The 288,358-nt window shown below is 41.9% G+C and overlaps 1 protein-coding gene and 1 long non-coding RNA gene across 3 annotated transcripts; one reads left to right on the top strand and one right to left on the bottom strand.

The window, feature by feature from the left end:
* Positions 1–20,555: 20,555 nt before the first annotated feature.
* On the bottom strand, positions 20,556–63,935 carry LOC129137493 (uncharacterized). Its single transcript, XM_054669685.2, has 9 exons — positions 63,887–63,935; positions 62,196–62,305; positions 46,387–46,464; positions 38,331–38,398; positions 30,014–30,142; positions 24,324–24,426; positions 22,517–22,648; positions 20,773–20,831; positions 20,556–20,670 (listed from the first exon to the last, which is right to left on the bottom strand). Exons 1-9 carry the CDS (start codon positions 63,933–63,935, stop codon positions 20,556–20,558), a joined length of 843 nt encoding a protein of 280 aa, XP_054525660.2.
* Positions 63,936–116,319: 52,384 nt separating this feature from the next.
* On the top strand, positions 116,320–235,609 carry LOC104002511 (uncharacterized). 2 transcript variants are annotated; one of them, XR_674819.4, is made up of 7 exons: positions 116,320–116,501; positions 120,561–120,650; positions 133,300–133,384; positions 138,940–139,146; positions 140,734–140,886; positions 231,019–231,109; positions 235,302–235,609. It is a non-coding gene; the product is annotated as an uncharacterized LOC104002511 (long non-coding RNA). The 2 variants fall into 2 exon arrangements; XR_008539732.2 differs by having other exon boundaries at positions 138,940–138,983.
* The last annotated feature ends 52,749 nt before the right edge of the window (positions 235,610–288,358 follow it).

Consider the following 288,358-nt stretch of genomic DNA (forward strand, 5'->3'; position numbering starts at 1 on the left):
GAGGATCTGTTCTAACTTGGAAAAGGATCTCGTATGGCCTGGAACAAGGCAGAATTAGTGGCTTTTTACTCATCTTCTGGGTGTTCAGCTCCTCTCTGTCAGGGCTGGAGACTGCAGGACAGAATGTAACAGCTGGATAGAGTCTGGTAAGGGCATTTTATATAAGCCTTGCTGGATGTAACAAGGGCCCCATTCATATTTCTCCTCTTTTACTCAGTAACTTTAATTCTTCATTTTTATCCTGAAAATAGCACAATAGGGAGTGAAGATTTTCTCCTAAAGATGCAGAGCCAGGCTGTCTCACAATGGTCAATGGGAAACAGCCCAGAGATGCATAATCTGAACAAAATTCAATTAATTATGGTTTTTCCACATATGGCATTTATCTTGTTCCATGGTGAGTTTGAAATAATGTTGTAAATATTTATGCTACAATAGTGAATAAAAAAGTAAGGCAGATTGGGAGGCCGAGGCGGGCGGATCACGAGGTCAGGAGATCGAGACCATCCTGGCTAACACGGTGAAACCCCGTCTCTACTAAAAATACAAAAAATTAGCCGGGCGTGGTAGCGGGCGCCTGTAGTCCCAGCTACTCGGGAGGCTGAGGCAGGAGAATGGCGTGAACCCGGGAGGCGGAGCTTGCAGTGAGCCGAGATCGCGCCACTGCACTCCAGCCTGGGCGACAGAGCGAGACTCCGTCTCAAAAAAAAAAAAAAAAAAAAAAAAAAAAAAAAAAAAGTAAGGCAGAGAAATTGTAAAAATACTGTCAATTATGTAAAGGGTCCTAAGTACAAAGATTAGAGGAAAATATGCTATTATTTGACTATAACTAAAGGTTAGGATTGTAGGGCACGTTTATTCATGTTTCCCTAGACTTTCCTTCATCTTTTAAATGTTCTACAATGACGATGTATTACTTTTACCATCAGAAAAATGAAATAAAACAAAATATAATAAAGTTAAACAAAACCTGGCTTGACTACACTCTATCTCCCTTTTGTTGAGCAAAGATGTGTAATTGCTTGTGCTTTTAGCTTAGGCATGGAGTCCAGAAGACCAAATATCCTCTGTGACCTTTCAGCAAGTACCCTGACATTTCTTTTCCTAGGCATTTTGCCTGTAAAGTGGAGATACTAATTCCCACACAGTTACCATTCAAATATGTAAAGAGGGTATAAAGGGAATGGAATAGATGGAGTGTTGAGTATGAGTTGATTAAACAGTAATTTTAGGAACTATTTTGCTGGAGGCAGAGGGATGTCTACAGTGTTCCACAAGACGTTCCTTGGGATGAGCAGCAGAGGCCTTGTTTCCAGGATGAAAGAGAGAGAGCGAGAGAGAGAGAGAGAGAGAGAGAGAGAGAGAGAGAGAGAGAGAAAATGAGAGGGCCGTAGCATCACAGAACCATTCCCAGTCTGCTGAAGTGCTCACCCATTTAGTCTCTCATTCATTCAGCCAACAATGACTAAAATATTCTTTATGTACCAAGACTGTGCGTGACATTCACTTATAGATGAATAAAGCAGCCAACATTCTTTGGGGCCTGTGGGTAAAGAAAGCTTCTGTAGAAATTGATTGATTAGACCAATGCTCCCCAGTGGAAATATAAAGTAAGCCACAAATGTGATTTTATATAATTATAGAATCTATGGAATTATATAATTTGATGTAATTTAAAATTGTCTTAGTAGTCACATTAAAAAAGTAGAAAAAAAACAAGTGTAATAAACTTAAATAATATTTAACAGTATATTTAACTTAATATACCCAGAACATTAACATTAGCGTTAATATAGCCTGAGTATTTAGATGCGGAATTATTTCAGTGCCCTGCCCTAAACATTTTTATGCTCTGCCAGTGTAATTCTCCATTCCCCAACTCCTGGCAGCCACAGATCTTTTACTGTCCTTATAGTTTTGCCTTTTTCAGAACGTCACAGAGTTGGAATCATCTAGAATGTAGCCTCTTCAGACTGGCTTCTTTCACTTAGTAATGTACCTTTAAGTTTCCTTCATGTCTCCTCATGGCCTTTCATTCTTTTTTGTACTAAGTCTTTGAAATCTGGTGTGTATTTTACACTTGATCCCATCTCCATTTGGAAAAAACATCTTCCAAGAGCTCGATGACCACATGTGGCCAGTGGCTATGGTGTTGGACAGTGTGGGCAGGACTAGATGGTCCTCAGTGCACCCCTGAGCATTAGTTGCTGTGATAACTGTGAGCTCAGAACTAAAGGCACAAGCGAGGTATCACTGTGGAGTTACCAAGGGACAGATAAGACGATCCTAGCACCTGGGGGTCTATTTAATGGAGCTCCCAAGGTGGGAAGGTTGGTCATGATTTCTGAAGAATGGAAAGTTGTGAGTGTGCAGGTGTGGAATAAAGGTAGTGGCAAAACTGATAACCCAACATTTTCTGTCTTGCTAGACACATTGATGAATTTTTAGCTGAAGGATGTCAGACACAAGGAATTTCAGCCTCCATTTCACAAAGCTGTGTTAATATGGCAGAATCATCTTCCAATTTAACGATTTGAAATTGAACTCTTAGCTGTATGAAACTGCAAAGGAGTTGTAGTTCCATCTTCCCAATTGTGGTAGACAGCATAATAGCCCCCTAAAGTTGTCTACCGTGAAATTCCTGAAACCTGTGAATATATGACCTTACATGGCAATAAGGACTAAGTTAAGAATCTTGAAGTGAAGAGATTATGCTGAATTATTGGGTGGGCTCAAGCTAATCACAAGAATCCTCGTAAGAGGGATGTAAGAGAGTCGGAGTCAGAGGCGATATGATGAGGGAGGCAGAAGCAGGGCAGGGGAGACAGAGAGAGAGAGACAGAGAGAGAGATTTAAAGACACTACGCTGTTGGCCTTGAGATGAAGGAGGAAGCCAGGAGCCAAGGAATGTGGGCTGCTTCTAGAAGGTGGAAGAAGACAAAGGAAACAGATTATCCTCACACGGCCTTCAGAAGGAACTTTCAAACTTTCCCAACATCTTGATGTTAGCCCAGGAAGAACCGTTTTAGACTTTTGACCTCCAGAACTGCAAGGAAGTACATTTGTGTTGCTTTAAGCCATTACATTTTTGGTAATTTGTTATAGCATCAATGGGAAACCAATACACTAACCAAGCCTTTGAATCACCAAGGCTTGGGACTTCTTTGCTCCTGGGAAGAACTGGCAAGACTTTATTTTCTGACTCTAACTCCCTTTGAGTTGACAGAGGTGGGCTTTCTAAAAGGGGAAAAGCCTCCAGAATTGGAAGAGATGGGAGTTTACTGGGGAGTGTTCTAGGGCTCAGCACTTGCTGGGAGTGAGGGAAGCAGGACCCGGCAGAGGGAGGAGGTGAACTGTTAACATCATAAGCTACCTGGGGCTGGGATGACCCTGAAGGTCCTCCCACCTGGAGGGGAGGGGGCTGGGCCATTGGATATAGGCTGCCCCTGGGGTGGAAACTTCGGGTGAGGCGGTGCCCTTCCGCCGGGTAGGTTTAATTCCCGAAGAAGAAATTGGCTGAGTTGTTTGTCAGCCAATAATATTCTCAGCAGCTGGGGGAATGAGCACTTCAGTCTTAAAGGGAGATCTGGGTGGTGCACCACAGCATGCATGATGAATATCAACTTTATAGGGTAATTAAGATGGTTAAATTTGACCAAATGCACCAAGGGCTTGGCACAGAGTATGGTACATACTAGACTTGTTCCCAGACCAAACCGAGGTTGGACTGCTTATTCTCGCAACCCAATAACGAGATGCAGATGAACTGGGGGAGAAGGGAGTTTATTTCTATAACAGGGTACAGGGAGAAGACCTGGAAAATATTGCCAGACCAACTCAAAATTACAAAGTTTTCCAGAGCTTGTATAGCTTCTAAGCTATATGCCTATGTGTAAGTGTGCATTCATCTAAAGACGTAAGTGATGAACTTCTTCTAGTCTGTAACTAAGGTCTGAGTCCTGAAACCTTCCTCCGGAACCTCAGTAAATGGAATTAATCTACATGGGTCCAGGTACTGGGGTGATTACCCTTATCTTGTCTCCCACTAAATCATAGAGGTTTGGGGAGTTCCTTTAGACCGACAGTAAAACTTGTTTGTGGAGGTCTGGGGAGTTTCTTCAGACCCCCAGTAAAAATTCGTTTAATCCTAAATGGGTCCTATTAAGAATTCCTTCATTATTTTGTCATGCTTCAAGGCCCAGGAAAGGCCTAGGCACAGCTCTTGGTGGGCTTTTGTTACCTTCCAGCCTTTGTATAGGGCACTAGCTCTTTCAGCTTTTAATATTTAACTTAACCACTCATTCAGTGCTGAAACAGTTGTTATGGAGGCCTTCCTGTTCTGCTGTCAGTGAGACCTGGCCTGCCACAGACTCTCAATAAGTGGGTGTTGATGATATATTGTCATTATTATTACATTTATTCCGATATCGAGAATATTTCTGAAGATGCTAATGGATAAAAGAGGCAATGAGTGAATTCCAAGCAGCCTTAAAGTCCAGGCAATTCCGAGGAAATAATAATCTTCAGTGGCCTTAGAAAAGCCTCTAATCTCAGAGGTGCTGACAATGGATTTGGGTCCTGAAAAAGCTGCCAAGTCTGCAAAGAAAGAAAGCAGTGTTGCTTTTGAAGGGGAAATTCAGAAGGAAGCAGAGGTTTCAACAAAGCCATTTTGCATTTGAACCATCCCTGGTTTATGGTTCTCCAGAGCAGGGAGGACAGGTCTGCAAACACCAGAATGTGCTGTTTTTTTTTTTCCTTGCGGCGTTTTTATTCTGCATTCTGTATTCTCCCTGGGCCGGATGCTGCCTGTGACTTGACTGATTATTTCCTGCATGAAGTGCGCTGAGTGCTTTGAATTTAAACATGATAGCTTGAGGTCCCCGTGGCAGGCCCTGTCCCTCACCCTTGGCCCCACTGGGGCAGTCTTTGGATTCTTGCTGGAAAAAGGCCCAGTCAGCAGGATATGCTGCTGGAGACACCAAGAAGTCTATAAAAGCCCCTGGGAGTTTATTCTCAAGGTGGTGGCCCTTCCCCCTCTCCTGGGAGCTCCATTAGGCCCAGTCTGAAATATGCACTTGTAAGAGATGGGGATGTGAGCGTCAACCGTGAACTCCATGAGAATACAACCTGTTGGTTTACTTTGTCATTGTATCCCCAGAATTTATCATGAGGCCTGGTACATAGTAGAACCTCAGTGAATATTTATTTGTTGGATTAATGAAAGAATTCTTCCCCAGAAGGTACTGGAAGGCCAGAACTCACTCTCCTGAATTTTAGGGCCCAGGAAGGCAAGTGTGTTGCCAAGAACTGAGACATGACTATGCATGGGTTACCTCAAGGTGCTTCACTTCCCCTGAGCCTTGGGACTCTTCAGGAGTTGTATTATGTGGTCAGTCTCTCATGTATGCATGTTCTACAGTAATGGAGAGACAGCGTGCAATGTTCTTTTATACACCAGTGGCTTTACACAGACCAATCCCTCTGCCTGGTCACTGTTCCTTCCTCCTCACTTCCCCTTGAAACAGCCTTTGCAAAATTATAACAGTGAGAGAAATCTTACATAACTGACTCCATCTTGATTCTAACCTCACAAGCTAACTTCCCTTGCTTATTCTTGTGCATAGGCCAAGCTAAATGAAGGAATTTAGTTTATAGTTTAACTTCAAAGCAAGGATGACCTTCTCAAAACTGACCCCATCCTTGTTTGGGAACTGCAACCACCTTTGTAAAACTAATGAAAGTTTGTAAAGTTAGAATTTTGGTAGGCACCTGAATTCTGCTAAGATGTAGACATAAACTCTAACCAGTCATTGCTTCTTCTGCTAAGCTAGGACCATAAACAATAGTCAGCTACTGTTCTCTAGCTTCTTTTCTGTAATTGCTTACTGCTCAGGAGTCATATAACTGGACGTCACAAGATTTGTAACTTCCCCAGTTGCTTCTATAGATAGCATCACTATTACAAAAAGTTTTTTATTCTCTGTAGCAATGGGGTCTTGCTGTGTTTCCCAGGCTGGTCTTGAACTCTTGGCTTCAAGTAATCCTCTCTCCTTGGCATCTCAAAGCACTAGGATTACAGGCATGAGCTGCCATACCTTGCTTCTACAAACAATTTTTAAATGCTCCTTTCTCTTGCTCACCTTCTCTGAACTTAATGAGGAGATATTTTTCTTTACTCTTTTGTGTTTATTGTAAATGGAGTTGCTTTCTTGATTTCTTCCTCAGCTAGTTTGTTATTGGTGTATAGGAACACTAGTGATTTTTGTATATTGATTTTTTACCTGCATCTGTAGTGAATTTGTTAATCTACTCTGAAAGTCTTTTGGTGGCATCTTTAGGTTTTTCTCTGTATGCAATCATGTCATCTGCAAACAGGGAAAATTTGACTTCCTTCTTTCCAATTTGAATGCCCTTTATTTTTTTCTGTCGCCTGATTCCCCTGGCTAGGACTTCCAGTATTATGTTGCATTAGAGTGGTGAAAGTGGGCAAGCTTGTCTTGTTCCAGTTCTTAGAGAAAAAGTGTTCTATTCCCCATTCTGTATGATGTTGGTTGTGGATTTATCATACATGATCTTTGTTGTGTTGAAGTACATTGCTTTTATACCCAATTTGTTGAAAGTTTTTTTTTTTATCTTGAAAGGATATTGAATTTTACAAATCTTTTTTTGTATCTGTTGAGATGATTACATGGTTATTATCCTTCATTCTGTTGATGTGATATATCACATTTATTGATTTGCATATGTTGAACCCTCTTTGCATCCCTGGAATGATTCCTACTTCATTATGGTGTGTAATCTTTTTGATGTGCTGTTGGATTTGGGTTGCTAGTATTTTGTTGAGAATTTTTGCATCTGTGTTAATCAGGGATATTGACCTGTGGTTTTCTTTTTTGGTTGTGTTTTTGTCTGCTTTTGGTATCAGGGTAATGTTGACCTTGTAGAATGAGTTTGGAAGAACTTTCTCCTTTTCAGTTTTTTGGAGTGTTTGAAGAAAATTGGTGTTTGCTTTTAAAATGTTTGGTAGAATTCAGTAGTGAATCCATTGGTCTTGGGCTTTTCTTTTTGTGGGAAACTTTCTATTATTGCTTTAATCTCACTACTTGTTATTGGTGTGTTCAGATTTTCTATTTCTTTCTGGTTCAATCTTTGCAGATTATATTTGTTCAGAAATCTATCTATTTTTTCTAGGTTTTCCAATTTCTTGTATATAGTTGTTTGTAATAGTCTCTAATAATGTTTTAAAAATATCTGTGGTATCAATGGTAATGTCTTCTCTTTTTGTTCCTGATTTTATTTATTTGAGTCTTCTCTCTCTTTTTCTTTTCATAGTCTAGCTATGGTTTCTGATTTGCTAGTCTTTAAAAGAACAACTTTTCATTCTGTTTATCTTTTGTATTTTTTAAATCCTACTTTGTTTTATTTTTTTTCTGATATTTATTATTTCTTTCCTTTAATTAATTTTGGGTTTGGTTTGTTTTTGCTTTTCTAATTCCTTGAAGTGCATTGCTGAGTTGTTTACTTGAAACATTTCTATTTTTTGAATGTAGGCAATTATTACTATAAACTTCCCTGTTTGCTGTGTACCATAGATTTTGGTATGTTGTATTTCTATTTTCATTTGTTTCAAGACATTTGTAAACTTTCTTCTTAATTTCTTCACTGACCCATTGGTTGTTCCTAAGCATGTTATTTAATTTCCATGTATTTGTACAGTTTCCAACGTTCCTCTTGTTGTTGATATCTAGTTTTATTTCATTGTAGATAGAAAATATACTTGATATGATTTTGATTTTTAAAAACTTGTTGAGACTTGTATTGTGGCCTAACATATGGTCTATCCTGGAGAATGTTTCATGGGAAAATATGTCCTACTGTTATTAGGTTGTACTCTATCTCCCCCTTTAGATCTATTTATATTTGCTTTATGTATCTGAGTACTCTGGCGTTATGTGTATATATATTTATAATTGTTATATCTTCTTACTGAATTGATTGATCCCTTCCTTTATCATTATATAATGAGATTGTCTTTTTTCACAGTTTTTGGCTTAAAGTCTGTTTTATCTAAGTATAGCTACTCCTGCTTGATTTTAATGTTCATTTGCATAGAATATCATTCTCTATCCCTTTATTTTTAGTCTATGTGTGTCATTACAGATGAAGTGAGTTTCTTTTAGGCAGCATATTGTTGGGTCTTTAAAAAAATCCATTCAGCCAATCCATATCTTTTAACTGGGGAATTTACTTTATTTACATTTAAGGTTGTTATTGATGGGTGAAGATGTACTCCTGTCATTTTGTTGATTGTTTTCTGGTTGTTTTGTATATCCCTTGTTCCTTTCTTCCTCTTTTTGTTTGTGGTTTGGTGGTTTTTTTTGTAGGGATAAGGTTTTATTCCTTTCTTTTTTGCATTTGTGTATCTGCTCTACCAGTGAGTTGTATACTTTCATATGTCTTCATTATGGTAGCTATGACTGGCCTTTTGCTTCCAGAGGTAGTACTTCTTTAAGCACTTCTTGTAAGGCTGATCTACTGGTGATGAATTCTTCATTTAATTTAACCAAGGAGGTAAAAGATCTCTGAAATGAAAATTATAAAATTCTGATAAAAGAAACTGAAAAGGACACAAAAAATTAGAAAGACATCAAAAGTCCATGAATTGGAGGAATAAATATTGTTAAAATGAATACACTACCTAAGGCAATCTACAGATTCAATGCAATTCCTATTAAAATACCAATAACATTTTTCATAGAAGTAGAAAAAAAATCCTAAGATTTATATGGGATCACAAAAGACCCTGAATAGCCAAGCAATCCTAAGCAAAAAGTACAAAGCTGGAAGCATTACACTATGTGACCTCAAAATACAGTACAACCGTATAACCAAAACAGCATAGTAATGGCATTAAAAACAGATACATAGACTAATGCAACAGAATATAGTATCTAGAAATAAATCCATATATTTATAGCCAACTGATTTGCAACAAGGCACCAAGAATGTACACTTGGTGGAGAAAGGACAGTCTCCTTAGTAAATGATTCTGGGAAAATTAGATATCCATCTGCAGAAGAATGAAACTAGACCCCTATCTCTCACCATACACAAAAATCAACCCAAATGGATAAAAGACTTAAATATAAGACCTGAAACTGTGAAACCACAAGAGGAAAATGCAGGGAAATGTTTCTGAACATTGGACTGGCAGAGATTTCATGGTCAAAACCTCAAAGGCATGTAAAACAAAATAAAAAATTGACAAATGAATTTATATCGAACTGAAAAGCTTCTGCACAGCAAAGGAAACAACAGAGTAAAGGGACAATCTACACATGGGGAGAAAATATTTGCTAACTGTTCATTTGACAAGCGAGTAATATCCAGAATATACCAAAAAACTCAATCAGTTGTATCCAGAATATACAAAAAAACTCAGTCCAATGGTAAAAAAAAAATCTGATTAAAAATGAGCAAATAATCTGAATAAACACTTCTCAAAAGAAGACATAAAAATGGCCAAGAAGCACATAAAGATGCTCAAGATCACTAATCATCAGGGAAATGCAAATCAAAACCACACAGAGATATCATCTCACTCCAGTTAGAACGGTGATTATAAAAAAGACAAAAACAAATAAGCAAACAAGTGCTGGTAAGAATGTAGAGTAAAGGGAACCCTTATGCACTCTGGTGGGAATGTAAATTAGTACACCCATTATGGTAAATAGCACAGTGGTTTTTCAAAGAACTGAAAACAGAATTGTCTTATGATTCAGCAGTGCCTTTACTGGGTATTTATCTAAAGGAAAGGAAATCACAATGTCAAAGAAATATCTGTACTCCCAAGTTTATAGCAGCACTATTCACAATAGCCAAGGTAAGAAATCAACCTAAGTGTCGATCAACAGATGAATGGATAAAGAAACTGTGCTATATATACACAATGGAATACTATTCAGCTATAAAAAGAATGAAATCCTGCATTTGTGGCAACATGGATGAGCCTAGAGGACGTTATAAGTGAAATAAGCCAGGCAGAGGAAGATAAATATTGTATGCTCTCTCATTCATGCAGTGGAAGCTAAATAAGTTGATCACATAGATGTTGAGAGTAGAATAGTGGTAACTAGAAGAGTGGGGGAAAGGAGGAATAGAGAAAGGTGGGTTAATAAATACAAAATTACATCTAGATATGAGGGAATAAGTTCTAGTGTTCCATAGAACTATAGGGTAACTATAGTTAACAATTAACTCCATATTTTCAAAGCGCTAGAAGAGAGGATTTTAAATGTCCACAGCACAAAAAAATGATAATTATTTGAGGTGGTGGATATGCTCATTAGCAGAATTTGATCATCATACATTGTATACAGGTATTGAAATATCACATTGTAACCCACAAATATGTACAATTACTACGTGTTAATTAAAAATTTAAAAAGAATATGGAGAGTGTTTCTTATGTAAGACCTATGGAGAGTGTTTCTTATGTAAGATCAAACAGACCATCATCCCAAATGGATTACATGTGGTACTAGATAGCTTGATACAGAAGGTAATTCCTTTCCAGGAGAGTTGAGGGAGTCAGTCACTGGGGGTGGAAGTGGAGGAGGGAGAGATCAGGGCAAAAAAAAAAAAAAAAAAAAAGTAGGAAGTGGGCAGTTAATAAAGGAAGAGAAGAAGGGAAGTGGAGAAAGAAAAGTTCAGCGAATTCCATAGGAGGGAGTAGTTTCTCCCAGACCTGGAGCAAGGTGGCATTTACTGTGTTAGTGCATCACTGAGTAACATAAGTGCTGTACTCAGAGGGCACAGGTGCAGACACACCTACAACACTTGGATGCATCTCAATCTGTTACTGCTCCCTGTTTCTGTCATTTGCACTGGAGTCCGAGGGGCGGAAGTTTCTGGAATACTCATATGAAGAATAACTCAGCATTTGTTCATCCGGCTTACAATGACCTCATAAGAAATCAGTGAGGTCATCATGTTATCCCTTCTCCCACTGAAAGGAGTTAGCCGGCTTGCTTTAGGCAGACAGTAAGGAAAGGGTCCCCAGAGAACCTCTGACCCACCCACAAGTGCTTACACCGGATTTTGTGCAGATAGGGAACATGCAAAGGGGGTTTGCATAAACATACCTGCAGTGGAAAATTCCATTCCTTAACACATGTGCAGTAAGGAAAATAAATCAACATGGAGTGGCTCAGTTTAAGGGCCCACATATGCACTGGGAGGATGGGGTGGGGCTGCCAGGAATTTGCACCTTAAGCCTTCGTATTCAACTGTGAAGGGGGCAACTGGCAACTGCTTTCAGGACCCCTCTCTTTGCTGAGAGCTTTCCTTTTGCTTAATAAATTCTACTCCACTCACTCTCTGGGGTTCATGTGCCTGATTCTTCCTGGTCATGAGACAAGAACTCAGACCTAGCTGAGCTAAGGAGCAAAAGTCCTGTATCACCACTAGTGTCCGTCACTCAAAGAGAGAAAAATTAACTTTGTTCAAGGGTGCATTAGAGGGTGTGGGGACTGGGGAAATGTTGGTCAAAGGACACAAAATTTCAGTTAGGAAATAATTTCAAGAGATCTAGTGTACATTACAGTGACTGCAGTTAACAATATATTGTATACTTAAAAATTGCTGAGAGTAGATTTTAAGTGTTCTCATCACAAAAATAATGTGCATTATGTGAGGTAATGCATATGTTAAGTAGCTTAATTTAGTCATTTCACAATATATACACATATCAAAACATCATGTTGTATACCATAAATATATACACTTTTTACTTGTCAATTAAAAAAGAGAGAGAACACACAGCCACTCAGTTCTGGCTCAACTCCTGTGACAGACATCACTAATCAATCATGGCACTACCTGATCCAACCCTTGATTCAGGCAGTCACGACTAATCAGATGCCGATGAAAGCTATTTGCTACTGGGCAAAGAATAAGACCATGCTGCCCCGGGTGGTATTTCAAGCCATACCCAGCATTATGTAACTCTCTCTCCATCATGGCCATTAATCGCTGTTGTATTACTGGAAAAGGCTCCCGATCCAGACCCCAAAAGACTGTTCTTGGATCTCACGCAAGAAAGAATTTGAGGCTGTTCCATAGAGTAAAGTGAAAGCAAGTTTATTACAAAAGTAAGCAAATAAAAGAATGCCTACTCCATAGGCAGAGTAGCCCAGAGGGGTGCTGGTTGCCCATTTTTATGGTTATTTCTTGATGATATGCTAAGCAAGGTGTGGATTATTCATGCCTCCCCTTTTTAGACCACATAGGGTAACTTCCTGACGTTGCCATGGCATCTGTAAACTGTCATGGCAGTAGTGGGAGTGTAGCAGTGAGGATGACCAGATGTAACTTTCATCACCGTCTTGGTTTTGGTGGGCTTTGGCTGGCTTCTTTACTGCAACCTGTTTTATCAGCAAGATCTTTATGACCTGTGTCTTGTCCGACCTCATGTCTCATCCTGTGAGTTAGAATGCCTTAACCTCCTGGGAATGCAGCCCAGTAGGTCTCAGCCTTATTTTACCTAGCCCCTATTTAAGATGGAGTTGCTCTGGTCAGACACCTCTGACAGTTGGACCAATGACTTTATGACCCCTGATCATTTCCATCTCCCGTTCATCTCCTTCTTCTCTTATGGAACCTTGCATAACACCTGCTCTCTCAACTCTGCGGAACCCTCCTTGACCAGGAAGCCTTATTTCACATAGATCCTTTGCTCCTGTAGAATTCCTTAGAGCAGGATTTCTCACCCTTGGCACTATTGATATTTTGGGCATATAGTTCTTTGTTGTGGGAGGCTGACCTGTGCATTGTAGGCTGTTTAGCAGCATCCCTGGTCTCTACTCACTCGAGGTACCATTATTCCCTTTCACAATTGTAACATCCAGAAATATCTCCAGGCACTGTCACATGTCCCTGGGGGATTAGGCAAATTTGCCTCTGCTTGAGAACCACTGCTTTAGAAGTTCTTCTTTGACCGTGATACCCCAAGCTGTTTGTGTTGTGAACATGCTTCAAGGCCATTGCATTTCATAAGGCAGTAGCCAGGGCAATTGCTTGGAAGTGCTAATTAGATCAGGTCCATTCCCTGTTTAAAATCCATCAGGGGCTTCTCATGGCCCTCAGGATAAAGCTCCAAAGCTCTGCCTTGTCCTACCAGGTCTTGTTTTCTCCTCAGTATTATCTTGGGCCACCTTCTCCCTGGATCACAAGAGACAGTGCCTGGGTCAGGAAATACTGGGAATTGTACTCAGGTCACAAATACCTCCTGGGGAGGTACAACAGCTAGTACTACAGATGCCTTGACCTGTGGTAGCAGATGCTGGTGGCGTCTCAGTTCTCAGATGCTGATGGTTTTCTCTGACATTCTGGGGTGCTCTCTGGCCACTGGGATATCTTTGGCTTGTGCCTTGGGTAGATGAACATGCCAGAGAACTAATGCCCCAGGAGTAATGCTCAATGGATGAGGGATGGGAGTTGGTGGATGAGTAGTCCAGCTTCCCCACCCTTGGGTGGGACAGTTCTGGGTGTGTTCCAGATGAAGCCCTACTTGCCCAATGGCAACTCATGTGTGAATGCACCCTCTGTTGGCTTTCCCATTTCCCCGTCTCATGTCTCACTTTCCCACTGGTGCTAATTGAGATCATCCTCCAACTAAAGGACTTGCACCCAGGTTCTGTCTCAGGCTTAAATTATGTTCTCATAGTTGAAGGGCAACCAATGGCTGGGATGAACGTAATGTAAACAAGACAGACAAGACAGCCCATCCTTGTGGCTTGTGAGTCATGGACATTTGGGATTTCCAGGACTTCTGAGAATGGACCTGGATGGCATTCAGGCTCACAGGTGACTGGCCTGCACTGCATGGGGCTCTGTGGGAGTCTCCATTACCAAGAACCCCAGGAGATAATTTCAGAATCTGAGAAAAGCAAGTGTGGTGGTTAGTGGAGAGAATGGACTTGAATGTCTGGGTGTAAGTCCTGCCTCTCTTGTGTGATTCTGAGCAAGTTACTTCTCTCACCTCGATTTTCTCCTCTGGATAATAACTATATGATTGATTTATGGTCCAGACAGAAAACTGGGAGCATGAAGGGTATGCTGATAATAATCTATGCTGAACCATGGGCACGAACCAGGATGTGGGAATCCCTTACTCATCCACTAAGTGGGGATAATAATAGTGCTTTTGGAGAACCCAAATGAAGACATGTTACTTTTTGAATCTTTGCAATAATCCTATGAGACAAGTACTATTATTATCCCCATTACAGGGATGAGGAAACTGACATCAAGGGAGGTGCAATGACCAGCTCAGGCCCTAGAACGTGCTCACATCTAGACAGCGCTCTTGACCACAATGCTACAATGTGGGGGCGGGAAGGGGGCTGCACTGGTGGTACTGCCAGGTAGACGCCAGCTTTCTGAGCTCTCTGCAACGCTTGAGTGTCTGCTGTGTGCCAGCCCCTCACCTTTGTCATCTCATTTATCCCTAGCACTACTCTCTGCCGTCCAGGCACTGTTATGATCCCCGCCTAGCAGACCTAACTATTCAGCGCTACCCTTGCCTGCTTCAGATTCTGAAAGCATCTCCCAGTGTTCTTGCTAAAGAGGCTCTGGAAGGGCTCCATATAATGCCAATCATTCACCTGCAAGCCCAGGAGCTGTCCTGCTTCCTTCTCAGAACTCCTGGGAATCCTCCAGATCCATTCCTCACAAGCCAAATGGATGGACTGAATCGTGTCTACATGAAGCTCAGCCATCAGTGGCCCTTTAATTATAAATGTATAAATTGAGCCTCTTTTATTTTTCAAGGCCGTAAAACTATTCATTGAAAGTAGCTCCTGCTCAGCCCATCTTCACAGATAAACATAAATAAATCACACCACTTTTCCATGAATTATGCATTAAACACACATCTGTAAAACTTCCCCGTTAATGGCAGGACTTTGAACATATGGGGTTTTAATTGGACACTAAATCAATTTTCAAATCTCTGTTGATGGAATTAAAAAAATATTCCTAGCTTTATTTAAACTGTCTGTCCTTGTTACATAAGAAAAATAGGGCTGGGCATGGTGGCTCAAGCCTGTAATCCCAGCACTTTGGGAGGCCGAGGCAGGCAGATCACCTGAGGTCAGGGGTTCAAGACCAGCCTGACCAAACTGGCAAAACTCTGTTTCTACTAAAAATACAAAAATTAGCTGAGCGTGGCGGTGGGCACCTGTAGTCCCAGCTACTCAGGAGGCTGAGGCAGGAGAATTTCTTGAGCCCAACCCGGGAGGTGGAGGTTGCAGTGAGCTGAGATCATGCCATTGCACTCCAGCCTGGGCAACAGAGTGAAACTGTCTCAGAAAAAAAAAAAAAAAAAAAAAATGCTTCCTCAGACCCCTGCAATTTGGATACCTGCTGCTTTTGCTCACTTTCCATAATTCAAATCCCAGCCCAAGTACTTATGGAGAGATTAAAACTGTTCTCGTGAGCTGAGCAGCAGAATGTCCACATGGCATCAGAAAGTAAAAGGTGAAAAATGATTGGGTTACTGAGGAAATATGCACGTGTGGGCATTCACCACAGGCACCCTCTGTGTTAAGGCTCCTTGTATGTTTTAGCACCATAACCCTTTCCTGGGGATGCCCGAGAGGCAGGGAGCATTACAGGAAATCACATAGCTGGTGACAGGCTGAGCTATGTCTTGCAGCACCGTCAAACCAGGGGCCTTTTTGCTGCCTCCCCATGTGTTATCCTGTCACTGCATTTCCTCTTCTGACCTCATAGCTGCTCCCAGGTGGCCTTGAGGACTTCTCTGCACTAATAGGTGGAGTCTTCCAGTTGAGTGATTGACAGGCATTCACAGGAGAACCAGCCCTGGAGCGGCCCTCATGTTTATTTCCTCGTTATTTTGATTCCGAGCTGTTGCAAATTGAGGACTCAGCAGAATGAGGATTAGGCAATTTTCTTTCCTCCTGTAATGTACTTTCTCCAAATTGCTTCTTTTGAGACAATTATTTGAGGCCTTTGAATTGCTTCTGTGGGCAGGCTGAGGGAGTCAGACAGCACATCTTCATTTTCACAGGTCTTAGGGCTTTCTCCATACAAACACAGAAAGGGAAGGCAAGGAGAAAAGGAACACCACTCCTTGGACCACAGCAAGGGTCCCCCCATGCAAATCTTCTAAGAAACATGCATCAAGCTCCTCTGTACTCATTCATATGACACCCTCACCCTCTGAAATGAGCACTATCATTTCCTTTTCTCACTTAAGGAAACTGAGGCTCACAGAGGTGAAATAAAATTTCAGGTAACAGAGCAAGGGCTCACATCTCTCCATCCTTCACTGATGTCTCCTTCCTTTGAACTCTCAGAGTATAAATTGCCCGTTTTTTCATTTGGCACTTGCTAAAAAATGTAACCTTCTCTTTTATTTAACTGCATAGGAGAGGCAGCAGAACATAGAGAAGAAAACAATAAGCTCTAGAATTGGGGAGATGTAGGTTTGAATTCTGGTTCCACCTCCTGTTAGCTGGGAGAATCTATTAGTTATTTAGCCTCTGAGCTTGTTTCTTTTTGTTGGGGCTCAGAAACCAATACCCGCAAATACTGCGCTTTGACGTGCCGAACTAAAGAAGTAGCCTCACGGTCTCTCTGACTTTCCCTCGTCCCAACTCTCCATCCTCTGTCTCTCCTAAAGCACAGGATAAAGTTGTTCTCTGAAGTTCTCTTATCTACCTAGAAACCAGACCTGCCGAAAACACAACTGTCTTCCCCAAGTTTTCACAGTCTTAACTCATATTGCAGAAGGAAAGATGGAAGTCTGTTAATACACCTGCACAGACTTTCGTCACCAGCCATTGGCTGCGCTGTGGGCCCAAGAGACTTTGTCTGAGGCCGTTGTGTGTTCTCCAACTCCATTCATTTCCCCCTAAACATCATTTACTGTCCCTCAAATTGCCACACTTCCCCCATCTCCTCTTCCCCTATGAAGAGTATATAAACGTCTGTGCCCCACTGGGTTATTCGGTTATCATTCTCCTGCAATTTTCCCGTACTATGCATGTTAAAATACAATTCTGCGTACCTTTTCTTCTGTTAATCTGCCTTTGGTCTGTTGATTTTCAGTGAACCATCAGAGAGTAAAGGGGAAGTTTTCCTCTGCCCCCTACACTTTTCTGTAAAATGGGGAAAAAAAGAGTACTTATTTCATGGAGTTCTTTTGGGGAGGATATATTTAAAGTAGTTAGAGCAGTTCCTGCACATTGTCAGTGCCTAATAGAGCTTAGCCTGCCTTGTTTGTGTTGGCTTGAATTCCTACTTTGATATTTTTCAACAATACCCTGAGATGCACTACAGAATCTTTCTGAGACTTGATTTCCCCAACTCTAAAAAGTGCGCTTGTATTACCTACATCATAGGGCCGTGGTGAGGATTAGCAAGACAGTAACTGGGAAGTGTTTAGCACGGAGCCTAGTGCTTAGTGATTATTTAATACTGCTGTTATTGCTGTTATTGCGAATACTCAGCACTGTGCTGGGGAGGTGTACTTAGGAAACTAGCATGTATTAAGGACCGACTTTTTATTCATATTTTATCTAATCCTCACAGCAACCCAAGAGGGAAATGCTATGATTATGCCCTGTGTGTTTACAGTTGATGATCTGAGGCTCAAAGAAATGAGGTAACTAATGGAAATGCAACACTAGGAAATGATGGAGCCCATTTTGTCCCGAGGTCTATCTGACTCTAAAGACCTTGGTCCCTGCACCTCAATACAAGGACAGGGCTTTCACAACTGGGTGAGGAAGGAGAGGAGGGAAGGGAAGCAGGGAGCCCAGAAGAGCTGCAGACGAGTCAAGCAGAGGCAGCTCCTGTAGCTACACCCTCGTGTCAGCAAGGAGGACCTCAACTGCTCTGGGAAACTGCCTGATCTATGATATTTAAAATGCTTTCTTCATTTTGGGAGGCTGAGGCTAGAGGATCACCTGAGTCCAGGAGTTCAAGACCAGCTTGGGCAACATAGGGAGACCCCCCCCCCCATCTCTACAAAAGAAATTAAAAAATTAGCCAGGCATGGTGGCACATGCCTGTAGGCCCAGCTATTCAGGAAGCTGAAGAGGGAGGATCGCTTAAGGTGGGTAGGTGGACGCTGCAGTGAGCTATGATTTTGCCGCTTCACTCCAGTCTGGGCAACAGAGCGAGACCCTGTCTCTAAAAAAGTAATAAAATAGCCTGTAATCCCAGCAATTTGGGAGTCCAAGGTGGGCAGATCACAAGGTCAGGAGTTCAAGACCAACCTGGCCAATATGGCGAAACTGTCTCTACTAAAAATACCAAAAAATTAGCTGGGCATGGTGGCACATGCCTGTAATCCCAGGTACTCGGGAGGCTGAGGCAGGAGAATTGCTTGAACCCGGGAGGTGTAGGTTGCAGTGAGCGGAGATCGCACCATGGCACTCCAGAAAAAAAAAAAAAAATCTTTCTTTCTTTTAGAGTCTATCAAGATTTTTTGCAATTTCTTGACCTTTGGTGGGGTCTACAGACTCTTAGGAGCATAGCATGTAGAGGAAGTACCTGGCTTCCAAGGCTCAGCTGGAATCAGGAAGAAGGTGGTCGTTGGTGGGCTGGCCCCTGTGGAGATGTCTTTCTTCAGTGAGCACCTGCCCAATCCCCTTCCTCATTCCCTTCACACACCTGGCTTTGTGGTCACCTTTCCCTGCATGTTGGTCCAGCTTGTCCTGTCTTTCCAACATTTGAATATGAAGAGCAGGGACAAGTGAAGGGTTGAGTTCACGGCTTTGTGTGCTTTCTTTACAGTCTCTCTGTAAATGAATCCATTCAGAGAGTTCTGGCAACACTGTGAGCTGTCTTTGAAGTTCCCTGGCTCAAAAGGTCTAATCACTGTCTCACTATGTCTACGCACTATGCACTTGGTTATGTAGGGGAAAAGGGCTTAATGAAACACATGGGACCTCTTCTTCATACCAGGTCTTTGGTTAGCATATTTAATCCTCACAGCAACACTATGGAAGGAGGGCTTTATAATCCCCAGTTAACAGTAAGGCAGTTGGATTTTGGAGAAGCAAAGTGACGTGTCCTAGGTCACACAGCTGGTAAAGGAAAGATGCATGACTAGAACCTAGGTATATGTGATTCCTGACCCTGTGCCCTGGCTACCGTGCCAACCTGGGAAATTATGGGGCTTTGAGATGAAAATAATTGACCAGACAGTCAGCCAAAAGAACATGGGGGTAGATGTCACAGCTGTCATGACCAGTGGCCTCTGGTGAATAGCATTATACAAATGTAGAAATGGTTTGCTCTGAGGCTGAGATGAGTCAAGATCTGGAGAAACAGTCTTGATCTACAGTGGTCAGTTGCCTGTGCTGGGTACTACTGAGGACAGCTGCCCAGGAATGGATGCACTGAGTGGTGCAAAATCCGAGGATACGGGACACCAGGGGAATCCAGCTTTCGGAGCCTGCACTTTCACAAAGGAGTGGCCACGTGCTCCCAGCCCACTTACCAGGCTGTGTCATGCTGAAGTATAAGCAGCTCCGGAAATACCCCATTGTGTCTGTCTCCACTGGGCCTTGGCAGAAGCTGGTCTTCCTTGCTGGAGGACGCCTCTCTGCCTGGCTGATTCTCATTCACCCAAGACGAAGGCTGGAGATATTTAGTATCTCCTTTGATTGGTAACTGGTTCTAGAACCTGTGATTAAGGAACAGGTAGGGGAAGGGGTAGAGATTCACTGCTTTCCTGAGAGTTCTATAAATCCTGAGTAACTTGGGATCTGATGTAGGAGGCAAACATTGTTGAGACTCAGAGTTGGGAGACGAAAGTATGGAAGTAGCTGGGGCAGCTGGGGGCTTAGGTGGCTCCACTGGAGGGGATTGTATATTATCATGTGTTTTAAGAATAAGACAAAATTTTGAATTGTATCTTAAAGATACAAATCTCAATCTCTGCTCTTGCTATTGATTTGAATTTAAAAAAATAGGATGTTGGGTTTTGGTCAGAGGATTGAGGCTGCATAGGGAAACATTTTGAGATAATACTTCTCTGTGGGCCAGAGGTCCTCCATGAAACTTTTGTAGAGGTTCCCATAGTGCTGTGGGTAAGTAGACTCCGAGGTCAGAAGACTTGGGCTGGAATCCCTGCTTCTCTACTCACCAGCCATAAGTCCTTGGACCAGATACTTAGCTGTTCTGGACCTCTGACCTCTTCTCTAAAATGGGCATATTGATGCCTACCTCGTGGGATCATTACAGGAAAGAATAGAAGGCATGTTAAATGCTTAGCTTAGCGCCTAGCATTCGGTAATGTGATCATTAAATGTCAGCTTTTGTTATTTTTAATAATTTTAAAAGCTCAGGTTTTGGAATCAACACAGATACGTGTTTCAAAAAAGCATTGTCATTTGCCTGACAATGGAAGGGCAAATTAATTAAACACTCTGAGCCTCAGTCTTTCTCCTTGCAAAATAATAACAGCAACAATGAGGAGGACAACAACCACATAAAGCATCAGGCTCTTGTAAATTTCAATGAAAGGTAAGGCCTGTGAAGTGATTAGAAGACTGGTAAACATTCAATACATAACTTGTGTTATTTTTTCTTATTCTCTTGGTCTTACTGGTGAAGGGCCATTGTCTGCTTCTGTGAAAGTACAGAGAGTCCAGTAAATCTTTAGAAAATATGCAAGCTTCACTGGTCTGCGTTCTCAACACTGTCTGAAGAACCTGGCTGAGTCCTACTCACCCAAGACAAAGGCTGGAGATATTTGGTATCTTCCTTTGATTGGTAACTGGTTCCGGAACCTGTGATTGAGTAATAGGTAGAGAAAGGGGGAGTGATTCACTGCTTTCCTGAGAGTCCTATAAATCCTGAGTAACTTGGGATCTGATGTGGGATGCTGAGAGGAGGAGGCAAGCATCGTTGAGACTCAGAGTTGGGAGGTGGAAGTATGGAAACAGCTGGGGCTTTTAGGGGGTAGATAGCTCTATCGGAGGGTACTGTGAGACCTGGGCCCTGAGGGGTTATGATGGCAGCAACCAAGACAACGTCTGTAAAATACAGAGCATGATCCATTTGCAGCAGGCACCTCAGCAGGGGTCCAGGGGAGCTGGGAGCGGGATCATGGTTCTGAGTGCACAAAAGGGAAGGCTGATTAGAAGAAGTTCTGCCCATCTTCCTGCTATTTCCCAGACATTCCAGGACCAAGAGTCACTTTTATATTTATTTATTTATTTATTTATTTATTTATTTATTTATTTATTTTGAAGCAGAATCTCGCTCTGTTGCGCAGGCTGGAGTGCAGTGGTGCAATCTCGGCTCACTAAAACCTTTGCCTCCCAAGTTCAAGCGATTCTGCTGCCTCAGCTACCAGAGTAGAGTAGCTGGGATCACAGGGGTGCACTCCACACCCAGCTAATTTTTGTATTTTTAGTAGAGAAGGGGTTTCATCATTTTGGCCAGGCTGGTCTCGAACTCCTGACCTCTGGTGATCTGCCCCCCTTGGCCTCCCAAAGTAGTGTGAGATTACAGGCACGAGTCACCATGCTCAGCCAAGAGTCACTTTTAAAGGAAAGAAAAATCCTATTGGAGTAACGGAGAGTCTCATCAGGAAGAACAGAGCTTCAGTATAAATATAAACTGAGTTTCTATTGAGTTCCTTGTCATCTGTTTATGGGTGAGGGCACATGATGGGGTGAGGTTTATTTTAAGGTTTATTTTATCTTTAAGGGGCGTGGACCCAACAGACCTGCTCTAATGCAATTATTTTTGAAATACCCTTGAGAATTTGATATTTACAGCTGAACGTCTGAAATGAGCCAAGGATATTGATAAGACTGTGTGTGTATGTGTGTTGTGTAAACTAAGTTATTTTCAATTCCTGCTCCCTCGAGCCTCTCCTTTCTTGGCAGGAGCCCTTGGAGGCCACTTGGCAGATGGCAGCTGGCCCATAGCTGCAAAGATCTGTCAGTCATGAGGCACCTCAGGGCTGGTATGTTTCGCCAGGGCCCTTCTACCATCTCTGGGTGATTGGGTCCAGGAAGCTCCAGAGAAAAATTTAAAAATAAAAAACAGACTCAGGCATACTGTAGGTTCTTTATCTGAAATGTTTTCAGAAGCTGCTTAGGTGGCTTCTATCTCAAATGGCAATAACAGTGATAATAATTGTTAGAGGACAGTGATTTTTCCCCTTTTCGTAACAGTGCCACCCCAAAATAGCAGGAAGTTCAAATACCTTGGAACTGAGTTTATTAGAGCCAAATGCATGCATTAAGGTCTGTCCCACATGAGTCTGGGAAGAATGGAAGGAAAGCCAAATTGAAACCTGCTAGGTTCAAGGGAGTAGAGCAGAACATTTCATAAACAAAACAAAATCTCACAGAATGGGATGCTCATAAGAGGGAACTGAAATCTCCAGAGGGCAGTGACTTTATAACAACAATGGTGATGATTTACTTGTTTGTTCACTCAGTACACATTCATTGAATACCTGCTTTGTGCCAGGCTCCGTTCTTGGCACTGGGATTACAAGCGTGTCCTGACCTTCAAGTTCTATCAGGAGAGAGTCTTTGAACATGATTTCACTCATACAGGTAATTACAAGGCAAAATCCATCGGTGCTCTGAGATTGACAAAGGGAAGCAAGTCTAGGTAGGAGGTTGAAGGAAATGACAGTGAAGATGAAGTTTGAAAGATGAGTATGAGCCCTGTGGGTGGGTTGGGGAGATGGGGCTAAAGGAACATTCCATACAGAGGAAAGAGCATGTGGAAAGACCTTGCGATGGAAGAATCTGGCTCACAGAGGAGACAGATATGCGTGGTCAAAGCAAGAGGGAAGACAAAGATCCTAGGGTGAAGCTGGAGGGGGAGAAGGAGACAATCAGGCTGCCCCTGAGGGGCATGTTGTAGATTTTGAACTTGATTTTACAAACAAAGAAAAGGTATGAAATAGGTGGGTGCAGTGGTTCATGCCTGTAATCCCAACACTTTGGAATGCTGAAGTGGGAGGACTGCTTGAAGCCAGGAGTTGAATACCAAGCCTGGGCAACGTAGTGAGACTCCCATCTCTACAAAAAAAAAAAAAAAAAAAAAATAGCTGGGCATGGTGGTGCACACCTCTTTCCAGCTACTTGGGAGGCTGACTTGGAAGGATCTCTTGAGCCCAGGAGGCCGAGGCTGCAGTGAGCCATGATTACCCCACTGCACTCCAGCCTGGGTGACAGAATAATACCGTCTCAAAAAAAAAAAAAAAATCATGAAAGGTCTTTTAAAAATGGAGAGTTAACTAAAGGGGCCAATAGTGGAAGTTAGGAAACAACAATAATGGTCCTGGTGACATGGGAGACAATCTCATGAGCTGAGGGGGTGATGTACAGAAGTAGACATGCTCAAGAAATATATTTAAAAATTTGTATAAATTTATGGGGTACCAGTGTAATCTTGTTATATGCCTAGATTATGCAGTGGTGAAGTCAGGGCTTTGAGAGTATCAAAAACATTTATAAGGTAAAATCCATAGGAATTTGTGAGTGAGAAAATGTTTGGGAACAAGAGAAAGGGAGTGTTGGACATAATTGCCAGGTTTATTGTGAGATGATGATGGAAGTCAGGGTTTCATTTCCTAAGACAGAAGATACAGGAAGGGAGGGGGCAGATTTGGAAGGGGAGGGCAAGAGTCCAGCTTTTGTCAGATTGAGTTTGAAGCTTCTGAGAGACACCCAAATGTAGATTCCAGGAGAGGAGTTTTTTCCAAAACATGGAGAAGTCATGTTCAAAATATCTTGACTGAAAATGCCTATGAGAACTCATCAAAATATAGCATTTTAGAGGGAATTGTTGACATCATCTGAAGGAAAGCACAGAGTACTAGGGAAGGGTACCAGGGTTGGGGGTGGAAGAAAGATGGATTGAGGGAAACTGAGAGGGAGCACCCAGAGAAGTAAGAGAAAACCAAGAAATGAGTGTCATGGAAGCCAAGAGTAAAGTGTGCTAAAAATAGCAATAGCAGTGATTGTCATAGTAATAGTAGAAATAATAGTAATAATGGCATTAGTAGCAGTGTTAGAATAGCAGTAGTAGTAGAAGAGGAGCAAGAAGAAACAGTGGTAGTAGGAGTAACAGCAGCAATAGTAGTTGTAGACATAGTGGTAGTCATAACAGCAACAGCAGTAGTGGTAGCAGTAACAGCATCATCAGCAGCAGAAGTAACAGTGGAAGTAGTAGTAGCAATGGCAGTAATAATGTCAGTAGCTGCAGCAGCAGCAGGGGTAGGAGTAGTAAATGCTCGGAGTTATTACCTGTTTGGTGTTCTTTGGAACATAGCAGTCTGTGGTTTTTTTTGAGCAGATTGAGTCACATGACCACTCCATGCAACAGGAAGTGTAAGTTGCATTGTTCCCACTTTACAGATGAGGAAATGAAGAAATAGAAATGTTAGGTAGTCTTACTGAGAGAGAAGCTAGTTAGCAACAGGACTGGAGATAGAATTCTGGTCTCTTGAGTCCTCCTTAAATATCATGTTCACCATTTAGATTTACGGCATAGCATTTCAGAAGTTCCATGGTGTTTCCTACTGGAATGTAACTTCTGCAGGGCAGGGCTTTTGTCTATTCTGTGCACTGAGGGATCCTCAGTGCTTTGAGTGGTGCCTGGTGCATAGGAGGACTCACAGATTATAGGGACTCACAGTGAACACTAACATTGGAAATGAATGAATGAATGAATGAATGAATGAATGAATGAAAGAACAAATCTTCCTCCCTAACTTGGGTATAACTTCAGGAATGTTTTATTGTTTTAATGGGTCTCACACCCCTGCCCAACCTTTCTCTTCCTGTGCCTGCAAACTTTATGTTGCAAATCTGTTTGGAAATATTTAAAAAAATTAATCTAATAAAATAAAAAGATCTTGGCATTTTTCATATGTTCATATCATTAAAAGTCCACATCACAAGTTCCTGCTTTCAGAATCAATATTCAAGAAGTAATTTAAATCTAGCTTCCTCCCCTTCCCCGATCATTCACATTCATTTGTATTAAAGGTCAACGTGGAAGTAACTTTTTTTCCTAGACCAGCCTGCCTGGAGAGAAGAGCTTTGAAATCATGCTGTGCCAAGGAGGGGCCAGCTATAGCTCCATGAATGATTCACTATGCTCTTTAGGAATATAATATTCTGCATCCCCTCCTGTATTTATGAATGTTTAGGTATAGCAAGAAGGCAGGATCATGTAATAAAAAGAGAACAGACTTGAGAGTCAGATAGATGTGAGTTGAAAACTCCATGTTCAGACCTTGGACAAGTCATCTTCTCTGGGTCTCAATTTCCCTAATCTTTTTTTTTTTTTTTTTGAGACAGTGTCTCGCTCTGTCACCCAGGCTGGAGTGCAGTGGTGCAATCTCAGCTCACTGCGAGCTCCGCCTCCCGGGTTCACGCCATTCTCCTGCCTCAGCCTCCCGAGTAGCTGGGATTACAGTTGCCCACCACCACACCCGGCTAATTTTTTGTATTTTTAGTAGAGACGGGGTTTCACCGTGTTAGCCAGGATGGTCTCGATCTCCTGACCTCGTGATCCACCCGCCTTGGCCTCCCAAAATTCTGGGATTACAGGAGTGAGTCGCCGAGCCCGACCAATTTCCCTAATCTTTAAGCAGAGATGGTAACTAGTACTCACATCTCAGGCATGTGGCTGGATTTACATAGGATAACTTAAAACCTCGAAGCTCAAATGCCAGGAGTATATTAGGTAATTCAGTCTATGTAAGTTTCCTTTCTCCATATCGTGCAGAACCATTTACATAATGGAGGTGAAGCACCTTAGCAAGCTGTGCAGTGTTGTATCCTGTGGGGAGGTGCCTCTCTGTTTTTCTTCTCCAGGTGCTTCTTTACAAAATTCTGGGTTCCAACCATGTGGAACTACTGAGACTCCCAAATGCATTATGTTCCCCACATTCCATCTGAGTGTCACATTCTCTCCATTGTTTAAGAGCCAGCTTAAGTGCATTCCTTCAATAATCTTCCTCTATATAGTATTCCCCCTTCCATCACGTTGGTTCCACTTTCTTCTTTGAGCTCTCCACTAAAACCACACACCACCTTCATTATTCCTTATCACTTAATAACACATATATTTGCTTATATTCCTTCCTCTCCAACAAGAGTGAGTTCACCCAGGACAGGAACTTTGATTTATCAGGGATCTCCAGTGCTTAGCATATAATTGGAATTCTAGAATTATGTCTTGAGTCAATAAATGTGATTATTATTACTATTATTATCATAATAAGAATTTTCTCTAAACTCAAGAAAAAAGAAAGCAATATCTCAGTCAAATCAATACAAAAGAAGCCTGAGTGTTATCATAAAATCCTTTGGAGAGTGGACCAGTCCTTGACCATATCCTAAGAACAGTGGCATTAAATGTAGCTATTACTTTGCCCTTTTCTGTTAAAATTACTTATTCTCTCCTAAACTATTTTGCCTATCCATATTCTCTCTGTAGACACCCAGCATTCTTAAGTGAACCAATAGGGTTTATATGGACCCCTATGGTCAACAAAATAGTCACACAGAGATAATTTTTTTTTAAAAAGTCATAGGTTGACTGCAAAACCTAGTAAGGTGGATAATTCCACATCATAACTTTATGCCCAGTGCACTCAGAGAAATTAATCATTCCATCTTGGTCCAGCACAGTCTGACTTTCATGTCCATCATTTCAGTAGAAGCACTCCCACCAAGCCACCAATGCCTTCCTTGTTGAAAAGAGCATGGGTACTGTCATTCTTCTTCTTTTTTTAAAAAAAAAATTATTTCAGTAGTTTTTGGGGAACAGGTGGTTTTTGGTTATATGGAAAAGTTCTTTAGTGGTGATTTCTGAGATTTTGGTTCACCTCTCACCCAAGCAGTGTACACTATGTCCAGTGTGTAGTCTTTTATTCCCCACCCTACTCCCTGCCTTCCCCCTGAGTCCCCAAAGTCCATCGTATCATTCTTATGCCTTTGCATCCTCATAGTTTAGCTCTCACTTATGAGAACGTATGATACTTGATTTTCCATTCCTGAATTGCTTCACTTAGAATAACAATCACCAACTTCATCCAAGGTACTGCAAGTGCCATTATTTTGTTTATTTTTATGGTTGAGTAGTATTCCATGGTGTATATATACCACTTTTTTTTTTTATCCATTCATTGGTTGATGTGCATTTAGGTTGGTTCCACATTTTTGCAATTGCAAATCGTGCTGCTATAAACATGCGTGTGCAAGTGTCTTTTTTCATATGACTTATTTTCTTTTGGGTAGATACCCAGTAGTGGGATTGCTGGATTAAATGGTAGTCCTTCCTCTTTGCAGAATTTTCCAGATTTGACCATTCTTTCCTTCCTGAAAAACTCCCCATCATCTTGACTTCTGTATAGCAGTAAATTAGAGTGGTTGAGGCCATTTGATATAGAGTCAGAAAGTCTGAGAGCAACGCCTTGCACCCCTCCTACTGAGTGTGCAATCCTGAGCAAATTACTCCAGCAGTGTAAGTCTCAGTTTCTCCAACTGTAAGGAGAAGACAGGAGTTATACCCACTTCAAATAATATAAAAATAATCTTTGCAAGTCTCATTGCATAGTGACCATTGCAAAGCGCCATTATCAGCACATTCTCCTGGTGTTTGACTGACAGGCTTATGTTTCTCAGCCTGTTTTCCTGGCTTCCACTCTTCTGCTCTTTACTTAAAAACTGTTTCTTGGCCAGGTGTGGTGACTTTTGCCTGTAATCTTAGCACTTTGAGAGGCGGAGGTGGGAGAATTGCTTGAGAACAGGAGTTCGAGACCAGCCTAGGCAACATAGAGAGGCCTCATCTCTACTAAAAATCACAAAAATTAGCCAGGTGTGGTGGCATGCACCTCTGGTGCCAGCTACTCAGGAGGCTAAGGTGGGAGGATTGCTTGAGCCTGGGAGGTCAAGGCTGCAGTAAGCCATAATTGTGCCACTGCACTCCAGCCTGGGTGACAGAGCAAGACCTTGTCTCAAAAACACAAAAGACTGTGTTTCTCCAGGGCTCTTTCATAGGCCCTCTTTCATTTTCGAGCTATGCATTCTGACTAGGAAGACTCCATAGCCTCAGGTATTATTTTTCAGCTGGAGATTTTCCTCCTTTTGTGCCTCCAGCCTCAGTTTTTCTTTTGAGTGCCGCACTCAAATGATGCCGTATCTCCTCTGGGTTATCTGCCAGGGAACTCAGACTCAATCTGCCTCACGTTGAGTGCACAGCCTTCTCCTGAAACCCAAACTTCCTTTGGCATCCACTATCTCGTGATCCATTAGGTGCTCAAGCCAGAGTCTTCCTCACCCTCCCAGCCAGTTATTCATTGTGTCCTGCTGTTTTAAACTATCCACTTCATCTGTTGCCACTGCATCCCCATCCTTCTGGTTGAGATGTCTCCAATAGCCTCCTAATTGGTCTCCCTGCTGCCATGTTTGCTCACCCCCACTTCATCACCCAGCGGGAGTGATGCTTTCACAGTGATGGTCAGACCATGCAACTCCCCTGCCTAAACCACTGCAATAAATTCCCCTTATTCTGAGAATGAAATCTCAATTCCTTCCTTTGGTGCAGTGGATGTTGTGGTGTGCTGCCCTGACCTTCCTACAAGACTAAGACATTTATTTCCCCAGTGCCTGGGAGTGTAGATGAAGCCGTCCCTGTGAACTTTATAAAATTAATCAGGGAAGAAAGAAAGGGAGAAACATAGTAGACGAAGTTTGCAGCACACTCAGCTTTAATCATGAGGTTAGTTTGCCCTCTGACCTGCTTCCTCATAGTTCGGTGCTTATTGTCCTGGAATCATGTAGACCCTGTTACAAGATTATAGTTCTCCTTAACTACTCTACAGGTAACAACTTGAACATTATAAAATGTTATGTTTTCCCTTTGAGATATTCTTTCAGGTCCTACATACCAGTGAAACTACTGTTGTCAGCTGGTCTGGAGGACCCCATGAGAAGCTGATTCACCAAGGAATGAAGTTGCCATGTCCTGATGATTTGCTTCTATTTGCCTCAACCAATCAATGACCCCAAATTTCCAGCCCCTCAGCCTCCATAATCCCCTTAAAACCTCCAGCCCAGAATTCCTTGGGGAGATGGATTTGAGAGTCTCCTTCCATCTCCTTGCTTGGCACCCTGTGATCATTAAACTCTTTCTCTGCTGCAAACCCTGCTGTCTCAGTGCATTGGTCTGTTACTATGCAGCAGGCATATATACCTGTTGGTCCATTGACTGCTGATAACTCATAGCTGACTGCCTCCCTAGAAAGAGTGTTGCCCCATCCAAGGTCATGTCTCTTCATTCTATGCAACAACTGGTCAGGGTTGAGGCACACAAGCCTGCCTCCCTTGCTTCAATTTGGAACATCTTTGAGGGGCCACCCCAGCTCCAGTGCCCCCACATAAGATCACCTGCAGCTTCTATTGTCACTGCAGTTTTCTCTACTTCCTCCCTTTGTCCAGCTTGCTTCCTTCCCATCCTTATATCTGTTGTTCTCAAAACCACTCCCCAACAAAATCCCTGCATGTGAATCTCTGCTCAGAATCTTTTCCCCTGGGAGCCTGACTTGCAACATAAGTCTTACAAGGTTCTCCATGACCTGGCTCCAGCTCAATGCCCAGTACAAAGTGGATGCTCAGTGAGTACCTTGGATTGATTGGCTGGTTGGCTGGTTGCTTGGTTGGTTGGGGTAAAATGCATAGAACATGAGAAGTCAGGTGAAGAATATCTCTTTCACGTGGTCAGCACTGGGCATTTGTTCAGGGGGCTTCAGGGACATGATCAGAGGACATCCAGGGTAGCAAATGGGCAATGCAGACCCCAGGCAGCTGCTGGTATCAGTAATGAAGGGTATCTGTAATCCAGGTAGCACAGGGGTGAGTAGAAAGGCCCTGCCAGTGACCTACTTTTATCGTTAATGCTTTTCTATTAGCAGAGCATTTACCTCTGAATCGATTTTCGTGTATTCTCTCTCTGCCAAACCAGGAACAAAAAGAAAAGGCAAAATTTCCGAATGTCTTTCCTCTTGCAACTGATGTAGCTGTGGCTGAATTTCACCTTTTTAAATGATTTCCTGTGGAAACAGCAAGGGAAGATTTCTGGCAGGATTTATTATGCAATTTGGTTCTAACCTGATCCCGTCAAGCAAAGAGAAATGGTAAAAAGCAAACAGAACCCCAAGCTTTGCTCACAAGCTTGGGGCCTGCTATGCTCTACCTTGTCTCTAGGCCTTTGAGTATGCTATAAAGTTCACCTATATTACCCACCCCTGCCTTATTGATGTGCATAGCTCCTGCTTGTACTTTGAGATTCATCTCAGACATGACCTTGTATAGGATGTCTTCCCCGACTCTCCTCTTCCTTCCCTACTGACTACACCAAATTGTTCTGTAACTTCTTTCTCTTTTCACATTGGGAACTAGGAAGCTCAGTGCTCAATTTACAGGCTACGAGTAACCTGTTAAACATGTATGTTGTGAACACTAATTTTTTGACTTCCTCTTATTTTGCTTACACTTATTTTTCTTTTCCTTAATTTCCTTATTAGCATAAATTTGCAATCCTGTACTGACTTCATTGTTTTTCAAACAAGAAAGAAAAAACATTAGAAAGTCAAGCTTTAAAAAATGACCACGATGTATTATAATTGACCACCTACGTATCTATTTTCCCCATTGCTTTGTGAGTTTATAAGGAGAAGACAGTAATATCTTTTCATCCATCTAACTCAAATGCCTGGCACTTAGTAGGTTCTCAGAAATATTTACTGAGTGAATGGAGCAGACCTAAGGGGAGATGAGGTGAGAATGGTGATTTTGGGAGTTTTTACTTTGAACCGATTACAGTATATAAGACAAAGAAGATAGAAGAACTCAAATATTTTCTACATTTCTATGCTTAAAAGATCATGGATGATTTCTTAACCAGAGACACTGAGAAAGAAAGAAGGAGCAAGACAACTAGAGGGAAATTGTCTCATTTGGGCATCGGCCCCTCAGAATTAACAGTGAATAGGCCATTTATTGAATTGGTGGGGCCTTGTCTAAATTTCTAAAATACATAAAATACTGAACATGATCCAGTAACTTTTTTTTTTTAGGATTAGAATACACACTTTGTGAGGCCGAGGCGGAGGCTGAGGCAGGAGAATCACTTGAGCCCAGGAGTTTGAGACTAGCCTGGGCAATATAGCAAGACCCTACCTCTACCAAAAAGAAATTAACTGGTCATAGTGGCATGTGCCTGTTGTCCCAGCTACTTGGGAGGCTGAGGTGGGAGGATCAATTGAACATAGGAGGTTGAGGCTGCAGTGAGCTGTGATCACACCATTGCACTCTTGCCTGGGCAACAGGGCGAGACCTTGTCTCAAAAAAGAAAATCAGGGTGAATTTTTATCTTTCTCATAAAGTAATAATTATTTCTGTTTATTTAGCAGAACTGTATAATGCTGTGATATTTAGATTCCTGACATTATCACAGGTAATACGAAAAATATCCCTGGGAGGAGGGTTTCATAATCCTCATTTTACAGAGGAAACATTTGAAACTCAGAGAAGTGAGGTATTTTGCTTCAAGCAATTCATCTGAGGGTGAACCAGAATTTGAATCCTTGTCAGCTGATCCCAAAACCCACTCTCTGTATTTTTTTTTCCTGAAGTTTTCTTTACAGAATGCTCTTATACTTCTGGTTGTTTTCTCTTAATTTTATTACAGGGAGGGTTCCAGAATCAGGGATATCCCCAAGGAGTAGCAGGGAAGGGATGGATTTAGAGTAGGGGTCCTCAATGGGGCAAGTTTGTCTCCACAGGACATTTGTCAATATCTGGAGATACTTTTGATGGCCAGAACTGGTGTGTAGCGGGGGCAGGGGCAGTGTATGCACTACTGGTATTTAGTGAGTGGAAGTAAAAAAATGCTCCTGAACATCTTACAACACACAGGACAGTCCCCACAATAACAAGTTCTCTGGCCCCATGTCAACAGTGCTGAGGTTGAGTGCTGAACTCTGACCTAGAGATATTTCTTCCTTTCCTGACCCAGGAGCAGCCTCTCCTCTGCTGTCCTGACCTGTGTTTGTAGAGAAAATTGGACAAAGCCTAGGGGAACTGCCTCTACTTTCTAGCTGTCTAGCTCACGTACTTTCTATTTCTGCTTCCTGAGAGAAGTCAGTGAAGATGGTGACAAAGATGAGTGAAAACATAGAGAAGTTTGTCTGAGGAAATGCAGGATTCACTGGGAGTTTTTTCAAACTATCCCATTACTAACCCATTTCTTCCTGTTATCTCAAAATGGAGGGAAAGATATAAACCACATTTATTGGTATGGACTCGGTTGCATTTGAGTTGGGAAGAGATCATTTTTCATGTGTAGCTCTTGGGGAAAAGCCTGGCTTGGAATTCCTGCCAACTTGGAGATATATGGACAAAATTACTAAGAAATAAAATGGGACAGTCCATAATTAATCATTGTGTAAGGGCTGGAAAGGTTAACTTTGCCTGATATTCTTCAATTCTGTCCCCACATTTTGATGCACCAATGACTTCCTAAACAAGTGTTAATTCAATTTTATGTGCCAGGCATTACGCTTAGGGCTTTGTGAGTGTAATCCCAATTAATCTGAATGGCAAATGAAGTAGGTACCATCATTAACTTCATTTTGCAGGTGAGGAGACTGAACCCTTCCCAAGGTCACCCAGACACTAAGGTGCAGAGCCAAGACTTGATCCCAGTTCTGACTAACTCCAGTGACTAAGCTCTTAACTGGCTGTCTAAAGGCTAATTTTGGCCCTTAAATGTGTTTGTTGACCTCTACAGTATTTTTAAAAAGTTGGCCAGGTGCAGTGGCTCATGCCTGTAATCCTATCACTTTGGGAGGCCAAGGTGGGAGGGTCACTTGAGCCCAGGAGTACAAGGACATCTTGGGCAACATAGCAAACATAGCAAGACCCTGTCTCTATAACAAATAAATAAGTAAATCAACAAACAAATATTTATTAGCCGAGGATGGTGGTGCACGTCTGTGGTCCCAGTTATTTGGGAGGCTGAGGTAGGAGGATTGCTCTAGCTGGGGAGATTGAGGCTGCAGTGAGCTGTGATCTCGCCACTGCACTCCAGCCCAACAGACAGAGTGAGACCCTGTCTCAAAAAAAAAAAAATAAGAAAAGTAAAATTATTTGCCAGTAGTTGAAAAATTGAAGATTTTACAGAAATCTCATCTTCTAACTCATCCTGTAAAATAAGACTACTGGGAACACTGCACACCTATATCTGGCAACAATCAGCTGGCACTGAGAAGTAGCTGCTCTTTTCAGATAGTGCTGTCATTCATCCAGGTAATCTGCTTGGCCGGTGTGGGTACCCGAGATTTTGGTCTTTGGTTCAAACCACCCTGGCATGTGAGTGGGTTGAGAGAGGAGAGAACAATACTTGCATGTGTTATGAGCATGATTTCCTTTCAATCCTCTCCTCTTGGGCAATATGACCCAATCAGTGTCCTTGAACTTGACCAACTCCTCCTTGAGCCAGAAGGATGGGACACTTCATTGCCCATCACTGTGACTTGAAATGCATAGCAGTCACAGGAATCAGAACCTCCTTAGAAGCCAGCATAAACGCTCAGGCATTCTCTTCAAAGCTATTATTCGTTTTTTTAAAAGCCCATAGATTCAGAATTCCTACAGGTATTGTTAAACTAGATGTCAGTTCCAGGTCAACCCCTCTGACTATTACAGTCATAATTCTGATACCGAGAGGGAGCAAAATCAGGTAAAGAGTCACTCCCCACCCCTTGCGGAATCTGATTTAACAAGGCTTATTTATGTCTCAGCATACCACAGGTTACAATATAATCATCTTTCACATACATAAATAATGCATAAATTTGTGTTTAGTCATTGTGTCTGCTTTTCAGTCCTTGGGGAAGCAGAAGGACAAAAGATTCAGCCTTGCACAGAGATTTAGAGGATACCACCTCTACCCTTCTTGCATTAAACATAGGATCTGGCTGACTCTTACAGAGAAGTCCCAGGAGAATGTTTTTACATAGTGTCACAGGTTCAATCTGCTTGCAAGTAAAAGGTCACAAACTCTCTGCTGAATGATGATGATGATGATGATGATGATGATAAGTTAGCACTTTTATTTAGAGCACACATTACGTACCAGGTTGGTGCTTTATCATCTCTAATCTTCGTAACAGCTCCTTCAGTTGGTCTTATTATTTACATTTTGCCGGTGAGGAAACTGAGACTCCCAGAGGATACACGTTCGAGGTCACGAGCTAGAAAAAGTCATAGCTGGTATTAAAATGTAATTTTATTGGCTTCCAAAGCCTTTTACCCTGCCACATATGTAAATTCTTTAGCAATTTAAATGAAGCCATTTGGGTTACCCAAGAGTACAATTTGGAAGAGATTCACTACCCCATTTCCTAATTATCCAGTGAAAATCTATGTGTCTAGGAGACTTCAAGCATTCATCATTGTAAAGGCTTGAGCAACTTCAAGAAGCACAGGTTTAAGACTTCATTTAGAATGAACATGGTGTATTAAGGAGCTAGGGAGTGATATTAGGCCACTTCCATCTTCCCAAAATCATCCCTGACAACTCACAAGCCCCTCTCCTCAATGTTCCTTTAATTAGGCAAAGCACAGGGAACATATTCTGCAAATTGCTAAGTGGTTAGTGGCTGCTTTGTACTAAGAAATGTTAACCTTTCATTCAGAGGAGCTCAATTAGCAAGAGTCAACCAGTGGTTAATAATAATAATAATACAGTAGAATGATCACTGAATGAAAGGTTTTTATTTTTATTCACAGGAATCATTTGTTAAATATGAAGAGACATTCCCTTATGTTTAATTGAAGAGGGAAGGGATGCCCTGAATATCTCTCTGAGGCTTTAATGACGAGATGATAGGGAAGAGGCATGGAGGAAGGTATCTTCTGAAATCTTTTCTTTGAGGCTTAGGATGGAAACAGATGCTAAGTGAATCCTCCTTTCTCTCTGTTTTTCTTCTCCTTGTGTATTTCTCCATCAGCACACATCGTACACTCTCCCCAGGGATTGGGGCCTGATCACACATCAGGGCTCTTGGCTCCTAAACATTCAAAGAACATCAGAGACCTGAGTAGCAAGATCTATAGAGAGGGGACAAAAGATCACAGGGCTTCTGGCAGTCCCAAGTGAGTCAGAAGCAGAGTTCAGAGTGGGCAGAGAGGTGCAGACCTCATGCATGCGATGTGCCTTCTGACCTCAGACCTTGTGGAGGAAAAGAACTCTTGTTTCCTGACCACTTACTCTATTCTGTGCACTGTTCTGGGACACTTACACTTTAGACACTTACTTGATTTGACTTACCACACGACCCCATGGGGCAAGGTATTGTTCTCTACAATTTACAGATAAGAAAACTAAGATTTATTTGTCCCCAGTGCCATACTAATAAGTGAAGCTCAATTAAAATTTAGGTCTTTTTTTCTGTGAGTTGGTTCTCCTGATCTCTTCAAAGCATACCTTTGACTAGGGCGTATGCCCTGTTCTCAGAAAAAATTCTGATTTTCTAAAGGGGCATGAAGAAGGAGGAAAAGGATGCAGGAAAGAATTTAAGAGGCAAAGTGGATGCGAGAAGATCATGAGAAAAGATGAAAAAGAGAACAGTGACTGACCCATGTCATGAAGCATCAGTTTCTAAACTTTGCTATATACAGGCTCAATGGTAAGCATTGTTCAGTGCATTTCCTCATTTTGTCCTTGGGACACATGAGAAAATGGAAGCTCAAGAAACTTAAATGGCTTGCCCAGATCACATAGCTAACTAAGTGGCAGAGGTGGGAATTGGACCCAGATATTCCATCTCCAAAGCCCAGAACCTTCTCATTGCATCATGTATTCTTCTCTGAGAGAAAGAAATCTGGTTTTTCCATTTGAGGTCTTTCCAACAGAGTTCCGGGAATAGTCACTTCAAGACTCAGGAACAATCCACATCTTTATTCATTCATGAAACACTTAATGTGACAGCCTCAGTTGTTGGCAAGGACATGCAGAACTCTTCTGCATTATTGGTAAGGATGTAAAATGGTGCAACCACACTGGAAACATTTCAGGCCATTTCTTATAAAACGAAACACACACCTGCCATATGATCCGATCATTCCATTCCTAGATATTTCTCCAAAAGAAATAAAAACATGCTTAGGAAAAGACTTGTACAGGAATATTCACAGCAGTTTTATTTATAATTTTCATAAATCAGAACCTATTCCCAGCACAGTGCCTATCCATACAATAATATATAAGTAAACTGTGGTACATCCGTACAATGGAATGCTACTTAGCAATGAAAAGAATAAACTGTTGCTTCATGGAAAAGCATGAATGTATTTCAAAAACATTCAGCAAAATAAGCCTTACATAAAAGAGTGTATAGCACATAATTCTATTTTTATGAAGTTCAAGAATGGACAAAACAAATCTGGAGTATAAAAATTCAGAGTAGTGTCTTGGTTGGAAATTGCTTGAGCAAGAGCATGAGAGAACATTCTGGAGGGTACTAATGTTTTGTATATTGACAGATGTTTGAGTCACACAGGTGAATGCATTTGTCAAAACCCAGTGTATTAGTTTGCTATGGCTGCCATGACAAAATGCTACAGACTGGGTGGCTTAACCAACATGGATTTATTTTCATAAAATTCTGGGGGCTAAAAGTCAACAATCAAGATATGGACAGGGTTGGTTCCTTCTTAGGGCAGTGAGGGCAGGATCTGTTCCAGTCCTCTCTCCTTGGCTTGTAGGGGAGGTCTTTTCCCTGTGTTTCCTCGCTTTGTGTGTGTCTGTCCTAACCACCTCTTCTTTTAAGGGCACCAATCATACTGGATTAACGTCCTCCCTAATAAACTCATTTAACCTTAATGACCTTTTTAAAGACCCTATATCCAAATACAGTCACATTCTGCAGTACTGGGGTTAAGACTTCAACATAGAAATTTTAGCGGGGATGCAACTCAATTCATAATGTCCAGTAAATGTGCTCTTAAGATTTATATATTAAGCTGTAAGTAAATTTGCACCAAAAGAAAAAAATGCAAAACAATATTGAACAGAAGTTAATGATATGCATGCTGAAATACCTAGGGGGAAGTGTATTGATGTTTGCAGTTTACTTTAAAATGCTTTGGAAAATGAAGTGGATTAATAGATGGGTATATATATATATAATTTTATTATGTATATAATATATATAACTTTATTATATATATTATATATATAACATAGCAAATATCATAACATTTAAATGGTAGAATGTAGGTGGTGAGTGTATGAGCTTTCCCTGAAAAATTCTTTCAACTTTGCTATGTTTCAAATCTTTTATAATAAAATGTTGGAAAAAATATTAGTAGAGCATCTATGGTGTGCCAGGCATGGAGCCAGGTGATAGGGCTTGAATGGTGAAGAAGACAGGCAAGGCCCCCACCTTCATGAAGCTTGCATTTTGTGATACTTTATTAGCATCTGTGGTTTCCTATGATGCATCCAGTGGGCACATTCATTTATGAGTTAATCAGACCTAACCTGACCTCTGTCCCTACAACGCAATTCACATTTAGCTGCTCAATGAACATGGGCCCATTAGCTTTCTGCCTCCACTCGGATGATAAATTTGACAGTAGCCCCTAGTTGTGCAAAGATAAATCACTCCAGGTCCAAGTTGTAAACCACAGAAATAACAGCAATTTATATGTACCCCAGGAGTCCCTGGTGAGAACTCCTACACTATTTATGATGTGTAGTGACGAAAGTTAAAAGCTAGAACGGGAATGGCAGCTTTATTTTATTACCATCTGCACACCACAAAAGAAACCCAAATGGAAATGCTTATTGGAAAGCCACTTAGGAAATCCTCACGACACAAAATTTATCATGAAAAAAAAAAAAAAACAAAAAAACGCAAATCACACAGAGCTGCAGTAATATTTTTAATACTGGCTGAATGCTTCCGAACTGGAACAAAGAGAGATTTTTCCATCTTCTCAAATAACTTCTAGGCTTATGGTCAAAATCTCGATGAGCAAAACGTTACACGGACTCCAGTCACAATAATAGCAAATAAATAATTCCTTTGCAGTGTTTATATTTAGAGAGTTTGGGACACCTGGATGACACAGAAAATAATCTTTTCACATTACACATGAGTTTTTCTGTGATGTCATAGCCTATGGGTTTGAATTTTAGTTTTCAAGAGGCAAACATAGGCAACTTACTTTGACTCTTTAAATCTCAGTTTCTTTATCTCTAAAATGGAGATAAAGTACGACTCATTCAGACAGTCCTAAAAATTTGAAACAAACATGGAAAATATTTAATACCTCCTTAGTATCTAGTCTGAATTTTATTTTTATTTTTATTATTTATTTATTTATTTATTGAGACAGAGTCTTACTCTGTCTCCCAGGCTGGAGTGCATTGGTGTGATCGCAGCTCACTGGAACCTCCAAATCCCGGGTTCAAGTGATTCTCCTGCCTCAGCCTCCAGAGTAGCTGGGATTACAGGCACCCACTACCATGCCCAGCTAATTTTTTTTTTTTTAATTTTTAGTAGAGACAGGGTTTCACCATGTTGGCCAGACTGGTCTCGAACTCCTGTCCTCAGGCAATCCACCTGCCTTGGCCTCCCAAAGTGCTGGGATTACAGGTGTGAGCCACTGCGCCTGGCCTAGTCTCAATTTTTGTATTTAGTCTGGTTCATAGTTAGTGTTCAGAAAATGATACTGATCATGATGTTGATGATGATGGCAACGTTATTGGATGATATTGGAGGATGGAGAAGGGCAGAAGGTCATGCAGGGGGCAATTGTTGCGAAAAGCATACCAGGAGGCAAATATTGTGTCTCTCAAAGAACTAAATGGCACGAAATCAACTAAGATACTTTGGACATGGGAACTGTTCAAAGACTTGAGTTTTGGTGGATGAAAACCATCAGAAGGGAGTAATCTAATAGCCAGGGTGAAATGGTTTCTCCTTAATCAATTGTCAGTCTGGCTTATGCGTTGAGTGTCCCTATCAATTAGTAATGCCTGCCATGAGTCAGACCGCAGGCACAGCAACATACATGTTGTTACTCTATGGACTCTAGTGAAGGGATCCCAGGCTAAGTTTTAATATTTCATACCTATGATACTCCCAAAGTTTAATATTACTCAGATGAGGCTGTCTCATTAGTTTTGAGAATAAGAACCATCTGTTTCTGTTTTATCTCTCATTCCTCTAGCACATTGACAATTATTTGGTGTTCAGTGGATTTTTTATATATATATATACATGCAATATCCACCCTACTGACAGAAGTGAATATTTGTTAAATCAAATTTAAAATGTCTTTCAGCTACTGATTAATTAGTATTTAATATTGTACTCTGGACTGCAGCATGTTAAAAAGATCACTGGAAAACTTTCGTCCCCATGCAACTCTCTTTTAAAAAAGTGAATGATGGAAAACAAATGACTTACACTTAAAAAATTACCTTGAGCTTATCACTTGCTCTATAGACATAGATTTTTGTAAAATCCTGGTTAAAGTTGTTCCAGGTATGACTTAATGACTGGGTTTGTGATTCTCCTTCCAAAACTGTTTATTTGCTTCTCAAAAAACCAGTCTTTGTTCTAGGCTAAGCCTGGCTCAAGACAGAAATTCTCCACTAGGAACTTATATGCAATAATGCTACAATCTCCCCCAACTTTTTCCCCACAATTATTGTGGCAATTTATGTTGCAAGAAAAAAGGGAAATATTTAGGATGCGGTTTCGTCTAGGGGACTTACCTTTGCCCCTTACTGTTCTAAGATTTATAACATTACCAATGCTGAGGCAAGACCTTTCTAAAGAACTTTGGCCAGTGCCCAGGGAATCATGAGTTTTTCTAGTCTGACCAGTAGGAACAGGTACTGTTTCTGACCCTGTGTGAGTCTCAGGTAGTGTTTCTTCTAATCCTTTTGGACGTTCTTTCCATGGGCTTGGGTAGTTTCCTCACATCCAGGTGCTGTTCAGTGTTCTGCTCAATACACCAGGGGAGCCTCTACGGGTCTCTCTCCTTTACATCCTGCAAACTCTGTTTACTTCAGATTTCCTGGTCTTATAGCTCCATCTCCTCAACTCCAAGAGTCCATGGAGTTGAGGAAGCTCTTCCTGGCTTCCCTCTCTTTGGGCTGCTCCTGGAAATTCTGTCAAGGCAGTAAGAATCATAGGATTTAACTCGTTTGTTTCTCACCTCATAGGGGTCACTGTCTCCATTGTCTGCGGTCCACTGGCTTTAAAACCATTATTTTGGCTGGGTGCGGTGGCTCAAGCCTGCCTGTAATCCCAGCACTTTGGGAGGCCGAGGTGGGCGGATCATGAGGTCAAGAGTTCGAGACCACCCTGGACAACATAGTGAAACCCTGTCTGTACTAAAAATAGAAAAAAAATTAGCCACGTGTGGTGGTGGGTGCCTATAATCCCAGCTACTCAGGAGGCTGAGGCAGGAGAATCACTTGAACCTGGGAGGTGGAGGTTGCAGTGAGCCAAGATCATGCCATTGCACTTCAGCCTGGGTGAAAGAGCAAAACTCCATCTCAAAAACAAAAACAAAACAAAACAACAACAACAAACCATTCCTTCTTGTATTTTTTTGTGTCTTCATAGTTATTTCAGGTGCAAGGGCAAATCTGATCTGTTAATCCAGCTTAGCCAGAAGCAGACTCCAGAAGTAGAGTATATGACTCTTTACTAACTGATAAATCCTGGCACATCAAGGTGTCAATAAATATTTGTTGATTTGGTTCAGTTTTCAGTCTTATTTAAACAACCTGCTTTGTGGGTCTTTTCAGAAATGATCACAGAAACAGAATCTCTCAACTTAACAGCCAGAAACGAGCATCAAGGTCAACTTGTCCTGCTCTCTGAGGATCACATAGACAGAGACTGTGATGCCAGAACCTACCTTCTGTGACAAAAGTTTTTTTTTTTTAAAAAACACATAGAGGCATCTGGTTTAAAGCAATTTCTTCTGCATTGTTACCTTTACTGTCTTCGTCTCTCAGGTGGGGGAAAAGGGATATAGAAGCATATAGTCTAAGCTGGGAGTTAAAAACACTAGGTTAAAATCCTAGCTTTGCTACTGAATAGCTGTGTGACCTTAGGCAATTTACTTAACCTCTCTGAGTCTCTGTAAAATGGAGGGAAAAAATGCTTCTCTGGAAGAGTGGTTAAATACTTGAAAGAGGCAATGGAACTGTCTTATGACTAGAGCATAGTAGGTGCTTAACAAACAGTAGCTTATTTCTGGCATTATAATTAGATGAGGGGAAGGTCCCTCCTAGCACAGACCCTGGAAGATTCTATGACTCAGGGAGTGGGCAGATTGCATCCATGGTCCCTGCCCTCATTTGTAGCTACCTGAAGGGCCTGTCTCAGCAATAAAAACAGCCAAGTGAGCACAGGCAGAGAAACATCATTTCCTCCTCCTCTTGAGGGCAGGAGTCCAGGCGCAGCCCCAGCAGCAGGTAATGCCCTAAAGCCAGGTAAGGATGCTCCCTCCTCACTAACCTTCATAACCACATCAGCAAGCTGGGAAGTTTTAATAAGCTCAGCTGGATCAAATCGCTCTGCTCCTGAGTCAGCTGTCCCAGGCCTGGGGGGGTGGTGTTGGTGGCCTGGTTAGAACTTTCCTCTGGCTTCAGGGAAGTGAGCCCTTTTAGCAATGTCTTTTGCTCAGGACAAGGCCAGATGGGTACAACCATGAGAGGCACGACAGCTACGACTTACTGAGTTTTTACTTTGTGCATTTCCACCTCCAGCAGCTGCACTCGTTACTTTAGTAAGCATTGTAGATCCAATTCGTCCATGGCTAGTCTGGGATGAGCCAAGTTATGTTATTCTCTGACTTTAAAATCCTCTAAAAACCATCCTTTACGCTTGGAATAAAACACAACGTTCTTACCATCTCCTAAAATTCCTACATGATCTGACCCTGCTTTCAGCTGATTTTCTCTCCCTTTTTCCTGCTTTCTGTGTTTCAGCAACACTGTCCTTCTCTTTCTTGAACACATACATCCTTTCCTGCCCTAGGACCTCTGCATTTGCTGTTCCGCTGATGCTTCCTGACCCTTCCTGGGATATTCTTTTATGTGATTTTTGTATGTCTGTCCTGGTCTCATCCTTCAGGTCTTGTTCAAGTGTTAATTGCTTCAGAAGATCTCCGTTCAGCATTAAAGCCACTGGTTGATTTGACAGATACTGTCTTATTAGTGCCATTATTATTTTCATTTTTATAAATGACAAAATTGAGGCTTGGAAAAGTGAAATAACCTGCCTAAGGACCCACAGCTAGTAAGTAGTACAGTTGCAATGGAATAGAAAGGCAAGTAACTGTGCTGTTGTTTTATATGAGGCTTGCTTACTTATCAGGGGAATCTTCTTTTGGGAAGTCATTTTAGGTTCAAATTGATTCGTGTTGCGTCTCTTTCTCTGACGCATACTCAGACCGTGTTTGATTACTGGTGTAAGCAAACTTCCCTGATCAGAATGCTAGCCTTCCTCTTTTCCTGTGGGCCAGCACCTCTATCATTTATCTTATTACAAACCCAATTGGAAACAGCTCATGCTGTGGAGAGACCAAAATTGCCAACACTAAACTTGTCTACTTTCCAAAGCAGTTTGTGAAATAAAAGGGGTAACAATTTTTCCCCCTCAGGCCAATTCAGTATAGTGATAAGAATAGGTCTCAACACCAGGCACAAACAATATTTCCCTGTCGGTGTGGGATCTACACTTGTAGATCATCTACACCCTCACCCAAGCCCAAGCACTTCTTATCCACTTCTTTCCCCTTCCTGCTACTGAGATATGTCCCTGATTGAGACCATCAATGCCAGATGTTGATGGACAAAATAGCCATGAAATGTTTTTTCTCTTTTCACTGAATTCCCTGGGGACTCCTGGACTTTTTCCATGGGAGGCCAGAGAAAGAGCATTGGATTGGAATCAGATAAAACCAGGTTCAAAGCTCAGAACTCCTACTCATCAGGTAAAGGACTTTGGGTAAAGTAATTATCCCTTTCTGAGCCTCAGCTTTCTCATCTGTAAATTACTGGCCTTACTGAGTAGTTAAGAAAATTAAAAGAGAGAATACGTCTCAGATCGCTTGGTATACATCGTACTGAGTGGGAGGGTAGAATGATCGTCAAAGGTGCAAGTTTGCATTTTTACTAGTTAAGTTGGTTTACCATGGGGAAGGTACTTATTTTCTTAGCATGTTGGTTAAGCTCATCTAACATATCAGGATAGTAACAGAACATTTGTCATTAGGCTTTTGTATAAATTACATAAGTTAGTTCATGGAGAGTTCTCTTTAGCCATGGCTGGAATGTAGTAAGTGTTCAACCAATACGATTATTACAATTGATATCAACTTTCTTCAAAAATGTCAGCAAATGGAATTTTTGGTTATTGTGCACTCTCTCAATCTTTCTAGGATTTTAAGCTCTGTCCACATTGCTGGAATGGAAGGAGATATGAGTAATGGAGACTCATTCCTCTTCACCAACCCCTGGACCACTTCTCTTAGGAGCTCTTTTCTGTTAGGATGAGTATAGGCCCTAAAGTGGCCTACCCCACAGACCCTCTGGACATGCCCTGACATAATCAGATACCAGAAGCAGCACAGTGGGGGCTTTTGACCCACAGTGCTACTGCTCAAAGCAACTTGGAATGAGAGGAAGTGGGTTCTTTAAGAAGAGTACCGTCCTTCCCCCAAATCAAAATACCACTTCCAGCCTTGACAAAGCAGCTGGCTTTGGGTTAGCCTCCCTGCTTTAAAAAAGTATAAAACTAAACAAAATTTATGCTTCTAGTCCCTGGGTAGTAAGCAGCCCAAGACTGTGATCCTGGAGTGTGGGAAACTCATGAAGTAAGACCCACATCAATGTAGTATTGGCCGGGACAATCTTCGGATCACGGTGCAGAGAGTTGGAGCCTGGGTAGGAAGTAGCAGTGCTACTGATCTGATGAGGCAGAGATCAGAGATCAGGACTGCTGAAGTGGCTGGAAGCTATAAGGCAGGGCACTGGAAAGGAGGGAGCTGAACAGAGAAATCTCAGTAAGTCTCTGTAGGGATTCTAAAGGATTCCTTGGCTGAGGGATGCACATGTGCAGAGCAAAATTATGCAAGACTTACCAGTGAGTCACTGTCATGGGCTGAGAGAAGATAATACTGCAGGTTAATGAGTACTAGGAGATGTGAGAGTTGTGGCCTACCCACAGTTGAGAAACCTTGTTAAGATGTTGGTCATCCAGATGAGAAAACAGGAAAAATACTCCTATGATGTGGGAATATATTATAGAGCGAGGTCTTCTCTGGATCTTCTCTAACAGAGCTTAAAATCTAGCCTGGCAAAATCTGCAGAGACATCAACATTTGGAGTTTGAGGGGCTTAGGAAAAACCTTGGGGATTCTATAGATCTACTTTAACAAAGCATAATGCCAAGACTACACATGTTAAAGGTGATTCCTCAGTAACTGATCTTCCTTAGAGAATAAAAATCAACATTCTTTAGAGTGAAAGAACCCAGAGTCTCTATAATGTTCCTTTATTGATGTCCAGTATACACTAAAAAATCACTAGACATGCAAAGAGTCAGGAAAATGTTAACCATTCACTGTCAAGAACAAAAGTGAGTTTATAGAAATCAATACCAAGATGATGGATATTATGAAAAAGAATATAAAGCATCAACTTATTGGTTGATTTTTAAATTTATTTAAAATAAATTTTATTGTGTATATTTAACATATACAATATAATGCTATGGGTAACATACAGATAATAAAATGGCTGTTATAGTGAAACAAATTAACATATCCATCATCTCACAAATTATCTTTTTTTGTTTTTTGTTGCAAAAACAACTAAAATCTACTTATTTAGCAGAAATTCCAAATACAGTACAATTTTATTACCTATAGTCTTCATGTTGTACATTAGACCTTCAGACTTCTTAGTCCTATATATGTACTATCTCATATCAGCTGACTTACATTTCCTTATTTCTTCACTACTCCTTTTTCTTGTCCCTGGTAATCAATATTTTAATCTCTACCTCTATATATTTGACTTTAGAAAAAATAATTTTATAATATTTTTCTTTCTGTGCCTGGTTTATTTCACTTAGCATAATGTTCTTCAGGTTTATCCATGTTGTGCAAATGGCAGGCTCTCCTTCTTTTTAAAGCTAACTAGTATTTCATCATGTTTCTTTATCCATTTGTCCACTGATGGACATTTAAGTTGTTTCCATACTTGGCTATTATGAATATAAAGCATCAAATTAAATATATTCAAGAGCTTAAAGGGAAATATGGCCCTTCTGGGTAAACAGATAAGGAATATCAACCAAAAATGGAAATTACATAAAAAACATGAAAATTATGAATTGAAAAGTATTGTAATTTAAATTAAAAATTCACTAAATGGATTTGATAACAGATTGGAAACCCATTTGTGATGAAAAACTCTTAGGAAATTGAAACAGAAGGGAACATCTTCTATTTGATAAGCAGCATCTATTAAAGCTGTACAGTTAACATACTGTTTAGTGAATACTTTTGCCCCCACCCTCCACAATATTAGAAACAAGGCAAGAATATCTTACCACTATTAAATTTTTTGCTAGATGGGGGAACTAGTTAGTGCAACAAGGCATCAAAAGTAAGAACAAAGGTATGGAAATTTGAAAGGCATAGTAAAATTTTTCTTTATTTTCAGATGACATGATTGTCTACATAGAAAATTCTACATAAAATTCTAGACATAATAAATGAAATTAGCAAAGTCAAACAATTCAAGGTCAATATAAAAATCACTTGTATTTAAATCTGTTGATCATAAGGAACTAAAAAATGAAATTTAAATATCATTTAGAAGAAGATCAAAAATAAAATATTTAGGAATGAATTTAATGAAAGATATGCAAAACTTTAATAGTAAAACCAATAAACATTGCTAAGAGCAATTGAAAAGGAAAAAGAAGGGAGATTGAGAGAGATACCATGTTCATGGATTGGCATATTCAATATGATTGTGGTAGGTAGACCTCTAATATGGCTTCCAATGATCAGCATCTCCTGGTATTCATGTCTTATGTAATCGACTCCCTTTAGTATGTGCTGAGTCTAGTGACTTGCCTCTAATGAATAGAATATGGCAAAGATGATAGAATGATTCTTCTGAGATTAGGTTCTAGAAGACTTGACTACTATCTTCTTCTAACTCTCTCTTGCTTACTTTGATGAGGCCAGCTGCCATGGTGTAAGCTTCCTTATAGAAGGATCCACGTAGCAAGGATTTGAGGGTAGCCTCCAGCTAACAACCAATAAGGGTGAGACTGTCAGTTCAACAACCTGTGAGGAACTAAATCCTGCCAGTAACCACTGAGTGAGCTTGGAAATGGATCCAGTCAAACCCTCAGATGACTGCAGTCTTGGCCACCAAATTGCATCCTTGAGTGAGATCCTGAGCTGGAAGACCTAGCTAAGTCATGTCCATGTTACTGACCCACAGATAATCTTCTGAGATACTAAATGCTGTCATTTTGAGTTTGGAGATTTTTTTTTATGTAGCAGTAGATAACTAATAACATTGTTATTGTATTGTTCTCTCCAAACTTACCTATAGTCATAATCCCAATCAAAACCCAAGCAGGCTTTGTAGAGTACAAAAGATCTAGAATAGCCAAAACCATTTGAAAAAGAAGAGAGAAATTAGGGAAACTGCACTACTCAATTTCAAAGCTACCATATCAAGACTGTAAAAGTTTTGAAATAAAGCTACAGTATCAAGACAGTGTAGTATCAGTGTAAAGACAGAGTCTAGAAATAACCCACACATATGATCAACTCATTTTAGACAAAGACTTTAAGAATTCACTTGGAGAAATGGGGTGTTTTTTTAACAAATGGTGATAGAAAAAGAGGATATTTAGAGAGGAAAATGTGAGCCTTGGTCTCTGCTTTACACTATACACAAAATTTCATTTACAATGTATCCCAGACCTAAATATAAATGCTTAAATCTATAAGAAGAAAACATAGGAGAAAAATCTTATGATTAAGACTTAAGACTTATGACATAAGACTTACGTCTTATGACTTAAGACTTATGACATAAGACTTACGCCTTATGACTTAAGATGTCTAAAATTAAAAAGAGTGACTATGTCAAGTGTTGTTGAGGATATGAAACAACAGGAACTTTCTAATGGTACGACCACTTTGGAAAAGAGTATGTCAGTGAAAATGTTAAATACACACTGATAAGTTAAATACACACTCATAAGACTCAGCAGTTATGCTCTTGGCTATTTATCCAAGGTGAAATAAAAATGTACATTCACAAACAGACTTGTACCTGAATGTTCACTGCAGCTTTATTTCTAACAGTCAAAAACTGGAAAAAACCCAAATGTCTATCAACAAGTGAGTGAAAAACAATTTTGGAATAGTACTGTACAGTTAAAATGAACATCCTATTGTTACATGCAAGAACCATGACTGGATCTCGAAAACAGCCTGGGTTAAAGAAGCCTTACGTTGAAGAGTAAATACTGTATGATTTCACTTTAAAAAGTTCCCGAATCAGCAAAAATTATCTATGGCAATAGAAATAACATCAATAGTTGCCTAGGGTGGAGAGTTGAGGATTTATTTCAAAGGGGCAGATGGTAACTTCTAGGGTGATGGAAGTTTTCAGTGTCTTTTTTCTTTTCTTTTCTTTCCTTTTTTATTTTTGTTTTGAGACGGAGTCTGGCTCTGTCACCCAGGCTGGAGTGCAGAGGTGCAATCTTGGTTCACTGCAGCCTGCGCCTCTGGGGTTCAAGCGATTCTCCTGCCTCAACTTCCTGAGTAGCTGGGATTACAGGTGCACACCACCGTGCCTGGCTAATTTTTGTATTTTTAGTAGAGATAGGGTTTCACCATGTTGCCCAGGCTGGTGTCGAACGCCTGACCTCAAGTGATCCGCCCGCCTTTGCCTTCCAAAGTGCTGGGATTACAGGTGTGAGCCACAGCGCCTGACCCATTTTCAGTATCTCGATCAGGGTAGTGGTGACTGTTGGAGAAATACCATATAGTTCAAAAGAAAATCCCCTCTCAACTCAGAAAGGTAGAAGAGAAGGCAGACGATTTCATTACTGAATAAGCATTAGTCCAGAATGTGATGTACATCACAGGCAATCTGCCGCACAATTGCAAAGATAGAAAGAAATCTCACCCTTTTATACGGTCAAGCAGATACAACCCATTACCTGCAGATTCTCAAGATAAACAATAAATAGTCCTCAAGTCAGAGAATTTGACAGCAACATTTGTCATACATAGTTCACCCTAGATTCACTTAGTAATTGGGATGGCCATCTGTGCTTGCTAATTGGCTTTATCCTAAGGAAAAATAGACTTCTCACATCTTTATGACAGGAGACAGTTTTGTAACTTGCAGTGAGGTGCCCACTCCAGCTTGGATTAGACTCCTATTCTCCCACAGGAATTGGGAGATAGAGGCGCCATCTTTCTTGATGATTACATTTCTAAGAGATGGTACCCAGGTCCCTGAGAAAGCCATTTCTGGCTCCTAAAGCTGGCAAGAGACTTAGTTCACTTTTAAAAAGATTTACATACATTTTAAAGAGACAGAGAAAGAGCCTACAATTAGAGGTTTTCTAAAGTAAATGCTCTAACAAAAGAGAGGGAGAAGTCTCTTTCATTATTTTCAACAGGGAAAATTAGGCCTCTTGTTTTTAATTTGTCTTTGCCACTACATGATGTAAGGGTATATCTTTGTCCAAATTATTAAACTGTACACTGAAAATGTGTGCATCTTAGTGTATGACAATATACCTTAAAAAAAGGTGATTTAAAATATGCCACGAGTCCTCTGGAACACTTCTGCAGACAAAAAAGATAACAAGTGTTGGTGAGGATATGGAGAAAAGGGAATCCTTGCACACTATTGGTGGGAATGTAAGGTAGCACAGCCATTATGGAAAACAGTATAGAGAGGTGCCTTAAAAAGTTAAAAATAGAACTACCATGTGAGCCAACAATCCTACTACTGCATACATATCCAAAGGAAATAAAATCACCATGTCAAAGAGACATCTGCACACCCATGTTTATTAGAGCACTATTCACAATAGCCAAGACATGGAAGCAACCTACGTGTCCATCAGTGGATGAATGAATAAAGAAAATGCAAGGCCAGGCACGGTGGCTCACGCCCGTAATCCCAGCACTTTGGGAGGCTGAGGCTGGAGGATCACGAGGTCAGGAGATCGAGACCATCCTGGCTAACACGGTGAAACCCCATCTCTACTAAAAATACAAAAAATTAGCCGGGCATGGTGGCGGGTGCCTGTAGTCCCAGCTACTCGGGAGGCTGAGGCAGGAGAATGGTGTGAACCTGGGAGGCGGAGCTTGCAGTGAGCCGAGATCGCGCCACTGCACTCCAGCCTGGGTGACAGAGCAAGACTCCATCTCAAAAATAAATAAATAAATAAATAAGAAAATGCAGTATATATACACAGCAGAAAAACTGTTCAGCCACAAAAAGGAATAAAATTCTACCATTTGTGACAGCATGGACGAACCTGGAGGACATTATATGAAGTGAAATAAGCCAGGCATTGAAAGACAAATACTGCATGATCTCACTTACATGTGAAACCTTAAAAAGCTGATCTCACAGAAATATAGAGTATAGTGTTAGAGGGGTGGGGAGAATAGGAGACGTTGGTCAAAGGATACATAATGACAGGAAGAATAAATTTCAAGACATCTATTGTGCAGCAAGGTGACTGTAGTTAATGATGTTATGCTGTATTCTTGAAAAATGTAGAGTGGATATTATGTGCTCTCCCCACAAAAATAATAACCCTGTGAAGAAATGCATTTGCTAACTATTGGGTTGGTGCAAAAGTAATCGTGGTTTTTGCCATTACTTTCAATGGCAAAATGTATACATACTTTAAGACATCGTGTGATACATAATAAAACATACTATGTTATCTGCCAATTAAAAAAAAATTAGGCTGGGCATGGTGGCTCATGCCTGTAATCCCAGGACTTTGGGAGGCCGAGGTGGGCAGATCCTCTGAGGTCAGGAGTTAGAGACCAGCCTGGCCAACATGGTGAAACTCTGTCTCTACTAAAAATGCAAAAATTAGCCGGGTGTGGTGGCAGGCACCTGTAATCCCAGCTACTCAGGAGACTGAGGCAGGAGAATCGCTTGAACCCAGGAAGCGGAGGTTGCAGTGAGCCAGGATCATGCCATTGCACTCCAGCCTGGGCAACAAGAGTGAAACTCTGTCAAAAAAAAAAAAAAAGAAGAACGGGAGAGAAATGGCCTTTCGGCAATGGTCAAACTGTGATTTCAGGAAGTAACCTCGGGCTCTCATGCTGTGGTTTCTGTGGGAAACAGCTCTGCCAGTCTCCCATTAGGAAAAAAAATTATCCCTACATAATACTTAATGTGTGTCAAATGAGCATTTCTCTCTCACAGACGAGAAACCCAAAGCTCAGAGAGTTTTAGGGATTTATCTAGGATCTCATGGCAGGGAAGTGGGCTGAGTCCACATGCAATTCCTGATCTGTCTGATACTAGAACTTCCTTCTTTTTACTATACTCTACAGTTTCTTTTGAAGCTGTATTTTAAAATTACTATTTCTTTTAAGAGTCAAATTGAGCTGGGGGTGGTGGCTCATGCCTGTAATCCCAGCACTTTCAGAGGCCAAGGTGGATGGATCACCTGAGGTTGGGAGTTTGAGACCAGCCTGATCAACATGGAGAAACCCCATCTCTACTAAAAATGCAAAATTAGCCAGGCATGGTGGTGGTGCATGCCTGTAATCCCAGCTACTCGGGAGGCTGAGGCAGGAGAATTACTTGAACTTGGGAGGCGGAGGTTGCGGTGAGCCAAGATCGCGCCATTGCACTCCAGCCTGGGCAACAAGAGCGAAACTCCATTTCAAAAAAAAAAGAGAGTCAAACTGATGAAGGTCTTGATCCTCTTGGAAACAAATATCTGGAAAACATCTCTACAGTGATCTCTGAAAGGTGGCCTGGAACAGTATCAGAATTCCCACTTAAACCCCAGCTGATGGCTTTGGAAAAGTCACTCCATCCATCCAGTCTCAAAATTCCTTATCCGTAAAATGAGACTGCCAGTATCTATTTCAAGATTTGGAAATAGTAAATGGAAACGCAGGTCAATCATTAGGCACAGAGCAGGCTTTGCAAGGTAACAGTTATTGCTGGTTATCATTAACTGTATAGTCATCAGCAGAATCTCTTAACCAATATGCTGGGCTCAGGGAACCCCAGGGCCATGAGTCAATGGGGAGAACAACCAAGGACACCTGGGTCTCACTAGCTGGTTCTGAATTGTGAGATGTCTCAGTTCTTGTTTTCCCTTGGTTACCAGATGGCGACCCCTAAGATGAGGCAGCTATACAAATCGATTGTGATGCTCTTGTGTTACTTTTGTAAGACTCTGATCATTTCTGGCCCTGTAGACACCACCACAATCTGTCTAACTGAACTCTTCAGCAAAAGGGTGATTTGTTCCCATCTTTACCATCTGAACCAGAGGCATCCATGAGTTAACCTGGCATTGTCTCAGGAGAAGCAGGGATGATTTATAAAGACAGCGACGACATAACCGTCTCCATGACCCAACATGTCTCACACCTCTTTTCATTTGTCAAACAAATTAATCTGGATATGTCATTTAAACACAACAGCTACAGTCACTCAAAGAGCTGAGGCTGGGCAAGATGGAAGATGTGTCCATTCTCCAAGCTGGGATAGGAAAGCTTTGCCAAGCCTCATTCCATCCTAGCTTTTTTTTAGCCCTTGATTGCTTTATGATAAAAGATGCTCATTTTCTTGTAACCCCTTAAAATTTGGAAGGATAGGGTGGTGATGTCTATTCTTAAAAAAACCACGGATGATAGTAAAAATAAGAAAAATCCTCTGTGTTTCCCTTTAGTTACCCATCAATTCATACTAAGTCTGTCTCAGATGGGTCAAAGAGAATCCTTGTACTATGGTATGGTTGAAAACTGAATGTGGCTTGTCAATATTTTACTTGGTCTATGTAGTGGGGGTTTTAATTTTGTCCATGTTTCTTTTTTCTTAAAAAATAGAGAAAAGTAACAATGCCTATGTGCCTATCAACCAAAAATAATCAACTGCATATTTTTGTTTGTTTGTTTGTTTTGGTAGAGGCAGGGTTTTACCATGCTGTCCAGGCTCATCTCAAACTCCTGGGCTCAAGTGATTGATCAGTGTCAATTTCCTAAAGTGCTGAGATTACAGATGTGAGCCACTATGCCTGGCCTCAACGCCTGCTATTTTCATGATACCGATATTTTTTTAATGGAGTATAAATCTTTATTTGCCAATATTTTATAAGGTGAGGGTTTTGCATAAAAATATGGATTTCTGGATTGGAAAATTGAAAAAGCCTGAAAAAAACTGGGTTTGCATGTGGTAACATTTACCTGGAACTGACTTAACTGTTCCCCATTAAATAGAGTAGAAACCTTCCAGTTTGCCACAGTCCCCACCATTCCCCTTTTGCTTCTTTCTCTCTCTTTCTTTCCTTCTTTTTCTTTCTTTCTTTCTTTCTTTTTCTTTTCTTTTCTTTTCTTCTCTTTCTTTCTTTTCTTTTCTTTTTTTTTTTTTGAGTCCCGCTCTCTTGCCTAGGCTGGAATGCAATGGCGTGATCTCGGCTCACCGCAACCTCTGCCTCCTGGGTTTAAGTGATTCTTCCACGTCAGCCTCCTGAGTAGCCGGGATTACAGGCACCCGCCATCATGCCCAGCTATTATTATTTTTTTTTTTGTATTTTTGTAGAGACAGGGTTTCACCATGTTGGCCAGGCTGGTCTCGAACTCCTGACTTCAGGTGATCTGCCGGCCTTGGCCTCCCAAAGTGCTGGGATTACAGGCGTGAGACACTGCACCTGGCCTCCCTTTTGCTTCTTACAGACAGCTTGGTTATCTATTGGACCCTTGTAGATGGGTGGGTTTCTGATTTTTTTTTTCCTGTGGTTTTCTTTCCAGTTTTCCTCCTCCCTGATGGTTCCTTTGGTTTCTTAATTTCCCTGATCTTTCTAGTACCCCACTTCTTCTTCCTCTCAACCTTTAGCCAGAATGTCAGTTTTTAAGTCCCTACCCTGGCTGGGCTTTGAGGAAAGTGGAAGCCAGATCCTTCAGGTGTTGTGCTAGGAAGGAAAGGACGCAGCAGCATACTTTTTCAGTTAAGCCTGGAGAAAGAACTTTCAGACAAAGCTTTCTTTTTGGCCGTCTTTTAGCATAATTTCAGTTTATCATAACTTTAAATAAGTATAGCTTTTCTATCTTTCCCAACATGACTCTCTTATGTCAGAACAGCAGGGGGCACAAAATTATTTCCTGGGAATAGAATGAGGTGGAGACAGTCCCCATCAGGCCACTTTGGAAAACATGAAAAATATTACAAAGCAGAAAAAATAATTTTTAAACCGAGAGTTAGCCACTCTGGTATATTTCCTCCAGTATTTTAAAATTTATTTTATCTCCATAGTTGAGACTGAAATAATACAATTTTGCATTTTCATTTTTTTGCTTGTCATTATTGAGTAAATATTTTCCTATGACATTAAAAATGCTCATAAACATAATTTTAATGACTGCATAAGTCCATCATAGTAATGTACCCTCATTTGTTTAACCAGTGCCATACTAGGAGACAGTTGGACTGTTTCCTGTTTCCTGTTCACTGTGTTGTAAATAACATTGTACATGAAACATTGTGTTTCAGAATATTTCCATATGATATTTTCTTTCTTTTTTCTTTTCTTTTCTTTTCTTTTTTTTTTTTTTTTTTGAGGCAGAGTCTTGCTCTGTCTCCCAGGCTGGAATGCAGTGGCACGCCATCTCGGCTCACTGCGAGCTCCGCCTCCCGGGTTCACGCCATTCTCCTGCCAACTACAGGCGCCCGTCACCATGCCCGGCTAATTTTGTTTTTTCATTTTTAGTAGAGACGGGGTTTCACTGTGTTAGCCAGGATGGTCTCGATCTCCTGACCTCGTGATCCACCCGCCTCGGCCTCCCAAAGTGCTGGGATTACAGGCGTGAGCCACCGCACCCAGCCCCATGTGATATTTTCTAAAAGGAGGATTTCTGCCTTGAAGAGTTGGACATTTTTAATGTTCTTGATATATTTGCCAAGTCGAAACTCACATTTTGGTATTTGCGGGTAGTATCTTCATTGTACAGATATTGTGAAATGTTGGTGCAATGCCCCCAAAGGACTGGGTGACCCAAAGTGATGGGGAGGGAGGGTGAGCACTAGGGTGATGGATGAGAGATGTTTTGAGCCTTCTTGAGTGGAAAGTTGATATGGTTTGGCTGTGTCTCCACCCAAGTCTCATTCTGAATTGTAGTTCCCATAATCCCCATGTGTCGTGGGACTGACCAGTGGGAAGTAATTGAACCATGGGGGTGGTTACCTTCATGCTGTTCTCATGACAGTGAGTGAGTTCTCGTGAGATCTGATGGTTTTATAAAGGACTTTCCCCACTTTCTGCTGGGCACTTCATCTTGCTGCCACCCTGTGAAGAAGGACGTGTTTGCTTCCCCTTCCACCATGATTGTAAGTTTCCAGAGGCCTCCTCTGCCATGCTGAACGGTGAGTCAATTAAACTTCTTTCCTTTATAATTTACCCAGTCTCAGGTATGTCTTTAGTAGCAGTGTGAGAACAGACTAATACAAAAGCACACCCAGATTCTGAGGTTTCCCACAGAAGTGCATTTTAATCCCAGCTAAACGATTTTTCTGAAATTGGCTTCTCAGTTTCCACCACCACAGAGGTTTAGTCAAACCAGGCATGTCAGCTCACTTTTACAGTCATTCCGTTTTTCTACCTGAATCATCATTTTTAAAAATTTTTCTTTCTCTCTCTCTCTCTTTGTTTTAAATACAGAGGGAGTCTCACTACATTGCCCAGGCTGGTCTTGAACTCCAGGGCTTAAGTGATCCTCCTGCCTTGGCCTCCCAAAATGGTGGGATTACAGGTGTGGACCACCATGCCCAACCTTTAATTATATTTTTATCGATAAATAATAATCGCATGTATTGATGGAGTACAGTGTGATGCTTTGATACATGTATATATTGTGGATGAGGAAATCTGGCTAATTGACATATCTATTACCTCACATACTTACCATTTCTTTGTGGTGAAAACATTTGAAATTAACTGTTTTAGCAATTTTGGAATATACAATACATTACTATTAACTAGAGGCACCTTGCTGTGCAATAGATCACCAGAATTTATTCCTCCTGTGTAACTGAAACGTTATACCCTTTACCCATGATTTTATTTTCTCACTCCAATGCTCCTGCTAGCACATTCTTAGCATAATGTAGGGAGATGACAAATAAACAAATATTTAGATTATATAATCTTTTTGTTTTTTTGAGATGGTGTCTCACTGTCACCCAGGCCGGAGTGCAGTCGTGCAACCTCAACGCACTGCAGCCTTCTCTTCCTGGGTTCAAGCGATTCTCCTGCCTCAGCCTCCAGAGTAGCTGGGACTGCAGGCATGTAACCACAACGCCTGGCTAATTTTTGTATTTTTAGTAGAGACAGGGTTTCACCATGTTGGCCAGGCTGGTCTTGAACTGCTGACCTCAAGTGATCTGCCCACCTTGACCTTTCAAATTGCTGGGATTACAGGTGTGAAGCACCATGCCCGACCTAGATTATATAATGATGACAGCTGATGATGTTATGGAAGAAAAATCAAAGTGTAGGGATGAAGAAGACTGAGGGTAGTGTTTCATTAGAGTGCTTATGGGAGGCTTCTCAGAGGAGGCAGCATTTGAACGGAGACTTGAGTGAAGTGAGGAAGCAAACCATGTGGACATTTGCTGCAGCATGTTCTGGGCTGAGGCATAGCAGCACAGAGGTGCTGAGGCAGGAGTGGGGTTGGAGGGTTCCAGAAATGTCCAGGAGGCAAGGTGGCTGGAGTGGAGTAATTCAAGGCAATGTTGGAAAAGTGGGCAGGAGCCAGATCAGTTAGGGCCCTGTTAGGGTTCAGTTAGGGTCGGCCGTGGTGAGGACTTAATCCACACGTGAGGGACAGGCAGGGGGCTCTGAGCAGTGGGGGGATGTGATTCGAATTTTCTTTTATTAGCAGCATGTTAGCTGCTGAATGGAGGCCAGATGGGGAGAAAGGGGGCGGGGAGCAGAGGAGAAACGTAGAGCCCAAAAGGAGGTTGTCACAGTGGTCCAGATAAAAGATGACAGTGGCTTATATTACATTATTATGGTGGCAATGGTAAGAGATGATTACGTTGAGTTATGTGGTGGTGGTTTTGTGTGAGTATGTTTGTGTGCATGAGTGTGTGTGTGTGCGTGTGTGTGTGTGAGAGAGTTTTATGGTATGATTTGCTGCTGCTGCTTCTGCTGCTAGCGAGGGTGTGTGTGTGTGTGAAAGAGAGAGAGAAATGTGGCTCAACTCAGAATTATGTCATAGGAAAAAGTAGGAACGTAGCAACGGTTCAGCCAGGGCTAAGTCAGTCTAGGTAGATTTGATGTTAATGAATCCAGACAAATGAAAAAAGTCATCAAACAGCATCTTCCCCAAAATGCAATATAAATTCAGCAAATGGATAAGCTGATGCTACTTCTGTTTCTACTCAACATGAGGACAATTACAGCTAAACACCTTGGAGAAAGTTATCCAGTGTATAAGTTTTGCTAATTCCATTTCTAAAATAGCTCTAAAGTCTTTGCCTGCTCGTGGTGGGGATAATTAAAACTAATGAAGTGAATTTAGGGGTGCGCATCAGAGACTGAGCAGAGAGAATCTGATGGTGATTACAGACAGGCTGCTGCTGCTTTGAAGGTAATCGTTGAGCGACCCTTCTTCATTTGTATTCATGAAGATAAGGAACCGTTTTCGGGAGGCTGGTAAACATTTCAGAGGAACCATCCACATGTCACATTTTACAATTTAGAATTCTCCATTACAACTCGGGAGTTCTAGGGTTTTAGCTACTGTTTACAGATGACTAAGCATGAGACATTATAAGTCTTCTATTCTCATTCTGAATAATAAATTTAAGAGATGAAAAGCTAGAGATAGGAGGGACAGAAGGGAGAGAGGAAAAGAAAGAAACACACTCATTTGTGTATTTATGGTATATAAATATTTATTGAGTACCTATTATGTACGAGACCCTGTTGTGTGCCAGATTGTGTTCAAGATACAGAAGATACATAAATAAAATAGACAAGGCCTCTCTTCCCACGTCTAGTGGGGAGAAGCAAAAACAGAAAAAATATTAGTTGGTGATAATTCTTGCTATGCAAGAATAAAAACAGAAGATGAGTCAGAGGGAGACTGAGTGGTCAAGTTGTCTCAAAGATTGTGATTTTTAAGTTGAGATCCAATGATGAGAAGGAAACAGACACCTAAAAATCAAAACGAGAACATTTGAAGCTAAGTACTTGATGGGGCAAAGGAACAGAGGGAGACCACATGGCTGATGCAGAGTGTATAAGTTCAGTTTTCAAAAGCTCACTCTGATATTGCATGGAGTGCGCTGTGGAGGGGCAAGAGTGAGACAGGAAGACCCCTAAGGAGGCTCCAGCAACCGTCCCATTGAGACAGGGTGATGCCTTGGGCCAGGAGAGTGGTGGAGGAGGTGGAGAGCTGTGAATAGAGCCAGTCACTGGTTTGAAGGTGGGATTGCTGAGTTTTGCTAACGAGAAGAAGAGGAATCAAGATAGCTTAAGAGTTTTTGGTTGACTGGTGGAGAGATGACGGTGCCATGTACCAGGATGGAGAAGAGCTGGGGGAGAAGCAGCATGGGAGGGGTGGTTAGACTTCCTGAGTCTGGGTTTGGGTATCTTAACACTGAGATGCCATTTAGACATTCAAGTGGAGAAATTGAATGCATTTAATTAGAAGTTGAATTAGACATTCAAGTGGAGAAGTTGAAACAGAGATTCATGATGACACAGAGGAATAGAGACTAAGGGAGCAGAGAGGAAGAAGAGTAACAGAGTAGAGATGCTAAGGTCTCTTCTTGCAGCCCTGGGAACTCTTCTTGTCTTCACGTCATAGGACCCCGGATAGAGGATCAAGCTGTCCCCTCAAATTCTCTGTCCTTACGATCCTCAAAAACTTAGTTTCTTCCTACTGAACTCTAGTTCAAACCCTGGCTGTGGCATCATACAGACCTGGGTTCAAATTGCAGGATTGCCACTTACTATGTGTAAAATCTTGGGCAACTCATACAATGTATCTGAGCCTTATTTTCTTGATCTTTAAAATGAGAATAATACGACTGGCCTCATGGATTATAGAGATAGTAATAGCGAGACTTTGTGGAGCATTTATCGCATTATACATCTTATTTCATTTTATCCTGAACACAGTCCTAAGAGGTAAGGAATACAATTGCTCCCATTCTACAGATGAAAAAATTGAGGCTCAGAGAGGTTACATGACTGGTTCAAAACACCACATCTACAAGCCAGGAGAGAGAAAGTGACTTCTCCAAGTTTATATCATTCGTCAGTGCCCACAGTGGTATTCAAACTGGGGCAGCTTGGCTTCAGAGCCTGGACTCCATTCCTTCTTTTTTTTTTTTTTTTTTTTTTACCATAGAACTTGACATATAGTAAGTGCCCCAGAAAACGAGAGATGCTTGCTTTTCATTGCTTTTGTTCTTATTACCACATCATATTTTAATACCTATTTACCAGTTTGCTTTCACATTAGGCTCTCGAATTCCTCAAGGGCAGGGACTGTGACTTAGCCACAGCTGTGTCACCCTTGCCTGGCATGAAATGTGGTACTCAGCAGGTGTGCAGTAGATGTTGCTTAAATAGAAAGCACAACTGCAGGACAGGCAGCCAGAATTCCTTTATCTGCAATTCTTCCAGTGAATTCCTTTATTGTAATCCTTCCAATAAAGTATACTTCCTCTGTATTTGAAAGAAGACACTCTCTTTTCCCAAATGGAAGAAACTTTACCAGTCCACAGGAGATGAGGTAGATGACGGAAGAAATACTTCAGCAAGTTCTTTCACCCTTGAGCTTCACCCTCAGCAAACAGAGTGTCTCATCAAAACAGGAATTAAAGCAATAAGTTGTATCTGGCATCAGCCAAGTGCCCACACAAAGGCTAAACATAGCATAAGGGAAAGAAAAGACTCCATGAGGCAGAACAGGAAACTTCTTCTAATTCATTCTGTTTCCAGCATGTGAGACAGTCAGTGTGTCGTGGGCAAGACAATCAAATTGAAATATGGCCCAGCTAAACACAAGCGCTGTTCACATGGGAAGGTCAAGAAATCCAACGACAAACTTTTCGGGGAGGTAGGCGGAATGAGGTCCTTAAGGCGAGTTCTAATTATCTAGGCTGTGTCCATTTCAGAGCTTGGGGCTGGCCTAAAAAACTCAAAGTCCCCAGGCTCCAGTGAGATGGTTATCTAATAATAAGAGAAATAAATCAGGAGGGGTTTATGATAGCTTTGCAGTCAGTCTGTGCCTCTGAGACTGCAAATCATTTCATATGAAAATGATGAAGTGTGTCAGTCTGCACCCTTGATCTTGGAATGTGAATGTCCATGAGGATTGTGCTGGCTGTGGGGGTCTCAGGGAAGAAGTATGGTGATGCTGTGGCAGTCCCCCTTTCCCACATCTCCTGAGATCCCTCGAGCACTGCAGCAAGGGGGTTACTCTTGGTACTTAGGGATGTGGGAGCACAGAGCTGCTGGGGGTATGGTGTAAAACTTGGAAGGCTCGGCTGGGTGTGGTGGCTCATTCCTGTAATCGCAGCACTTTGGAAGGCCGAGGCGGGCAGATCACTTGAGGTCAGGAGTTGGAGACCAGCCCAACATGGTGAAACCCCATCTCTACTAAAAATACAAAAATTAGCTGGATGTGGTGGGACGGCTCCTGTCATCCCAGCTACTTGGGAGATTGAGGCATGAGAATAGCTTGAACCGGGAGGCAGAGGTTGCAGTGAGCCAAGATCATGCCACTGCACTCCAGCCTGGGTGACAAAGTGAGACTCTGTCTGGAAAACAAACAAACAAACTTGGAAGACTCACCACGTTCTGAAAGCATTGTCTGTTGGTATAAATCTCCTAACTCCTGAGTGAGCATCTCACCTCTCCTGCTTCATCTACTGACCCCCTGCAGGGATTGGCTGTGGGAGGAAGAGAGATAGTGGGAACACTCTCAGATGATCTCGGAGTGGACCCCAAGTCCATTGGACCCAGATTCTAAATTTCCCCCATTCCTGCCCCATTCCTCTCTCTACTTCACCCCATCAACACCACTGACTTAAAAACCATTTTATGCTATTGTAGCACTGTAGAATTTCCATGGAGTTTAAAATCTGGTTCAAGCTCCCACGCAGCACAGGACTCTTCCTGCTGTAACCCCCTTGAAGGGGGTATTGTTGTTCTTCTTGACTACTTCTGAAACAGGATTCCCAACCAGAGATGATTTTGCCCCTCAGGAGACACGTGGTGATATCTGGCGACATTTTTGGTTGTCACGACCTGGGGAGAGTTGCTACTGGGATCTGGTAGGTTGAGACCAGGGATGCTGCTAAACACCCCACAATGCACAGGGTGACCCGTCATGACAAGGCATTATCTAGCCCCAAGTGTCAATAGTGCCAAAGTTGAGAAGTGCTGCTTTAGAGGTAGGAAGCTCATCACCTATTCTCAGGACAGTGAGCCGTCCTTTATTTTCAGATAATTCTAGTCAGTATAAGAAAGGCATATGTTTAAGAGGCAGGTGGCTTTGGTACAAACTTATATGGAGAAAGTTGAGATTACAAAATTCTGGGTATTGCCAATGGGACTGAAGAAATTCCTACTAGTGACGCCAAAAAGGTTGAAACAAGGTTGCCCAAAGTTATTTCCAATGCAAGTATCCAGATTTCACTGAATGTCTCAGACCACAGTGGGTCCAAGAGTTGGAAGTCAATATCTAAAATCAGAAATGCAGTGGGCATTATAATTTTAAAAAGATAGACATAGAGAAATGCAGCCCCTCCCTGAAAATGCACAGTGAAAGAAATTGAAAATGAAATGAAATTGAAATGAAATGATAATCATGGAAAACCAGGATTTTCGAAGTGAGGACTAATGAATAAGAAATAGCAAATGGAAATGAGTTGTATAGTAGCTATAATTACTGATTTATTATGTGCTGACAGTCCCTGATACTCTTTCATTCTATCTCTCGATGCTGTCTTTATTGTTGTGTTTAGGTGAGTGTAAAAATGTATAGTAGCTGGATGAGATTGCCTTCTCTATTATTGGCAGACTGGCAGTCTTTAGTAAGACAGAATAAAGAGACTGAGGTTTCATTAGTAGAACAGTGACAACTACATTACACTCAGAGAAAAAGTCAGTATTAACAGGAAAAGGGTGTGTTCTGAAAAATACTATTGTGCAAATTACATTTTTTTTTCTAAAAAGTAAGGGTTGGTTGGCTATAGATCAATGGCCTCTAAACTTTTTGGTTGTGCACTGAATTAGAATTTTTCGAACATTTCCACGCAATATATATGTTTACTTATTTTTAAGTTGTCAACACATACTATTGTGTTTGTATATTGTGTATCTTATAAAACACATATTAAAATAGACATTAAAAAGATGATGATAACAGATATTTTCTTTATGCACCCCAGTAAATTGTTCTGCCCAACCTCAGCCGCTAGTATGAATGCTCACCTCTCAGGAAAAGCAGTTAACATGTGTTGCACCTACTGTGTACAGGCACTGTCCTCACACTTTATGCATGTTAGCTCATTTAACCCTCCTAACAGCCCCAGTAGGGAGAAACAATTGCAATTCCCACTTCACAGATAAACGAATGGAGGCATAGAGAGGTTAAGTAACTTTCCCAGCAACAGATCCAGCTGATCGGTGGGAGATCAGGAATTCAAAACTAATGAGACTGGCTCCAGAATGCCTGTCTTAACCACTGCACTCTGCCATCTCTCACCTGAGGAAAGTGAAGAGCTTGATGCTTTTTCCTGCAAAAGAGTAAGGAATCAGAGGTGATGTTCAGGATCCAAGGGCTGTAAGGAGTTTCTTCATTGATAGAGCAAGACCCTGGCAGAGAAATAGAAAATACCAAGGGTATGAGGGTAAGGAGAGGAGAAAGAGGCAAGAGGCTGGAGAAAAGAAAGACTCCCAGGGACGACTCCCAGGGACGACTCCCAGAGGTGGGCCCTGATTAGGTTGAAATGCATTTTGAAGGGAATTATTTGCACCACCTGCTGCACTTCATGAGTGGTCAAGATTCAGTGTTAGGTTTTCTTTCTGGTAATAATTGGACCCATCTTTTGGATGCCAGGCAAGTTGGAGGCGTTACTATGATAAAGCCCTTCATGAGTTTGCTCCTAACCTTGATTCCCTGACCTTTTTCCCATTTTTCTCCCAAAGTTTAGTGTCCTCTACCACATGCTTACTACAATGGAGAGCTCCAGAAGCTAAACTTTCAATATAGAGGTAGGAACACTCTTATTTTTTATATGAACTCGTACTTTCTGTACAAGCCTTTGCAGATCCTTTCAGCATCTGAGCAATCATATAGCTAGAATTATAGCAGATGAAATCTTAGGGACCCCATGGTCCAACCTATTCCTCCTAGATTAGGACTAGAGAGGGCAAGAGCTTTGGCTGAGGTGTCCTGTGCTGCATGCATTAGTCCTAGATCGCTGGTATGCTGGCTAGATCTTTGCATGCTGGCAGGTCAGATTTGAAAAATATTTTTTAGCTTGAGGATTTACAAGGATGAACTCAGCTCAGTGCCAGTCGGAAGGCAAATTTTTGTTTTCTCTTAAACTATTGAGAAGTATGATTATACTAAAGGTCCCTGCTATGGGCTGGGTTTTGTCCCCGCAAAGTTCATATGTTGAAGCCCTAACCCACAGCACTACAGAATGTAACTTTTTGGAGATAGGGTCTTTAAAGAGATGATTAAGTTAATATCGTGGCTGTTGGGGTGGGCTCTAATCCAATGTGACTAGCATCCTTATAAGAAGAGGAAATCTGGACATAGAGATACACCAGGGGTGTGTGTGCACGGAGGAAAGATCATGTGAGGATACAGCAAGAAGATGGCCATCCAGAAGCCAAGGAGAGAGACCTCCTAATGAAACCAATGCTGCAGACACCTTCATCTTGGACTTCCAGCCTCCAAAACTGTTGGAAAATAATTTTCAGTTGTTTAAGCCACCCACTCTGAGGTATTTTATTATGGCGGCCCTAGCAAACTAATATGGTCCTCTTTACTCCTTATAGTAATGATACTAGTAGCTAATATTTATCTTCAAATGCATTTATCAATCTCCATAAATCGTGTGACGTCAGTGAAAGAATTAGCTTCATTTTACACATGAAAAAACTGAGACTAATAGAAGTTAGGATAGAGCTGGGCCTGTTGATGTTCTAAAGCCATGCTCTTACTACGGGGGTTGTTAGAGTAATAATGGGGTCACAGTAGTCAGGAATTCTCAGACAGGGGGATGATGCCACTGTGTCACTTCCTGTTTGACAGGAAGTAGGACAGAGCAATGGAGGGAAGCCAGATTTAATGTCAGAAGTCTGGACCATCAATTTCATCCCTTCCCATTGCCTCCTTTTAAATTTTAGTCAATTCAATAAATATTTTCAACTCCTTGTCTGTACCAGGCACCAAGCCACAGAATGGAGTTCTGGCAATGAACACTGCAGACATGGCCGCCCTTAGCCTCATGGAGCTTAGGGTCTGGGAGCATTGTCAGTTTCTGAATCCTCCAAGTGCTAAACTATCTTCTCTCTTCAAATTAGAGAAAAGCAATGAGACAGCAGGCCTGCTTCTTTGAGTGTTTTTTTCTTTTTTGTTTCCGTTTTCTGACAACCATACTTCACGTCTGACAGAGGAAATGATTCTTTTTGTCAGTGATAAATTTATGAGTTTTCACTGTTTGTGAAGTTCCCTAATTAATTCTTTATAGACTTCTATTGGCAACTAAATTTGTGTTTTGAGTTAAAAATGGGAGTTCAGATGAATTACAGTTGAACATTCTGCTCCCTTTGAAGAGCTCATACTCCACATTCTACGCTGTTAATCTCTCTGCTTACTGAGAGGCACCGTTTGTCTTGCAGTGACGCACGGCGGGTGGTTACCATGGCATAGGAAAACATTGCCAGCGCTGGCCCTGTCGTCATGGAACCCCTGGGCCATCTCCTGAGAAACTTGGTAAGGGCTCCCAAGCCGCCCATACCTCCTTGGCACCACAAGTGTAGCTTTTTATTTTGTGTGTGGGCAGCTTGACATCTGCACCTGACCAAGAGATTGATGTGGCTAAACAAATTTAGGAAATGAGCAGCAGTGGATCTCTGTTCAGAGAGGGAGGAGGAGAGAGAAGGAGGGAGGGAAGAAAGGAGAGAGGGAGAGAGCCAGAAAACAGAGCAAGATAAAGGAAGAGAATGCACCTGAAATAGACACAAGGATAAATGGATCAAGGAGAGAGGAGAAACAGATAATCACAGCAGCGAATATTTGTTAAATGCATGCTGTTTGCCAGGTATGATGGTCGGGGCTCTGGCCGCATTATTTTATTTCTTCTTCATGATGACCCTGTGCAGTAGAAACTTTGTTATTTTCCTTACTTTCAAAGTGTAAAAACAAGCTCAGAGAGACTAAATAAAGTTCACACAGTTCTTCAAGTATGGAGCCAGTCTGCAAATTCAGGCAGATGAATTTAGAGGATACACTTTAAATGACTATGGTTGGGAGTCAGAGTGGGTAAGAGAATTATAAAGAAAGAGGTTGAGAGAATTGACACGCACATACACAGAGAGAGAAAGGCAGAGAGAGAGAGAGAGTGATTTACAGAAAGAGACAGTGTGAGACATGGGAGAGTGAGAAAAATACAAAGAATTTAAAGAAGTGTGTAGAAAGAGTCTGAGATAGTTGACATGCACACAGAGAAAAACAGAGAGGCAGAGACAGACAGACGGAGAGAGAAGACTTTTGCAAAAACAACAGAAAAACAACCCTTCCTTTATGTAAGACTAAAATATCTGAGAAAATAACAGCATGGATTCTGTGATTTTCATGTGCAAGGCATTTTTGTTTTACTTAATTTACATTATCATACACACTGTGGAAACGCTGAAATGGAGGAAATAATTTGCAGTGGGATACAGCCAGTCTTTGGAGACACAGGTCTCTGAATTCAGAGCTCTGACTCCAGAGCATGTGTGTTTTTCCCGGAGTGTGGTGACGGCAGCATGAAAATTTTCAGGGGTGCGTGATAGGTGAAGGAGGGAAGCAGAAATGGAAGGGCTGAGGTCATCTGAGTTTCTTTTACCCTCACAGAGGCCAACCTGAGTTGCACATTTTTCTTGGTCCTTCCTAGTGACATTTTTCAAGGTCCTTCCCTTGGTGATGAGCTCAGGGGAGCATTGACTGCCTGGGAGCCAAGGCTGTTAGCTATATTACACATGGCATCCCATTAACTCCTTACAACAGGCTATGTTTGAGGGATATAATCCTTATTATGTACATAAAGGAAAAGGGCACAGAGAGATTAATTATTTCAAGTTCACACAGCTTGCAGGTGGTAGAACTAGAACTATAATCCCAGCAACCTATATCAAGAGCCCTTGACCCTAGGCCCACATTGAAGGCAAAATGCTCAGAGCGCACAGACCCTGGAGGAGCAGCAGTGTTTCTAGGTATCCTTTACGGCGATCCTTATTTGCAAGGAGACTGTGGAGGGCATGTGCGTCTATCATATGAGTAGGTCAAACCTCCATGAGTTTTAGTAAGGAAAACAAATCTAAATTAGCTTGGACACAAACGCTAGGGGACTTCTAATTCCTTACTACGTGCAACCAGGCAAGGATGATGCCATCAAGAGTTTTATCCACCATCATCTTTGGTGCCAAATGCAACAGATTAGGCATTGCCAAACAGTTTCTGGTTCAGTCCTGCTACACTGAATCTATAATGCTAGGGGTCAGAGAAGGGCAAGAATCCCTCCTCTGTGTGTACTTGATATTGATTTGAGCTGTGATCAATCAAAAGACCCTTATCACACAGATCAACATGGAATTTGGAAAAACAACAACAACAAGAATATTGGTGACAACAACAACAACAACAATGAGTGGGTCCCAAGAGCAGAGCACTAAGCTTAATTAACAGATAAGTACCTACTAGGGAGGAGAGGTGAAGTAGAAGTAAAATGCTTGGGCTGTGGAGTAGCACAGACCTGTATTTTAGCTTAGTGAACTCTTACAGTTATAAGCTATGTAACCTTAAGAAAATGATAGAACTTCTCTGAAATACAATTGCACTTCAAATCTTGTACTTTCACTATTACATGAAACACAGAAGCTAATTGAAACACAGTTCTTACTCTTGAGTAAAACAGGTAATTATCTACTTAACTATAGATCATTGATGAGATAATTATAGGTAACTATAGATACAGGTAATTGATGAGAACTACATCAGAGCTATCCCCAAAGGTTAGAAAAATTGATCAGGGATAGAGACGTCAGGAAGAGGTTCTAGATGGGACAAGACTTGAGCTGTAATCATCATCACTGTCATCATCGTCACTGTTGACAATATTGTTATAGGACCAACAGATGCATATCCTCACTGCAATTTAACAGACCAATACAGTGACACAGCAGGGTTTACAGCAGAGAAAGGCACTGAGTGAGGAAATTGGAGGAGACTCTGAAATCCATCTCCCCAAGGAGTTCTGGGCTAGGGTTTTTAAGGGGATCATGGAGGGCAAGGGGCTGGAAATTTGGGTCATTGGTTGGTTGGGGTAAGGAGTATGAAATCATCAGGACTTGGAAACCGCATTTCTTGATGAGTCAGTTTCTCATGGGGGCCTCCAGACCAGATGATGTCAATAGTTTCACTGATATGTAGGACCTAAAAGAATATCTCAATTGAAAAACTGAATATTTTATAATGTTCAAGTTATTATCTCTAGAGCAGTTAAGGGGAACTATAATCTTATAAGAGGGTGCGCATGATTCTAAAACAATAGACACCAAACAGCTATGAGCGAGCAAGCTGACCTAAGGATGAATGCTGCGTGTACTGCAAACTTGGTTTATTTTTGTTTTTCTCCCTTTCTTCTTTACTGATAGACTTTTATGCAGTATATAGGGACAATTTCAACATTAACTATCATCTTTTGAATATTAGTGATGAGCCAGGATGCCACTATAGGATCCACGCATTCTACATTTATTTCTCAGAGTCACCCTGAATTATTTATCTCAGGTTACACAAGAGGAGCCTAAAGCTAGCTTCAAGATGTATCTGGCACATGGCTGGTACTTGCTTAAGGTCACAGAGCTAGGAAAGAGCTGAGATTCAGGCTCATATCCACCTGACTGCAAGTTCAGGTAGACCTCAGAAAAGATACTTATTTATGGCTTTACTCTCTAGCTGAATTTCTAAAATGTTGTTTGTAAGTCTTTTCCCTTTAAAATTGAATTACATTTTATTATGGGCTTCTGTTACAATTTCAGGTATAATAAATCGTCATCACTGATCTCTTCCATTGCCCCCAGCTTTTCTAACCTCAGTTTATGTTATTTACGGTCACAACGTTCTCTCAGTCACTCTGCCAAGTAGCTAATGGTGTATAGACACATGCTTAAGTGCACCCAGGAATGTTGTTGCTAGACTTCCCTTTGGTAGATTGAAAATTTCTATTGTTCTGGGAGTACAGGTCCCTGCATTTTCAGAAGAGCATGTCTGTCTGTCGAAGCTGCATTTAATTGACATCAACGCGTTGCTGCTGCTCTGCTGAATAATATTTTCCTGATTCCAATGGAGATGTCCCTCTGCATTAGTTATTAAGAATCTTTTGCCTTTCAATAACAAAGCTCATTTTGACTCAGCTTGGGCAAGAAGCAATTTATTGGAAGGATATTGTTGGAAGGATATTGCGTATTAGAGAATCCAAGGAAATGCTGAACAACCAGTTCTAAAAATTGGGGTGGGCTCAGCGAGGGTAAGGGGAAATGGGCTACTCCAGGGGCCTGTGGGAAAGGAGCTTATGGCTCATTCATCTTTAATTCTACAGCAAAATTCCTAAAGGTGAGTTAGGTGAGTTTCTTCTCTGTATCCACCAGCAATTTGTACTTAGTCATATGCTGAAGCCTGATTTGCACCAGTTCGCAAAACCAATTATTAAATTTTCAGAAATTTTGTGAATTAGTTGTTATACCATTGGTAACGTCAAACTAACCACAGTGGGACTATTTACACCAAACACATTGGAAAATGTTACAAATTGGTGCTTTATTTTTTTCTTTCTTAGAGAGCTGGTTTACAAGCACACCTCCACTATAGAATATACATGCTTTAACCATCCAAAGTCATGTTTAGGAATATGAACTTCAAATCAGACTGTGGATTTGATGTCTAGCTCCACTACTTCCTTGCTCCATAATTTTGCAAGTTCCCTAGACTGTCTGAGCCTCAACTTCCTCACCTGTGAGATAAAGATAATCGTTCTAAAAACAAAGAGAGTTTGTTGTGAGGATTCATTGACATTCATTGACTTAATCCAGGGTATTTGGCCAATAGAAAGTACTCTATACAGGTTAGCTATTTTCTTTTTTTCTTTGTTTTCATGCTAAGTCGCTATTTATTTATTTATTTATTTATTTTAGTATTTTTTTTTCAGTAGGTTTTTGGGAAACAGGTAGTGTTTGGTTACATGTATAAGTTCTTTAGTGGTGATCGCTGAGATTGTGGTGCATCCATCACCCGAACAGTATATACTGCACCCAATGTGTAGTCTTTGATCTCTCATTCCCCTCAGGTTAGCTATTCTTCATACTGATGAGCAATTGTTCATCTATTTGTTGACTATTTTCTGGAGCCTCAGTATCTGCACAGTTCTTGGCACTAGTAAGCACTAATGTTTTGATTAAGGAAGGAAGGAAAAAAGAGACAAAAGAAGGACAGTGGGACCATGGAAATACACCCGTTTTCGCTCACTGGTATGTCCCCAGCATCCAGAACTTTGTCTGACACATGGCTGGTACTCAGTGAATATTTTTTTTTTGCATGAATTAATAGGTACATAAACCCTAAATTCTCTCTTGGACCACTTTGTTATATTCTTCTCTCCAGTGTCAAACTAACATCTTCCTCTCATGTAAATTTCATTCCATATTCATGTTTCCACTCTTTAAATAACAGTGATCAGGTCATCTCTGGCCTTTACATGATGATTTTAAAAATATTTTATGTAAGATACTGTATCTCTTCATGTTTTTATTTCTCTGGGATGAGATTTCCAAAGGGTCGATGCAGAGAGTGTGTGGTGGTTAATTTTTTATGTCAATTCACTGTGCTAAGGGATGCCTAGATAGCTGGTAAAACACTATTTCTGAGTGTGTCCCAGAGGGTGTTTCTGCAAGAGGTTAGCATCTGAATCAGTAAACGGAGTGAAGAACACTTGCCCTGAATGATGTGATGGGTACCATTCAGTCCACTGAGGGTACTGATAGAGCAAAAAGGCAGAGGAAGGGTGAATTCTCTCTCTCTTCTTGAGCTGGGACATCCATCTTCTCCTACTCTTGGACATCAGAGCTCCTGGTTCTTGGGCCTTCAGACTCAGACTCACACCAACAGCCCCCTCCTGGTTCTCGGCCCTTCAGACTTGGACTGAATTTTCTAGCTTGCAGATGGACGATCGTGGGACTTCTTGGCTTCCATAATTGTGTGAGACAATTCCCATAATAAATCTCCTTTTATATCTCTCCGTATTGTATTGGTTTTGTTTCTCTGGAGAGTCCTGGCTAATACAGGGGGAAAGGAAGAGTCTTTTAGGGTCAGAGTTAGTGATGGTGTCCTCATGGCCCCATAGACCTGGGCTTCGAATGTTTTATTTTATTTAGCCTTTATTTTTTTAAAAAATTCTTATTTCAAGTTCAGGGGTACCTGTGCAGGTTTGTTACACAGGTAAACTTGTGTCATGGGTTGTTTTTTTTTTATATATACAGATTATTTCATCACCCAGGTATTAAGCCTAGTACCCCTTAGTTCTTCTTCCTGATCCTCTCCCTCCTCCTCCTCTTCCCTCTTTGGCAGGCTCTGGTGTGGGTCGTTCCCCTTTATGTGTGCATGCGTTCTTATCATTCACTTCCCACTTAGAAGTGAGAACATGTGGTATTTGGTTTTCTGTTCCTGCATTAGTTTGCTAAGGATAATGGCCTCTAGCTCCACGGGCTTCCAATGCTACATCTCTGGATACATAGCTCTTATATTTTCCCATGTGCATCGTTTTTCCCAAAGCCCTCTCATGGAGCCAAGGTGAACCAGCCTATAGAGGTTTCTGATCCTAGCCACTCTCAGTGCCTGGAACCAGACCTACAACCACTCCATCCTCTGTATCCCAGCAAGAAGAGCTAAGGAGTAGTTCTTGACAAAGCTTTATAGGGGAGATTTCACATAAATTAATTGATTAGAAACCAGAAAGGATGAGAGTAAGATAATAAATGTGAGGCTCATGGGGTGTAAGGTTGCCAGCTCTCAGACTTTGATAAGCCAATACCTTTCCTTTTTATAGAGTTGTTCTCCAAGGGTTCCCTAGAAACTTTGAAAAGGCCAAGACAAAGCAGTTTCACGATACCCTTGAGAGCTTTAATATCCTCATTGAGTCTCTGCAGAGAACCTCTTGATAGCTTAGATAGTGTCTTAAAGAACATTTTGAGTCAGGCTTACATGGATTTAGAAGCCACTTCCCTATACAAGCACAACATTGGGAGGATTTGGGGTCATTCTCAGCAGAGTCATATTTTCTTTATGTCATCCATGGTGGACAGAACCATTCCTAATGGTTTCTATTCTTCCGGGGCCAGGAGAAGCATCTGGTTTTGAAGATCCCATTTAAAAAAAAGTCTTTTATAAACCAGGAAGCAAACTAGGTCCTTATCAGGGCCATAAAATAGTACAGACAGAAAGAACAGTGAAGATTATTAGAGACATTCTGAAGTCATTAGAATGGAACAAAAGGAAAGTCTGTCTCCAGACCTCTGTGTCTTCAAATGAATCCCTTTTTTATTTAAAAGATTCTAATCCCTAATTAGAAAATCAGATGATTTCTAATCCCTAGTTGAGTGTACTCACCACATGCCTCCAGCTGGGCTAGAAACATCTACTCCTATTGTTTTATGTGTCTAGTTACAGGAACCCTATGAAGTTAATATTACTGTCTCCATCTTACAGATCAGGAAATTGAGGCACATAGAGTTTAAGTAACTTTTCAAGGACATAGAGCACGCACATGGCAGAATTTGAACCCAGGCTTGTGTCTGACTCTAAAATCCATGTTCTTACCCCTCTTCCTGGATGTTTTTATGTAATCTATACATCACCCATGTCCTGGAGAATTCTTCTTTGATGAAGACCTAGTGGCAGAATCTATAAAAAAAGTTAAGTATCCTTTGCATTCAGAATATTAAACTCCAGTGAATCCTCTTGGTGCTTGTGGCTAATTTTTTTTTTTTTTTAATGAAGGGGATTGCTGGGGATAATTGAGAAACAAAGATCTGTGGCATTGTACAAAACTAAGCTGGTCTGATGACCTTATGGGAAATGGTGGTGTTTTGGTGTTAAGCCCTAGGCTTTCTAGAAGTGTTTTCCAGGGAAGCCGTCTTCACTTTCCAGAATGCAACCTGGGTCACAAAAGCTGCTCAGATGTGTTTCTGCCCAGCATTAGAGATGGCAAAACGGTCGAGCATATTTGCTTGAGTGTTGACAGAGCTTTTGGGGGTGCGCCAGGATGGAAGAAAAGCTGCCTGACAGGGACAAGATGGAATCATTCATCTTTGCCTTCTGGGTGGGGAACTGAGTTGAAGAGAAAGATTGGGGAAAGCCTCTGCTTGCTTAGGAGCAGAACGAGCACACAGTTAATGCTCATTACGTTAACTAAGCTTAGAACTTCTATACTAGCTATATAAGAGCTGCACATCTTCCACATGGCCCAGTGAGATGGATCCCCGATGCTGCCTGTGCTGGCCTGGAGCTACAGTGGCTAATTGAAGCACATCTTGCTGTGTGTCTCTGGAGGGGAAATCGTCTGCAAATACTACATTGGTCTAGACTTTCCATCCTGCTGCTAATGTTTATTCCTGAGTTGTTTGCTAGAAACAATCAGCCTAAGGAGGGAGGATTTTTATTTTTTTTCCAAAAAAGAACTCATGGGCAATTAGTGAGGCTATAAAGTTAATGTCAGCCTGAACGAATTTTCTGGACATTGTATCTAGCATTTACTGTGTTAGGTTATGTAAGCCCAGCTGTAGAATTCAAACCCAAACGTGAGTTTGTGTGTGCATGTACATCAAACTTTAGGGATGGAAAGTGAAACAGTCTCTGCCTTAGCTAGTTCATCTGTTGCTTTTGCTATCTTAAGATTTCCTGGGATTTACTTATTTATTGATACACTGCCTTGTTCCAAAATGGACTGGAAGCCACTCTGATGCACTGGAAACTGCTTGCACCAGCCTTCAAAAACCAATTGTTACATCATTAGGAATTTTGTGAGTCAGTTTTAAAATCATCCCTAGTTTCAAGTCAGCTATAGTGAGAGTATTTACACTGTGGGAATTGGCAAACGCTACACATTAGGGCTTTTACCTTTTCCTTGGAGAGGTGGTTCACCAGTGCAGCCCAACTGGAGAATCCTGCATTAACGATCCAGAGTCATTCTTAAGAATATGAGCTGTGAAATCAGACTCTTATGGATTTGATATCTAGCTTTGGGGATAGCCAAAAAATGGGCTTTGGGGTTTACGTCTGCTGCTGTCATTTAGTAGCCACATGACCTTAGGCCAAGCCTTGCTAAGGCTCAGTTTCTTCAACTGCTAAGTGGGTATAGAGACTTCATAGGGCTATCCTGAGGTTGGAATAAAATAAGTGCCCAGAGCTACTTCTTGGTGTCAGGTTCAGCTCCTAGGTCTCGAAGAATTCCCAAAGAGCATCCAGACCTTGAAAGATGGCTGCTGTGTTGAGAAGGATTTACAGATCATACCCAAGGGTGTCAGGAACAGAGTTACCATTGATTAGCAATGTGTACCATAAATATGGGTGTATTAGTCTGTTCTCATGCTGCTAATAAAGACATACCCCAAAACTGGGCAATTTCTAAAGGAAAAAGGTTTAATGGACTCACAATTTCACATGGCTGGGGGGACCTCGCAATCGTGGGGGAAAGCAAAGGAGAAGCAAAGGTGCCCGTCTTCCATGGTGGCAAGCCAAGAGCTTGTGCAGGGGAACTCCCCTTTATAAAACCATCAGATCTTGTGAAACTTAGTCACTACCACAAGAACAGTATGGGGGAAACCACCCCCATGATTCAATTATCTGCACCTGGTCCTGCCCTTGAGACACAGGGATTATTACAATTCAAGGTGAGATTTGGATGGGGACATAGCCAAGCCATATCAATGGGTGTGAAATGTGTGAGAAGGAATGGTCTGGGACATGGACAGAGACATGGCAATAATAACTAACATTTAGCAAGCTCTTTTGATGTGCCAGACACTCTTCTAAATGATTTACAACATATAATATTAACTTGGTTAATTTTTCTAAGAACCCAATTAGCCAGTGGTTCGAAGTCAAGGGTGATTCCCACCTCCCTCCACCCCAGATATTTGGCAATTTCTGGAAACTTTTTTGGTTGACATGACTGGGGGTGGGTGGATAAGTGCTATTGACACCCAGTGAATAGGCACCAGGGATACTGCTAAACAAATTACAATGCATAGGACAGCCCCCCCGAAAACAAATATTATCTGGCTCCAAGTGTCAATAGTGCCAAGATTGAGAAACTCTGTAATAAAGTATCTAATACTATTATCTCCATTATATTGATGGGGCAACTGAGGCATAGAGAAGCTGAAGCGCTTTCTCTAGGTTATTCAAGCAGCAAATTACTGGTACTGGATTCAGACTCTTAGTGCATTCTCTTATCTACTACACAGCTTCTTGTATTAAGAAAGATGTCAGGGAGGAGGTAGAGGAAGAACAGGAATTCAGAGCAATATCTGGGAAATAAAGGGCAGTTGCAGCTACAGTGAGTTATTTCATCTTCTTTCATTTTGCTTTGCTTGTACTGAAAGTGAGCTTTCCCTCCTTCTTTCTCTCCCCTAGGCTGGATGCTCTGACCCCTGCTGTGAGAGTTCAATCCCCTCTCAAATTTCGTCTGGCATCGGGGTCCTCCTTCCAGCTGCTCCCTGCTCTCTGCCCTCCCTCACTGCTGGCAGGTTGGGCCTGCCAGTATGATTTGCTCTGACATGCTGCTGTTGTCTACTTTGTCTGGGAAAGGGAAGGTGAAAGTTGCTACAGCTTCATGGATTCAAAATATCATTCTTGCTCTTCCTAATGAGGAAGGCAGGGCTGATGCCAGCTCTGGTGCCACTTGTAAAACTGCAGCACTCAGGAGTAGCTCCTACTGGCCTCCAATGCTCCTCAGTGGTAGTGTGGCTGGCTGTCAAGTGCCAAGTGGGTGAGGCAGCTGGCACCTTCAGAAACAGGGAGTGGGATTTCAGAAACAGCCATTTCTCAGGGATGCTGTGAAACTCTGAGCCCTTGCTGTGGCCTGGGCTGCTGGGTGAACAGGGATTTATGAACAGTTTGATGTTTTCATTATGAATAGATGAGGATGAGGAAGAATGGTGTAAAAATTAAGCTGTGGAATCAGACTGCTTTGAAAGCTGTGTGATAGTTACCAAGGTGCCATGCATCTCTGAGCCTCACATCTCACCTGTAAAATGGAGAGGGTTGTGAGGATTACAACTTATTAGATACAGACATGAACCTAGACATTGCCAAGATCTGAGAGGGCAAATAGTTTCCTTTCTTATGAATGAAACCAACTTCATTCTTTTCATAATAGCTGCTATGTTGGGGAGGATTCAGAGATCAGACCCAGGTTCATCAGGAGAGTGTCTAACTGATTAGTGATGTCTGTCATGGATGTAGGCATGGGGAGGGGAGGCTGATGCTTGATTGATTAGCGATGTCTGTCATGGATGTAGGTATGGGGAGGAGAGGCCTATGCTTGATTGATTAATGATGTCTGCTATGGATTTAGGCATGAGGAGGGGAGGTATGTGCATGACTGATTCGTGATGTCTGTCATGGATGTAGGCATAAGGGGTGGCTTGTTGTCTGATTAGTGATGTCTGTCACAGATGTAAGAATGGGGAGGGGAGGCATGTGCCTGATTGATTAGTGATGTCTGTCGTGGTTATAGGCATGGGAAGGGGAGGCAGGGGCAACCTGCTGTTTCCTCCCTAGGCTTGGATGCATAGTAAATAGTCAGTGGAAACTGTATTTTTATTGCTGGTTATTTAAGTCACTGTTAAGTCAAAGTAAGAAATATTTCTTTGTTTGAAGGAGGCTAGAAATAAGTGAAGAAAGAACAGTAGCTGATTTCTTTTAAATTGGTGGTTCCCAGTGCTCAAATGACTGTGCTGTCGAGGGGCTTTAACATGTTTTGAAAGCAGGTGATTGGAAGCCAAATGATTGGCTACAATTATCTCCATTGCTGATGCTTATTCTTGCTGCGCAGGTTGGAATAAATGCAGATGCTGCAAATTGATGGAGGCCTGATGTCTTCCAGAGTGGAGATAAAGGCTGGCTGAGGAATCAATGAGGCCAGGAAGAGGGCTCAGCTGAGCAACTGATCAAAGTGAGCTTCTTCTGTCAACAATTGATTTATGGGGAAGAGAGTTAAGATTGAGAGGAAAAAGTGAAAAATGCCTATAGTTAGTGAATCTGAATTGGTTTTGTCTGCATTCCAGGCATCCCTCTTCAGGAAGGAGCTTCCTGTGTTTTCTCTGGGAACTCACCTGTTTTCCACTCCAGGTATGGGCCCCTGACTCAGGCAGGACTGGCAACAGAGATAGGTTAAAGGTGGTCACATGATTAAAGTCAATCAGAATTAGGTCCAGGAATTTTTCTGAAACTACTTGAAAAATAGTTATTTTCTTTTCATCAGCTTTGCTAAACTACAGCTATATCAGCGTAGAGATGCTGAAGGCCATTTCTGTTAGTATGAGGGAGAGCCCACCTGAAAATGAAGCCAAAATAGAACCAAGTGCAGATGAGAGATGGTAGGAAGCAGATCCCTGAGAACATAATTTGAGCATCTAGATCCAGCCATGCCTGCAGCTAATAACACCTGGGCTTTTGTGCATTTTTTGCCATGAGCAATTTATGATGAATTTTTTGGTCACTGAAAAAGGAGAGTCCTATTGGGTAGGTAATACCATATTCGTGGTCAAAACAGTATTTTCTCAAAGTCAAATAAACTTTATTACATTTCTTACATTTGCTGGGAGGAGGAAGGTGAAAACTCATGACAAATAAACAAAACTGAGGATAATTCTAGCATGAGAATGATAACTTCTGTAAACTGGATATCTGTTACTGAATAGGCTGGGGTCAGGAGATTTTTGGGGTGGGGGGGTTATCACTGGTTTTAACAATAACCCCACAGTGTGGTTTCTGTTTTACAACTGAAGAAATCAAGAATTACAGAATAAATTTCTTAGCAGAGAAAAAGAAAAGTATATAAATAAAGAATTAATGTGTCATGCCCAAGATATGACAGCTGGTTAGGTTATAGGGTTTGGATTTGAGTCCAGGTCTGTCTGATGCTAAGACCCATGCAGTAATTACATGGTGTCTGGCTCCTTGGCAAACATGATAAGATGGAAGAGGAAGAGCAGAATCTGGGCTTACTATGAGCCAGGCACAGTGTTGGATGCCACACATGCATTATCTCTTGAGCAAAGTTGCAGTCAGGCCACAGCGACTGAGGAAACAAAAGATTAAGAAAAGAAAAATTTCACACCTGTAATCCCAGCAATTTAAGAGGCCGAGGCAGGTGGATCACAAGGTCAAGAGTTTGAGACCAGCCTGGCCAGCCTAGTGAAACTTCGTCTCTACTAAAAAATACAAAAGTTAGCCAGGGGTGGTGGCAGGCACCCGTAGTCCCAGCTACTCAGGAGGCTGAGGCAGGAGAATTGCTTGAACCCAGGAGACGGAGGTTGCAGTGAGCCAAGATTGAGCCACTGCACTCCAGCCTGGGTGAAAGAGTGGGTCTCCATGTCAAAAAAAAAAAAAAGAAGAAAAAGAAAAATTAGTACAGAGGAAGCAGCAAAGCTGCTCACCCTGATGCATGGAGCTCCTTTTGCAACTTATATTAAAATAATTGATCAAATGCATATTATCAGCTGCTGGAATATACAGTGATAATGGCTGTCTCTACTTCACCACTTAATCTTGAGCCACCAAAGGGAGTTCCAAGGAAATCGATGGAGGATATTATTGCATGTTGTCACTCAAGCCATTCCTGTAGAGACTGAGGGGGAGGTGGGACAGGTAGTCACATTTCAAGCACATTTCAATATCAGTGGAGCAACTATCAACGTGCCAGAACTACTGATAATCTCCTGAGGTGCAGGCTGGCTAGAAAAACTCTGTTCTGTACTCTAGAAAGAGTCTGTCTCAGCAGTCAGTCAAGATATCTCCTTGACGATTAACATGCCACTCTTTAGTGTGCTGTTTGTCCTGGGCTTGAATGAAAGCTGGCATTTCTTCCTGAGACCTTCATTAAGTACAAAGTACTAGTCTTAAACTGCATGCAGGGACATTTTCACCTTTAACATCATCAATATTTAAAAATGTTTAACAATGAGAACATATCTGGCTCAATTAATCTCTTCAATTTCTATTTCTCACCTATCTGTAGATTTAATTCAGAAGAGGGCTGCTGCTGCTGCCGACAGTAACGAACTATTAAGCACACTCACACTGCACTCTAAACCTTGCTAGGTCATCCGTATACATTATTGCCTCATCTCTCAGGACCTTTGTTTATATATGTCCCTTGGCCTGGGCCTCCCTTGTCACTCCACTTCCTTCTAATTTCCCTTCCTCTGCATTTTCAGTGAATTTGTTTCTGTTCCTTCAAATTCCAGCCTGTTCTTCCCAGGTGAGCTCTTCTGTTACACACTTTCTTAGTTCCTGGTTTTTCTCTTACAGACAGCCATTATCACCAGGCATTCTAGCAGTATATCATTTTGTAATTACACAATTGCAATTATGTACATATTTTTATAATTGCTCATATGGTTACTTGACTAATGTCTAACCCTCCTCTTTAGGAGGTAAATTCCATGAGAATAAACATTGTGTGTTTTTTTTTTACTATTTTATTTCTAGGGCTTATCAAAGAGGCTGACACCTAGTAAGTTCTCTGTAAATATTTTACAACAGCCCTATGAAATAATCAGATATTAGTAGCCAAATATTAGAGATGTGGAAACTGAAGCCCCCAAAGTGTTAAATATTCTGCCAGGACCTGAATCCAGGCTGTTTCACACAAACTCTGCCTTAATTGTTATGCTATTCTGATGCCTTCTAGAAGTTGGTTTTCTCTTTAGCAGGGTTCAAAGAGATAAATGACGATTGATGGTCCTGGAGAACTATTTAAATACATCTGAAGTGTAATGCTCTTTCTCAGGTCTAATGATCATTATAGTATTAGGAGACTTTTCCTTTTATAATTCAAAGTCTGAACTCCTTAGATTAGTAACAAGACACTTCATAATTTAGTCCAGATTTCTCAAACTGACAGTTCACCAGAATCAACTGGAGATATTTTAAAAAAATACAAAAGAAATGATGTCTGAGTTTTACCATGAATATATTCTGATTTAATTCGTCTTGGGTGGAAACAGGGCATTTTAATTTTTCTTAATGCTCCCCAGGTGATTCTAGTCTTTAGCAACCTCACCAGCCTCCTCTCCTGACCTGCCTGCCTCTACATTCACTTTTCCATTTTACTTTCAACCTCTCTCCCTCCTACAAATAGTTTCCTTTTTTTTTTTTTCCTTTTCTTTTCAAGACAGAGTCTTGCTCTGTCACCCAGGCTGGAGTGCGGTGGTGCAGTCTCAGCTTACCACAACCTCCTCCTCAGAAGTTCAAGAGATTCTCCTGCCTCAGCCTCCCAAGTAGCTGGGATTACAGGCGCATGCCACCACGCCCGGCTAATTTTTGTATTTTTAGTAGAGATGGGGTTTCACCATGTTGGCCAGGCTGGTATCGAGCTCCTGACCTTGTGATCGGCCCGCCTCAGCCTCCCAAAGTGCTAGGATTACAGGCGTGAGCCACCATGCCGGCCTCCTACTAGTAGTTTCCTAAGAAGCTGTGTTCGCTTTTTCTCCCTCCATGGCTGCCAGTTTTCTCTCACAGTGTCCCCGTGAACTCTCTGTGCCTATTTTCTTCATGGCACTCATCATACTGTATTTTTTTAAATTTAAATTTGGAGAAGAGGAGACTTTACTTATTATAAAGAGTTAGGGCCTGCAGAGTGGCCATTCTGACTGGCTGGGAAACATAGCCTCTAGCCAGAAGCCAGAAACAAACACTTCAAGGAAGGAGCAAAGGGAACAGGAATTGATGCCAAGTAGGATGGCCAAATATACATATTCAATAAGCTGTAGAAGGAGTCATTCATGTTTATGAAAGGAGAAATGTGCACATATGCAATTGAGCTTCTTGCTTCTCCATGTTCAAAACATGGCGGCAATCTGAAGATGGAGTTTTGGCCCTCTGATGTCAGAAGATGAAACAAAGTCCATGAAAACCCTTACTGTGCATTCTCTGTAGACTGGCCAGGAAGTGCTACACACTTTTAAACAACCAGATCTCATGAGAACCCATTCACTCTCCCAAGAACAGCAAGGGGGATGTCCACCTCCATGATTCAATCACCTCTCACTAGGCCCTTCCTTCAACACATGGGGATTACAATTTTACATGAGATTTGGGTGGAGACACAGAGCCAAACCATAACAGGGTATAACAAGTGTGTCTGACCTTCCCATCCTATCATGGCTGATAACTCAGTTTTCAAACGGGGTCTCCTTGTCCAAGAGAAGATACACTCAGTTGGTTGAGGAGCTTAGAATTTTATTTTTAGTTCATATTCTCCCCCTTTTGTCCAAGATCTGCCAGAGGCAGCATCAGTGACTAAACTTCTATTTCCTTCCGTATCTTTGTGGGGTGGTGTGGCTGCTTGCCCTGGGTCCGTCCATCTTGTTCTTCAATGAGACTTCTATGGCCAAGGGAATTAGAGTCAAAGGCTTACGGCCAATTAAACTTTCTACGACAGGCAGGAATGGAGGTGGGCAGAAACCCATCAACTCCTAAAACCTTTTAAGCAATATAAGAGCAAAAAAAACAAAGCCAAAAAGCCAGATTATGGAATTGACATATCCATAAGTTCTATGTGTTGAGCTACTGTAATCTTGGTTTTAGTAACAGACTTGTAGTAATTAGGTATATGAAACATAAGCATTTTGCTAAAACCATTTAAGCTAAGGAATGTAGAGTTTTTTGTTGTGCCACGATGCATTTTACAGTTTCTTTAGCGATTTTTCCTAAGGTGGCCAAATTTTTAAAAATCATATCTCTATTTGCATAAACCCTATAACTGGGAACAACTGGTGACGAGAAGACTCTGTCACCAGGTATCTTAATATCCTGTTGGTAATTCTCTTTTAAGTTTATGGGAAATTTGTAGTTAGCATGGATGAAAATGGGCCACATAATGACCCAGGAGGCAAAGTACTTGAGTCTATCAGCTCTTTAGGCATCTGTGTGTCTGTCCTTGATTTGGAGGGTCTGAAGTAATTCTGTCCTTCAGAACCAACCCTTACAATGTCACCTTCCCACCTCTTCTGCAATAGCCCCTGGTCCTAGAGAGAGGCACATTGTATTTTAACCCAACACTTTATTATTCCAATTAAATGTTCTTAGTGTTGCCCAAGTGGACTGTGATCTGCTTGAGGTCATGGTCTGGGTCTTATCCAATGTTGTACCCAAAAATGTCTACTATATAACAAATATTTGACACATGATAAGAAAAAGGAGTTGGTGATTTAATAAATAAATAAAATGTAAGGATGATTTTACACATTTTATATTTCTTACCATTTTCCCATTTGAAGTACATTTTCCAGAAGTCAAGAAATATCCTTATGTCCACTGAGATAAAAGATTTTAGTAAAGCAGCTCTGTCTAATCATTCAGTCAAACATGAGCCTCAATGCTAAGATCATCATCAATTTTTGGAAAGACTATTTTGGACTATGTGAAATTTTAAGAAGTACCTAACCTGGAGACATAATCAAGTCCAGTGGTTCTCGAACCAGCTGCCTATTGGAGTCATCTGGCAATGAGAGTGGTTACCATCTAACCAACTGGCATATACATTCACTGTAAGCCTACTATGTAGCATGGACTAAGAAATTTACTGTATTGTATAAATTAACAGAGGAATTTCTCATTGTATAAACTTAGAAGTTCATTGTGTTCTGAGCTCTGAATATAAACTCTCCTCCTTTTTCTTACTTATCACGCATCATTCCACAGAATCATCCTAAAAACTGCAAATGACTTTCTTTGCAAAAGTTGGGGTAAACGCCATCACTATAAAATACTGTATTTTCTATTTTTTTCCTAATTGAATATATCTCATCTCCTTATGGTAAGCCTATTCCTTATGCCTTTTAATAAAGACCAAGAAAGAGAATAATAACTTTTTTAATTGACTTTTTCAATTACCATTTGGCATGCATGTTCTGATGCTGTTGTTTTGAGGATAAAAATGTTGATAGTGGAAATATATTATTGATTCCTGCCTGTTCTTCAGGCTCATGCACTTTTGATTAAAGCCCTTCACAGCCTCAACCTTTGCTCCTGCATCCCAAGAGAGCAAATTTGTAGAGCTCCCAAGAACTAAAACTCTGGCTTGGAGATTTTGATATTTGGTGAGCCAGGAAGACTGGAGAAGATTAGAAAGTTCTCATCAGTAAATATGAGAGGACTCAGTTGGGAGATGGAAGGAGAGCAGATTGAGTTGATGGTAAGGTCTTGGATGCTAATGCAGTAAACTCCAATTCAAAGATTGCCATTTTTTTTCCTGCATGCATTTCTGTATATGGTTCTGGAGTGGTGGTGTGGATGCACAACTTAGCCCTCTCTGTTGCAAGTGGCAGAAACTCCACTCCAGCCAGCATAGGCAAAGCAATGGGGGTTTCTTAGCTTAAGTGACTAGGGATAGCAGAGGTAGAGTAATTGGCTTTAGGGACAACTGGATCTGGAAGTTTGAAGACACTTATCACTCTTCATTTTCTCCTTTCTTCTGTATTTTGATTTCACTTTCCATTTGAAATACGTTTTCCAAAAACGGATAGGCTTCTCCTAGTGGGCATTCTTCTTTCACAAGACTTTTAGATTCAATCCCTTCCTCTTCTTTCTTGTAATTGTATCCCTCACTCAAATCCCCAGGACCTCATGACTTATTGATTACATGAGCTTTTAAATTGGTGGCTTTGGTCCCAATTTCTTCCCCTTGCAAGATCACGTAGAAAGAACAATGCGAGGCTCAAGTTCTGGCATTGCTCACTAGTAGCTCTGAACTACTAAGAACCATTTAACCTCAGTGAGTTTTAGTTCTCCTCTCTGTCTTTGTCCACTTTATATGGCTCAGATGAGGATCAAATGGGAACACGTGTGTTGTAGACAGTACATGGTGATGAAAACAAGGTGACTTTCTCACCCCTCCCAACAACTAGCCTGGATATTAGAAAAGAGTCAGCAAACCATGAAATTAATACACAATGGGTCAGGGTTAAGATAGAAAAAACAAATGAGCTCAAGTTCCTAGGCTGAGAGAGACTTAGTTGTAGTTGTTGATAGCTAAAGACAATGTGGTCTATAAAAAGAAGCACTGGTCAGGAAGAAACATGTGAAATAAAGAGTGTCCGAGAGATAATAAATTGTAGCACTGCTAATTCAGGGTAGAGAGTGTCTTTGTCGATGGACTTTGAGTATTAGGGCCCTGTGGGGAGGCTCTTATGGTGTGCAAGTGGATGCAGTCAGTCTATCAGAGCCTGATCCCGTTACACATGGGGAATAATCCAGTGGACCCATCCATGCTTGTTAATACTCAGTCCTGGTGAGGCTGAGATGCAAGGAGTCTCACTCTCATGGGTAGCTGGTATGCAAGCACTGGTACATCTTTTCTGGAGGGACAATTTGCAGTGTGTATCAAGAGACTTGAAATGTTCATGCTTATGACCCAATGATGCCACTGCTGGGAATATGGTCACAAATGGGTGATAAAGTTTTATACAGGGAATATTAATCACAGGGTCATTTGTGATAGCAAAAGTTGACCATAGGGGAATAAGTAAATTTTTTGACCATAGGAGAATGAGTAAATTTTTTGGCCATAGGGGAATGAGAAATTCATCATGGGGCCATCATAAGAACAAATAATATTAATTTGGAGGATACAAAATGGCATGAGGAAATACTCATAAGTTACATCATCTAAAGATATCTTGCATAATTTTCGTCTAAAAACCCAAGTAGCCATAATGTCAAGTGAGTAGGAGTAAGATATAGTACTTTGATATAATGGGATCCAAGATTTAATAGGTGACTTTCACTGTGGGTATTTAAACTGTTTGGTTCTGAAGATGACCCTCACCCAGGGCCAGATGCAGTGTGTTTGTGGACGTGTGTATGTGTAAAAATGGAAGGAAACAATAACTTATAAAAGTGAGTCAGATGTTTCCCGTTTTCTTGCCTTATGATCTCAGGCAAATTATCTTACAATACTGAGTCTCTGCTTTTTGTGTTTTAAATCTAAAATAGGGCTAGTAATACCTTCTCTCCAAGGCATCTAAGAATGGAATGAAATCGTGTATTTTTGAGTAACACAGTCCTTACAGATGTGGGTTCTGGAGTCAGACTATCTGGGTTGAAATTCTACCCCCACCACTTATTAGCCGTGGGATCTTAGAGAGGTGACATCACTTCTCTGTGGTGGATTGCTGCAGTAATGGCCTCAATACATCCAGACTTCTCTCTGCCCACACTCCTGGAAAGTACTTTTCTGCAATGTCTATGGAATGAGTCATGTGACTTGCTTTGCCAATGGGACAATGGCAAATGTCATGCAATGGAGACTGGAGAGGTGCTGTGCACTTGTCCCCTTGCTGTTTTGGGACCCTACTGCCATGTGAAGAAGCTCAGGTGAGCTGGCTGGAGGTGGAGAGAGACAGGTGTCTTGTCCTTGAGCCAACAGCCTATCCACAAGCTGAACACAGTTGCATGAGAGAGCCTGACTGAGATCAGCTGAGCTGGCCCCAGATCAGGAAAAACCCTCAATGGATTCACAGAATCATGAGTTAAATAAATGCTTGATTCTTTAAAATGTTATTTTAATTGACAAAAAGTAATTGTATATATTTATGGGGTATAATGTGATATTTTGATATGTGTATACGTTATGGAATACTTAAGCTAATTAACATATCCACCACCTCATACTTATCCGTTTTTTTTTGTGGTGAGAACATTTTAAATCTACTCTTTTCACAATTTTGAAATATACAATACATTATTATTAACTATAGTCACCATGTTGTGCAATAGATCTTTAAAACGTATTCCTCCTGTCTAACTGAAATTTGTGCCCTTAGAGAGAGGAACAGTGATTGCCAGAGGCTAGGAGGCTGGGGTGGGAAATGGGGAAATGCTTGATTTGTTTTGAGCCACTATAGTCTGGGGGTGTTTGTTACTCGGAATAGATAACTGATACACTGTCTATGCCCCATTTTTTCTCATATGAAAAATGGCACCTACTCTACAAGATTGCTGTTAGAGTTAAATGAGATAGTATGTGCACAGTACCTAGAAGAGGCCTGACACATGGTGCATAAAATATTCTACCATGGCATGAAGCACGTAGTGTTTGGGGTGTTTAGTAGGCACTCAATGAGTATTAATTAGTTCCGTCTTCTCTAGAATGTGCTCATTGATGAATTGAACAGAAGTTCCAGTTAACGAGGAGGTGGAGGTTGCAGTGATCCAAGATCACTCCATTGTACTCACGTCTAAGCAACAAGAGTGAAACTCCGTCTCAAAAAAAAAAAAAAGTTCAAATTAAATCACAGACTGATTTTCTACTAAGAGAAATCCATGGGATTTCCACCAACTATGTTTAACTCAATCTGAAAGTGTCCCTCGTCTTCTGGCAAGACCCTTGAAACAAGCTGTTGAAGAGACTCTGGCGTGATCAATGCCCACCCAGCTCTTTCTGATCCCACCCTCAGAGACAGCTGAATGATTTGTGTACAATCACTTTGAACATCTGGGCAGGAGGACTCTGAGATGCACAAGGGGACATGTTTGTCTTTTTCTAAAGCTAAGTTGTTCTGGGAGGGCATTGACAATGAGCAAGAAAGATATTTTTCAACAACAGAAGATAAGGCAAGATACCTATCTCAAGTTTAGGGGTAGTTGATAGGCAAGATGCACAGTTCTCTTTGTCTGAGCATGTCTTGGTGTAGGCAGAGGGAAAGAATGACCACTGGGAAGTCCTGACAGATGCGTAACTACTTGGCTAGCACACAAGGGAAAATTTACAACATCTTCTGTTTATTTGGTGGTGTTTCAGTGATTTAGAGTCATTGTTTTGCCGAGAGGTTCTTTTTTCCAGTCAGGTATGATGAAGTCTCCCAAGGAAAAAAAGATTGTTCATAAACCTGGCCTACAAAGGGTGGTGTGAGGAAGAGGACAAAAGCCACCGTCCTCCCTCATGAAAGATGGTCTCTGATCAAATTCAGCTGGACAGCTGGGAGGGCAAAGAGCCTGGAGGTTAAGAGCATTTTCTTCGAAGTCTGCCAAATCTGCATTGGAGGGCTGGCTCTGCCCTTCACTGGCTTTATGACCTTGGGCGAATTATTTAACAATTCTAAGCCTTAGTCTCCACCTTTGTAGAGTGGGGAAAGCAGTCATTTCAATCAACCTGGATGTTGTGAAGATGAAATAAGATAAAAAATGAAAAGTGTTTAGCATGGCTCCTAACAAAGAGTTAGTGCTCAATAAATGACATCTAATGCTATTGCTATTATATCAAACAACTATTGCTTGTCTATGGTATACCAGCCCTGTGCTAGACATTGAGGGATGAAAAACAGAAATAAGGTGCAACATTTGTCTTAGGAGGTTGGCAAACTTTCTATAAAGGGTCAGAGAGCAAATATTGTAGGCTTTGTGTACCCAAAGTTTTCTGTTACAACTACTTCACTCTGCCGTTGCAGGAGAAAAGCAGCCTTAAACAATAAAGAAATGAGCATGGCTGTATTTCAGTAAAACTTGATTTATAAAAGCAGGTGGTAGGCTAGATTTGTCCTGTTCGCTGTAGTTTGTGTCAACCCCTGTCCTAGCGAATTGCACAGTTGGGAGTGTCTCTGGCTATACCTCATGGAAAATCTTACTACATGAAGTCTTGATAGGCAGATACTGGTGTTGGTTCGGTGGACCAAAGATGTCAGCCAGCATTTTCATGGTTCTCTGTGTATTTCTTTCATGCTTGTCATCCTAATCACATCCATGTTAAAGGTAAGAAGAAGGAGAGAAGGGGTAGGGCCAATGGAGGAATACTGTTTTGTTAAGAGAGAAAAGACTTTCTTGAGACCTCTTTGTAGATTTCTGCTTGTGCCTCAGTAGCTGAGCTGTGTTATATGGTCACTCCTAGCTGCAATGGAAGCTGCGGGGGAGAACATTTGTCATCTGTGTCGTTTATAGTGTAAGTGAGCAGAAAAGAAGGGGATGAGAATGAGTGCTAGGTCAGATAACCATAGTATCTGTCACACCATTAAGTAATGTTACACTATTGAAAGAGACACACATGGAGAATTACAATACAGAGTGCTAAATAATTTCATATACACCCACAAATGTAATAGGGACTGAAAAGGGAAAATTTAATTCCCTGTTAGAGTTCAGAATATCATTACAATGCATTCATTATTAAGGCTATTTGAGCATGGAAATGCAGGTGTCTAAATACAGACTAACACACTTGACAAGCAAAATGAATCATAGAAAGATTTGAGAATTATCATGGTGGATCAATTCCTGCTTAAAAATATCCACTCTCTCCCTCCCACCTTCATGCTCACTGCTCACTAGACCGATGGGACCAATGTTGAGTTTGACCATGTGGCTTGCTGACATCATGATAGGCTATGTGCACTTTTCTGCTTCTTGACTTTGGACTCAGCATGTGACTTGGCCAATGAGATCGTAGCCATAATGATGTAAGCAGAGAAGCTTGAAATGCATTTGGAAGAGGAGCTTCCTTTCAGTCACTGCTGGACCTTCCACTTGGGCTCCAGAATGGACACACCTGGAGTAGATTTGCACCAAACCTACAGTGAGCAGCCATGCCCAGCTGGTCCCAGGCTGGAATACAAGCTGCTCAGCTGAGCTTAGCTAACTCCCATCCAACCTAACAGAAACATGAGTGAGAATAAATGATTGTTATTTTAAATTACTGAGTTCAGGATGGCTTCTTACACAGCAATAGCTAACTGATACAAACACATACTGTAAAAGTGCATGTGTTCAAAACCCACAAATTCAGAACCTATGTTGACAGGATGGGTTATTCATTTTTAAATAAAATATGATAAATTTCAACACAATGTAGTATGTTTAAAAATACAAGTGAAGACAAAATATGGAGCTATAATAAGGGAGAGGACTATTGATTCTATGGAGGAAGGGAGGAAGAACTAGCAGGGACATAAGGCTTCTTGGAGGAGAGGAGCATCTGAATTGCCATTTTAAAGTTCAGTAGAAGATCACCGACAGAGAGAAATAGGGAGAGAGTGGGAACAGAAGGATTAATATTATGTACAGTTTCAAGGCAAAAAGGGGCACACTAAATGTGGGGAACCATTAGCAATTCAGTATTACCAGAAGGTTAGTGGTGAGGGACAATGTGTCTAAAATCTCTTGAGAGGGTCTGCTATGCAAGGCCAAGGCACTTTTCTTTTGCCTAACCATAAGGACAATGGAGAGCAATGTAGATCACTGGCATGTTTTAATGTATTCAAATTAGTAATAATTCTATTGGTAACAGCTAGCATTTATTGAGTGCTTACTAGGTGCAAAACACTGGGTCACGTATATGTATTCTTCACAACACTAAAAGACAGGTATTATTATTATTCCCATTTAACAGATGAGGAAACTGAGGCCTAGAGAGGTAAAACAACTTGTCCAAAGTCACAGAGTAACTGCCAGAGTGAGAATTTGACCAAAACTGCTCAACTCCGGATTCTTCCTCCCCAACCACTGCTGTTCCTGATTCTCTATATAGCAGATTGAGGAGTTGGCCAAGTCACTCAGGAAATTATTCAAGAAACATATTGGAACATATTCCTAATGTTACAATTTCAACATACTTTATAGACTCTTGTTACATGGAAGTCACTGCGCTAGTCAATGAAGACTTCAAGTATGAAAAGGACTTGATATTTGCCGTTAAGAAATTTGAGTGACAGAAAATCAGTGCTTAGTGCCAACAACTTTTGTCTGTTCATTAAAGTAGGTTCTATGAGGCAGTGGCTCCTGAGCTTGGCTCTGGGTCAAAGTACCTGAGTAACGGAGTTAAAAAAATTTTTTTTAATACAAAGCTTCCAGGTACCATCCCAGATCAACTGGAAAAAGATCTCTAGGGTGGGGATCTTGGAAACCCCTCTCCCTTCCTCTCTCCTGTTCTTTCTCTCTCTTTCTTTGCAGTTCCTAGGTCATTCCATAGTCTCTGTGAAAGTGATATTATCCCTGTTGGTCCTCCTCAGACTCTCCAAGATATGCAGAGCTTTGGGCCAGGATCCTACAGCCACGGGTCATGCAGAGCCAGTTGGCCACATCCTTTGGGGTGAGTGATGCCTAGAAGCTAATTATAATTCCGAAAGGTCTCCACTGAATTCTAAGAACTGCCCATCTGTACCCTCTTTCCTGGACTTTATTTCTTTGAAGACATCCACTTGCCTTAAGCCACTGTAAAATTTACATTGTAACCTTCAGTGTAATACTCTTCCCAGACTCATTTGTGGCTTCTTCAGCCATTTCGAGTCAAAAGTGTTCACCAGAGGAGCGATAGTGGCAGAAGTTACATCTATAGTGAAATGAACAAATAGACTGAGCTGTACTTAAATTGAGGTTTACCAATGCTTGTTGGCCAATGGAGAACCAGCTCTCTCTGGAAGGGAGTGAGAGATAGTCACTCTGCCATTCTCTGGTTGAACACAGAGAGGGGAAAAAAATCACTTGTGCACACTTTCTGTTCAGGACTGTAGTGGGCATGAAAATATATATATATTTTTAATACTGAAACATTTCTGGTGTAAGAAGCTTTGTAATCAATCAGTATTGTCTAAGATAGTTCTAAATGAGGCAAGTCAGTCCATAAAAATAAATTGCATTTTCTTAAGAACGGTCTTAACTCACCTGTCAGTTTAGATAAACCTCTGCTCAAAAAGTTGAAGTTGAGAAAATTTTCCTATTATTTTACCAGCTTTGTGATTGTAGATACTGTAGTGGGCTGACTGGGGTTCCCCTGCTCCCCTTCCAAATATGTCCATGACCTAATTCCTTGAATCTGGAACCCCTGAATAGGACTTTATTTGAAAAAAAGTGTCTTTGCAGATGTCGTGCAATTCAGGATTGTGAGAGGGAGTTTATTCTGCATCCTAGACCATTTTGTGATGATATAACAGAATACTTGAGACTGGGTAATTTATAAGGAATAGAGATTTATTTCTTACAGTTCTCAGACTTCTCAAAGTCCAAAGTTGAGAGGCCCACATCTGCTGAGGTTATTTTTGCTGTGTTATCCCATGGCAAAAAGAAGAAGAGCAAGAGAGTATGAGAGACAGACAGAGAGAGAGAGAGAGGAAAGAGAACTGAACTCATCCTTTTTATTAGGAACCCACTTTCTTGATAATAACTAACTCACTCTTGTGATAATTGCATTAATTCATCCATGAGGACAGAGCCCTCATAAACTAATCATCTCTTAAACGTCCTCTTTCTCAACACTGCTGCATTGGGGATTGAGTTTCCAACACATGAACTTTGGGGGACATGTTCAAACCATAGTATCCTGAATTTTCTGGGTGGTACCTAAATCTAATAATCGGTGTCCTTGTAAGAGTGAGGCAGAGGGAGATTAGACACACAGAAAGAGATCATGTGACCACGGAGGCAGAGATTGGAGTAATGTAGCCACAAGCCAAGGAACTCTGACGGCTTCCAGAAGCCAGAAAAGGTAAAGAATGGATTATTCCCTAGAGCCCCTGGAGGAAGTGTGGCCTTGCCAACACCTCAATTCTGGCTTCCAGGACTATGAGGAGACAAATTTCCTGTTGTTTTAAGCCACCCAGGCTGTGGTAATGTGTTATAGTCGTCGCAAAAGACAAATAGAAGAACTAAAGTTTTTCTCTCATGTACAGACCAGAAAGGGCTGATTTTAGACAAATAAAGCATGTTTGGGAAATCTTGGTGGGGAGTGGGGACCCACCTGTGGGGGTGATCAGTGCTTGTTGGCTAGGGTTCTGAGCCTCAATGGGTGGAGTGGGCCCCCACGTGGGGTGCAGGCTCAGTAGCTCTTCTGGGCTCCCCCTTTTTTATAGCCATCAATTTTGGAGCCCTGGGAGCATTTTTGCTGCTTTCTCAAATAGGAATGCAAGTAAGGCAATTTGATTTTGCCTTGATATTTACATCCACAGTTAGGCCTGATTTCTGCTGATGCAATGAAAAAACCTCTGAACTCACATCTGTATCCATGGGAGGACGGTTTTAGCTCAGGTCCAACTGTGTGAGCCTGTACTCAGTAAAGTTTAACACAACTTTGCTGAATGTCTATTCTATTCCAGTCCCCGTACTGAGCCCTGGGGCTACCAAGGTGAGTAAGTCACTGTTTCCCAACCTCAAGAACTCACAATCCAGTGACTGGAATAATAATTCAGTGTAATACGGTACATTTTAAGCACTTTTGTGGATATATGGTATGTAGGTAATTGCACTTGTGGTTGTGTATGTGTGTCTGTGTGCCCATGTGCGTGTGTACTTGTTAATGTGGTAGTGCATATCTGCTTGTTTGTGTATGAATGTGTGCCCACTTGGTGTGCAGATGTATGTGTGGTTTTGTCCACACAAGTGTGTCTATATCTATGTACAATTTGCATGTGCATTTTCAAGGATGAATGTTTTATTTATCTTTAAGAAAGATTTTGCAGTCTGCACAAAAGTGATTGCATTTCTTTTTTTTTTTTCCTTTAGCCAAATTTGGTCCTAACCAGGTCTTACCACGGTAACTGCTAACCAGTCCATCTTCAGTTATTATTTCATGCATAAGATGTTTCATGAAGTAACTGAATGGGCTAATGGGTTGTTCACTGGATAAGACTCCCAGATACTCCCTTTCATGCCATTCCCCAGAATTCCTTCACCTCCCAGTGCTGTCTGTAAGGGTGAAGATACTCCATTTTGCCCCATGCTCTTTGCTGTGCCCCAGATAGGCTCAAACATTTTTCCCTTTTGGGGATTTTGCAGGTAGGAATTGTTGAACATCTTACCATTTAATCCAGAAGTTATGTCCTTTAACGAATCGACCCTGAGCCTGTGAGTTTTATTTTGGGTTGGGGGTGAAGGAGTGGACCTTGCAGCATTCAAGGTCATCCAAGATCATCCAATTAAGGCCCCTAAGGTCACTACGGGGGGAAAAGCCTGGTGAGGGAAGAGAAAGCATTAGGGGGAGCTGCACCGTGCTGAGAAATAACACCACACAGAAGTCTGTGTTCTAATCTCAGCTCTGCTTTGCATTACTGTGTGACCTGGAGCTGATCACAGCCCTGTGAGTCTTAAAGGGGTTGGACAAGGCCAACTAAACATTAGAAACACCTGAAAGTGCTGGTTAAAAGGAAGAATGCATGAGCTTCACTCCAGATTTACTATATCAGAATTTCCAGGGTCAGGGTCCAAGAATCTGCATGTTTAATATGCTTTCCACATGATTTTTCCCCCTTCTGGACTTAAGAAAACAATGGGCAAGTCAGCTCATGAAGAACTTTTCAGATATTCAGACTATTATTCTGAGAGAGAAAATATTGGCAGAGAACAGATGGGATTTTTCTCAAGGAAAAGAAATAGAAATCCTACATCTTGCAAGAAATAGAAAAAAATAAATAAACTGTTTGAAGAAGAATCACATCAGGCTGGCAGGAGAGAGCCTGCGGCTTGGTGTCTGACCCAGAATGTTAAAGCCAGCCTGGCTTGGCTCCAGGATAAAGGACACTCTGTCAGCCTCTCCACATTGATTCATCTCCCCAGCCCCAAGATCAGGAGAGCATTCTGTTCCTTGAAGCATTTTATGACTGTAAGTCAGAAGTGCTGCAGTTTTAATAAAAAGCTGTATTGTCCTGATCTTGTGCAATATACTGAACTATCATTTTCCAACTGTTGGCTTGCATACTGGTTTGTGTGAGTAAGCCAGTCCATCCACATCACTAAAAGATAGTAGTAGTAACAACAATGACATTTATTGAGCATTTATCATGTGCCAGATGCTAGGTCTAGCCTTTTATAGGAATTAACCCTATTAATCCTTGCAGCAATTCTTTGAGATAGATGCGATTGTTTTCCCCATTTCAAGGATAAGAAAGCTGAGGCCCAGAGAGGTTGAGCAACTTGACCAAGGTGACACAGCATAGGGCCTCTGCTAGCCTGTAAGAGCCTGTGTGCAAATTGAAACTGGTGTCCCCTTTTGAATTAGAACAAGATGCCCTTTCTGGCAGATACAGCTATACCAGCATACAACTTGGCAAGTGGTTTTCATAGTTATACAAGGAAGAAGCAGCCCCTTCCTCCAGATTGGCTTGCATAGCTTAGCAAATACAAGGCAATCTGTATTTCAGCTCCAACTCATCTCCTTAAATGGTGGGAGGGAAATGTATGCAGTGCAAAACCTGCAAAACCATACCAAGTAGCTCTACTACCACTACTAGGTGATGCGGCTGGGATTTTATCCTAAGCGGTCTGACTCCAGAACCTACATTCTGCCCATAACTAATTTCATTCCTTGGCAGTATGTAAAAATAATATATACTTTTCTTTCTTTTTATAAAAAGAAAGATGTATGAGAGCCCACTGAGTGATCAGATGGGAGTACTCATAGCTCAGTCCCGGGTGATGGATCACTCAGCAGCACACTGCTGGCTGCTAGAGAGTTTTTGATTATTGTCATTTAAAATTATTTTTTTCTCAATCACATATTTTCAAAGGCATACCCACAATGGACTGTTGGTTTAAAATTGGATAGAAAAGGAATCCTGAAGTTGAACTACACATCACAGAGAAGCATGATAATTGTTCAAAAGAGGCTCAAGATAGTCCTTCCCCATTTCCATAGACAGTGTCCTTCTGATCAGAATTCTTATTTGGTGCATCTGGCATTCCAAAATGAAAGTTAAAAAGAGAAACTTGTTAAGACCTCTTGAAACTCAACAGTAAAGAAACAAAAACTCCAATTAAAAAATAGGCAAAAGACATGCAGAGATATTTCACCTAAGAGGATGTACAGATGGCATATAAGCACATGACAAAATGCTAACATCATAAGACAGTAGGAAAATGCAAATTAAAACCATAATGATATTTCACTACACACTTGTCAGAATGGCTAAAATAAAAAATAGTGATAACATCAAATGCTGGTAAGGATGCAGAGAAACTGGATGGCTCATATGTTGCCAATGGGAATGCAAAATGGATTGGAAAATAGCTTGGCACTTTCTTATAAATGAAACATATGCTCACCATAGAACCCCGCCAGTGTAACATAAGCAATTGTTTCATAGAAATAAGAACTTAGGTGTATAGAAAAGCCTGTCCACCAGTGTTCCTAGAAGCTTTATTTATGATATTCCCAAACCGGAAACAACTCAAGTGTTCGTCAATGAATGAATGACTGGGTGACTAACGGACTGTGGTACATCCATAGCATGGAATATTACCCCACAATAAAAACGAAGGAACTATGGAAATACTCAGCAAATTAAATGGATCACTAGAGGATAAAGTTGAGTGAAAAAAAGCCAGTCTCAAAAGGTTCCATATTGTATGGCTCCATTTATATAATATTCTTGAAATAAAATTATAGAGGTGGAAAACAGATTGGGGATTGGCAGGGGGCGGGGATCACAGGCAGCTATAGAGGGAGAACACTAGGGAGACTTGTGGTGAAGAAGCAATGCTGGGTTTCGATTGCAGTCGTCATTAAGCAAATCTACACACGTGATGAAATTACACAGAAACACAGGAACACATGCAAATGAGTGCATATAAAATAGGCGAAACCTGTATAGGCTCTGTGGATTGCATCAATGTCAGTTTCTTGGCTAAGAATTGTGCTGTTTATGCAAGATGCTTGTGGGAGAAACTAGGTGAAGGATGCCTGGATATCTATCTGTCTGTCTATCTATCTATCTATCTATCTATCTATCTATCTATCTATCTATCTATGTATCAATCTATCTGTCATCTATCTGTCTGACTGTTTTTCTTTTCCTTTTTCTCTTTTTTTGAGACGGAGTTTTGCTCTATCGCCTAGGCTGGAGTGTAGTGGTGCAATCTTGGCTCGCTGCAACCTCTGCCTCCTGGGTTCAAGCAATTCTTTTGCCTCAGCCTCCTGAGTAGCTGGGATTACAGGTGCCCACCACCACACCTGGCTAATTTTTGTATTTTTAGTAGAGACGGGGTTTCAGCATCTTGGCCAGGCTGGTCTTGAACTCCTGACCTTGTGATCCATTGGCCTAAGCCTCCCAAAGTGCTGGGATTACAGGCGTGAGCCACTGTGCCCAGCTATCTATCTGTCTGTCTATCTATCTATCTATCTATCTATCTATCTATCTATCATCTGACTATCATCTGTCTATCTATCTATCTATCTATCTATCTGTCTATATCATCTATCTGTCTAACTGTTATCTATCTGTTAACATCTATCTATATTTGGTTATTTCCCATTAACCTATAACTATGTCAGAATACAAAAATTTAAAAATACAATTATTTTAAAATAAATGTTTATGTATTATTAGGCTACAAGGAATTTGTAATGCAATATACAAATTGTGCAAATACTGTAATAATAATAACAAATAATGTTGGGAAGTGAGAAAAAGGGAAATTGTAATCACAATTTTATCTGATTCAGTTTTCCATATGCTAAGAACAAATATGGTCCACACCCAAATGTGGGAAGAGGGGTCCAAGTCCTTGTCTCATGTCTCTTTGTTTAGAAATGACACCTGTGCTGGAGAAATCCTCACACATATGCATAAGAAAACATGTATGAAGATGCTAGTAGCTACACAGTTTACAGGAGTGAAAAATCGGGAGCAAACTAAATGTCCATCAACCTTTTATGGGGTTCCAATTTGTGGACTACTAGGTAGCAGTTAGAAAGGATAAAGAAGATATTCATATATGTGCATAAGCTTATATATGAGCTTGTGTGTAAGCATGTGGAAGGCCTCTTTGAGTGAAATAGAAGCATTATATTTTTGAGTAAACAAAAGTAATTTACAAAATAATACGTTCTTCTTTGCCACTGTATGATGAAAGAAAAAAAACCCGAAATAATACATTCTACATGTAAAGATATGCATATATAATTGTATATTTTTAATATAATATGGCATTATATATGCATAGTTTTTATATAAGAAAAAGAGGAAAGACACACAAATATGTATATGTTTTTGTAAATGAAGAGGAAAATGATGTAGAAGGATGTACTCCAAACTGACAGTAGATGTGCAATGATTTGGTTAACTGTTTGCCAAGTACTGAGCTACCCGCCTTACCAACTATGTTATTCAGTCCTTAGAACAACCCAGGAAGTAAGCACTGCTACTGTAAAATTCCATTTTCCAATATGGCATCATAAGTTGGGAAGTAGCTTCTGTAAAATTCCATTTTCCAATATGGCATCATAAGTTGGGAAGTAGCTTCTGTAAAATTCCATTTTCCAATATGGCGTCATAAGCTGGGAAGTAGCTTGCCCAAGGCCACAGGTCTGAGCTGGGAGTTTACTCCATCTGTCTGATTTCCAAGCCAGTGCAAAGATCTCTCCATGCTGACCTTGGATTCTTCCACTGAATCCACCAGGAATGATCAGTCCAGGCATCTGAGAGAAAATGACTCATTGCTGGAGAATGTGGCTAACAGTAAAGCAGAGCTGAAAGAATGGCCCCAGTGGAGGAGCTAAGTGGGAGTCAGGCCTGCGAGCCTCCAAGGCCTTCCTTTCACTATGAACTTAGCTCAAGGCTATTATACATCAGGCCACTGTCTGCTCAGTGAAAGCAAATGACATTGATGATAATCCCTTAGCGGGGAGACGGAACCCCATTCATCTCCTCTCTGAAGCATGGCTCTCTCGATGAAAGGGAAGTGCCTGGTGATGGGAAGAAGACAGTTTGGAGGGAGGCAAAAAAGGAGAGGTCTCTGCTGAATGCTGCAGTGGAAGTGGCACCCACTCCTAACCTGGGAATTAGGTGGGAACATGTGTGTGGGAGAGGAAAGGAAACTAACACTGGCTGGGTGCCCCTCCCACATTGTGAGCACAAACTCAGCCATTATTTTTCTCTACAGTTGAGGAGCCAGAACATCAAAGAGCTTAGGTGATTTTGATTTTTAAATTAAAAAAACAAAACCTTGCACTTTTCTTTTTTATCTCAGCGTCACTATCTCCTCACATGGAAGCCTTCCCAGATCTCTCTGCCCCAGGACATGTTTCTCTGTGATAGGCTTTCTCGGCATTGTGGACTTTCTTTGTTGCACTTTCCCCACCTGGAATGATAATTGAATAATTAGCAATGCAGTTTGTGATTTGATCTCTTTTTCCCTCTCTGGAATGTGAGCTTCACGAAGGCAGAGGCCAAGTTTGTGCCAATTAGCAAGTCTGTGTTATCCAACACACTGCATGTAGCAGGTGCCCAAAAAACATGGATACATGCATTGCATATTAAAAATAAAACAAAGTTTTCATGGTATTATAGCTATAATGAATATAATAGAATATTTAGTGATTCAGGATCTTGCTGCATTTATTCACTTAACTCCTTTTTATCTTATTTATCTCGTAAGATATACATGGTTCTTGGGAATACGGCATGACAAAGCAGACATCATTCTTCAAAGATAAAGTCTTCAAAGATAAAGCTCTCTGTCCAGGGTGGAAAGGCCTCACAATGGAGCTTTGTGAGCCAAAACCTGATACAAATGTTGTACAAGGGGCTGGGCACAGTAACTCGTGCCTGTAATCCCAGCACTTTGGGAGGCTGAGGCGGGCAGATTACCTGAGCTCAGGAGTTCGGACCAGCCTGGCCAACAGGGCGAAACCCCATCTCTACTAAAAATACAAAAGATTAGCTGGGCATGGTGGTGCATGCCTGTAGTCCCAGCTACTGAGGCAGGAGAATTGCTTGAACCCGGGAGGCGGAGGTTGCAGTGAGCTGAGAGATTGCACCATCGCACTCCAGCCTTGGGCAACAGAGCGAGACTCCATCTCAAAAAAAAAAAAAAAAAAAAAGTTGTACAAGGTAGGTCTATTGGTCCCTGAGGCTGGCGCCGGGATCAGCATCCATTTGTAGCCATTCTAAACGCTTCCAGGGAAGCCAGGTGTATATTCTACTACTCTCTTGACACCTAATTATCAGGATATTTCACTAGCACCTCAAAGTCCCCTTCAAGGGATCCTGTCTGGCACCATGAAAAAATCCTCAAGTTGAACTCAGAAAAGAATTGGGTTTCTGTCCAGCCTCCCCATCTTAGTGCTACGTGACCTTGGGGAAGTCACTCAGAACCTCTAAGCCTTACTTTTTTCATTAGGAAGGAGTTGATTCCCACTTCACAGAGTTTTTGTGATGATTGGCTAAGATAATACCCATTATGCACTGCGTGGTGAGCCCATGAGACCTGCTCTGTAGAACTGGGGTTGCCTTCTCCTCTCTTTTCTCATTGTGTTCTCCCATTAAGGGCCCTTGTGCATTTTTGGGCCTCAGGGAAAACCTTGGGCATTCTGTTGCCTCCAAGGCAGATAAGTAAACTCAACTCTAACGAAACTTCTGGGATTTCTAATAGAGTTCATTCCTTGATCAACACTCACTTCGGCTTGGAGAAACCGACAAACCCAATACATTAATCTGGCTGTTATTCTACTTTCTCCACCCCAAGGAGGCCACTTTTTCCTTAAAGATAAAGAATCGCTTTGCAACTTGAATACTTGAATGCCTACAAACGGTGTTTGCCTCCCTCCCTCCCTCTCTCCGTTCCTCCCCACCTTCCTTCATTCCTCCCTCCCTCCCTCCCCTCCCTCCCTTCCTCCCCACCTTCCTTCATTCCTCCCTCCCTTCCTCCCTTCCTTCCTTCCTTTTCCTTCCTTCCTTCCATTCCTTCCTCTCCTCCTTTTCATTGTCTCTCTCTGAGCTTGTTCCTTATATTCTGTCTTTCCATTATCTTCATAATCATCATCATTACCATTGTCATCATCATCATTTGCCTTTCCATTAGATACATTTTTCAGGGAGTTGCATGACCTGACTTAATACTCTTTTCAAAAGGCTCATCCAGATGAACCTGCTGGTGCATTTTAAATTTCCTCCCTTTGTATTCCTAAGTGTTTATAAGAAGAAAACAAATTACCGCTAAGAAGAAAAAGAAAAGAAGAATATGCCTTTTACAGACTCATGGACAGAAAAGCCTACTTGGCCTCTCCCCTGGGATGTCTGACAGGCATCTCAAGACCAGAGGGCCCCAAACTATACCACTGTATACCTGCTTTCCTGTATCCTTTCCATCTTGGATGGTAAGCTGTCATTCCAGTTGCTTGGACTCATTCTCGATTTCACTGTTTCTTTCTACCCATACCCAGTCTATCAGCTGTTGGCTCTACTTTGAAACATACCCAGAATCCAACCAGTTTTCACTATTTCCACCACTCCCACTGTGTTTTCATCCACCATTATCTGCCATCCATTCCTACAAATTCTCCCAAATGGTTTCCCTCCTTCTTTCTCAGCCTTCCCCTTTGTGGTCTGTTTTCAACACAGCAACCTGAGCATAAGTCAAATCACATCTTCCTTAATATCTTTCCTTTGCATAAAACCTTTTAATGGTGCCCCGATTCACTCAGTGTAAAAATCTAGTTTCTTACAACATCTGGCGCCTAATTCTCACCTTGACCCCATTTCCCAGTCTCTCCCACTCATTTTCTCTGCTCCAACCGCACTGGCTTCCTTGTTATTCCTCGAACGTACCAGATATGCTTTCACTGTAAGACCTTGGCCAGACTGTCTGGAATGCTCTTCCTCCAAGTACCACTTGGCTCACTCCTTCCTCCCTCAGGTTGTTGTGCAAATGTCATCTTCTCAATGAAGTCCACCTCACTACCCTGTTTCATATTGCAAACTGCCTCTGTGGCTGGCACTGCTTATCACCCACATCCTGCTGCACCTCTTCTTGCTTCTACAGCACTTATCCCACTACTAAGTGATTGATTTGTTTACCTATGATGTGACTGTCAACTGTCTATCTCCCCCTGCTAGAATGTAAGCTTTCCAAGGGCAGGGATCTTTGTTTTGCTTTCCATGTACACAAAGCACTTTAGGACAATGTCTGGCACATAGTAGGCACTCAACACACATTTTTTTAAATGAACAAATGAAAAAATCATGTCTCATCAGATGCAGGAGTTGGGAGACTAGAAATGCATCATTCATTCATTCATTTATTCAACACATATCTATGAATCTCTACTGTGTGTTAGGCACTATGACGGTTGCTGGGATTTTAATGGTTGACAACACCAGATGTGTTTCATGTTCTCGTGGAAACAGAAGTAACAAAATACTCCCTGGGGAATTTTAATTGTGATCAGTGCTATTAAGGAGAGGCCCATGTGTTGGAGGCCATCCTAGGGGATTTGGGCTTGTTATAAAGAGTCAGAAGTTTTCACTACGGAAAGGATACTTGAGCTGAATTATGAAGGGTGAGGAGAGCTTAACTAGAGGATGGGTGGGGGTTGGGGGCAAGGAGACATTCCATGCAGAGGGAATGGCAATGACCGTGTAGTGCAAAGGAACATGCAGGTTGGAAGAAGTAAGAGAAGATCACAATGGCTGGAGTGGGATGAGGTGTCTAAAGTGAGACTGGACATGTGGGTAGGGTCCAAACTGTGCACAGTCTTCCAAGCCATCATCACAAATATGTCCTTTATTATGGAAACAATGGAAGTAATTGAAGGGTTTTAAGAAAGTTGGATGGAATGATGAAAATTGTGTGTTGCCAAGACCCCTGTGATTGCGGAAGAGAAGGAATTGGGCATGGATACAAGTGGGTGCGGAGTCCAGTCGGGAGACTTTTGGAACCACCTAAACGAGATGTTGGAGGCCTGGGCTGTTTGTGACGGTGATGTGGTGATGGTGATGAAGAGATGTAGATGATTTTTTTTTTTTTTTTTTTTTGAGACAGAGTCTCGCTCTGTTGCCCAGGCTGGAGTGCAGTGGCACGATCTCGGCTCCCTGCAAGCTCCACCTCCCGGGTTCACGCCATTCTCCTGCCTCAGCTTCCCGAGTAGCTGAGACTACAGGCGCCCGCCACCACGCCCGGCTAATTTTTGTATTTTTAGTAGAAACGGGGTTTCACCATGTTAGCCAGGATGGTCTCCATCTCCTGACCTTGTGATCTGCCTGCCTTGGCCTCCCAAAGTGCCGGGATTACAGTCACGAGCCACCACGCCCGGCTGAGATGTAGATGGTTTTACTTGAAAAATGGCTTAGAGAAGTCAGATAGCTCATTCTGTGCCACGCAGCTAAGCCTTCTTCAAAAAACAGGCAAAAGCCAAAAGGTAACCTCAGGACTCTTGGGGAGACTCTGATGTTGCTGCATCGGGAGGGTGCAGAGAGGTATTGGCAGAGAGCAGGGGAGGTGTGTTGCATCTGCGTTGGCTACAGAGTCCTTCATCTTTACTACCTCCCTGCTCCCTGACCAGCAGTGTAATCTCTGCTGCCACTATGCTAAAATTCCTGCTCTCCCCAGGGCACATCCTCAGGCTTTTGTGTAGGCTGTAACCCCCACCTGGCATGCCTTTCCCCTTTTCTCCACTTGACAAACAAACTCTTACTTATCAAAACCCTTTAAAATCAACACTGTTATCAAGCATCTCTAATATCCCTGGGAAGAATTTCTCTTTGTTCTTTGTGTTCCTGTAAGTTTTGATAAATTTAAAATTATTATTACCCTGTAGTACAACAATTCATTTATATGTTTGTCTGTCAGACTGTTTGATGTCTAACTCAATCTCTTGCACAAAGTAGTCATAATAACAATATCTAAAGTTTATCATATGCTCATATGCTGATAAGATATCATATCGTATCAGGTGCTAAGGTGTTTTGTTTGTTTTTGTTTTTTGATAGAGTCTCACTCTGCCACCCAGACTGGAGTGCAATGGCACAATCATAGCTCACTGCAGCCTCAACCTCCCAGGCTCAGGTGATCCTCCCACCTCAGCCTCCCAAGTAGCTGGGAGTACAGATGCATCACCACCATGCCCAGGTAGTTTTATGTATCTTTTTGTAGAGACAGGGTTTCACCATGTTACCTAGGCTGGTCTCAAACTCCTTGGCTCAAATGATCCACCTGCGTTGGCCTCCCAAAGTGCTGGGATTCCAGGTGTGAGCCACCATGCCCAGCCTAAGGTTTTATATGTTATCACTCATGAGGTAGGTACCATCATCATCCCAATTTTACAGATGGGGAAACTGAGTCACAGAGTGATTAAGTGGCTTGCTTACAATCTCCTTCTCTGAATGATGGGCCAGGATTCACATCCACGCATTCTTTTGTCACCCACTACTTGTAGCATTCATTAATGAACCTTGCCCACAACAATTATTGCTGTGGTATAGAAAGAATAGGTTTTGAACTTCAGCTTTTTTATTCACTCATCGTATGACCTTGGAAATGTCACTTTACCTTTCTGCATCCTAGTTCTTCATGCCTAATAAAATAGGATTCATTATAGGACTGATATTGTCATGAGGGTTAAATGAAATTAGCATGGAAAAATACTTGCCTAATCACATATTAGGTACTCCACTAATATTAGATCTCTCTTAACCTCATCTTCTCCTCCAAAGAAGGGTATGTTCATCCAAAAGACAAAATACTGAAAACAACGTTCTTTGGATACCAGCTGCCAGAATGCAGAGATTTCAAGAATTTCAGCAATGCTGAGCACTCCAAAGTTGCCAATAGCTGCAGGATTCTTCTTACGTCTTCGACAGAAGGACATTTGGAGCTTTCTGTACATGCACTGTAATACACATTTTCTATGGGGCATATCAGTTATGCATTCACTTGCCTCCGTTAATATTTTAGGCTTCATAAGCATAAATAAAACATACCTTAATTAGAAGTTTACAATCAGATTTCTATCTTGATCTTCTCTCCCCACCAGCCTTGTTTCTAAAGACAAGCGTTAGGGTATATGTCCCACAGTCATAAATCATTCAGGACCATCCTTCTGGGACAGAGGTGTGCTCCCCTGCCAGGTTGGAACGATTGGTTCAAACAGCCTCGGCATGCAGTCACTGATGCAACAAGCGATGAAGTTCTATTGTTTTTTCCTTTTTAGAAGAAATTGAAATTATTCATGAGGTGCCGCTCAGCTGAACACTTGGATCCTTTCCCCTACTTCAGGGACAGATTTCCTGGCCAGAACTTGCTGCCGAAGAATCTAACATTGGTTAAAAATGAACGTGTTCTACAAAGGGGGACATTAATATACTTAATGTTCAAGGAGTCTTGGCATCCCCTGTTGAGAGGCTGCCAAACAAATTGCATTAGGTAGGTACTTTTGCTCCTGATGAGATGAACAGGTGGCCCAAGTACATCATGCATCATTATTTGCTTGGATCAAGTGCAAACAGGTGTGCCCCATTCATATCTCCAAAACATGGATTGACCACCACCTTCAACAGGTCCTTTGACAGTACACTTGCAAGTCACCCAGGTGCAGTAGAACTGGGACATTGTAGGCTGGGTGCCCTTGCTCACACCTGTAATCCTAGCACTTTGGGAGGCTGAGGGAGGCGGATCATCTGAGGTCAGGAATTCGTGACCAGCCTGGCCAATGTGGCGAAACCCCATCTCTACTAAAAATACAAAAATTAGCCAGGCTTGGTGATGAGCGCCTGTAATCCCAGCAACTCAGGAGGCTGAGGCAGGAGAATCGCTTGAACCTGGGAGTTGGAGGCTGCAGTGAGCCTCTGCACTCCAGCCTAGGCAACAGAGTGAGACTTGGTCTCAAAACAAAACAAAACAAAAAACAAAACAAAACAAAAAAGAATTGGGACATTGTTCTTGTTTATACCAGCAAGCTGGGTGCCTGGGGGCCTATAATAGTTGTCTCCCAGTTGGTGGACTTGGCAGAGGACAGACAGGAGCCTGATTCTCACATTGCTCTCAGAGTACCCTGATGGAACAGTCACTAACTCAGTCTTAACAGGCACACAATGTGAACAGGCAAAGCAGGCTGATGGGAAATCTGAGAATGAGAAATCCGACTAAGGCAGAGTGGCCAGGATGCACAGATAGTACATGGTAAAGCTAGAATTTGAACACAGGTCTCTGTGGCTTCAAAGGTTTTAAAAGCCCTTTTGTGAATGACCCAGATCATGAGAAAAAGCCAGAAGAACTTCACAAATCAACACATGGCCGGAGGTTTCTGTTGTGAATGATTTCATGTTTTCAACTTGCAATGGGTAGATGAAGGGTTGTCCTCTCTATTCTAGCAGGAAAAGTCAGGATTTCTGTGACTGCAGTATTCATCCCATGTTCTTTTATTTCTGTTTTTCTTGTTTCTCTAAAGCATTTTGTTCTGGGAATTCACACAAAGGCAACTTCACCACCTGCCATGTACTCTCCCTAAAGGCACTGTCTTTCAAATATTTGGATTCCTTGTCTTCAGTAATCCCTACACTAAGGGGATGTTGGATCAGCCTGCCAGATCCCTTGCAACTTTAAGAGTTATGATCTATTAGTGAGGCATGGTGGTGCATGCCTGTAGTCCCAGCTACTTGGGAGGCTGAGGCTGGAGGATTGCTTGAGCTCAGGAGTTTGAGGATGCAGTGAGGAGTGCACCACTGCACTTCAGCATGGGCAACAGAGTGAGACCCTGTCTCTTTAAAAAAAAAGTTATGATCTAAGTTCAGATGCACAATAATATGCATGCTCCTTTTGCTCCAAATATGCTCCTTTTGCATACCTTTGAAGCAGAGTCTTTTGACAATTGTCCTTTGGTTGGCAGGACAACTCTGGTTGAAGGTGATCTATAGGTGAACTCTTTATCCATCCAGAAACCACTCGAGTTCGTTTGCCATGCCATCCATGTTTCTGGTTCTTGTTGCTTAGCATCGCTCATCAATTGGCAAAGATCTGGTTAAAATCTTTTACAAAATAGGTGCTTTAATAAATTGTCAGTGGCTGTGAAACTTGGTACAACCCTCTAGGAAAAAAAGTGGGAATCTAAATGAAGAACACTGAAGACCGTTTCATGCAGTTTTACTCAGTCGTTTGACTTCTGGGAATCTATCCTAAGGCTGTTCTTCTTATACTACTTACCCAGCAGCTTCTCTGGGCCAGACCATGTGCTAAATAGTTTACATAAGTATTTCATATATCCCCACAACATTGCCATGAAGCAGATACAAATACACCCATTTAAAGACAAGGTAACGGTAGTTCAGAAGGGTTGAGTCACTTGCCCAAGTCCTTCAGCCACTGGGCAAGAAAGGATTCAGGTTTCAGACCAATGTGTTTTTTCTTTAGACATATTACCCATGCAATTGGCCACACTCCATAGCAATGCTATTTTGGAAGCTCCATTTAATAAGTTAAAATGAATTTTATGGGCAGCTGAGTAATTATCTGACTTGAACGCAATTAAAAATTGAGTCAATTCTGCCTGAGTTTGAAGGCTTCTTTTGATTAATGCTGGACAAATGGATTTCTCCTTTTAACCAGAACCCTGAGTTCCAGATGGCCAGGCTGGCCTCTGTACAGAGTGTCCCCAAAAAAGCTTGTGTGATGCACCCATATGTGCCCACTAGTCCAGATCTCTACGTGACATGTATGTGCACCAACCAGGGGAAAGATTGTTGACTACAACCAGACATTCAATTAGCATCTTCTGCAGCCACATGGTTTAATGACAGACTATTTCTTTATAGAAGCTCAGTGAAGATGGGCATGGCCTTTAGAATCTCTAGACCTAGGATTTTTTTTTTTTTTAGAGGAACAAACAGATTTATTTAATTTTAAGTTTTATGTGAGTTGAGAGACTTTATAAAGAAATGACAGCCCAAAGAAGTTGCAAAATCTCAATGCTTTCCTACTATGTTGGACAAAGTGAGGCAATTGTGAAAAAGTAATGAAGATATACAGGAAAGCTACAGAAAGATAAGAGTTGTTTTAACAAAATTCGATTGTTTACAGAGAATTGTCTCTGTCTCTGGTGATAAAGATATTTCTTTTTTTAATTATTATACTTTAAATTTTAAGGGTACATGTGCACAATGGGCAGGTTAGTTACATATGTACACATGTGCCATGCTGGTGTGCTGCACCCACTAACTCGTCATCTAGCATTAGGTATATCTCCCAGTGCTATCCCTCCCCCCCCACCCCACAACAATCCCCAGAGTGTGATGTTCCCCTTCCTGTGTCCATGTGTTCTCACTGTTCAATTCCCAACTATGAGTGAGAATATGTGGTGTTTGGTTTTTTGTCCTTGCGGTAGTTTACTGAGAATGATGATTTCCAATTTCATCCATGTCCCTACAAAGGACATGAACTCATCATTTTTTATGGCTGCATAGTATTCCATGGTGTATATGTGCCACATTTTCTTAATCCAGTCTATCATTGTTGGACATTTGGGTTGGTTCCAAGTCTTTGCTATTGTGAATAGTGCTGCAATAAACATACGTGTGCATGTGTCTTTATAGCAGTGTGATTTATAGTCCTTTGGGTAATGGGCTGGCTGGGTCAAATGGTATTTCTAGTTCTGGATCCCTGAGGAATCGCCACACTGACTTCCACAATGGTTGAACTAGTTTACAGTCCCACCAATAGTGTAAAAGTGTTCCTATTTCTCCACATCCTCTCCAGCACCTGTTGTTTCCTGACTTTTTAATGATTGCCATTCTAACTGGTGTGAGATGGTATCTCACTGTGGTTTTGATTGTTAACTGGCTCTGCCACTTAATAGCTGTGACCTTGGGGAAACGACAGAATGAATGGTTGGGGACATTGGTTGTAGGCAACAAGCTAAGCCTAAGTGTTTGTAAGGAAGCTCTCCATCAGAGGGTCAGAGAGTAGACTCTGAGCTATGCAAGCATGATCAGCTCCCAAAATCTCCCAGCAGAACGGGCTGCCATCTCTCCCAGCTTCAGTCATACTGTTAGCCCAGCAGCCCTTTGTGTCCAGGGAAATCAGAAAAGTTGCCACCACCACCAGCATCTATTTTAAAAATGGATTTCACTTGTCCCTCATTTTTTAGGGCTCATAGCTCCAATTTCACTCTGGAGCAGGCACAGCTGATTGGTAGAGTCTGGTGGCTGCTAAGGCCCAAGAAAGTGGGTATTTGGCATCTTTACCTTCAACAGTGGAAAGTGAGCTCTGCCTGGAATGCCCCAGGCAAAGGAAGGAACATTTTTCAGGTTCTGGGTAGCCAAAAAGAAAAGTGCTGAGATTACAGATGTGAGCCACTGTGCCCAGCTAAAGGCAGTCTTTTGACAGTTACCCTGTGCTTGGTACTCTGGTTGAAAGTGATCTATATGTGAACCCTTTATCCATTCATGAAGCACTCAAGTTCATTTGCAAAACCATCTATGTTTCTGGTTCCTGACATGCTGTGGCAAACACACTACACACTACAAATGACAAATACTGCAAATGGGAATTATAATACTCATCTGCTTGGCTTTATTCATTCATCATTCATTCATTCCATCTATAGGTATTTATTGAACATCTATTATGTACCAGGCGCTGTGCTAAGTCTGGGGATACAGCTGTGAAACAAGGGTTTATTGAAAAGGTTTACATTATTGCTTGTAAAAACAATAACATTGACAGAGTCTCTCATGTTTTGAGTTGAGTTCTGTGCCAGAAACTGTGCTAGGTACTTAATGCCCGTCCTTCTCAACCCGCCCGTGAATGAAACTTTCTTACCAAAAAATCATTGCAGAGTGCTATTGTGCTATAATCCCCAATAGCAGGTGGCCAATAAAACTAAACACTCTCTCTGCTCAACAGGTTCAAACTTTGATCCTGAGAGATTCGATTTTCTTGCTTTTCTTTTAGACATCAATAAACTTAAAAATCAAAACATAGGAACCTGATGATTTTGCGTAAATGCATGATGTCAGCTCATTCAGCTCAATCAAGGGGTTGACGGCTGCCAAGCAGGTGACAAATGGAATTAAGTGCACCCGCGGCATTGATGCACAGCTTGAAAAGGCTTGCTTGTTTGGAGACTCCGATCATCTGTCTCCAGACCCCCTCGCTGTGCTGAGCTAACCGATATAATTAAAGACATGTTTCTGTTTGCGAAGTGATAGACTGAGCTGGCTTTCGGGGCTGCAACATCTGTCATCCCAGCCTGTTGCTGTCTTGTGGCTCCTTCTGAGTTCAGGGTTCCTTGGGGTTGCTGTCACCAGCCTTGAGAGCAGAGTGGGTGCCCATGGTTCACAACTGGATTCCAACTCTCTTATAAGGTGAGACATGGGAAAGGTGTATTTATCAAAGTGGACAGGAAAATAAAAGCCACATGCGTCCCAGTGAAATACCTGGGTAGTAAAGAGACACAAGGCAGGCACATAGGCAGGATGGCCTAGTGACAAAGGATGTGGGTTTGGGACCTGGGTTCTGAGCATGGTCTTCCCTAACTCCTTAATCTTCCAGAGAGCCAACTTGTTTACACAATCATCACAAAAATGATGCCCAATCCTAGGGCCGATGAAAAATTTAAATGAGAGAATGGTAACAAAGAGCCTGGCTGATAATATTGTTGGTAATAAGTAGTATCTGCTCATGATTAGTGTTATTAAGACAATTTCCCCAGCATGGCCAGTTGCTGTAGAATCTTAAGAGAGTTGCTTATACCTTCTGTGCCTCGGTCTCCTCATCATTAAGCATCTCTTCCAGTCCATTTCATGGGAACACGATGAAGAGAAGTAGGGAAGGTAAGTATGTCAACATTTAAATAATGACTTGACACCAGGCGTGGTGGCTCATGCCTGGAATCCCAGCACTTTGAGGGGCCAAGGTGGGTGGATCACTTGAGGTTAGGAGTTTGAGACCAGTCTGGCCAACATGGGAAACCCCATCTCTAGTAAAAACACACAAAATTAGCCAGGTATGGTGGCACGCACCTGTAGTCCCAGCTACTCAGGAGGTTGAGGCAGGAGACTTGCTGGAACCTGGAGGCTGCAGTAAGCCGAGATTGTGCCACTGCACTCCAGGCCGGGCGACAGAGCAAGACTCCATCTCAAAAATATGTAAATAAAAAAAATATGTAAAATAAAAAAAGTAAAGTAAATAAAAAATTAAAAAAGACATGACAATTATGGAGCAACTCCTCTCCTTGATCAGATATGAAGGAAAATGGCTTTTTATTTTTATTTTTTTTACTGCGTATCCACTCTAAAGCCTGCCATGTGGTAACTTGGGTCACTCATTTTCTTTGCACCCTTTGCTAGTCTGTAAAACAGGGCTCCTTGCTTGCCTCTTAGAGTTCCACGAAGATCACTTCAGGGAATGCATAAGAAAGTTCTGTAACTATTGAATATTATCCCCATGAGAGGCAGGGGGAGGTCTGTAGGGGGAGGTCTGTAGGGGGAGGTCTGTAGGGGAGGTCTGCAGCAGCTCCCTGCAGCAAAAGTGAGCAGCTTCGTCATCTTTGCAGGCTGCCAAGCACCGGGCTTGCTGACCTTCTGAATCTGGCCACTGGCCACCTGTAGAGCTTCATTCCTTCCTTCCCACTGCTCCTGCTCAGCTGTTTTCCCAAACTCTGTGAGCCCCTGTTCCAGGCACAGTGGACTTGCCTGAACACATTGTGTTTATCTCCTTGCACTAGAAAATATTTGCTCTTGGTGAATCCTAGGCCTTGGTGAGTGTGGGGTTGCCATAGCACCCCCACCTGTCGTCACAGCATCTAGCTTTCTGCATCAACATTTCTGGTTTTCTTCCCTGTCTCCACTGTGAGGCTGTCCATAATTTGAGGGCCAAGATCGTTGCCTGTTTATCTCACTAAGGCACTTCATGCATGTCAGTCAGCACAGTAGAGGGATCAAGCTCTCAGTCTGCAATCAGACGGCATGGGTTCAAGCCTCACCTTGTTCCTTTATTAGCCATGTTCTTAGGAAGTTCCATAAGCAGCCTCAGTCTCAGAGCAGAGGTGTCTGATTGGCCTAGACTTGAGACTCCTTAAACTTTAATAAACATTTGAAACACCTAGGAGTCTTATATAGAATTAAGATTTTGGTTCAGGAGGTTTGGAATGGGAGCTGAGATTCTGCGTTTCTGACAAGTTCCAGGGTGTTGTCACTGCTGCGCGTCTCCGGACCACACTGTGAGTAGTGGGGTGCAGGCTACGATTGGTTCAAACACTGGATCATGGGGAGGATTTGGTTTTCTATAACAAGTTGACAAATAGGCTGACATGAGAGTCGAAGGACATCATGCATTTAAAGCCCTGAATCCACAAATCTTGGCTAATCAAAGCATGCCTCATATCAACTGTCATTTACTGAGCTCTTCCTATGAGAATCAATAGCAAACGTTGAGTGAGCACTTTCTATATGTCAGTCAAGGTGCTAAGTACTTTGACACACAGGGTCTCAAGTGGGGAAACTGAGGCTCAGATAAGTTAAATGTGTTGAATTATTATCAGTGTGATAATACTTTTGATTGACTTGCCTTTCCCACCCTCTTCTCTTTTAATAAAATCACCAAGGATCTGAGAAGATCAAATCTGCCTCCAGCCCCTGCCACCTAGGAGCAGATGTAATGATACTAGCAGTATTTTCCCTTCTTTTTGTTCATTCCTGCAGCCATTGTTTATTGAGCATCTACTATGTGAAAGGCACTGTGGATATACTAATGGAGACAAACAAAGCCCTTATGGAGCTTCCAGTCTAGTGAGAGACACAGATATTAGTTAAGTAATTCCACAGATAAATATGATTCCAATCTGTTGAAAGGAGCTATCAGGAGAAAAGGATTTGGGAGCGACAAAAATGGGGAATTTGATCAATAGACTCTGCAAAGGCTTCCATGTGTGGATACGACCCTGAAATGATAGTGAAAGGTGGGTAGGAGTTGGCTAAAGAGAACATCTTGTGCAAAGGCCCTGGGGCGGGTTGCTGGCAGAGAGCACAGAACACTCAGGAGACAAAAGAAGACAAGTGCGGCTGGGGGCAGAGAGGTGTGAGCTAAAACTGGAGAGGCAGGCAGGGTCAAATCACAGAGGGCTTTCCAGTGCACATCAAGGATTCTGGGCTTTATCCTAAGAGCAGTGGAAAGCCACTGAACAGTTTTAAGCAAGGGAGGAGTGATAACATCAGGCATCAATTTTGAGATCACTCAAAGAGATGAATCAAACAGATTTGGTGGGAGTTGCTTGAGTGAAAATGGAAAGAGGAATAAGAAAGTCCAGGCAAGAAATGACAGTGACCAAGGCTGGGTGTGGAGGTGGCAGTGGCAATGGGGAGAAGGGGAACTCTGTAGAATGTATGTGAGAAATAAAACAACAACAACAACAACAACAACTGTATATTAGGGCTTGGTGATGGGGTCACTGTAAGGGGTGCAACAGCAAAGTGAGGGTGAGGGAGGCTTCCTGAGTATTCTCCAATATTAGGACGCGAATACTTTAGTCATCCTCTTCATCCATATCTTCTATTTATACCTGGGCAAATAGTCCCAGAGAGAAAGGAGAAAAGGGTTTGGGAGCTACAAAAATGGGGAATTCGATCAATGCAAAAGCTTCCATGTGTGGATATGACCCTGAAATGACAGGCAAAAGGTGAGTAGTTGACTAGTTAAAGAAAACAGTTTGTGCAAAGGTCCTGGGGCAGGGTTGGTGGGGGAGAGCTTGAAACACTCAGGACTGCCTTTCACATAGTAGATGCTCAATAAACAATGGCTGCAGGAATGAATAAAAAGAAGGGAAAAAACTGCTGGTATCGTTACGTCGGTTCCCAGGTGGCAGGGGCTGGAGGCAGGTTTGATTGTCTCAGATCCTTGGTGATTTTATTAAAGGAAGAGAGGATGGGAAAGGCATGTCAATCAAAAGCATTATCAGACTTATCCAAGGTCACACAGCTGGATGAGCAGAGGCTGGGCCAGTGTGGACCAGTTTTGAAGCTCTAGTGGCCAGTCCTGCGTAGTCCTAAGGAAGGGACCCTCTACCTTCTGCCTCTTGTATTGCTAAACAACAAAGTAGCAAGTGAGAAGAGGGTGTAACAGTGAAAAGATGAATGAGCTGGAACTGTTTCTCCCTTTAATGATTCTCTTAGACCTGTCAGATTCTCTGTCTTCAGGATTCCAGGTGATTCATCTGCCTTCAAAGCTACCCCAGTCCTGCTTGACCCTTCCAGGACTCTCAACTGTGATTTTTGGCTAGAACAAGAAGCAGAAGCTTGACATTATAGAAAGAGTTTTCAATCAGGAAGACCTGGGTTCAAATCCCAGCAGTACTTCTAAGTATCTACTCAAGAGAAGCACTTACCTGCGTGCAGTATGGGTCGTGCATGGAAATTTTCACCGCAAAACTGCGTTTTATAATTAAAGACAATTGAAATCAACCTCAGGGTGTATCAATAGGGGAAAGAATAAATAGGATATGGTTTATTTACATGATGGAGTAAAACACAGCCCTCAAAGGAATGAATTGACATCAGTTGGAGAGGTGGATCTGAAAGACACATATTGTTGAATAAAAAATATGAGTTGTTGAGAAATCCATTTAAAAGGATACCATTTCTGTAAAAAAATCACAGCAAATGCCATGTATTTTATGGATACATTTATGTGCATGTAAAGTGATAAAAAGAGGTCTAGAAGAACAGGAATGACATTCATAACGCTATCTGAGGTGGAAGTCAAAGGGACTTTATCTGCACTGTTCTAATTTTCTAAAAGGCAAATGAACTGATTTATTATAAGAAGAAAAACTCTGCCAGTGTGACCTTTGAAAAATAATATAAACTTTTCTGGCCAGGCACGGTGGCTCACGCCTGTAATCTTAGCACTTTGGGAGGCTGAGGTGGGTGGATCACGAGGTCAAGAGATCGAGACCATCCTGGCCGACATGGTGAAACCCCGTCTCTACTGAAAATACAAAAATTAGCTGGGCATGGTGGTTTGCGCCTGTAGTCCCAGCTACTCGGGATGCTGAGGCAGGAGAATCGCTTGAACCCGGGATGTGGAGGTTGCATTGAGCCGAGACTGCACCACTGTACTCCAGCCTGGTGACAGAGCACGACTCCGTCTCAATAAATAAATAAATAAATAAATATAATAATATAAACTTTTCTGAGTCTCAATCTCATCACTTTATTCATTCCATAGTTATTAACTACTGTGCTTTACCTGTGCAAGTTGTGGGGTACCCCAAGTCGAGATGGGCTCCCTGACCTTACAGAAGCTGTGTGGTCTTTTGGGACAGAGAGGAAGCAACACAGTGATCAGAGAGCACAGAATAAGCCAGGGCCCCCAAAGAAAGGTCATTGCCTAGCCTAGGGTGCAGGAAAGCCCCCCAAGGATATTGGCACTGAGCTGAGGTTTTGAAAAACAAGAAGGTGTTAGCCAGTCGTAGGACAAGGGTACAGGTGATGCAGTTGGAAAAGCAGCCTGTGCTCTGTGTTGGGCTGATTAATTACCATTTAATCTACAATCAAAAACAAAAACTAATGTTGCTGCTGTTGTCAGCTTCATTTTCTAAAAACACTGTCACCATCCATGTGATGGAAATTATGATATTTAGCACACGAACTTGTTTTGAGGAAAGGATCTAGCACATAGCAGGTATTCGACAGACATGACTTCCCATCTCACTTGTTGCTTCATTTAACCCACCTTAGGGGACTGAATAATGGCCCCCTAAAATATCAGGTCCTAATCCCTGGATCCTGTAAATGTGACTTATTTGGGAAAAGGGTCTTTGCAGAGGCGATTAAGTTAGGGATTAAGTTAGGGATCTTGTGACAGGGAGATTACAGGATCTTTTGTCCTAAATATAATCACAAGTGTCCTTAAAAGAGAGAGGCAAAGGGAGCTAACACAGACATACAGGAGAGAAGGAGGCAATGGAGACAGATCTGAAGACAATGACATTGAAGATTTGAATGATGCAGCCACAAGCCAAGGAATGCCGGTGCCATCAGAAACTGGGAAAGGCAAGGAAGGCTCTCCCTTGGAGCCTCTGGAGGGGGTGTCCCTGCTCAGCCCAGTGAGGGTGGTTTTGCCCTTCTGGCCACCTAAGTTGTGAAAGATTATATTTCTGTTGTTTTAAGCCACTCAGTTTGTAGTAATTTGTTACAGCAAATACAGAAAACAAATATACCCAAGTCCATTATCCATAGCCCTCTTCAATCTTTACTGCATTGCAGCAAAAGATATCTGATAAATGCACTTGTAAAAGGAATGAGATTTCATGGCTTCCTAGGAGCATATGCATGGGGAAAAAGGGCAATGCTTACTCCAAAGAGGGAAGACTTTCTAACTGAGCCTTTCAGACATCAGAGGGCTGTGGGGTTGTGGCCAGAAGGCCAGTTCGAAACAGGACTGGCATGCTAGAGGGAGCTGGCAGCCGTGGGAAGGTTCCTGGGGTCTTATCCAGGCAACACAGTCATCTGAGCTGGGTTGCAGAGGCCAAGCCATAACCAAGAGGAAGCTAAAATAGTTTGGAATCTAGCAGTGAGTGGCAAATCTGAGCTGTAAAGCTCGGATGGAAGAGAACAAGTCACAACAAAAAAGTGACTGCCACCCCATGTGGGCTATTCAGTTAGCAGGTGTGGGCACCATAGTAAGAAGTATTGAACACCAGATCATCTCATTCTTAACATTCTAAGGGAAGCCTGTTTTACAATTTTGGAGTCTTAGGCTTAGTGAATCTACCCAGGGTCACAGAGCTGTGAGGAACAGGTCCACAATTTAAACCCAAATCTTTTGGATTTCAACCAGTTCTCTGAAAGTTGGCTGAAGACTGGGGAAGGTGTTCCAGGTATACCTGTCTCATGTCCTCTTACTTTATACCTTGCAGACCTGTTTGCTACATACAAGGCTGAGGCTAAGGCTAATGTCTTCCAGTTTTTTCTCATGGACTCATGCCAACCTAGAGACCCATTTTTTTTTTTTTTTCTGGAAGCCCATTTGTTTTAATTGACTAGACTTTGAGCTGAGGAGGGTGAGTGAGTGTGTGTGTATGTGTGTGTGTGTGTGTGTGTGTGTGCGCGCATGTGCATCTGGTCTTATCAGCTCACTTAGACTGTGCTAAAATAATGTGTTTTGGTAAAAAAACAACATTGCCACTTGGTATCAAGCTGATTAATTCCTACAGAAGCTGTAATGAAAACGAAACCACATTTGTGTCCCAACCTTGCTACCATTCAGCATCTTCTGTGATTTTGTTTTTCTTAATCTAGTTTCAGAATCTTAACAGCTTCTGTAATCTTCCAAAGATTCTACAGGACTTTCTTATATGACTTGCTTAGAGCAAATGAAAATAAAATTATATTTCTCTGGCTTCTCACAAATTCTTGGAGGTTGTGCATATTTCCTCAAATGATGGGCCACCGGAAAGGTAATCTCATGTTATGGTGATTTACTGAATCTTTTATTTATTTATTTATTGAGACGTAGTCTCGCTCTGTCGCCTAGGCTGGAGTGCAGTGGCGCAATCTTGGCTCACTGCAACCTCTGCCTCTCGGGTTCAAGAGATTTTCTTGCCTCAGCCTCCCGAGTGGCTGGGATTACAGGCACGTGCCACCACACCCGGCTAATTTTTTTATATTTTCGGTAGAGATGGGGTTGCACCATGTTGGCCAGGCTGGTCGTGAACTCCTGACCTCTAGTGGTCTGCCTGCTTCAGCCTCCCAAAGTACTGGGATTGCAGGCATGAGCTACCAAGCCCAGCCAGAATCTTGAGTCTAATTTTGGCAACCCCCAGTGCATTTCATGGAAGGGATAGTTAGAGCTAACACACAATTTTCCCTGTGTCATTTGCTAGTTACTGTTTATATGCATTTTTACACATATTAATTCTTTTAAACTATACAACAGCTCTATGAGATAGGTACTATTATTATCTTCGTATTAAAAGTTTGTAGAGGTTAAAAAGACTTCCCCCAAACCACACAGCTATTAATGCTAGCCTTTGAATTCAGGAGGTCTGGCCCAAGAGTCCACTCTTTTAACCACTCCACTAGTGTCCTTTATGTATCCCGAGGCTATTTCAAGAAATCTTAAAGCAGCTAACGTTATTGAGCCCATATTATGTGCCGAATATTTTGTAGGGTGTTTTACATGCATTTTTGGGTAGTTCCCAAACATGTTGACTGCCGTAATTATTAGGGAACTTAAAAAATGTTTCTTTTCTCTAGGAGCCACCTATAGCCTCCTCAATCGGTTGTTAGGAGTAGAAGTGAAAACAGGGATCAGCATTTGAGTTGTAGTTTGACCCATGTGCTAGGGGGGTCCCAGGAAACTTGGGAAGGGGAAGGAGAGATATTCCCTCCTTCTATTCTCAGGAACCATGATCACATTTTTCTGGCTTCTCAGAAATTCTTGGAGGTTGTGTGTATTTCCTCAAATGATGGGCCACTGGAAAGCTAACCTCACGTTATCATGATTTACTGAATGTTGAGTCTAATTCTGGCAACTCCCAATGCATTTCACGGAAAGGATCATTACGGTAAACACAGAATGTGTCACATATTTTGCACAATATTTTCCCCAGTAGCCTTCAATTGGCTCAATTTGGAGAGGTCGTTCTCCAGTGGGGAAGAAGGAATAACAAGAGGAGCATTTTTGGAGCATTTATTAACAGTATAGGCTAGGCTTTTTTTCTGTGTATTTTATATGTGTCTATTCATTTAATGCCCTTGATAATCCACTGAAAGAGGTGTCATTATTATCAGCCCATTTTACAGAAGAAGAAACTGAAACAAGAAGGTAAGTGATTTGCGTCAATGTTACACTGCAGGGGAAAGGAAACCGGGGAAGAGAGAGACAGGATAATAGCTGCCTGAGTTAGGTGTAAATGTCCTTCATAGAGATTCAGAAACCTTCCCAAGACCACACAGCTATGAACGCCAGGATTTGGACTCAGGCTGTCTGACTCAAGAGTCCATACACTTACACACTCTGCTGGTGTTCTGTGTGTACTCCTGGGCTGTTTTGTTCAATCACAAATTGGATAACATTATTGAGTCCTTATGACATGAGAAATGTTTTGTTGAGTGGACTCGAGCCCCAAGGCCTGCAGTATTTCAGTCTGTTTTCCCACATTACCACAGCAAGGCTGTTTACTCATCAACCTTCCATCCCTGTTGAGAGTGGAGGGGGAGGACGTGCAGAGGATTCATGTTTACGGAGCACACTGCACCAGGGTCTGGGACACGGTGCTAGATAGTTATATACGTCACTTTATTTCATCTTTACTGTCCCATGAAACTGTTGGTGCTCATAAGGAGGCCAGATACTGAAACAAAGTGGAAATGAACTGCCCAGAAAACTGAGATCTGTCTATTTTTCTTCATATTCTTTTTTCTTTTTTGCTTGGATAATTGCAGTAGCCTGCTACACCCTCTACCTGCAGTTCAAGCCTGCCACTAATCCGTTCTCCATGGGGTGGCCAGAGCGATTACAAATATAAATGAACTCAAGTTCTGTAGTCTAGTTAATAGTATCATGCCAATGTCAATTTTCCACTTATGTAAGTCATACAAGATGTCACCATTGGGGAAAATGAGTGAAGGGCTGATGGGACTCTATGTACTATTTTGTGACTTGCTGTGAATCTATAATTATTTCAAAATTAAAAGTAAATCAGGCCGGGTGCCGTGGCTCATGCCTGTAATCCCAGCACTTTTGGAGGCTGAGGCAGGTGGATCACTTGAGGTCAGGAGTTCGGGACCAGCCCGGCCAACATGGTGAAACCCTGTCTCTACTAAAAATACAAAAAATTAGCTGGGTGTGTGGCACGCACCTATAATTCCAGTTACAGGGGAGGCTGAGACACGAGAATCACTTGAACCCGGGAGGCAGAGGTTGCAGTGACCCGAGGTTGCACCACTGCACTCCAGTGACAGAGAAAGACTCGGAGTCAACAACAAAAAGTAAATCAATCTATCTCTCTATTGTCTATCTAAATATTGCTTCATTGCAGTGAGAGATACGTATAGATAGATGTCTACAGATGGAGAGGCAGACACACCGGCAGACATCTCCAGAGCTCAGAGCTCACCGCTTCCTATTGCTACTCGCCGCAGCCTGCGTGCTGTGGCCCCTGGTTAACTCCCCTGGTTCCCTGCACCTCGCACCACCCATCTCCTCCACTATAATGTTCCAGCCACACTCGCCTCCTCCCTGCCTCAGGACCTTAGCACTTGATGACTCTCTTTCTGGACCATATGGGCTATTCCCGTGACTGGGTCCTGCTTGGTCAGGTTTCAGCTTGTGTTGCATCTTCAGAGAGGTTCTTCTGACCTCTCTGCCTTTACATGTCCTCTCCCTGTGTCCTTTTCGATTTTTCCAAGCATCAGCAAACTTTCAGCAAAGGGCCAGAGTAAATACTTCAGGCTTTATGAGGCACCAAAAGTCCCTATTACATATTATTCTGTTTGTTTACAACCCTTTAAAAATGTAAAAAAATCGTTATTAGTTTGTGATTTACTGACTCTTGATTTAGACTATCCCAGTGTCTGATTTATATTCTACTCAGCACTGCCCATCTAAGATTAGTTTTGCAAAGCCTTACTATACGTTTACTGCCCGCCTTCCCCTCTAGATTGTGGGCTCCATGAGGACAGGTGTTTTTTTCTGGATCACATCCAAGCCTTGATCTAGTGTCTGCCCTGCAGTAGATCCTAACATGTACTAATTAATAAAGGAATAAATGAGGGAAATTCATCAGCCTTTTTCCTCGACACCGCCAGGAAGTTTCAGCCTGGCATGGCTTGGAGTGACCAGAAATCTCTGTGCCCTCTCTTTTGCCCACTTGCCTCTGTGCTAAGGGGGTTAGAATACTTCTGTTCAACAAACAGACTGCCAGCATTTGGACCCCCATCAGGTTGCTCACTTCTACAAATACAGGTAGAAGTGGGAAAGATGAGAGTCAACACTGCCCCACGTGGCACATCAGTTTAGGACTTTTAGATGCCATTGACAAATGCCCAAATAACTTGCAACCTCCATTCATTAGGAAACCAACAGTCAACTCATTGGCTTCCCAGTTGGCCTTCTTTTTTTCTTTTTGAGATGGAGTCTCGCTCTGTCGCCAGGCTGGAGTGCAGTGGCATGATCTTGGCTCACTGCAACCTCCGCCTCCACAGTTCAAGCCATTCTCCTGTCTCAGCCTCCTGAGTAGCTGGGACTGCAGGCACATGCCATCATGCCCAGCTAATTTTTGTATTTTTAGTAGAGACGGGGTTTCACTATGTTGGCCAGGATGGTCTTGATCTGTTGACCTCGTGATCTACCTGCCTCGGCCTCCCAAAGTGCTGGGATTACAGGCATGAGCCATCATGCCCGACCCCCAGTTGGCCTTCTTAGAGTAGGCACCACTAGGTACCAGACCCCAGCTCTGCCACAAATACGGGAAAATTCAAGCATGGTAACTGGCCACGGTCCAATGTTGTCTGTGATGATGATGATCACGATAATGATGATGATGATGGTAATGATGATGATGACTTTTTTCCTTTGGAAATGAACATAGCTTTATTGTTTCTTTTCTATTACACAGATAATTTGCAGAAATTTTAGAAACTTCAAATAATACAAGGAAGATTAAAACAACAAAAAACCCCTCAACTCATCCAAATTCCCATCAGCCCTAAATAGCCATTTAACCACGTTCTATTTTAAAGAGCATCTTTCCAGATATCTTTCCAGTGCTTAAAGAAACACACATCTATATAATTTACAAAAGTGGGATTACAAGATACCGAATGTTCCACACTTTGCCTTTTTGCTCAGATGATGGTGATTTTAATGAACAAGTAAAGCAGAATCAGCATAGGAGAAATAAATCCTCTATCACAGTGACACATGCAAGCTTGGGGGTCTCTGCCTAAATGTAAAAGCTAACCCCAGGAGACCCAAGAGAGAAGTAAATGATCTGTGCTAATTCTCAGGACCTTACTCATAGGACTATTGGACCAGAATTCTTCCAACCAAATACCTGTGCCTCAAACAAACGTGCTCCCTGCTGCCTTCTTTCTGTGACCATTCAAGCCCAAATACTACTTATGTACGGCATACGTGCTGATCATTTTCTTATCCGGAAAAATAGCTTCCAGAATTACTGCAGGCCATCAAAGTCTGGAATCAGAGATTAAAATGTGGAGGTAATTGGTGTCTGGGTAGCTCAGGTGGAGCGTCCGTGTATTGCATCATTTCAAAGTTTAAATAGCAAAGGTCAAAAATGATATGAGGGAGGAATGTTTATTTAGGTCAGTTCTTGGATTTTTCTATCTAGTGGAATTCCTCTCTGCACTCTGATTACCTCACATCTGAAAAAAAATAAATTTGAAAGTCCTGATTGTACTTCAGGAAAGAGGCACTTTTACTGTCTCAGGGAGGTCAGCTGATGTAAAAATTTGAATAGCTAATATTTATTGCCACTTCTCAGGCATCAGGCACTTGGAATGCATTTTGTATCTCCTACCTAGGACATCCTTGGTGGCAGGTGATCTCAGTATCCACATTGCGTAGGTGAGGGGGCTGAGCTTAGAGCAGGCAGGTAATTTTCCCAGGTCATCCAGCTAGCAAGAGGCAAAGTCAGGAATCTGGATCTAGCCCTGTCTGAGTCAGAGCTGCCCTCCTAACTGCCATGTTGACACAGTGTAGGTGCACTATAAACACATTTTCCTTTCTCTTACCCTTACAATAGGGGGCCTTTGATAAGGGGAAGCCTCATGTCCTCATGTCTGATTTTTTCTATCCTGAGCATTTATTTATTCACGCATTCATTTAATAAATATTTCTTGCCCTCCTTCTCTGCACCAGACATTGTCCTAGGTACTGTGCATACGGCAGCAGACCAAACAAAGCCACTTCCCTCTCTTGCTTCATGGCGCTTACTTTGCAGTGTGGAAGGTAGGTTATTTGAAAACACAAACAAACAAACAAAAAACAGAGATAAATATGTGCTATGTCAGGGGTTACAGGGGAAAAGTAAAGCAGAGTATGGAAGGTAGAGAGGGACATGGGTGTGTCCTAAAGGGTGGTCAGGGAAGAATTTTGGATGAGATGGTAGTTGAGTAGAAGCCTGAAAGAGATGTGAAGGTGAAGCCTGCAGGTATTTGAAGAAAGAGCATTCCAGGGAAGGGCACGTGCAAAGGCTCTGGGGCAGGAGCATGCCTGAGGGCCAGAGAGAGTGCAGAGGGAAAAGAGAGGATTAGAGAGAGAAGATGAGCTGGAAGAGAAAATAGGAGGCGTTGATCAGATCACATGGGGCTTTGTAGGCCATTGTGAAGGATGTGGGATTTACCTTGAGTGAGCTGAGGTTTGAGCAGATGAGTGCTCTGACCCGATTACATCTTAACAGAACCGTTCTGACACTCATGTGAGGGGGCAGATAGGTGGGGAGCGAGGATGGATGCAAACAGGCTGATCAGGAGGCCATTGTGATAATCTAGGTGAGAGACCACGGGGTCTTGGGGCAAAGTATGAGCACTGAAGGTGGCTAGAATTGATTGGATCCTCTGCACTTTGAAAAAAGAATGCATGGTTTTTTATTTTTATTTTTTTTTATAAATTGGATGTGCAGAGAGAAAGAAACAAGAACAATACATTCCATAACAGTTATGCCACTCTTCAGTATCAATGTGAAAATAATAAAAGAGCAGCTTGATGTCTTCAATCATGTTACCTATGCACTATGACCTGTCTCCTCCCAGGCAGAACAAATAGTGCAGACTCAAATCCACCCAACCGTCTGTGTTCCCTGGACAAGTAACTTTACCTCTCAGAGCCATTTATTCATCTACTGAGTAGGAGTATTAATATCAACAGTGCCTCCGTCAGAGCGTCTTAGCGTGGGATGACCCATGTGCGTGGCTTGGAGACATGCACGTGGAGGGTGGGGACTAGGTGTTAGTCCTTATTTCTCTTAGGAGTCACATAGGCCTTTGTTTTAGTCATGAGATTAGAGCCCTTCTTTTGAGGTTGCTGCAACCCTGGGGAGAGTGATTATCTAGCACTGTGGCTAAGGTCAGGAACTCAGGAATCAGTTACAAGGAAACCATGGTCAAGATGGCTCCATCACTTGGTCAAGGCATTCAGTCCCTTTGTGGAGCATGGTGGCTCATGTCTGTAGTCCCAGCTACTCAGGAGGCTGAGGTGGGAGGATTGCTTGAGCCCAGGAATTCCAGGCTTCAGTGAGCTTCAGGATGGTGCCACTGTACTCCAGCCTGGGCAATAGAGCAAGACCCTGTCTATAAATCAAAAAGGGATTCAGGCCCTCTATGCCTCAGTTTGCTCACCTAGGAAATGGGGAGAGTAAACTCTCCCTTGCAGGGTGGCTGGGAGGATTAAATGAGGGGACAAAGGAACAATGAGCAGAGAACAGCTCCTCAATTATTCCTGCTTCCGTTCTCTTTCTTCCAAGTCTCTGTTCTCGGTCGCCAAATACCTGCATTGGGATTTGTCTTCACATTTCACGTCCGCTCTGGGTTATGGAAAATTATGCTTCTGTCCTGTAGCATACAGACCTGCAGCTAGGTCTGGGGCTGGGGATTTAATGTCTTTGCAAATTGTCTGATTCTGACATTTACTGTTCTCCGCTTGTCCTGGGCTGGAATCTGCAAGATGAGGCAGCTCTAGGCTTTGTTCTGAGCAGAGGCAGTACACGCCACAGTCTGTTTGTGAGGCATAAATGAGAGGTGGAATTAGACTTTATTGTTATTATTAAGTCATATAAGTATCAGCAGTGATTTCCATCACTACCTCTCATCTGGGATGCTGCCCCTGCTGTCCCAGGTCCATGCTCACTCCTTTCAACCTTTTCTCCATGTGGCTTCCAGAGGCCAGAGGGATCATTTAAAATGCCCTATCACATCATAGTTGTCTTAAAACATTCTCCTTCCGCCTCACACTAGTCTAGCCACACTGGCCTGCCATTTGCAACTTGACTTTGCATCCTTTCTTCTGCCAAAGGGCCTTTCCACATGCTATTGTGTTTCCTGGTGGGGGGGTGGTGGGGTGCATTGGTGCATATAGGGTTACATAACAAGGTAAAATCAATAAGGTACAGTTGGAGTATTTAGAGGCCCAGCGCTCTGAAAGTATCAATCACACTGCTGCCATATGCAATTTAGAACAAAATAACAGTAAGCAGTAACACATAATTTTGTTTTTCAAAATACACACATTTATATAGTTGTGCTGAAATACATTTATTCTTGTTTGCTTGCTCTTGCTTTCTCCTTTCAGATGTTCTTATTAATTCTCTTTTAGGCTCAGTCTCTCTGGGGCTCTGCTTTACTGATACCCTAAACTGTACTTAATTTCCCAATTGAGAATTCCAGAAACTGGAGTCAAGAATGGGAATTTTTTGCTTGTTTGTTTTTTTGAGATGGAGTTTCCCTCTCGTTGCCAAGGCTGGAGTGCAGTGGTGCAGTCTCGGCTCACTGCAACCTATGCCTTCTGGGTTCAAGAGATTCTCCTGCCTCAGCCTCCCAAGTAGCTGGGATTACAGGTGCCCACCAACATTCCTGGCTAATTTTTTTTATTTTTTTTTTTATTTTTAGTAGAGATGGGGTTTTACCATATTGGCCAGGTTGGTCTTGAACTCCTGACCTCAGGTGATCCACCTGCCTCAGCCTCCGAAAGTGTTGGGATTACAGGTGTGATCCACCATGCCTGGCCAAGAATGGGATTTTTAGAAAAGAAATAATTAAAAGAGGGCAGAGTAAGGAGTATTCAAAGATAGGCACTCTCCAGAACAGCAGAATTATCATCATCCTCATTATCAGTATTTTTTTTTTTTTTTTTTTTGAGATGGAGTCTCACTCTGTCGCCAGGCTTGAGTGCAGTGGTACGAACTTGGCTCACTGCAACCTCTACCTCCTGGGATCAAGCAGTTATCCTGCTTCAGCTTCCCGAGTAGCTGGAACTACAGGCGCACACCACCACTCCCAGCTAATTTTTTTTTTTTGTATTTTTAGTAGAGGCGGGGTTTCACCATGTTGGCCAGGATGGTCTCAATCTCCTGACCTTGTGATCTGCCCGCCTTGGCCTCTCGAAGTGCAGGGATTATAGGCGTGAGCCACCATGCCTGGCCCTCATTATTGTTTTTAAAATAATGATGACAATAATGGTAAAAATTTGCCATATAATTGTCATTCACATGAAGGAGGGACTTCACTGAATCCTTCCCAGAACTCTTTAAGGAAGTATTATCAACTTCATTTTACAAGAAAAGCTAAGGCTCTGAGAAGTTGTGTTGCTGCCCGTTGTGGACTGAATTTCCTGTCCCTCCCCTCCTCGATTCCTGTGTTGAAGCCCTAACCCCCCATGGGATTGTATTTGGAGACAGGAACTGCAAGGAGGTGATAAAGGTTAAATGAGGTCAGAGGGGTAAGGCTCTGATCTGATAGGACTGATGCCCTTATAAGAAAAGGAAGAGACACCAGAGCATTTTCTCTCTGTACCATATGAGGACAAAGTGAGAAGGTGAACGTCTACAAGACAGAAAAAGAGCCCTCACCAGGAACTCAGTCAGCCAGTGCCTTGATTTTGGACTTCTCAGTTTCTAAAATTATGAGAAAACAGATTTCTGTTATTTAAGCTACCCAGTCTATAATAGTATTTTGTTATGGCAGCCCAAGTGGACTAATACACTCCCCAAGCTGCTCTAACCACGAACAGCTGAAGACAGAATTCACATTCAGGTCACCTGACCCCAAAGCCTGGGCTCTCAACCCAAAGCCTGACTCATCATGAACATTTGGGCTCCTAAGTCCAGGGAGTTCCTCTAATATCACACTATACAGAAAGACCTCATGTAGAAGCAAGTCAAATGAGACCTGATAATGCCCAGGCATGATAATTTTATTCCCTATATCCCAAAGGCAGGAGAGATTCTCTGACCTGCAGCCTCAGTTTGCAAGACTAGGAGAATCCTGGCCACCATGTCTGAGTTGATGGCCTTGTGTGTGGCTATGAGACATGTGGAGGAGCCCAGGACAAGGCCAGCATCCACAGAGGTGTGTGAGTTTCCTAGGGATACTATTAGTGCAAACTGAGTGGCTCACAACAACAGAAATTGATTCTCTCACAGTTCTGCAGATTAGAAGTCTGAAATCGAGGTTTCGGCAGGACTGATCCTTCTGGAGGCACCGAGAGAATCTGTTCCATGCCTCTCTCTTAGATTTTGATGACCTCTAGCAATCCTTGGTGTTCCTTGGCTTGTAGATGCTTCACTTTAATCTTTGCTTCTGTCATCCCAGGACATTCTCTGGTGTGTCTCTGCATCCAAATTTCTTCTTCTTATAAGGATACCAGTCATTGGGTTAGGACGAGTAGGCCCTCTTCTTGATTACATCTGCAAAGACCCTATTTGTAAATAAGGTCATATTTGCAAATATTGGGGATCAAGACTGCAATATTATCTTCTTGGGAAACACAATTCAACAGAAAACAAGGTTCATAGGGGTGGTTTTAGCATCCACCCTAAGCCATGTGGAGTGACCATGCAACCCATGTAAAACAGCAGCCATGACTGCTATGCAAATGCAGCTTCAACACAATGCCCCATCTCTTTGCAGTAAGATGACCAACTGAAGTCCTCCCGCATAGAACTTCCAGAGGCTCAGGATTTCACATAGTTTTGGTATGATAAAGGATGAGGTAAGCGAAGGTATAGGAGAGGGACTGAAATTGCAGCCACAGAGGTCCCTTGCTTACATATGCCTTTAAGGAAACCTGCTGTAATTAGGGCAGTTGGCTGATCGTCTCCAGCTGCTGCATGGTCAAATCCACTACAGCGTTTTTTATGAGGCCATATTCTCCTGGCCGCACTGAGCCAGTAACTAAGTAGGGCGAGGGTGCCAGTGCCAGCCCATCCTGCCTGATGAAGATTCTTCTAGTAGACAACACGTGCTTGGAGGCTAATCAGGCAGCTTGAGCATCTCCCTCCCACATCCTCTTTCCTTCCCTTTCTCCTTTCCCAGGTGTCAGACCCGCATCGTGGTCTAAAGCCTCTCCCCACCTCCTCCTCTTCCCTTCTCCTTTATCCTTCATAGGCATTTCCCCCAATAAATCTCTTGCATGTCAAATTCCTTCTTGGCGTCCACTTCTGAGAGAACCCAGAAGAAGAACTGAGAATAGAGACATACAAATCCAGCCATCTTGGAAGCCCTGATACTCTGAAACTCAAGAACTTCAGCCTTCATGCTTACCATATTCACATGGATAGGCAGATTTCACCCATGTGGAAGGTGTGTCAAAGATGGCCTGGAGGCTAGCTAGCCGAGTGGACACTCTGTAACTATTCTCACCCCATACCCTGGCTTCTTTCCTCTATAGTGCCTGGAAAGCCAAATATTTATTTTCTAGCCTCTTTGCACTGAAGATTGCTTTCTCAATTGAAAAAAGGACAAGATGAAGCTGGCACCACCCTTTCCTCCCTTTGTCCTGCCTTGAATATGAACATCATGCTTAGATCCTGAGTAGCCAATTGAGAACATGAGATAACAATCATGAAGGAAAGATTCAGAGAAACATAGAGGCACCACCCCTGACATCACCAAGCTTCTGAATGAACACAGCAGCTGTTTACCTCTAGACATATTGTTATGTAAGAAAAATAGACCCTTATCTGTGTAAGGTACCATGTACCACTTGCAGGTGAAAACATGCCTAGATGATACAGAAGTCTTGATTTTGAATACATGCTCTGTGGATTTTGAGCAAAGGGCTCAGGAAATACTAGCAGCATCTTTGGGTGCAGGCAGAACATCATAGGCAGAGGGTCAGAAAGTAGTACCCGCATCCCTCTCTACTTGGCATCCCATGCAGAGGTGGACCTGTGCTAGGAGCTTCTGGATTAACTGTGGGGCTGAGAAGTGCCCCTGCTCCCTGTTGCTCTCTGTTTTGTTTTGATGGGGTAGGCATGAGAGATATGGGCTTTAGTCTTTTCCCTAGTTTATTTGATTAACAGAAATAGGTTATAACAGTGAGAGTTTGTGGAAGAGAACATCAAACTTTTTTTTAGTGAAATCTTTTTTTAACTTTTAAGTTCATGGGCACATGTGCAGATTTCTTACATAGGTAAACTTGTGTCGCTGCGGTTTGTTGTAAAGATTATTTCATCACCCAGGTTTTAAGCCTAGTACCTATTAGTTATTTTTCCTGATCCTCTCCCTCCTCCCACTCTCTGTCCTCTAATAGGCCCCACTGTGTATTGTTCCCCTCTCTGTGTCCATGTATTCTCTTCATTTAGCTCCTACTTAGAAGTGAGAAGATGTGTTATTTGATTTTTTGTTCCTGCATTAGTTTACTAAGGATAATGGCCTTCAGCTCCATCCCAGTCCCTGCAAAGGACATGATCTCATTTTTTTAATGACTGCATAGTGTCCCATGGTGTATAAGTACCACATTTTCTTTATCCATTATATTACTGATGGACATTTGGGTTGATTCCATGTCTTTGCTATTGTGAACAGTGCTGCAATGAACATACATATGCACGTGTCTTTATAATAGAGCATCTTTGGAAAGGATTTATAGTTTTGCTTATCCAAGTGACAATGACTAGAACACAGAAGAAAGTGGTCTTGGGAAGACTTCCACAATGGAAGACTTAGGAAAAAATTGCAACCACTCACTCATGTGTTTTTCAGGAGTTAATCTTTTTTATTTTATTAAAAAAAATTCAAGTCCACTTTCAACGTCCCCCAAAAACCCACATCTCCACCAGCTGAAAGTGAATCAACCCCATACTCAGAGCACAATCGGGCGTCATGTTCTTTACTTAATATCCGCAGTAGTAACACTCGAGCACCAAAAAAGCCCAACTAATTATATGTCTGTTTTTTCCGCTGTTATTATTTGCTTGTAACAAAAGGCACCTGCGCTGTTAATTATGCCCTTTTCATAAACATCTTCTCCAAACAACCAACCAAAAATGAGTTTTGGGGTAAAGGGTTGTGAGTTAGAAAGGGAGGTCTTTACATCAGATCTTTACATTTTTCCTTGAGTCTATACAATGACATTCTCATTCATATGAGGCCTCCATAACCCTCACTCTGGCCATCGGGGAAGATGATTCACTGAAATTTTAAGAAAAGAGATAAAAATGATAAAATAAAAAAATCTTGGAGAAGGGGAATCTAGAGGGAAGTCAGCCAAACCTCCCTGCTTTAAAAGTCATAGCCTCATTTTGAGGATGAGATTTCCTGGAGAGAAGTACACATCACAGCTGTATCACGTACATATTGTAAAATATTCTCTGACAGTTTTTTTTCTATTTATATCCAGAGGCATAACATACAGGAAAGGGCACACATCTGAAGCATATACCTTGGTTACTTTTTTTTCTTTTGAACATTTTTTATTGTGGTAATAGATATGCAACCTAAAATCTGCCATTTGAACGTGTGTGTGTGTGTGTGTGTGTGTGTGTGTGTGTGTGTGTGTGTCTGATTCTGTCAACCAGGCTGGAGTGCAGCAGTGCAATCTTGGCTCACAGGCTCAGGTGATCCTTCCACCATAGCCTCCCAAGCAGCTGGGACCACAGGCACATGTCACCACACCTGGGTAATTTTTATATCTTTAGAGACGAGGTTTCGCCATGTTGCCCAGGCTGGTCTCAAACTCCTGAGCTCAAGCGATCCACCTGCTTCAGCCTCACAAAGTGCTGGGATTAGAGGCATGAGCCACTGCCCCCAGCCCATTTGAACCATTTTAAACTATAACATTCAGTGGCATGAACTGCAGTCCCAGTTTTGTACAACTATTACCACTACTACTTCCAATTTTTTTTTATCATCCTACACAGAGACTCTGCAACAATTACAGCTTGACTGATTTTTACACATATTTACAATGTGTAGCCAAACCCCAGATCGAGATATAGAACATTTCTAGCTTGCTCTCTTATACTCCTTTCCAGTTAATAACCTCCCAGAGGCAACCACTGTTCTAACTTCTAGCGCCACATGTTAGTTTTGCCTAAACATCCACATAAATGGAAGCAAACAAGATGTACTCTTTGTGTCTGGTTTCTTTTACTCAACAATGCCTGTGAGATTCACCCATATGGTTGCATGTATCCAATTTATTCTTTCTTTATTGCTACATCATATACTATCATATGAACATATCACAGGTCTTTCAGTGAGCAGGAGCACTTCTTTCTCTTGGCCACTGTGCTAGTTTGTAGGGCTACCATAACAAAGAACCACAGATTGGGTGCCTGAAACAACAGCAATTTGTTTTCTTAGTTGCAGAGGCTAGAAGTCCAAGATCAAGGTGTTGGTAGGTTTGGTTTCTCCCGAGGTCTCCCTCTTTAGCTTATAAGTGGCCCTGTGCCTTCACATAAATTTTTTCCCCTCTGTAGATGTCTGTGTCCTGATTTCCTCTTCTTATAGGTACACCAGTCATATGGGATTAGGGCTCACTCCAGTAACCTCATTAATCTTTGATCACCTCTTTAAAGACCCTACTGAGAGGACTTCAACATACAAATTTTGGGTGGGACACAATTCAGTACAAAACAGCCATGTACGTAGGAGTGAGATTCCTCAGTCATAGGATGGGCAGGTGTTTAGTGTTAATGATTATATTGCTGGTTTTCCAAAGTGATGTACCGATTGAAAGTTCTACCAGCACTGCAAGAGTTCCTGTTCCTCCACATCTTTGACAACACTTGATGTTGTCAGTTTTATTTTCATTTTAGTCATTCCGGTGAGTGACTGGCAGTATTTGTTGGTATTTTCCCAGGCACTTCTTGAAAAACAGCTCAGTGTCTGATTCGACATTTGCCCTCTAGCCCATATGTTGTCACAACATATTTTGTGGTCATACCTGGGAAGTTGTTTAGCTCACAAAGGTTCCTGTGGTATGTTTGTTTCCACAAGTCTGGGAAGTGGTCTTTACCCCTATATGGATAGAGAAATTGTGGGTAATCCACAGTTACATATTTATTTATATATGAAATTTCTCAAATACTCGTCTATTAGTGTGTACTACTTTTCTAAAACAAACAAACAAAAACTCATTTAAGAAAGGAGGTTGGGCATGGTGGCTCACATCTGTAATCCCAGCACTTTGGGATGCCAAAGCAGACGGATTACCTGAGGTCAGGAATTTGAGACCAGTGTAGCCAACATGGCGAAACCTCATCTCTACTAAAAATACAAAAATTAGCCAGGCATGGTGGTGTGCGCCTGTATTCCCAGCTACTCCGGAGACTGAGAAAGGAGAATCGCTTGAAACCAGGAGGCCGAGGTTGCAGTGAGCTGAGATCGCGCCACTGCACTCCAGGCTGGGCAACAGAGTGAGACTTTGTCTCCAAAAAAAAAAAAAATTCATTGTGGGAGCCCTAGAGAGATGATTCTGGGGTGCAATTGTAAGTGTGCTTTTTGATTGGTTTCCATTTTCAAAGAGCTCACTCATCAGCAAGCAGTGAGATCACCCACTTGCTGTTGGGAAGGCTTCTAAAGAAGATGGAAGGCTGGTCCTGTTTACAATACAAATGTGTACAAATATGTGCTTGCCTGTTTGTGTAAATACATACATGTCATTATTTTTTTAAAGACCTGCACCAGGTACTGTGCTAAGGGTGCTTAGCAATCTTTATAGCATCTTTATTAGATTTATAGTGACATAATAACAACAACACTAATAACAATAATAATAATGATGATGATTTTTTGATGTTCAGAGAGGCTCAATGACTCACCCAAGGCCACATAAATAGCTTGTAAATGGCAAACCTAGGACTCTGAACTCTGTTCTACCTGACTCTTTTTTTTGAGATGGAGTCTAACTCTGTTGCCCTGGCTGGAGTGCAGTGGCACAATCTCAGCTCCATGCAACCTCTGCCTCCCAGGTTCAAGTAATTCTCCTGCCTCAGCCACCCTAGTAGCTGGGTTTACAGGCACATTCCACCATGCCCAGCTGATTTTTGTATTTTTAGTAGAAACAGGGTTTTTCCAGGTTGGCCAGGCTGGTCTCGAACTCCTGACCTCAAGTGATCTGACTGCCTCAGCCTCCCAAAGTGCTGGGAGTACAGGCATAAGCCACCACACCCTGTCCACCTGACTCTTATCTGTTGACATTTTGCTGCTTTTGTTCTGAGTTTGGGTCTTTCACAAACCTTACCTGCAGGATTTCTAAAGCTCATGATGCTGCAAGGTGGGCGATATTTAGACCCGCTTTAGAGATGAAGAAACAAAGGCATTTGGCCAAAGTCACATGGTTTGTTGACAGAGCCAGTACTGAAACCCATTTGGTATGATTCCCAGCTCCATGATTACTATCATTATTCTTATTATTTCAAATCTGTATCAAGCTCTGGTAAGATGGAAACTGGGTTTGTACTACCCTTGAGTGACAGGTTCATCCACCAGAAAGTTCTGCCTTGCATTGAGCTGAAATTGGCATCCTTGCAACTTCACCCAACTGCTTCCAGTTTGCAGCCCAGCATTTAGCACTTAATTACATCTTGTCTTCTATTATGCACTAATTGTGTCTTGTGGTTCCTCCCTTCTCCCTGGCTTACTTGCCAACTCCTCGAGGGCAGAGACCAAGTCTTGTAGGCTGAACACCTTTCAGAGAGGCAGAGTAAGAGCTTATTAAATAAATACATGTTGATTGAAAGTCCCACCAGTGTTTCCCCCTGGGGCCTCATCCCAGGTGTGTGGAACACAGTGTAGGAAGGTCACAAGGGATTTGCAATTTAAATATGCATACAGTTTGTATATAATTTGCATACCCTCTTAACAAACTGTGCAGTCAACACTCAGCAACTTTAAATTTTAAATGATATCGCTCCTTGAAGGCTGTCATTTCTTCATCTCTTCTTTCTTTCCTTCTTCAATATTGTGCATGTCAAATCAGGAACTAGGGCATTTGCACCTTAACTATAAAATGAGTAGAGCCTAGCTTGTGGCAAAAGAAGGTCAGGGTGAGGCTGCCTGCTTAAAATTTTATTTGCCCTTTCAAGGGTAATTATTGCCTGTGTTTGCCAGTGTTCTCAGACACAATTACTAAGTCCTGCATTACTTAGTTCATGCCACCAACTGTGTCCTTTACCACTGTATTTTAGCTAGAAATTACTCAGCATTCTTTCAGTTGCAAGTGATAGAAACCTCACTCAAAGCAGTGTAAGCAAAGAGAGAGAACTTGAATTCACTGGCTTCTGTAACCGAACAGTCTGAGATCTGGACTCAAAATACAGTGACATATTAATAACAATGACACTAATTGTTGTTGGCTGGATCTAGAGATTGAAATGATGTCATCAAGAGTTAATATGACTGACTCTTCTCTTTTTCCTACTCTGCTTACAGTCCCAGTAGAAAGAGCCTTCCTGGCCCAATAGATGAAGTAAAAATCCCAAGACTGTGTCTCATTGGTCTGATATGGGTCACATGGGTATCCCTGAAACAATCACTGTGGTTGGAAGAAAAATATGCTGATTAGCTGGTTCTTGGATGAGCCTTACCAAGTCATGTGGTCCCAGAGAGAGGAGATGGAGTTTCCTAAAGAGACGTCAGGTTGGGGGGCGGTGAAGGGAGAGAGTTTGGGGATCCTGTCATTAGAGAATGGGCAGACACAAACCACAGATGTCCATCACCAGCCCTGGACCTGTATAGTAAGTCAGTCCATCTTCCTAGCCTGGGGTTCCTTGAAGGCAAAGAGTTAGGTGACTCCTCATGGAATGGAACATCTAAAGGAGTATGAAAAAGAAACTGACAAGGTACAAGGCATTTCCCAGCTGTTCCCTGAGTGCCAAGTGTTGAAATGACAGTGTTGAGCAAATGCAGACATAGTCTCTGCCCACCACAAGACTTACATATCTTTGGTGGGCAGACTACACACAATAGACTGTGATAGAGAATGATGCCCATTATACAGAAGTATGAACAAAGATTTCTGCTCTCAGCCTAGAACACTCGAGACAACAGAAGGGTGATAACAGGCCGGGTGTGATGGCTCACACCTGTAATCCTAACATTTTAGGAGGCCAAGGTGGGAGGATCACTTGAGCTCAGCAGTTCAAGACCAGCCTGGTTAATATAGTGAGATCTTATCTCTACTAAAAGTTAAAAAAAAAAAAAAAAAAAAAAAAAGCCAGGTTTGCTGGTGCAAATCTGTAGTCCCAGCTACTCGGGAAGCTGAGGCAGGAGGATCACTTGAGCCCAGGAGGTTGAGGCTGCAGTGAGCTGTGATCGCGCCACTGCACTCCAGCCTGGGCAACAGGGTAAGAACCTGTCTCAAAAAGAAAAATAAGGAAAGATGATAATAACAGCTTACATCCTCTTATACACATTCACAGCAACTTCTAGGATAATAGATGTGATGTTGCCCCAATTTAATGGGTAAGGGAGTGGAGGCTTTGAAAGGGAAACACCCCACCTGCCAGTCAGCCGTGCACTTTCATATAATAAACCTACTTTCACTAATCTTTCCAATAGCCCTGAGATGTGCAAAAGTAATTGCGGTTTTGCCATTAAAGTAATTGCAAAGACTGCAATTACTTTTGCACCAACCTAATACTTACCTTCTTTTGTAGATGAGCATCTCAGCATTTCAGAGGCGAAGAAACTGGCCTAGCCACCACGTGGTGGCACTTGCAGCCTGAGTCAGCAGATCCCCAGGTAAATGACTGAATGTCATACAAAACCTGAGGCTGGGACAGGACTCCCTGCTTGAACTCATGGCTCCAAGCCCAGTGCCTGTTCCTCAGCCCCACTGATGCCACCCTCTGCCCTCAAGCCATGCGCCCATCAAGGCGTCACTCTGATGGGTCATTAGGCGGTGACTCTTGCAACTGGGCAAATAGCTGTGAGCAGCCCAGGCCCAGAAAGAAGAACAAGGTGCCCTTGCTGTTCTCCTTGCCAGAGCTTTGAAGCCCTGCCCCAGAAATGTCAACCTCCTGTTCCGAGAGGTATTTCTGTCCTCTCCATCACTCATCACTAACCCCGTTCCAGACGCTGGGTGGTGATGGTGGCAGTGGTATGCAGCCAGCCCTACTGGGGCTTTGCTGGGTGTGGGTGGCAGCCGAGATCTGGCCTATTTTGCTCACAGGATAAGCAAAGACCTGCTTGCTATTCTGCAGGTAACATCCAGGCCATTCTCATAAAAGTAAAGGATTCTCTTGTGGTTCCAACTGTACAAAATGTCAGACCCAGAGAGTAAGCATGGTGCCCAGTGCCTGATGGATGTCCAGCAACTGTTTCTTAAATTTATTAAATAACTCAAAGGCCAAATCTGATCAGCTGAGGTTTCTTCAATGCTACAGGAAGTTTTGGGGACACAGCTCTCCCTGTTGCCCTCATAATAAAGGGTAATGAATAATTGAATCCCAGCATCCAAACCCATGGTGAATTTCTTCTCTGTCATTGACAGCAAAACTATAATAGCACTTACTTTTTTTAGTGCTTTTGTAGCCCATATTACTCTGGCCTTACTCTGACACTTACATACATTGTTGATAAACTTTATGACAGTCCTCAAAGGTAGATGCCCTCATCTCCATTTCATAGTTAAAAAAACTGAGGCTCAGAAAAGAAGATACACATGACCAAGGTCACACAGCTATTATGTGCCACAGTCAGAATTCAAACTCTATCTGACTTTTATTCACTTATTCAAAAATATTTAATTGAGTGCCTACTGTATGCATGCACTGTATTGGGCTCTGGGGATACAGCAGTGAACAAAATAGAAAAATTCCTATTCTCCTGAAGCGTCACATTCTAGAAGGGGTGAACCACAATATGCAAATAAATATATACATATATAATATGTCAGATGGTGGTAGGTGCTTTAAAAAATTAAGCAGACTTGAGGAGCCTAGTGGGGGCCGATTTGATTTATGGTGATTGGAGAAGACCTCTCTTATGACGTGACATTTGAGCAGAGACCTGGGGGGAACAAGGGAGTGGCAAGTCATGAAAATATCTGGAGGAACCACATTCCAGGCAGAGGGAACAGCCTAATGTGAAGGCTTTGCCATGGGACGTCTTCACCAAGGAGGGAAAGTGGCATCAGAGGGGTGAAGAGGGGCCATATCATATGATGTTTTATAGCTACTACACAGATTTTGGATTATGTACTCAATTCAGAGGGAGATGGGGAGTTGCAGGAGTGTTTTGAGGAGAGCTATGCCTTATCTGACTAATATTTTGTATTACCTAGGTTTTTTGCAGAGAACAAACTGTAGGGGGACAAAGGTAGGACCCAGAGCCCACTTAGGAAGCCACTGCAGTGAACCAGGGAAAGAAGGTGGAGTCTTCGTCTAGAGTAGAAGACGTAGATTGATTTTGAATGCATTTTGAGGGAAGTGGTGCGGGACTTGCTGATGGCTTAGATGTGTGTGGTGAGTGGGGGGCAGAGCAAAAATGACTTCAACATTTTTTTTTTTTTGTCTGCACAACCAGAAGATGCCATTTACTAAGATGGGGAGATATTGGTCAAAGCTGATTTGAGCAGAGTGGGGTCAAGGGTTTGGTTTTGTACCTGTTATGTTCAAGATACTTATTGGATACTCAAGGGGAGATATTAAGAGACAGTTGTATGTGGAAAGGATGGAGCTGGAGATGAAAATAAGGGATTTGTTGCCACAGAGGCAGTATTAAATGTTACGGGATGGTTAAAACCACTAGGGAGTGCAGCCCTGGAGCACTCCAATCTCGGAGGCCAGGAAGATAAGACCCAGCAAAGAACACTGAGAAGGCATAGTTAGTGGGACAGATGATACAAAAATTAGACTGTGGAGGCCAAGGGAAAAAGGTATCTCAAGAAGACAGGAGCAATTAATTGCATCAAATGCTGCTGCTTGGTTGAGTTAGATGAGGACTGAGGATTCATTATTTGTTGTAGGACATTAGATATCATTGTTGACTTTGACAAAAATCTCTTTCTGGGGTAGAAAGCAAGAGAGAGTGGGAAGAACACAAGTGGAGACAATTATTTTTATGTGTGTGCACAATAAAGGAAAGCAAAGAAATGGAACAGTAGCCAAACAGATCAGGGATGATTTTTCTTAAGATGAGAAATATTGCAGCATGTTTGTGTTCTGATAGGAATGATACAGCAGAGAGGGAAAATTTTTTGATACAAGAAAACAATGGGTGGTTGCAAGAATAGTACCCCTGAACTGGCTAGAGGGGAGGGGCTTCAGTGGACAACTGGAGTGTTTGGCCTTAGAGCCCGCACCTATGCTCCCTCTGCTGTGCCAGGAAGGCTGTCCAGCATGATGCATTCATTCTTCGCCTCTTTCCTCAGAACACTCCTGTTTGCAAGAACAAAGCCTAGGACAGACGCTTGCTATTTCTGCTACCTATAACCATGAAGTAGCGAGAAAAGAGAAATAGGAGGTGACAGAAGACTTTGAGCTGCTGAATTTAGGTGTGGGAACTGTGAGCTTGCAAAATCACCTTGCTGGGGATGTTTTCAAGGTTGGGAGGCAGTTTCAAGAGGAAGTTGACACAAAGTTAACACGCACCACTAAAATACAAGTTGGGAAGTGATCTAAGATGTTTACCAAGGAGGTGGCAGTTGCCATTGTCTCTCCAATTTCCACAGTTGGAATCAATAGGTTCCTTTTAAGGTCATTCATACAACAAATGGAGATCCTGGGAGAGGCTTTGGAGATAGAGCAAAGACAGGGCTTTTGTCCTCAGGGATCTGGAGGTCCAGGAAGGTTTTTTTGTGAACACCGGATGTTCACAGTACAGCATCCCATGTTATGTGTTTGGAGAGAGTTACACGTGTGGGCAGACACACAGAGCAGGGTTGGGTAAACCAGGTAAGTTTCAAGGAGGCAAGGCTTGGGCTTGTCTTCAAGAAGGAGTGGACTCTGTACAAGGAGATGTAAGGAGACGTGTTTCTGAGACAGGGAACAAAACCTCAGTGGTATGAAACACATTCAGGAAACATCAAATACCGAGTTGGCTGGAGTTGGGACTTTATCCAGAGCACTATGAAGATCCATTGAAAGATTTCACTAGAGGGACAATTGGGATGGGCATGTTTAGAATTCAGAGCACGAAAGAAATATAAAAGACGTGGCCAGGTTGAAAGGCATTTCATCAATACATAAACAGGATCATCTATTTATCTTGTACTAAGTTGAATTATATGCACTCTCTAGGGTTTGGGGGGTCTGGAGGCAGGCATGGAAAGAAGATTCAGAGTTTCCTGTTTCGTGATTATTTACCAAGCCAGGGTCTTGCGCATAATTATTGAATGACTGTTCCCTAAGATGTAGAGTTGAGAACTAAAGTTTTCTAAGCATACAGCTCTAATTCCAGTGACACCCATTTAAGCACCTACTAATAGCAAAGCTATTACGATAAATAGGTGAGCCTATTTATGTATTGATGGAATGCCTCTCAAAACCAGGCCACTTCTATTTCGTTTGTGCTCTGAATTCTAAACATGCCCACTCTAAATGTGCCCAAAGTTGCCCAGATGTCAGTAACTAGCTAAATAACAGTTTTATTTATTTATCTTTTTATGGAGACACAATTCATGACAGTATTTTATTTTGTTTCTATTTATTTTGCAGTTACTTTCCATTATACTGTAAGTAATATTGGTTTTCCCTTGGTAGTCCTAATGTTTTTAGCACAGCTTTTTAAAAGTGATTGACTTTAGATAGTTATACTCTTCTAAGAAAGGAATAATATATGTGGCACTTGAATGTGACAAAAATTGTGAGGGCAGCCAATATAAAGAAATAAAGTAGTGATGCATGATGGATAAATCTTAAAAACAGCATGCTACGGGAAGGCCACCACTTACAAAATGCCAGTCTTTGAGTCCATTTATATGACATGACCAGAAAAGACAAATCTAAAGAAATAGATTAGTAATTCCCTGGGGCTGGGGATGGGAAAAGGGAGAGAACAAATAGGGCATGAGGGTTTTTTAGGGGTGATGAAAATGTTCTAAAATTAGTTTGGGGTGATGGTTGCACAACTCTGCAAATCTACTAAAAATCACTACATTGTACACTTAAAATGATCTTATGGCATCTACATTATAGCTCAATAAAGCTGTTTAAAAACTGTGAGGGTGGTCGGTGCTCACACTTATAATCCCTGCATTTTGGGAGGCCAAGGCGGGAGTATTGCTTAAGCTCAGGAGTTTGAGAGCAGCCTGGGCAACATGGCGAAACCTTGTCTCTACAAAAACACAAAAATTAGCCAGGCATGGTGGTGCATGCCTGTGGTCCCAGCTACTTGGGAGCCTGAGGTGGGAGGATCGCTTGAGCCTGGGAAGTGGAGGGTGCAGTGAGCTGAGATTGCACCACTGCACTCCAGCCTGGGTGACAGCATGAGACCCTACCTCAAAAAAGAAAATAAAAACTGTGAGAGTAATGTGTGAATGCCTGAAATTTTGAAACCATCGGGCAGTAACAATAGGATGGGTTTCAATTGTGTGTGTCAGAGCTGGCTCAGGGGCTACTTTGAAGGAAAAGATAGAAGCACACCCAATCAGGGCTAGTTCAAGACCATTCTAATCTGTCCTTAATTGTATATAAAGAGTTCAACTTAGAAACACTGCTAGAGACAAATGAAGCTACCGCCAGAGCAAAAGTAGGTCCACTCTGCCCAGCACCAGCTGATGGCATAAGCATTGTGTAGGGCCACTTAACATCTAGGTGTCATGGTTTATTTATAAAGGTGGCTCATGCCTTATTTATGATATAAAGAAGGTCACCATGTAAACATCTTTGAATAAAACTTCTATGAGCACAAAACAGAACAAGAGGTGTCAGCATACAGAGCCTGGCTTTATTTAGATGGGTGTGCATCTGTCACTTGTCCAGAGTCTTGGGACCTGGGTACAGCGAGCTTGATGAAACCTAACCCGTTTGCAGGTTGAGGCTTGTCTGCCTGTGGCTTCCACAGACTATTTCGGTGGAGGACAAGATTCCTTCTATCCAAGTACTAACCAGGCCCCAGGACAAGATTCCTCCCATCCAAGTACTAATCAGGCCCGACCCTGCTTAGCTTCTGAGATCAGATGAGATCGGGAGCGTTCAAGGTGGTATGGCCGTAGACTGGAGGACAAGATTCCTAAGCTAAAAATGCCTGTTAGTGCTGTCTAGGGAGGATAGTACCATCACAGAGTTTGGTCTGGTTTTGTATGCTTTGTACAAATTGAAGTAATTACCACTTGTGATTTCCTTTATGGGTAGGCAAATGAAGACTCTGAGATGAAGACAGCTGAGCGCACGATGGGGTAGGTCAGCCTCCCTCATGGAAATTCTGTGTGCCTGAGGCCCACCCTTCCAGTGCAGATGGAGGGATGGGATGGAAATGAATCTAGGGGAACGCATCCCAGCTGTGATCCAGCCACCTCTGCGTTTGAAGGCTGGGGGTTATTCCCTCCTCATGGTTGCCATGTAAGTGTAGCCTTTTAAACTGGTCCGTCTACGTCCACAGGGGTAGGAGAAAATCTCTCGTCAAAGCCACCTCAATCCTTTTTAGAACAAATTCAGTAAAATCACATTCCCACTCAAACTCTCCAGTGGCTTCCCATCTTATTAACAACAAAGCCCAGGCAGGGTGCAGTGGTTCACCCCTGTAATCCCAGCACTTTGAGGGCCGAGGTGGGTGGGTCATCTGAGGTCAGGAGTTCGAGACCAGCCTGGCCAACATGGCGAAACCCTGTCTCTACTAAAAATACAAAATTAGCCAGGTGTGGTGGCGGGCACCTGTAATCCCACCTACTTGGGAGGCTGAAACATGAGAATCACTTGAACCTGGGAGGTGGAGGGTTGCAGTGAGCAGAGATCACGCCATTGCACTCCAGCCTGGGTGACAGAGCGAGACTCCATCTCAAAAACAAAACAAAACAAAAAGCCCAAAGAATAAAAACCTGACAGCCAAGTTCAGCTGATCTCAGTCTGCGCTGTCCATATGCAGTTACTGAGTCCTTAAAATATGGCTACCTGGAACTCAGATACACTGTGGGTGCAAAACCCACAATTGTGGACATTCTTGTGCTTGCAATATTTGAAGGGAATATGAAAAAGTAATGAGAACTAGTTCATTAATACTTTTTAATATTATCACTGTTAAAATAGTAATATTTTGATTCTATTGGCTTACTAAAATAAATTTTGCCTGATTTTTAAAAATGTGGCTAAGAAGAGAAAAAATTTAAGTTACACTGGGGACCACACTCTGTTGCTATTAGTCAGCACTCAACTCATCCCCGCTTATTTCCTACACTGGCTTTCTTATTTCTCCTTGAACAAGGCAATCATGCCCTGGGTTTATGCACTTAGCATACCACGTGGCTTATTCCTTTGTCTCCCCTAGACCTCTGTTCAAATGTAACTTTATCAGAGAGGCTTTCCCTGAGCAGATTCTAAAGATGCACCCTAATCCCCCCTAATCACCTTCTCTTGCTTTATTTCTGTTCATAGGACTCACCACCACTGATGTTATACTACACATTGGCTTTGTCTGTTTATTGTTGTCTCTTTTACCAGAATGTAAACTTCAAAGGGTGGGGGCTTTGTTTTATTCATCGTCTGCTCTCCCAGTGCCTAGAATGGCGCCTGGCATCAAGTAGGAAAAGTCCCTGCTTGCATAAAGCTCTGTCTCATGAGGGAGACTGAGGAGGAAGCAGATTTCTTCACTGCATTATAATAGGTGCTCTTATGGGGAGTACGGCCTGCTAGGGACGCAGAGAAAGAAGGTGATGCTGTTCTTGGTGATTTTCCTTCCATCCATTCACCCTATTCTTTACTAACATAATCCCAATGTCATTCAGGTATCCACACCTTCCCTTAACCAAGTTCCTCACAGGAAGACGACATCCCCATCCCCACGTGGGCCTCATTCTCTTAGCCAGTGATTGGTTTAGAAAGTGGTCATGTGACCCAACTCTGGCCAATGAGATTATGAGGGCTTACCGGGGGAGATTCTGGGAAAATTATGTGCTTTCCTGTAAGAAGAGACATTCTCTCTTTTTCTTCTAGGCATTCCTATGTTTGCATGTCATGCTTGGAACTGCCGCAGCCACTTTGTGACAGCCTGAGAATGAATCCAGCGCTAAAATCAGTCTAGCAAAAGGAGGAGAAACACCTGGGTCTCCATGATGTCACTGAGCAAGTGAATTGACCAGCTGTGAGGTCTGTACTATTTTTTAGGAATTTTCATGGGAGATAATACATATCTTTATTTTTAAGTAATATAGAGTTAGGGCTTTGGTGATTTTCAAATGAAAGTTTCCTGGACTTCGTATCTGACCTAACCTTATGAAGTGTCAAGGGTAGCATCTGTCTTAAATCAGATTCTCCAGGACATAGGCTCTGAGATGGAGATTTTCATGCAAGACGTTCCTCAGGGAGTAGCCTTGAGATCAACACTTGTTGGGGAGTGAAGGAAATGGGATCCAGCAGGAGAGAAGCTGAATGTGATGCAGCTGCAACGAAGGCCTCCACTCATCCAGCAGCAAGCTCTGAAGCTGGGATGGCCCCAAGTCTTGTACTTCCTTGAGACAGCCACATGGGAGAGTCATGGGATGTGGCTTGTCCCCAGGTAGGTAGAGTGACTTTGGGAGGGGCAGTTCTTTTTGACTAAAGGCATTTTCTGGAGAGAGACCCTTAGGTGGGAGCTGTTAGCCACACACTTCCCAGTAGTTAGAGGTGAGTATGGGTGGCTCACCTCAGCAGTGACTACAGCCTTATGAAGCAGGTGATAGCTAAGCTGTGATTTAAAAAGATAAGGGGAGGATTGGGAAAACGGAGACCGTTTCAAGGATAGGAAATAGTACTTGAAAACCCTAAAATTAACAAAGAGCATGAACTCAGAACTGAGAGGTGACAGAAAAATGGCGATCCTTTTTCTCCCCATCCTAAGTCAATTTCAGTTGGGTTTTCTGTCACTTGCACCCAACAGGTCCTGATTGGTACACACAGGTTCTAGATGGCAGAGCCAAGATTTGAAGTCTGTTCTCTGTAACTCAAGAGTCCATGACCTTAATCGACATGCCATATTGTCTCTTGAGCTAAACAATATAACCGTGTATCTGAGTCACTTAAAGTGTTCTAGGCAAGATCTTCAGATGACTACACATTTGAAAATGAGGTTGTGTGAGTCAAAAGAGTTGAATCCCGTATATTTTTGTCCCCATATGTTTGCAAAGAAACTTTCATTTTACCTCTTCTAAATTCAATTTCTGTTTATGAACCTTCCTTTGTCTCTCCCCTATGTGATGGGAGCCACAGGAAGAAGGAAAGGCGGGGCCATGGAAACAGAAATAACAGGCACTCAGTCATAGCAGGAGTCCCATAAACTAAGTCCTAAAGATCGAAAGAGATTATTTCATTCACTGTAAATCAGTCCCTGGCAGGCAGAGCTTTTGTCACCGTGGAAGGCCAAATGTGCTTCTGAAGTGAGTTCATCACATAAAAGTAGCATCTGGAGAGCCATTGACATAATGTTGAGGGAAGCAAACAGCCTGGCTCCTGGGGCCCTGCCCCTGCAGCAAGTGTGTCACCAAGAGCTGCAGCATTTCCTGTAGGCTCATGAGCTGAGTGCCTCTCAAAGCAGCCATGCTCCCAGGTCAAAACAAATCAAGTTTTAACTCGGGAAAGAAAAAGCTGCCATCTTCAAGGTATACCATGCTGTGATATTTCCCCACCCCTGGGCTTTTGCACATGCTATGTTATCCACTTAGGCTGCTTTTCCTTCTCTTATGCCTGGAAAACTCCTGGTCATCCTTTAAGACCCAGCTCAAATATCACGTGCTTGTGAAGCATTCCCCATGCCTTGCAAGGATAATGCAGCCGTCCCCTCCTCAGGGCCTACTCAGCAATTTGCACAGACCCTTCCTACATCATGTTTCTGTCGTAGGTAAGACAATGTATTGTAGTTCTTAGTGTTAGCATCAGATTCCCACTTAGACTAAAGTTCTCCTTTAGGGGAGGAACATGGGCCATTTCTATCTACAGTCTCCTGGTGTCAGACATGTGATATGTACTCAGTAAGGGTTTGAAGGGTGAATACATGATTGCATGAGTGCGTGACAGAGAGAATGAGTGTGAGTGTGGATGAGTGAGTGTGTGTTACCTGAATGGTGAGTGAATGAGACAGTGAGTGAATGATGTGTGTGTAAATGAGAGTGAATGTGGGTCATTGGAAAGACAAATGATGACTGAGTAAATGAAAAGCAAGTCTAGAAGTGACATGAGACTTTGGAAGTCTGTCTTTTGAACTTTGAAGGGTTTAATTCCTTTGCAACCAAACTTGGGCATCTCCTGTACCCACCATTCACTGCATTGCTTAGCATAAGAAAGACAAAACTGATTACTTTCTCTAAGGGCTGGACAAGTTTATTTCCAGGGGTAAAGCAGTAGGCAGGAGGTGCTGTAGCTGGAGAAAACCAAGAGGCTTGCAGATTTTGAGATAATAAAAATCCTGAAAATGCTCCTGAAGTCCTCAAAGTGATGGAAGATACACCATTACTCCTGGACTCATTAATTCTTAAGCTTTTTTAAAAAAATTTTTTCTTTCTGTTTTTGGTTGTGGTGATGGGGGCGGAAGGGGTGGAATCTTTTACAATAGGATAAACACTATGGGCCTTCTCTCCAGAAAATATGTACAATCACACACAAACATGCACACATACATGCACAGTTGTGTGTGTAATTTTAGGGATTAATGGAATCTCTTGAATCCAACTACAAGATATGCAGACCCCAGGTTTCGAACCCTTTGAGATTTCACGTGTCTATTTTAGCTTACCACCATATTCACAGGATGCATCAGAGAGCTTAACATATAATATTAGGACTTCACACATTTCTGTTGAATTGAGTTGAATTTTTGTTGAACTAGTTTCAATTGAAATTGCCCAACTTGAGAAATAGGGGCATGGACCCGCTGACTTTCTCAAAATCTCATGTATCTTGGGAATGTTCAACTATACACAAGGTGGCTCCAGATATTGATTCTATACGGATAAAATGATTTTTCCAGCACTTTCCATCTTCAGCCCTCACCAGGACGTGTGAGTCTTTCCTTCCATAAAGGATCATGGTGGAAAATATGAGAGTGTGAAGTATGATTCACATCTGGATGAGCAAACAGAGCTCTGTGTTGAAACAGCTTAATTAATGGTGATGCCAAGCCCTTGGCCTTGTTTCCTCAGTGCCATAGGCTGTGCAAATAACGCCCAGGTCTCCGCTCTGAGTGGGACATGTGAAACTCCGGTCTAGAAAGGGCAGCCTAGATTGGTGAAAAAAATTAACAGCTGAAGTGGAACAGAATTAAAATTTATCTTGAACCTGGCATTTAATGAAGGGTGTTTAATTTCATTAATAGAGCTTAGAGAATCTCTCCTGTTGAGAAGGACTTATATAAGGGCAAAATGAATAACTGTCCAACCACTACGGAGGCAGAATGGTAAAAATTGAAAATGTCAGTAATTGGAGGTTTGGCCAGGGTGTGAGAAAATCGGTGTTTTTATATACTGCTGGAAGGAGGGTGAAATGTGTAAATATTTTGGAGAGCTATTTGGTAATAATGATTAAAACAAACAGAAAAAGCATATAGTCTTTGACCCAAGTGTTCCAGTATTGAGATGTTTTCCTACAAATGTTCTCATTCCTATGCACAATGAAGATGTTCATTGTTTATAATAGCGTGGACTGGAGACAATCTAAGTGTCCAAGAATCCAAGAATAGGGAATTGGCTAATTAATTAATCCATTCGCTCAATGGTACCCATTTTGGCATTTGGGAAGGAGAAAATAGCTTAATATGCCCTGATAAGGAGTCATAGCCATGATATATGTTTTCAGTGGAAAAAAAGCATGGGGCTTAAAGAATATTTCTAATGATAAGAACAGGGATGTGGAAATGCTTGGAATATCTGTGGAAGGCTGGGCATATGCACACACACATACTTTACAATAATAGATATTTCTAAAGAGAAGTTGGGGACGGTATCCGGGATGGGATTAATACTTAATTTTAGTTAAATATACTTTGTACTGTTTGGATTTTTACTACATGCATATATTAATTTTTTAAATTAAAACTTTTTTTAAATAGAAGAAATCCATTTTAAAAACAAGTAATCATTTCTTAGGTTTATTTGTTCATTTATTCACTTAAATACTTACTGAGCACATGCAAAGAGCTGACATTTGATGTCCCAGTCTTCAAAAATGTGACCTGCTATTTGTGTGTTGAGGTTATTGAACAAAGTGATGTGCCTCTTACAGTGCTTCCCAACCATAACCACATGGCAAGTTTGTTTCGGGAAGGAGGGAGAAAGAAAAGGGTGAAATTCTTTGAGCCTCTGATGTTTTCCAGCCACTGTGCTGGGCACTGTCTATATACTTATCTAATCTGGTCTTCTCGTTACTGAATTCCTAGCACCTAGATCAGGGCTTGCCTCTGATGAGCAAATGGATGATTGAATAAATAAATAAATAAATAAATAAATAAATAAATAAATAAAAGAATGAATTGTGGTGCCTGGGCCCTCTGTCAAGAGGGAGCAAGTGGCCTGAGGAAGGGCAGACTCTCAGCTGAGCCCAAGACCCAGGCTCCCTGCTGGGTGCTGCTGAGAGGAGGACTTACACACTGAGCTTTCCTGGTGCTCCGTCTGGGGAAGAGTGTGTGCGTAATAACCACTCAGGGTTTTTGCCCAGGAAGCAGCAGACGGTGTGTCCCCAGGAGGCTTGTTTAATATTTTAATAGTATGCATTTTTAAAATATATCATCAGGGTACACTAGTCAGTTTCTCTTCACTTCTATTATATTTTTTGATACCTGAGGGTTTTGTCTGCTTTCTGGAACAGTTGCCTCTGTGAGAAAAAGTCTTACTTGTTCCAACAAATATTTACTAAAAACTTTAAGAATATATTTGAGAGATCACTACTGACCCTTTCCTTCTTTAAGGAACAACTTCCCCCCACTAAGGATCTCAGTGTTCATGCCGTGTAACATGTTTGTTTCTTATAGACACAGTGGACCATGTAAGACGTTGGGTTCTCTTTTTGCATCTGCCACTAGGAAGCTCAGAACCCAACTGTGCCATCTATTTCTAGCATAGTTTCCATTTTGTCTATGAAAGTGGTGCTTACCTGTTTTATACTATTCTACATGGCCTTTTTCTTAAATGTATTTTATCTTGTATTATATGACGCCTATAAAGACTTTGGAACAACGTAAGTGTATTAGTTTCCAAGGAGTTCTGTAACAAGTTACCACTAACAACGTAGCTTAAAATAACAGAAATTTATTCCTTCACAATTCTGGAGGACAGAAGTCTAAAATCAAGGTGTTGGAAGGGTTGGTTATTTCTGGAGGTTCTGAGAGAGAATTCATGTCTCTTTCCTGGCTTCTGGTGGCTGTCAGCAATCCTTGGCATTCCTCAGCTTGTAGCTGCATCGCTCCAGTCTCTGCATCACTCTAGTCTCTGCCTCTGTCTTCATATAGCCTTCTACTCTGTGTGTCTTCATCATTTTTATCTCTTACAAGGACACCCATCATTGGATTTGGGGCCCACCCTAATCCAGGGAAATCTCATATCAAGAGCCTTAACTTAATTATACTTGCAAAGGTCCTTATTCCAAATAACCTCATATTCTGAAGCTCGGACAGGGTGTGTCTTTTTTTTTTTAGGGGGGGTTGCACTATTTAACCCACTATAGAAGTACATATGTAAGTACAGAAGTCAATTTAAAAAATAATAAAAGAGGCTGGGCACGGTGGCTCATGGCTGTAATCCCAGCACTTTGGGAGGCCAAGGTGGGTGAATCACCTGAGGTCAGGAGTTCGAGACCAGCCTGGCCAACATGGCAAAACCCTTTCTCTACTAAAAATACAAAAATTAGCTGGGTGTGGTGGCGGGTGCCTGTAATCCCAGCTACTCTGGAGGCTGAGGCAGGAGAATCGCTTGAACCCTGGAGGCGGAGGTGGCAGTGAGCCAAGATCGCGCCACTGCACTCCAGCCTGGGTGACAGAGTAAGACTTTGTCCCAAAAAATAAAGTAAAAAATAAAAATAAAAATAATGAAAGTGATGTGTACCAGGCATGGGGAAACTAAGGTAGACCTCATGAGAGCACAGCCCCAAAGGAATTCACAATCACATGCAGGAGTCCTGGCCAGCAGAATTCACTCTACGTTGTTAGCAAGAACATGTCATCACGTGGAGCTTTACTATTCTGCAACCCTTCTATTTGAAAAGATGCTGTATTGAGAGGGCCAGGACTGAAAGGACTCATCATGATTCATAATTTCTCATGTTGTAGCTGTAGATTAGAGCTCAGAGAAGGCAAGCAAGGCTGCACAGCAAAGTTGCAGAATGTAGGCTTTCAGATCTGAGCCTGGGACTCTTCCTCCTGTTCTTTCTCATCAGTAAAGAGGATAGAGACTCGGTTCACCAACCAATTAAAATGAAAGTCATCATTCCAAAGGCGGGGGTAAGAGAAACTGCAAATTAAAAGAGCTTTACATGAGAAGGAGGCAGAGGGCATGGGCTTAATGACCACAAATAAAAAGAAACAGCTGAGAAATGGGGCTGTCAGTTTCTGCTTTAGCTATCAGGATGCAGCCAAAAATGAAGATATGAACAGACTAAGCCCTTATCCCAAAGGGGAGAGGAGCAGTGTCCATGTGGGTATCCCAGGATGCTCCATGCATGATCTCATTTAATCCTTCCCCTTAACATTTCTGGCAGGTACTTCTGTGATTCCTCCATCTCACAGGTGAGAAAACTGTAGCTTGGAATGGCTAAGTCATTTGGGTGAAGTTACATGGCCTATTAGATATGTGACCAAGGTTTGGCTCTGGTTCTTGGCTTACCTCTGGCCCTGCCTGGATTTTTAGCCCTGGATAACGCATTCTCCTAGTCTGGCCCTCAGTTTTCCCATCTGCAAATGCAAAGTGTGGATGGAATGACTCAGAATCTTCTGCTTCTTAAGTTTACTGGTTTTCACAATGTGGGAAGTGTAGCTGACTGTTATAGACTGAATTCTGTCACCCAAAATTCATGTGGAACATAATCCCCTATGAACTGTATTTGGAGATAGGGCCTTTAGGGAGATAATTAAGGTTAAAGGAGATTATAAGGGTGGGAAATACAGTTGACTGTTACGGACTGAATTCTGTTCCCTCCAAATTCATGTTGAACGTAATCCCTTATGGACTGTATTTGGAGATAGGGCCTTTAAGGAGATAATTAAGGTTAAAGGAGGTTATAATGGTGGGGTCCTAATCCACAGGACTGGTGTCCTTATAATGAAAGGAAGAGACACTGAGTTCTGTCTCCCAGCCTTGTGAGGACACGTTGAGATGACTGCAAGCTGGGAAGAGAGCCTTCACCAGGAGCTGAATTTGCTGGTACTTTGATCTTGAACCACGTTGAGATGACTGCAAGCTGGGAAGAGAGCCTTCACCAGGAGCTGAATTTGCTGGTACTTTGATTTTGAACCTCCAGCCTCCAGAATTGTGACAAAATAAATTTCTGTTGTTGAAGCCACTCAGTCAGATATTTTGTTATGGCAGCCCAAGCTGAGCAATATACTGACCATCACTTGATTTTCTGGATTCATGTATTGGAAGCACTGTCTAAAGGTGGATTGCAGAGGACTATTTGGATCAGATTCTGGATATGGGCCAGGGCAAGGTATTCTGGGTGGCCAAAGGATGGGGGTCATGAGGCCAAATGAGGGGACACAAGGCACAATAGCCATAAATAGCAATGCCCTTGACTTTTTTTTTTTTTGAGACGGAGTCTCGCTCTGTCGCCCAGGCTGGAGTGCAGTGGCTCGATCTCTGCTCACTGCAAGCTCCGCCTCCTGGGTTCACGCCATTCTCCTGCCTTCAGCCTCTCGAGTAGCTGGGACTACAGGCACCCACCACCACGCCCGGCCAATTTTTTGTATTTTTAGTAGGGACGGGGTTTCTCCATGTTAGCCAGGATGGTCTCGATCTCCTGCCCTCGTGATCAGCCTGCCTCAGCCTCCCAAAGTGCTGGGATTACAGACGTGAGCCACCGCGCCCGGCCAGCAATGCCGTTGACATTTTTATCCAAGGGGTTTGCATGCTAGAGGGAGTCCCAGCACAAAAGGTTAAAATCTCCAAGGACTGGGATGGTATCTGTCGTGTTTCTCGTTGCCTAGCTCAGAGCCTGCCATGGAGCAGAATTTCAGCAAAATTCATTGACTGACTGGCTGGGCAAGCACTTACTAAACTGGTTTGAACTCTGGTTCTGTCTCTTAGGCAAGAGACTTTTTGATGCAAATGACACATCTATAAAATGGGTATCATGATAGCAGGATTGCTTAAGCCTCACATGTCGACTTTGGTGGTTGAGAGTCTGGGTTCTGAGGTTGGATGGCATGAGTTTAAATTTCACCTCTCGGAGTTCTGAGCCATTAGATTTCAAGCAACGTCCCTGAATTTTTTGTGCCTCAGTTTCCTTATCTTTAAAAAGGAGGTAATAATACCACCCCATGAGGTGCAGGGAGGGTAAAGTGAGATGCGAGTGCAATGTGCTTGGTGGGGGATCTGGCACATAGTAAATGCTCAGTCAACAGTAAATGCCTTCTTCTCTTTAATATTCCTTCAAAGCTGCAGAGTGTGGCAGTAAGGGGCTTCCCTGCCAGTCCTACATTTAATGGAATCAGAGGGAATATTGCCCTCTTTCAGCCCCTGGATGCCTGCAGACTCAGGATTCCCCACTGCAGCCAGTAACCACCCTGCTGGATTGGGGCTGCTGGGTAACACCTTTTTTTATAAAAACAGAAAAGAAAGGTTTTTCTTAGATGGGCTCACTTGCTGAAGAACTCTCAGAAATCCATTAACTCTAGTATTACTAAACATCTGAATGCAATTTGCGGGCTATAATAACATCTCTCGAGTTAGCAAATGTTTATGCCTCTCTATAATTTTCTTTTCCATATGAAAATAGACCTGTCATACTAACGTAGTGGGCCAGCTGCCTCTATAATATCGTTAATAGGCAGGAAGGATTGTAGCTCCTACAGTCTGATGGGCTTGAGATGCATTTCTATTCCAGAGTGGGCTCAAGGATGGATGGAGTTTCAGCTCTGGGGTCTACTTCATATGTGTCGCTTAACAGGTAGAAAATATATGACGTTAGAATAAAGGAATTAGGAGACACCAGGCCTGCTGTCATCTGTCAGGGAAATGAGTGAGTAGAACAAACATTTTTAGAGTCCCTGCTTTGTGCCAAGCAATAGGCTGGGCTTCAAATATATTTCAGTTGTATTCTAACTTGGGTGTACATGTCAAGGTCCCCCATGGAGATTATCATAAATACAGATTCCTGGGCCTCACCCCATACTTGCTGAATTAGAATCCCTGTGGGTAGTGCCTGAACATCTGAATTTTTAATGCATTTCTTTGACCACCTAGTGGTTTCCATGCATTTCAGGGTTTGGGGGGGCTAAATCCTTATAGCACAGAGGAAAATGAAACTATATTTCAGGGAAAATATTCCTTTTACATAACAGATATGGATCATTTAAGCTTCCCCTAAAAGGTTTATTTCCTTTTCAAATAATTGGATAATTTAGATCCTCCACCCAAACCAGCCTCCTAATTGAGTTGTCTGGTACATCAATTCAGCAAATATTTTCCGATATTTTCCGAGTGCCTACTAAGTGCACACGCGTTTGGGAATGAAATATTTGAAAGATAGAGACGCTACACTGTTCCTGTGGAGGTTAGTTTCTAGTGGAAGAGCTGGGCATGAGCACAGGTGACTATAACAGAATATAAATATTACAGCAAATTGGGAAGTGGGAACCCTGAGAAGAGCTACTGACTTACATCAAGAGGGACTGATAGGTCAGCTGAGATGAGAGAAACAGCAGAAGCCAGCCACGGGAAGGAAGCAGAGTGTGTGCTGGGTGGAGAGAACACCACGAGGCTGAGTCCTGGGGCTAGAAGGGGCTTGGAGAGGCAGAAGGACTCCAGAAGTTTCTGCCTGGCTGCAATGTAGAATGAGAGGTAGAAAATGTGGAAAAATGAGATCAGGCTGGAGAGGGCAGTTGTGTGCCATGCTGTGGAGTGGAGACTTTATCCTGAGGGCAGTGGTGAGCCATCGGAGGGGTAATGCAAGGGCATAACACAGTCATATTCACGTTATAAAGATCACTCTGGCTGCTACATAAGATGCAAAATAGAGGCAGGGAGCGGACCTCAGGGCTGGAAGACCAGTTGGGAGAATGTTGCTGTTGTTCGGGTGAAAGGGGATGGTCGTTTGGACCAAGAGATTGGTAGTAGAGTTGGGGTCCAGTTGACAGGCTCAAGACTCTGTCCAATGAGTGATTGGATACCAGACAACCTAGAGAGTTATTAGGGTGCAGAATAAACAATGCGTCCTGAAGTCCAGCCCCAAGGAAATTACTATTACTACTACTTATTTGAGTTATTTATTTATTTATAGTTTACTTTATGTTCTGGGATACATGTGCAGAACGTGCAGGTTTGTTACATACGTATACGTGTGCCATGGTGGTTTGCTGCACCTATCAACCCATCATCTAGGTTTTAAGGCCCGCATGCATTAGCTTTTGTCCTAATGCTCTCCCTCCCCTTGCCCCCCACCTCCTGACAGGCCCCCTTGCCCCCCACCTCCGGACAGGCCCCAGTGTGTGATGTTCCCCTCTCTGCATCTGTGTGTTCTCATTGTTCAACTCCCACTTATGAGTGAGAACATGCGGTGTTTGGTTTTCTGTTCCTATGTTAGTTTGCTGAGAGTGACGGCTTCCAGCTTCATCCGTGTCCCTGCAAAGGACATTAACTCATTCTTTTTTATGGCTGCATAGTATTCCAGTAGTTCTTCTTACTATTACTTTTTTTCAGATGGAGTCTTGCTCTGTCACCCAGGCTGGAGTGCAGTGGTGCGATCTTGGCTCATTGCAACCTCCACCTCCCAGGTTCAAGCGATTCACCTGCCTCAGCCTCCTGAGTAGCTGGGATTCCAGGCATGCACCACCACACCTGGCTAATTTTTGTATTTTTAGTAGAGAGAGGGTTTTACCATGTTGGCCACGCTGGTCTCTAACTCCTGACCTCAAGCGATCCACCCGCGTTGGCCTCCCAAAGTGCTGAGTGAGAGTGGCTGGCTACACAATATGCTATTGTCTGGATGCACCGTAATTTATTGAAGCAATCCTTATTGCTGGACATCGAAGTTGTTCATATACATTTTTTACCATTATTAAGAATGCTAGTTATAATAGTTTGACTTAAAGCTTTTCCCATATTTTAGACCTTTTTAAGAATAATTATTAGAGAATACTAGAGGATTTTCCAAAGAGAGGTAGCCCCAAAGGAAGACTCAGCACTGACTTCACTGGACAGGTGCCTTCTCCTTTCTGGTCAGTTTCCTTATCTGTGAAATGGGCTCTACGTGTGATGATCTCTATCACTATCATCCTCTGAGTCTGCTCTGACTTTGAGCAGAGGGCAACTGCCCACCCTGACTCTGAGCTGAGCCTCTTGGGTGGTCATCCCAGCTAATCCTCTACTGCTTTGAAGGGAGCACTAACGGAGGAGAGCCTTTCTGGGATTCAAAATAGCAGCGTGGTTGCTAGCATGGGCTGGAACTCAGATAGGCATGGATCTGAATCCACTTACTAGCTGTAAACCTGGGTCAGGCTATTTATTCTCTGCATGCCTCTGTTTTCTCATCTGTAAAATGGTGATAATGATAGGGTATAGCTTATTGGGTTATAACAAGGACTCATGAGATAGAGCATGTGAGGCATTTGGCTGATCTTAAGCAGCAAGAGAATATTCAGCCTTCGTACTACTTTTCTATTCTTAGAGAACCTACGATTTTAAGTGGGAGAGTCAGTATGGTGTTGTATTGAAGAGTGTATACCCTGGGGTCTGATTGTCTGGGTTCCATCCATCATCGTTCTACAACTGCTAGTTCTATGACCTTGGACAACTTCTCTGAGCCTCAGTTTCCTCATTTGTGAAATGAAGATAATAGTATGCCCATATTAAAGGGTTGTCGTGAGTATGTAAATGAATTAATCTATGTGAAGGAACTGTGAACACTGCGTGGCACACGGTGAATGCCGGAGGAGTGTTAAAAAAGAATGTACATTTTATCCAGCTAATATGGAAGTCACCTCTGTAACCGCTAGTCTTTGTTGAGTGCCCACTACGTGTCAGGCGTATCTCAGGACACCTCACACGTGCAGTACTCACAGCTCCCACAGCAATGAGTCAAGGCAGAAATGATGATTCATCCTACTTTACAGACTGGGAAGGTGAGGTTCAGGGTGGCTCCCTGACATGCCTGAGGTGCTGGTTTCTGCAGGAAGAGTTCTGTCTCCTTACACACTCAATGCCCTGCCCACAACATCATGCAGTATGATCTTGATTATTTTGGACCATTGACTATGAAGGCGATTGGAAAGCTGCAAGAAAAATGGTGTCCTTGAAGCTGTGATGAAAAATGATCACTTTTCACAGTCCAAAGAGCTTCTAATTAAATTACTAGCTCCCTTTGCCCAAGGCTGGCCCAAAGATTATTGACTTGATAGGGCACCCTTTCTGATGGAGGGTCACTTTTAGGCTTGGAATCTGTTATATTTTTTTGAATCAGATCCAATGGTCTGATTTGCTGTCATGACCCTCCTAATAAATGAGCTGGTTTACTCAATTTCCCATGAGGTTGCCAGGATTGGGATAAGGGAGGAATTACAAAATGAGTCTCTGTCTCCTATGAAGTTAAAGTTGAGTTCCTTGATATGACTTTCCTAAACATAGGCAAGACAGCAAGAGGGATACAGACAGGCGGAAACAAGGAAAGATGAGAGAGGGACAGGGAGAAGAGACATTGTGACATTGCTTATGATCATTTGAGTTTTTGTGTTTTTTTTTTTTTTCAAATTTGCAACTGAAAAATTCCAGATGAAGTTGTCAATAAGGTAAAGAGTATGGAAAGTTTTTGTAGCTGGAGGTCTAGGTAGGAGTAGCATTTCATAATTAATGAGCTCAAAGCAGCCCCTCATTTGCCTGTCTCTATTTCAGCAAAAGTTAAGGCTGAAAATTAAGCAGATGAATGAATAAATAATTAGGTCAGCAGATGCCATGCAAAGAGTGCAGCTTTGGAGTTAGGCAGTTTGGAGGTGGGGGTTCAAATCCCAGCTATGTCACTTACCAGCTGTGTGGCACGGGACAAGTGTTTGCTTACATTTTCTCCTTTACAATCTGCAGATGTTAATGTCAATTATTATGGGTTGTTTTGAGAATTGCACAAGTTAATGTGAACGACATGCATGGCATAGGACTTCCCACACAACAGGTGAGCAGTAAATGTTAATAAATATCAAGGGTTGTGCAGACTTCCAGGTCCTAGTTTTAAAATGCAAGAATGGAACCAGAAGTTCTCTAAAGGCTGCACGTGTTTCATAACTCCAGAGCCTCCTAACACAATGACTTTCTGAAATATTTGTACAAAGGTGGAGAGCCTATTTGTCTCCTGCCTGCCCATCCTCTAACCATTTCTCCATCTAACCATTTCTCCATCATCTGCCAGGCTAGGGTCTAGGGCTGAAAGGTCAGAGAATGGCTCTTTTTGCCCAAAGCAATGATGAGCAAACCTGTTCAGGAGGAGAGAACATCCCTGGTTAACTATTATTTGTCCCTCAGGACCCAGCTCACACCTCAGTGCTTGAAGGCATGGTTCACAGACCAACAGCATCAGCATCACCTCTAAGCTTGTTATAATTGCAGCATCTCAGCCCAGCCCAGACCTTTGAGTCAGAATCTGCATGTTAACAAGTCCCTGGAGATGCGTGCACACATTGACAGTGGAGAAGCAGTGCCCCAAGCCCTTGGCAGGGTCAAGCCCCCTCCTTTATTAAATTCTCAGTGATCCTTGCATCTCTTTTGTGGCATTCCTCTCTCTTGTAAACTGTTAACTATTGCTTATACCTCTTGCTTGATTTCTGACTTTCCCTGCTAGACAGCTGACTCCCCCGAACAATGTACACATTTATGTTGTTCACATCTATATCCCTAGATTGTCGTGTAGTTTCTAGAACACAAAAGGAGTCACTTCATTAGTGTTGTAAAATGAATGAATGAATGAAGAAATGATGGGGATTGAGCTTCTTGAAGGAAGACAGTTATTCATGCTCGAGAGCTTCTCAGTCTTCATAAGTGGGTAAAGAGTAGCTGCTAAGACAAAAATAAAAAGGGTCAAAAAGTCAGTGCTGCAGGCCGGGCACAGTGGCTCACGCCTATAATCCCAGCACTTTGGGAGGCCAAGGTGGATGGATCATTTGAGGTCAGGAGTTTGAGACCAGCCTGGTCAACATGGTGAAACCCCGTGTCTACTGAAAATACAAAAACTAGCTGGGCATGGTGGCACATGCCTGTAGTCCTAGCTACCTGGGAAGCTGAGGCAGGAAAATCGCTTGAACCTGGGATGCAGAGGTTGCAGTGAACCAACATTGCGCCACTGTACTCCAGCCTGGGCAACAGGGCGAGACTCTGTCTAAAAAAAAAAAAAAAAAAAAAAAGTAGGTCAGTGCAGCTTGTAGTCCCAGCTACTCAGGAAGGTGATGTGGGAGGATCTCTGAGGCTAGGAGTTCGAGGCCAGTCTGGGCAGCAGAGCAAGACGCCATCTCCAGAAAAAGAAAAAAAAAGTCTAGCCCATCTCAGTCCCAACACATGCATTGCTAAGATCCTGGACAGTCTGTCTGAGCTTTATGTGAGTGTTACTAACATAAAATAGAGGGAAGAAACAAAATAGAGGAAGAAACAAAAATAGAGGGAAGAAAACCCCCCAAATTGTAGCAAAAGTGTATTTGTTGAGTTTGGCTGAGGAAGGATCATGTGGTGGCAATACCATGGGCCTAGAGAAAGAGGAGACCAGATTTTGTGAGATTTGGAGCACATCCCTTGCTCTGAGTCTCTCACTGTCAAAACGCAAATACAAATCTGCAATGCCCCGCAACTTCACATGGCAGTTGTGAGGATTAGCATTCAATGGCAATTCTCAAGTCATATTGCACCGTCCAGCGATAAAAAAAGAATAAAGTACTGATTCACGTACAATGTGGATAAACCTCAAAAACATAATGCTAAGTGAAAGAAAACAGGCACAAAAAGCCACCTGTGGAAGGATTCCATTTATATAAAATGTACAGAATAAATAAATTCATAGAGACAGAAAGTAGATTAGTGGTTTCAGGGGAGAAAGGAAGGGGAGGTGACTGCTTAATGGGTATAGGGTCTTTTTGGAGGTGATTAAGGGGTTTTGGAATGTCTAGGCAGAGGTGGTGATTACACAACACTGTGAATGCAGTAAATGCCACTGAACTATTCATTTTTAAATTGCTTGATGGGTGAATTTTATCTCAATTAAAAAGAAAAATCATGGGAGGCCGAGGCGGTTGGATCAGTTGAGGTCAGGAGTTTGAGACCAGCCTGGTCAACATGGTGAAACCCCGTCTCTACTAAAAATATGAAAATTAGCCAGGCCTGGTGATGGGCACCTGTAGTCAGGAGAATCACTTGAATGGCAGGCGGAGGTTGCAGTGAGCCAAGATCACGCTACTGCATGGCAGAGCAAGAGTCCGTCTCAAAAAAAAAAAAAAAAAAAAAGAAAGATCAAGTGATGAGTTTTAAAAGTGCCAGGTGACCAGCCACACTCCTTCTCTACTGAATCTGATTCATTTGCTCTGAAAAGGGTCCTAAACGTTGGTTACTTTTAACAAGCCCTTTAGAGGGGTTATAGTCGGCTGGCAAGGTTGAGAACTATAGGCTTAAAGAAATGCATTGTGATGGACAGGGTGTGGCTTCAAAGTCCAGCTGACCTGCGTCTGGGTCCTGTCTCCACTTCCAGATTGCTAATTCCCTGAACCTGTTTCGTCTGCAAAGATGCAAGTTATAATATTTACCACATCAGGGCTATTGTTAAAATCACATTAGGTCATGTAAGTGATGCACGTGGGCTTGACATTTATTAGGTGCTAAATAAACTACTATTATTATTATAAAGAGTAGATGTCATAATTCACTGTAAATGTTTAAAAGAGCCATTAAATTATAAGGTAATGAGATTTTTCTGCCATTATTCCCAGACGCTGGGCTTTGTGGGAATAGGAAGGGGAAAGAGAAAGGATGTGATGTTACCTAGATAATTATTTTCTCTACTTATCAATGTGTTTATATAATCAAGTCTAAAATAAAATTAGTTGGGATCACAGTAGGTGATAATTCCTCTCAACTACAAACCAGGAAAAAAAAAAAAAAAAAAAGAAAAGAAATCTTCTTCTTTTATAAAGGCCCTCAAAGTTTTCTTTTGTGTCTTTGGGAAGTAAACAAACAAACAACAACAACAAACAAGCAAAGTGGTCTCGTGGTCTAGGGCTCCTTGGCATATAGTTGGGTTTTATTTTATGGCCTTGAGATCTGGCTGTTGTTATTGTTGTTGTTGTTTTGGTCCACTCTGGCCTCTAAGGAGCTGAATTTAATTCATGGCCTTTCTCAAATCATTATATCCTATAGTCAGTGGCAATAAATCTGACAAATTAAGTTTACCCAATGGCTTTCAATTACTTTTTGTCTTTATTTTTCCTCCACCTCCATTTTCTCATCAATCCATGCATTCATTTGCATGAATTCATGTATTCATTCTCTTCTTTCGTTGCATGATTTCCCGTAAGCTGCTTTGATGTAACGTTGCTGCTATTACCTGGGGCTCTGGGGTCAGACCCAGACCCTGTGGATTTGACACCAGTTCTGTCTTTTTCTGGATGTGTAGCATCAATTTTTTTTTTTTTTAATCTCTCTGTGCCTTGATTTCTTCATCTCTACAATGGGGATTTTAACAGTGTCTGCCTCATGGGATAGTTGGAGGATTCAATGAGATAGTATATTTACGGAGAGTTTAGCATAGTCATGAAGTAAAATCTGACAAGTGATAGCATCTCATCCTCAGATCGGATGGAATCCTTTGGGCTCTGAGACTCTGTGATCACCTTTCCTGGGCATGCTTCTTCTTCTTAGCCATTTGGGGACAACGCCTCTTTGGACAGTTGCCCTACAAAGTATCATTTCTTCCTCTGAGAAACTGGGTTTGGTGTCCTGAATTATTTGGCTGCTTTCAATCTCTCCCACCCAGTGGAGCACAGCAGTGTCCACACCACAGACCCTGTCCGTGCCACCTGGGTGGGTAGTGCTGCAACTAGGGACCTCTCGCCCTGACCTTTTGAACGTCACTCTCCCAATTTTAATTTTTTAAAGCTCTTCTCCTTTTCCTTTTGCTTGAGTGGCAAATGCATCTCTCCTACCACTTACTGCAAGTGCTCAGAACTTTTCTCCAAGTGGTGGCCAAGGCAGTCTGATGTGAGATTCATCTTCATGTAAAGCCAGTACTCAGACACACACACAACACAGCACATGCAATGTCAGGAATGTCAGTGCTTTACACTTAGCATCTCACTTAAATCTTAAAACCACCCCCATGAAATAGGCATTTTATTAATCCTGTTTTTTAAAGGGAAGAAAACAGGCATAAGAAGTCAAGAAACTTTTCCAAAAGCCACAGAGCTAATATGTTTTAGGTCAGATTTGAAGTAGACATCCCACCCCAGAACTGAGGTTCTTAACTATTGTGTTGAACTGCCTCTTTATAACAATTATCTTTTTTCCAAACCTCCTAGTTTAACAAAGGAGGCAATAACTTTTCAGAGAGGGGCTGCGTCCTGCCCGAGTCACAGAGAGAGAGAGAGGTGGATACAGAACCAAGACTACAATCCAGGTCTCACAGTCTTGCATTTCCCCCCCATGACACAATTTTGTAGTTAAGTTCCAAAGTGATGCAGCTTCTGCTTGCAGTCAATATCTTCCAGAATTTTCCTAGATTACTCCAGACCACAAAAGGCCCCCTTCCTTCTGTGATCTACTCTCTGTATGCCCTAATAGGGCTAACCTCAGATCCATAATCTTATCTTTGGGATTCTAGCTCATCTTTCTAGAACTCTTTCTACATTGGAGTCAACCTCCACATGTATTGAGCACCTGTGGGATACAGGGCTCTAACCAGATGTCATTTAAGAGTTCTTTCTTCTGTGAGGCTTTCTCCTGGTTCCTCAGGAACAGAGTAGTATTCAGAGCAATGCTAGCTGTGATAACAAATAGATCTGAAGTATATATTAGTTGCAACTCAATATAAGTTTGTTCTTCTCATTTAATAGTCCAAAGAGATTCCAGGTGAGTGAGGGAGGCTCTATTTCATGCTGTCACTCAGAGACTCAGGCCAGTGGAAGTTCTGCTATCTTCAACATGGTATTCCAAAGTCATTATTGATAATAAAATTCAGCTGGTGGAAGGAAAAAACTACAGGGAATTATGCATGACAACTTTTGAAATAGGTAGAAAAAAAGGCACACATCCATCACTTCTGCTCACATTCCGTAGATCAAAACTCGGCCCCACAGCCACATGCACCTTCCAGAGAGGCTGGGAGACGTAATCTGTATACCTAGAAAGAAGAGAACGTAGGTTTTGATGGACAGGACTCTGTCTCTGCTGTAGAGAACTAACATCTTTTCTTCTCTTCTGAATCCTAACTCCCTTCCTGATCTCTGAACATCTGCCTGTTTTAATATCCCCTATTCCCATCCCCAGGATCCTGGGTGGGTTTTCAGAATCAGGATCTTCTGCCTCATCTTTGCTGACTTTCTTCTTCTCATGAGCATTTCATTCTCTAGAAATTGACAGAGGCAAGATTCTGGCTTCAGGGTGGTGGTGGCTGGGAGACCGTCAAAAGCTTTTGGGCGAAGCCATGTGCTCAGGCTGTAATTACCAGAGGGAGACTATTGAGCACCTAAGAGAATCACCAGGGGCTCAGTGTTTTGGAGCAGGATTTGGGTATTCCATGTTCCCATCACTCACCACATCCTAGATAGTAATTAGTAGAGAGATTAGCAGCCTAGGCTCATGGATTCACCTGCCACCTCCATTGTTTGAGAGATGTGAGAACTTGGGTAAGACACTCACCTTTGTTGCACCTTGGCTTCCCTGTCTATAAATGGAGATAATAACAGTACCAACATTTAGACCTATGTTGAGGATTCAGTAAGAACATGCTTAGTAGGGGGATTGGAATGTAGTAAGTAATAAATGCTGGCTATTTATTTTTAGCAATAACATGAACAGTTTGCAGGCTTTGGAGGATAGAGACAGAAAAGCTCCTTGGAGGGCTGGGCTTGTGTCTTCCCTTGTATCATTCCAGCACCCAGGCCTTGACAGCATGCTGTCATGGAAAAATGTGATCATTCTTTCCTGTATTTAAAAAATAAATTTGTCTGAAGAGTAACTTTATGAGAAGTGTGTGCATCCTTACATTTTATGACTTGGATTTTCTGCTCCTGCCTGCTGCCTGGGTTTAATAAAAGCACAACTATAATAGGACAGCATCTGGACAAGCTGATGAGGGGTTTAACTTTTAAGAATAGACCTAGCATCTTTGAGCATCAGCCTTGGAGTACAAATGGGCAGCAATCTGCCACAGCCGCTGTAACTGTGCCTCTGCTTCCTACCAGACCTGCTCTTCTCCCTGGCTTTGAGGGGAGGAACACTCAGGTGTAGCACAACTTTCCGGGTACTCAAAGCCCCAGGGGAGAGAAACAATAACACAAATTCAAAGGATAGCTAAATACACAGAGACCTGTCATTAAAGCAGAATCAGACATGAACTCAGATGAAAACCTCAAATCCCCCAGACTCCCCCAGTCTCTGGCAAGCCTGATACATTGAATGTCTGTGCCTTCCCGTGGTAGATTTCTTTTGTTCTTCCTTCTGCCCAAATTAATTGTTTTAGAGTCCCCTGCTATGACGGGTATTCTGAAAAGACCCAATCCACTGATTTGTAAATTTTAGCTAATGCACCTCTTCAAAGACTATTCCAATCTTAAAAAATATCACAGGATGAGAAAAAGCCACTGGGCAAGAGGTTATCAGAAATTTGTCCCCTTACTCTCTGTGTTCTATGGTGACAGAAGGGGATGGAGTGAAGAAGTTGCTATAATTTTTGTGCTTATTCAACTTTGTTAAAGCTTTTCTGTCTCAGTGTAGAACATCTCATCCCTGCAGCATGGGAGATACCCTAAAGCCTCCTAAACCTGGCAAGTGTTCATTGTATAATTTGAAGCTACCCTAGGGCAGCAATAGGAGGTGGGTGTTCTGGCTACTGTAACATCCGGAAGCAAAGGTCACAGCATGGAAGGTCATGGACTACAATCTGTCATTTACAAAAATTACTTCCACAGGATTTTCTTATTTAAGGATGTCAGGTGCAAACCCCAGCCTCAGCTTCCAACAGATAAGGCATTCAGGGTTTCATTAAACCCAAAGTACATTGTAGCCAGAGCCTTAAACACTGTCTTCTGTGCAGGAGATTGTATTGCTAGGAACAGGAGTGTCCATCTCCTCTTCTCCTAACTGGAATGTTCCTGATTCTTCATGATTGAGCTCAGGCCAAGAACATTATCTGAAATCCACAAATCATCCTCTAGTCTTGTTAGCTCACTCAGTTTACATCTTCCCATTGCCCAGAGAGTGATTATTACACAGAATTACATAAATCATAATAAAATGAAATTCTACAGAGTCATGCCTAGAAAAGTTTTCTTTGAAGTTATTTTATGTTTACTCGTATTTATTTTTTGAAACACTTTGTTAAGAAGTAAAAATAGAGACAGCTTAAGTTTCAGGGCTTCATAAGGATCCCGATTCCCACTCTGGGGCATTTCACGCAGGCTTTTCCCTATAGCACAAATCATGTTATGTTTGTATTTTTCCACTTTCATCTCCTCTACTGTTTGTGAACTTCAGTGCAGACCCTGAACTAATTGCTTTTCAAAGAGCAATTTATCTTAGCTACTCTCGTGAATAATTAGAGTGCTCAGATGAGAATCTTACTGATATCTGAGCTTCAGTGGAGGAGGAAACTGGGAGTGGTATAGCTTAGTATCCTTCCAACAAAAGCTACAGTTGGACTGCCTGATTCAAATCCTAGGGCCATCACTTACCAGCTGTGTGATCTTGGGCAAGCTACCTTGCCTCTCTGAGCCTCAGTTCTCTCACTTGTAAAATAGGGATAATAATAGATACACATTTTTGGTCTAGGAAATGTACAAGAAGTACATTAGCTAAAATGTACATCTTGCTTATGGTAAGTATTTATCTGCAAAATATTAGCTGTTATTGAAACACTTTATTAAGAAGTAAAAATAGAGACAGCTTAAGTTTCAGGGCTCCATAAAGGATCCCCTGATTCCCACTCTGGGGCATTTCATGCAATTGTCCCCATCAACCTTGGTGCATGGTAATACTGAGAGACACTCATCAGACATGAAGGAAAATCATGGAACCATCTTTAGATGGGACTCTAAAGGTCACTTGTTCCTGGTTCCTATCCTCTTTCCACATAAACTTGTTGTCTGCCCTCACTTTAAAGATAGAAGCATCAAATGACTGCATTTTACTAGATGAGAACTAAAATGTCCTGAGTATCTCCTCTGTGATAGGCACCCTACTGGGTAATTTTAAATTCACTGTCTCATTAAATATCCCCCAATACCATAAATGGTAGGCGTTATTATTCTCATATTTGCCAACAAGGAGACTGAGGCACAGAGAGGTTACACAGCTTTCCAAAGGTCACACAGCTTGTAAGCAGTACATCTGAGACCAAATCCCAGGCCTCTCTGCCTTCAAAGCTCTTGTGTCTTTCATTATATCCCATTGCCTTCAGAAAAATAAAATGAGTTTTGCCAAGCTGAATAATAGCCTTTCTTCCTTCTAGAAATGAAGGTACAGTAGTCAGAGCTTGGATTTCAGTAGAATGTCATTTTTAATGCCCTCTTCTGACCCCATTTAAAACCTCTCTCCTACACTCTCTACTTCCCAAAAGGCTAAAGGAGTAGTTAATAAAGCAGCATTAGCCTGTGTGACACCTTCCTCAATGTAAGGATCAAAATCCTTGGTCCCTAGAAAATAACCTCATAAAGCAAGTCTCCCTCTGAAACCAAGTGGATAACAAATGACCTTTCATCTGTCCATTCTTTTCAGCTCCTGCCTCAGTTTCAGTCAAATGGCAACTGCTCCTGGCAAGGGTCTTTCTGGAACCTGCTCTGAGCATACCCAATTCTTTCAGTAGGAGATAAGGATGCCCGGAGAAGAGAGTGTAGACATTTGAGTCAAGAGGACTTCAGTTCCAGCTTTACTGCTTTTGGTCTATGCAACCTCGGAAAAGTCACTTGTGTTCTCTGAGGCTTATCTGCAGCTTTAGGGATCACTTTATTTCCAGCATAGGCTTATTGCAACCTACCAGGTGTCAGTACTCTGCTGGGTATAGAGATTCGGTGGTGAGTGAATACAGTCCTTGTCCTACTGGAAAGATCCCCTTTGCTCATTACGGTAGAGTTAGGAAGAAGAGGAAGAAGAATCACACTATTGAGCAACTAAAATTACAACTGAGCTAAGTCCCACAGATAGAAGTCACATCATCCCTTGAGAATGCGTAATAGGAAGACATGATTAGGTCTGGAGGATTAGTTAAGATCCTAAGGATGATTAAGAGCCAGAACAAGGTAGAAAGCATTCCAGGTCAAGGAAATGGCATGTGTAAAGGCCCTTTCTTGAAGGGTCATCTGTGTGAAAGAAATGAAATGACACGCAGAGCACCTAGTACAGATTTTGAGAATAACACGCCTCTATTTGTCTTATTTCCCTTTGTCCAAGGCCTTCCCTTCCTCCATATCAGAACAGACGTAAGTCCTCTTGATGCTCTGCCATTGGGATGGAGTAATTCCAGCATGGGATGCCATGCATACATTTAGGTAAATTAAGGTTTTGTTTTGTTTCTCTTTACTGTTATCCTCTCATCACACAAACATGGAGACATGCTTTTTTACCACGTAGTTTTGGAGGGTATGTTTGGAACGGATTTTACTTAAAGTATAGGTGATGTGGCATGTAGGGAATTTTCTGTGGTGGATATGATATGGGGGACATCTCAAAGAGAGAGTTAGTAACCATCAGATAAACAGAGGCTGACACATAACCAGAGGACAAGATGTCTGCTGATTAGGGGAGATCATCATATGTACTAAAATGCCAGGACCAAGGTCACAACTGTGGTTTCCAATATGAACATCCAATTGTAAGTATGTCAGAAGGACAGGCATCTACAATTGCAGGGGCTAATTTGTGATTCAGCTGCTTCTCATTAGGGCAACTCTACACAGCAAATTTCAAGACGTGGAGCAGTAGGTATTTTTTTTTTTTCATAATCATTTGCCGTAGGCATTGTAGCTAATTATGAATGTGTCATAGCCAAAAATATATTAACTTATTTAGTCAACAAATATTTGACTGTCTAATATGGGCCAGTTCCTGTGTTGAATGTGAAGGATGCAGAGATAAAAAGATACTGTCCATATCCCCCAGGAGAACACAGTCTAGTAGATAATGAAGGCATTTATCACCTATAAAAAGTAGATGCCAGGATGGAAAAAAATGCCTTTTCCACAATGGGAAAAAGGGATTTCATAGACAAGTGTGGTTCCCTGTGTCTGTGAATTGGTGCCAGGTTAGATCCAGTAGAATCAACCTGAGACTTTACTAAACACAAACAGTAGAGATTCCTTGACATTACCTCCTAGAAATTCTCACTCAGTAGTACTGAGATGAGGTCCAGCAATCCATATCTTTGACAACCTCTTTACACGTAGCTAGGTTTGGGAATCACAGTTGAGCCTTGCTCCTATAGACTATTATGTTGAAAGACCAATGGATTTATGGTCAGATTAACCAGAGTTCAAATCTCACTCTATTCATGTGTGCAGTTAGAAAACAGTCCACAAGACTGCCCTCACTGTGATGCCAACTACAGCGTTTGGAAATCCCTAAGACCAACCTTCCTTCTGATACCAATTGCAATTTCTGAGATCTGCAATACTACTCTCAGGATAATTTTCCAGAAAGACTCAAAGGACTCTGAACGTTGTTATACTCACAATTATGATTTGTCATCGTGAAAGGATACAGATTAAAACTAGACAAGGGAAGAGATGCACAGCCCAGAGCGCAAGCAAGTTCCAAATGTGGAGTTTCCAGTTGTCCTCTCTCTGTAAGATCATGGACAGAATGACTTTTCCCAGCAACAATGCTTGACCATACACATGGAGTATTACCAGCCAGGGAAGCTCACTCAGGCTGCCATGTCCACAGTTTTTACTGAGGCTCGATAGCATGGGCCTGGTTGACTGCCCGTGTGACCGATCTCAGTCACTAGCCACATCTGGAGGTTGAGCTGATACTGTGTGACTCAAAGCCCCTACACTAAATTACATTATTAGAATAATGGCTAGTCTCCACCCTAAACCGCATTGTGTGACTGAGGCCCCCAGGCAAAGAAAGACACTCCTATCATGCATGACATTCCAAGGGCCTAGAGGTCCTCTCCCAGAAGATAAGGGAAAAGGCCATATCTCTTTTCAAGCAAGAGCAAATTCTATTTATTTTTAATTAATCAATTTTTTTTTGAGACAGGGTCTCACTTTGTCACCCAGGCTGGGGTACAGCGGCACCATCTTGGCTCGCTGTAACCTCTTCCTCCTGGGCTCAAACGATTCTCCCACCTCAGCCTTCTGGGTAGTTGGGACTATATGACCCGCTAATTTTTTTTTTTTTTGTAGAGATGGGGTTTCTCCAGGTTGCCCAGGCTGGTCTCGAACTCCTAGACTCGAGTAATCCACCCACCTTTGCCTCCAAAATTTTAATTAAAAAAAAATAGAGACAGCCGGGCACGGTGGGTGACTCATGCCTGTAATCCCAGCACTTTGGGAGGCCAAGGTGGGCGGATCACCTGAGGTCAGGAGTTCAAGACCAGCCTGAGCAATATGGTGAAACCCCGTCTCTGCTAAAAATACAAAAAGTATCTGGTCATGGTGGCAGGTGCCTGTAATCCCAGCTACTCAGGAGGCTGAGGCAGGAGAATCACTTGAACCTGAGAGGCAGAGGTTGCAGTGAGCCAAAATCATACCACTGCATTCCAGCCTGTGTGACAGAGTGAGACTTCGTTTCCAAAAAAAAAAAAAAAAAAAAAGAGGCAAGGTCTCACTATATTGCCCCTGAGTGGTCTCAAACTCCTGGGCTCAAGCAATCTGCCCTCCTCGGCCTCCCAAAGTGCTGGGATTACAGGCATGAGCCACCACGCCCGGCCCAGGTAAGGTGAAATTCTTTACTACATACCATATGACTAATGATAACTTCCTTAGCTCCTTGGAGCTTCAGTTTACCTACCTATAAAATAAAAATAAAGATAGCACCTCACATGACTCTTAGAGTAATAACATGAGATAGTGGATTCGAAGTCCCAGCACATGATAATTGCTTCAAATGGTATCCATGACCATGATGATGATGACAATGTTGAGGAGAAGGAAATGCTGAAGGTTTTAATGATGTTGCTTAGAAAGTTTTAGAGTGAGGAAGGATACTGGGTAGAAGGCACATTTTCGCCACTCCATCTCTATCCTTTTTTGTACAACATTCTAAAAATCCTCATAGCCACTGCCAGGAGGCTGTTCAGAAAGCTTCCCTCTTTATCTTCACTTCACATAACTGTCCCCAGAAACCATTTGCTTATCATGTTTCCCCTCCCCATATTTCAATGACGGCTTATGCAACAAAGGCCGTCTCAGAGAAACATCGTCTTGCACTTCTCATAGAAATTTTGTTCCCTTTCACCAGCCTAGGCTATCACAGCCCATTATTCAGGCCTACACAAAGGAAGCCTTAATGGGACGCACTTGGCAGGGGGATTTTTTTCTGAATAGTGTCTTTCTCTTGTTTTAAATGGGTCTCAGGAACAGTTTCAAAGCTTCTCATTCACTGACATGAACAGGCTCGAAGACAGTCTCTGTCTCAGCTGTTTCCAGTCTTCTCTCCAATGAGAGTAAAACCCTATCAACTTCTAACACCCCTTCGTTGTGGCCCACAGGAGGCCCAGAACCCTGACCAGAGAGCAGAGCCCCAACTGAGACAAATGAACCCCCCACACACAATGCCCTTACGCTGCAGAGAACAGCTCCACAAACAACAAGAAACCCTCCAGAGAAAGGAGAAGGGCATAGAGGAGACACGACCAGCTTTGGAGCTCAGACAGGGCTGGCTTCCTAACAAAGTTCTCCAAATAACTCACTGTGTGGTATGGCCAGATCCCTTCAGCTTTCTGAGACTCAGTTTCTCCATCTGTCAAACAGCATGGTTCATAGCATGGTGCTAAATGTTTTCCACGGAAGATCTCGTTTGATCCTCACACCAGATCTATGATGAGGCAGGTAGTATCACTACTCTCGTCTTCTAGATGAAGACTTTGAGGCTGAGAAGTGAAATGATTTTCCCAGAGTCACAGCTGGTTAGTGGTGGAATCAGCATTTGAACCGAGGACTGTGAGATTCAATACCCTTTAGTTCCCACCTTCACCCATTTTTTTTTCATAATCTATGACTTTTGTTAATTCTTAGAGATTATATAACAATATTGGGCCTGGCCATCAACTGGAATATGCTACCCAAACCCCATTTTAGGCTCTGAACCTACAGGGCTTTTGATCAAGGCCAGTAGGAATGCCGAAAAGAAGTCAAAGAAAAATGTTGTTATTAACCAACATGTCCAAATGGAAGATCCTCAAACTGACTTTATGTTTCTATATTAATCAGCATAATTAAAGTTAGCTGTTATATCAGATCAACCCTGAGATCTCAGTGGCTTAACGCAATAAAATTTTATTTCTTATTGACAAAACAAGATGTTCCATGATCCACAGCCTCCATGGTTGCTGTGGCAGAGCAAGGGAGTGTTAGGAAGGTCACCTTGCTCTTAAGTGCCGCAGCCCAGAAGTGATGTATGTCAGAACTGCAACCTGGCAACATTCTCACATTTCACTGGCCAACACAAATCACACAGCCCACCCTGGCCACATGGGAGGATGGAAAATGCAGAAGGAGGCGCAGATATTCGGGGTTACTAACAGATCCGGCCCCGAGCTCCACGGAAGTCCTTTGATTCTGTCATAACCTGGCTTATCTTGAGCCTTCAACTCAGCTAGCATTTTTATTCTCTGTATTATTTGGAACCTGGTGGATGGAGCCCTTGGTGCTGAGATGCCCTTCAAAAGAGTTAAACTGCACATAAGAATACCACAGTAGGTTATACAAGGCCTCTAGCTCAGGAGGGACGTTCAGTCCAGGGCAGCGTAACTCAGCAGCTGGGATTTCTGGAAGACTTGGTTCCTCTTGGATCAAGTCCCAGCAGCATGTGCTCCCATCCATATCCTTAGATACATGCCTGCCTGTCATCTGGCCCCTACATGCTCTCTAGGTGGTGGTAGCAGAATGGGAATCAGAATTGGGAAACAGGAAGAGAGGTGGACACTTTTATTAGAAATGAATTGCATGGCCCCACTGCCCTACCACCCCGAACACCTGAACACACCCGATCTTGTCTCATCTCAGAAGCTAAGCAGGGTCGGGCCTGGTTAGTACTTGGATGGGAGAAATGAGTTGCATGCATCTTTACTCACTGTGAGAAGTGGAAGAGTCTTGTTTTCTTCAGAGGGTCCCAGGAAGAGGAGATTCCCATGCTCACAAACCCCTGGTCCTCTGTGGCCGATTGCGTGGCTTGCGCTAGGACTCACATACCATTCTGAAAGAAGCAGCCCAAAGCTGACAGCATTTCTTAAGGAAACAACAAGTCCAAGGTGACAGCTGGATAATTTCACCCCAAGTCCACCTTCAGAGTTTCTCCATTCTACAAGCAAAGACAGGCAGAGGGTCGAGCGAGGGCTGAAAAAGCACTTGGAGACCTCGTTTGGGGACCTTGGTCTTGTTCTTTTGGAGACAAAAATCCAAGGAAAGAGGGGCATAAAAGCATGTCAGCTGAGCTTCTGTTGTCAGGAGACTGACAACTGGGAAGTCTTTCTGACTTCCCAAATTTTTAGGATTCTTTCTTTTAGCCAAGGGCAAATGATTTGCATTAAAAGAAGAAAAAATAAGAAAATATGATTTATAGAAACTATCAGACTCTCCATAGGGACATACATTTTTATAAACTTTCTGGAAAGCAGTTTGAAATACATATCCAGAGGTCTAGAAATGTTCTTACCTGTTGATGTAGTAGTTTTACGTCCAAATATTTATCATAAGGAAATCATCACAAATGAAAACAAATTAGGCCTATCTAAGGATGTTCAAGAAAGAATTATTTGTATTAATAAGACTTTGGAAATAACCTACATGTCCAATAGGAGAATAAAACAGTAATTATGGCATATCCATATGACAGTATTATGTAGCTGTTGGAAATAATGCTTTGGATCCTTTTTATGATGTAGCCAATCCTTACCCGAGCCTTGCAACTTATGAGCTGTGTAAAAAGCACGTGCTAATGAAATAGGATGGCAATAACAGCATTCAAATGTTAACAGTTATACATGGAAAGATTGTGGTTTATGTTGTATTTCATTCCTTCTGTTTGTCCTTATCTTCCAAGTTTTTTTTCCAATAAACATACATTGCTTTTATAATATTAAAAAATAGCCAATAAAAACCAAACTTTTTTGGATCGGATGAACCTCCTTAACTGAAAAAGACAAATTCTTATTTTGGATCTTGAAGTTTCAAAAGTAATGGATGCTTCTGCAACGAAGGGGCTGATTGCACAAAAGAAGCTTTCCTTTGAAAGTGATGCTGAGATGTTTTAGCAAGAATGTCTGGGAGCCATGGGCATAGGATTTTTCTCTTCTTCTCTTCTAAGTAACAGACTAGCCTAGCTGGGCTTAAGGACTGGCATTGTGGCTCGGGTTTTCTTATATCCACTTACAAACTCAACAATATGTATTTAGCATCTGCTATGTGCCAGATTTGGCCTAAGCCCCTGAATTTCCAGTAAGCCATAGACAAGTTGCCTTTGTCCCTAATAATAAAGTGACTTGTGCATTCCCCATGAGGTTACTTAATCAATTATATGGCCCAGTACAATTATTTTTTGTGCACTTCACTTAGTCAATTAATGTTCATTTTGGGGGTCACTGTAGTACAGTGTTCTCAAACATTAGAGTACATAATGCTCACTTAGTAATTGCTAAAAATCTGTATCTCTGGGCCAGTTTTTTGAGATCTTGATTTAATGGTTATGGGTAGCTTGGAAAGCCCCTTTTAAACAAGCGCCCCAGATGAGTGATGTGAGTTGTCTTGAACCATACCTGAGAAACTCTACACTGAATAGGCTGAAAAAAGAAAAACAAAAACAAATAGAACCTTGCCTATAGAAGCTTGTAGTCTAGAGGGGCATATGAGCAACTGCTGATGCGTTAGAAAAATTTTAATAATATGAAAATAACCACAGCATAAAAACAATAAAATAATAGCTATCTTTAAGACTTACTATGAACCAGGGATTACATGAAACTCTTTAATTATTCCATTTAATGCTTGTAACTGCTCTGTAAGTTAGGTGTTATGACTCCCATTTTAAAAATGAAGCACAAATTAATTTACCCACAGTACACAGTCGATATATGGTGTATCCAAGATACAGCCTCAAGGTTTCTAATGCAAAAGCTTGTGTTCCCGCCTGCACTGCAGATACAGTATGGTGATGAATGATTCTTATTAGCCATTCCAAGAGCATGGGAGAATCTGAGGGCCCTGGGGGAGACTTTAGGAGAATGTGTCAGATACCTGGGCTGAGACTTGCAGATGAATGAAGGCCTAGAAGGGAGAGCCCCGGTATGAAACAGCCACAGAGCCTGGCCTATGTTTGGGAGGCTACCAGAACTTGGAGATGGCTGTACAGCAATGAATGCAGTGTGGATGCAGAAAACAGAACCTAGAAGACGTGGCAGGATCACAAAGGGTTTTCAATTCCTTCTTAGAAGATTTGGATCTTGTACTACAGACAATGGGAGCAGGAGAGTGGAAATCGGTAGTTTTCAGTTTTTGAAGGATCACTTTATTTGGAAAGAAGACACAGAATCATCATTGTTTATAGGCAATATGATTATCTAGCTCATGAAAGGCACCTGAAGAAATCTTAGAACTAATGAAAAAGGGCAGCAAAATAGCTACACAAAAAATAAATACAAAAAGTCAATATATTTCTTATATGCCAGCAATAAGCAGTTAGAAAATATAGTGGAAAAATAATCCTCTTCTCCCATAGCAGCAAAATAGTTTTTTAAACCCTTAGGGAATAAACATAACTGCCTGAAAAAAAAAAACTACCAAATTTTACTGCAGAACATTAAAAAATACCTTGGTTTAATGTAGAAACATATTATGTCCTTAAAAGGCAAGGCACAATATTATAAATAGGTTCTGTCTCAATTAATTACTGGTTTAATGCAATTACATTATCAATCCCAGTAGGACATTTTTGGGAAACTTGACAAAATGATTCTAAAACACATTTGGACAAATAAATAGGTGAAAAAAAAGCCAAGAAAATTTAAGAAAGTTAACAAAGTGAGATTATAATATGTTTAATATCTGAGAGTGCTAGGGGAGCAATACATTTAAAAGTGTGGCACTATTTCAAAAAGAGACAGATTAATGGAACAGAAAAGAGACTAGTAACAGATGCAATATCACACACACACACACACACACACACACACGAAGACAGCAAATGCATGATAAAGGTGCCTTTTTAATTGGTGTGGAGCATACGGATTGTTTAATCTATAGTGCTTGAACAACTAGTTAAGTATTGGGAGAAAAAACAGATAGCTCCCTACTTTCAGCAAAACACCAAGCAAAATCGCTAGTGGCTGAGTTTGCTGTCCTCTCGTATAACTCGCTTCCTCCAGCCATCCGTGTTTAGTGCAACTGTCAACAGCATTCATTACAGTGACGTAATTTCCTATTTATCTGTCTTCACAATTAGACCATGAACTCTTCAGAGACCAGCAACTTTGCCTTATTCTATATGCATCCCCTAAAATATAGTAAGTGCTCAAGAAATGCTGTTGTTTGAAAGGGCAAATGCACCTTTACACATTTGCCTCTTTATGGATCAGAAAGTCTGTGAGGCCAGGATGGCTTACTATTACCATTCTCAAATCCTGGGAATCATTCTTCAAACATAACCCTCAACAAATATTAGTGAAGTGCAATAATTACTATCACATTAACGCTGTTTCCATTTTCCCCAACTTAAGCTTTTGTGTGTTTTTAAAAAAAATCTCAGCTATTGCTCTTTTGTTTCTTGGGTGCACTTTAATTAGGGTGCAAGAGGCACTGGAGGAGAAACCATTTCAGTATCTCAGAAACATTCATTTATTCTTTTGTTCAGCAAATATACATTGAGCACCTATATGTGCTAAGCAGTGTTCTGAAGCCCAATGTTTGGGCCTACATTTGGGCAGCTTTCCGTGTATTATTTTAGGTCTTTCTCTATTTTCTGACTTCAGACAGTTGCTAGCATTCTTGAGTCATCTCTATGCTGTTGTTGTTGTTTCTTCTTGGGGCCATGAGAAAGAAGACAGTCACTAGAGAAGTTCTCCAAGCAACAGTAATCTCCACTTGAAATGGCCTTGTCTAGAAATTGCCTTGGTGAGTCTGAAGAGATTTTCCTCCTTCAGCTGGACAAATGCTATTGATCAAAGCCTAAGACTCAGGTGGGAAATGCCAGTGCAGACAAAGTGAGATTGGTTCCTACTCTCTCTCCTTTCTCACTCTGTCACCCAGGCTGGCGTGCAGTGGCACAACCTCGGCTCACTGTAACCTCTGCTGTCAGGTTCAAGCTATTCTCTTGCCTCAGCCTCTCGAGTAGTTGGGATTACAGGTGCTCGCCACTATCCCTGGCTAATTTTTGTGTTTTTAGTAGAGACGGGATTTTACCATGTTGGCCAGGCTGGTCTCGAACTCCTGACCTCAGGTGATCTGCCCACCTCGACCTCCCAAAGTGTTGGGATTATAGGTGTGAGCAACTACACTCAGCGATGCTACCTTTTAATCTGGCGAATATTTAACCTCTTCTCCCCATTCCCACCTGAAAATATTTGTAAAAATTTTGCTTTCTGGGGTATTTGACTCTACGTTTTAAATACAGACCTTTAATTATAATTATTCCCACATGATATATTTATATTGATATAGTACTTCTGATATGGATTCTATCGAATCAATTTATGTCATCAATTTCCAATATATTGCAGTTCTTTTTCCCTTTTATTTATTTATTGACACAGCTTGTTGCTCTGTCATGCAGACTGGAGCGAGTGGCGAAATCACAGCTCACTGCGGCCTCGATCTTCTGGGCTCAAGCAATCCTCCAGCCTCAGCCTTTCAAGTAGCTGGGACAACAGGCATACACCACCAAATCTGGCTGATTTTTAATTTTTTTGTAGAGATAGGGTCTTGCTGTGTTCCCCAGACTGGTCTCGAACGCCTGGCCTGAAGCAATCTTCCTTCCTCAGCCTCCCACAGCTCTGGGATTACAGGCAGAAGCCATCGCTCTGGCCTTTTTTTCTCTTAAAATTACTTTGTCTTCCTTTCCTTCCCTACTTTTTCTTTCTTCTTCTTCCCTCCTTCCTTTCTCCCTCTCTCCCTCCTTTCCCCCTTCCTTCCTTCTCTCTTTCCGTTACTCTGTCTCTGCCTCTTTTCCTCCTCCCCTGCCTCTCATACTCCCTCTCTTCCTCAAGACATTAGTTTGGACTAAGCAAAGTGGGCAGGCAAGTGGTGAGGGGGCAGCAGCCCTTGTTTGGGTAGAGCCCAGAAAGGGAGGGAGACAGTAATGGCAGGAGATTGGTGATGGGACAGGGTTAAGACAATTGCAATATTTGAATTGATCCATGGATTAGACAGCAGAAAAGCATCAATGCTAATTTCCTGATTTTGATAGTTGTACTACAGTTATTTAGGAGAATATATTTGTTGTGGGAATTACCAAAATATTTGGGAATAATGGGGCATTGTGTCTTCAGTTCATTCACAAATGGTTCAAAAACTTTTATCAAACTATTTCTTCATTTTTCCTCTGTGTTAAAAATTATTTTGGCTAGGTGCACTTTATGCCTACAATCCCAGAACTTTGGGAAGCTGAGATGAGAGGATCACTTGAGGCCAGGAGTTTGAGACCAGCTTGGGCAACATAAGGAGACTCCATCTGTACAAAAAATTTAAAGAGAAAATTATTTCAAAATACGAGGTTCAAAAATATTTCATTTTTCGGGAGGCTGAGGCAGGAAACACTTGAACCCAGGAGGTGGAGGTTGCAGTGAGCCGAGATCGTGCCACTGCACTCCAGCCTGGGCAACAGAGCGAGACTGTGTAACCAAATTTCCTGGGTTCAGTTTAACCATCTTTTTTTTTTTTTTGAAACAGAGTCTCACACTGTCGCCAGGGCTGGAGTGCAATGGCGCAATCTGGGCTCATTGCAACCTCCGTCTCCCGAGTTCAAGCTATTCTCCCGCTTCAGCCTCCCGAATAGCTGGGATTATAGATGCCCACCACTAGGCCCAGCTGATTTTTTATATATTTTTAGTAGAGACGGGGTTTTACTATGTTGGCCAGGCTGGTCTCGAACTCCTGACCTCATGATCCTCCCACCTTGGCCTCCCAAAGTGCTGGGATTACAGGCATGAGCCAATGCGCCCGGCTTTAACCTCATTTTTATTAGCTGTCTGATCCATCTGGGCAAGTTCCATACCTTTCTTTCCTTCAGTTTTTTTCAACTATAAAGTGAAAGTAACATTAATGTCAATCTGCAAATCTTTCTTGAGTATTAATAAAATAAACCATAGGAAATGTTTATCATACTGGCTGATGCAGAGAAAGCTCTGATTAGTGGTAGCCAGTTAAAAGCTGTCATTACTAACGTTTTCTACCAAATCAAATTTTCCCAGGTAGAATTTTGCATGTCTAAACTTTGTCAAGAATATTTTATTCTTCCCACAATTTTTAGTCAACAATAGGCTTTACCATGTACCGTTTTAGCAGCTGTCAGTTTTATTTTCTGTTAATCATTATACCAAGTCTAATTTTTTCCTTGGGTGATTTTTTTTTTTTGTAGATTTCAGTATTGTCAAAATGCTGTGACTTTTTTCAGTCAGTTTTCCTGCTATAACAAATTTTACTCTGTGCAAATTTAACCGTTGTCAGTCTTAGTTTGTGGTTGTGTATTTCTATGCGTAGTAAGTATTATGAATTAGGTCAAAGACTAATGGTGTTTTAGCCATCCCTCTTGCATTGGAAAACACTCAACTGAAAGCCAGTTATGTAGACATGGATTTACATAAGAGTCACAGTGGGCCGGGGTGCGGTGGCTCATGCCTGTAATCCTAGCACTTTGGGAGGCCAAGGCGGGTGGATCACCTGAGGTCAGGAGTTCAAGACCAGCCTGGCCAACATAGTGAAACCCCGTCTCTACTAAAAGTACGAAAATTAGCCAGACATAGTGGTGTGCGCCTGTAATCCCAGCTACTTGGGAGACTGAGGCAGGAGAATCGCTTGAACCCAGGAGGCGGAGGTTGCAGTGAGCCGAGATTGTGCCACTGCACTCCAGCCTATTCTACAGAGCAAAACTGTGTCTCAAAAAAAAAAAAAAAAAAAGAAAGAGTCACATTGACAAGGCATGAAACTTGCCCTGAATCCAACTACTCACGTGTGTTGTAGAGTAGGGAACTGCAGCACTGGGTGAGTTACTTACCTTCAAGGCTCCTTCAATCCAAATATTTTAGATGCCTATAGTAAAGTCCACACAAATGTAGCAACGCTTCAGTGAGAGGAAATTGATTACTATGGAAACAGCCCTGGCTTAGAATCCAGTAGCCTTGGTCTTAGATCCCGGCTCTGTCTACAAACCCCAAGCAAAATGGCAATGGGTAAGTTACTTGATCCTTCAAAGATCTAATATCCTCAGTTCCAAAATGGGAGCATTGAGGGAGATAATACATGAAATGTGTCCTTTCTGGTGCTGGGCAATAGGTGTTCAACAATTGAAAAGTCCTTGAATAAGAAAACACCCTGAACAGTCACAGTGATGGGGTTGAGTGATGTAATACTGATGACTAAAAGCCCTGGACTCACTCTCTTCAGTAGCACTTTCTATGTCTAATATTGTTTCCACCAGCCACGTGAGGCTATTAAGCACTTGAAATGTGGCTAGTGTGATTGAGGAATTAACATTTTAATTTAAATTAAATTAATTCAAATTTAAGTAGTGCAATAGGTTTTGGCTTCAGCATCAAACCACATGGTCAAAGCTATTTACTTCCAAATCTCCCTCCAATACACTTATATCAATACCCCCATATTTACTCATGCTGAACCACATGGACCCTGCTAGTATTAATCAAAAGTGCTGGCCAGATGCCAAAACTCAGGACTCAAATGATTTCATAAAATAACCTACAATCTTACGTTTCTGTTTTCCATAAATGACAATATTTTGTGTTCTGATTGCCAGGCCTGGCACAATAGCCAGAGGATGGTAAAAATCAACTCCTAAATGGATGCTGTCCAGGGTATTACAGTAGATATCCCAGTTCCCAAGTCTTTGCAATTCCTAATGACTATGTCTTTCTCTCATCTCAGACAACACCCTTTTGCATTCCTGGTCTCAAGTATCATGCACTGATTGATTGGCTAGTTGATTTAGTCATTTATTGGTCAAACATTTATTGAGCGTCTACTATGTCTCAGGCAGAGCAACTGAGCATTGGAAATAAATCAGAAAAATCACAAAAAGACAGCCCCTCCATCATTAAACTTACAGTCTACTGCAGAACTTGGCTTTTACCAAGTGCCATTGATGCCTCAATTCTATGTGTAGTCATGGTTTAATTACTATGGCTGAGAAGCAAATCACCCCAAAACTTAGTGGCTTAAGGTTCTAATCTATGAGATTTCTTGGTTGCTCTAGATCAGGAATTAGAGAGAAGCTTGGTTGGGCTATCTGGCTTGGGCTGTCTCATGAAGTTGCAGTCAGGTGGTGATTAGGGTGGGGCTCATTCTGAAGACTCCTTCACTATCTGTCTATCTCTAGAGATTATTCCATATGATGAGAGAGAGAGGGAGGGAAGGAGGGAGAGAGGAAAAGAGAGAGAAACCCAGTTGGAATCCGTTTTGCTTTTTATGATCTAGCTTTGGAGATTTCAAGGGAAGGGAATATAGACCCATTGCTTGAGGCAGGAATATCGATGCCACATCATAAGAAGAACATGTGGGACTGGACCTATATTGGTGTGGCTATCTTTAGAAAATACAGTCTGCCATGGCACCTTATTTCAGCTACTGCTATGATGGACAGTTCTCTGTGACCTTGGACAGTCCTTGTGTTGAAGCCATCCCACCTCAAGAGTTTACCATGTGTTTTTCTGATTTCTGATTTCCAGATCCTTCTCTGATGCTATAGGAAACTGCCTGACCCATGTACAAGGAGAGCCTGGAAGTACAGGGAGTTAACACTTCTAGGTGAAACCCTCAACCATTGGAGGGTTGAATGAGGGGAGGTGGATACATGTCCCAATCTTTCTTTCTGAGAAGCATTCTCTGGAGTCCTCAGAAAGTCCTGTTGGAACCATGAGCCTCTGCTCTCAGTAGTGGCTCAATGACACATTCACTCTTTTAAAATCACCTTATTGAGCTATGGTTGACATACAAAAAGCTGAAGATGTTTACTGTATACAGTTGATGTGTTGAAGATAAGTATATATCCATGAAACCATCATCACAATCAATGCCATAAACATCTCCACCACCTCCAAAAGTTTCCTCCTGTCCCCCTTCTTTGTGTATCGTTTTCTTTTTGAGGTGACAGCACTTGACGTAAGATCTGCCCTCCTAGCAAATATTTAAGTATACAATACAGCATTGTTAACCATATGTCCCATGTTATAAAGTAAATATCTGGAACTTATTTATGTTGTATAACATTCTTATATTTTCCTCCTTTGCCATCCCAAATAAGCCAGCTGTAGTCAGGCTCTGATTTTAAGGGAACCCATACAAAGACACAGCCATTAAATGAATAATTGCTGAAATAATAATTAATTAAACTTGTGGGGTGGACTCACAAGAAAATATGCATGGCCCCCTGGAAATGTGTGACAGGGAGTCAGAGAAGTGGGGAAAACTGAAACCTGAAGGATGAGGAGGCAGGGGAGCATGTTCCAGGATGGGGACACAACATGGGCAAAGGCCCTGGGGTGAAGTCAGTAAGAACTTGCTGTTTTCTAAAACTGGGGAACGTGATGGAGCCCTTTATGATGGAGGAGAGTGGCCAAGGTAAGAATGGAAAGGACGGTAGGGCCAAGGTTTGTCCTTCACTGAATGGGCCATAGGAAGCCATGGATAAGCAGAAAAATGACATGAATGTATTTTTATATGAAAACATGATTTCAAAGAGAGATCTAGACTTGACCCTGGGATATCATGCAGAATTGTTTCCCAAATGGGACAATTTTTAACTAATAGAGCCATGACAAATTTGGCACAAAAAAAAATGTTTGTTGAATGAATGGATGGATGAATTATGGTCAAAGTCACCCTACCAAAGTGAGCAGACAGTGTCATGGGAGCCAAGTAAACCTCCAAAGTTCTTCCCATTGAATCCAGAATGGATCCCATTCAAATGGTATCCAGTGGGCAAAGATGTGGGTGAAGAACAGGGCACACATGACAAGAGTCACTTTCTCCAAATGCTTGCAACAGCAGGCAGACCATGCCAGGGGTCAGGGGGATTCCTGTCACTTCCAGGGTCCTGAAGTGGAGCTCAGCCATGAAAGGGAAGCAAAGCCACTGATCCACTCAGTCTGGGTGTTGGGAGGCCCATGGACATCATCAGGTTGCCCAGAAGTGTTTAGGAGCTATTCAGCTCACTGTCATTCCAGAAGGCCAGCAGCAGGAGCTTTAATAGAGCACTTTAAAAGAAATCCCACTAATCTTATCAAAACATTACATCAGCAGACCCCTTACAGTGGCAGGATGGATTCCCTGTAGTTTATAGTAATAATAGCTGGTACTTACTGAGCACTTATTATACACCCAACACTGTGCCGAGCATGATACATAGATTAATTTAATCATCAAAACAAACCTGTAAGTGAGCTAATTTTCTTGCCCTCATTTTACAAATAAGACAGGCTCAGATTCGTGATAGTAGCTTGCCCAAGGCCACAGAGCTGGTCGGAGTAGAGCTGAAATTAAAAGTAGGGTCTTGGGAGTTAGGCAGACCTGGGTTCAGATTCCAGTTTTGTCATTTTCTAGCTGGGTAACCATCACCAAGCCATGTTACCTCTTTAAGCCTCAGTCTCCTCATCTGTTAAATGGAGATGGTAAGATTATCTACTTCATTGGGTTGCTGGCAGATCAAATGGGATGCTGCTTGAAAAGTCCTTTGCACAATTCTTGGCCCATAATAGTTTTACAAATGGCTGCTGCTGTGATATTGATCATCCCTGCCATTGTCTCTTGCAGTAAGTCAAGGTCAGCATGCAAGACCACTAGAAAAAAAGCAAACTCTCTTTCCTGGCTCCCAGAGCTCAGAGAGGCAGGAAGGGAGTGGCTAGCTCACAGGAACGACCCCTAAATCAAATTGGAAACTTGAGGTGGCAACATCAGCCCTCCACCCTACTGCCCTTCTGCTTGCTGAGAAGGAAAAACATTTCTGTAAAGAAAAGAGAAAGAGAATTTAGTATCCACTCTGATATGCTCACTCTCATGGTTTTATAAATACATTCTTTTATGGTAAGCAGTAGTTTATCACAATGCCTGGATTTAACAAACTCTAAGTAGCTGATTTATCAGATGATGCCTTCTGCATGAGCAACATTTAATATTCTGCTGTAAGAATGGCGAGTCTTCCTTTCAAGCATTCATATAACTTGAGAAGATTTTAAAACCCCATATTTTAAAAGGCCTTGCTATAGGCCAAACTGAAGTGGGTTGGGGGCTGGTGGCCAGTGTTGCATCCAAATCCCAGACGTTCTCTGTGAGCTCTGTGACCTCGGGTAAATCACATGGCAGCTAAGTCACATGATTTAGTGAAATGACCAACATACGCTTTGGAAACAGGAAGGGCCAGTTCAAATCTTGAATTTACCACATTCCAACTGTATGACCCTGGGCAAATTATACAGCTCTCTTTGAACCTCACATTTGTCATTGGTCAGTGGAGAATAAGAAAACCAGCCTATTAAGTCATAATCTAGGAAAGTGCTATAGCTTCAATTACCTTTCCCTTTCTCCTTGTCTCTCAGTTTCTTCGTCTTAAAAGTGTGGTCATTGAATTTATTGGTTTCCAAGTTTCCTTTCAGCCCAAAATAATTCTGGTTAATGCCTGGGACTAAGCACTAGGGTTTGAGTCCTGTAGATGGAAGGCCACCTAGAAACCTATACAGCTGAACAGGTGTCAGGTGTGAAGGTGAAAGATGGCAGTGAAATCAGGAATGGCTTATAAGTGAATAGGATTAAAGATACACTAAAATAGTGACTGTTCTTTTATGGTATATATTAGCTGAGGAATTTCAGAGCTAGAGAAATCAGGTAAAATAGTGAGTCCAGTGGATTCATAATTACAGGTTGAATGAAGGCTTTGTGACTAGTGAGACATGAAAGGTGCTAAACACAGTCAGAGCTGGGCAACATCTACATCCTTCCCCTGTAGAGTGCTGCAAAGGGAGACTTGTTAATATAAGGACTACAAGGGTAGGGAGGCGTAAGAACAGCTGGCTTTCTCGTGTGCTTGTGCGAGGCCATGTTCTAAGCGCATTATATGTGTTAACTCATTCCTGAAAGTCACCTTATAATGCAAGCACCAGTATTATCTAGGGTATAGGAAACTCTAGAGTTTCCTGTATCACAGAGCTAATAAAAGGCAGGGTGGGGACTCACATGGTTTGTCTCCAGGGACCTAGCTGTTAGTCCATGCTTCTGCAAGGCATGGGGAAGGACTTGTGTGACTTACATAGGTACCCAGCGGTATTCAGTAACTGGCTCAGGAAAGTTGCTGCTGACTGCACAAAGATCTGAGCAGTGACCTTCTTGCTTAAGTTGGCCTGGGAGACCAACGAACTGAAAGTCTGTAAACCTATCTTGCCTCTGACTACATTCTAGGGAGGGGGAAGCTATTCATGGTACCCAGTTCATAGTAGGTAGTCCTAGGTAGGGGGTAATCTCTAACAAAATCAGAGATAGCAATTTGCTCCCCATGTGAGTCCAGTTTGCAAAGAAACAGCCATTACTGTGAGACCATAAATTACACCAATATCTGGATGCGAATCCTACTCCCAATAAAACTCAAAATTCCCACCAGTGATTAAAGAGGATGATCTTCCTGTAAGTTTTACATCCTGTCTGAGAAAGATTTTATGGGATTAGAGGAAAAAAGAAAAATGCAATTTTAAAAAGTGAAACGAATTTGGGTCCTAAGCAGTGGGTTTGAGTTCTAGTTTCATTTTTTTTAGCACCACGACCTTGCTTACATGACAGGAGCAGTTCATGACTCAACCGATCACACACACAAGTTGTTATAGAACTCAGCAGGCACTGCAGGGGCTGAGGTCGGCAGCAAGAAGCCAAGCAAGCCACTCTCAGCCTCTCCCATCAACCCCCTGACTCTAGCAGAGCTGAATCACTTCCCTCCGTTTAGTGAGATTTCCTTTGAAAACCAAGTCTTAAGCTAAACCCTTAAAACAGATTGAAAAAGTGATAGATTTCAACAGAGATTGTAAATGCTCCAGCGGTGCTTCCTAAATTTTAATATGCATTTGGATCACCTGGGGATTTGTTAAAATGCAGACTCTGATTCAGCACGTGTGTTAATTTCCTAGGGCTGCCATAACAAATTGCCTCAAAGGAGGTGGCTTAAAAAAACAAAAATTTATTCTCTGTTAGTTCTGGAGGTCAGGAGTCTAAAATAAAAGCGTCTGCCAGGTTGGTTCCTTCTGCGGGCTCCAGGGGAGAATGTATTCTGTGCCTTTCTTCTGGCTTCTGGTAGATGTCAGCCTCTGCTTGCAAACACCGTACTCCCATCTCTGCCTCTATCTTCACTTGTGTCTCTTCCCCCTGTGTGTCTCTGTGTCCTCTTCTCTGCTATAAGGACAGCAGTATGCGTGAATTCATCCCTAGATCCTTACATTAATTACATCTGCAAAGGTTCTTATTCCAAATAAAGTCACCTTCTAAGGTACTAAGTGAATGTATCTTTTGGGAGACACAGTTCTACCCAGTAGAGTAAGCCTAGGGTAGGGCCTGAGACTGCATTTCTAATAAGCCCTCAGGTGCTGCTGGGCCACAGACCACGCTTTAAGAATCAAGGCTCTAAAAGGCCCATAGGATTATTTGCAGCATTTCAGGTGGATTGTATACTATACTGATGCATGCCAAGACTTACTATAGATGGCATGGATTATTAGCCAAAAATTTGAAACTTTTAATTTTTTTAGACAGGGTCTCTCTCTGTCACCCAGGCTGGAGTGCAGTGGTGTGAACGTGGCTCACTGCAATTGCTTGAGACTGCTTGAGTCCCAGTCTCAAGCGATTCTGCCACCTCAGCCTCTTGAGTATCTGGGACTACAGGCTTGTACCACTACACGTGGCTAAATTTTTATTTTTATTTTTTGAAGAAACAGGGTCTCACTATGTTGTCTAGGCTGGTCTCACATTCCTGAGCTCAAGTGATTCTCCCACCTTGGCCTTCCAAAATTGCTGGGATTACAGGTGTGAGCCACCGTGCACGGCCTGAAACTTTTCAAGAGTGCAATGTGACCAGATAAGGAGGAACAGTCATAATAAGGCCCAGACAGAAGTTTACCGGGTCCCTGATCCCCTAACATGACATTTGTCTGTTAATGAGAATGTCTGGGCAGGTAGGTCACTGCCAGAATATGAAAACAGCACGGTCATTTCTGTGCTATTGTCTGGTTATTCTTGGGGCTTACACAACTCCCCCCACTTCCCAGAATAACTTACACTAATAATGCATGTGCTTCTATTTTAGGGAATATTTATAAATATCAGAGTCTCCTTGCTCTTTAAACTCCTATCCGCAAGGCTGAGTTTTCGTCTGAGAGAGAGGTCAGAATCAGTGCACCGCTGTCTCTATGGCTAGCGTTCACTGCCTGGCTCTGAATCCTGGCTCTGATACTTATTAGCTGTGTGACCTTGGGCACGTTTTTTGCCTTCTCTATTTTGGTTTCCTCATCTGGAAAAAAATCTAGAAAATAATAGTACTTATTTCACAGAATTATTTTGAAGATTTAAGAGCTCATATATAGAAAGCATTCGGAGTCATATCTAGTGCAGAGTAAACCTTCCAAAACCATAGCCATTGTTAATATTACATTTACCAATATTATTATGTCCCTGTAGTCCACTCACGACTCTGATTTAATACCACTTTCTTATCTGGCTGTTTTTTAATGGAGAGTTTGGTCGAGGGAGCATGATAATAGAATCCATTTCCTCATACCCTTTAAATTTTCATTTTACTTTTCATCCGTTGATTTAATTTTATCCCTCAATTTAGCCTCAGAAGTATAGGAGACAAACAAGACTGACTATTTAGGGCCTTCTCTTGATTGTTTTCTGACCTTATTTCTTTGCATGCGTGAAATGCCCATAGACGTTTCATCTTGGAAAGTGCTACACAGACGAGATTATAATGTCTCTGAGTCCTCGGGCTGACAGTGAGAAATGGAAGAAAAATGACCACTGATCCCCCGAGAGCTGGTAGAGATGAGGATGCAATGACAGGCCTTCCCTGGAAATCTGTCTTCAGAGGAGTATGTTGTAAGTGACAACGAGGAAGAAATCTTTCTGCAACAAGAAGTATCTAGAAAACATCCCCATGTCTAGCCAAAATCTCTCCTTCCCTCTTTGGTAAAGACTACCTTAAAAGTGTAGTTTTCTGTTTACTCCTAATTCTTGCTTCCAGATACAACTCTTTTGGGGGAATAAAGCAATGACCCATTTATTAAACGTTAACAATTTATAAACAGAATCATTTTTATAATAATAAAATCTCACTTTAGGAGGCCAAGGCAGGTGGATCACATGAGGCCAGGAGTTCAAGACCAGCCTGGCCAACCTGGTGAAACCCTGTATCTACTAAAAATACAAAAATTAGCTGGGCGTGGTGGTGCGCCTGTAGTCCCAGCTACTCAGGAGGCTGAGACAGGAGAATTGCTTGAACCCAGGAGGTGGAGGTTGCAGTGAGCCGAGATTGTGCCACTGCACTCCAGCCTGGGCAGCAGAGTGAGACTCTGTCTAAAATAATAATAATAATAATAATAATAATATCCTATATTTATGGAGCACACATTGTCTGTTAGGCACAATACCAGGACATCTCATATATAGTTTCACATTTAATCCTCATAATAACCCTGTGAATTTGACATCATTGTCCTCATTTTACAAGATAAATACATTTGAGAGAGGATACATAAATTTTCCAAGGTCACAGAATTAGCATACAGCCAAATTTGTTTTAACTGATGCTGTCTGACTCAAAAACCTTTACATGGTAATATGTAATAAAATATATAATTTTCAATATTTACTGTATAATATATAAAATGCTGTATTTATATAGTGTTTTTGAGGGTAGAGGAACTACAAATAATTTTATATACTTTATATGATTGTGAATATTTCACATTTACAACAGTGTACATTTTCTGATTAAACTGTGTATTAAGTATTGTATATTAATTATTGTATATTCATAGATATAATTACTTTTTTAAATACTTTAAACAACTAACACAAGGCCAACTTGACATGAGATGATGAAAAAAGATCTAGTTTTTAATAAAATTCAGAGCAAATGAATCTGAACTCATTTATGGATTCCAGAAATAACCTGAACAGACCATTGAGTTTCATGGTCTGCATAAAGTCAGCATCACAATGTATGATGGATCCTTTTAGGTATTTCTTGCATATAAGAAATCAGTACCTAACTGGTAAGAAAATTACCTGTCAGTTTCCTGAAAGAACAGATGTCGATAAGCAAATCATACTGTTATACAAATTGTACCACCTAGAACTTCCTGGACCTATTTTGGACAGTTACCTTCCCCTGAAGCTAGAAGTTTTTATTCAAGCAATTTTTTGTTCACTTAATTAGGTGAACAAGAAGGAAGGAAAGAAACATGGTAACTACTTTTTCTGAGTTTTTATGCTGGACGCTGCATTTACTTCCCACAAAAGATCCATTAGTGTGGGTATCATTCTAATCTGTGTTTTATATATGAGAACACTGAGGCATACTGAGTATACTGAATATTCCCTTTTTGTCCCTCCAGATTTATTTCCACCCTTCTCCACTCTGCTCTGTGACCTGGAGACTGGACTCTATGGCTGCTTCAACCAGGTTTCTTGGCCACTTGGCTTCAGCCAATGGGTTGGGTTCAGCCAATGAGAGGACCAGCAAGAGATTGGGTTATGGGAGGGAAGAGCGATCTAGGTACTTCTTCTTCTGCCCCCATCACTGGTGGGTTGTGAGTTGCGGGGACTGGGTTCTGCTACTTAAACTCATTTATGCCTAGTGTTCCATTATTGGAACGCTAAGCATGTGGGTGTTATTTATATCCTACTGCTCAAGGTCATTGCCAAGGTCTGATTGCAAAAATTCGACAAATTGCAACCTCCAGCATAAATGAGTTAAGAGTATACCGCCTGTTAGGTGGTTCTGTCTTATAGCTCTTGCTGAAGTCTGGTAAATTCTCCATCTTCCTGCACTTGGGAGTTATGTTAACTCTGTAGTTCCTAGCCCAGGGTGCTTCAACCTTCCTCATCAGTTTTCCTAAGCCTGCCCATACCTTTGCACAGAATTCCATCAATAAACTCTTTGCAAAGGCTATCTTTTTCTGGCCATGACCCTGACAGGTAATGTTGGCTTCAGAAACCTTCCCAAAGTAACACAGTTAGTAAAGTAGGGAATACTGTAGGATTCCAGGGAAAGCCGGAGAATGAGCAGATTTGGAGGAGGTGGGAGGAATGTTCAGTTAGGTTTTGGACATGTTGAACTTGAGATGCTTTCTGGATAACCTTGTAGGGGGCCCAAGAGACAGCTAGAATAAGGATCTAGAGCTCCCAAGAGTGGATGGGCAAAAGATGCATATGGAAATAGAAAAGAAGCCACGGGATTGGGTGAGAGATCCCAAGGAATGTGCTCAGTGTAATAACAATAAGAAGAATAGAACTATTTCCCAAGGAAAACCAACATTAAGGGCTAGGGAGATGAATCAGAAAGTCAGCGGAGCTTTGGAAAGGATACTAAAATGATGGGCTCCTACAGGGTCCTGAAAGCCTTGAGAAGAGAAGATGTCAAAGAAGGAATGAGTGACTGAGTATAATTGCCCTAAGAAGTTAAGTACAATAGAGATTGAAAAGTTGTATTAGATTTTCTTTTTATTGTGGTAAAATACACATAGCATGACATTTATCATTTTAGCCATTTTAAAGAGTACAATTCAGTGGCATTAAGTATATTCATGATGTTGTGCAACCCTCACCACTATCGTGTTCCAGAACATTTTTATCACCCTAAGCAGAATTCTGTACCCATTAAGCAGCTACTCCTAATTCTCCTCTCTCCCTAGGCCCTTCCAACCACTCATCTGCTGTCTCTACAAATTCACCTGTTCTGGAAAATTCATATGAATGAAATTATGCAATATGTGGTTTTCCATTATATTTCATAACAAGGAAAATTAAATCTAATTCTAAATAACTTGACTCATTACTATATTTGTGAAGTCAAGAACTTCCATTGGGGAAGGCAATGTGATATCTTGGGCTAGTCTCAGAGGAACTATTTTGACCCAAGCTTGTATTGATCATGGAAATAACAAGGAGGCTGTCAGTGGGGAATGTTAACAAATCTCAAGTTTAGTTACAGATAGCGAAAAAAAAAAAGAGAGAGAGAGAGACAGAGAGAGACAATTTACAACTTTCTCTCAGACTCCATCTTCCCTAGGGGATTAGCAGCTGACTTAAGGCAGAAGCATTTAACTGCCCAAGTATCTCAGTACACCTTCTTTTTGTTCCTCCCATTCATGGAGCTAATTACTTCAGGACATCTTCATACGGGTCCTTCTTGTCTCTAACCTCTTATTTCTCTGCAGGAATCTAGAATCCCCTCTGGTTGAAAAAGCTAGAAAATGTAAGATCTTTAAAGTCAGAGATGCAGGTGTTGGACCAGGAAAGAAGAAAGATTGAGTGACCCATGGAGATTCTGAGCACCAAACAAATGTATCCTAAAACAGTGTTTCTTAAGCTATCTTTGGAAAAGGAGCATTTTCCTCTAATACTTCACAGACCAATACTTGCAAAAAAATTTACACAACAGTGAATTACTAGAAAAATGAAATCAAAACAAGTCCTTTTTTTAGATTTATTAGACTCAAAATTATTTTGCGAAATTGCCATAAAAGCTTTTAAGCACTGGCTCTCAATTTCTGCAGTCACCTCATTGTGGTGCAATATTTTATGTTTAATGTCTTAATGACTTCAACATTCTAGGACTGTATGAAATACAGTTATCCAGGCCTACCTTCTTGATATAACCTGGATTTCCATGATCAATACAAGCTTGGGTCAAAATAGTTCCTCTGAGACTAGCCCAAGACATCACATTGCTTTCCCTGATGGAAGTTCTTGACTTCACAAATACAGTAACAAGCCAAGTTATTTAGAATTAGATTTAATTTTCTCTGTTTAAGGTCACAACAGGACCAGAAGAGTTTTTCTCGGGGGAGGATCCCTGAACTATAGAAAATGACGGAATTTCACAGAAGTAATGGAGCAGAAGCCAGATTATCAGAAGTAGGTGAGTGAACAGGTGTGGGAAATTACAGACCCTGAGATTGCTACAGGCTTCCATCGGGCAATAAGAGAAGAGACAAATGTGATGTTCAGGGAATTTGACATTTTATTTTTGTTTGCTTACTTGTTTTTTTTATTTTGGTATTCCTGTTTTAAGATGGGAGAGACTTGAACCTTGCTTTTAAAATGATACAATGGACCAAAAAAGAGAGAGAGAGAGAGGCTTAAGGGAAAGAAGAAAGGGTTACTAGTGGATGCAGGTGGGAGATAATGAGATTCTGAGCATAGGGAAGTGTGTTAGTCCATTTTCACACTGCTGTAAAGAACTACCTGAGACTGGGTAATTTATGAAGAAAAGAGGCTTAATTGACTCACAGTTCTGCAGGCTTAACAGAAAACATGACTAGGAGGACTCAGGAAACTTACAACCATGGGAGGCAAAGGGGAACAAGGACCTTCTTCACATGGTGGCAGGAGAAAGAGACAGGGGAAGTGCCACACTTTTAAACCATCAAATCTCGTGAGAACTCACTCACTATCATGAGAACAGCAAGGGGAAAATCTGCCCCTCCCATCACCTCCCTCCAAGCCCCTCCACCAATTTGACATGAGATTTGACATGAGATTTGGGTAGGGACACAAATCCAAACCATATCATATATTGGAAGATAGATAAGTCAGGAGGAGGAAAGGATGCAGAAGTGCACCAGTCGGGGATCAGTCGGGAGCTAGGCACTTTATGTTGGAACCTGAGGTTCATAGCAGAAGAACTAGGAAAGGGAAGATGGATGTAAAGTAGAGGAAATAAAAAACAAGCTGGAACCCAAAGCTGTGAGTGGAGCCACACTCCAGACAGAGGACAGTTGGAGACTTGCATTAGGGTTTTTGTTTTTTGTTTGTTTGTTTTGGTCTCTGATATTAATGATATGAGTGTCCTGCAAAAGCCAGGAGCCCTTAGGCAAACATTGGCACCTGACCCAAGAGCCAAAGGCAATGAAAGAGGATTCAGGGGAAGGAACTGTTGCAAGTCCAGCTGCTGCCACTTGCCAGGACAAGTCAACAGATCAACAACAACATGTGTGAGCCGCACGACGGCCCATGCTCCAGCTCTTCCTTCAGGTCTCTCCTGAGGCCCAACTGGGAGCAGCCAGGGAAGGGGATTCTAGGAAATTCAGTTCCACTTAGCTTAATTATGAAGCCACCAGAGTGTGAATACCAGTCAGTTTTAGAAAAAAAAAACTTGAGGTTTTTCTCACCTGCTTCTAATTTCTCTTTAGGGGATAAGGTAATGTGCTGGGAGTGAGGAGGCTATGGGTGGTGATGGTGATGTCACTACTGGTTGACATAGCAATAGTGAATAATGGAGCTAGCTCCATTCACTCCTATTCAACCTTGAACTGGAGTTTCTGGCCAGTGCAATAAGACAAGTAAAATAAATGAAATGCATAAGTTCAGAAGGAAAGAAGTAAAACTGTATCTATTTTCAGATGGCATGATTAGTTAAGAGAAAAATCCAAAGGCATCAATAAAACAACTAGTGGAACTAACAAAGGAATTTAGCATGATCATATGATCAATGTCAGTACACAAAAATATTAATTATAATTTTACATTCTAGCAGCAATTAGAAACTGAAATAAGAATCTTCCACTTACAGTGACACCTAAAATGTAAACTATCCCAGGCTAAATTTAATGAAAACAATGTGCAAGACCTCTACTGAAAACCATAAGCTACTGCTGATTAAAATTAAAAATCACCTAAATAAATGTAGAAATATATCATGTTCATAGATTGGAGGAGTTTACGTTATTAAAATGTCAGTGATTCCTAATTTGATCTATAGATTCAATTCACTTCCAATCATAATTCCAGAAGCCTTTATTAAACAAATTGATAAAATCTGCTTTTAATATGTAAATGGGGGCCAGGTGTGGTGGTTCACACCTGTAATCTCAGCAATTTGGTAGGCTGAGGCAGGTAGATTGCTTGAGCCCAGGAGTTGGAGACCAGCTTGGGCAATGTGTTGAAACTTAATCTCTACAAAAAATATCTTAAATGTTAGCCAGACATGGTGGTGTACACTCAGGAGGCTGAGGTGGGAGGATCACCTGGGCCTGGGAAGTTGAAGCTGAAGTGAGCCAAGATCACACCACTGCACTCCAGCCTGGGCAACAGAGAGAGATGCTGAAAAAAAAGAAAGAGAGAGAGAGAGAAAAGAGAAAGAAAGAAAGAAAGAAAGAGAAGAAAGAAGGAAGGAAGGAAGGAAGGAAAATTGAAAGTGGCAACGCAAAGACAGTAGAATATGTAAGCAATTTTGGTGAAGTGAACAGCTTTGGAGAACTAATGCTACCTTACTTATCAGACTTCTCATAAAGCTACTTTATCAAGAAAGTGTGATGTGTGCACAGTTGACAATTGACACGGTTGACAATTGAATTGTGTGCACAGAAGGACAATTGAATCAGTGCTACAGCCTAGGGCAGTGGTCCCCAACCTTTTTGGCACCAGGGACCAGTTTCGTGAAAGACAATTTTTCCACAGATCACGAGGGGGTGGGGAATGGTTTCAGGATGATTCAAATGCACCACATTTATTGTGCACTATATTTCCATTATTATTATATTGTAATATCTAATGAAATAATTACACAACTCACCATAATGTAGAATCACTGGGAGCCCTCAGCTTGTTTTCCTGCACCTCGGGGGTCCCATCCAGGGGTGATGGGAGGCAGTGACAGATCATCAGGCATTAGATTCTCATAAGGAGCATGCAACGTAGATCCCTCACATGTGCAGTTCACAATAGGGTTCATGCTCCTACGAGAATCTAATGCCACTGGTGATCTGACAGGAGGCAGAGCTCCAGCAGGAATGTAAACGATGAGGTGTGCCTGTAAATACAGATGAAGCTTCACTTGCTCACCTGCCGCTCATCTCCTGCTGTGTGGCCCAGTTCCTAACAGGCCACGGATCGATACCCATCTGTGGCCCCCGAGTTGGGCACCCCTCGGCATAGAGTCCAGCAGTAGACTCAAGCTTACATAGCCAAATGATTTTAGACAAAGATACCAAAGGCAGTTCACTGGGGAAAGAAAAATGAACTCGGTATCTTTCTTATGGCATATACAAAAATCATTTTGAGGTGGAGCATAAACCTAAGCATAAAAGTCAAAAACATAAAGTTTCAGAAGAGAATATAAGTGAATATCCACACAACCTGAGAGTAGTTAAACATTTCTTAGGTAAGACACAAAAACAGAAAGAAAACAAATAATAAATTAGACTTTGTCACAATTAAGCATTTTTCCTCATCAAAAGTCATCATTAAGAAAATATACCAAGAAGCCACAGATTATTTTAAAAATTGAGAAAGATGTAGCTGACAAATGACTTCATGAGACTATATGTAGAGAGAACTCCTATAAATCAATAATAAAAAGACAAGAAATCCAATTAAAAATAAGCAAAGCTTTGACCATCCTCTTGCAAACAAAGATGTAGACATTTTGAGTAAGCACATAAATATGTGCTCAACAACATTAGTCATCACGAGAATGCAAAATCAAAGCCACAATGGCATATCACTACACCCTCGTCTGGATTGCTAAAACTAATAGACTGACAATACCAAATGTTGGCAAGGATACAGAGCAACCAGGACTCTCCCACAATGCTCGTGGGTGTATATAAATGGCATGACAACATTTAAAAAAGAATTGGCAGCTTCTATCCAACAACCTAGCAATTTTACTCCTAGAAATATATCAAAGAGAATGAAAAGATATGCCCACCAAAAGACTTGTACAAGCTTGCTAATAGCAGCTTCTTTATAATAGCCCCAATTAGAAACAACCAAAATAGTCATTAACAGAAAAGTGTATAAGCAACTTGTAGCATATTTATACCCTAGAATAACAACTAGAAATAAATAGGAATAGACTACTTATGTATATAATATCATGAATAAATCACTTGGATATCGGCCCGGTGCAGTGGCTCATGCCTGTAATCCCAGCACTTTGGGAGGCCGAGGTGGGCGGATCACGAGGTCAGGAGATTGAGGCCATCCTGGCCAACATGGTGAAACCCCGTCTCTACTAAAAATACAAAAACATTAGCCAGGTGTGGTGGCAGGCGCCTGTAGTCCCAGCTACTCGGGAGGCTGAGGCAGGAGAATGGCGTGAACCTGGGAGGCAGAGCTTGCAGTGAGCAGAGATAGCACCATTGCCCTCCAGCCTGGGCAACAGAGCGAGACTCAGTCTCAAAAAAAAAATCACTTAGATATCATGCTGGGTCAAAGAAGCCAGACATGAAAGAGAACTTAATGTATTAATCCACTTACATAAAATTTAAAAAATAGGTAAAACTTGTCTGTGGTGGAAAACATCGGACAAATGGTTGTCTCTTTTCGGGAATTGCCTGGGACCTGGGTTTAAGGGGACTTTTTGGTGTGGTGGAAATGTGGCTACATCTACTGATAGGATTGTGGGTTACATGGACATACACATTTTGCAAAATTCATGAACTATATATTTAAGATGCATGCATTTTATTTTATACATATTTTGCCTTAAGAAACATTTTTTAAAAATTTGAACTCCAGTAAATTGGTTTGCTTTTCACAGCGGAATGAATCGACAATTCTGAAACTATTTTTTGTGTGTCCTGGGCTTTAGCAAAAGTGTAAATATTTTGAAGATAATGAGATCTAGGTTTTTCATTGTTAGAAAATGTAGTTACAAATATGGGAAGAGAAAAAAACTAGAATGTTCGCTGTGCTGTTGGATTGAAATTAAATATATCAGTATAAACTCATGGTTTTTAATATAGGGGTGTGTGTGTGTGTGTGTGTGTGTGTGTGTGTGTAGACATGTATGTGTAACTTAGTCTATCTGCTGAGAGGGTCTAGTAGCAATGATAAAGTAATAGCAATGAGTACATCTAGACCCAGATATTGATTTCTAAATATCAGTTTCCTCTGAAAGGAATTGTAATTCCTTGGAGAAAAGGCCAAACCTAGAGTTGGGGAAGAAAGAGTATACATTGAGCCTGAGACTCCTTTTTGTGCCAGAAAGTAGGGAAGTGATGAAGAGCAATGTGGATATATCAAAAGCATACAGGACCAACATGAAGGAGCTCCCACTGGCTTCAGCTGATACAGTTTGAGTATTAAAACAAATAATGATAGTAGATTATAACTCATTGACTAAAATAAGAATCTGTGAGTTTGTAATGACAAATGAATGAGTAAATGGAGAAGACACGCTCTTCCTTATAGAATATCAACTATTAATAATAAATATAGAAGGATTAATGGAGTTGGAAAGGCATCAAATAATACTAAACCATGCTATGAAAGTTTCATTAAGGAACAGGATACATACAGCTTCAATGTGTCTATGCACAAGTTATTTATTATTATGAAGGAAAAGTAGTGACTTCACAGTGGAGAAACCTGGCAGACACATTAACCAAGTGATTTTGAGGCACATTCAATGAAATAACTGATATAGTTTGGATATTTGTCTCCGCCCCAATCTCATTTTGGGAATTATAATGCCCAATGCTGGAGGTGGGACCTGGTGGGAGGTGTCTGGGTCATGGGGGCGGATCCCTCATGGCTTGGTGCTATCTTCGTGATAGTGAGTTCTCACAAGATCTGGTCATTTAAAGTATGTGGCACTCCCTGCCAACTCTCTCTCTCTCACACACACACACACACATACACACACACACTTTCTCCTGCCTTCACCATGGGAACTGCCTTCTCCTACCTCGTCTTCTGCCATGATTTTAAGCTACCTGAGACCTCTCCAGAAGCTGATGCCAGAGCTATGCTTGCTGTACAGCCTGCAGAACCACGAGCCAATTAAACCTCTTTTCTTTATAAATTATCCAGTCTCAGGTATTTCTTTATAGCAATGCAAGAATGACCTTATACAATAACCAATCAGGGCTCTTTAAAAATATCAAGGTAAAAAGAAAAAGAAAAGAAAAGAAAAGAAAAGGCTGGGGAACATTCTAGGTGAAAGAAGAATACAGATATAGCAACTAAATGCAGAGATAGGAGGGTTGCTTAAGCCGAGAAATTAGAGGATGCAGTAAGCTATGATGATGCCACTGTACTCTGGCCTGGGCAACAGAGTGAGACACTGTTTCAAAAAGAAAAATATACACCAAAGTTAATAATCAAGGGGTATGATATCTCCAATTTCTCAAATGTTTCATAAAAAATACTTATGTAGAATGGAAAAATATTAATAATTTGTGAATGTTGATAAAAGATATTGACATTCTCTTGCAGTCATCTTGCAGCTTTTCCATAAGTTGGAATTTTATAAAAATCAAAAATTGAGAGACAGAGAAAGAGGAGAGCCCAGGATGTGATTCGTGATGAACAGAGCTGCTGGCCAGGCTGTTAAGGTTCATAAGTTCTTGGTAAACAAGCTGAGGCTGTGCCTGGGTTGGCAGGCACTGATGGGCAGAAACTGATTATTACAAGTCTGTAAATCAGAGAGCTGGTTTAGACCATAAAATTGGAAGTTAAAGAAACTCATGTTGCACTATAGGCAATTTAATTCCTTTGCATATCTTATACGGAAAGTTACTTTATAATTACAAGCATAACTAATACAAAGTTACGTACTTTGTAATTAAAGATCTTGTGGGGTAAGGAAAACACAGAACTGGAACTGACCTTTCTTTCTTTTTTTTTTTTTTTTTTTTCTTGTTTGAGACAGGGTCTCGCTGTCACCTAGGTTGGAGTAAAGTGGCACGAACACAGCTCACTGGAGCCTGGACTTCCTGGGCTCAAGGGATTCTCCTGCTTCAGCCTCCCAAGTAGCTGGCACACAGTTACATGCCACCGTACCTGTTTTTTTTTTTTTTTTTTTTTTCAGACATGGCGTCTCACTATGTTGCCCAGGCTGGTCTCAAATTCCTGGCCTCAAACGATCCTCCTGCCTTGGCCTCCCAAAACCTTGGGATTACTGCATCTGACTTTGAAACTGGCATTTCTATGCATGTGTGTGTGCCAGGCACTGGTCCCATGGTACCTCCCTGGATCTTCCCAATAACCCTTATTACCACACTCAGGTAGATGTGATCATCTACATTTTACGGAAGAGGCGACTGAGGTATTACAAATTTGTCTTGGCTAGGTGCAGTGGCTCACACCCATAATCCCAACTTTTTGGGAGACTGTGCTGGGAAGATCACTTGAGCCCATGCATTTGAGACCAGGCTGGGCAACATAGTGAGACCTCATCTCTACAAAAAAATAATTTAAAAATTAGCTGGGCATGGTGGCATGTGCCTATAATTCCAGTGACTCTGGAGGCTGAGGTGGGAGGATCACTTGAGCCTAGGAGTTTGAGGCTGCAGTGATCTGTGATCATGCCACTACATTCCAGCCAGCCAGGGTAACAGACAGAGACTCTGCCTCTAAAAAAAAAGAAAGAAAATTTGTCTTACCCAAGGTCACATGGCTAGAAAGTGTTTCAGAAGGAGGGGTCCTGCAGACAGAATGAAAATAAGGATGACTTTTAACCTCATTACCCTCTGAAAGATAAGCCCCAGGAAGGTAGGGATCTTTTTCTATTTTGTTCAGACTTTTATGCCCGAACCTCAAACAGATACTGCTACAAAATAATGCTCACTTAGTAGCTGTTGAATGAATAAATTAATTTCTCACTGGCTTTGACAAGGTCTAGGTTATTGGGAATAGTCATTACTGTGGTGGACTGGAGACAAAAGGCAGGTAGGAGCAAGCAAAGTGCTGGGATTACAGGCATGATCCATCACACCTGGCAAATTATGGGCTTTACGGTAAATTATATCTCAATTAAAATATATGCCTTCTCTGAGAACGTGATTTTGTGGAGCAGGATGAACACTCAGGGAAAAAGTAGAGGAGGGAAGAGTCTCCTGCAAGGGAGACACTGGATGGAGGGAGGTGGGTGTGGGAAGAGCTGATAGGGTCTGCAATAGAGAGGGATAAGAAGAGCTCTCTGCTGGCCACTGGGCACTCATAGGGGCCTGGGTTGCTGCTAGCAGGCGTAGCTGACTCAGCTTGGTCACTGGCTAGGCTGTTGTCAGACCGAGAGCCTGGCTGGGAGAGCTCTCCTTGGCTCTGTGTTCCTCTAAGTTACTAGAGCTGGAGTGGGCTAGGTGGATGGAGCCCTACAGAAAGCCTGTCCGGGTTAAGATGTGTGTTTGTGTTTAACTGACCTTGGTTCTAGGAAGCTTACATGGAATCAGTTGCGTCAAATGTCTGCCCCCGATCTCCATCCTCTCTCTCATCCTTTTCCCGTCCTTCATCACTTGGTAATCCAAGGCTGTTGGGGATAGAGTTGTAGTTGAGCTCTCTCTTCTTCTACTGCTTAGAGCCATTATTTGTGATTTAATCAAGGAATATTTTTCACAGAACATTTCAAACAAAATCATGGACTGTACTCGTGACCTATGCAAGGGAGAGAGGAGGGAAGTGAGAGAAGGAGAAGGGAGGAGGAAGGGGGAAAAAAGAAAATAAAAGCAAGGAAATGAGAGTGAGAGGAAATGAGACAGTGAGAGAATGAAATGGTGAGATAGGAAGGAGGGAAGTGGGGGAAATAGATGTAAATATAAGATACGCTTTCTTCTTTGCCCAGATCCTCTCCCCATTTCTCGCTCTGATCTTGGCATCCTCACCTCCATTAGAGAAGGTTGCCAGGAAACAGGAAAGAAAGAGGGCCAAAGAAAAGGGACCACTCAACTGATCCCGGGGAAATACGTCATCATCCGAGGATGGGTTCATGATTGCTGGAGGAAAGAGGTTTGGAATCAACAAAAAATATGAACCATATAATGTATTTTAGAAGAGATAAGTTACTACTTTCAGGTAGACAGAGACGTTCAGTGGAGGATCAATTCTTCTTAGTCAGAGGCCGTGGGAACCTCCTGAAATGAATGAACTAAAGGCACATTCTAGTCCGTCTGTGAAATTTACTTGGTGTCTTTCTGCCAGGTAAGTCAAGTCTGGAAGGAAGACAACAGTGACATCCCTAACCACTGTTTCTTCTTCTAGTTCTACCTCCTCCAGGATGAATAACTATATGTAGTATATTGGGCACTTACTATATGCAGTTGTGTTATTTCTAGTATTAACCTATTAATATTTACCTTGAATACTAAAATAGCATAGCATTACATATTAAGGTAATATTAATATTAGTACGAGGATGACATGGTGATAATACCCACCTTTTATTTTTGCACTTACTGTCTGTCAGATACTGGCTGAGGCACTGCACATTCATTAATGTTCTCAGTAGCCCAGGGACATTATTCTACCCATTTACTAGATGAGCTAACTGATGGTGGTCAGAGAGATGAATAATTTGCTCACAGTCACACTGTTATTGGTAAAACAGAGATTCTAAGCTAATTCTGATTGCCAGATCTGTGCCCTTAACTACCAGGAGAATTCACCACTTTAAAATATATATTTCCTTATTTAATTCTGATGGTAGTTAGGTCTCCTTATCCCTATTTCAGAGATGAGGAAACTGAGGCACAGAGGCATACAATAACTTGTTCTAGTTTACGGGAGTATCTCCTAAGACCCCTCATTTCCATTCATAACCTATCAGATATTTAGCATCCACTAATTTATCTAATTACAGATGCTTCTAAAGTGCTTGTAACCTGCTCTAAGTGGGAACAGCGTTGCATGTTGCAACCTCATTTACACTGTTAATTTGGTAAACTTCCTTCAGCCTCCATCCAACATGTCACAGATTCCAGTCTTAATGAAACTTAATGAGATTTGGCTATAAATATACAGAGGCAATGGCTTGTATAATATTGTAATGTTCCTTGAATTTTCTACCATATTTGCTAGGATTTCTGGATAGGAAACTTATTCAATCTCTTTAGAGGAGAGAAAAAGAAAAAGATGAAAACCTTGGGCTATCTCACTGTGACAGTTCCTAGAACCTAAGGAATAAATGGCCCAATTTTACCATAAAATCCTGTCTTTTCATTGATGCTGAGCACTTCCCTGTGTTCACAAATGGTAACTGATTACCAACTGTATACAGAGTTCTGATGTTTCACTATGAAGATGTACAAAAAAATAAAAAGAATAAATACACATAAATACATATGTATCTATTATGAAAATAAGTATCAATGATATAAGAGATATATTTCTTTATTATAAAGCAAAAACCCCTTATAAAAATTGTCTTTAAAATCTAAGTTATGTTGCTTGTAAATGTCTTAAATGGCAAAGGTTGCAGATTTTGAAAAGCAAATAAACATCAGGAAAAAATGTAAAAAGGAAAGAGAGCATAGTTGGCCATATTACAGTCAAAGTCAAAGCAGTATGACATAGTGAAAAGAATTTGGGCTTTAGACTTAGACCTGAGTTTATATCTTAACCTTGATTGATCATCAACTATCCTATTGAAAAATTTGGGATTAAATAGTACCTATATTACAGGGTGATTATGATAGTTAAAATAAATGATACAGCATGTGCTCATAACTCATTAAATATCCTGGCTCATGGCAGGTAACTCAACACAGAGTAATAATTCTTGTTATTTTTATTATCACTATATTACAATAGACATCTGCTGTATATAGGAAATGTAAAATTGATGGTTTGAAAATATAAGTCCTGAAATGTTTATGAATCCCTACATTCACATATAGTAACAACGAGGTGACTGGTTCTTACCAATTATAGATCTCCCTGACTGCTCACAAATGGAGCAAACCTCATACTGATAAGAGTTTGCGTGCTATGGGGCCATTGAAATTGACCAACTAGACCAGGGTCTCAAAAATCAAATCCATACAAAGATCAAGTTGGAAATGAAAATCAGTGAAGCAGGCTGGGTATCCTAAGATATATGCTTCCGACACAGATGAGAAAGAAGCACCAGATAAAACTTATATTCGTATTAAAACATATTGGATATTTTTCAATTCTATAATTCTAAATTTTCTTGAAATATGTGGCCCTCTCAGTCTATATTTGATTTTCTTACATTTGATTCAGGTGGGTATAATAAATATTTTACTGTTTTATAATTATCCTAAAAGAAGAATAATCCAAATGCAACTATAAATGTCAAGGAGTATTTGGATTCAGACTCAGAGAGGCAATGGGGAGTTATGGTGAGTGCTGCAAATCAGAATACAGATATTGTCAGCTCCAATGTATGGTTGCCAAGCAGACCTCGCATTGCAAGATTTCCCAGTCTTTCCAAAATCACAAAAATATCCGGATTTTATGGGGGTATATTCTAATATTTAAATGTTGACAACTTTAAAAAAAAAAAACATGATATGGGCTGATGTTCTATGGGCCAAACAAAACACATTTGCGGACACCTGATTGGCAAGGACCTCTAAGCAAAATCACCTGGCCATGGAATCAGCTGATAAAAGTCACACAGTGATTAATTTATTCCACCTATGTCCACTGCCTGCTGTGTCCAAAGCATTCATTCAAAGAGTGTGATGTTTGCAACTATGGGCTTTGAAATTAGATATTCTTGGTTTAAATCCCAGCTCTGCAACCTTCTAGCTGTGTAAAATCATCAGTAAAATGGGGATGATTTCTAACTCTCAGGGTTGTCATGGGAATGAAATGAGATAATGTATTAATTATTCATAGTGAACATATGTTTGTTGATTGTTCACAGACTGGCACAAATAAAGGCTAACTCTTATGATCACTGACAGCCCACTGCTATGGTCCTGGGGTTCTGTTCTCCATATCCATAATCTTTATCCCCAGTCAGCTTCCTGTAAGTTCTGCCTGGTGCTCCTTTCTTGATAATGTCCTCCCATACAGCTACCACCCAAAGTAACACAACGGTTGTGCATATAGATGCCTCTTCTCCTGACATTTCAGCCGTCATGTTGAATTATGTGGCTTCAACCTTACTGAGCCACTGTACCTTGTAACACACTGTTACATCTGATACCATGAATCACCCAGTCCTGTTAGACCCAATTTATGTCCAGCTGCACAGTTGTATTTTCTTATGCCATATCTTGTTATATATGTCCTTAATGACTGGCCGAGGCAGTGGCTGCAAAGTCTCCTAATTTCAGAGTCCTAGACTGTGCTGCCATATCAAAGAGCCTCGTGGTGCTACATGAGATTTCCATCCTAGCCCTGTGTGTCTATTCTTATCCTCTCTGATGACTCCACTCTGTTCCTACCATAAAGTTTACTTCCTAATATCTCCTCATTCAGGCTACTTGTCCGTTCTGCTTTAAGACTTCTCCAAGTGCTCATCAAATCTGCTTACTCATCTTTGATAAAGAATTGACGCCAGCTGAACTCTAGACAGTATATACCGTTATATCCTCTCAAATCCTCTATTCTGCCCTTGCGCGTTTTTCCTCTCATTTAATTTTGAGGACTTCCAGAACTCTGCTTTATTTGATGACATCTGCCACCATGGGGTTAATTATCACTTACATACAGAATGATTGCTATGGACTAAATTTTTGTGTCAGCTCCAAATTCATATGTTGAAAACTAATCTCCAATGTGACATTTGGAAGTGGGGCCTTTGGGAGGTGATCAGGTCATGGGAGAGGAGCCCTCAAGAATGAGATCAGTGCTCTTATAAAGGGCTGGGACTGGAGTTCCCCTTCCATATGACACAGTGAGAAGGTATCTTCTATGAACTAGGAAATTGGCCCTCACCAGACATGGAATCTGCTGGCACATTGATATTGGACTTCCAGCCTCTAAAACCTTGAGAAATAAATGTCTGTTGTTTATAAGCCACTCAGTCTATGGCATTTTGTTATAGCAGCCCAAAAGGACTAAGATAATGACGTCAAGAAAAGACTAAAGTCTTTAGGGTCAGCTGGTGTGCATTTGAGCGCCACTTACCTGTCAGGTATGTAACTTTTGGCTATTCCCTTTCCCCTGTGAGCTAAGTTTCCTTACATATTACATGAGGTTATTAATGATACCTGCTTTACATGAAGGTAGAGAATGAGCAGATAAAGACAGTGGCTATCAACATTTCTGGCACACAGTCAGCACTCGACAAATGTTTGTTCCTTCATCATATCAGGAAAAAAAATGTTCATTGAATTCCTCAGGGTAAGGACTGTGTCTTTATCATTTCTGAACCTGCAGGAGAGTCACAGTGACTGAGGTTTGAAGGACAGAGGTGAACATTTGGGGGAGAGGCACTGCTAGAAGATGTGTCCATAATACATGTTTCTTATTTCCTGAAGTGAATAGAGTTCTCAGACCCACGATACTAGTCCATTTTCATGCTGCTGATAAAGACATACCTGAGACTGGGCAATTTACAAAAGAAAGAGGTTTAATGGACTTACAGTTCCATGTTGCTGGGGAGACATCACAATCATGATGGAAGGTAAAAGGCACATCTCACATGGTGGCAGACAAGAGAAGAGAATGAGAGCCAAGTAAAAGGGGTTTCCCCTTGTAAAACCATCAGATCTCATTCGCTACCATGAGAACAGTATGGAGGAAACGGCCCCCATGATTCAATTATCTCCCACTGGGTCCCTCCCACAACATGTTGGAATTATGGGAGCTACAATTCAAGATGAGGTTTGTGTGTGGACACAGCCAAATCATATCATCCACTCACCAGCACCCAGGAACTTTCCCTCCATGCCTGGGTTGAGTACTTGCAGCACTTAGACTAGAGAGAGTCTAATCACCTGGAGGTCATCAGAATTATCCAGAGGGCTTCTTAAAACACAGATCAAAGGGCCCTGTGTCCAGTTTTGGGTGAGGCCTAGTAATTTGCATTTCTAACACTTTCCCAGGTGATGCTGATGCTGCCTGTCTGGGGACCACACTGTTGACTTTAAGTATAACTGAAGTGGAAGGTGGGACTTGACTCCAGAGGTGGGGCTCAGACATTGGACCAAATTGAGGACCAGCTAAAACAGGGACAGGGCAAACAGCTTTCCATAAGACACACCCACCAGTGTGCCATGTCAGTGTACCATTGCCATGGCAACCCCCAGGGGTTACTACCCCTTTCCATGGCAATGCCCTGATAACCCAGAAGTTACTATACTTTTCCTAGATATTTCTGTATAAACCACCCCTTAATATGACTGCAGAACTGCCGTGAGCTGCTACTCCCAGCACACTGCCTGTGGGGTCACTCTGCTCTGCAGGAGTAGTTATGGAGCTGTAACAGTGTAGCTGGAGCTGTAACACTGCTGCTTCAATAAAGCTGTTTTCTTCTACTCTATCATCAGCTTGCCCTGGAATTCTTTCCTGGGTGAAGCCAAGAACCCTCATGGGCTAAGTCCCAATTTGGGGCTCTCCTGCCCTGCATCATAACCACTCTATCTCAGCAGTTCTCAACTAGAGGGTTAATTTTGTGCCTTCCAGGGGACATTTGGCCATGTTTAGATACTTTTGGTTATCCCAGCTGGGTTGGGGAGGACTCAACTGGCATCTAGTGGGTAGGGAGCAGAGATGCTGTTAAACATTCTACGTTGCACAGGACAGCCCTCAACAAAAGAATTATGCAGCCCCAAATTCAATAGTGTTCAGGTAGAGAGGCCCTGCTCTTCCTCCCCCCAATCCCAGCAAGTATTCAGAATGATGATGTCCATCTGCCCATCAGTAAGTCAGCAGGATGTCACTGCTGTATTTCCTCCCCTCCTGCTTCACTGAAACAGATGAACGGGTCTCAGGCCACCCCAGGTCTCCTCTACTCTGAAGGCAGAGCTGCCTGACTACACCACTGCCTGCTTGAACCCTCCTTGGCTCCTCATTGCCCGTTTAATAAAGACCAAGGTCCTTCCCATGCCTCCAGGGCCTGCCTGTCTGTCTCTCTAGCTTCCTGTCCTGCATCCACCCTACTGCCCACCCTCCAGCTGCTCACATCTGCTTTCAGTTTCCTGACACTGCCAAACTCTCTCTTACAGTGGACCTAGGCTCATTTTTTCCACTGGTCTAGGGCTGCCATACAAAACACTGCAGACTGGGAGGCTTAAACAATAGAAGTTAGCTCCTCACAGTTCTGGAGGGTAGAAGTCCAAGGTTGTGTTGTTAGTAGGTTTGGTTTCTTCTGAGTCCTGTCTACTTGGCTTGCAGATGGCGGCCTTCTCAATGTGGCCCCACACAGTCTTTATGTGTGTGCACGTGCCTGTGTTCAAATATCCTGCTTCAGTTATACTGGTTTAGGGTCCACCCTAAAAATCTCATTTTTAACTTAATTTCCTCTTTAAAGGCCTTGTCTCCGTCCAAATATAGTCTCACTCTGAGATATTGGTAGATAGAAATTCAGCATACGAATTTGGGTGGGAGGCACAATTCAGCTGATGACATCTGGGAAATCCCCACTCAACCTTTAGATATGAGGGTGAATGTTGTCACCTCTGGGAAACCTCCTCTGGTTCCTTCCTCCACCCTCATATGCCACCATGGACTACCCTTATTACACATAGCACCTCTCACGATATATTGTATCAACTCACCTATCAGCGGCCCCTGAAGATCAAAGCTCTAAGGGGTAGGCACTGTGGTTGCCTTGTTGAATCCTGTTTCCCCAGAGCTAGCACCACTCTTGACAAAAAGATTTTCAGTATATATTGCGTAAGTAGCTTAAAGAGCCACAAGTGCATCTGTCCTAGATTTTAGATATAAGATTTAATGTCATGTGATATCTTGTTCAATAAAGAAAATTCATTGAATCACTAAATTTATTTTATCCCGAGTTTGGTCCTGGCAATAAATTCACAGCACAGATTTTATTTTTGTGGCCAGATTACACTCCTTCATGAAAATGAACAGAAAATGGTTAAACATGACCTCTAAGTGAGGGAGTGTTACACACAGGATTGCAAACTCTGATATGTCACTACCACTTTTCAAAGATGCTCTTGAATTCCATTTGTCATTTCCTTTTCCAGGGAAAACTCACTTGAACAAAAGTGACACTTAAGTCAGAATGCATAGCAAGATGAGGTCAGTCAAGGTGACCAAGTTTGTGCTAACTTGCATCAGCTCTCTCCTCTAGGGTTGAGCCCTTCCTACATAATCCTGGCTTGGCATTTGTGGATTTGAAGTTTTCAATATTCCATATAACTAGGGCCTCTGTGGGTGGTTGTTTAGGTTGCATTTTTCACAATCGTAGGCTCCAACCCTACTTGCCACTCCAGACTTCAAGAACTCATCTCTTCAGGGGCGTTATCTAAAAGACTCTGGGAAGTTTGGATGATTCAGGAGACTCTCTTTAATGTCTTACCTCTAATGGGAGTATTTTAGTGGCTAAACCAATTCTTCATGCTCACTATGTGACCCAGGTCTCTACAAAGAGGTTTGAGCAGGCCTGGAAAGGTTTGATTCACTCTAGAAAAAAAATATGTTTGACTGCCTGGCTACATGCTCACAGTTCTCAGATCGAGTCAACACATTTACTGTCTATTACATTCATGGCACCATGCCCAGTGTTGAAATATAACCCAGGGCTGGCTGTGGTGGCTCACGCCTGTAATCCTAGCACTTAGGGAGGCCGAGGCGGGTGGATCACCTGAGGTCAGGAGTTTGAGACCAGCATGACCAACAAGGCGAAACCCTGTCTCTACTAAAAATGCAAAAATTAGCCGGGCGTGGTGGCGCATGCGTGTAATCCCAGCTACTCAGGAGGCTAAGGCAGGAGAATCACTTGAACCCAGGAGGCAGAGGTTGCAGTGAGCCGAGATCGTGCCACTGCACTCCAACCTGGATGACAGAGCAAGACTCCATCTCAAAAAAGAAAGAAAAAAGAAAAGAAAGAAATATAACCCAGACTGGGCATGGTGGCTCACACCTATAATCCCAGCACTTTGCGAGGCCAAGGCAGGTGGATCACTTGAGGTCAGGAGTTCGAGACCAGCCTGACCAACATGAGGAAACCCTGTCTCTACTAAAAATACAAAAATTAGCTGGGCGTGGTGGCGGTTGCGTGTAATCCCAGCTACTTGGGAGGCTGAGGCAGAAGAATCACTTGAACCCAGGAGGCGGAGGTTGCAGTGAGCCGAGATCACGCCACTGCACACCAGCCTGGGCAACAAGAGCAAAAGTCCATCTAAAAAAAAAAAAAAGCAAAAAACCCTTAAAGAAAAGAAATATAACCCAAAGGTTGTGATTTCTTATTTATAGCTGGAACGTAGTAGGTGAGTGAGTGTATTAATTTGTTAAGGCTTCCATAGCGAAATACTACAGACTGGGTGGCTTAACCAACAGAAATTTACTTCCTCACAGCTCTGAGGCTAGAAGTCTGAGATCAAGGTGTTGGCAGGATTAGTTTTGTTGTTGTTGTCTTCCAAGTCTCTCTCGCTTTGGCTTGTAGATGACCATCTTTTTCCTTCTGTCTTCCTCATGGTCTTCCCTTTGTGCATGTCATTGTCTTAATCTCCTCTTCTTATTAAAAAACCAGTCATATTGAATTAGGGTACACCCTAATGACCTCATTTTAACTTAATCACCTCTTTAAAGACTTTATTTCCCAGTACAGTTACATCTGAAGTGCTGGGGATTAGGGCTTCAGGATATGAATTTCGGGAGGAGGACAAATGAGTACCCAAAATTCTGAGTTGCAATGCCCTTGTATTAGGCCACTCTCTCATTGCTATAAAGAAATACCTAAGACTGGGTAATTTATAAAGAAAAGAGGTGTCATTGGCTCATGGTTATGCAGGCTATACAAGAAGCATAGAGGCTTTGCTTCTGGGGAGGCCTCACCAGGAAGCTTCCAATCATAGTGGAAGGCAAAGGGGGAGCAAGCTTCTTACATGGCAGGAAGGGGAGCAAGGGAGAGAGAAAGGGGAGGGGCGTAACATACTCTTAAATAACCAGATCTCATGAGAACTCACTCACTATCTCCAGGACAGTACCAAGGAGATGGTGCTAAACCATTCATGAGAAATACACACTCTCACAATCCAATCACCTCCTACCGGGCCCCACGTTCAACACTGGGGATTACAATTCAACATGAGATTTGGTGGGGACACAGATTCAAACCATATTAGTCCTCATCTCTCAAATAGAGATGATGATACCTACCTCGGTGCAGGGGAAGCCCTTAGGACAGAGTAGGGGTTTGATTAATAAAAATATTCTTTCTGGTACCAGCTCAATGACCTGCCATTAATCCAGTTTCTGTTCTGGAGGCGGATGAGGGGAGGAGAGATGACTCCCTCAGCCACTGGTCTGGTCTGGAATCTCTCTCTTCAAAGCATTGTCCCCATCCCACCAGCATCATTTGTGAGCTTTTTGGAAATGCAGAATCTCGGACCCCATGCCAGATCTATACTGAGTCAGAAGCTCAGGTCCTTAGGTGATTCACACACAGGTTAAAATTGAGAAGCAGGCCAGGCGCAGTGGCTCACGCCTGTAATCCCAACACTTTGGGAAGCCGAGGTGGGTGGATCACGAGGTCAGGAGTTCGAGACCAGCCTGGCCAATATGGCGAAACCCCGTCTCTACTAAAAATACTAAAATTAGCCAGGTGTGGTGGCGCATGCCTGTAATCCCAGCTACTTGGGAGGCTGAGGCAGGAGAATCGCTTGAATCCGGGAGGCAGAGGTTGCAGTGAGCCGAGATCACGCCACTGCACTCCAGCCTGGGTGACAGAGCAAGACGCTGTCTCAAAAAATAAATAAATAAAAATAAAAATAAAATTGAGATGTACCAGTATAAATATGGAGTGACTCAATTGTCCCCTTCTGCCACCTGCCTCTCCAGCGCAGACAGTATCTCTGGAACTAAATAATCTGCCCTGACCCTTTTGCCATGCTTCTCAAGTCTATATAATCCTTCCCAATGTCATTTTCACCAGTAGACAAGAGGGGGAAACATTTTCTCAGAAAGACAAGTTTTAGTCTTGACATTTAACCTCTGTAGTTTGTAACCTGTCAGTCAGGAGAACACTGAAGGTCATCTACCTGATCTTCATGCAGTTCAGGCTTCCCTGACTGCTCTTAAGAAGGTCATCAGGTCCAGCTCTGACTCTATGCAGCAGAGAAGCAAAACCATTGTGATGGGTCATTAACAAGCACCAGGCAGACAGTGTGGGTGGGAAATCATGGTCCAGAATGTCAAATGTCTCTTAGGCCTACCAGGAGAGATGCTCAATTAATTCTGTCCTTTAGCACCCCCCTGAAAAGTTCTGCACATAAGAGCAACTCACTTTATCGGCTCTTGCAGCTCACCTCTTTGTTACTGGCTTTAGCCTCAGCCCCCTAAAATCTGAGGCCACTCCATCCAAACAAACCAAGAACATCCCGCTCTGGGTCAAAGGCTTTCAGCTGTGTTCATGCATTTGGAAGAAGGAGAACTTCTAGCCCCTGTAAAAAGAGTCTGCATCATTTTACACCGTGGCTTCCATCCCACTATTCACCAGGGCTGCTCAGCTTTCTCAAACACAGTTACTACCACAAAGTCCATTAGTATCTCAGCCTGCTACCTTCTGCTTCCCAGACTGTGGTCTGCAATCCCGACCTAGCCTCAGTGACAGCAGCCGCTGTTGGAGCCCTTTAGGAGACAGTAACACCATTTCGTGTTGCTGTCCATGGGATTCTTATCAGTCTGGATGAATGGCTGAACAATTTTCTAGGCTCTTCGGTCTATTGCTCAGACACCTGGGAGTCCCATCCCCATGTCTTTTGCAAAGCCTCATTTCTGGTAATTTATAACACATTCACTGTTAAATATCCATCACAGAATGTCAGCCAGGCCTGTGCCTGGGATCTGTGTAACAGTGTTTCATTCTGTCCACCTTTTTAGGCACAGAAATAGCCCTGCTGACCCAGAAGAAGCAGTCATATGGTTTGCATCTGGTTCTTGGGAGATGCTGGTATCAGAGAATGATGCTCCAATAACCACCATCGACTAGTTATATATCACAACTTTCTTTTTTTTTTTTTTTTCCGAGATGGAATCTTGCTCTGTCACCCAGGCTGGAGTGCAGTGGTGTGATCTCGGCTCACTGCAACCTTCATCTCCCGGGTTCAAGCAATTCTCCTGCACCAGCCTCCTGAGCAGCAGGGATTACAGGCACATGCCACCATGCCCAGCTAATTTTTGTATGTTTAGTAGAGATGGCGTTTCACCACGTTGGCCAGGCTGGTCTTGAACTCTTGGCCTCAAGTGATCTGTCTGCCTCAGCCTTTCAAAGTGCTGGGATTACAGGCGTGAGCCGCTGCACTCAGCCTCATATATCACAAATTTTGATATGATGTATTTTCATTTTATTCAGTGTAATGTTTTAAAATGTTCCTTGACACTTTCTATTTGAACTTTGAATTACTTAGAAATGGGTTGCTTACTTTTCAATTGTTTGGAGATTTTCCTGTTATTGATTTCTAGTTTGATTTCATCGTGATTGAAAAACACAGCTGTAAGAATTAATTCTTGTTCAGTTACTTGAGGGGTTGTTTTAGAGCCCAAGACATGGTCTTCTTAGAATGTGTTCCATAGCGCTGGAAAAAATGTGTATTCTGTTGGTGGTGGTGGAACTTTCTATTAATGGCGATTAGATCTGATGGGTTGAGGGTGTTGTTGTGTTCCTCTCTATCTTTGCACAGCTTCTTTCTACTTGCTCTGTCAATTGTTGAGAGAGGGATGTTGAAGTCTCCGAGTGTAGTTGTGCATTTGTCTACTTTCATTTCCACCAGTTTCTGCTTTATATATTTTGCAGGTTTATTTTTTTGGTGCATTTACATTTAGGATTACTATGTCTTCTTATTTTATTGACACTTTCACTTTTATATGATGTTTATCTCTGTTTCTATTTTTTCCTATAAAGTCTGATTTATTGGATATGTATATTGCCATTCCTCCTTTTTACTTTTACTAATGTTTACATCGTATATATTTTCCAAACTTTTTTTTAGACAGGGCCTTGCTCTGCTGCCCAAGCAGTGGTGTGATCATAGCTCACTATAACCTTGAACCCCTGGGTTCAAGCAATCCTTCCACCTGGTAGTTGGGACTGCAGGTGTATACCACTGTGCTTAGCTAATTTTTTAATTTTTATTTTTGTACAGGTGGGTGTCTGTCTATGTTGCCTAGGCTGGATTGAACTCCTGGCCTCAAGCAATCCTCCTGCCTTGGCCTCCCAAGGCACCAGAATTACAGGCATGAACCACCACTCCCAGACAAAACTTTTACTTTCAATCCATCTATATTGATATATTCAAAATGAGTTTCTCGTAGATAGGATATATTTGGGTTGTGTTTTTAATCCACTCTGGAAATATGTTTTTAAATTGATATATTTAGACCATTTACATTTAGTGTAACTATTGATATGTTAGGGCTTAGGCTTGTGTGGTTTTTTTTAAAACTTGTTCTTTCTGCTTTTTCATTTCTATGTTTTATTTTTATTGCCCTTCTCTGGGTTAGTTGAACATTTATAATTTCATTTTAATTTATCTATAGAAATTTTGAGTGTACAAATGCTCCTTTACTTATGATGGAGTTAAGTCATGATAAACATAAGTTGAAAATATTGTAAACTGACAATGCATTTAATATACTCAACCTACCAAACATCATAGCTTAGCCTAGCTTACTTTAAATGTGCTCAGAATACTTACATTGGTCTAAAATTGGGCAAAATCACCTAACACAAACCCTATTGTATAGTAAAGTTTTGAATACCTCATGTAGTTTATTGAATACAGTAGTGAAAGTAAAAAACAGAATGGTTGTATTTACTGAATTATATTCCACTCTATGGGTATATCACATTTAGTTTATCAATTCATCCATCAATGTATGTTCGGCTTACTTCCACTCTTGTCTATTATGAACAATGCTACTGTGAACATTCATGTACAAGCTTTTTTTGTGTGGATATATATCTTCATTGTTCTTTGGTAAATACTTAGCAGTAGAATTGCTGGGTCATGTGGCATCTCTGTGTTTCACATTTTGAGGAATCACCAAACTGTTTTCCAAAGCAGTTGTACCATTTTATAGTACTATCAGTGACGTCTGAGGATTTTATCATTTTTTTAACATCTCCAAAATTGAGATGTCTCTTTGATGTACTTTGCAATTACAAATGGCTATGTTTCTTTTACTTTTTTATGACATATAAAAATGGTGGATTTTACAGTCCATAGCATCTTGAATTTAATTATATGTGGTGGTTGTTTACCACTATATGAATACTCTCAGTCTTGACAGTAACATAAAAGCACAGATGACAGAAATTAAGAAGTGGAAGAGGAAGGGATAGGGTCAAAGGATGGAGTTCAGATCTTATGTCTAATTGAAAGACAGGAAAGGAAGATATTTAAGAAACATTTACAGCAGAGGAATTTACAAATATGATGTATCTGAGAGGAGGAAAGAGGCTAGGTAGTTTAAGTGAAGTAATGACTCATCTACCATAGAAAGAAATCAATAGATAATATATAAAACTCATCTGCTCTTACAAACAGCAGAATAACTACATTATTTAGAAATATGGAATTAAATATTAGAAGAAACAATGAAAGAAGATAAGGTCATTTTTGAAGTTGTGTGTTCTAGGAAATGAAAAAGATGTTGAGTTGGTGACGTGCAGGACCCTAGCCATTTATGAGCCCTTTTGTTCTGTCTGATGTTCAACCACGTATAGGGCTTTGATAAAAATTTGTAAAAGACACACAAAAGTAAAATTTAAAGCACATTCTCTATGAAACTAAACCCTTGTGGTGAATGCTCTGAGAGAGATAAGAATATAGGATACAGATTCTAAATAAGATGAAAAAGACAGGAGATAATGCCGGACAATGAGTTGATAAAAATTTTCTGCTTCTCAGATGCTATTTATTCAACATGAGGTTCGTTTTATGCATTACTTATGCCATTTCTCTAAAATTCAAAGATAGCAGAAGCTCAAGAGGAAAAAAGGAGAGAAAAAGCTTATTTTTAGTTTTATGACATATAAGTGGCTGTAAGTTTTAAGATGAAGGGAAGTTAATATTGGGATTCTGATTCAGTTTCCAATACTTTGCAGTGTATGACAGAACTAAGCTATTTAATCTCCTGGTGACTCAGTTTTCTCAGCCCTAAAATGGGGATAATACTTTTTTATCCCACAAGATTGTCATAAAAATTAGATAAAATCAGAATGTAAAGATTCTTTGAAACATATAGAATGTAGATAAATGTTTTCTCTTAAGGCTTTTTGCACATTAGCAAAACAGGTGTTTGAAATTATAACATAGGACTCCTCACATTATCCCCGCAATAATGAATATTTGACAACAACATTTAAGATATTGAATTTTCAGTTTTATGTTCTACTCTTCTTTCAAAATATTAAATATTAAGATTAAAAACATTCATAAATCTTCCTTGTAGGAATCATGATGTCAAATGTCTATCTGTTACCTATCAGATATAAAATGTGAATCTAAGGTCTTGTGCAATCTTTCATGGACCAGAAAACATCATTTGTGCATATGCGATATATTTTAAGGTGGTAAATGACCTAAGGGCTTCTGTTGATGTATGGATTTTAGAATTTCCATCTGGTTGTTTCATTTCAGTCCAAATGGACATGAAACATCACAAGCAATTGAAAATTATCCATAATAAGACTGAAAGTACGTTCTACATTATGATTATTTATTTGCCTTTTAGAAACATTTTTCATATATTAGAACAGAGTAAGTCCCCTCTCCATCCCTTTCAGGAAGATTAAGAATAAATGTTCGTTGATATGTGGAGTGTTTACAATGAGCCTTGGCATTTGGCTAAATTCTGGGCATACATTCTATCATCTACCTGTTGTACAAATTTAAGGGATGGTGCTATCGTCATCCCCATCTTACAGATGAGGAAGCAGGTTTAGAGAGATTGGCCAACATTATCCTAAGCAAATTAGCACGGGAACAGAAAGCCAAATTTATTGCACTTTTTCTCACTTATAAGTGGGAGCCAAACACTGGGTACTCATGGACATAAAGATGGCAACACAGACACTGGGGACTACTAGAACAGGGAGGGAGGGAGGGGAGCAAGGGTTGAAAAATGAACTGTTCGATACAATGCTCAGTACCTGGGTGACAGGATCATTCATACCCCAGACCTCAGCATCACGCAATATATCCAGGCAACAAACCTGCAAATGTATCCCCTGAATCTAAGTTTTATTTATTTATTTGTTTGTTTATTTATTTATTTTTGAGACCAAGTTTCACTCTTGTCACCCAGGCTGGAGTGCAATGGCGCCATCTCGGCTCACTGCAACCTCCGCCTCCCAGGTTCAAGTGATGATTCTTCTGCCTCAGCCTCCTGAGTAGCTGGGATTACAGGTGCCCCCAGCATGGCCAGCTAATTTTTATATTTTTAATAGAGACGGGGTTTTGCCGTGTTGGCTGGGCTGGTCTTGAACTCCTGACCTCAGGATCCACCCACCTCAGTCTCCCAAAGTGCTGGGATTACAGGTGTGAGCCACCATGCCTGCCCGTATAATTTATTTTTAAATTTGTTTTGAGACAGGGTTCTCGCTCTGTCATCCAGGCTGAGTGCAATGGTGCAATCACAGCTCACTGCAGCGTCAACCTCCAAGGCTAAAGCAATCCTCCCACCTCAGCCTCCCAAGCAGCTGGGACTACAGGAGCATACAACTAAGCCTGGCTAATTTTTGTGTGGTTTTTTTTTTTTTTTGAGTTTTTTTTTGTTGTTGTTGTTGTTGGTTTTGTAGAGACAGGGTATTGCTATGTTTCCCCAGGTGCTTTTGAACCCCTGGGCTCAAGCAGTCCTCCTGCTTGGCCTCCCAAAGTGCTGGGATTACAAGCATGAGCTGCTGCACCTGGCCCTGAATATAAAAAAATTGAAAAAGAAAGCAAAAAGAGAGAGATTGGTCGAATTACTCAGAGATGCTGAGCTGCAGAGGGAAAAAAAACAGAACTCAAATCCTGCATTGAAAGTCTGAGCTCTTAATCACGATGTTGTACACTTCTGTTGTACCTATGAGGAACTATATAGAAGATACAAAGGAAAGAGGCCTATAATCACCAGAACTTCTGTTATCTGTCAGGCATCTCCATGGGCATATTCTATTTAATCTTTGCAGCAGTCCTATGGGATTGATTTTATTATCACTATTATTCTTTTCTTTTTACCAATGAGAAAATAAAGAAGCACAGAGGTCGGGAGCAGAGGAGGGTGGTAAAACACAGGTAGTGTCAGAATTGATGGCCACACAGCCTGTGGGGGTGCAGAGGAAAGAGGGGGAACAGTCTGTTGGTGGGAAGAAGCTGAAGGGGTGTGGAGAATCCCCGGTCAATGATCCACTTTCTTACAATGTGCTGTGGCTTGAATGTATCATAAGCCAACTTAATTGTAGTGAAACCTGGAGCTGCCCCAGGGCTATTAGCTGCAAGAAAGTAAACCTAATACCAGTTACCTCTTTATCGTCATCTGGGAAGCTGGTAGTGAAACCAGAGTCCAGGATATCAGAGCCAAAAGGTGGAAAGTGAATAATTCCTACTGATACCATTTCAGCACCTGGATCTAGCTATACCTGAGGTCATCACTGGACTTTGTTATATTGGCCAGTATCATTCTCTGTTGTACATAACCCTGTTAGAGATACATTTCCATAAATCTTAGTAGCAAGATTCCTGAAAACAGATACCCATAGCTTTTTATAGCACAAATATTTAACTTTTCTATCCATAGGACCACAATGTATCTGGACAACAAGGGTTGACATGAGAGATTTTCCCAAGGTGACACAGCTAGTGAACACTGAGGCTGAGATTAAAGACTTGAAATTAAAATCCTGACCTCCCCACTCCTGGTTAGGACAAAACAAGTTGACATTTTATGTAATTGTTCAGCACACTGAGTTTTATAAAATTCTATTTTAGATAATACTTCAGATCATGTTTCATAACCACAGCTTCACAAGAAACTGAAGGATAGTTTCTATTTGTGGTACCTGTTGAAATACTTTTGGGGAATAAAAGGATGAGAAAAAGAATTTTAAAAAGAAACAAGCATTTATTGAATACTCCTTATTGTCTAGCACTGTGAAGGCATTTTGGCATGGATTATCTCATTTATTCCTCAAAATAAGTCTTAGAAGTGATTATCCTCATTTCCACTGTGTGGATAAAAAAAAAAATTGAGTCCAAACTCAGCCATCTGCCTTCATCTCCATACTTCTAACAGTGGCAGTATTGGGCCTTTCTATACACAGTCAACTGGGAGAGAGGGTCTCTGTCTTCAAGGGGCTTATGCTCCTTCTGTGGGATTTGTGGCAGGAAAACCTTCACAGATACCCATAGCACCTTCACCTCTGAGCTGTGACCTTGGACAAGTTGCTTTATTTCTCTGAACCCCATTTCCTATCTGTAAATTCAGGATAATACAATGTGACCTGCAGGAATGTTGTGAGAATTGTTAACTAAATATGTGTGTGAAACAGAGGATACTAGAGGCTGGAAAGGGTGGGTGGAAGGGAGGGAAGGGTGAGAAGAGATTTGCAAAAGGATACAAAATTGCAGCTAGATAGGAAGAATAAGTTCTAGTGTTCTGTAGCACTGTAGGATAACTATAGTTGATAATAACATATTGTTTCAAATAGCTAAAAGGAGGGTATTGAATGTTCCCAACACAAAGAAATGATAAATGTTGGGAGTTGATGGAAATGCTAATTACCTTGATCTGATCAGTATACAATATATATATCAAAACAACATCATATACCCCTTGGATATGTACAATTATTTGTCAGTTAAAAAACTAAATTAAAATAAAATATAAAAATACATGTGTGACATACAGAAGGATTTCAGCACCAAATTTAATGGATGACTTTATATGGTTTTTTAAATCACCTTCAGAGAGGTATCATCTCTGATTAATCCCTCCCTGCTTTTCAGCACACTTCTCTTGGTTCTGAGATGCTGATTTTTTTGACTGTTCTCCTCCAACTCTCTGGCTTCCTCTTTGCCACCTCTGCCCTCTCTCCTTGGCCTCTCTGAGGTGGATGTACCCAGGGCACAGTCCTGGGCTTTCTTATCTCTGAACATTGTTCCAAGGTGGTCCTATTTATATGTGTGGTTTCAAATATCATCTACTCACTGAAGGCATCCAAATCTATGTCCCCTGCACTCACCAGTCCCCTGACCGCCAGAATCATAACTCTGCCTGCCTATTCAACATCACCAGTAGGGTGTGTAGAAGGCGTCTCAAATCTACCGTGCTCCGAAACAACCCCAACTCAGTTTTGTCCTCTCCAGGTCAGAATGGCACCTCCATCCACTCAGTTGCTTTTATTAAATTCTCCCACATCCATTCTTAATATCTTTATATCCTTCAAACCTGTATGCCCTTCATCCAATTTCTAAAGGGGGCTTGGTTCCTTTCCCTAAACCATTACATCTGTGCACTTTTCTCCATAAATGTTGGTGTCATCCTAGGCTAACCTTCCATCATCTCTCACCTGGATGACCTTAAGAGCCTCCTAATTGGTCTCCTTGCTTCTATTCTTGTTGCTCAATAATCCATTCTTGACACAGTAGAGAGAATAATTTCTTTCTTTCTTTCTTTCTTTTTTGAGACAGAGTCTCGCTGTCTCCCAGCTGGAGTGCAGTGGCACGATCTCGGCTCACTTCAAGCTCCGCCTCCCAGGTTCATGCCATTCTCCTGCCTCAGCCTCCCGAGTAGCTGGGACCACAGAATAATTTCTAAAAATACAACTCAGATCATGCTACCCCATGCTTAGCATCTTTTAACAGGTGCACATTACACACAATATAAGCCCAAATTTCTCAGCATGATCTGCAAAGCCATACATTCCTCTCTACCCACGCTGTAACCACACTGGCTTTCTTTCTATTCCATAACTCAGTGAGCACACTCCCTTCTTATGGCTTCTAACGTTTAATTTTATTAATCATTTCTTCTTTTTAGGGTATTCCTCATGGCTGGTCCCTTCTTTTTATTCTGATCTTGGCTCAAATTTTACCTCCCCAGGTAAAACTTTACCTACTCTGATAACTAAAGAAAACTTCCATCAATATCCTTGCTTTATTATCTTCATATCCTTATAGCCTTCTAAAAGCATCTTCTTTATTCATATATTTTCCTCATATTATCTGTATTCTACTAAAATGTAAGCTCCATGAAGACAGAGAACTTAGCTGTCTTGTTATCACTGTATCTATAGCACTGAAGTATTACCCAGTGCATGTTAATTATTCAATAAATATTTATAAGATTAATTAGGTGCTTAACTAATACATAGAATATACAATTAACTTATATAGCATAGAAGCACATATAATCACTAACAATACCAAAAATAATTCATGCTATTTTTATGTGCCTAATCAACAATCCATCAAAATCCCTATATCTCAGCGACATTAGAACAAACAAGTTTCTCAGAGTTCATAGAATTGCCCACCTTTCGGTGAACTCAGGAATACTATTTTATTTGAGAGTTACCCAAGGCAATTCTTGTCTTGAGCTGATGTCAAATGCGGTAAAAACTCACAGTTGATTTTTAATTTAATTAAATTCATTGCATATTTTCTGAACACCTATCATGTATCAGCTGCAGTGCTAGACATTGCAGACAGAGGTTAATAATAAGTGGTATTTGGGGCTGTGTTTATATTTGGTTTTACATATGTGTGCAGCAACAATCAAGGCTGAGATGAAGGTGAAATTCAGTCCTGCCTCTTCATGTCTGCTGGAGTGATACGGCAAGGTCCACAGATGCCTTAATCATAGGTAGAAAGGAGGTCTCTGAGTAGAAAGAATTGAAATGCTCAGATAAACTGACAAGCTTTACTGCCTTGACACCCCTCCAACATCTTGCTTCTAAAAGTGGGGTCTGCGGACAAGCAGCATTGGCCTCACCTAGTGGTGCAGAACCTCAGGTGCTACCCCAGGCCTGATGAATCAGAATATCCAATCAAGGAAAACCCCCAGGTAATCTGTGTTCATATTAAAGTTTGAGTAGTACTTCATTAACAACGTCACATAAATGGGCTCAAGGCATTCTCTCCTCTGGTGCCCCAATCGGGTCTCACTTCCCTACAGACCGCTGGGCAAGCAAGGACTGTGGTGGTGTTCTGGGAGCACCACCCAGGTGGGGATCCCTGGCTGGGAGTACACTTGTTCATGGGGCATCACCCTGAGGATTCCCAGCCATATCTGAACAGCCCTGGGCAGGAAGTGTGAGATGGGACAAGAGGGAGTGGTGTTCAGCTTATTATGGTAGCTAAAGAGATGCCTAAGGGAACTCGAGTGACCTACGTGAAGCGTCAAGGATAGATTTTGACAGTTCCATTTATTTATTCAATAACGGCTTATGGAACATCTCCTATACACCAATAGAGGGAGGCAAAGAGCATGGTGAATGCAACATTGCATAATGGTGTTGGGAAAAGTGTCCCGATTTCAAGGAAGCTGACAGCCAGTCTCTGTCATTTCCTAGCTAGGTAACTTTGAGTAAATTACTCAACCTCTTTAGATTTTATTTTCCTACAATGCAAAATCAGGGTAACAATAGTTGCTGTCTTTTAAAATGGTTGCATAACTGAATGAAACAATGCATACAAATTGCAAAGCTCAGTGCCTGAGCCACATTATAAAAGATCAATAAATGTTAGCGGCTGCTGTCACCACTACTACAAACCCTGGGTGCTAGATGCTAGGGCAGTGGTTCTCAACCTTGGCTGAGTGAATGTCAAAGTTACCTGGGGAGCGCAGTACACTGTTGGTAGGAATGTAAATTAGTGCAACTGCTATGGAAAATAGTGTGGAGGTTCCTCAAAAAACTAGAAATAGATATATCATTTGATCCAGGAATCCCATTGCTGGGTAAATATCCAAAAGGAAGGAAATCAGCATACCAAAGTGATATCCACACTCTGATGTTTATTACAGCACTATTCACAGTAACCAAGATATGGAATCAACCTAAGTGTCCATCAATGGATGAATGGATGAAGAAAATATAACATATGTATGGAATGGAATATGACTCAGCCATTGAAAGAATGCAACCCTGTCATCTGCAGCAATATGGATGAAACCAGAGGTCATTATGTTGAGTGAAATAAGCCAGGCCCAGAGAGACGAATAGCATATGTTCTCACTTATACATGGGAGCTAAAAAGGTTGATCTCATGGAGGTAGAGAGTAGAATTATGGTTACCAAAGACTAGGAAGTAAACAAGACAGGAGGGATGAAGATAAATTGGTTAATGGGTACAAAAATAAAGTTAGATAGAAGACATAAGTTCTGATGTTTGATAGCACAGCAGGATGACTATAGTAAATAATTTATTGTATATTTCAAAATAGCTAGAAGATTTGGAATGTTCCCAGCAGAAAGAAATGATAAATGTTTGAGGTGATGGAGTTCCTAATTACCCTATTTTGATCATAACACATTGCATGCAGGTATCAAAATATCACAAGTACTCCATAAATGTATACAACTATTATATATCAATAAAAAATGGAGAGAAAAACAACTGAAGTTATTTGGGAGCTTTTAAAATTTGCTGATTCTTAGCCACATCCCAGGCCAACTAAATCATAATATTTGGGGATAAAAGCCAGACATCAGTATTTTTTAAAGCTCCTCAGTTGATTCTGTAACCAAGTTCGAATCCAGCTGCTCACTGCTCAAAAGCCAAAATGTGAGAAGTGAGGTGCAGTGAAAGGAAAGCAGCTTTATTCGAACACTAGCACTTGGGAGATGGTTGGACTCAAGCCCCAAATAAACCATCTGAATATTTTAGGCAAGGGAGTGGATTTAAGAAGGGAAAATTTACATGGAAAGCATGCAGGTGTGGTGCAGTCTTGTGTGTCTTGTTCCGACGGCCATCTTGCATTATTGTCCACCTGGAGTGAGGCCTGGTGCCATCTTGACAATGCTTGGGTTGTAATAATAGATTAATCACTTTGAGGTAATCTCTAAATGGGGAGAATTCCACTGCTGGGTCTTCCCGTCTGGTTTAAGATTAGCCCCTGGAATTTCTAAGCAAGCACATCATTAGATAAGCAAGCACTGTGGAAGAGAGTGCCTGGTGGGAAAAGAAAGAAAGAGTTTCAAAATACATTTCAAGGCTTAGACAAGAAGAGACAGAAAAAAAGTTCTTTACAATGCATTTTAAAGCCAAGCCACTCAGATACAATTCCAAGGTGTAGCCAAAGTATACCTTGTACCATGGAATCTAAGATGATTTTAGGAAAGTTCACCTTCTCTCTGGGGTGCTCACAGTCTTCCAGAGAAGATCAATATGCAAAGAGATAATGATAATTCTATGTTCCAAATATGTGCAAGGAGATATGAAAAAATGACAGCAGGACTGCTCAGTCTAAAAGCCATGTCAGGTAGCAGGAAAAAAGTACCTCACACTATTTTTCTTGTTTTTTATGTAAAAGAAAGTGACTGCCCATGCATGACACATAGTCTGTGGGGAAAAAAAAAAGGTGATTCTCACAGCAAAATGTAAGTAGGTCATTGCAACCCAGACTGACTCCAGCCACTGGCAGTTCTAAAGAGGTCCTGGTTGTTCATTAACCTCTGGGTATCTCAGCTTACTCCTTTGTGAGATAAGTGGGTAACGGTGATGCTCTCTAAGGACCTGCCAGAGGGTGAAGAGAAGAGCCACCATTACCTGCCCCAAAGAGGTGTTAAAAGATTCAGTTAGATGCAGAAACCTGGAGATGCTCTGCAGTCCAGGAAAGGTACATGAGATAGGTATGATCCCTTGCTCATCAGCAGTGTGGCGCACCAGCAATCTGTGATTCCTCTAATTGCTTTTGGTCAAAGAGTCTTGATAAGTCAATCCTCCAATTCAGAGTTCACACCAAGAACAAAGAAACCTGATAAAACTGGTTCGACAGCCGGGTGCGGTGGCTCAAGCCTGTAATCCCAGCACTTTGGGAGGCCGAGGCAGGTGGATCATAAGGCCTAGAGTTGGAGACCATCCTGGCCAACATGGTGAAACCCCATCTCTACTAAAAATAGAGGTGCGTGCCTGCAGTCCCAGCTACTCAGGAGACTGAGGCAGGAGAATCGTTTGAACCTGGGAGGCACAGGTTGCCATGAGCTGATGTTGTGCCACTGTACTCCAGCCTGGTGACAGAGTGAGACTCCGTCTCAAAAAAAAAAAAAAAAAAATGGTTTGACTGGTTGAACTGTGTCCATTCCAAAAGATATGTCCCAGTCCTAAACCTCCGTACCTGTGAATGAGACCTTCTTTGGAAATAGGGTCTTCGTGGATGTAATTAAGTTAAAATGAGATCATACTGGATTAGGATGGGCTCTAAATCCAACGACCTGTGTCCTTATAAGGAGAGAGAGATACAGAGAAAGAGAAGAAGGCCATGTGATGACCGAGGCAGGAATTGGGGCCATGGAGTTACAAGCCCAGAGACACCCACTATTGCTATACCAGACACCAGAAAGAGGCAAGAAAGGATCTTCCCCTAGAGTCTCTCGGGAGAGGATGGTTCTGCTAATACCTTGATTTCTGGACTTACGGCCTCCAAAACTGTGAGATCACATATTTCCATTTTAAACCATGCAGTTTGTGGTAATCTGTTACTGCAGCTCTGGGAGACTAATACGACTGGTGATCTGTCCTTTCTCAAATAAGAGTGGGAAATTACTTAGAGCCATTAGCTCTGATTTGAGAGCAGCCAAACAGACAAATCACTATACACCAGGGATTGAATCTGGGTGCCCTGACTCTCACTAGCCAAAGTCCCAGAGGTCTAAAGCTTCATGAGTGCTTTGCAAAGAGTTCACAGCTTTTATTTTGCTCAAGGCAAAGAAAAATCTGACTTAGGTAGACTTTGTTGAAATCAATTGGATTTTAAAAGATTTAAGTGAAGATTTCCAATTGTGTTGGATCTATCTGGTTGCATGGGCACCAGTACCAGGACCCTGCCCCACAAACATAATTCTTATTAAAATATAGCAGGGGAATGGTTCGGGTCAAAGAACTTTAGATTTTTTTAGCTTCCTGAGAGCTGACCATATTTGGTTTCAAGCCAGACTCATCCAACATTGCAATACTGTCTTTTTAGTTTCTTCCCAATCTTGCCTCCTTCCGTAATTATAATGTATTAGGCCGTTCTTGCAATGCTATAGAGAAATAACTGAGACTGGGTAATTTATAAGAAAAGAGGTTTAATTAGCTCATTGTTCAGGAAGCTTCCAATCATGGTGGAAGGCAAAGGGAGAGCAGATGCTTCACATGGCAAGAGCTTCACACGGCAGGAGCAAGAGCAAGAGAAGAGAGCAAATTGGGGCGGGGGGAAGGTGTTACACACTTTTAAATGACCAGAATCTCGTGTGAACTCAGAGTGAGGACTCACTCATCACCAAGAGGATGGCCCAAGCCACTCATGAGGGATCCGCCCTCACTATCCAAACACTTCCCAGCGGGTCCCACCTCCAACACTGTGGATTACATTTCAACATGAGATTTGGGTGGGGACAAATATTCAAACTATATCATATAATATATACCTCCAGGGGTTCCTCACAAAATAGATCCCAGTTTTCACCTTTCCAGGACCTCCAGACTTCAGGGCATGTAGATTTCCCCACTCACCCCCATAATTTTCTAAGACCTGTGTGTCTACCTATGGCTAAAGCACTCATATTTATTCGTTTAGTGATATTTATGCTGTCTCTTCTCTGTGCCTGGAATTGGTCTAGATGCTGGGGAGGGAACAGGAAACAGAAAAGACAAGGTCCCTGCCCTCTAGGAGCTCAGGTGCAGCATTATAAAAAAAAAATCCTACATTACGGAGACTTGAAAGAGCAAAGAGGCGAAATTGAGGCCCCTGTCAAGAGACCTTTAGCATAGTAGATAAGAGAAGAAGCATAAGGGGTAAAATGTATTTTAAAGGACTTAGCCAGGAAAGCAAAGAGAAAAGATGAATCAATTGTGGAAATAAAAGGATTAGTTCAGGAGAAACATAGCGATGCTTGTTGCAACACAAAGATAGAGAGAGAGGAAGCTGATTTTTTTTTCCTTTAGCTTGAGTCACTTAATTGTGCTTGAATATTAAACCCCTGACTGGTTAATGGTATCAGCACAACTGTAAATGGCTGATTTTCATTCTGAGAAAGGTGATAGTTCAGGGTGAGCAGCAAAGGCCACCCTGCCAGCCATACGATTTTGACATTTTCCCTAACCCCTGCATACCTTGGTTTTCTCATCTTACATATATTTTTCAAAAGGATAATAACATCTATCACCTATGGCAGCTGGGAAAGATTAAATGAGCTAATGCAAACAAAATGCATCTCAAGTAGTTGGCAAACAATGTTAGATATTATTTTCATAAGCTATCTATGAAATGTTTACTAACTAGAGTACTCCTATTTGACAGCTTTGTTTACCATGCTTGGATTCACAAGCCCCTAATTTGTTTTCCTTGCAGAAACCAAGTGCTGCCTTTCATTTATTTTCTCACCCTAAATTTAGAATTCGAGATGGTCAGCTCCTTCTGCAGGGCTAACTGTGGCTCTTCCATGCTTTGTTTATCCAATGAATATTGATTTAGTGCCTCCTCCTAGTGCAGGGGACCTAGTGGTGAACTAAAGAAAGTCTCTGTCCTCTTGCAGCTTACATTCTAGTGACAGAGAAAATGAAATAAGGTCAGGTAGTGTAAAATGTTTGAAGGATATACAAAGCAAAATTAATTAATAATTGTTGGACATCTATTAGGCATCAGGGCTGTGGAGTCTGGGGACGCAGCTGCACACACAGAAATGGCATTGCAAGCTGGACTAATGCTGTAATGCAAAGTAATGAGTAATCTCTGGAAGAGCAAAGCTATCACAGAACTAAGCATGCTGATTAATGCTAGAAAGGACATGCTGATCAATGCTAGTATGGGTATGCTGGTCAATGTTAGTATGGGCATGCTGATCAATGACAGTATGGGCATGCTGATCAAAGCTAATATAAGTATGCTGATCAATGCTAGCATGGGCATGCTGATCAATGCTAGTATGGGTGTTCTTATCAATGCTAGTATAAGCCTGCCGATCAATGCTAGTACGGACGTGCTTACCAATACTAGTATGGGTGTGCTGATCAATGCTAGCATGAGTGTGCTGATCAATGCTAGTATAAACCTGCTGATGAACGCTAGTGTGAGCATGCTAAACAATGCTAATGTGGGCATGCCAGTCAATGCTAGCATAGGCGTGCTGATCAATAAGCAAAGAGAACACATGCTGAAGTCAAGGACTTTAACAATAACTTTTGTAAATACTACCCTTTAATCCCCTGTTAAGTTTACTACCTTCATCCTAACCCAAGACGTAAATTTTCAAGGAGAAGGAGAAGGAGAGGAAGGAAGGAGAAGAGGAGGCAGAGGAGAAGGAGGCAGTTGGAATAAATATACAGGAACAGAACTTACTTTGATCTTTCTAAAAGGTTAACGTTGGATTTTAATTTCTACTCTAAGCAGGAAATAGAAGTAGAGTTTGCCTAAAATAATTTGAGAATATTTCATCTTCATTTAATCAGGAAATTCCTCCAGAACTGTCTTCACCTAAAAGTTTGGTTAAGTATAAGTAAAAAGAAAAGCATGCAGATTCCAACAGGGAAGAGGAAATCCAAAGCTTGGGCCTGGAGGGGGCTTCTCAATTTTCTTGGAAGACTCCCCAGTGATCACCTGTACCTCCTCCCTTCAGGAAGCTCTGCCGTAACAATAATTGTCCTCTTTTAGCCAGGTGGAGGGACAAAGGGGCTTTAGCAAAACATCACCTCCGAGGGTGGTCAGTCCTGTTGGACATTTTAATCAGCACATGGGAAAGCAGCTCCAATATTTCCCTGCCCTGGTACTGATAGCTGAAGCATCCTTCCCCCCAACCCTCTTTCTACCCCCTGGCAACTACAAATTGCTCCTGCCCCAGGAGACAGTGAGCTGTGAAAAGCTTCAAAGTCAGAAAAATGTGGGCTTGGTCACCTCCTCTGTCAATTGCCAGTGGTGTGTCTTTGGGCAGTAAGCTGAACTTCTCTGATGTTGTTTCCCCTTCTATAGTCTGCATATAGGGATTAAACACCAGCATGGATGTCAGTCATCTGGCCCATACTAAGTGTTCAATGAATGATCTCCAGGGCCTTTTTTACTTACCTCAGATAATAATAGCCCACTTAAAGCCTGTGGGTCCTGAAAGCCGAGAGGAATTCACAGCTTGGCCAACGATGGAAAGATAATCAGAATGGAAAGAAGAGAGATGTATAATTGGGAAATTTCAGTCCCCCTCTGTTTCTCTGGCTTTCTGTGTCCATTCACAAAAGCCATTTTAGCCCGTATTCACTTATGCACATATGTAAAATGAGGACTTGAACAAGTCTCTTCTTCCCTGAGCCAGCCATCTGAAGCTCACTGGTGCCATAGGGCTAACCTTGAAGTTCGATTAAAACAGTGACCTTCAGAGCAGTACTTTTCAGCTTGCAGGGGAGATTTTTCACATGTATCATTTCATTTGATGATCACATTTTTTTTCTGAATTTTTATTTTCCGGATGATCCAGAACTGAGATCCAGAGCCACAAAGGGCTTGTGCCAGACCTAAGTGAGATGCAGAGTCGGCCTTAAACCCAATTCTCATGACCACTGGTGATTGTGATGATGATGATGACGGTGATTCTGAGGATGATGATGATAATGGATTTTTCTTCACAGTGTCTAGCAGTATTCCTGGCACATAATATGCATGGGCCTATGCTGGAACTAAATGATTTAATATCCATAAAGGGTCCTATGAGGCAAGCTCCAGAGACACAGAGGAAGGCCATACAGCAATAGCATGAAACACAGCTTTGAGGTCCTGGGGCCAGGGAAGGGCACAAGATGTGGCTGAGGGGATGCTCATGTGTGCTTCCCTGCTCTTTCCTCAGGGAGGTTTCCCTGTTTGGAGCAGCCGCCACATGCCATGGCTTCTTTCTCTGCCTTTTGCTTTGATTAGTTGCACCTTTCATGATTCATATCGCATAATTGCCTTCCAAATGGGTTATTCCTGGGTGGTAACCTTATGGGGGTAGGTTTGTGGGTCTCTGGAGCATCTTAAGTTTGATGTTGCAGTCATAACTAAATGAGGCATGATCTCTTGATGGCACAAGACATGCAGGGAGGGTATACCTTGTCTCTAAATCAGCGCTATTCCGTAGAACTTTCTCTGCTGAAGGAAATATGCTGTATCTGCACCATCCAATATGGAAGCCACTAGCCACATGTTGCTATTGAACACTTCAAATGTGGCTAGTGCAACTTGTAACTGAGTTCTTAATTTTATTGAATTCAAATTAATTCAACTTTATGTGTAAGTAGCCACCTAGGGTAGTCTTGTGGCTACCAAATTCGACAGTGCTGTCTCTAGAGTAATCAAAAATCTTAGGATTCAGCAGGATGAAGTTCGAATGCCACTACAGTCACTCAGTGCCTGCATGACCTTGGACGTGTCAGTTAAGCTCTCTGAGCTTCAGTGTTCTCTTCCATAAAATAGGTTTAGTAATTTCTTTTCCTTGTAGTTGTTGTAACGATTTCATAGTATACCATGTGTTTACTGTCTAGAACAGTGTCAGGTGCATAAAATGGAAACCCATTAAGTTGAAAGCTATTAATACTATGTGTCCACTTGGAGATCCAAACCACATCTTACAGATAGGAAACTTCAGTGGCAACATTTCCTTCTTGTGAGGGGGGAATAAAAGGGAATCTAGGACCAAGTTACCTGAGATTTATGCATCCAGCATTACCCTCATTCCTATTGATATTATGGAGAGAAGCTTACAGGAAAATGTTCACCTACTTAGAATATATATTATAGAGTGTGTTGAGGTCCAGGAAGCTGCTGTGGTTAGAATGTACCTTAGGGACATTCTTGGGGGGTGGGTCACCAGTTCTGCTCTCATATTCTTGACCAGGCTTTGTGCCGGGTCATGTAGCTCCCAGAATGCATCTTCTGGGTCTGGAGCTCCATGGTATTCTTCTACTTGGAATATTATCCTGCACTCAAAACAGCACCCTTTTGTCTGCCTTACTAATTTGCTCTCCTCTTGGACATTCCTATGGCATCATTCAAACATTGTTCCTCTTGGAGTCTTCAGTTACCTCTTCTCTGTGCCCCTTGAACAAACCTTTGTTGCAGCACCATTGGGAGGTCTGCATGCCCAACTTCCTATAAAAGGATTATATCTTTCAATCTCTAGAAATTCTCAGAGCCTCGTACACAACCTGGTATGTAACAGGATCTATAAATGTTTAACAGGACAATAATAATAACAACAAAGATGATAATGTGGTGGTGATGATGGTGGTGATGGCGGCAATGAGGATGATGGTGATGATGCTGATAATAATGTTGATGGAAATAATGATGGTGAATGATGGGGACAATAGGGATGATGATGGTGTTGATGTTGATGGTGATTTTGATGATGATAATGATAATGAGAGCAAACATTGACACCAGACACTGTTATAAATGCTTTATATATATATATATATCACATTATATTTATTTAATTCTCATAACAAGTCTACAAAGTAGCTGTTATTTTTGTCCCGTTTTCACTGACAAGTAGAATAAGGCTCAGTGAGTTTAAATAATGTTTTCAAGGTTAGATGATCTTAGAAGTAGATTTCTACCTCTTCATCAAAGTGGCCACCTTTCCAAAAGCCTGCACTACAAGACTGCTGAAGGATCTCTCCCAAGATACCTGGCTCCCAACATTTGCCATTGGCCCCACTATAAGAACAAATGTTGCTCTGAGTCCTGTTGATCTGGGAGCTAAAGAACCAAGCCCCTTGATTTTCAGCATAAGTTGCCAAGCCTTGGAAAGAGCCCATATGGCTCCTGAGGATGGGAGCACATCCCCCATCCCTTCCCAATTCCCAGTCACTTCTCACTCGGACAGCTGCGGTGGAATGATTTACAGCCACTTGGTGTTTTCCAGCAGGAAGCTAAAAAGGACTACATACTGTGAAATACCAATTGCAGAGCCTCTCACAGAAAGCAGTAGCTGGTGACTTTTTGCAGACCTGCTTGCCTTCATCCCCAGTCCCCCATCCCCCGACTTTTTAATGAAGGGTTCGGCTGGTCTTATGGCAGTCCTGCCTTAACTTGGCTCTCAGCAGCCGGGGGCGGGGGGTGGGGGTAGCGGGGGGTGGGGTGGGGAAAGACATTGACATTAGGGCTGAGTGAGATAAAAGATACACATTGGTGAGTTTTATGAGTAGTGAAATCTCTCCATGTCTCCACTGAGCTTCAGGGTTTTCTTTTCCTTCACATTCTCCTTCTTATCTATAGCAAATTGGCTCATTTAACAAATATTTATTGAGCCCTTTCATATGCTGAGACACGTGCAAGATGCTGGGGACACTGGCCTGGAAGAATATCCAGCTACTGCCCCAGGAAGCTTCTTAGGCTAGTGGGGTGGTGGGTAACGGTAAATATTTGCTATGCAGTGTGATAAATGCTATGACAGACTGAGCCTGGGGGATGCTTCAGAAGCACGAGGGAGGAGGATCTCACTCTGCGTGAGGAAATCAGGGAATGCTTTACAAAGGGGAGGGTGTGATGGGCATTTCGACTGTGCCTCCAGGAATGGCATGAATGAGAAGGCTGGGAGGGAAGCCCTGGCAGAGGGAACAGCTTGCACAAAGGCCTGGTGGCATGAGAAGAGGTGGTGATGGTTGGTCTCATGTGTTTACTCGTCTAGGTTGTAGTCCACAGCTATTTAATCAAACACGAATCTAGGCGTTGCTGTGAAGGAATCTTATCGATGTGGTTAACATTTATAATCAGTTGATTCTAAGTAAAAAAGATTACGCTTTAGAATATGGGTGGGCCTCCCTCAATCAGGTGAAGGACTTCAGAGCAAAACTGAGATTTCCTGGAGAAGGAGAAATTCCACTTCAAGTCTGCAGCACAAAAGCCTGCCTGAGTTTTCAGCCTGGTGGTGATAATTAGCTGATCAAGTAACCTAACAGTGTGGGGGCAATAAGGTACCCGTAAAGGAGAAAACAAAACTGTTCTTCTCTCTACTCATACTCAACACACTCCACGTCAGTCACCGACATGTGTGGGACTTTTTTTCCTCCACATAACAAGAAATTTTCTAGTGGACACCAACTTGATGTCCTTTAATTCAATTAAATTCAATCCTGATGCCATCTACCTGGAGTAGTGTCAGACTCCACAGGTTAAGTGCTCCGTTGCACAAGAGTACCTCTACTTCACAAGCCAATGGCAAGTCCCACCTTGCGACCCCTTCTTCTGACCAACCAGCTATAAATTAGGGTTCCCACAACCCCTTCTCAGCCAGGCTCAGTGGCTCACACCTGTAATTTCAGCACTTTTGGAGGCCAAGGGCAAGTGGATCCCTTGAGCCGGGAAGTTCGAGACCAGCCTTGGCAACATGGTGAAACCTCGTCTCTACCAAAAGTACAAAAATTAGCCAGTTTCATAACCTGGTCTCAACCGCTTGCTGGCCTGCACAATCATGCAAGCCAATTCCTTGAAGTAAATCTCTTAGTATGCATATATTTATAGGTATAGCTATCTTCTTGGTTGTGTGTCTTTGGAGACCCCTGACTATGTGCAGGAAATGGGTAATGTTTCTGGGTGGCCGGAGGATAGGGAATATGGTTGGGAGTGGAGGAAGACGCAGCTTGTGAAGGAGCAGGAAGATGACAACTTTTTTCGTGAGGATGTTGGGGAGCCATGAAAATGGAATGTGCGTTTGATTCCGGTGTATGTTTCAGAAAAGTCATCTTCATGGCTAAGGACAATGGCCCTGTTACCTTCTCTGTGTGTCTTGTGTTTTCCCTGTCTCATTCCCCTTCTCATGGGATCATCCCAGGGATGCTACACACAAGCAGGGGTCATGGTGTCTCTACACACAAGCAGGAGTCATGGTCTCTAACAGAAATAATTATGAGCATGAGTTCCAAAATCAGACAGACCAGGTTTGGATACCAGCTCTGCTGCTTCCCTGATGTGCGACTTGGTCGAGGTTCCAAAGTTCTCAGAGCCTTTTCTCAGTCCCTTCATGTGGAAGATAAGGGGACAACAGTCCTCACCTATCGGGTTGTGGCAAGGATGAAATAAAAGTGCTGTAATCCCAGCACTTTGGGAGGCTGAGGCAGGCAGATCACCTGAGGTCAGGAGTTCAAGACTAGCCTGACCAACATGGAGAAACCCCATCTCTACTAAAAATAAAAAATAAAAATAAAAAATTAGCCAGGCGTGGTGGCTCATGCCTGTAATCCCAGCTACTCGGGAGGCTGAGGCAGGAGAATCACTTAAACCTGGAGGCCAACGTGGTAGTGGATGGAGATGGCGCCATTGCACTCCAGCCTGGGCAAGAAGAGCAAATCTCTGTCTCAAAAAAAAAAAAAAAAAAAAAAAGGGCACCTACGGAGTTGTGCTGCGTATCCCCTTTATGCTTCTGTATTCGTCTGTTCTCATGCTGCTAATAAAGACATACCCGAGACGGGGTAATTTATAAAGGAAAGAGATTTAATGGACTCGCAGTTCCACGTGGCTGAGGAGGCCTCACAATCATGGCGGAAGAGTAAGGGGACATCTTACATGACAGGAAGCAAGAGAGAGTGTGCAGGGGAACTCCCCTTTATAAAACCGTCAGATCTCATGAGACTTATTCACCCATCAGGAGAACAGCACAGAAAAGACCCACCCCCATGATTCAATTACTTCCCATCGTGTCCCTCCCACGACATGTGGGAATTACAGGAGCTACGATTCAAGATGAGATTTGGGTGGGGACACAGCCAAACCATAACAGCTTCTTAATCCTCTCTGTGCTCCATAAGCTGAAACCTCTTCCACTGCATCATCCCTGGATTCCCTGTCCCTCTGGTTTCCAGTTGGGTTTGGTCCATGGGCTGCACGGTAGAGAGTAGGAAGTGGGTATTGCTCACCTGCTGGCTTTCTGCACCACCCTGAGCTGCCGTCAGGCAGCCCTCTCCTAAAGCCCTGGTTCCTCTCGAGTTCCCTTCACTCCAGGATGAGTGGTTTCCTACTCTTGCTAACCCTGGTAGTACTTTATCACATCCCTTAATCTGACCCACACCTTTGTAAATAAAACCCTTATTCAACTCCCTTCCATTACATCTTTGGGTGTGCCCACCACATACTATGAATTCAATGCATGTCATTTCTGGTGAGCTATTATTAACTTTAATAAAACTGAAATACAAAGGGACCGTATTGACTTGCTTAAGGTCGTACAAATGGCTTTCGCTTAGCGAGAACCCTGTGTACAGCAGCTGTTTTACACACAATAAACTTCAGCAGTCACTGTTACTATCAACTCCATCGGCAGGTGAGAAAACTGATGGAGAGAAAGGTAAGACACTTGTCAGCGTTTGCACAGCTTATATAAGGCACACCTTGGATTCAAACCCAGAACCTCGACACTTGCACTGTGCCACAGTGATGACCCCTTTTTTTCTGTCCTACCCTAAAATCCCACAGTTGGTGCTCTACCCTGTGTCGCCTATGCTCTTGCTTAATGAATCGAGACATCTATCTCTGTTTCAAGTCACAGCCGCCCCCACCTTCCGAGTAGATAAAATCAGGCTGGAAGTTTGTCTGCAGAAGCAAAGAGGGATTGGGATGTGGGGCAGGGATGGGCCAATCTCAGCCAAATGCGTAATTTGTTGCCAGAAGCCCCTGGAATCAAATCAGAACATTGTCTTTAGATCTGCCAGAAAACCACCCCCGCCTGCCCTCAATCATTTTGGATTCTGGGGAGGATTTGTCAGGCAGTGAGAGATGTCAACTCCCCAGGATTGGGGCTCACAGGATAGGTTTGCCTGGGCCCTCTGCTTGCTCCTTGACAGCCCCAGTTGATAGCCTCAGAAACTCGGTTTCTTTTGCAGAATAGTCTGGGTCAATACGGCACTGCCATCAATTACAGTGCAAGGCTGGGGAGCCAGCCATCCATCATGTCTTCACAAGCCCGCTCAAATCAAATTGTCTGGACCCTGCAGCCTATTCTTCCAGTTGAGAGCTGAGATCTCACACTCAGAATTAAAAGGCATCTGTTCTATCCTCTAATTTGAAATGTCTTTGCATCAGAATTGTTGGTATTTGTCAGGCTGTAGCCTCGTGAGTATTTGATGTCAGGATAATAGGACTTTGAAGTTCAGCAATTCCTTTAGTTTCATTTCAGTTTCTTTTTCTTCCAGTTCTACTCTTCTTTTACTTTCTTCTTCTATCCAATAAAAAAATTAATTCAATACTGTATTTCAAAAAGAATCAGGATGCTATGATCCTGTTTTTGTAATCTTATTTCTATCTGTTGATCTTGCTTCTATTAGGATATAAGCATAAGATGTCTGGAACCATCTTCATCCAATGCTAGCCATCGTTATTTCTAGACGGTGGAATTTCTAGATGGCGGAGTCTGGGGTAAGTTTTTTACTCTTTCTTTGCACTTTTCTGAATTATTTAAGTGTTAATTATTTCTTTTGTTTTGCTTTTGTTTTTGATTTTTGAGACAGAGTCTCGCTCTGTTGTCCAGGCTAGAGTGCAGTGGTGCCATCCTGGTTCACTGCAGCCTCAACCTTCCGGGCTCAAGCAATCCTGCCTCAGCCTCCTGCGTAGCTGGGACCATAGGCATGCACCACATGACCAGCTAATTTTTTATAGAGATGGGGTCTCCCTTTGTTGCCCAGGCTGGTCTCGAACTCCCGGGCTGAAGCAATCCTCCCACTTTGGCTTCCCAAAGCGCTGGGATTATAGGCATGAGCCACCACGCCTTAACTTATTTAAATGTTTTATGTCATGTATTTAAGTGACAATCATGTACTGTTTCCACAAAGACAGTCATAATTCTCTTATGAGAGAGAAGGAGAAGTATAGAACCTCAGAACTAAGAGGCGGACTCTGAAGATTTTCAAGTCTACACATATATGACAGAACTCTCTACTTAGAGAAGGCTAGAGATTTACCTAAGGTCACATAGTAATTTGATGGTTGAAGTAAGACTAGAATCAAGACGTGGATCTCTGCCTGGGTTTTCCCCCAATATTTATTTGTTCATCAAAAATCTAGTGAAAACATCCTTGGAAATGAGTCTGGTGCACTTCCTGCCCTTGAAGGGACAGGGAATTTAATCAGGCTAACAGAATCATCAGTGAACTTATGGAGACCACAGGAGGCTGTGTGAGAACACAGGAGAGAAGGGACATATCCCAAATTTATAAGATATGTGTTATTATTAAGCTCATTTTACAGATAAAGAAACTGAGGCCTGGAGAATTTAGTAACTTGTCTATGTTCCCAAAGAAAACAGTGGAGCTAGGGTTCAATCCCAGATAGTCTGAATATAGACCCATGCTTTTAAGTTCTAACACTTATAGGTTATGTGTCTCTGTACCGATCATAAAATGTATAAATATATAAATATAAAATGTATAAATATCTTAGCCCAAAGAAACAATTAAGAATGGGAAATGTGTGCATTATGCCAAGCAAGGAATACTGGAACCCTCAGGCCTTATGAGTGACAGCTATTGCTATCCTTAAGTACAGGGTCTTTCATATGGTTGAGAATGAGTAAGAGTAAATTTTATTTTTTTCTAACCTTCCTTATGGTGGACCTCTCTCATTCACTTAAATATCTGCCCCCAAAGTTGTCATGAAGCCAATCAACAAGCTAGCAAAAGAGATCAACAGTTGAGTGATAAGTAATGGCTAACTTCCTGTAGTGGTACCCAGGAGGGGACAAGATAAATGAGGTCTAGGGATAACTATGATTATCTGGAAAGGAACATGAATAATCATCTGGACTTCACCAGCCTCTGGGCTCCCTCTTTATTGGAAAGTCCAGCTCCTAGAACTAGTACAGCTGGTGTGAACAGGCTGGCCTTAAACCTGGAGGCGACAGTCATCTCCCCAGGGAATCTGTGACATTTTCATGTTGTGCTTGGTCTGACTTGGGAAAAGAGATTACAGAGGGGAAAGAGACATGCCCAAAGCCACAGGTTGTGTCATCAGATAAGAACAGAGCCCCCTTCAGCCTCATCCTTTGTCACTCAGCTCATCACCTATTCCCAAAAGCAACTGGTGAAAGAAAAGTACATCCTGGGAAGGGGAACTGGGCCGGGGGCATAGAGTTGTCACAGAGGTCTGGACCCAAACAGCTGGGGTGAAAGCCCTGACTTGGTCACTCTTAACAGGGTGACTCCAGGAAAGTGTGCTAATCATTTTGCACCTGTTTTGTCTGAGTTTTAAATTAAAGGTGCTTAGCAGAGTGTCTGATACACGGTAAAAAGTTAATTATGTTAGTTAGCTCAGGTGGTCATAATCGTAAAAATTGCTTCAATTCCAAGAAGCATCTTCTTCACATTTTGAGGTCCAGAATGCATCTTTAAATTGATATGTTTTCTGTAAATCTAAAATTACCCAAATAAAATGTCCACTTAAAAATCAATGTAGGCCAGGTGTGGTGGTTCACCCCTGTAATCCCAGCACTTTGGGAGGCTGAGGTGGGTGGATCACCTGAGGTCAGGAGTTTGACACCAGCCTGGCCAACATCGTGAAATCCTGTGTACTAAAAATGCAAAAGTTAGCCAGGTGTGGTGGTGCGCCCCTGTAATCCCAGCTACTTGGGAGGCTAACGTGTGAGAATTGCTTGAAACCAGGAGACGAAGGCTGCAATGAGCCAAGATCGCACCACTGCACTCCCGCCTGAGTGACAGAGTGAGACAACATCTCAAAAAAAAAAAAAAAAAAAAAAAAAAAAAAAAAAAAAAGGTAGTCATTGAATGTGGTAGTAAACTCTCACCATTTTTTTTGTTTCAATTTTCAATTTAAAAAAACAATGTTAACAAACCAATGGGATAACTTACGATCATTGACATCTTAGAATCAAGGTAACTAGATATTATGGGACGTAAATCTGTGCTGTAACTGAAGATACAGTGATGGATTTTGAACTGTAGCCAGAAGCCCACTGAATGAAGCTACACTGGTTTTTGCCAATCCTTTCTAGGCACAACACTCTTCCTGCCACAGGGCCTTTGCACATGCTGTTCTTTTAAGTTCTCCATCCATCTTTCTTCACCTAGTTCATGCTTCATCATCCTTTAGTACCCAGTTCTAATATCATCAGAACTTTCCTCATGGAAGTCTTCCCAACCTTTCTGTTTAGGTTGATACTTTCTAGTATCATTTGCTATTCATTATACCCCTTGTCATGGTTGCAATTTTATGTGTATTATGCAAACATTGGATTACTATCTATCTGTCTCTTCCGATAAACTCTACGCTCCATGGGAGAAAAAGGATGCATCTTCTTTTACTCATCACATTATCTCCAGAACCCGGCATGGAGTCTGGTTTATAATAGGAGCAGAATAAATATCCTTTGTAAGGATGGGCCGGGCACAGTGGCTCATACCTGTGGATGAGGTATGAGGATTACCTGAGGTCAGGAGTTTGAGACCAGCCTGGTCAACATGGTGAAACCCCATCTCTACTAAAAATACAAAAATTAGCCAGGTGTGGTGGCGAGCACCTGTAATCCCAGCTACTCGGGAGGCTGAGACAGGAGAATCGCTTGAACCTGGGAGGCAGAGGTTGCAGTATACTGAGATCGGCCCACTGCACTCCAGCCTGGGCAAAGAGTGAGACTCTATCCCAAAACAAAAACAAAAACAAATATAACTTTTGTAAGGATGAACAACTAAATTAATGAATTTTGAAGTCACCACAGACCCAGTTGGAAAGTTCGTTACTACAATTTTTAGCATACATTTGAATGGAAACTTCGATTCACGTCTCTTAAATTTCACTGCAACCTAAGCTCCATGAGGACAAAGTTCTTGTCCTCTTGGATTTATCGTAATCTAGCCTTTGTCATATTTCATATTGTATTGTAATTATTTCTGTCTCTGCCACACCTTGTTTCCACCACCTCTGAGAGTCGTGAAAGCAGGTATTATATTCTGATCCCTTGTACAATGATGAGTCATAAATCTGCAGCCAAAGCTCAGACTGGTTTCCCAAGCTTCAGCTCTGCATATCCAGCTACCTATTGAACAGTGCCACTTGGCTCCTCACACAGACAATTTAACAAGCACATATTCAAAGCTGGACCCACCCTCCCCCTAAATCCACATGGAGCTCACTCACTGAATAAGTGCATAAAGGCATGTTCCTTTAGTACCCAGGGATCTTCCTCACTGTATCACAGATGATTTACAAGAAGGCATCACCTCCCGCCTGCCATTGTACTGTCATAGTGGCAGAGGGTAGAGACGGCAGGCAGCGTGGAGGGTGCAAAGAGTGTGGGCTGGGAGATCAGCTGGTCTGAGTTCAAGCTCCAACTGTTTTTCTTAGAAAGAAAAAGGAGCAAATGGAGAAGGAATTATTAAGCAGTATATTTGACATTGTCTTTTTATATAAATGTTCCACTGAATTTATAATAAATCCATGGAGTGAGCATTACTATATCATTTTAATAACTATTAAATGTAGACTTAGAGAGGAGAAACAACAAGGTCACCCAGCTACTAAGTAACAGATGAGAGATAAGAACCCAGAACTATCTGACCTCAAAATGGAGCTCTTTCCTTTATACCATCTTATCTTACAGGCTGGCTGTGTGACCTTGAACAAACTGCTTAGCTTCTCTGTTCTTCATTTGCTCATCTATAACCAAGATGATTGCCACACTTACCTCCAATGACTGCCCTGAGGGTACAATGATAATGCATGTTAAGGTGGCCTATAAGTGCCAGTTACTACTTAACTCAATATCCACAAACAGCGCAGAAGGACTAGATGCTTCCATTGGTCTGTTTAAGACCGATGAGAGCTCTTATTATTCCTGAAAGAGTTATCACAGCTGGAGGAGCAGCAATGCAATTCTTGCAATAAAAGAGGTGGTAAGTGAAATCAAAAGGTAATGCATCTCTCTTTCTTCCAACCCAACATATTTTTATTTTTACTGGAATACAAGTTAAGATTAGGTTGCTTATTCTTCGGCTGAGGTATGAGCATTTATAGCTCAGCTGTTCAGAGCAAGAGCTGAGCAGTTAAATACTGCTCTGTGCCCTGGTCCTCCGCCAGCCGCCCAGCAGACAACACAGCACGCGGAGCTCAGAGGAACACTGTCTCCTCAAGTGCTTCTTCTTCCTCTGTGTTGTTTCCTGTGTTTCCCCACATGCTGTGCCTTTCCCTGTACAGGTGCTGTTTCCATAAGAATATGTTGCTCAATTCTCCATGTGGTCACCTGTTGAAATGGTCCATCATAGCCACCAAAGCAGCACTAGGCATGAGATCCTGGCTGGCCCCCGAATGGTGGCAATCTTACTGCAGTTGCAGCCACCCACGTTGGCTCCGCTCCTGTTGGCTGAGATTTGCTTCTGGATGAGTGTCTCCCATGATGAGACGGGAGATGTTGATGCTCAGTGTTCACAAACCCAGTTAGGGAAGGAAAAAGAGCAATTAATAAACATTGAGGATGCAGAAAAAAAAGAAAAGCCACATTCACTGCCCTCAAAGAGCCTAGAGTTTACAAGGAGACAGGTATGGGAATGAATAAAATAACAATAAACAAACACTTTTGGAGTGTTCATGTGTCAGGCACTGCTCCAAGTGTGTTAGATAATTTAACACATTTAAACCTCACAACAATTCCAAGAGGAAGTTACCCTATTATTATTAATATCTCAAACTTTACAGATGAGAAAACTGAGGCTAACTTGTCCAAGATCACAGGGGTAATAAATGGTGGAATCAGGATGTTGGACTTCCAGAATTTGTGCTCTCAAAGCTTGTCTCAGATGATGATAGTGTAGTGTAGGCTTAATAGAGGGAGAGTTTTTAAAAGATTGTTCGTGGACAAAGGTGTCCTAGGCAACACAATTATAGGTGCAGAGGTGCCAAAGAACCAGTACCCACATGGAACAAAAAAAATAACTCACTGCAGTTGGAGCGTGACGAAGAATGGAGGAAACGAGGAGGTAGAGAAACAAGGAAGCGTTGTCATTAGAAAGGTGGGGAAGAGACGGGTGTGGTGGCTGACGCCTGTAATTCCAACAACTCAAGAGGCTGAAGTGGGATTGCTTGTAGGTAGAAATTTGAGACCAACCTGGACAACGTAGTGAGACCCTATCTCAAAACAAATTAAAATTAATTAATTTTTTTTTTTTTTTTTTGAGACAGAGTCTCACTCTGTCGCCAGGCTGGAGTGCAATCTCCGCCTCCCAGGTTCAAGCCATTCTCCTGCCTCAGCCTCCCCAATAGCTGGGATTACAGGCGTGTGCCACCATGCCCAGCTAATTTTTGTATTTTTAGTAGAGACGGGTTTTCACCGTGTTGGCCAGGATGGTCTCGACCTCCTGACCTCATGATCCGCCCACCTCGGCCTCCCAAAATGCTGGGATTACAGGCGTGAGCCACCGTGCCCAGCCTTAAAAAAATTTTAAAACAACAGGTGGGTTCTGGATGGGCTGGAAATAGCCCAGAGGCCAAGTTGAAAACCTTGGATTTTGAAGTATAAAATGAGGACCAGCTGACATTTAGAAAGAGTGACATCAGTAACTTAAATTGACAATAATACCCTGGCAGGAGATGAGAAGGGGTTTAACAGGGACACTGGAGGCTGGGCATGGTAGATCACCTGAGGCCAGGAGTTCTAAATTAGCCTGGCCACCATGGCAAAACCCTGTCTCTACTAAAAATACAAAGATTAGCTGGGCATGGTGGCAGGCACCCGTAGTCTCAGCTACTTGGGAGGCTGAGGCAGGAGAATCACTTGAACCCGGGAGGTGGAGGTTGCAGTGAGCCAAGATCATGCCACTGCACTCCAGCCTGGGCAACAGAGTGAGACTCCCTCAGAAAAAAAAAAAAAAAGAGGGAGACTAGAGGAGAAAGGAAGGATGAGGGAGGCTGTGCTGGGTGGCAGGGGGACTCACCATCTCCTCTGTGTCCTGCTTTGGGAGGGAAATGGGCCGTTAAGCATCCTCTCAAGTGAGTCCATTGGCCTGTCCCTGTGTCTTGGCAGTAGCATGCTGCTATGTCACCAACATCTGCTTATAACTTGGATTGAAAGTCTTCCAAGGAATATGATTTGGCCAATGACATCATTGACAGAGCCAATGTGCCCTTCCAAGTCTGAAAAGTCTAATGACATAGTCCATTTTCTGGACACGTGAAAAAGATAGGGACCCATTCATAGTTAAAAGGAACCGTGCGGGGCATTTGCCTACCTTGGAGAAACTGCTCATCCTCCACAAACAGTGAACTTGATGGCACCTGCTGCCCCACCTCCCTGCAGCTGCAAGGGTGACCTGGATACAGCCAGTCATAGAACTGCATTTTCCCAGCTATAATTGGCCAAGGGGGTAGACTGTGCAGGTGAGTGGGAGCAGTGAAGAATTCTCTTGTGAAATTTGATATATTGAGCCAAAGGCTGAGAAGGGCACTGCTCGTAGCCAGAATTCTTGAAATGTAGAGAATGTGTACAAAAAACTGAAGCAACATAAAGGAAAACAGGACCAGAGGTGGAGAATGACAGATTCTTGTTTATACACTTGATCCTCTGGATATAGCTGAACCTAAAGCCAATCAGATCTATTCACAACTTAGATACTTCTCCAACATTTAGGAAAAATTGGAATTGAATCTCATTGGCTTATTCCTGAGTCAATCACTGAGGCCATGAGGATAGAATATGGTAATTGGGCAGGTATGAATTACAGGGTCCCTCTTGGAGCCTAGGGCTGGGGTGTAGGTTGGGGGACAACATCAGAATTACATGGACTTTAAGTAGGAGTGGGTGTCTTCCCAGGCAAAATCAATGTCCTATTACCAGAAGAAAGAAAAATTGTTGCTGGGCAGGCAGAAAATAATACATGTGCTCTACAACCTTTTGCAATACAAATGTTAAAATTACTACATCAATCTTTTGAAACTCATTAGTCCTTGAGCTGGGTTATTTAGGGCACAATTCCAGCAAAGTGAGAGCTCTTGGGATAAAAGGTACATGGTAAGTGACTCTCTTCATTTCAATCTGTTTGTAACTCCATGTCCTGGTCTCTCTGCCCCACCAGAAGCCATTGGGTCAGCTAAAACACAACGTTTGTCTCTATAAGCCCGAGGCCTCTGCTTCTAACTTCTCACAACTCTCCCCTCACATTAGCATTCATGAACTCAAACTGTCAGAGAGTCTCAGATAATTAGAGGCGATAAGCAAATGCTAATTAGCACTCTGGCTGTACCCAGAGGATGCCGCAGGCATAGACCTAAGCCCAATGTTTGTGTTTCCAGGATTCCTTGAATTCCCACATCTAAGAACCCTTTATGAAGCTTCTTTATGAAAGAGAGAACACAGAGATAGTGTAGCATTTGGTTAAAGGCATGGCCCTTTCACTTTCACAGACTTGGAGCTCAACCCCAGCACTGCCACTTAGGAGTGCTGTGACTATAGGGAAGTTACTTAACCTGTCTGAACCTCAGTTTTTTCATCCATAAAATGGGAACAATAATAACCTCTACCTTAATATGTTTTTATTATGTGAGTCAAATGATGAATGCAATGTGTACAGTACTTGGTTTCATGTGTGTCCGTGTGAAGAGACCACCAAACAGGCTTTGTGTGAGCAATAAAGCTTTTAATCACCTGGGTGCAGGTGGGCTGAGTCTGAAAAGAGAGTCAGTGAAGGGAGATAGGGGTGGGGCCATTTTATAAGATTTGGGTAGGTAAAGGAAAATTACAGTCAAAGGGGGTTTGTTCTCTGGTGGGCAGGAGTGGGGGTCATAAAGTGCTCAGTGGGGGAGCTTTTTGAGCCAGGATGAGCCAGGAAAAGGACTTTCACAAAGTAATGTCATCATTTAAGGCAAGGACCGGCCATTTACATTTCTTTTGTGGTGGAATGTCATCAGTTAAGGCGGGGCAGGGCATTTCACTTCTTTTGTGATTCTTCAGTTACTTCAGGCCATCTGGGCATATACGTGCAAGTCACAGGGGATGCGATGGCTTGGCTTGGGCTCAGAGGCCTGACATTCCTGCCTTCTTATATTAATAAGAAAAATAAAACAAAATAGTGTTGAAGTGTGGGGGCGGCGAAAATTTTTGGGGGGTGGTATGGAGAGAGAGAATGGGCGATGTTTCTCAGGGCTGCTTTGAGCGGGATTGGGGCGGCGTGGGAACCTAGAGTGAGAGAGATTAAGCTGAAGGAACATTTCGTGGTAAGGGGTGATATTGTGGGGTTTTTAGAAGAAACATTTGTCGTGTAGAATTATTGGTGATGGCCTGGATATGGCTTTGGATGAATTGAGAAACTAAATGGAATAAGAGAAGGAGAAAAACAGGTATAAAAGGTCTAAGAATTGGGAGGACCCAGGACATCTGATGAGAGAGTGCCTAAGGAGATTCAGCATAGTCCTGCCAGCAAAGATTATTTATTTACTTCAAGAATTTAGAGTGGCAGTTTGGGGATAGCACCAGGAGATATCAGCTGTGATGGCTTGGAGAAACAGTGTAAACAAGAGCAGGGCATGTATGAGTAGTTGAGAATGGCAAATAGGAGTATGACTAGACAGAAGATAGTAGGGATGACAAGTTTTTTGGGGCACAGTCTAAGTTGGTCTGGTGTCTGGAATGAGACTGGGGCCTAATAAAAAGGAGCTTCTATACAGGAGCTTAAATGGGCTGTACCTTGTAGCATTCTGAGGACAGGCCTGAATTCTGAGAAGCGAAAGTGGTAAAAGTATTGTCCAGTCCTTTTTAAGTTGGTGGCTGAGCTTGGTGAGGTGTGTTTTTAAAAGACCATTAGTCTGTTCTACTTTTCCTGAAGACTGAGGACTGTAAGGGATATAAAGGTTTCACTGAATACTAAGAGCCTGAAAAGCTGCTTGGCTGATTTGACTAATAAAGGCTGGTCCGTTATCAGACTGTGTAGAGGTGGGAAGGCTAAACTGAGGAATTATGTCTGACAGAAGGGAAGAAATGACTGCGGTGGCCTTCTCAGACCCTGTAGGAAAGGCCTCTATCCATCCAGTGAAAGTGTCTACCCAGACTAAGAGATATTTTAGTTTTCTGACTGGAGACATGTGAGTAAAGTCAATTTGCCAGTCCTGGGTAGGGACAAATCCCCGAGCTTGATGTGTAGGAAAGGGAGGAGGCCTAAACAATCCATGAGGGGTAGTAGAATAGCAGATGGAACACTGAGAAGTGATCTCCTTGAGGATAGATTTCCATGATGGAAAGGAAATGAGACGTTCTAAGAGACGGGCTAGCAGCTTGTAACCTACATGGAAGAAGTTATGAAATGACAACAGAATAGAATGCACCTGTGAGGCTGGCAGGAGATATTTTCCTTGGTCTAAGAACTATTTGCCTTGTGTGGGAAGAGATTGATAGGTGGAAGTTTCAGCAGGGGAGTAGGTGGGAGTGACCAATGTGAAGGAGAAAAACTGGCCGTGAGGGACAGAAGTTGGAGAGCTAGCTGCTTGTCTAGCCACCTTATCAGCATAAGCGTTGCCTAGAGCAATGGGATCTGACGCCTTTTGATGCCCCTTGCAGTGAATCACCCCAGCTTCCTTTGGAAGTAAAGTGGCCTTGAGTAGAGTTTTTATTAAAGAGGCATTAATGATGGAGGACCCTTGTGTAGTGAGAAAACCTCTTTCAGCCCATATGACCGCATGGTGGTGCAGAATATGAAAGGCATATTTAGAATCAGTATAGATATTGATGCATAGTCCTTTTGCAAGAGTGAGGGCTTGAGTTAAGGCAACTAGTTCGGCTTGCTGAGAGGTAGTGGAGGGGGGCAGAGCGGTAGCCTCAGTGATAGATGTGGAAGATACTATAGCATAGCCTGCCTTTGCTGGTGAGTGGCGATTAGGCCTGGTGGAACTGCCATCAATAAACCAAGTGTGATCAGGGTGAGAAACAGGGAAGAAGGAAATGTGGGGAAATGGGGTGAACATCAGGTGGATCAGAGAGATGCAGTCATGAGGGTCAGGTGTGGTATCCGGAATAATGTGGGAGGCCGGATTGAAGTCCGGGCCAGGAACAACGGTAATTGTGGGAGACTCAACAAAGAGTGAATACAGCTGAAGGAGCCGGGAAGCAGAAAGCATATGCGTCAGGTATGAGGAAGAAAATAGATTTTGGAAGTTATGAGAACTGTAGAGAGTGAGTTGAGTATAGTTTGTGATTTTGAGGGCCTCTAAAAGTATTAAAGCAGCGGCAGCCGCTGCACGCAGACATGAGGACTAGGCTAAAACAGTAAGGTCAAGTTGTTTGGACAGAAAGGCTACAGGGTGTGGTCCTGGCTCTTGTGTAAGAACTCTGACCACGCTAACCATGCCTAGGAAGGAAAGGAGTTGTTGTTTTGTAGAAGGTGCTGGGGTTTGAGAGATCAGTCGGACACGATTGGCAGGGAGAGCACGTGTGTTTTTATGAGAATTATGCTGAGATAGGTAACAGATGAGGAAGAAATTTGGGCTTGACTGAAGTAATAGGGGCTGTCTGTGAAGCTTTGCGGCAGTACAGCCTAGGTAATTTGCTGAGCTTGATGGGTGTCAGGGTCAGTTCAAGTGAAAGTGAAGAGAGGCTGGGATTAAGGGTGCAAAGGAATAGTAAAGAAAGCATGTTTGAGATCTAGAACAGAATAAGGGGTTGTAGAGGGAGGTATTGAGGATAGGAGAGTATATGGGTTTGGCACCACGGGGTGGATAGGCAAAACAATTTGGTTGATAAGGCGCAGATCCTGAACTAACCTGTAAGGCTTGTCTGGTTTTTGGACAGGTAAAATGGAGGAATTGTAAGGAGAGTTTACAGGTTTTAGAAGCCTATGCTGTAGCAGGCGAGTGATAACAGGCTTTAATCCTTTTAAAGCATGCTGTGGGATGGGATCTTGGCATTGAGCAGGGTAAGGGTGATTAGGTTTTAATGGGATGGTAAGGGGTGCATGATTGGTCACTAAGGAAGGAGTAGAGGTGTCTTATACTTGTGAGATAAGGTGGGGAGATATAAGGGGAGGATGTGAAGGAGGCTTTGAACTGGGGGAAAAGGTGGCAGTGAGGTGCAGCTGTAGTCTAGAATAGTCAGGGAAGCAGATCATTTAGTTAAAGTGTCTCAGCCTAATAAGGGAACTGGGCAGGTGGGAATAACTAAAAGGGAGTGCTTAAAAGAGTATTGGCTAAATTGGCACCAGAGTTGGGGAGTTTTAAGAGGTTTAGAAGCCAGGCCGTCAATACTTACAACAGTTATGGAGGCAAGAGAAACAGGCCCTTGAAAAGAAGGTAATGTGGAGTGGGTAGCCTCCGTATTGATTAAGAAGGGGACAGACTTACCCTCCACTGTGAGAGTTACCCAGAGCATCTGTGATGGTCTTGTAGGCTTCTGAGGCGATTGGGCGGTGTCAGTCTTCTGCTGCTAAGCCGAGAAGATCTGGGAAGGAGTCAGTCAGAGAGCCTTGGGCCAGAGTCCCAGCGACTCTGGCAGTGGCTGCCAGGTGAGTTGAACAGTCCGACTTTCAGTGGGGTCCCACACAGATGGGACGTGGCTTAGGAGGAATCCCGGGCTGCGGGCATTCCTTGGCCTGGTGGCCAGATTTCTGGCACTTGTAGCAAGCTCCTGGGGGAGGAGGTTCTGGAGGAACGCCTGGCTGCTGCGGTTCAGGCGTTTGGAAGTTCTTTTGTGCTGGAGATGTGGCTGGGGTTTGTCTCACAGTGGAGGCAAGTAATTGTAACTCAGAAATGCGTTGCCGTCTGGCTGCTTCCTCTCTATTATTGTACACCTTGAAGGCAAGGTTGATTAATTCCTGTTGTGGGGTTTGAGGGCCAGATTCTAATTTTTGAAGTTTTTTCCTAATGTCAGGAGTGGATTGGGTGATAAAATGCATACTAAGAATAAGGCGGACTTCTGGCCCCTCTGGGTCTAGGGCGGTATAGCGTCTAATGGTTGCTGCTAAGCGGGCCATGAACTGGGCTGGGTTTTCATCTTTACCTTGGGTAGTTTTTTTAAGTTTGTCATAATCAACAGCTTTGTAAGCTGCTTTTTTAAGCCCTTCAACTAGGCAGGAAACCATGTAATCTCGCCTAGCTATACCTGGGGGATTTGCCTGGTAGTTCCATTGGGGGATCCTCTCGGGGAACTGCTCTAATGCCTTCCTGGAGGTCTGGCTCGTGAAGCTGATGGTTATCAGCGTGAGATTGGGCTACAGGAAAAACTCTTTCCCGTTCATCTGGGGAGAGGGTAGAAGTCAGGATGACATTTAGGTCACTCCAGGTTAAGTTGTAGGACAGAGTTAGATATCGGAATTCCTGTATATATTTAGTGGGGTCTGATGAGAAAGAGCCTAAATGCTGACTGATCTGAGAGAGGTCTGATAGAGAAAAAGGTACATGTGCGCTGACTATGCCTTCAGCTCCAGCCACCTCTCTAAGAGGAAATTGTTGGGCAAGTCGGGAAGAGCTAGTTGCGGAACTAAACTGTAAGCCGGACCGGGTGTGAGGAGGGGAGGTGGTAGGAGGATTATAGGGTGGAGGAGTGGAGGCTGAGGAAGAATTGGGACTTAGCTCGGCCTGGTGACGAGCAGCCTGGGGAGGAGGGGAAAGGTCAGATGGGTCTGTAGAAAAGGAAGACTGGAAAGACTCAGCGACACTTGGGGTTGGGACTGCGGGGACAGGCGGGAGGGAAAGAAGGAGGATCTGGGAGGAATCGCATTGGGAACAGAGGCTAGGGAGGGAACGAAGTGTGAAAAATGCCTGGACGTAAGATACCTCAGACCGTTTGCCCATTTTTCGACAAAAATTATTTAGGTCTTGTAGGATGGAGAAATCAAAAATGCCGTTTTCTGGCCATTTAGAGCTATTGTCAAGTTTGTATTGGGGCCAAGCAGTGTTGCAGAAGAAAATAAGGCATTTAGGTTTTAGGTCAGGTGTGAGTTGACGAGGTTTTAAGTTCTTGAGGACACAGGCTCAAGGAGAAGAAGGAGGAATGGAGGGTGGAAGGTTGCCCATAGTGAAGGAGGCAAACCCAGAGAAAAGAGAGCGTAGAGACACGGAGGGAAGGGGTTCGGGGGTTCTTACCCTCCAGAAAAGCAGGAAGGGGGGTTGGGGCATGGAAATAAGGGATTGGGGCACAGAGATAAGAGGTTGGGGTGTGGAAATAAGGGATTGGGGCACAGAGATGAGGTTGGGATGCAGAAATAAGGGATTGGGGGTTCTTGCCCCATAGAAAAGCGGGACTTGCCGCTAAGGGTGAAGGAGAAGGGGTTGAGGGGTACTTGCCCCTCCCCCAGAAAAGCAGAGAAGGGGTAGAGACAAGGAGAGAAGGAGCTGGGGTACTTGCCCCTTCCTCAGAAAAGCGAGACTTGCCACTAAGGGTGAAGGACCAAGGCAGGCGTCCCTGCGTGGTCTGACACCTCTGAAACGTGGGTGAATGATCAGAGAGGCGTCCCTGCAATGATCAAACACCAAGGGAAGGCTGCCTTCCCAGTCTGTGACGGGCACCGGAGTTTTGGGTCCACGGATAAAACGTGTCTCCTTTGTCTCTACCAGAAAATGAAAGGAATTGAAATCAAGAGAAGGGAGAGATTGAAGTGTGGCACCAAGATTGAAAGGAGAAAGAGGTTAAGGGATAGTGAGGGAGGTTGGAGAAGAGAGTAAAAAGAGGCCGCTTACAGGATTTGAAATTGGTGAGATGTTTCTTGGGCTGGTTGGTCTGAGGACCTGAGGTCGTAGGTGGATCTTTCTCATGGAGCAAAAAACAGGAGGACGGGATTGATCTCCCAAGGGAGGTCCCCCGATACGAGTCACGGCACCAAATTTCATGTGTTTCCATGTGAAGAGACCACCAAACAGGCTTTGTGTGAGCAATAAAGCTTTTAATCACCTGGGTGCAGGTGGGCTGAGTCCGAAAAGAGAGTCAGCAAAGGGAGATAGGGGTGGGGCCATTTTATAAGATTTGGGTAGGTAAAGGAAAATTACAGTCAAAGGGGGTTTGTTCTCTGGTGGGCAGGAGTGGGGGTCGTAAGGTGCTCAGTGGGGGAGCTTTTTGAGCCAGGATGAGCCAGGAAAAGGACTTTGACAAGGTAATGTCATCACTTAAGGCAAGGGCCGGCCATTTACATTTCTTTTGTGGTGGAATGTCATGAGTTAAGGCGGGGCAGGGCATTTTCACTTCTTTTGTGATTGTTCAGTTACTTCAGGCCATCTGGGCATATACGTGCAAGTCACAGGGGATGCGATGGCTTGGCTTGGGCTCAGAGGCCTGACACTTGGGACATGATAAGTGTTTAATAAATAAGTTTCCTCTGAATTTGTGTTATAGGGAAGGGGGAATAATAGAAGGTCAAACACGAAAGATTGGAGTGTAGATTCCTTTCTGTTTTATGCATTCCCATCACTGCTATTGGGCTTAATGGCCAGAGCAGGAGGAGGACAGAGGGAGAGAGAGAGAGTGGGGAGGGGCTACACACTTTTAAACAAGCAGATCTTGAGTGATGGTGATTCATGGTGGACATTATATTTGAAGTGAGGTGTAGGATCAGAGGTTGACCCAATCCTTAAAGAACTTATAAAGAAATTTTAGAAAAATTTCTAAATAGCAGGGAGGACCTGGAGAATGGGATAGAAGACTGATACGTTTGGAAGGAAGATATAAAAATAACAGACAATAATGATAAGCTGTTTTCTGGGTGCCCAGCTGCACAAACATCAATCTGTGAGGTTTAATCCTTAAAATAGCCCTTGCAAGGGCTGGAAATGAGAATCCCATTTTATAATAGATTGGAAAGGATTTCCATTCCTCCAGCACTAGATGGCTCCTGGTAGGAGGTATTATCAGGGCTTAAATAATGGAGAAGCAAGAGGACAGAGAAAATGACACCATTCAAGTTTTCCAGGAGCTGGTTGTGTTATTAATCCTGACTCTGTCACCACTAGCTGTGTGACTGTCAGAAACTTGCTTGATGTCCCTGTGCCCAAGAGCCCTTGGCTGTAAGAGTGGTCTTATGAATACTTCTCCCAAGGGGAGAGGCACAAGGTGGGTCCCCAGCATCATTCTGTTTCCCCTTTTCCTTCCTTTTCTCAAAGTGAGAAGAGCAGCAGCAGAAGCACAGACACTGAACAGGATCCCTGCTAAAAATTAAGAAAATTATGAATGAATGGAAAATGACTTTTAAAATTCACCTTTAAGCCAATGTTCAAGTAATGTTTAAGTCATTTTCTGGGCCAACCAATAGCACTGATCAGAATTGGGAATGGAAGGCAGAAAGTTTTATAAAACACAAACTATTTAACTCTATTAAAAACCCCTATGTGCATTTTTTTTATGCAGAGAAATTAAGTCTAACAGTTGGACGTTAATATATGATCAAAGCTGGGCTCCAGCAACTTGGGGTATTGGAATTGAAAACTTTGCAAACTGCAGAAAGTTTACACCGCAGCAAAGGCATTCTTCTCGCCTCTAGCCACACACAAGTATGTGTGCCTGATTGTTTGCGGACTTGGCAGCAAGGAGCAGTGGAAATAATTCTTTGGAAACGAAGAGAATCAGCAAAACATGAGGGAAAAAAAACAGACACAAGAAGAGAGCAAACAGAACAAGAGAAAGACGGTTGGGGATGGGCCGATTTTCTCTGCCTCACGCGGTTTTGGTGGCTTGCAGTAAATGAGTTTCTAATGATGTTTTTATAGAGCCGTTTTTATTTAGTGAGGCTGACACAGCTCCTGTTGCTTCTTGTGCTGTGTCCTGGGGAACCAGATGAAAGCAGGAGGGAGAAGTCTTGAAGCTGGGGTTGCTGGTCTCCTTGTCCTTTTGGGAAGGACCCCGGCCATTAACTCTTCGCTTTGCCACTCCCTGCATCGAGCATTCAATGAGTCCGTACTACATGCCCACAACTCTGACCTTTGAGTATCACAGTCTTACGTGGGAGAGAAACACAGACAGTGATAACTGTGTGATAATTCTGATACAGGGGCTAGAAAGAAATTATTCAGGCAGATAGTGAGGGTAAAGGAGTCCTCAGTAAGGCTTCCCTTTTAACAAAATGCAGCCCCCAAATCATTTCTTTTCTAACAAAGAGCAGCCTGAAAAATCAAGCTGCAAATATGCAAGCTGGAACCTGGCACAGGTGAATGCCGGCAGCTGGACCAATAGGAAAGGGCTACCTGGGAGCCAGGTGTGTTCAATATGGAGTCTCTATCTCCCCTTTTCTTTGTCACCATGTGTACAGTAAAAAAGCAGGCAGCATGGCACTGGCGAGGTAGAGAACCCACCTGCATAATAAAATATAAGGGTGAGTGGCCAGCTTCTTCACACACTGTGCAAATGACACACCCAGTCTTAACCAGTTCTTCGCATGCTATGCAAATTGCACACCTGGTCTGACCAATCTTTTATGCCCTATGTAAATCAGAGACCACCTTCTCAGGCTTATCTATAAAACCTCCTGCACTTCACCGTGGGGCCGGAGGACCGGCTCGGGACCCCCTCTCTCTGCAGGAGAGAGCTTTTCTCTTTTTCGCCTATTAAACCTCCGCTCTTAACCTCACTCCTTGTATGTCTGTGTTCCTGATTTCCCTGGCGTGGGAAACGTCCCCACCTTTGAGAGGAAAAGGCAAGAGAAGACTTCTTGGAGGAGGTGATGCCTGTACTGAGTCTTGAAGAATGAGCAGGAGAACTCAGGAAAAGAAGGCACAACAGGGCTTTGAGGCTTTGGAGCCTCAAAAGGGCTTTGAAGGGAAGGTGTGAGCAGAGAACTGCCAGAAAGCACATTTTAGTCCAGAGACGTTCAAGTCATTGGATTTAAGTGGAGAATTTCAGAGGCAAGTGATGGGAGATGATAATGACAACCCTATTGAGAGCACTTACTGTGTGCCAAGGGTTTTCTATCAGGGGTGATTTTGTGTCTCCTCCAGGGGATATTTGCCAATATCTGGAGACATTTCTGGTTGTCACAGCTGTGGTAGGAGGGAATGCTACTGGCATCTAGGGGTAAAGGTCAGGGATGCTTGTAAACATCCCACGGTGCACAGGACAGTTCCCCTCCCAGGGCCAGTGGTGCTGAGCTGGAGAAGCTCTGCTGTGTGTACACCTTGGGCCGATCACCTTATACACTTGAAACCACTTTATCCTCATTATAACTCTGTGAGATAGTGGTTTCAGCCCTTGTCTCAGACAAGGAAAATGAGGCTCTGAGAGGCTAAGCCACTTGAAATCAAAGAGCTAGCAAGAGACTGTGGATTTGAACTCAGCCAGCCAATCTCCAGCTCCCTGACATTAATGACTGCAGGAGAGAAATCCATTGTCCATGTGGCAAAGGTTTTTAGATGCTAAGTTACAAAGTTTGGGCTTGTACGTGTTGTGCGATAGCAACACCTGAATATCTTTCATCTGCAGATTTTTCATTTCCTCATTCACTGGGCATTTTCACCCAAAGAACCAAATATTGGAGTCAAATTAAATTCCTGTCTGTAAGCAGAAAGACAAAGCAAAGGATTTTCCAATGCACTCCTCATATTATCTCCCTGTCTTTCCATGTCAGGGAAGCTCTGGCCTACTATTAAATACAATTGCAAGAACAACTGACCTGGTTTATTCCGAAACAGGCGTATAATATAATGAAGTCTCCTCATATGGCTTCTGATTTTCCCTCCTCTGCAGTAGGAATGCCGAACCCTAGCGTGGCCTGTTCTTACGTGACTTCCTTGAAACTCTAATCATGTGCACGATTCCTCTGCAGTTCCATGTGGAGGTGCAGTATTCTCAACGCATGCTTGTCAGTTCTAGTTTTCCTCTGAAAGAAGGCACAGAGGCCGGCTTCCCTGAGCTTCATGGGCTGCTGCAGGGCAGAGAAGCGGAAGCTGGCCTCGGCCTCACAGCAGCAGAGTGGAGCTATGTGTTTGCAAGCAGCCCTCAGAAAACCGGAGCTTAAGAAAGTGATCACCTCTGGCTGCAGCCCTTAACTGGGTGCAGACTACAGAACAGGACCAACACATGCTGACACATCCCTAGGTTTCCCCACAGCCAGTGAGGCAGGAAATAACCAACCCATTGTACAGAGGAGAGGAGGAAACCAAAGCTCAAAGAACCCGAGTCGTAAACTGCAGAGCAGGACTTCAAACCCAGATGCTTAGCACAATGTGTAATGAGATAATGACTTGTTCGTTTTTTTTGAGATGGAGTTTCGCTCTGTCACCCAGGCTGGAGTGTAGTGGTATGATCTTGGCTCATTGCAACCACTGCCTCCCGGGTTCAAGTGATTCTCGTGCCTCAGCCTCCCAAGTAGCTGGGATTACTGGATCCCGGCAGGATGCCCAGCTAATTTTTGTATTTTTAGTAGAGACGGGGTTTCACCATGTTGGCCAGGCTGTTCTCAAACTCCTGACCTCAAGTGATCCTCCCACCTTGGCCTCCCAAAGTGCTGGGATTACTGGCATGAGCCACTGTGCCTGGCCCGTTGTATTTATTTCTTTAGTGGCTTTAGGGAAGAAGCTCCTTCTGGTTTTGTTCATTGTTGTGCCCCATACTTCCCACGGTGCCCTTGCTCAATAAAGATTAAGTCAGCCACACAAAGCACACATATTGCAGACAAACAATCCCCCCACAGGGAAGCTCTTGCTAGGATTTTGTTATTTTCTCTAAATTACTCTAATAGGGTGATAGCTTACAGTGGGGGCCCTCCATTTGCAACTCATTAAGAAGAACAGAAGCTCTAGAGAGAGTGAGATTTGGGTTTGAATCCCAGCTCTGCCCCTCACTGGCTGAGTAACCTGACTCTCTGTTCTGTCCCTAGTAATACTGAGATAGTAACACCCACTTCACAAAGTTACTGTGAGATTGCATGAGTAAAGAGTAGAGGAAATTCTTGTATTGAATGCGTAGTACACTTAAGAGGTGATCAGTGCATTCACTAATGATGTTTTTAAAATACTCTTCGTGATTTCAGCACTAACTTAAGTTAGATAAGTTAGGCTTAGAGAGGTTAAGCAACTTGCTTGGAGTCACACAGATAGAGAAGGCACAGCTGGGATTGGACTGCAGAACAGTAAAACTCCCAAGTTTGTCTCTTTCTGATATACCTCATTGCCTTTGAGCAGGGCATGAAAATCTGGAATGTTGCTTCCAAATTTAGGGGTTTTTTTTGGTTGGGGTGCAGGGGAGAAGGAGGAAGAGGAAAATGTTTCTAATGTTTGGGAAGTAAAGAGGAGAAACCTTTCTTTTGAAAGTGAGCATTGATGGGTCTAGGGTTTTACTCTCTTGAGGCAGTGAGTGTGTCACATTGATTTCCTTCTCTGATGGGAAAGGATTAGGAAACAAAAAAAAGGACAGACAAGGTGAAAAGGAGGGTGTGGATCTACAGGAATGAAACACTGGTAAAGCAGCCTAGAGGCAAACTTGAGGCTGAGGGTTTAAATGGCCAGCCTATAGGAGTGTGTACCCAGTATATGAAGAATTCTTACAGATCAATAATAAGAAGATACATGACCTGATTTAGAAATTGGCAAAGGATTTAAAGAGGCATTTCCCCAAAGACGACATACAGATGACCAATAAGCACATGAAAAGATGCTTAATGTAATTAGCCATCACAGAAATGCAAATCAAAACCACAGCGAGATACCACTTCATACACATGAGGGTGGCCAGAATGAAAAAAATAGACAATAACAAGTGTTGGGGAGGATGTGGAGAAATTAGAACCCACACACATTGCTGGTGGGGGTGTAAAATGACATAGCCACTTTGAGAAATAGTTTGGAAGTTTTTCAAGATATTAAATGTGGCACCACCACAGGACCCAGCAATATCACTCCTAGATACATACCCAGGAGAACTGAAAACATATGTCCAAACAAAAACTTGTACAGGAATGTTCATAGCAGCATTATTCATAACAACCAAAAAGTGGAAACAACCTAAATGTTTAACAACTGGTGATCAGATAAACAAAATGTGGTATATCAATGCAATGGAATATTATTCAGCCATGAAAAATAATGAAGTATTGATATATACTACAACATGGGTGAACCTCAAAATATTATGCAAAGAGAAAAAAGTTGGGTACAGAAAGACCACAATTGTATCATTCTACTTATATTAATTTTCCAGAAAAGACAAATGTATTGAAACAAAAAGTAGATTAGTGATTGCTTAAGGGATGGGCTAGGGTGGGGAGATGGGAAGTGACTGCAAATGGGGATAAGGTTTCCTTTGGGGTTTGAGACAGGAATAATACAGGGTGGTCACAGGAGAATAGAAAATTTCAGGCAGCAGTTTCACATGACTAGTAAAAGAAAACTGTCGAAATAGTTGCAGAAGCTAGAGACTGACAAGATCCTGAAAAACCAGGGTGCGAATCAAGCTGGCTAAGACTGACTGGACGCAACATGGCACCGGATTTGACCTAGGTTTTACATAGGACCTCATTATATGCTCATTAACATACTAAATCAAACATACACCAGTGCCATGACAGTTCCAGGAACACCCATATTTCTTTTATTTATTTATTTATTTATTTATTTATATTATTATTATTATACTTTAAGTTTTAGGGTACATGTGCACAATGTGCCGGTTAGTTATATATGTATACATGTGCCATGCTGGTGTGCTGCACCCATTAACTCGTCATTTAACATTAGGTATATCTCCTAATGCTATCCCTCCCCCCTCCCCCCACCCCACAACAGTCCCCAGAGTGTGATGTTCTTCTTCCTGTGTCCATGTGTTCTCATTGTTCAATTCCCATCTATGAGTGAGAACATGCGGTGTTTGGTTTTTTGTCCTTGCGATAGTTTACTGAGAATGATGATTTCCAGTTTCATCCATGTCCCTACAAAGGACATGAAGTCATCATTTTTTATGGCTGCATAGTATTCCATGGCGTATATGTGCCACATTTTCTTAATCCAGTCTATCCTTGTTGGACATTTGGGTTGGTTCCAAGTCTTTACTATTGTGAATAGTGCTGCAATAAACATACGTGTGCATGTGTCTTTATAGCAGCATGATTTATAGTCCTTTGGGTATATACCCAGTAATGGGATGGCTGGGTCAAATGATATTTCTAGTTCTAGATCCCTGAGGAATTGCCACACTGACTTCCACAATGGTTGAACTAGTTTACAGTCCCACCAACAGTATAAAAGTGTTCCTATTTCTCCACATCCTCTCCAGCACCTGTTGTTTCCTGACTTTTTAATGATTGCCATTCTAACTGATGTGAGATGGTATCTCATTGTGGTTTTGATTTGCATTTCTCTGATGGCCAGTGATAATGAGCATTTTTTCATGTGTGTTTTGGCTGCATAAATGTCTTCTTTTGAGAAGTGTCTGTTCATATCCTTTGCCCACTTGTTGATGGGGTTGTTTGTTTTTTTCTTGTAAATTTGTTTGAGTTCATTGTAGATTCTGGATATTAGCCCTTTGTCAGAAGAGTAGGTTGCAAAAATTTTCTCCCATTTTGTAGGTTGCCTGGTCACTCTGATGGTAGTTCTTTTGCTGTGCAGAAGCTCTTTAGTTTAATTAGATCCCATTTGTGAATTTTGGCTTTTGTTGCCATTGCTTTTGGTGTTTAGTCATGAAGTCCTTGCCCATGCCTATGTCCTGAATGGTAATGCCTAGGTTTTCTTCTAGGGTTTTTATGGTTTTAGGTCTAACGTTTAAGTCTTTAATCCATCTTGAATTAATTTTTGTATAAGGTGTAAGGAAGGGATCCAGTTTCAGCTTTCTACATATGGCTAGCCAGTTTTCCCAGCACCATTTATTAAATAGGGAATCCTTTCCCCATTGCTTGTTTTTCTCAGGTTTGTCAAAGATCAGATAGTTGTAGATATGTGGTGTTATTTCTGAGGGCTCTGTTCTGTTCCATTGATCTATATCTCTGTTTTGGTACCAGTACCATGCTCTTTTGGTTAGTGTAGCCTTGTAGTATAGTTTGAAGTCAGGTAGCGTGATGCCTCCAGCTTTGTCCTTTTGGCTTAGGATTGACTTGGCGATGCAGCCTCTTTTTTGGTTCCATATGAACTTTAAAGTAGTTTTTTCCAATTCTGTGAAGAAAGTCATTGGTAGCTTGATGGTGATGGCATTGAATCTATAAATTACCTCGGGCAGTATGGTCATTTTCATGATATTGATTCTTCCTACCCATGAGCATGGAATGTTCTTCCATTTGTTTGTATCCTCTTTTATTTCATTGAGCAGTGGTTTGTAGTTCTCCTTGAAGAGGTCCTTCAAGTCCCTTGTAAGTTGGATTCCTAAGTATTTTATTCTCTTTGAAGCAATTGTGAATGGGAATTCACTCATGATTTGGCTCTCTGTTTGTCTGCTATTGGTGTATAAGAATGCTTGTGATTTTTGTACATTGATTTTGTATCCTGAGACTTTGCTGAAGTTGCTTATCAGCTTAAGGAGATTTTGGGCTGAGACAATGGGGTTTTCTAGATATACAATCATGTCATCTGCAAACAGGGACAATTTGACTTCCTCTTTTCCTAATTGAATACCCTTTATTTCCTTCTCCTGCCTCATTGCCCTGGCCAGAACGTCCAACACTATGTTGAATAGGAGTGGTGAGAGAGGGCATCCCTGTCTTGTGCCAGTTTTCAAAGGGAATGCTTCCAGTTTTTGCCCATTCAGTATGATATTGGCTGTGGGTTTGTCATAGATAGCTCTTATTATTTTGAGATACGTCTCATCAATACCTAATTTATTGAGAGGTTTTAGCATGAAGGGTTGTTGAATTTTGTCAAAGGCCTTTTCTGCATCTATTGAGATAATCATGTGGTTTTTGTCTTTGGTTCTGTTTATATGCTGGATTACATTTATTGATTTGCGTATATTGAACCAGCCTTGCATCCCAGGGATGAAGCCCACTTGATCATGGTTGATAAGCTTTTTGATGTGCTGCTGGATTCGGTTTGCCAGTATTTTATTGAGGATTTTTGCATCAATGTTCATCAAGGATATTGGTCTAAAATTCTCTTTTTTGGTTGTGTCTCTGCCCGGCTTTGGTATCAGGATGATGCTGGCCTCATAAAATGAGTTAGGGAGGATTCCCTCTTTTTCTATTGATTGGAATAGTTTCAGAAGGAATGGTATCAGTTCCTCCTAGTACCTCTGGTAGAATTCGGCTGTGAATCCATCTGGTCCTGGAGTCTTTTTGATTGGTAAGCTATTGATTATTGCCACAATTTCAGATCCTGTTATTGGTCTATTCAGCCATATTTCTTTTAAAAATGAGCAACACCACAGTTCTGGGAAATCTCTACCTTTTCCCAGGACTCTTCATGAATATTCCACCCCTTGGTTAAAGAGACACATAAAGATGGAAACCTCCAACCCACTGTGTGACTCTTTTTTGAGTACGCCTGTGCTTCTCTTTCTTGAATGTGTACTTTTTGGTTTACAATAAATCTCTGTACTTTCACTGTTTTCTGGCTTATCTTTGAACTCTTTCTCATGATGCTGTCAAGAGCCTAGACACTGGCTGGTTGAGGTCCCAACAGTATTTGGGGGCTCTCCCAGACCCCTGGAATCAGGATGAGAAAAGTATTCTAAAATTAGGTTTGGTGATGTTTACAAAATTCTGTAAATATACTGAATGTCATTGAATAAGTAGTGAATTGTATGGCAAGTAAGTTGTATCTTAATAAAGCTATTGAAAGATTAGTGGTCCCTTGTCTCATCTAGTGAATGACAACCACTGGACCCCAAGCAGTCGGACCCCAGACCCCACTTTCTTATCCACTACAGAGCACAGCCACACTGTAGCATGAACATAAACCTCAAACTTCCTACTTTACTTTTTTCTCAAAGGCCCCAGGAACCCTCCTTGGGAAAAGCCAGGAATGACCAGTCCCCAGCTTTGGTGCTAGTAGAGGCAGCTCCTGCAATTGCTCTCTGAGCAGCTCCAGACACCATCCATCCCAGAGGCATGGGTAGGGGGACTCACATCCAACAGCGTCTGAAATGTGATTAAGTCAGCAATATGTCCAATGTGTTCACTAGATTTGCATCATGGCTCCAGAGCCTGGCCAGGCATTCATCTGGAACAAACCTTGCAGAACTGGGCAGCCAACTAATTAATTGTTGCATCAATAAAACCAGGGTTTGACTATCTCATGATGAATTACATTGTTTAAAAGAACTTAATAGCTGTATTAAATAAAGAAAACAATGGAGATCAATACTAGAGAATTTCCTTAGCCAAAGAGTCAGCATTTCTCATTAACTAGAGGTTAGTGGTGAGAAGAGGGCTTATTCGCAGAGCAGAGATGATGTTTCTCTCTGGCAAGGCTATACTTAGTTAATATGTAGGATTTTAAAACAGGAAAGGCAGAATACTGGAACCCTGGAAACAGTTAGGAAGTCGTTGGCACAAAACTCAAAACTTTGGAGTTGGTGAGACTTGTGTTCAAACACCAGGTACTTCACTCTCTAGCCATGGGTCTCGGCAAACCACCTAACCTGGGGCTCAGTTTAACTCATCTGCAAAATGGGGTGTAAACCAACACTAAAATTCTAAGGCCTCCAAATGACTAAATGGACCTCCTCTCAGCCAATGGAGCCTGAAAAACTAATTCTGGCCATGTCAGGAAGGAGAAGTCAGACATGCCTCATTATCTCCTCTTCCCTTTGGCGTTCAGGTACACAACTGATCAGGATTAACATTAAAATAGAAATCCTAAGACTGACAGAACAGATGCTTTGTAGCAATAAAATATCAAATTCCAACCTGACTCTAGTACAGCATCACATGACAGCAGGGCTTTGAAAGAAATCAAAGTATTTTACCCCAAAATATATTTCTTTGACATATTTTGAAATGGCACTGCAAAGCTGTCTCTTGTGGGAGAAATTTGCATTCTATAGCAAATCCCCTTTGCTTTCTAGGTCTTTTTCTGATCCTGAAGATATTGGCTGAGAGTCTAGTGCCTTTTAAGGGTCTGAATCAGAGACATTTGCCATCTATTGCCTCTAGGGATGATCACCTATGAGACTTCACCTACATAATAAAAACCTTGGTCTCTACAACTCTTTATCTTAATCCAGATACTTCTTTCTATTAATTCCAGGTCTTTTGTTGTTTCTCTCTTTTTTTTTTTTTTTTTTTTTTTGAGATGGAGTTTTACTCTTGTCACCCAGGTTGCAGTGCAATGGCACAATCTCAGCTCACTGCAACCCTCCTGGGTTCAGGCCATTCTCTTGCCTCAGCCACAGGAGTAGCTGGGATTACAGGTGCCCACGACCATGCCCAGCTAATTTTTGTATTTTTAGTAGAGACAGGGTTTCACCATGTTAGCCAGGCTGGTTTCAAGCTCCTGGCCTCAGGTGATCCACCTGCCTTGGCCTCCCAAAGTGCTGAGATAACAGGCGAGAGCCACCACATATAGCCTCCTTCCCGGTCTTTAGATAATAACTCAACCATTTGCCAATCATAACATCTTTGAAACCACCCATGACCTCCAAGCCTCACCACCCCTTCAAGCTGTCTCACCTTTCTGGACCAAACCAATGTATGCCTGACACGTATTGATTGAAGTTTTGTCTCTCCCTAAAACATAGAAAACCAAGCTGTAGCCCAATTACCTTGAGCACATGTTCTCCGGACTTTCTGAGGCTGTGAGGCTGTGTCACAGGTCAAGATCCAAAAGTTTGGCAAAAAAAAAAAAAAAAAAAAAAAATCTAAATTGATTAAAAATTTTAGAAAAATTAGAAACAGGAAGTATTTGTCTCAGATACTTTTTGGCTTACAGGGGACAATAACAAAATGACTATCCTAGTGTTGTTAGGAGGATTAAATTAGATAAAAGGGAGTAATATTGCAGTGCTTGCTAAGTCAGTGCCCAATAAATGTTTGCTATTAATCATATAACATTTTTCTCTTGTTAAGATGTTTTCAGAATCAAAAGCATCATTTCCATCCTCCTCCATAGAAGATGACATCATCAGGATTAAAAAAGAATTTTAAGTTAACATATGCTAAAATGGACTTTTTTGATACACAGTTCTATGAATTTTAACACATGTATAAATTTGTATAACTAACACTATCATCAGTATACAGAATAATTCCATCACTTGCCCAAAATTCTCTCATGCTACCCATTTGCAGTCACAACCCACCCTCTCTCTACCTCTAACTCCTGGCAGCCACAGAAGTGTTCTCATCCCCATAGCTTTGTAGTTTAGAGAATGTCATATAAATGGAATCATAGAGTATGTATTAATAACGTTCTGAAACTGGCTTATTGCATGTACTGGTGGTTTGCTTCTTTTCACTGCTAAGTAGTATCCCAGTGTGTGGATGTACCACACATTTTATCTAATCTCTCATTGAAGGACATTTGTGGTAGTTCAGCTTTTAGAGATTATTAAACTACTATGAATGTGCATGTGTAGGTTTTCATGTGAGCATAAGTTTTCATTTTCCCAGGGTAACTACCGAGGAGTGGGAACGCTCGGTTATGTACTAAGGGTATGTTTAATTCATTAAAAACTGCCAAATTGTTTTCCAGAATGGCTGTATCATTCCCATTTGCAGTAGCAAAGTATAACAGTTCTAATTAGTCTGTCTGCATCCTTTACTTAGGTATTGGCAGTATTTTCTACTTTAGCCATCTGAATAGATGTATAGCAGTACCTCATCATGGTTTTAAGTTGAATTTCCCTAATGGCTGATGGCATTAAACATCTTTTAATGTGCTTATTTGCCTTCCATCTACCCTCCGTGGCAAAGTGTCTATTGAAGTTTGTTTGTTTGTTTGTTTTTGGCCCATTTTGTAACTTGTCTTCTGACAGCTGAGTTTGAGAGTTCTCTATATGTATTCTGGATACAAGTCCTTGGTTGGATGTGTGATATGCAAACATTTTCACCCAGTCTACTGTTTGTCTTTTCACTTTTTTTAACAGCATCTTTCATAGAAAAAAAGTTCTATGTTTTGGTAAAGTTCAATTTATCCTTTTGTTTCTTGTAGGGTATGCTTTTAGTGTCACTCTTCATAACTCTTTGCCTTACCCAAGTCGCAGATATCTTCTCTTCTATTTTCCTCTAAAAGTTTTGTAGTTTTTCCTTTTACGTCTAGATCTATAGTCTATGTTGAGTTCATTTTTGCATTAAGTGTGAGGTGTTGATCAAAGTTCTATTTTTTTTTGCATGTGGATGTCCAATTCAACATCATTTGTTGAAAAGAATATCTTTTTCCTATGAATTGCCTTTGCACCTTTCCAAAAATCAATTGAACACATTTATCTGGGTCTATGTCTGGACTCTCTGTTCTGCTTCATTTATCTACTTATGTTGATTCGTTTGGCAATCCCATACTGTACTGATTATTGTGATTTTTATAGTTAAATTTTAAAACTGATTGGTATGACTTGTCTAATTTGATTGTTTGTTTTTAAATTATTTTGGCCATTCTAGGTCCCTTGACTTTCCACAAAAAGTTTAGAATTTGGTTGAGAGGTTATTTTTGGGTGGCTTTAAAGTATTAATTCAATGTATTTAATAGATCTAAGTCTACTGGGGCTATCTATTTCATCTTGATGAATTTGGTAGTTTCAATGAATTGGTTTGTTTGATCTAAGTACTCAAATATATGTTTATAGAATTGTTTGTAGGGTTTCTTTATTAGTCCATTAATATCTGCAGGGTCTGTAGTATTCTCTTTTATTCATTCCTAACATTGGTAATTTATTTCCTCTCAGTTTTCTTTACCAGTTTTGCCAGAGGCTGATCAAATGCACTGATCTTTTCAAAGAACCAGTGTATTTTGGTTTCATTGATTTTTTCATATTGCTTTTCTGATCTCAAGTCAGTTTACTAGTACTCTTCTCTTAATCATTTCCTTGTTGAAAACAAATACAATAACATTGTTCTATTTTGGGGAGATTTTTGCTCATTATTTTTAGATTTCTTAAAGCAAAAGCTTAAAGTGTTGACTTGACCTTTATTCTTTCCGAATAAAAGTAATTAATTCTAACGTAAGTAAATTAATTATAAATTTACCACTAAGTACTACTTTATTTCTATTTCACTAATTTTGATATGTTGTGTTTTATTTTCATTCAGTTTCAGATATTTTCTAATATTCTTCAAAATTTCCTTTTTGATTAGTGGATTATTAAAGAATGTGTTGTTTAATTGCCAATTTGTAAAAGATTTTTCTGTTGTCTTTCTGTTATTCATTTACAGTCAAATTATATCGTGATTAGATGCAACTTTGTCTAGGTTCGACTTTTTAAAATTGGTGAAGGTTTGTTTTATAACTCAAGATATAGTTTATCTTGGTAAATATTTCGTGTGCACTTGAGAAGTATGCTGTTCTTGGGTGGACTAGTCTATAAAGGTCCATTTGATTTAGGTTTTTTAGATGATATTGCTCATTTCTTCCAAATCCTTGTTGATCTATCAGCAAGTTCTATCTACTGTTGAGAGAAGTGTTGAAATATTTAACTATAATTGTGGATTTGTCTATTTTCCCTTTCAGTTCTGTCAGCATGTGCTTTGTATATTTTGAAGCTCTGTGAGATGCATATGCATTTAGTATTGTTATATCACCTTGGTGAATTTACCTTATATCATTAAATAATATTTGTCTTTATTAGTGATAATTTTCTTTGCTCTGGAGTCTACTTTGCTTGATATTAATATACCCAGCTTTTCTTTTTTCTTTTTTTGTGTACAAGTTATAACTTTTTTGTTCCTTATGATCTTTTATGCTTCTTTTAAGCTACCTATATCATTATACTTGAAGTTAGTTTCTTAGAGACAGCATGTAAGATCGTGATATTTAATTCATTTTTACAATCACTGCTTTTAATTGGCATGTTAGAGCATTTACACTAGTTGCAATTATTGACATATTTGGAAACAGATGATGTTCCACTTTATTATTTGATTCCTGTTTGTTCCTGCTGGTTTTTGACCCTTTGTTTCCTTTTGTCTGCCGCCTTTTGTGTTATGTGAACCTTTTTCTAGTATCCCATTTTAACTCATATGTATGGTTTTCACTATATCTCTTTGTGTAGTTATTTTGTAGTGGTCGCTCTAAAAATACTTAATTTTTCAGTCTATTTTAAGTCCATAATATACCACTTCAAGTAGAATATAAAACTATTGCCACCATATAGGTCTTTTTTCACTCCCTCTTTGTGTTAGTGTTGTCTTACAAATTCTATATAAATATATTTAAAATTTCATTGGACAATATTTGACAAATATTTCAAAAAAATATTTGCTATCAACTGTTGAAGCTATTGTAAAATCTCAAGAGGAGAAGAATAGTCTATGATGTTTACCCAGATATTTATAATTTCTGTTGCTGTTCCTTCTTCATCAATGTTCCAGATTTCTTTCTGGCACTGTTTTGCTTTTGTCTAAAGAATTTCATTTAGCAATTTTTTTTTTTTTTTTTTTTTTTGAGACAGAGTTTCACTCCTGTTGCCCAGGCTGGAGTGCAACAGTGCAATCTTGGCTCACCGCAACCTCCGCCTTCCAGGTTCAAGCAATTCTCCTGCCTTAGCCTCCCGAGTAGCTGGGATTACAGGCATGCGCCACCATACCCAGCTAATTTTTTGTAGTTTTAGTACAGACGGGGCTTCTCCATGTTGGCCAGGCTGGTCTCAAACTCCCGACCTCAGGTGATCCACGTGCCTCGGCCTCCCAAAGTGCTGGGATTACAGGCATGAGCCACCGCATCCGGCTTAGCAATTGTTTTAGAGCACATGCTAGCAACAAATTCTCTTGCGTTTTCTTCATGTGAGAATGTTTATACCTTACCTTAACTCTTGAAGGATATTTTGTCTGTGTATCAAATTGTGAGCTGACAGTTATTTTTTTCACATTAAAAATATTGTTCTACTTCATTTTGGCTTCCAGAGTTTCTGCTGAGAAATGCAGAGTCAATACAATTGTTGTTCCCTTATAAATAACACACTTTCCTCCTCTGCCCCTTTGGGTGCATTCCATATCTTCCTTTGTCTTTAATCTTCTGGAGTTTGATATGATATATCTTGGCATGAAGTTTTGAGGTTTATCCCGTTTGGGGTTCACTAAGCTTCCAGGTTTATGAATTTTTTGGCCAAACTTGGGAAGTTAGCAGTGATTAATAAAAACACTTTTTCTGCCTCACATTCTTCTGTTTTTCATAACATAAACAGGTCTTATAGTGTTATCTCTGAGACTGTGTTCAGTTTTTGGAATTTTTTTCTCTCTCTGTTGTTCAAGTTGGATACTTTCTACTGATCTAAAAGTTTACTGTTTTCCTCCATTATTTCATTATGTTATTTCATCATTCTAGTCAGTTTTTATTTTGTTGCATTTTTCTGTTCTAAATTTTATATTTGGTTCTTTGTTATATTTTCTATTTCTTTGCAAAACGTTTAATATCTTTATCATCCCAAAAATATTTGTCTCTTGGAACATTTTTGTCATCAGTGTTTTAATCTTTTTTTCATACAATTTCCACATCTGTGTCATCTTGGTGTTGACATTTGTTGGAATGCCTTTTTCTGTGCAAGTTGAATTTTTCTGATTCTTCATATGCTGCATAATATTGGATTTTATCCTAATATTATGAGACTTTGGATGCTGTTTAAATCCTGTTGAAAATAGGTATTCTTGTTTTAGTGGGGAACTGATCTAGTGAGTTTGGATCACAGTTTCTGCCATCTTTTTCTAGGTCGTAGTTTCAGTGTTACTTCTACTCTCAAAGGCTGTTCAGTACTATTTGGATTTGACTCTTTCATGAGCCACTCATTAGTCAGCTGGGAGCTCGCTGGTGTCTATTTCTTAGTTCAGTTCTGAAAGTCTTTGGTACTGTATTAGTCCATTTTCACACTGCTGTAAAGAATTACCTGAGAGTGGTTAATTTATGAAGAAAAAATGTTTAATTGACTCTCAGTTCTGCATGGCTGTGGAGACCTCAGGAAACTTACAATCATGGCAGAAAGTGAAGGGGAAGCAAGCGTCTACTTCACAAGGCAGCAGGAAAGAGAGAGAGAGTGCAGAGGGGAAGCGTCACACTTTTAAACCATCAGATCTCATGAGAACTCACCACTCTCACAAGAACAGCATGGGGGAAACCCCCATAATCCATTCACCTCCCAATTCGAGATGATATTTGGGTGGGGACACAGAGCCAAACCACATCAGATACTTTGAAAAGAACCATAGCCACACAAGTTCAGCTCAGGGGTGAGCGCCGTAGATTATGAACAACATTATGGAGGCATTTTCTGGAGCTCCTACCTGTCCATGATCTTCCTTATAGTTTCTTAAATTTCCTGGTTCACCTCTTTTTAGTCCTCTAGCTGGAGAGCTGGGCTTATTTCCCTCACTTGGCTGTGCACTGCCATGAATGTGCTCATGTATGGGGCCAAGTCCTATGAGGACAGAGGAAATAAGAGCAAATTTTTGCCCTATCCTCTTGGAAACGCAGCTTCTTCAGTTAGAAAGTTTCCTTCCCTTAGATCTTTAGGCCCCTTGTGGCTGCTGCTGTCACTACCAGAATATTCCTTTCCTGCTCCTTGAGCCTGAACTAAAAGGACTTCTGGATGTCTGACTCCATCGATGCCCGCTTCTTGGGTTTGCTGCTACGTTGAGTCCAGGCTGTGGATACCAGAGGGAAAAATGCTAAACTTACTGATGAGTCTGTGGCACTTTAATATCTTTCCCCCAATCTGCCTCTTACTTTTTACTTTCCAGAGTTTTCTAATAGCTGATTCATACATTGTGCTTAGGTTTTACATCTCTATTCAGTGGGAGAGGAAAGATGTTGTGAACTCATTTCATACCACCCAGAATTGAAATAATCTGGCTAGTTTTAAGGCATGGCATTATCCTTATAATGAATACAATGGATTCTAGAGTAGGAATAGTTAAAAATTTATTTATTAAAGACAGAGTAGCTTAAGGGTCTTACCTTATAGATTTCCCCCCAACTTGCAAAATAAGTATTATCCCCTTTCATGAGGGCTTATGTACTAAATTCCTCCAACAGCACACAGCTGGTAGCATAAGCAGGATTTGAACTCAGTTTTGCTAGCTCTAAGGCCCATTATTCTTCCAGTAGCACGTGCTGATTTCAGATAATAATCTTATTATCTGCAAGCATAAAGCTTATGATTTCCTTTCTTGGATAATGGTGATTGATGGCAGCCCTTAAATGGTGGAATTGGATCATCAAGTCCCAATACAATTTTGTTTAATAAAACAATAACAACCTAAGACAATTCATTGCTTTCTAAGCCTTTGTTCTTTCCCAGTGATTTGTGAAGGGGATGGCCACCTTCTATGGCTTGCAGCCCTGTCCTTTGGCAACACATCTGCCTTAGAAGCCTGACCCCTCACTCCAATTTTGCAGGTGACTATGTTGGAAAAGAGACAGAGTTGAGGCTACTCATGTTAAATGCAGTAACATAGTTAAGGAAAAGCAATCCATTCTGTACTCATGAGAATGAAGGACACACAGCTAGCAGCTGAGATCCACAGAGGAATCCAGTGATGACTGTCACACCACTCTTGAAAAAAATGTGCCCAATAGCTGGTTGGAGCCAAAGGGTCTGATATATATTGGTCATTTTTAGAATAAAAAATGTTAACTCACCCGAGCATCTTTGTGTCCCATTTGGTGATGCCTTTGCATCTGTTTGTTTGTTTGTTTGTTGAGATGGAGTCTCACTCACTCTGTCGCCTTGGCTGGAGTGCAGTGGTGCGATCTCAGCTCACTACAACCTCCGCCTCCTAGGTTCAAGAGAGTCTCCCACCTCAGTTTCCCAAGTAGCTGGGATTACAGGTGTGCGCCATCACCCCCAACTAATTTTTGTATTTTTACTAGAGACAGGGTTTCACCATGTTGGCCAGACTGGTCTCAAACTCCTGACCTCAAGTGATCCACCTGCCTTGGCCTCCCAAAGTGCTGGGATTATAGCCGTGAGCCACTGCACCCAGCCTCCTTTGCATCTGATGTCAAGAAAGTCCTAATGTATTCAGACTATAGAGAAAGGGGTGAATAAGACGATTAAGAGTACAAGATGGAAAGTGTTAACATTCTTGCACAAGATACTAGGGCTCTGAAATCTCTGTCAATAATTTAAAAAATCAAAGTGCAAGGTATGGAGCACTAAAACAGAAGTTAGGAGACCATATCAATTAGAATTCTTTCAGTGAGTAGTGTGAGAAACCATCTCAAATTGAGTTAAAGAGAAGAACAAAAATGTACTGACCTAACAAAATATATTGGCTATGTTTCCTCAGATTCTAGGAAGTAACTAGCTTCAGGTGTGTCTTGATCAAGCACACAGTAACATTAGGAATCTCGTCCTCTTTGTATTTCCTCTGTGTTGGCTTTTTCCTCAACATGGCTCCCTATGCATGATGGCAATGATGGTTACCAGTCGCTCCTGGTTTTCATCCTAGTTAAGTAGTGATCCTACCAAAAAGATGACACCTCTTTCTCAATAATCCCAGAATAAGCTTTAAGTCTGATTCTCATTGCCTATTATTGACCCTACTTTAATGATATGCCTATTTGAACCATCTCTGTGGTCGTGAAGATTCATTTCTGTACCTGGACATGCCTGGATCATTTGGCTATTTCTGTACCTCCCTGGGAGAGACCAGCTTAACCTAAATTACAAGGGTTGAGAGGAAAGAGGAGGTGTCATCCAAAGGAAAATTAAGGTCTTATTGCCAACTAAATGCAGAGGGGAAGGGATTCTAGTTAGTAACTAGTTAGGAAAAGAAAACAATGAAAAAAAAAAGAAAGAAAAAATAAAAATGTCTGCTGCATCTGCTGTCCAATACCAGCTCTGCTACTTACTAGTTCTGTGACCTTAAATAAATCCTTTCTTTCTCTGATCTTTTGTTTCTTCATATACCAAAGAGAAGGACGTGAACAGTAGGTTTAAGATCCTTTCCAGCTCTAAATATTCTTGGATTATGGATCATGTACACACAAATGCTCCTCAAATCCCATATCACAAGCACCATCTTTACACCTAGAGCTTAAAGGAGGTAGTTTTAGAAAAAATGTGAGGAAAGGCTTCTTCCTAGAATTTATTGTTTGAAGAACATGGACTCTGAAGCTGACAGCTCAGGCTTTAGTGCCAGATTTCCAACAGGTCCTGCACTGTCTCATACAAATTGTGGTGCTCGGTATGAACAACAGGTTTCATAACAATACCTCCCTTCGAGAGTTGTGATGGAGAGTATGGCAGACAGAATTCCAAGACGGTCCCATGATTCCGACTGCCAGGCATCCTTGCCCTGTACGAGCCTTCCACATTTCTTTTGGTTACTTGGTGGAATTCCTTGAGTGAGGAGAAACCTGTGATTTGCTTCTAGCCAATGGAAAATGGCAAAGATGATGGGATAGTCACTCCTGTGTTTGTATTACATTATATAATGCCTCATCTTAGCCTGTGACTTGCTTCTAGCCAATAGAAAATGGAAAAGATGATGGGATAATCACTCCTGTGTTTGTATTACATTATCTAAGGCTCCATCTTAGCCCACTGGAGCAAAAGATCCTCCCTGTCATCTTGAAGAATTAAGCTGTCATGTTATGAGAGGCAGGGACCAATCACAGGGACTTGAGCCTGCAAATAAAGTCCTGGTTCTTCAACTATAAGGAAATAAATTTTACCAAGTCACTGAAAGGAATTTGAAGGTGGATGTTTCCCCATTGTCTTAGCCTGTTTTCTATTGCTTATAACAGAATACCTGACACTGGGAAATTTATGAGAAATAAACTTTATTTCTTACGGTTCTGGAGGCTGAGAAGTCCAAGGTCAAAGGGGGGCATCTGATGAGAGCCTTCTTGCTGATGGGGACTCTGAGCAGAGTCGTGGTGGCACAGGCCATCACAAGGTGTCACAGGGCATCACGAAGTGGCACAGGGCATCGCAAGGTAGCACAGGGTGTCCCATGGTGAGTAGCTGAGCATGCTAGCTCAGGTCTGTCTTCCCCTTCTTATAAAGCCACCAGTCTCACTCCCATGATAACCCATCAATCCATCAACCCACTAATCCATTAATTCATGAATGGGTCAATTAATTCTTTGAGGCAGAGGCTCTCATGACCCAATCACCTCTTAAGGGCACCACCTTTCAATCCTGCCACATTGGGGATCAAGTTTCAACACGAGCTTTGGAGGGGACACACATTTAAACCATAGCACCCTGTCAGTCCTCCAAATCGGAATGCAGCCTGGCTAATACCTTGAGTGTGGCCTTATGAAACCTTGAAGAGGAAAACCAGCTAAGCTCTGCCTGGGACTCTAACCCATGGAAAATGAGAGGTAGTACATGTTTGCTATTTTAAGATGCTAAGTTTGCGGTGATTTGTTATGCAGTAGTAGAAAGTTAATACAACGTGTTAATTAGATAATGCATGCAAAATGAATAACTTAGCAAGATGCCTGGCTAAGTATTCAATATTAGCTATTCTTCTTCTTATAATGACAGAGTTTGGCATTGCAGATATAAGACAACACAATACTATAAATCTCTCTGTGGCCTTCAGGGATGGCTTTCTGGGCTGGACAGACCATCTTTGCAGACATCTATACAGCCAAATGATGACCAAGCTGATGAGCCATTTACTTGAAATACAATTTATCATCATCTAGTTTCAGTGGAAACTAGTTTATAGTATAATGGAAACTGATCCAGAGTATTAGTATTGGAAAGGCACTAAGCTTATACAATAAGAAAGGAGATTGGGTGAGGAAGAACAGGTGTTTCTAACAACTTGTTTTTAAAAAATCTAAAATTGGGTTCATCTAGGCTCTGAAAGCTAAGAGAAAAGAAAATAACATTTATTGAGCACCTGCCAGATGGTGTCGAGTGCATTATTGTCTTTAATGTGAATAGTTTACAGGGAAGAAATTATCCTCTTTATTTCGCAAGTGAAGAGGATGAGCTCAAAGGTAGGTGACACACTCAGGGTCACCCAGGTGTAATCCACAGCTCTTGCTGACTTTGATAACTGGGAGACTCCTAGGAATCTACTATAATGGGACTGTAATATTTGTATTGAAAGGAATCTAGCTTATGAAAGAGGAAAATGAGAATGAATGAATAGGAATAAGAGCTAAAAAACCTTGATGTGGAAACTTTGACATTTGTCTCAACTCAGACCGATAATAGGTTTTCAAGAAAACAAACTTTAAAGGAGACAACGCGAGATATATCCACTTCTGAAGCCCCTAGTGGAAGCACATACCTTTCATTTTTAAAGAGTGAACATTCATCATTTTCCTGGGAGCCTCTATATTGATTTTTTTCTTCCAAATTTTTTGAATTGACCACTGAAAATTGAAATGCCGGAGGGTGTCTTTCTTTCTTTCTCTAATCTTGTATTAGAATGTTTTTACTCTAGCTTGTTCCAAACAGGACTTGAAGCAGTTATCAAAGATATATGCAATAGTTCAGAAATTATAACTAATTAATTAAGAAGATGCAAATAAAAAATCCAAACTACAAACAATAGAGTGAGGGAAGCAAGATTTGTTATACAAAATCTATGCCACGGGGTCCTGGACACTTGCTGTTGGTCAGCTGCAGATTTTCCTCTGTACTTCCTGATGTCCAACGGGAAAAGACAAAGACAGTAAATTGCAGGGAAAGAAATATATTTTTTTCAATCTTTATAAATTCCTAGGTGGAATGCATTTCTATAACAAAAGACAAATTAACAAGAGAAAAACAGAAGTGTATTAACATGTGTATTTCACATAGACAGGGGAGATACCCAAGGAAGGAGGATTCTTTAGAGAGATGTCTTTGAATTCTAGCTTAAATAGCATCTTCAACAAAGAACAGTAAGTTTTTTTTCCACCTGAAAAAAAAAACTCATGTATTAAAATATTAAACTTGCTCAGAATATTGGAAAAAGTTGCCTATTTCATAAGTTCTCTTTTGTTTGTGTCCAAAGTGTCTTGTCATTCCAGGCCACTCTAATTCTTGGGTATTAATAAACAGTTTGAGGTATAATAAGTCCTCTAGATCAGATAAATAAAACTGAAGATAGTCAGAGTTCCCAAAAGGCAGGCACAGCATAGTTAGGCAGGGCCACAGGGGAAGCAGCAGGGTTGGTCAGGATGCAGAGGGAGGGGTACTCCGAGCAAGCACCTTTCCTGTGCTGCCTGACATGTGTTTGTGCCCTCCATTATCTACTCGTTCAGCGCACATTCACTGCCCGCTGGGCCTGTTCCAGCAACCAAAGCACGCCAAGGGGAGAAGCAGGCAGAGATCTCCATTTCAATGGGCTGACAGTCCACCAAGATGCCCGTGGTCCCACCCTTCAGAGAACCATAAGTTTTTAGAGAAGCGGCAAGACAAAGAAAAAGAACATTGAGTCTCTACAGGAAGGTAAGTAGATGAGACACAGAGGCTAGTTCGCAAAGCTTGTTAATGTTGTTTCCTCTGGTACCATCTCCAGGCCAATAAGGGTCATTGGTATCTTCAGTGATTTACCTTTGTTCTCCCTGATTGAGAGGGGGAGTGGGACAATTTGTCTTCGTAAGTCTATGCCATGCTTTTGGTCAAATGGAAGAGCAGAGAGCTTTTCTGCGTTTGCCTTTTCTTAGTTTCTTTCACCTCAACAATCCTTCCTGTTTGGAGATGGTGTATGTTGATCTCCAACATACCCATTAGTTACGTAGCCATTAACAAAAACAAACAACACTGACAACTACCATTTATTGAGCACAAACTAAATACCAGTCCTCTACGTATATTATCTCATCTCATCTTCACAACAGCCCTGGAAGCTAGACAATATCTTACAAGTTTGCAGATGAAACAGAGGCCCACGTTTGCAGAGCTATCACGTGGTAAGGATGGAATTCATTCCCAGGTCCGATTCTTCCAAGACCTGCCCCCTTTCCCGTTGCACTTTGTGGCAGGCATCTTCTGTCAGCTGCTCTGGAGAAGCACTGCTTTTTCTCATACTAAAATCCAAAAATTTCTCCAAGGGCTCCTCAGAAGGAGGGCCCTGTGTAAGATAATGAGCTTTGCAAGAGCCTTAGAGCAAACACAAAAGCAAATTAAAGGGTGATTTCTCACCCACCCTTACGGTTCTCTACGGGGTGGGACCACGGGCATCTTGGTGGGCTGTCAGCCCATTGAAATGGAGATATCTGCCTGCTTCTCCCTTTGGCGTGCTTTGGTTGCTGGAACAGGCCCAGAGGGCAGTGAATGTGTGCTGAACGAGTAGATAATGGCGGGCACAAACGTGTCAGGCAGCACAGGCACGGTGGCTCACGCCTGTAATCCCAGCACTTTGGGAGGCCGAGGCGGGTGGATCACAAGGTCAGGAGTTCAAGACCAGCCTAGCCAAGATGGTGAAAGCCCGTCTCTACTAAAAATACAAAAAAAAAAAAAAAAAATTAGCCAGGTGTGGTGGTGGGTGCCTGGAATCCCAGCTACTTGGGAGGCTGAGGCAGAGAATTGCTTGAACCTGGGAGGCAGAGATTACAGTGACCCGAGATCGCACCACTGCACTCCAGCCTGGGTGACAGAGTGAGATTCCATCTCAAAGGAAAAAAAAAATTGAAAGGATGATTTTTCACTTGGCTCCTACATATAGGTGGGTAGCATCATGCCAAGGTGAAGTTTGGCAAGAAAGCATCCTACAGGGGGATAACCATGACCTGATGGGACGTTCCTATTTTTCTTTTAAACATGCCAGTGTAAAACCATTCAAATAGAGACTTCTAGTCTATAGCGCTCGGAGGCCTTAGCAATTGGAGTCCACCTTCTACCGCTGGTATCTGACTAGTGAACTCCTAAGAGGTCAGCCCTGCTTTGGTTAACACCTGCAGGGAGGTAATGAGCTGCAGCTTGGACTGAAGTAATTACCCATGTTAGAGACAGAGGGAGGCTGAGTGGGACCCATGTCAGCCAGACAATGAGCTGTTGAGAAAAAGGACTAACAAAGCGGGTGGTGGCAGGGAGGTGGTAGTGAGATGTGTTTGGGAGGCTGAATTTCTATCAAGCACATTTTTAATTAGGACTGAAACAGCTAAAAAAATTAACCAACACAAAACTCAAAACTTCATGTACAGTACTCCCGTAAGTACCAGACACATACAGTGATGTATAGTCACAATCTTGCCTTGATCCTACATCCTGGTACTTTTTAATGATGTATTTATGAAGTGCCTGCTATGCATACAGAACTAGGTTCTGGGATATAGTGTGAGTCCTGCCATCATGGACTCTTCCCTTTCTGGGGCGTCTGGGCTCTGCCTCTCACTTGAGCTGTGGAAAGCGAATCTCAGGAAGGGAGAGGGAAATTCACTTTGCCCCAGTGGATGAAGATTATGATGCCGAGCTTTCTTGTGTGCTGTGTAATTGACATCCATGAGCCTATTCCCTCGAAATTCTGAGGATGACAGATTACCCTGCTGGTGGGTAACTGAGGCCAGAACTAAAATTCAGTTCTCTCTGACTGTAAACCAAATTTATTCCACAGTAGTTCTCTGCTTCTTGACTTTTTGAAAGTCAAGAGGCTCAAGTCATTGGTTCATTAAGTGCATTAAAATGTTTCTCTTGAGTTATTTGTAACCTTCTCCCTTTTTTGGGCAAATCTCAAACGAAAATTGTAAACTAAAAATAAAATCCTAAACCCCCCAACCAACTGAACAGACCCCGCTTTTGGTCAGGGGGCCCCCAGAAAAACCTTAAAAACTGAATTCCCAGTCATGACCAGAAGGTTGGTTGGATCTGCCTCACTATACCCTCTTTTTTTGGAGTTTAAGCACAACTGACCAGCATTAATGTTGAAATAGAGATTATAAGACTGACAGAATAGACTCTTCGTGGTAATAAGATACCAGATTATAAACAAGACCTAAGACCATGAGAAGCAAGGGTTAAGTCATGCCCTACAAACCATAAAATCTTGTTAAATGTTTTGTTTTTTTCTTAAATCTAGTATAATGTGGCTTACTTTTTAACCTGACTCTGTTTTACCATCACATGATAGACAGCAGGCCTCCTTATCTTAATTTAAGCATTCTTTTGCACTGACTTTCAGTCTTTAGACAAAGCTGAACTCTTTCAACCAATTGCAAATTAAAGAATCTCTGAATCCACCTATAACCTGTAAGCCTCTGCTTCAAAATATCCTGCCTTTCAGTCCAAACCAACTTATACTTTCTCTATATTGATTTATGTCTTTGCCTGCAACTCCTGCCTCCTTAAAAATGTATAAAACTAAACCGTAACCTCACCATCCTGGGCACAGTTTTTCAAGGCTTCCTAGGTTTGTGTTTTCTCTGGGTTACAGTCACTCATATTGACTCAAAATAAACCTCTTTAAAATATTTTAGAGTTTGGCTTTTCTGTTAACAAAATGAAGCACCTGACCTTTGTTATACATATGCAATGTATCACTGGTATACCAGTGGTTACTTTTGCAGCTACCTTGCCTCTTTGAATCCCCAGTGAGAAGTGGAGATTGAGACAGCAACCTTGATGTCAAGATACAACAGAAGCTCCAGAAGCAATGTTGCCACATTGCTCAAAGCAAATGCAAGCCTCTGAAGTCTGTATTGGAGGCAAATTTTCTCGTGTTGTTTGCACAACTAAAAGAAGACATCGAGGAGAAGCACAAGGCAACAGATGGGTGAAGGGGCAGCCTACAGCCCCACTGTGGAGAGGTCAGAAAACAAAACAGCAGACAGAGCTCAAAAAGATCCTTATCCCTGAAAGACAGCCCCACTCAGCCCTAGCCATTTCAAAGCCTCCTAGTGCCATTGAACTTGGTGAGGTTCCCAGAGGTACCATGTTCTGAGGAATATTAATAAGTCAGGATTACCTGGGTATAACGTTAATCATATCAAGGTTCAATATTAGTAAAACAGGATTCATATAGGGAAAAATTTTATTTTTCCTGCAATGTTTCCCCCTACTCACCAACATTCTGTTAGATATTTGATATTATCTCAAGGAAAACGGCAGAGAATGGGCATGCATTGACATACCTTTATTTTACTTTCATTCCTTTGGGCATTTCTATTACTCCAACTAATTGCTTAAAAATACTGTGCTAATTCCATTCATTCTTCAGATGAGCATGTAGCCCACTGATACAAAACAATAGAGGTTAACAAGACGTCTTCAAAGCTGAGTGCTGAAGATAGCAGTGGTGCTTTAAACTTTTGGAGCATCAAAGGAGAGCTTACCTGTGATCTCTTTTTTACATGGGTTACCATAGTGATGACAGGGCTTGGCTTGAGAGGAAACTGGATAATAATAAGGCTACCATTTTCAAAGAATTTACTGTATGCTAGACACTGTGCTTTTGCCCTGAATCCTCAGAGAGATTTCACCGTCCGCCTTTTACAGATGAGGAAGCTGAGGCACAAGGGGTTAAGTATCTTGCACAAAGTCTTCCATCTAGAGAATGGCACAAACCAGGATTCAAATCCAGGCATTCTGACTCCAGAGCTGTCTCTAAAGCATCAATATTAGCTGCCTGGAAAAAGTGGTGAAATATGGAGATGCTTATAATATATATATTTTTTGAGATGGAGTCTCCCTCTGTTGCCCATGCTGGAGTGCAGTGGCGTGATCTTGGCTCACTGCAACCTCCACCTACTGAGTTCAAGCAATTCTCTTGCCTCAGCCTCCCCAGTGGCTGGGGCTACAGGCATGCACCACCAAGCCCAGCTGATTTTTTATTTTTAGTAGAGACAGGGTTTCACTATGTTGATCAGGCTGGTCTCGAACTCCTGACCTTGTAATCTGCCCACCTTGGCCACCCAAAGTGCTGGGATTATAGGCGTGAGCCACTGAGCCTGGCTGACGGTTATGATATTAGTGCATATTTGTCTTTCTGAGTTCCAAGGCAGGATAAATATTCAATGAGCCTGTGCCTACCTTTGGAGGCAAAGGCAGTCTCTTACAAAGTTACCTTGGAACCATGAAGGGGCAGCTGGGACTGAGGATGGCTCCACATACATACAACATCCTGCATCATGAAGAAAAGCTGGATTCTTATCTGTTTCTGAAGGCAGAAATTCAGCAGGGCAGAAACTGGTTGGTCACAGACGACAGTTGATGGAAGGATGAAGAAAAAGAGAATAAATGTTTTCGTTTCGTGATAAACACATGTAAACCTCCAACAACTATGTGTAGAGATTCACATGCATCACCTTTTTCTACAGCTCAATGTCTGATTATTCAGGATCTACTCAAAGGTAATACTGTACTATATGACACAGCCATTCTACTCCTAGGTATTTACCTAAGAAAAATAAAGGTTGAGGAACAAAAGTAAAATTCTAAGCTCCCCAACCACCTGAATGGACCCCATCTTGGCCAAGGGGACTCCAGAGAAACCTTAAAAACTGAGTACCTGGTTGTGATAGGATAGGAGGTTGAACATGCATTGTTACACTTTCTCCCTTTCTAACCACCATTAGGCTTTCTTTCCTAAGGGCTAAGGAGACACCAGCTCTTTTAAAAGACTTGCTGGACTCTACTCACTTTTTGTGGTTTTGACACAACAACCGATCGGCATTCCTTCCTGATAAGAGACCACAGACCATGGACTCGTTCTGGCTGGTTTACAGAGGCTGCACATAGGATGAGTCTGTGTCCTCCGTTTTACCTTTTGATGTTTAAAGCCTAATTTTAATGCATTTAAATGTTAAGTCTCCACCCCAGTGTGAAAATGGGACATACGTAGCATGCATATTTGATTACTACTCATGTGCACCCACAGTTTGTAAATATTCATAGCTCCTCCTATAACCTGTTGAATATGTGTGGCTAGCCAACTTGTTCAGCATAAATTCCTGTCCCATCTTTCCTTCCTCAACATACCTGCTTTTGGTTTCTATCCAAGGCTACATTTCCCAGCTTATGAAATAGCCACGAGGTCAGGAGATCGAGATCATCCTGGCCAACATGGTGAAATCCCATCTCTACTAAAAATACAAAAATTAGCTGGGCGTGGTGGCACATGCCTGCAGTTCCAGCTACTCGGGAGGCTGAAGCAGGAGAATTGCTTGAACCCAGGAGGTGGAGCTCACAGTGAGCCGAGATCGTGCCGCTGCACTCCAGCATGGTGACAGAGCAAGACTCCGTATCAAAAAAACAAACAAAAGAAATAAAGTTCTCCTCTCCAATAAAGCTTATGATTCTTCAGTTGACAAAATCTATATCTATATAAAGACTTTTACATACATTTCTATAGCAGCTTTATTTGTAATAAACTCAGACTGAAAATAACCCAAATGTCCATTAACAAGTGACTGGATTAACACATTGTGTATCTATTATCCATCCAATGAAATGCTGTACAGCAATAAAAGGAATGAACTGTTGATACCCATAACAACATGGATAAATCTCAAAAGAATCATGCAAAGTGAAAGAAGCCAGAAAGAAAAGAGCACATGTTTTAGGAATCTATTGATATAAAATTCTACAAAATGTAAACTAACCTATAATGATGGAAAGCCAACCCACAATTTGCTCAGGGATGGGAGACAGGGAAGGTGGGGAGAATTATAAAGGGGCAAGAGGAAACTTTTTGAACTGATGCATATGTTCATTACCTGGATTATGGTGATGGCTTCACAAGTATATTTGCACGTCAAAACTTTTTATATTGTGTACTTTAAACGATGTAGTTTATTGTGTGTCCATTATACCTCAATAAGCTGTCTAAAAAAGAGCAAATGAACATTTTGTTAGAGGAAACCTGCTTGTCAAGGCAAGGAGTTATGAAACCCCACATTACGATGGCGGAGTGAACCCAGGAGGTGGAGGTTGCAGTGAGCAACCTGGGTTCATTAATTCAGAATGATTAGGTGAGAGGAAATAGTCCCACCATGACAGGTGCATGAACATCACATCACAAAGGGTCTTGCAAACTCACCTACAGTATTCTGATTTTATCCCACAGCTTTGAGGAGCTACTAAAGAGAGTGATGTTTTCAAATTTGTCATTATTGTGGGATGAACTGTGCCTCCCTGGAATTCATATGTTGAAGTCCTGACCTTTAACCTATCTTAGAATGTCAGTGTATTTGAAGATAGGGTCACTAAAGAGGCAAGTATGGTGAAGTAGTTATACAGGTGGACCTAAATACAATATGACTGGTGTTCTTAGAAGAAGAAGAGATGAGGACATAGACATGCAGAGAGAAATGACCACGTGGAGATACAGGGAGAAGACAGCCATCAACAAACTAAGGAGAGGGGCCTCAGAAAAAAACAACTCTGGTCGACATTTTATCTTGGGCTTCCAGAACTGTGAGGAAATGCATTTCTGTTGTTTAACCCACCGAGTCTGTGGTACTTTGTTATGGCAGCCCCAGGAAACTAATGCAGTCATCCAGGGAGGTCATGATGGCTGTGATGGGTAAAATGATGGGTCCTGATGGCTGTCTCAGTAATCCAGCTGAGCTAGGGAGACCCAACCTGAACTGATGGGTTTGAGAGTTTTTCCTTTTTAGGACTTAATCTAGGAGATGATGCCAAGGGATATACTGAGAATGACTCCCAAGTTTCTGGCTTGATTGACTAAGAACTCCCTGCCAGAATCACGGCTGCATGAGGAAGAGTAGGTTTTGAAGGAAATAGACAACTATCGATTTTTGCCACATTGAGTTTGAGGCAATCATGGAATTTTCCCACTGGAGAGGTACAGTCAGTACTTGGAGACATGAACCTGGAGCCTGGCAGTCTAATCCAGCCTTGAGAGATAGACATGGAATCTTCCAGCTAAGAGCTTAGGACTGCAATCTACAAGCAGCAGGGAGCACTCCAGGGAGGTGCTGAGATTTGTGCTTTGGGGAGTTCATTTTTAATGGTGTAGAGAAAAAATTAGAACAAAGGGAAAAGATCAGACAGAGGGCCATAGCAGTAATCTAGTTGAAAGATGTGGAATACTGAGCTAAGGCAATGGCCATGGGGAAGCAGAAGGAGATAAAAGTCAAGAGGCAGAGTTCAGAAGTGAGCAGTAAGGAGAAGTCAGATGAGAGGCAAAGAGTACGCTGCCATGGGGTGGGGGGCAGTGGGAAAATGCCGTCATGATTCAAAAGTTTCCATTGAAAACTCTTCACAGCTGATGAGACCTAGGTCAGGAGGCCAGAAGGTCTGGCTGCTGGGACAAAAGGCATGCTGGAAGTTTTGCAGCAAAACTCAAGAGTTGTTTTTCTTCCTTTCTCATAGTGGAATTTCTGTGTCCTTTAGCTGGGTAGTGTAGACTGCCAAGGGTCACCTGAGCAGGGAGAATACACATGCACTCACCAATAATTCAGTCAGCATGCTGCTCTTCCGATGATGTAATTGCACAGTCTCTTTAAGATCCTGCATTTACAACTCAGAGATCATTTGAAAGTCTCTTGCCACCCTCCTGCCTTCTGGGTTCTCAGTTTAATAAATGCTGCTTTCTTCCTTTGGAAAGTCTCCTTCATAAAGCAATTGGGAAACTGTCAGTTACTCACCAGACATGAAGGAGACCAAGAGAGCAGGCTAAGAATGTTCGGTACCCCTGGGTAAATGCCTTCCTTCCCCTTCTCCTGGAAGGAAACAGAAGCTCAGTATATCTGCTAGACACATTGCCACACAAAATAAACTCTCCGGGCATCTTTCCTTCCCAAGCCACCATTTTAAGGATGTGTCTTCCTAAATAGAGGCAAATGGATCTAATGAATGTGAAATGGACATAGAGCTCACATAGGGCTCTGCATTGAGCAATGGCCAAACAGGATTACAGAACTCTGGTTTGCTCAAAAGGGAGGTGCTGGAGAAAAATGTAATCCTGTCTTGCCTGTTACCGAAACAGAGAGTTTGCATTTCTTTCTTGGGTTTTTAGAGCAAGGAAGGATTTTTAAATTTTATATTCAAAGGCTTTGCATTTTGTTTCTTTATTTTTTATTTATGCAAGTGTATGGGGTACATGAGAAAATTCATTACGTGTATATAATGTGCAGTGATTGAGTCAGGGTGTTCATGACCTTAGTACGATACTCTTCGGCTAAGCATAGTCATCCTATTCGGCTACCAAACCTTGAATTTATTCCTTTTACCTCACTGTACGCTTGTGCCCTTTTTTAAACATTTAAGTTCAAGGGTACAGGGGCTGGTTTGTTACATAGGTAAATGTGTGTCATGGGGTTCGTTGTACAGATTATTTCATTACCCAGGTATTAAGCCTTATACCCATTAGTTATTTTTCCTGATCCTCTCCCTCCTCCCATCTTCCGCCTTCCACACAGGCCCCAGTGTGTGCTGTTCCACTCTATGTGTCCATGCGTTCTCATCATTTAGCTCTCACTTATAAGCGAGAACATGCAGTATTTTGTTTTCTGTGCCTGCATTAGTTTGCTAAGGATAATGGCCTCCAGCCCCATCCATGTCCCTGCAGAGGACATGATCTTGTACTTTTTTACAGCTGTGTAGTATTCCATGGTGTTAAAAACTCTCTCAATAAACTAGGTATTGAAGGAACACACCTCAAAATAATAAGAGCCATATATGACAAACCCACAGCCAACATTGTATTGAATGGGCAAAAGCTGGAAGCAGTCCCCTTGAAAACTGGCACAAGACAAGGATGCCCTCTCTTACCACTCCTATTATAGTGTTGGAAATTCTGGCCAGGGCAATCAGGCAAAAGAAAGAAAGAAAGGGTATCCGAATAAGAAGAGAGGAAGTCAAACTATCCCTGTTTGCAGACAACGTGATTATATATCTAGAAAATGCGCCTATAGTCTCAGCCCAAAAGCTTCTTAAGCTGAGGAAGGATTTTTGATGTAATCTGTCAAGTCATCAACCAGTACAAGGCAAGGGGTTACAGAATTTCATGGTAGCACTTCAATTCTGTGGGATGGAGAAGATGGAGAGAGTCAGAGAGGTGGGCAGATCCCAAACCACAGAAAGGGTGATGTGCTCACCTAAAGACATCTTAATTTTATCCTGAAAGCTTTAAAGAGAAGGTCATGGTAGCTGACATGGGTCAGATGAAGTCAGCCAAAAGACAGGGAGACTTTAAAGTCCCAGGGGCTGAATCAAGGTGACAGGGAGGATTAGGGGTGAAGAAAGGACTAGTATGGGTATGGGAGGGTGCTGGCTGTCTATCTGAGGTCAGTCACTCCAACCCACTCACCTTCATGGCTTGGTTCTGAGCCTGCAGCTCATATTTCTTGCTAGTGCTCCCTGGCTGAACCCCAAGAAATTCACCTTGCTAATGTTTTTTGGTTCTTGTTTTTTTTGTTGTTTGTTTGTTTGTTTGAGACGAGGTCTTGCTCTGTCACCCAGCTGAGGTGCAGTGGCATGATCATGGCTCACTGAAACCTCTTGGGCTCAAGCAATCTTCCCACCTCAGCCGCCCCAGTAGCTGGGACTATAGGCACACATCACCATGGCCAGCTAATTTGTATATTTTTTGTAAAGAAAGGATCTCACTATGTTGTCCAGGCTGGTATCAAACTCTTGGGCTCAAGTAATGCACCCGGTTCAGCCTCTCAAAGTGCTGGGATTATAGCATGAGCCACCTTGCCGTGCCAACACCTCTCTAATATTATCCTGTGACCTAGGCCCTATCAGTGCTAATACAGCTCTGCTAACTGTTCCGTTCCTCAAAGCACCAAGTTTGTTTCTGCCTCAGGGCCTTTGCACATTCTGCTACCTCTGCCTAGAATGCACTTCTGGTTCACTCTTTCTCTGCAAATGCTGCCTCATCCTTCAAGGTTCAGCATATATCGTATGTTTAAAGCAGGTATTCCTGCCCCTACTCCCCCAGCCAAATTACAGCCTCCCTCTTGTTTTTCTTAATAGCACATTTGGCAGTTTGAATTGGTCCACACTGAATTGCTCGCATTTATCCCAGTGCTTGGCATGGAGTCCATGCCCGATAAATATTTGTATGAACACTTGAGACCACGTATAAGAAATGTCATCAGAGGAGCTCTGGAGTATCAGAACAACTCTATTAGAAAGAAGCCCCATTTAGTGAACTTTTGGGCTCCCCAAGGTCTTTGTTCAAATTCTAGCTCTACTCCTGAATGGCTATGTGGCCCCAGTAATGTTATCTAAGCTATGAACCTCGGGTTTCTCATGAGTTGATTGCAAATATTTACTTTATTTGTACAGCTTTTCTGAGATTCAAATAAAAATACAGTATATATCCATTTCTAGTATAGTGCCTGATAACTGTTAAGCGCTTGTAAAGATGAGTCCTCTTCCCAGCAACAAAGCAAAAGCTGTAATTGCATGGGAGATGGCTTCAACATGTGTAACTGTATTAGTCTGTTCTTGCATTGCTATAAGGAACTATCTGAAACTGGGTAATTTATGAAGATGAGAGGTTTAATTAACTTACAGTTCTGCAGGCTGTACGGGAAACATGGCTGGGGAGGCCTCAGGAAACTTACAATCATGGTGAAAGGTGGAGGGGAAGCAGGTACATCTTCGCATGGTGGAGCAGGAGAGAGAGAGCAAAGGGGAAAGTGCTGCACACTTTTAGACAACTAGATCTCGTGAGAACTCACTGTCACAAGAACAGCAAGGGGGAAGTCCGCCCCCATGATTCAATCACCTCCCACCCTTCTCCAACATTGAGGATTACAATTTGACATGAGATTTGTGTGGGGACACAGAGCCAAACCATATGAGCAATATTGACCTCGAAGCTTGGTGCCTGACTGTCTTGGTTTGAAACCCAAATCTGCCACTCACTATCTGAAGGTTGTCAAGAAATGTACTCAGCTTCTCTGAGCCTCAGTTTCCTCAAATGCAAAATGTAGATGTTCATGGACCTCATAAGGCTGCTATAGAATGCAATACATGTATTTACATACCAAGCACTTGAAGCAGCATCTGACACTTGACAAATGCTATGAAAGTTTCAGTGATGATTATTAATATGCTTAGAACAATGCCTGGTATATTGTAAGTATGTACTCATGTTATCTATGATTGATCAAATTTGCTTGAGTCTATTCAATGGGATTCATAAGCAATGAGAACTGACAGGATGGGGGGGGCGGTCTCTGGCAGCTGGTGTTTGGAACTCTGACAATTCAGCACCCCAGCAGGTGGTGGCAGGGTGCTGTTGCTTTAAGAAGATATCAAAGATGTTTTTCCTTTAAAACGTAAAAACTAGTGAGAATATCAATGCTTAGAACTGGGGCTTGGGATTCAGATTTATACCTTTCACTTCATGTGAAATGTTCTAATCTTGCAAATTGTAAGCACGTCTCCTCTTTGGAACATAATTTCACAGATATATATTAAGAGTGCCTATCTGGGAGGGTTTTTGTTTGTGAGTCTGTTTTAAGCATTTGAAAAATATTTCAGAGTTCAAGGCATCAGGGTAGCAAAGAACCCTTATTTTGCTTCTGGTATCTTACAGCACAGCTTCCCTCTGAGAAATAAAATGTGAACAATTTGGTGGCTGGTAACAGGGGCAGGGCAGCTCCATCTGGCTGGAATTGTTTTCCGGCTTCTAACTAGTAAATTAGCACATGCTCAGACTGCCTGGGACATAATTCTCTTTAATGACTGGTTTCCTTTTGCACCTCAGAGCAGCTCGAAGAGAAAAATCGAAGGTGCCAAAGACCACTGACTGCAGTTTGCTGGGTTCTGACTTCTCGGGCATGAGAGATTGTACAGGGATAAAGAGAACTAAGGTCAGGAAAGCCCCTTATCCATGTTAAAGAGTGGAAGCTGCAGCCTGGGGTTGCCACCAGGCCACATAGTGGGTAAAGCAGCCCGGGCTGAGATTTGCTCCCAGGAAACTGTGGCCTGTGGGTCCAGGGATCTTTTCTCAGGGTCTGGGAGTCTTTGTTTATTGAAGAACCATTGTCCAACAGCTCAGGCTTACCTTGGCACACATAGGTCAACTGCATGTTCCTTCTTAGACACATTTTTCCTACCCAGAAATAATAAAGAAGCAGGGAAGACTTAAGATGAGAAAGCCAAGGTTCTTCCCCAATCACTGAAGGATGTAGAAACTACAGATAGAGGGTTAGGTCATTGACATGAAACCAGATAATTAATGACTGAGTAACGCAAGAAGTCATACACATAAACGTAGTTATTCCCAATAGCCAGGGCCTTACATGGCCCACACCCCCGACCATCTTCTCTCTAACCTCATTCCCTTGCCTCCACCCCCTTGCTCAGTCTGGCCTTCTCACGGTTCCTCAGTCACCCCAGCGTGCTTCAGTCTCTGGGTCTTTGCCCTGCCTGTTCCCTCTACCCAGAGTGCTCTCCCTGCAAATATTCCATGGTTCACTCCGTCACGTCCTTCCTGTCTTTGTTCTGTTGTCTTCTTGGCAAGGTCTTCCATGACTACGCAACTTAAAACTGACACCCACTGTCAGTCCCAAACACACCCACCCCAGACCTTCCAATCTCCCTCTCCCCACTCTGCTTTTTCTTCTTCATTTCACTTACTGCCTTTCATGTAAATAAACTTACTTATGCTTATTATATATTATCTGCCTCCTCCCACTAGAATGTAAACTGCACCAGGGCAGGAGTCTTTTTGTTCATTGATGTACACTGAGAACCCAGGCCATATCCAGTACAAGTAGGATTTCAATAAATATAGGAATGAATGAATACGGTGGTTTGCTTTACTTCCCCTTTGCCAGGCAATGGGACATCTATCTTTACTTATGCCAGTGATGATGGGAGCCCTGTTTGTGTTCACCATGGTACCTCCAGTGCCCTGGAGCATTGTGTAACAAATGATTGTTAACTGACCTAGTTGGTTGAGAACCACTGGCCTAAGCCAGTCATGGAAATTCCATTTCTTTATTTAAAGTGATTGATGTAATAACTTAAGCATGTGACATAAATCTGGCCAATGGGCCCTGGAGCTAAGTCAGCTGGGAGTGGACTCTGAGAAAGCTTTTCTTCCACTGAGAAAAAGAACATAAGACATTTGTAATCTCTTCTATTCTCTGACCCTGAGTGTCATTGCCTCTGTGTGATGCCTGGAACTTTAGCAGCCATCTTGAGGCCATGAGGTAAGAAGGAACCCTGTCTGAGGATGGCAGATCAGAAATAGAGAAAGATAACACCCTTATCATTGTGCTTTTTAAGTTTTCAATCCTGACCTGGAACCATCCTATCTGTCAACATCATATTATGTGAGATAACAAATGCTTTTGCTTTTTAAAAATTCACTTTTTTCTATTACCTACACAGAAATACAAGTAACATAGCAATCGTATATATGGCAAGTAATAACATGACAAATAACTAATTACAGCAAATTTTAAAAATTGTATTGTCCAGATGATGCCATATCCTTGGATGATAAAATACTGGCCAGACTTCTTCTGTAGGACTTCCAGTAGGACATGGATAGAAAGTTGCTGAAGAAGTGATATATGCAGTGTAGTCTCTCTGCAGTCACACAAGGTAGGTCTGGTCCATAATCTACAAGGACAGTGCCATCCAGGAGTGGCAACAGCGTCTCTGTCGGTGTCCCTTTTCTAACTGGAAGAAAAACTTTACAAGACTATTTCCAGCTTACTTAGCCTCCTGGCTTATTAGTCAGGTTTATGTCACATGCCCAAATCATGGCATCAATCATTTGACCAAAAAAATGGAGTTTTCATGACTGGCTTAGATCAGTGGTTCTCAATCCTGGCAGCCCAATAGAATTACAAAGTGATGCTTATAAACCATGGTAGTGCCTGGTCCCCTGCATCACAAACCAGTTGAATCCAAACATTTGGAGGTGGGGCCTGGCCATTGGTGTGTTTTCCAAAGTTCTGTTGGAGCTCCACAAATGGATAAGTTAGTCAAGATTCATATGCCTTCATAACCAGAACTGAGGATCTTAAATTACATGGGCTCTCAGAAGAGGTTGATCAAAATTGGGATTCCTCTAGAAAGCAGGAAGACGTGGTTAGTTGCTAGGTAGGCAACTGATAACAGCCGATTTTATAGATAAGGAAATTAAGGTTCAAGTATTCAAAGGAACTTGCAGAAGGTCACATTGATTATTTCTGAGCAGGAATGGATGCTAGCCTGGACTGCTTGACTCTGGAGACTATGGTCTTTATACCTCTTCTCTATCAGGTTTTCCATGTTGTCAGGAGAACTTTGCTTGTCCCATACCTTGTGGCCTTGATTCTGAAAACTTCTCATTTTGGAAGGTCAAGCAATTTCTCAAGTAATGAACCTGACTTTGTGATGCCCTAGATGGCACTTTATAGTCAATCACTCATTTAATAACTCTTTATTGAACATTGAACATCTACAATGGGGAAGAAATTGCTTAGGTCATTGGGGATCTTATTATTTTGGTCATTAAGACAGGGAGAGCCTTGGGCTCATGGAGCTTTATATTTTATCAAAAAGACACCAAAAAATGAACAGATATCTGAAATAATTTCAGAGAGTGATAAATGCCATGGATAAAATACAACAGAATAATGTGATGGAGATAAACTGAAGCTGAGATGCCAATATATAGAGAGTAGTCTAGGAAGTTCGCTTTGGGGAAGGGACACTGCACCTGAGACTTGAATGGCTACATGGCAGCAAAACTTTCCAGGACATGGGAGCAGCCTTCCTGATTCAAGATGAACTTGGTGTGTTTGAGGAACAGGCAGGAGGCCTGGTGCCTGGAGTTAAAAAGTGATGGGTAACATGGTAAGAAATGGCATCAGAGGTGGGAACTTTGTCTCAGAAGTTGTAGTGAGCTGAGTGATGTTCCCCCCATAATATATGTTCACTCAGAACCTGTGAATGTGACCTTATTTGGAAAACGGTCTTTGCAGAGGATCTCAAGATGAGCTCATTCTGGATTAGACCCCAAATCCAATCACACGCGTCTTTATAGGAGAAGAAAAACAGACAAGACACACAGAGGAGAAGATGATATGAAGACGGAGGTGGAGATTGAAATGATGCATCTACAAGACAAGGAATGCCCAGAATTGACAGTAGGCAGCAGAAGCCAGGAGAGATGCATGAAACAGATTCTTCTTTGAATCCTCCAGAAGGAATCAACCTTGGTGACAGCTTGATTTTGGATTTCTGGTTTCCAGGACTATTAGAAAATAAATTTCCATTGTTTTAGGTCATTATATTTGCTGTAATTTATTACAGCAGCCTCAGGAAACTAACACAGATGTCATGACTCAAAGAGTCCTCCATGGTTCTGCTCCAAACTGGTGTTACATGTCAGCACCCCATCCCACACCTGAGGAACCAGGGCAGGCTCTTACAAACTTGTTTCCTCCGAGAACATCTGCTTCTCCATTCTGAATGTTCTAGGAAATGTACAAGGGACCATCATTTTGTTGTAAGTCAATTCATTTGAATTTGTACCACTTGAAAAAATTACATCTGTATGTTTGAAAATTCAGATCAATTGTTGAGCAAGCCTTGGCAGCCATCATTGCACCAAGTATAATTATCTCTCTGGTATTATCAAGACTCAACATTAGCACTAATTGTGCTGGGTCCAACTCTAATGTCTTCAAATAATTATTAGCAATTGCTTATTATCTCTTTTGAAAACCCTAAATACATACCTATTTTTTAAGACGTTGGCTCATTGAGACTGGAAAGAACGCAGACTTCCATTCTTGGGGCTGATGTGAGTCAGAACATTGTTCAGGAAAATAAAAGTGTGTGGGTTTTTGGGTGCCAGTTTGAAATATTGACTGTGTTTCTTGATTGATTGGCTAAGCCTAGTTGGAATATCAAGCTTCAGTTTTCAGATGTGAGGCCCAAAATAAAATGTTTCACTTCGTTCTCTAAGCCACTTACTTGTCCCTCAGGGTTGCTTTTCCCTCATTTCTCAGACTCCTATTCTCCATACCTTAAAACGTTTCTCCTCTGTTGCATTCAGAAGAAACAGAAGCCTCTCCTGTTGCAGACAGCCCTTCCCTCTACAGAGTAAGTTTCTCCTTTCCTCCCTAAATAGCTAGGCTATACTAGAAGTCATCATTCATATTTTGCATAATTTCCACCCATTATTCATCAATGCATCTGTTCATGCTTCCATGAATCCATGCATTCATCCATATATGCATCCATGCATGTAGGCATTCTTCCAAGAATCCATGCATCCATCTACACATCCATGCATGTAGCCATGCATCTATCTGTTCATCCATGCATGTGGCAATGCATCACTGAATCCATGAATCCATGTATGTAGCCATATAGCCATGCATCCATAAGTCCATGAATCCATCTATACACACATGCATGTATCCGTCAATTCTTTCTTCTGTTATTCCTTTTTCAAATAATCCTCCTTTACATTTCTATTTTATTTCCTTCCAAGACTTCTGCTACATCTAGCTTCCAAAGCTCTTAACTTAGTGACTATCATTCTATTTCTTTATCATCCCCTGATGATGTCAGAGAAACTCTTTGAGCCAATATTCTAGGTATCTATACTTTTATTTTTAAATCAAAAAGATCAACCCATCCACTGAGTTTTTATTTTGGAGTTTGACTAGAAGTTATGATTATAGTTTCCTTGTAACCTTTACTTGTTTCTCAGGATCCACACCATAGGAACTGTTTTTGGATGAGGTGAAGGTAGCTGCTCTCTGTACATTACCAGTCCAGATGACTAGCTCACAGGGGTGAACCTGTGTTGGGTGATGCTAACATGCTCAGGTGCTAGCCAGTCCGCTCACACTCATTACAACTGGCCACGTCCCCTCATAGATAGTTCTACCCTGAAGATACACTACAGCTTCCAGAAGGTATTCCTGCTTCTTTGCCCCGCAATAGCACCCAGGATGGGTAATTGCCTTTATAGCTTGTCAGGAGGAGGAAAGAGCTTAATTAGGACTCTCTCCACCAGCACAATCCATGTCCACGAGCACTAGCACACTTATCTTCCAGGCCACCTTTTACCCTACACCAAGACTTAACTACATTTTGTTTTTCTATATGTCTTTCACATATTTGAGTTTGGGATCCAGAGGTGCTCTGACATCTTTTGTCTTCCTCATGTCTCCCCTGGCACCTGCAATAGTGGAAGACAGCCATCAGCTGTTGTGAGTTCACCACTTATCCATCTGCTCACCATTTACCCGCGGAAGACCATTCATTTAGGCAGTGGTCGGAAACTCACAACCTAAGGGCCTCACCCACTCACTCATCCTCTTTAATAATAAGCTAGTTGCCGGGTGCGGTGGCTCACGCCTGTAATCCCAGCACTTTGGGAGGCCATAGGTGGGGGGATAACGAGGTCAGGTGATCGAGATCATCCTGGCTAACACGGTGAAATCCCATCTCTACTAAAAATAGAAAAAATTAGCTGGCCCTGGTGGCGGGCGCCTGTAGTCCCAGCTACTCGGGAGGCTGAGGCAGGAGAATGGAGTGAACCTGGGAGGGGGAGCTGGCAGTGAGCCGAGATCGCGCCACTGCACTCCAGCCTGGGTGACAGAGTGAGACGCCATCTCAAAAAATATATATATAATAATAAGCTAGTTCACCATTTCCTCATCTTCTTTAATCTTTGAGTTTTTCTGAAACATAAAAACAACACACCTCAAATTTATAGCCTTTCAGCAGGTAACATTTCTTAGCTAAATTTTTAAGGGCATTGCCTTATTTTTATTGTATTTTGATGGGGAATATCTTCTACCTATGACATCTGCGACTATAAAAAGTGGTAACAATTTTCCTTTATAGCAGTATATGAAGTTTAATTTTGAAATGAAAAAAAAGAAAGACAGTAAGTAAGAATGACAAAGGAAACACATGCAAAAATCACGAGCTGTTATGTGAATGACTGAATTTGAGAAACATGACTTTAGCTTTTTAAATCCTCATAACACTCCTTTCAGGTGGAGACTAATGTTCTTGTTTATAAGATGAACCAGTTGTAGTGAGGCTAAGAAACTGGCCCAAGCTACACACCTGCTTTTCAGTGTCAGGCCTTAAAGCAAAGTCAGAATGACTCCAGATTATGAACTCAACTTTCCCTCCAAGTGTTCTGCCTCTTAAGCTTCCATATGCATAAATGTGTAGATGGATGGATGCATGGATGCATGGCTACATGCATGGATGGACAGATGGAAGAATTTGGGAGTTAGCCAATTCTTGTCCTAAGTGATCAATCATAAATCTAAACTCTTAAATATAAGCAGGGAGAGAATTAGTGTTTAGGGCATTTTTGTGTGTCGTGTGCTATTATTATCTCTGCCATGGTCACATTTGTAGCCCCATTTAATCCTCCCAATAATCTTAGGGAGGCACTGACCCGTGTGTTCCATTTCACAGATAAGGAAACTAAAGTCACAGAAGATAAGTAACTTTCCCAAGGCCACACAGGAAATGACTGACCAGAATTTAACCCTGTTCTGTCCCCAAAGCTTAAGGTCGTTCAGTCTCATCATACTGCTCTCCAATAAAAGATAACTGATCATCCAACAAGTTTTAACATATCTGGCTTTATCCCATCTTTGTAAGACAGGGTAGTGTCAAAAATGTTTTATAAAAACTTTCCTTCAAAACATACTTAAAAATTTACAAGGAGCTTAAAGGCTTCAGCTACAGTTTCCAGAAAAGTGAGCTTCCAGCTGCAGTGACTAGAGATAAGTGATGAACTGTCAGTCTCCTCACGTGTCAATGGGGTGGGACTATGGACAGAATTGTGTTTCTCCAAAATGGGTAGGTTGAGGCCCTAGCCCCCAATGTGACTATAC

The sequence above is a fragment of the Pan troglodytes genome, chromosome 18 (genome assembly GCF_028858775.2).
Source record: "Pan troglodytes isolate AG18354 chromosome 18, NHGRI_mPanTro3-v2.0_pri, whole genome shotgun sequence".
Taxonomy (NCBI): Eukaryota; Metazoa; Chordata; class Mammalia; order Primates; family Hominidae; genus Pan; species Pan troglodytes.

Bases quoted from the DNA above. Each gene is read 5' to 3' on its own strand.
- LOC129137493 (XM_054669685.2), bottom strand. From the start codon at position 63,935: ATGTCTGCAGTGTTCATTGCCAGAACTCCATTCTGTGGCTTGGTGCCT. The intron at 38,399-46,386 runs GTAAGCAAGAGA...TCAAATTTTTAG, and splicing joins TGGCAGCTGGCCTCATCAAA to GACTGTCTGAATGAGTCGTA. The intron at 20,671-20,772 runs GTGAGTAGGACT...GTACTTTCACAG, and splicing joins ATCTCCAGCCTTTGTCTTGG to AAGCAGACAATGGCCCTTCA.